This window comes from Strix aluco, chromosome 1 (assembly GCF_031877795.1).
Source record: "Strix aluco isolate bStrAlu1 chromosome 1, bStrAlu1.hap1, whole genome shotgun sequence".
NCBI classification, from domain to species: Eukaryota; Metazoa; Chordata; class Aves; order Strigiformes; family Strigidae; genus Strix; species Strix aluco.
In genome coordinates, this window is record NC_133931.1 from 20,210,328 (window position 1) to 20,498,685 (window position 288,358).

Sequence of the window (288,358 nt, forward strand, 5' to 3'; positions counted from 1 at the left end):
TCTATTGTGGAACAAATCCCAAACCCACCGAAAACTTTACAAAATAAAACTATAAAGAGAGTTTAAAGTCAAAACCAGAAATGGTTTTATATGAGAAGGTTCTTTTGACTTCACTCTATGCTTGTATTTGTTTCTCTCTCCTGTGATCTGGGATAGACATTTTACTGTCTGAGGTGGACTAAGAATTTCAACCCGTGTCATTGACATCCCAACATCTGAACTAATGAAATGTGAGGATTAACTTGATCTTTCTCCTGCTTGCTGGTTGGAATACACAGAAACCCTTGGTTCTGCAAAAATGTTGTTGAAACCAATATATTTCTGGAAGACATCTGCTTCAACAAAATTTCGGTTCTTCCAAAACATTTGTTCAGCTTTAATCATTGTCTCTTCCTCCTCTTTTATAACTATGGCTATCTGCCATTTTCTAAGAGATCTAAAGGAATTAGTTGTTCAAATGTCATTACAATGCGGTGGGAGCTAATTATCTAACTCTTGCAGAGTTTTAAAAATGTCAGATATTTTTTCTTTATGAACAGAGTTTTTAGAGAGGCCTTCAACTGATTATTTCCTGCTATTTGCCTACAAGTTTATCTTGTGCATATGATATGACCTAATTATATTATTATTGCATTAACATGCACATAAAAAATTAATTGATAAAGCCTGAATCCTGCAGGCAAAGCTATGCCTGTATGAACAAAGGCTTGTTTTCAAACTGTGTGTTATATTTTCACCTACTCCTGATGATTATGGTTCTTTGTTCTTTATGTATGATAGTTATTTCTATAACCATTAACTATCTAGAACAGAACAGCATAGCGTAGCAGAGAATAAAATAACATAGCATAGCATAGCATAGCATAGCATAGAATACTAATACAATACAATACAATACAATACAATACAATACAATACAATACAATACAATAGATCGGTTTGAAAGGACTTACAATGATCATTTAGTCCAACTGCCTAATCAGTTCAGGGCCGGCCAAAAGTTAAAGCATGCTATTAAGGGCATTGTCCAAAAGTCTCTTAAACACTGACAGGCTTGGGGCATTGACCACCTCTCTAGGAAGCCTGTTCCAGTGTTTGACCACCCTCTTGGTAAAGAAATGCTTCCTAATGTCCAGTCTTAACCTCTCCTGATGCAGCTTTGAACCATTCCCACACATCCTATCACTGGATACCAGGGAGAAGAGATCAGCACCTCCCTCTCCACTCCCCATATGAGGTATGTCGCACAGGAAGATTATCTTTACTACAAAGATTAGAGAAAGATTTTCTGAGAGAAGAGGGCTATTGACATCACAGGCTATTGACATCAAATCAGCATACCTGTCCCTTGTCTTTGCTGTTATTTACCTTGACCCAGGGACCCTCTGAATTAAGGAAAGACATGAGGAAAGGAAGGAGACTTCTAAGAAGGCGGGAACAGAAAGCCAAAGGGCCCCTCCTCACCTCCCCATGCACTCAAAATCTCTGGAAGGACTGGACTTTATTAGGACTGACTTGGTGTCTTCTCAGCAGCCTCTTCTGATAAGTTTTGTACAGAATGTTTAACTGAAAAACCCCACATGTTTAACATGGATATGAATCTGTGAGGGTAGGTCCCTCTTTTTTGCTTGGGTAAAAGTGCAGAGGGACATGTCAACTGCTGAATTTGGCTGGTATTTCACTGCCAACTAAAGCAAAATGTGTGAAAATAATTAGGCATTTCAAAATGGAAATTTTGAATGACCATGGAAAAGTAAAGAATGACATACGAAAACCAGTGATAAAGACCTTAACTTGGCCTATTAAATAGGAGCACAGGATGAGACTCTCATCCCAAGGGTGACAGATCAAGACTGACTTTGGCCTTTAGTTAGTTCAGTGGCTTTCTTCAGTGCAAGACAGAGCCCAGGAATGTAATGAAATTAGATTTGAAAGAAAAACTGAGCTTTGGGTGAGAGTTGCTTGAAAACACAAATAGCTTAGGTCTTTGTAAGCCTGCTTTATAGATAGGTTCACATGTCTTTCCTTACATACAGTTACAGAGTCACGTACTATGACATGACATAACTCTTCAACTATACCTATGCTCCTGAAAGCTCCCCAATATGCTGTGTGTTATGTACAGTGTGACCTCTGAACTCACAGCTTTGCATAAAAGTAGCTTATAGAGACCTACTGAGAAGCACTTATGAATCCTCATGTATGCAAGGTTGTGACCAGTATCTTTTGAAGTCCTAGTGGGAGTAATTTTTCAGATGGGAGTAGTTGAATGGTTTTGTCCCCACAGAGCTGCAAAAAATAACTTTTCTTCCTTTTATTGATATTAGTGGTATCACAAGAGTTGTCAACATTAAGGTTAAAATTTTGTTTCCTTTATAAATCTCATTTATAGAGGTTTTCACATCTGGGTTACTTCAAATTACAAGCTTCAAGAAATTTGGTGTCTAAACTGTCAGCATGAGTGTGATTTTTTTTTAAAGGAAAAATGTTTAAATCCATTAAAATATTAGAGCTATGGAGTGGGAAAGTATAGCATGTGTTCCCATGGGATCAATGGGAGTTTTGCCTTTGACTTCAATGGAAACAGGAAGTGGGCCATAATTCGTAATCAGTCTCAGAATTCCCCAGCCCCATCTCGTGCTCCAAACTTTAGCTAATATTTAAAAGTGGATCCTGGGGTGTGTACGTGCATGTGCCTTTTCTCTCTGAAAACCTTTTAACAGGATTTTCTCGTGTTTTAACCTGAAACCATGTCTGGTTAGTGTCAGTATGCCTCTACTGAAATAACACCTTACTGTCAGAGCAATGGCAAACGAGCCATGCATAAATCTCCAGTGTCCTCAATGTGAGAGACTGGTATCTTGTTTCGAGTCCCCTGAAATGTGCAGTTACAGAGTGAGAGTAACTAGAGATGGAAAGCTGAGTATTAGGTCACATGTTACTCTCCCCTGCCAGTCTAAAACTGTTCCCTGAAGTTTACAATCTAGTTTTAAATGACCTGAGTAGTAAGGGGCATCCCCCTCTTTCCTCAGGAGTATATACCAGTTTAACAGACCTTGCTTTAGGAAACATATCCAGATAGCCACTAGATACTCCCTGTACTCAGTCTAAGGGTAACCTCTTTGACCACACAAAATAATCATGTCCTCTTTGACTCCCACCCTCTTTCAGTTCTTGCAGATGGTGATGTTTGTTTCTTCCCACCTCGTTCTGTCATTACTTACCTAGCTATTCATATAGGGATCTTTTAATATTGCCTTACACAGTTGACTTTATTTTATTTTGAACATGAAGGTATTTTATTTTGATTCCACTGTATTTTTGGAAACTGTAGATGATACAGGTACTTTCAAAATTGTGTGTTACAGATCACAGCACAGTAGAAATGTCCACAGCCACTCTTTCTGAAATTGATAACATTTGACAGTCTACAAGTAGTTGTCTTCTGTTCTCTATTTGTTCTTGCACAAACACTGACTATAAAATTTACTATGCAAAAATATGCCTGACAGCTGAAATAACATTTGGATTTCCTTGTATTCTGGAATGCTGCATTATATCATGTCAGGTTACATCATTCAGTATCTGATACAAGTTACCTGAAATAATGCAGTTCAAACAAACAAAAAAAAATTCAGGAATTTGGGCTGACTTTCATCTTCAGTGTAAGATAGCTCAACTGATTACAGAATAAAATGGCTTACCAGAAACATGTGGTTTTAAGTAAGCTTGTTACTCATGACAGTGTACTGTTTCTTTTAATAATAAATCATATACCCATGATGTACATCCCAGCTCATCCATTCCGAGGTTGTGCCAGTGTATCTAAAAGTAAGTGAAGACTGGTAACAAAACATAATGTGTGCAGAGAACAATCCCAATTGGTGTAATCCAAGGGAAATTTTTGGCTGTTTCCTATAGACTAGACTAGACTAGACTAGACTAGACTAGACTAGACTAGAATAGAATAGAATAGATCAGTTGGAAAGGACCTACAATGATCATCTAGTCCAACTGCCTGACCAGTTCAGGGTTGGCCAAGTTAAAGGATGTTATTAAGGGCATTGTCCAAATGTCTCTTAAACACTGACAGGCTTGGGGCATCGACCACCTCTCTAGGAAGCCTGTTTCAGTGTTTGACCACCCTCTTGGTAAAGAAATGCTTCTCCTGATGCAGCTTTGAACCATTCCTATGCATCCTGTCACTGGATACCAGGGAGAAGAGATCAGCAAGAGATCATAATCAGCTGGGTAAAATGATGGCCCCCACCATGATCAGTGAAGTTTCTCCCTTGATGTCAATGAAATCAAAATTTCAAAATGTCAGTACAAAACCTGTATTTAGCCATTATTGTGAAAGATCAAAATATATCCAAAGGGCCTAAACTTATATTCATTAAATACAATGGCAAACCTCAAACTGATTTTAAAGAAACAGCTTCCAAAAATTCCCTCAAGAGCAGTACAGAAAACATACAATTCTTGGTCCATGCAACATGAAATAATTCAGGCTTTTTTTACAGTTCTTCACACTCCTATTGGATTGACAGGTCAGAGATTACCCCGTGAACATCTTTATTTCCACAGCTCAGGTCCAACTTATTTGTTCTTCCAGCCCTCAGCATTCCAGACCTGTCACCAGTAAAGAGAGTAAATGAATATTAAAATAAAATGGGAGCTATGCATTTATCAACTTTCTCTCTGTCATGAAGAGGTCTGATCTGGTACCTCTGGAAGCCTCCTCTTTTTATGTTATGAAAGCTGAAGTGGCCATGTAACAAGCAGCCAAATTCTCAGTCTTTTAGTTACTTTTAAACTAAGTTTTAACATGACTGTCAAGCACCGCATGCAGTATGTCAGTTAACACTGTGGAGTAAAATTGACAAAGAGCACTTTAGGTACCTTCAGAGTAAGTATATCTTTACCAACACTTTTGAGCTATTTTAGGTTTGTAAGCTGCAAGTATCTCCTGCTCTCAGATTTGATAATGGTAGAACCAAGACTAGAGCTGTGTAGCACCTGGCAATTAATAATCTGGCCAGTCTGCAGTCTTTAATAAGCAGAATGATAAAAGTTTAAAATGTCCTGACTCTGGCAATCCCTCCTCCAAACACTGAGAAGTATTTGTTTCACAGCTGAAGGCAGGCTTCTCCCCCCGCTTATTGCTATCTCTTAGAAGCATGTGAAAAACCAGAGAAGGGTTAATCCTGAGACAAAATACATAAAAAGTAACAGAATTCTTTGTGTCAGTTGCCAAAAAGGAAAATCCTCCCATAATTTCGTGAAAGTAAATGACTTTCAGAATGCTTTAATTGTTCCTTTCAACATCACTTTCTTCTCATCATGTCCCAGAACAGCAAAGCCTCTGCATATGCTGTGGTTAGCTTTTATGAACCAGTCACTGAAATGAAAGTGAAATGAGAAAAGGGGCATTTTAAGAATTCTCTAGCCTTTCTTGTAGTGTTTCCATTTAATAACATCTGCTACTCATAAATCATGAAGGAAACCTCTAATAGCCTGTACATGGTAGAAAACAAGAGTCTTTCACCTCTTGCAGGTAGGCAAATACTTTCATGTAAAGTAATAAAAGCAGAATATTAATCTCTTTCTGCCCATTTGCTAACACTGACTGACCTCAGCGTTGCCGGCATTGGGGACTGTAAGGTGGCCCACCCTGACTGCTGTGACACTGACCTGCAGTCAGCACCATGTCCACGCTCAGTCTGCTGCACTTCAAGTACCAAACCTAATCTGTGCTTGCGTTGCTCTGTCAGCAGCGTGCAGACAAGCAGTCGGTGCCAGGGCTGTTCTTGCTGCCTTGGGTGCTGGGCTGTGACTTATCCTCCTCAGTCACTCTCCACTGTGCATCAAAAAATTGTGCTCTTTTTTGACAGCAGCACATGGGAGGTTCTGCCCATCACTTTTTGTCTGTGTCTGAGTGACTTGACTGTGGCACACAGGTATGTTGGGTAGAAGATGATTTCATTTTACTGGCCATCATGGTGATTCCAGCAGTTCCTTAGATATATACATATACACTTAGATACAAATATATCTCAACACTAAGAGAAAAAGACAATTAGGGGTTGCTGTGGGTAAATACAAACAGACAAAGTAATAATAATGACTTGACTTTCCACAGTGGCTTCCTGGATAGTTTTCCTGAAGTCTTTTTTTAAGAAACGCATTGTTTCACACTCATTTCACTCAGATTTGATACATAAATTCAGGAGTAGCACTATTAAAAACTCTGTGACAAATATAACAGTAGTAGAGAAACCAGCTCCAGTGTCATGTGTAGACAGAATGCACAGCAGCAGCTCAGGCACTGCTGGTTTCCAGCTGCCACCCCACGGTTTGCACCTCTGGACTGATGTGTGGGCTGACCCCATTGTGGGTGCAAAACTGTCAGGATGCAGCATGGGCCAGGGACTCCCTGAGGGTCAGGGGCTGTGGGGGCTTTGCAGTGGTGGCTGGGCAGAGTCTGGCAGCCTGGGACTGTCCCACCCCCAGCCAGGAGCAGGGCAGTCAGGGGACACAGGGACAGCCCCAGCCCCGAGTATCCATCACCTCTCTGGGGTCAGGCTGAGGCTGGGACAGAACATCAGGTCAGGGTCAGTATCAAAACCTCATATTTATCTGTCTTGAACTTCATGAAGTTTCTGTTGGTCTAGTCTTCAAGTTCTCAATACACTCTGGATTAGAGATCTATTGTTTGGCACATAATTCTGTTCCCTTAATTTAATAAAGTCCATAACATTGCTGAGGGTGCACTTTGACTCCTCATCTCAATGATGATGATACTGAACAGTATCAGCCTAAGCATCACCTTCTAGAATAGAGCACTCCTGACCAGCCACAAACTGGATGTCAGGATTGCTATCTTCTGAGCCCAATAGTTCCAGTTAGTTTTCAACACCTCTGTCAGTGTATCCATCCAGCCCATAACTGCTCAACTTCCAAATGAGAATGATATAGGAGGTGGTGTCAAAGGCTGCATTAAAGTCAAGATATGATACAGCCAGTTTCCCCTCTGTTTTCATATATAGTCAATTCATCACAGAAGGTAGTCAACCTGATCAAATGTGATTTGTCCCTGGTGGATGCACACCAACTGGTCCTAACAACTTTGTCATCCATGTTGACATTGAATTACTAGGGGCTTGTTCCACCGTCTTTCCAGGAACAGAGATGAAGCTGACAGACACATTCATCCCAAATTCTCTGTGTGGACTTTCTTAAAATGGAAGCAACATTAAAGTTTTCCAAGTTATTAGTAATTTTCCCACACATCATGAATTTCATCAATGATTCAGAACAGACTTACAATCACATCAGTCAACCCATTCAGCATCTGGGTGAATCCTACCCATTTTAGGTTGACTGTATCTGGACCGTATGACACTACAAGCAAAAACCATGAGTCCCAGAGATTGGTATCAGCCAGGCCAGAGCACTGAAGGTTTTAGTTTTGGATCGAGGTACCCATCTTCATCATTTGGAGGCATATTTGGGCTTTACTGTCTTTCATTCAAAGGTCACAGAGGCCACCGGACCTTTTTTTGACTCTGAAATTCCATGCTGACAGTAGTTTTGATAACATCTATTTCAGTATTTCCAATATGATTTTCCTCATTGTGTACTACTTGTTTATATCATTTCAGTCCTTCCTCTAAATTTCATTTGATGAAGTGAAGAACTCTCTAAACTCTCAAAGAACTCTCTTTGTACTATAAGAGATGCCTCTGTTAAGATCCCAGGAGTCTTGGAAATAACACAAATGTACAAAATCAGTTTTCAGAAGGGCATAAAATTCCCATTGCTAGGATCCACAAATGCTAATTTATTCTAAGACATTAAGATTCCCAAGTATGAGAATCAAAATATGATTAACTTCATATTTTTATTAGAAATCTGATTGGCCAAAGTCCATTCTAAAAATTCTGACTTCACATTAGAGGAATAACTGTTTTATCACTTGCACTACAAAGGGTTTAATTAAAGAGAAACTGGTTGATTTTATTGGAATTCTCTTTTTGGAGAAGATCTAGTCTTTCAAATGTGTTCCTGAATATTATTCTTCTGGTTTTGCAAAGAGATAAATGCTGCTTCTTTGTTCTAATAGCTGCATGAGGCAGAAAAGAATGTTTAAAAAGAGTTTGTTCAGCAAGAAAGCTCAAAAAGATCAAAGGTTATCCTCCTTTCTCATGCCATGAATAAATCTAAATCAGCCCTTGCAGAAAGCTTTAGCCAAAATACTTGTGAAATATTCTGTTGTTGAAGAAGTAATTGATTTTTTATGTCTTACGCAACTTTTTTTCTTTGAGACTCTAAAATCTATATCCTTTTCTACCTATATTCCTATAACACAATACTCCTTATTAATCTGCATCCGTTAGCAAATCACGTGCTGAGATTTTCAATTTTGCAGGAATCCATATAATATATGATATGTTGCCAAGGGACATTGTAATACTGAAAATATTGGATGCAGAGATTGGCCCTGCAAAAGTTTTGGAGTGGATAGAGTCTGTTTCATTGGTCATGGGGCCGCGTGGTGCAGAGTGTTAATCAGTATGAGCTATAACCTTGCAAGTCTTTGAACAGCTGAGGTTGCAAGGGTGCAGTGCAGCATCTCCTCTGTGATGGCACTTTCTATCCTAGCAGCCAAGACTGTGATAATATAGAAGCGCTATAAAAGCTTTACATTTACTCTTCAAAGAGGTACTCTTTCTATGCTGGCTACACAAAAATCCTCTCCATTAGTAAAATAAAGATGTTCAATTTGTGGACCTAAGCACAGGCATGTGATCGCTTATACTGTTTAGTCATTAGCAATTAGCAACTATCACACTTCTGGCCTGGCCTTTAGCCTGGTAACACTCTCTCAAAAAAACCTTGACTTTGACCCCTAACACAGGTCAGGGACCATTCCAGGGGGGAATCTGGATACAAGCACCCTGTTTTGAGGGGTAAGGGAGTTTGGCTGTATGTATATAAACTGCTGTGTGAGATGGCCTCAGGGTCTTAGCTGATCGTCTTTACTAACATATGATCATTCATAACCATTTTATTCAAAGTAGGTTTATTGGACAAGTCTCCACCATGAAGATTTTCTTAGAGCTCTCATTGCTGTCCATATTGAAGAGCACTGGCACAATACAACACCCCCCAAACATACCAGTCACTGCCACTGAGAACACACTCGGGCACTCCACTTATCTCACAGGTCATAGAACTGTGACCAACTAAGTCTTCTTTGCGTTCCTCCTAAATGCATATTGTCTGCACCCTAACTCAACCAGCCATGCTCCTTTGCCATCCATACTGGTAGAGTTCATCAATGTGTAGCAACAGTTCAATATTTGTAATGTTCAAAACAACAGATGAACTGGACTTTCTAGATTGAAGCAGTTTTCATTACTGCCAACTAGATGGAAGGTTGCAATAGTCCACCATGTCTTGTCACATATCACAACTGTTGGTGGGATTAAATTATCCTCCAGATGCAGGCTGTCAACTTCCTGATGCTGAAAGAGCAATTCAAACTTCCGGGATTACATTGGGGTTTTTTGACAAATTAAAAATGACTTTCTTTTATGTACAGATAGGAGCAAATCATCAGTTGGAGTGAAAGTGTTTAGCTCCCTTTAATTCAGTGAGCCTGTGCCCAATTATACTAGTAAAGATTATGGCTGCAGGATAGGCAGAATAATTTTAAAACAAACTCCACAGTTATAATTTGTTTGTTTTAAAGAGGAAAACATTGCTTCGTATTGTAGAGATCATTTATAGTTTAGGACATTATTAAATTTTAACAGTAATGTTTTTCACTGTGACAAGCAGAGATAATTAGAACTATCTTAAATATCCAGCTTGAAATGTCTTCTTGTTTTCCTTCTATGGGAAAAAGAGTCCTTTTAGAAGAGAAATAGATAAACAGCTCTACTTCTTTATAGGGACATAGAATGAAATAACCCTGTAAAAAAGTTAGTTAGATAATCTTTTAGAACTTAATGGGAATATGGAACTATTATTCTTACAAGCCAAGTACTGTAAAACATGTGACTTCCCTAATTAAAAACATAGAGTAAAAGAGCTGTGACTAAAAGAATTAAAGATAGAAAACTTTGTGGAACTGTACACTGTGGTAACTTACATAAAAATAGTGTTATAACCAATAAAATTTAATTTATATAATTTAAATAATGACTATTAAAATGTTTTATTTTATTATTGATAAATGCCACATTTTAAAATAAGAAGTGTGACTTTTACTTGGTTTTATAAATACTATAGAATTTCTTTGCAGTTTTTTGAGCATTACTGTTTTATTCCATTTCCATCTTTCTTCATTTTTGTTTAAGTCAAAATATTTCTTGTGCTTTGAAGACCAAGCATGCCATCACTGTGGTCTGTAAGCCTGTAAAGAATCTCTTTATTTGAAAAATAACATAGTAGATAATCTATTATCTCCTGGAGGCAGAATTGCATTTTCATTTCACAAGACCTTAAAACTGCCTAAGAACACAAGAATGGCCATACTAGCTCTCATGAAAGCTCTATCTAGGCCAGTATTCTACCTCCAGCAATGCCTATAAGTAGACATCAAGGAAAAAGAAGGTGTATACAAGCATAAATACTTCCCTCTACCAGCCTCTTCCTACTTCCTGTTCAGGGAATTTCTTGGTTTGTCTACCTAGTTTATCTCTACATGGACCATTTTACTTCACTGGGGAACAGTAAGAGCAATACTTCAGATAAACTCTTTTCCTTTTTTTTTTTCCTATTGTTTTCTATCATCAGTATTTTCATTCTGTTATGAAAATGATATATTTAAAAACTACTAGGTATGAATATATTAATGTGTGGAACTTTCTTCAAAATATTCTGTGGAATAGCTTTCCTCCTCTGTATCTCATATAAATTTGAAGACTTTACTAATGCATTGTGGTTTGATAGAAAGAAGGGAGGTGAAAAATAGTATCTTTCCTAATTTTGGGAACAAACAGCATCAACCAAGCCAACCAAAACTTGATTTATATGTTTGATAAACATATTTCCTTTCGTCATCAGGAAACGGTCAGAAAAAATAGACGTAGGGTTACTGTCCTTGTACACCCAGGTAAACAGGGTGTTGGTCACTTAAGAAATGAGCTCTTAAAAAAAGCAAAAATAAGAATTTTAACATTCACTGAAGGTTCTGTGCTGATCTTTTACAAGAAATGCTTGTAATGTGAGGGAAAGCAGATAGACGAGAGGAGCAGCATGTGTCATTGTTTCAAAATAGCTGAGATTTTCAGAGTTGCTGACCAGTGGACAATAAAGACTTCAATCCTAATAAATTATCAGGTAAGCATATTTTCAAAAGTATATGTCTGTTTTATACTTCTGATTATGAAGCTTTTGCATGAGTTTGTCAAGATAGTGTCTGTCTGCCATGCCTATTAAATTCCTGTCATGTAGCATCAGATACAACAGACCTATCGGTATCCCTGAGTGGTGTGATCCATAAACAAGTCAAAACTGAAACTCAGATTGTTCTTTGAGAAAGGAAGTGGATGAGATAATGTACAACAGAGATAAGAGTGATGCTATTTCCAAATTTCGTTTACTTATATGCTGTTGCATATCTCATTACACAGTAATATATAATCACAATCTCAATTATACCATATCTTCCCTCAGTATTTGTGCATTAGTATTATGGTGAAGAAGGTAGGCCTTTCACAGTCATGATAAGAAAAGTCAGCCCTGAGAGATTAAAAAATTAGATTACATTACTGTATTTTGTGAGATTGTGCTTTTCAGGGCATTTCACAGAATAAAACTGAATAAAAACACTGAGATCAGGAGGAAGATAAAAATACCAACACAGTGGGCCATATATTAAGATGCTGATATTCTTCCTTTAGAACAAGGTAGGTAAATTGGAGTAATTAACACATTTCAGAGCTTGAAGAAGGTTAGATGACTTAATTTGTATCATCTTAAACTCTTATTATCATGGCCCTCTTGTTTCTTTACATTTGATTTCTATGAGCTGAAGTATTGTTACACTCAGAGGTAGTGTGTAAGAGTAAAGGTGTATTGTGGATTACATGAGTCTATAGAAGTTACAACATGCCTTGGCAGAATTTACGTATAAGATTCTTAACATCTGTTTAGGGCACTCAGCCTGCAAAGAACAGCAAATCTTAAGGCTAGGCAACAGGAAATACTAAACAGCTCCTAAACTCTCTTAAAGCCTAGAGTTTCACTTGGTATCCAGAACCCAGAATCCTCTCCTGAGCATAAACCCTTGATGGAACAAAAAGAGAGGAGCTTTTGGGGACAGCCTGGAGGGGATGGTGACCTGAAGCCAGGGTGGAGCCTTGTCCTCACTCTTCTGACTCTCTTTGATCTGGGTTGTGCAGGTCCAAGTTGGCTGGCTGGGAACTGGCTTATCTGCCTCCATGATCACATAGTTGCTCTTGCAGAATATCACCTGGGTAGAAGGGTGGCCACATGTTCAGCACCTGCAGGCTGGATTTGCTCTGTGGGCTGTAGCTGATACCCTATAGGTGTCAACCCCAATTCCTATAGGAAATTGAGAGGCAAGGAGTAACAAAACAATACAACCCCTAGAGAGAAATGGACAGTTATTTCAAATTAATTGGACAGCAATTAAAAATACACGTGCTTTTTTATACATATTGCTAAAGCTGGCTTAATATTTATGAGCTAATTTGTTCAGATACTGAACTGTCATTTTCACTAGAGCTTCATAAAATGATAAATTAAAATTAGGTTCTACAATAAGGCCATTTCCTGAATCCTAGGATACATCAGTTTAAAAAAGCAAATTTCAAAAAGTGTTTCTCATCAGCCTGCATCTGGAGAAATATCAGGAAGCAGACCTCATCTGGGTGTGCACTGCAAGGAGACATGAGAGTTAAATAAATTTTAGATTTGTTGATTTTCATCTGGACTAGCTCATTAACTTCAAGTGGAGCTGGATATAATTAGATATGATTAAGAGAAAAGTCAGTCAAAAGAAAAGGATGGATCTTTGAAGGGAAAATGCTGACAGCAGAATTTTTCCTTGAATGCTGGGAAAACTATACCTTGCATGAGTTTGCTAACCTTGATTAACAAATATTCTGGCCCAGCCCCACTGAATATTCCTAAACACAAGTGCTGCTGCTTATATCTCTATTTTTTTTCTGCCAAAACTCTTCAGGATGATGAAAGAAAGAGAAGGCAGGCATTTACATTCTTTCATTCCACTTCAGACACACATATTATTAAGACAGTAAAACTGTGCCTAACAACACTGAGCTGCAATTGCACACTTTATTGAGGGTTGCAATAATGAAGAATAAGAGAAGCATTCATAACACTGACCAGATCTTCATTCCTTTTTCTTCTTCCTCTTGTCCTATCTTCCACCCGCAGGAGTACCCTGTTCTCCACTCAAATGTTGCCCCATCAGATAAGGAAACTAGAATCTGCTCTAAAAGATGGAGTAAGTCTGATATGGTCTGGTTTTCCCAGTCATAGATAGTCAAGGCATTTAAACAAATATTTTAACTCTTAGTGGATATTATTAATTTCAGCTGGACTCTTGGCACATTTCTATACAAAAATTATACTCAGTTCCTTCTCTGACTTCTGTAGAAATATTCCAGATTTACACTCAGTAGATGCAAGATGAGAATCTGGCCTAGTATGTCAACACATGAGGGAAAAGAAACATCTGGATTCAAAGCTGTTCTACAAGATCTTTTCCACAATGCCCAAGAAAGCAAGGAAACACTAGTAGCAGACACCCCCCTCCCTGCCAAGATTCTGCAAAAAATGATGGAGTATTTGTTTCTTGGTGAAAAAGATTATGCAGTGGCTATAGTGCTAAGTACATGTTTTACTATCTAAATATGCATTTTTACATTAAAAAAAAAAGAGGAGCATGTGAAAACTGGCATGGTTTATCTTGCAGATGAACAGATTGCTGTTTTGGCAGACTGCAAATTTAGCATTACAAATTACATTAAAACCAAATTCATTATCACTTAATTTGTGTACATAAATAAGAGAACACCCATATTTTGCTGTAGGCATTTTTTACATCTTCTAGAAACAATCATGAGTATGGCTGCATAACTTCATTTTTTGTGTTTAAATTTAGCAATTGCAAACTTTTTTGTTCCTTTAAGACAAAACAGGAGACCTCCTGCAGCTCTCTTTTTGACAAAAGCCAGAACAAACAACAATATGTCTGGATAAAGCACTTAGTCATTCGTAAAATTAGAGTTGATTGAAAATTTTCTCTCAATAATTGTTAAAAGAACATTGAGTTCTTGAAGATGTGATTTTGCAGTGTTCCTTGCAGGTCAACAGGACTGAGTTAACTGCAATTCAGAGAAAAGTCAGTCTAAAAGAGGAGGCATCTTTGTAGACAAAAAGCTGGCAGCAGAATTTTTCCTGAGCCCTGGTGAAATATTTCATACCTTGTATGAAATTGCTAATCTTGATTAGCAGATGTGTCAAATACCTGCATCACATCCTCTTAGAACTTTATGTAACCAAATGAGGGACGATCAAATGTTTTCTATCAAATTTGGTTTTAGCAGAAAATTGAATTTTCCAAGAAACATTTTGTACTGCAAGTGTCTGTTTTCCATGGAAAACCTGATCTTTTGCCCAAAACCCCAAACCGAAACCTTTGCTGCCAACCCCCAATACTTCTTTTTTCAGCCGATATCTTTCTGAGTTTTAAGTTTTGTCAAAAAGCTGACATTTTCCAGAGATGCATTTGTTTTCATGTTGAGACTGAAACTGTATTACATTGATTTCATTTCATGTTTTTATCATGTCTCATCTTATCTGCCTCTTTTCTAAAGTAAACAACTCCAAACTCTTCACACAAGTTTTTCATGGCCTCAGTCTTTCTCAGAATTGTGCATTTCTGCGATATCTTCTTGGTGATGCTGTGACCTGTTCAGCACACCTCATCGGCAAGGTAAACCAGCCAACTTCTGAAAGTTTTAGCATTCTCCAGTGTTGTCTTTTTAACATTTTATCATCTCAGCTGTACGTGTAACTTTTCCTCCACATTGACAGAAGTACCTCCCGAATACCTATGTTCATCTCCTGAATTAACATAGTTAATTCAGTAAATTGTACTTAGTTCAAGTATTTTTACTTCAGTATGCATTGTGTTGCACCTGTCAGCACCAAATTGTCATACCTGTCAACATATGCTCATATGCAAAACATGATTAAGACCCAAGGAGAGTCAAGATTTGTGCTTGGTCTCAGTTTAACTAACACCCACCCCAAGATTTTAACATGTGTCTATATGCATTCAATGTAAAACTACTTTAGTTTAAATGTCTTCTCTAAGCTTGTATTTCTTACCTGCCTTTCCAGATTGTAAGCTCTTTATCTGGGGACTATGCCTGCATAACACTTTCAATATAAAAGAAGCAGTCATAATAAAAGCAGAAACATGGAAAGAAATCCAAGAAGCAGCAGCAAGAATGGTGCAGAGAAAAAATGTTTTTAAGAACAGTCAATCACTTTTGACAACAAACTGGATTGGGAAAAATTTTCAGGAGCACTAAATAATGAATCGCCATTATTGGCTATGTAGTACCTAATCCCCAAAGCATTGAATTGCTATTTATTTATTAATTATTTTTACTTCACAACTAAAACTTATTTAAAGCTAGGAATTATATAGAAAGAAATAACAAAAATGGTTTCTGGATAAAATAAACATAAAAAGAAGTGATTTTTGAGGCCGGAAGAGAGCATAAAGCTCTTGGTAATTCTTTTACTGAGCCCAAATATTTATGCAATAGTGTTCAGATTTAATCAAATACTTTAAATTATAGAGCATATTTTTTAGTATTTTAATTGATACAATGATAAAAAGAAATCTTGTCTTATTTCCAGATATCTCGCTATAAAAATATAAGACATCTTGTGATATCTTTGCTGTTTTATGTATCTTGCTACATCTAAATAGGCATCTGATTACTAAAATTTGAATTGACATCTATAAGAAAGATATTTAAAAGGTCTCCAAATATGTGTTATTAAACCCACCAAACCACTGATCTTCTCTGTGTCACATCTTACAATATTCAGTTCTATTCTCAGCACCCATTATTTTTTTTTTTAATATTGGGATGCAAAGTTTCACCTTTCAGTTGCAGATTTTCATATGAGCAAATTATGATGAATTGTTGTTAAAATATAAATTTGAAATATAAATCTTTGTTTCTGTTCTTCCTTTCTGTTCCACAACTAATAATTTATCCAATGCCCCTTGATGCTCATGGCACAAAAATTATGCCAAAATCTGATTTTTCCTTTTCTTCTAGTTAAAGAGAGCTCTCTTTTTATCCAATTATTAATAAATAATCATTATTGTTAATATTGTTAATAATTTTTGTTAATAATTATTAAATAACACAGGCCATGCCTGTGTGCTGATGGCTGGTATCAGTCAAAAACAAAGTGATAAAGCAGAGGGAGATATGAAAAACTTTGGTTTCCTGAATGATCTGGATTATTCAATTTTGAGTTAGTAACATTAAGTTTACCAGAATAATACTAAAATAACACATCTACATTAATATTTAAAGATTTAAAATGTGACTTGACTATCAGAGATGTTGACAACATATATTTCAGTTCAATGGAAATTACAGGCTTTTGGGCTAATTTTTTGGGGCTAAGAATACTGCAACCTTGTGATCAGGATACATCTGTACTGCACGTTGCAGCTTGGCTACCACAAGCAATTCAGCTGCTGAGGACTTGGGCAAATTAGCCTGTGTGGAGCACCCCACTAACACAACTATCATATTTCTGATATTCTGGAACATACTGCAGTGTGTCATGCAACGTTTATGTTCCCTGGCACTGCAGTGTACAGCTTTTAGGCTCCTGCAATCTCTTGGGAGGTCACTACATATGAATTAGATATACTCTGCCCATGGAAAGAGATGAGTGCCAGCACTCTGGCCAGATAATAACCTAGGCAAACCAACAGGAAACACTGCGCGTAATCCCTTGCCAAGATTTAGGCATTTTACCTTTGCCACAGTGAGAGATTTCACTTTATGTGATTCATAGCCACTCCTGCTATTGAGACCCTTTGCTTAAGGAATGAGTGGGGGGTCAAGGTCAAAGGAGGAGAGAGGTTGTAGCTGACTGTTTCCACATAGCCTCATGTTATAATGTTCACCTGTCATCAGGAGACTCGGCTACAGGTTCATGTGCTCCCTAAACTGACTTGAAATCACATCTCCTGCTTCATGGGAGAAAGTCTTTATCCCATAGCTAGCAGGTACATGGGAGGGGGAGGGACTGTTCATGCCCTGCTGGGACTTATTAACACCAGCAGTCACACTGGGCCCATCTGGTTTAGTAGCTGATAGAAGTCGAAAGCAGATATGCAGTTAGGATTGTAAAAATATTTCACCAAATACCCTCCCAATATTCAACTTTTTGTTGGTCAGGAAATTCATAAGCAGAGAAGGTATCTAATTGAAGATATTTCTCTTTTAAGCAGTAATTAAGCCCTCAGCAGGATAGGGGCAGAAAAAATCCACATATCTTTAGGGCTTTTTTAGTCCACATTTCCTCTTTCTCAGCAAATTCAGAATGCAGACTGTATGAAAGACCAAGCTTTTTGTGTGACTGGTAGTGTGGAAGGAATAAGTCCTTGTTCCCTGGGAGTAAATTAATTTGTTTACTTATCTGTTGAGTAACGGTTTGTTTGATTGCAGTTTGTCAGATCTGTGGTTTGGCTGCAATTTCATGTTTGCAGAGTCTGTTTGGGGCTGTCTGTTGTGAGTAGGAAAAACATCTTGCAATTGAGGGGTGAAAAAGCCTTTCTGCTTTTAATCACTGCCGACAGTGTTAACAGTTTGTTAGCTGCCAAACCTCTGTAACAGGGTAGTGTTGACCTAGGCAGATGTTTCAGAAGCCCAAGTAGTGAAGAACTAGCAGCAAATGAAGGGTAACTGGCAGTGGAGGAGCATTGCCCTATCTGTCTTCAAGATGAGGGAAAAGGCAAAGGAGGTAAGACTAAAAAAGCAGCACGAAACCCAAGAATTTGAACTGAATTTAAAATCTTGCAGATAGCTTTTAAAAATCAAAAGTCAGTAACTTTTTTTTTCTTGTTTAAAACAATTGTCACAGTATGTGTGGGATCACATGATAGCTAGGAATTTCACTCAAAGAGGCTTTTCTGTATTTTCTGAAAGCATGTGGTTTGCATGTACTTTGGAACACAGATGTGATTCAGTTGAAGGCACAGCAATACACATTTTATTTACACAGTTAATTTTATTTAGGAAGACCACACAACAGTGATTCCGTACTAGTAAGAGATGAGGGTTAACTACCTGAGGATCACAGCATGTAGTACATCCACCTGCCCATGTTATGGGTTGTGGGATGGCAACCTGAGTACAAGGTAGTAAGTTCTTGGGCAATTTTTCAGGGCAACTCAATTTTTATTTACAAAATCAGCCACCATTTTTGGGAATGATCTCACTAGAAGGTCTTGCTGAAGCAGGCTGCATTTATACCTCTCCTTGCAAGACTAACATAACATCTTAGTCATTTGCCTGGGGAACTGATAAAACAGAATGTGCTGGTTTTGGCTGGGATAGAGTTAATTTTCTTCATAGTAACTAGTATGAAGTTAAGTTTTGGATTTATGCTGAAAACAGTATTGATAACATGGGGATGTCTTAGTTATTGCTGGTACTTACACAGCATCAAGGCCTTTTCTGTGCCTCACACCACCCCACCAGCAAGTAGACTGGGGGTGAACAGAAGTTGGGAAGGGACACAGCTGGGACAGCTGTCCCCAACTAATGAAAGGGATATCCCGTACCTTATGATGTCATGCTCAGCATATAAAGCTGGGGGAAGAAGAAGGAAGGGGGAGATGTTCAATGTGATGACGCTTATCTTCCCAAGTAACCTTTATGCGTGACAGAACCCTGTTTTCCTGGAGATGGCTGAACACCTGCCTGTCAATGAGAAGTAGTAAATTAATTTCTTGTTTTGCTTTGCTTGGATGTGCAGCTTTCGCTTTATTTATTAAATTATCTTTACATCAACCCATGAGTTTTCTCACTTTTACCCTTCTGATTCAATCCCCCATCCCACTAAGGGGGAGTAAGCAAGAGCCTGGGTGGTGCTTAGTTGCCAGCTGGAGTTAAACCACCACACAGAAACAGCAGAAAGTCTTCTTACCTCATCATAATAATACACACAGACATACATGCATTTATTAAGCTAGCTGGACTGGCAGCTAGGATCATGATCATAACCATATTCACTGTTTACTATGCATTTCTATTATCAACCTTTAGAAAGGACGTGGTTGGGCAGCAGAAAGAAAGGCTACATGTTTGCCTTGACATTGCACTCTTGATCAGGTAGAAGCCAATGGAAAGAGGGACAGATCACTTCTTCATCAAGTTTATGCTTTATTACTGTCAGTCAAGATAGGAAAAGTGGGATGATCAGTAAGAACAGGCAAGAGAGGTGAAAGGACTTCTGAGGAGAGAAGGGAACAACTTTCAGTGATAGAAAGGAAGTTTCGGAAGGAGAAGAGGTGGACTATGTTAAGGGGAAGTCCTGCTTGAACAACTTGATAAACTTCAAGAGGACTTGGAGAGGGATTGAGATAGATTGAAAAACTGGGCAATCATTAATGGAACCTGGGATGGCGTAATGTCAGACACAAGTGGGAGAGGAGTGGCTGGATAGCAGTCCTGCTGAAAGAGGTCTGTGGGTGCTGGTTGATGGTAAGCTCAATATGAGTCAGCAGTGTACACTGGCAGCTAAGAGGCCAAATTGCATTCTGAGATGCATTAAACAAAGCATGACCAGCTGGTCAAAAGGGGTGATTATCCTGCTGTATTAGTGTTGGTGTGGCCTCACCTTTAGTATTGTGTGAAGTTCTTGACCAGGTGACTTCCAGAGGTCCCTTCCAACTTCAGCCATTCTGTGATTTGATGATTTTGTGAATTTGTCATGGCCAGGACACTGAAAGTCATAAACTCAAAGTGTAGAAAAAAGAATACATGAGGATGCAGTGTTGTCCTGGTTTCTGCTGGGATAGAGTTAATTTTTCTTGAGCTGGGAGGGGGCACAGCCAGAGAGCTGGACCCAGATTGGCCAATGGAGTATTCCATATCATGTGATCCCACGCTCAGTATATAAAGGAGGAGTGGTTGGGATGGAGGCAGGTTCTCTCTCGCTTCTGGGACTATGACTGTGGGATCTTGGTTCTTTCAGGATCGCTAGCTGGGAACGGGCTGAGTATCAGTTTGTGGATGGTGAGCAATGGCATTGTGCATTACCCGTTTGTACCTTCTGTTATTGTTATTGTTTTATTACAATTACTAAACTGTTTTTATCTCAACCTACGAGTCTCCCTTTAACCATCCAATTTCTCTCCCAATCCCCCAGGTGGGGAGGGTGAGCGAGTGGCTGCATGGTGTTTGGCTGCTGGACAAGTTCAAACCACAACAAGTGTAGAGTTTTTTATTTCTATTCTATCTCATGCTGAATTTTCTTTTTTAAGAAAGATAATTGTTATTCATAGCAGCTAATTTGCATTCATTCTAGTGCATGTTCCAATCAAACCTCACTTTTGTGTTTAAAAACCCTGTTCATATATTTGACTTTGACTAATTAAGGAAAAAAATAAAGATATTTCAAACCTCTAACTAGTTTTGACTGTCATCCCAGTGAGCATCATTCATCAGCAAGCAGCACATGCAGCTTGAGTTGGAAACACTTAAGATTTATGATTGTGCTGTTCCAATTTTGGTGCCCTTGAGAAGAATGGTAGCTGGTGGCAGAGGGATACTCTGCAAATGTGTAAGGATTCACAGTGGATAGACGACTCCAGGATCGAGGAGATGTTACTCAAGCAGATTTGTCTTGAATTTGCCCCATAAGTGGTGTCTCATCTGGTGTGTCAACCAATGGAACTTGGTCATCCAAGAAGTTCAAAACTCCTAACCTCTGTTTTTCTCTCAAGCATCACTTCAAAATTGGAGTAATAACCCACAAGTACCTGATCTGTGATATGACTGTGACTGTGCAAGGGTTCTTGGCTTGTATTACATCCAGGTGAGGTGCACACAGATCACAGCAGGCTCCGCTCAAATGTATTTTCCCAACTGCCCTGATGTTTTCACATATTCCTGCCCTTATCCATTGCTTTTACCTCTTCTAGCTGACCAGTGCTGTTCCTCATTTTTGGGAGTTTTGTGCTACAATCTGTTCTAAACTAAAAATGCATGTTTTTTTATCTTTTCCAGTTCTGGTCTTAGTGATGCTATGCATCTGGGGTAATACGCATTTGCGCTGGGCCCATGAAGATTAGTGATGTCACCTTACCAGCCCTATTACTTGGTAACCATGGCTGTACATACTGCTTTGGTCCAGGAAAGTGTTAATAAGGCTCTTCCCTGTTGCCACTCTCAGTAACTCTTCAGTGATTCTGCAGTTATTGCTCAGCATAGTATTAAACATGCTGGACATCAGAAGGGTAAAGATGAAAGACCCTGGTGTCAGATTGCCGTGTACAGTGTTTGCAGATAACAGTGGGAGAAGAATGGGGACTGGGAATAGAACTTCTAAGCCACCACTCTTAGGTATTTGGCAACTGTTAAAAATTCTGACTACTGAACACATATCTCAGTCCTAGTCTTGCAGACTTAGATTCTCCTAGTGCACCTCCCATTGGATGTGTGATGATCAGATGTACACAGATCTGTGTACACACTGGTTCATCCCTGAGTGCACTTCCAGCATGAACTAACTAGGCCCTCTGTGGTTTCACTCTGAGGAAATAATCACTTCAGAAACGCATCATAATAGGCACTATGAAAGATAAAACATCAGGTTTGCCTCCTTGCACACTCCTTCAGCCTTATCCTTGCAAGATTTGTTTTTCACTTACCTACGTACTCTCATGTAGCTCAGTTTCATGGCAGAAACAGCACCACAGCTGTTAGCTATAATAATGAGACACAAGGATACAACTCCATTTTTCCCATAAATTTTTGTCTCTATGGTTCTTCCCTTCAGTCCTTTTTGTCCTACAGGTTCTACCAGTATAGTTCTTACCATCTTTTAAATCCCAAATTAGCAGGCTTTTCCATCCCAACCCTGAAGGCTCTGGGATTCTAACTGCAGAAATAACAATACATCTTAGAGTTTGTCAAGGGGAAAAGCACAAAGACTTGAAAGGATTTTGGAAAACAGATGCTGGAAACAGCACATAACAGAAACTGCAAAATTTAGAGTATGTTTGGCTCCCAGAATCACAGAACCAGACTTGATCCCAGTAGGCATTTCTTGAAGCCTGTTTTTGTTCTACTGGGTTTTGATCTCTGAAAGCTGATGGAAATTCAGTGGGCTGTTTGCTTAGGAAAGTGTACAAGACATGGACTGGGGAAACCGTGCTCATGAAGTGGTGACTTAAATATTGAGAGTGTGTGAGGTGTTCGAGTAAGAACCAGGTGACACTAAAGACCTTCCCACACATTGTGCTAGATCTCTCATAACCTACCACTTCTATCTTCTGGCTTTTGTCCTGTTCAGAGCTAGTATGCAAGTAATTGAGTGCAGCTGTAGCTGTTGTTTGGCTCTAGCCCAGGACAATAACAGAACAGTACACCTCCTCTGGGCCAGACCATGTTTGCTTGAGTCCTCTCTTCCCTGCTCCCATACTTTTAATTTCATAGATTACCCATCTACTTGGCCAAAGACCAGGCTCATGTGTCCAAGCAGCTGACTTTGACTACAGATACTCAGACTGCTTAAACAGAAAATAGAAATGGTCACTGTAGATACCCCAGCCAAATAAGCAACCTTTGTTCTAGGCTATCATGGATCCCAGCTGACATATCCTCTGTCTACATCAGCTCTGGTGATGGTAGGTTCTGTCTGTGTGATCCTGTGCCTGGTTGGTGTCCCATCGAGAATGGAGGAGGGATGAGCCTGTAATTGCTAGATCCAGTACACTCTCTTCAGACTCTTCCATGATTGGATCCAGTGCATGAAGGACAAAGATTTTGACAGACCCATGATGAATCATGGGGACCATCAGATGCAGATGTCCCCACTGCTACCTCTGGCAGGCAATTCTTTATGCTTCATGATGGCAGTCACCCATGTAATTACAGGGCTACAGAAATATTTTTTCAACAACAAGCACCCTTCCTATACAGCACAAAATGCTCCAAAATACTGAATGTATTGGGCAGAAAAAAATGGCCTCTGTGGAGAAGACTATCGCCCCAGGAAACATCTGGGTATACTTCCTACTTATCTCAAGCTGAAGTATAGCTATATAACTGCTGACACATTAGCTGAAATGAGAATAGTAAGTGATGATAACTGGGCAGAAGGGACATCAGTCCAACCTCTTTTACCTTCTCCAAGTACTCTTTCTGAGAAGGAAAATCCATCATTCTTGCTGTTTATGTATCTACATTTTAAATTTAGAATCATAGAATCATAGAATCATCTAGGTTGGAAAAGACCTTGAAGATCATCTTCTCCAACCATTAACCTAACATTGACAGTTCCCAACTATACACCATATCCCTAAGTGCTATGTCAACCCGACACTTGAACACCTCCAGGGATGGGGACTCCACCACCTCCCTGGGCAGCCCATTCCAACACCTAACAACCCGTTCTGGAAAGAAATACTTCCTAATATCCAGTCTAAACCTTCCCTGGCGCAACTTGAGGACATTACCTCTTGTCCTATTACTAGTTACTTGGTTAAAGAGACTCATCCCCAGCTCTCTGCAACCTTCTTTCAGGTAGTTGTAGAGGGCGATGAGGTCTCCCCTCAGCCTCCTCTTCTCCAAACTAAACAACCCCAGTTCCCTCAGCTGCTCCTTGTACGACATGTGCTCCAGACCCTTCACCAGCTTCGTTGCCCTTCTCTGGACACGCTCGAGTAATTCAATGTCCTTTTTGTGGTGAGGGGCCCAAAACTGAACACAGGAATCGAGGTGCGTCCTCACCAGTGCCGAGTACAGGGGTAAGATCACTTCCCTGTCCCTCCTGGCCATGCTGTTTCTGATACAAGCCAGGATGCCATTGGCCTTCTTGGCCACCTGGGCACACTGCTGGCTCATGTTCAGCCAGCTGTCAGTCAACACCCCCAGGTCCCTCTCTGACTGGCAGCTCTCCAGCCACTCCTCCCCAAGCCTGTAGCGCTGCTGCGGGTTGTTGTGGCCCAAGTGCACCACCCGGCATTTGGCCTTATTGAAACTCCTACAGTTGGCCTTAGCCCATCGCTCCAGCCTGTCCAGATCTCTCTGCAGAGCCTCCCTACCCTCGAGCAGATCAACTCTCCCACCCAACTTGGGGTCATCTGCAAACTTACTGAGGGTGCACTCGATCCCCTCGTCTAGATCATCAATAAAGATGTTAAACAGGAGTGGCCCCAAAACCGAGCCCTGGGGGACACCACTCGTGACCGGCCACCAACTGGATTTAAATCCATTCACCACAACTCTTTGGGCCCGGCCATCCAGCCAGTTTTTTACCCAAAGCATGTGCTCATCCAAGCCTCGAGCAGCCAGTTTCACCAGGAGAATGTTGTGGGAAATGGTGTCAAAGGCTTTACTGAAGTCGAGGTAAACTACATCCACAGCCTTTCCCTCATCCAATAAGCGGGTCGCCCTGTCGTAGAAGGAGATCAGGTTTGTCAAGCAGGACCTGCCTTTCATAAACCCATGCTGACTGGGCCTGATCATCCGGTTGTCCCACATGTGTTGTGTGATGGTACTCAGGATGATCTACTCTATCAGCTTCCCGGGCACTGAAGTCAAGCTGACAGGCCTGTAATTTCCCGGATCATCTTTCTGACCCTTCTTATAGATGATCTACTGTGCAACTCCAGTAAAATAAGCCAGTGAGGGCTTTTTGTGGAAAGAAACAAGTATGGGGCTGTGATTCACAACTTCCCAGGGTGACACAAGTGTAGCAAGAAGTACAAGCTTCCAGATGTGACAGACACTGTTCCCTAGACCAGGAAAGGTTATTTTGAGAGGGGAAGGGTTTAGGTAGCATAAGGTCAGTTCCCAGTCACTGACAGAAGAGCAGGGACAGAATTGCCAGCAACACTAGACAATTTTATTGGCAAGATGCCTAGGAGCTGACTATATGCTTAGAAAATGATAAGAAAATAGAAATAGGTCTCAAAGGCCTTCAAAAATGATCCAGAGTTTGTCCTCGGATGCTCCATCATTTACTTGAAAGGGCAGCAAACAGGAGGCCCAAAATCTCAAACATCTGCATCTGACTACAGTCAGACAGTTACCAAGCTCTTCCTAGTACTTGCAGAATGCCTTCTCAGCATATATGCAGCCCTTATTATCCTCAGTCCATATTAACCCTTCTTCAGACCCTTCACCTTAGTCAAGCACAGCTGGTTCTTTTAGTCCTATACCAATAAATTAAACAAAGCCAGGGCCTCTCCCATGCCCCTGAACACAGAAGGTTTGGATGGCTAAAACTTTCCCTCCTCTACAGGCAAAAGGGTGGTCTCATCTGTGGCTCCTGTTGACCTGTTCCTGGCCAATGGTATTTTCCAAACCTCTGGGAGAAGTTCAGCTGGTTCAGGCCAAAACTATGCAAAGGGGAGTGTTAACAGTTAAACAGCAGGGCAGGGCTCAATGCCATACTATGGTCCTGGAAGGGCAAAATAAACTTAATGCACAGCCATAATACAGCATACAGAACCTTTGTACATGCTGGCAATAGGAGACCTGTGGAAGGGTCTCCCCCTTGAGCCTTAGCAGCTGTTTTAGATCTACCCACCTTCATCCTGGCTTGAGATAAACATGGTGGGATCTGGGATAATGCAAATGAGTCACACATGGCCTTGATCTGGCTAAAATCCTGTCCGTCTCTGTGATGATAACCATGGTTTTGTAGCTAACATTCAGTTATGTGGCAGTGGCAAAGTCTGAGGCGGTGGGCCAACATACAGACACAATACATGGCAGGTCTGCAGCTAGGTTCGTGACTACAGATGGAAAGGGAAGTACAGGGCCCTGTGCCTGCATATAAAAGATTCAAGGCTGTTTCCAAGGACAATGACTCTGTGGGTAAGCAGGCAGAAATGGAGCAAGAAGGGGCTGTGAGAAGGCTCACAGCCTATCTGTAGGAGGTTCACTAGCTGTGGGAGATCTGGCATGGTCAGACAGTCCTGACTTAGCATAAAGTTAGCTGGCACAAAGTTAGCTCATCAACATTTTTTGAGTACTATAAACTTACATTGCTGGTTCAAGTGTAAGTTTATCAGCACTCTGCATCATGTAGTGGGAGTGTTCTTATTCCAGTGTAGTCTGGATTTAATCTACAGCCAAACCATAGACATAGCCAGTGAGAGCTGTAACTGAACAAGAAAATGGATAAGTGCACTAATGGTAAAAATTCAGGGAAAAAGAAGTTATTACAGCATGGGGGAGCAAACTGGCAAATATAAGTGCTGAGCAGAGAAATGAAAACTATCCAAAATACCAAGTGATTATAGAGGCATGATGTTATACACAGCATATACAATTCCTATGGATATCAAGTGGAGAGCATGCTGTGACAAATGTTTTGCAAATGGCCCAGTGGAAGTTGAAATATACAGCCTTCACAGTAGGAAAGACAAGTAAAAAACAGAGTGAACGAGCTCATGACATGCTCCCTGTGATCCTTAATGTTCATGTATCACACCAGTAATTTCCTGCAGGCCAGAGAAACTTCAGTGTTGCTGATTTTACAGGAAGTTTCTCCTGCCTTCTTTGAGTGTCACTTCATTACTACTGGGCCATGCAACTAAGCAGAGGACCCATTCTGATGCCATCTGAATCCTCTCAAGGATATTCTGAAGAACTAAAGTGCATGAAAAAGTGCCCTGTTCCTCAGCTTATAGATCCACTTTTTTCTTTAAGTAAGCAACATCTTATTATTATTACGATGTCTTAGCCCATACTTAAATTAAACCAGGTAAACACAAGTAGAAATTACTATTACTCATAAAATCCAGCTAGACAATGCGGTTACTAGTGTTTATAAAGATGTAGCCAAAGAAACGAAAGAAAAAACAATTTCAGCTACTCATACTATGTTTATGTCAGAAAGGTGTCTCTCTGTCTCATTCAGGTGACTTTCAGTCCTGAGAAGACACCAGTTCCAGTCCTTGGATACCTGTTATACATCACTTCATAGATTCATAGGATAGTTTGGTTTGGAAGGGCCTTTTAAAGGTCACCTAGTCCAACTCCCCTGCAATGATCAGGGACATCTTCAACTACATCAGATTGCTCAGAGCTCTGTTCAGCCTGACCTTGAATGTTTCCGGGAATGGAGCATCTGCAAGCTCTTTGGGCAACCTATTCTAGTGTTTCACCACCCTTATAAAAAAAAATCCTTATATCTAGTGTGAATCTACACTCATTTATTTTAAAACTGTTACCCTTTGTCCTATCACATAAGGCCCCACTAAAATGTTTGTCCCCATCTCTCTTATAAGCCCCCTTTAAGTATTGAAAGGCTGAAACAAGGTCTCCCCAGAGCCTTCTCTTCTCCAGGCTGAACAACTTCAACTCTCTCAGCCTGTCTTCATAGAAGAGGTGTTCCATCCCTCTGATCATTTTTGTGGCCCTCCTCTGGACCCACTACAACAGGTCCATGTCTTTCCTGAGCTGAGGACTCTGGAGCTAGACACAGTGCTCCAGGTGGGGTCTCACCAGGGCAGAGTAGAGGGGCAGAATCACCTCCCTCAATCTGATGGTCACACTTGATGCAGCCCAAGATACAGTTGGCTTTCTGGGCTGTGAATGCACATTGCTGGCTCATGTCCAGATTTGCATCCACCAGTATCCCCAAGTCCTTCTCCACAGGGCTGCTCTCAATCCCTTCATCCCCCAGCCTGTATTGATACCGGGGGCTGCTCCAACCCAGGTTCAAGACCTTGCACTTGGCCTTGTTGAACCTCATGAAGTTCACATGGGCCCACTTCGCAAGCTTGTCCAGATCCCTCTGGATGGCATCCTGCCCCTCAGGTGTGTCAGCCACACCACTCAGCTTGGTGTCTTCTGCAAACTTGTTGTGGGTGCACTCAATCCCACTGACTACGTCTTTGATGAAGATACTAAACAGCACTGGTCCCAATACAGAGACCTGAGGGACACTACTTGTCACCGATCTCCATCTGGACATTGAGCCACTGACCACTACCCTCTGGATGAGACTATCCAACCAATTCCTCATCCCCCAAACACTCCACCCATCAAATCCATATCTCTCCAACTCAGAGAGAGAAGACTGGGGGGAACACCATGTCAAAGGCCTGACAGAAGTCCAGATAGATGACAAGAAGACACTTGGAGAGGCACTTTCAGGTGTTTCCAGCAGATAATTCACTTGTAACAGAGCCTCCCTACAGGAACATCCATCAGATCCCAGATTTGGGCACACCCTGCAGGATTTATCTTCAGATAATTTCAGATTGAACCAGCATTTTTGCAGATAAACTCCCTTTAATTTCCTAGAAGGACTCAAACAAATCTTTCATCCCAATTTTCTTTCTGTTCCTTTCTTACTTGTGAAATGGATTGATTGTGCTTGTCTGTTAAATAGAGGATTGTTTCATGTTCTTGGACTATCAGACTACTGATAATCTGGAAAATAAAGCAGTCCACAGTTTCATCATGGTAGAACTCTTCCTCGCCTGGTGACTCCCTGGCATGTTTCAGTGTGAAAGGTCTTACACTCTTATACCAATTTCTGTGTTTTAGAAAGAATACATACCATAAACATCTAATTAACATAAATGTATGTTGGCTGTTATTGGCTTGAATGGGACAGGTCATGGTGATCGCCACTGGTACTTAGGTAAGACAGATGAAAACAAAGAGGTAGTGACAAAGCACATCATACTACACTTCTTCAGTAAAGAAAGAACAAAGAGAAATTTATGATCTCCACAGTCATTTTGTATGGATTGACCTCTCTTCCCATCTTAAGCAATTCCTCTACAAGTAGTCTGCTGTCATAAGAAGCTCAGATCATCCAAGAAGAATGAATTGAGCACATTTCTCTGGGAAAACATCCTTCAAAGGATTTGTAAGCTAATGACACAGTTGTATGGTGAAGGTTATCATCTTCCAAGTATTGAAACAATTCTGGTTTTATTTAGTAGATATTTCAAGGCAACTACAGGAAGGGAGTCTGGAATTTACCTACCTTTTGATAGACCCTATCTGTTTAGAAATGACACTTGCTAGAAGACTGACTCACGCAGTGGAAAAGTAATTAAGAATATATATGTGTATGACATAATATGACATATTACAATAGAGAAAACATGAAATTTGCTCGTGGTGCAAAGTCAATGAGCATGGAGCAGCATATGGTACAGGAAGAATAGCATAAACTCAAAGACTAGGGTAATGGAAATGGGGTAAAGACTTAACACATATAAAGACCTATAACACGATCTGAAAGGATCAACAGCAATTTAACCAAGGTCGAAGACTGAAAGTTTCATGGAGTTGACCATTTCTGGATTTAGCCTGAACAAGTCAGAGAAAACGTTTCTTGAAAAATACGTTAAGATATGGTCATACAGAAGACTATGTAGTACTGATATCAATGATTCATCTGTCTAGTTGCTAGATGATAAACAATTTAAGTTTTTAGATTGTTTAAAGCAACAGGTTTGGGTTTTTTTCTATGATATAATGTTATCTTAAATAATAGTATTTTGCATACTCTAATAGAGACATATTAGATATTAGTATTATAGCTGTTGTAATTTAAAGAGACAAGTAAGGCAAAGTTTGGAGAAAGACAAAATGTCTACTGCCAGCCAGACCAACTAGCAGAGTTGGAATAAGTAAGTAAATCTTCAGATAGACTGCTTTTCCTCAGACATAAGAAAAGCTTGTGTGCCTGAAAACCTGCATATTTTCTATGCTATATAAGTTTGCTTAAGAGCAGATAGTTGAATGACTGATAAATAAGCCAAAATAAAAGACTAAGTGAAGGATACCAGAGAGATTATTGAGTGTATGGAAAGAAAGGAAACAATCAGGATAATCATAAAGAAGACTTATAGAAACACGTCTTTTTTCTGTACTTTCTTTAAGGGAGATTGTATGTGCTAAATAGAAACCTGCAAACAAGCATTTTTCATGGTTTAGTTTAATGATGTTACATGTGAAAACATCCATGCTAAGCCACATTTTTTGTATAATGTGACTTATGCAAAATGTTTTTAATAATTATTTGAAGACAAAAGTGTTTCAGATTAGAAAAGGGAACAAAGAGTTATTAACTTCATTAGAGAAATTTGATTCAGATTTCATTACATGAAAATAAAACAGTAAAAGGGTGAAACTAGGCACTGGAAAAATAATATTTACTTTTTCCTGTCATAGAAACAGCTATGAAAATCACCTGCTGTTGAAGGACTCGATGAGCTAATAAATGAAACTTTTCACAATTATTTTCAATTGTGATGTCAATCCTCAGGAGTATACTGACATTTTCCTGATGAAATTGCCTCATAAAGAGTACCAAATTTAACTGAGTTATTGGCATGTTTATTGACATGAGCATCACGTGACTTTGTCTACATGAATTGGCTGGTCCAAACATTCCCAACCTGTCTGTTTCCCTGAGTGTAAATCAGACAGAATTTATCTTGTGTCTAACCTTTACAGTGTCAGATAAAAGTGACAGGAGCCATGACACTTACAGTAATATGCAGATGGCAACTGTACAGTTGCAGTGTTTTAGTCCGTTTTGAATTCCTGGCTACAAAGGCCATTGAAATTGAGGCCAGCAACAAACCTCGGTGCTTCGACAGAACTGCAGCAGGTGCAGGGCAAGCACAGTGTGCTCACCGTGCTGCAGACCTGTAGACGACCAGTGTTACCACTGGCAGAATGACCATGCCTGCTTGTTGCCACCAAACAATTTAAAATCTTGACTGGATTTACTGGGAGGATGGGAGGGATAAGCTGAACACCACTTGTAATGGTTGGATAGTCTAAGATGTGCTCTGTATGCTTGTCCAGTCAACATCACAACTGCTTCCAGAGAGACAAACACATATAAAGACCCTTATCATAATATAATAATTATTTAATGTTTGTGGCTTAAACTAGCTGTAGATGTGCAGTGAAATTAAAACTGGGTAGAATAGCCTTGGGCTCTGTGACGCCTCCAGATAAAGCCAATGATATCTTAATCAACATTATGTTGTGAGAAAAAGTGGAAACCAGAATTCTAGCAATGTCCAGGACTGAATGAATGTCACCACTCTTTCCTGTAACTTATTAAGTGCCCTCAACTCTTGACTGCTTATCTTTTTGCTTCAGTTCTGTGGGGAACATCTTGGGAAACGCTCCTTAGAAAGAAACTCAGGGGTAGGCTTTGTAGTGCCCCTGTACCAAGCTGTTACTGAGCTACATAGGTGAGCTGCAACTCCATCTGTAATACTGTTTAAAGCCAGTAATCTTTACTGATTAGTGAGAAACATCTATCTTCTAATGACCCACTAATTATTATCTGATCCCCAGCTTGCCTGATGTTTATTGATGAAAAAAAACCCACCCAAGACTACACTCTTGAGATAAAAAGAAAAGTTATTCCATAAAAAGCACGCATTACTGCAGAATAATTAAGGTCTTTTATTATTATTTTGCATCCTGAATAGCCAATTTTAAGCATACATTGACCTCACTTGAGTTATATCACTGTAAATTGAGCTCATACAGGTGAAACACAGGCCCTCTGTCTTCAGAATTCAGGTAGTATATCACTGCTAATATTATGATGGGTATATGCACATGTATATGTACATTTATACATTCATAATTGAATGTGTACACAAAATCATGGTTCATTGTATTTAATTTCCCTCTTTACTTGAACTTGCCTGAAATCATAAATATGTCCTCAAGCACAGTAAAAACTCTATGCATTCCTTCAGCAGAGAGCCTTATATTTAAATATTTTAAAATATATTTTTTCACAGAAATATTGCTAGCTAGTGTGTTTCCCTAATGTTTTTCAAAATAATGGAAAATTAGTGCATTCTAAAGACTTCATAATAGCTACTTTTCCACCAGGAAATTTGTTCTTTGTTCCTTTGATTTTCCTAAAAGAAATGAAGGCACAAAACCATACATTATACCCAGATTTCTAAACAGTTTCAGTTTCTAAGCTTTAAATTACCATAAAGCCATTTGATCCATCTATATTTCAAACACTTATAATTAGAGAGATTTATATTTACATCTGGCACTATGACAGAGCTGTAACTAGCCTCTTTTGGATCCCATTGCCTAGACCCTATCACATCTGACACTGCACTGGTAATGTAAAGGACTAGAGAACCATACTCTGGAGACAGACAGTTATAAATGGTACTTAGTATCAGAGTCAAGAAAATAGTTGTGTTATGTACTTAACAGATTTCCCGCGATTGTGTAGAAAGGAAAGCTATACATCTGTTGCAGAAAGAAGGCATTAAATAATGTTTTCCATTAGGAAAGGCCTATTCTGCGTATATAGTTCCCACATTGCATGTCAGAATAGAGTTTGAAACAGGGTTGAGATCTTTTTGCAATATCACAGTGCAAAATATATAAGGTAATAATTTTAGTTTCAAATATGCCCACATGGTTATCTGAGTTTACTAGAGTTCTAAACTCATAAAATTACACTTTTAATACTAAACATAATAGCTGCAGTTGAGAATACCAGGAATTAAACCTCCCCAGATCTTGCCGTGCAGTTTTGTGTTTCCTGAACTGCTTTTGGGCAGGGGACAAGAGGCTGTGGCCAGGCTGTGGTCTCAGTACACTTGCTTCGGCAGGATCTGGGAACATACCTGGCAGCAATAACAAGTGATCCTTCATTCTTCCCCCTCTACTGCAGGAAGATAGAACAGGAAAAATTGTTACGGTTTTGAGTTCTTATCTAGGGTTCCCTATAGGGGACAGCTACGCGGTGTGCAGTGCTCACAAGAGTGCAGAGTCACTCTCACGTAGCTCACAGAAGACAGAGAGTTATCCATGTGCACCTGAAGCAGTTGGTTCACGCTGAAATCCAGGTGGAAGCAGTTGAGTTTTAGCAAGAAAAGAATTTGATGGTCTGGGGAGAAGTATTCATTTTTGTTCTTCTGAAGAAGACAGCCAGTTAAAAAAAAAAATCTTTTTTTTTTTTTTTTTTTTTAGGAAAGGTAACTATGAGTAAATGACATGTCCAGAAACTGTACAAATGCAGATGGTGAGTGGAGAAAATGCTGCTTTGTTCTGGGAATAAAAGCAATATTGCAGGCAAAAAGGGCTTGCTCTGTTTCTAACAAATGCTTTGTTCTGACGCACTTGATGGTTTTCGGCTGCTGTAGGCAGAGGAAGCTAGCTGTAAAATTGCATTACAAAAATTCTGAAGATGTTGCACTCCACATAAGTTTCAATATGAAAAAAAAGGAAATTTTAAAGGGTAAGATGAATGGGCTGTCAGCCTGAAAGCACTGGGAAAGCTAAATTTAAAAGTTGGACACAGTTGTGCAAGACAGTGTTATGCCAAAAACTGTAATATTAGCACTGAAAGGAGAGCCACAGGCAGCAGAGGGTAAGGTGGTAAACTTCAGCCTTATGATAGTGAACCTATCCCCGCTAAGGGAGTTTGCGAACTAAATTCATAGGGAAACAACCTACTGGAGACGATTCAATTTGTAATTGGACCAGAGGAAAAAGTATCTATTATAGGATTAAAAAGAGGTCACGCTATGGTGTTGCTGAGTTGGTTCTCTCACTATTCTGTTCTGGGTCCATCTTAGGACATCCTCAGAAGTTGGGTAAAGTTTCAGGACAGGGGTGGACAACTGTGCTTTTCACTCATATAGGATGGTTGTTCTTTACCTGTGGTTGAGGCTAAAAAAGAGTTTAGATTAAGATTTGTGTGTGCATGGGGCAGGGGAATAGCAACTTCTCCGAACGTCTGCTGCTCTGCACGTGTGAGAAGTGATTCAGGATGGTTTAGCTCTCAATGTAAGTTACCTCCTCAGAGTGGGTGGGGAATGAGACCCTAAAGGCATGCATATAAAGAGGGATAATCTGCACTTTGATATTTATCACACTGTAGGTTTTTTGTGTCTTTGTTGTCATGTAGTCTAACACAAGTAAATATGTGAACAGCAGATATTGTTTATGATTACCTTTCCTAGTTTCCCAGCATCTGGATAGTGAAAGCCGCCTCATTACAGCAAATCCACACTGGATTTTAAATTGCTTGTGGCACCAAGAATGTGATAAGTCTTCTCTCTATACATGCTGATACAGGAGTTCTGGTCCTTAAAACCTCATTCCTGCCTGAAACTGCTGCACAGACAAATTGCTCTATTTAGCACTACAAACCTCCTGAGCACTCCTATCTGGAGTCCTAGAGCAGGAGCTGGTTTGAGAAGGACAAAAATTGAAACTGTGCTTTTCTATGCACAAATTAAAAAATAAACACATTTCTTTTACTTCAAACTTGTTGCGACCTGCCTTTGTTTCAAGACCAAAAGTCTTTAAGCAAAGTAGAGCCACTTACTGGTGTGGAGAGAGAAATTGTGTGTAGCTGTTATCTCTTGCTGAAGATGCTGCTATAGTTTATGTCTGCCATTAGCTGCATGGTAATAACAAAGTTTATTTCTGAAAACATTTTTTATATATTTGAAACATTGCTATTTGGTTTATTAGAGAGTTTATTGTTTTCTTCTAATAAGGAACATTTAGAAGTGAGGAAAAATCCTCATTATTTACTTTCTTCTCCTGATTATTTGCTGTCCTGAGGCACTGTCAGAAAAGGCACGGGCTCATCATTGCTGCTACAATTGTAGAATGGCCAGAAGAACAAAATAGTGTGTCACAAGAAAATGTTTTTAGTGAGATATTAGGCAGAGGTCTGGTGTATTTCTAAACTATATATCAGGCCTTGAAAGTTTTCAATTGATTTGTCTCCAGGTTTAGTAAAGTGAAAATCTCCATGGTAAAGGGTTATCACAAATATACCAAGGCTGTGTAACTCAGAGGAGCAATACTCATACTGAGCACTTATATGTAGGCCTTAAAGAGCTTTTAATCACTGGATGCTTAACTAAATTGGAGCGGATATCTTAGCTAACAATTACAGCTTCCCTTTAATTCTCAAAGTATTTGTGGGCAGACTGTAACTCTTTCAAACTGCTGAATCACTCAAAGCTCTTACAGAAGTATCTCTTTAAGGAATACTTTCCAACTGTTATATTTCACTCCTTAAAAATAATTAACACATCAATTTCTGCATTTGTTTTGATGTAAAATAATCTAGTAAATATTTAGCACTCATTGTGATATTTAAAAATGTAATGCATGTGCATGATAAAATAATCTTATTGGCAAATATATTTCCTATACACTGTCCTGTTCAGTAAAAGAATATATTGTTACTTGAGTAGTAAAAGTTCGATCTTTAATGTAATTATTTTAAATAATGCTATAGGTATTTGAAATTACATACCAAGATGTCTTTGCTACTGGCCCTGTTAGTAATGGAAAGTCGGGAATATCTTCTTTGACTATATATATACTATATCTCTAACAATTTAAACAATTTAAAATAATAAAGAAATTACTGTTTATATGAAGAAAATGTTTCTGCCCTCAGGGTATTAAATATTAGTTCTGGAATTCCAACACCAGGAATGTCCTTCTTTTACCAAATACCTCAATAAAGAAAGAAAGCAAGAAGAAGCTGGACTGTTAGCTTCTAATGGAACTGCACAAAGGGAAAACAGTGTTTGCTGGCGGTTCTGAAATAAAGGAATTGCACGCTCAAAACAGGGTGCTAGCTCACTTAGAATGTACCATCTGTATGTTACTAGCTGACATGTGGGAGGGGGTCACAAGGGGTCTGTAGCAACATTCAAGATCTGATCTTCGCTGAAGGTCACTTTTTAAATGCATGTGAAAGCCTTCTCCTGCCTCCTGAGTGAAGCGTTCAGTAAGGAGTGGCACATCACAAAAATCACAAGTAATAATCTATGCCTTCTTCGAGATGCAAAGCCAAAGCATTTATATCTATACCTACATTATATATATAGATATGTAACTGTATGTAAAATACTATTTTATATCTTAGCTTTTTTAATTTATATATGTTTGCATATGTATGAGTATATTTTTATATATATTTATATATGCATTAACCACACACAGATACATATATGTATGTATAACCAGACTAAGTAGTAGTAGTAACTTCTGAGATCAAATATGTTTGCAATATGTAATTAGAGAAGACAGTTTTGCTGTTTGTCTTTGGATGTTTTAAAAAACAAATGGTATTTACTTCCCTTTCAAATAAAGAAACTTCTGTGTGTATCCACGTGTTCACTTATACCTTCTTTACAGAGAAACAAAAAAAAACCCCAACTACAACCACATGCAAATAAATAATCAAAGATCTTTCCCAAGTAATTAAATCCTTCATTATACAAAATACCCCTGTTTAAAGGTAAGGCTGGCATTTAAATTGAAATTATCACTGAACTTTTTTTTGGTCAAGTAGTTTCTCTGGGCTACTCTATAAATTAGAGCTATTTCAAAGAAGCCTTTCTGTCAGTGGTCTTCTGCCAGAATGCTGCATGTAAATGTTATAACTTAAAAAGCACATGAAAACTGGAAATTTACAATTTAAATTTCAAACACTTCACGTCTTTCCTTTTAAAAAAACAATTTTATAGAGAGGTTAAATATTCATAATTTTGTTTTCCTATAAATGTTGTCCATACTGCACTATTAAAGAAACAATTTTTTAAGTATTTCAGTATATTAAACATGTTGCCAAAATCTAATGTAGTCTGGCCATGATAAATACATATGTAGGAAGATTTAATGTGAAATTCAAGTAGAAAATTTATATATTGGTGCTTTGCAAGGCTTACAGTTAATGAGAAGGAGATACAGTTTTAAAATATCTCCGTAATTTGTTTTGATGAGACAGCTGTGTTCTGCACACACTGCAACCCAGGTGAATCCATTCTTGCATTGTCATGCATAATAGAGCTATTTGACACAACGTAAACACAGTAATATTGAGGATTCAAAAAGCCATATAAAAATTATGTGGCAGTGAAAAAACATTTTATAAATATTTCCTTGTCTTTTTCAGTTTTTCTTTCAGTATTTCAGATTTATCTTTTTTTAACAGCCTTCACTATTTCTTGAACTTCTAAAATAGTTTTGTTCATGTTTCTCAGGATGATGGACGGTGCTGGTTTAGGTTGCAAGAAGAAAACACACATTTAAATCATAATTATCTCCTTTTTCTGCTTTTCAGACTCCGTATAGGGTGACTTGATCACTAAAATAGAGTAAATGCACAGAACTAAGTGATGGAAAATCTGTAACCTACAGTGTGTCCTCTCAGTAGAACTTTACATTTCTTTATCAGTCCTTTCCACTAGCAGATTTTTGTCTACTCGCTCTTCAAAATTACTAGAACTTTGAAATCATGTATATCTGACTTTGTGGCAAAGGCGGCAGTCCTTCTAGTCCTCTCTTACTGGAAAAGGGAAAAACCTCTAGGTTTTACTAAAGTACTGAGAGAGTGAGTGGCGAGAAAGTAATTAGAGAACTTCAAAAATGTTTTCAGAAGTAAAATAGATGGGAAAGCATTTACACTTGCTCTTTAGCAATATTGCATGTAATTAAAATTAAGAATCTGTGGAACACGGTGATAATGGCAAAAAATATGCAAAAATAGCTTTTTTTTTTTTCAGAAACTAATACTGTTTGGTATTGAGGAACAGGCTGGATTACTTAAGCTTTGATTGAAAATATATGGCTAAAAGTATCTTCAGTAACACCATTTCTTCAGTGGAAGAAATTGTAAGTGGACATTGCATGGGTCATAGGTCCCGGTTCCCTACACTAATAAGAAACAGCTATTTTGATACTTGGAATGTTTTGCATAATAAACATATTGGCATAGATTGATTCATAATCATATCCTTCAGTCACACACTTCCTTACTAGTTCTGCTTATGTTTGTGAAGTTTTTGGTGGTGCAAATTTATGCTGGCACTAGCACCATTGTTTGTTCAAGCATTTCAGTTAGTTTCAAAGCTACCAGGTCATAAATACCTAAATGTAGTTAACTACATTTCTGCTTTCGCTCTCAGTGACTATTTTTGTTGCGTTTTTCACCTGATATGAAATACAAACCATTGCAGTTAAAAGATTTTTGCATCTTTGCACATGCTGCAAGAATGAAGAAGTCACAGCAGAATCCTGAACAAAAGTGCATGAATGCTGCCTTTCTAAAATTGTCAGGACATTAAGAATTTTCTGTTGTCATTCAACCACTTCAAGCCAGTCTGAAGGAATCGGTTCATTTAGGCCATTAGTTCTTGTTTTCAAACATCCCACACCTTGTATCTCTTTCCTTGTCAGCTGTGGAGGCGTACAGCAATGCAGAGCTAGAGCTTGAGATCTTTCTCTCTTTAGGAAGGAGACCACTGCATGTGTGTGTTTGTCACACGCTACAGTAATACAGGCTCTGAGTTTTGAGAACATTGAAACGCTGATGTCACTACATATAGTTTAATATTACATATAGGTCAGTGTTATATGTAAAGGGGAGAATGACATTTCTCCAAGGACAGATAATATTATTTATAACAGAGTTCTTGCACTTTTCAGTGATAGTATCAATTGTTTACAGCTGACTGAAACATGAAGTTGAGTTGGTCTGATAAGGGACTGAGCCTTGTGTCCAAGCCCAGATCCTTTTACCAAGGCTGCAGTAGAGTATTTTCTAAGACTGTGTAGCCAGGGAGTTGCTGAAAAAGTAGCATAAGTATTTTTAGGTAGAAACCTGGTTCCATGGCAAAGTTTTCATTAACATTAATGTTTTCAAGATTTCCTTCCTACTGTGAGGCTGATACATCTTTTGTACAGGGCATTTTTAACATAAAAACCTTTGCTAATTCCAGAAATATGACATTGCCTGGACTGAGTGAAAGGCTTAATTTTATTTTCTTTTATGAAGATTATGTCTGTTAAGACAGCCTCTAATGGTGAAATCATATTCTGGTATAGTGATTATGTTGATCTTTTAGGCAATTTTCTGCTTTGAACCTTGTGGAAAGAACAGTAGCTGATATACTTTTGATAATGAAACAAGCAGTAGCATGAAAACAATTGATCTCAAAGCTTTCCCATACAGAATTTCATAATTACAAGCTCAATCAATGGTATCTCTTAGTTGGCAATTACACGTACATTGGCAAAAATGTCAATGAGCTGGTAGCCAACATGTAGGTTCCAGTCATAACCTAAATCTTTATCCCTTCTCTAACTTTGTTTAGACAATGACAGAAAATTAGAGAAGAGGTGCAGGAAAAGAAGAGGATTCATTTCTGATGAACCCTGCGGGACATAAAAAGGACATATTTTTGCTAGTGATACCTGCGGATACTCAGAACTTGGCCTGACGGAGCCCCGGACACCTCCCGGCGCTGGCTGGGGACGGGAGGGTGATGGGGTGAGGGCAGCTCTGCCCCTGCCCAGCCTGGCCCGGCTCCACGGGCGCTCCTCCGCGGGTGTAGCCGAACCAAAAGCATCTGCGTTTCCAGGCAGAGGAAGGGTGACCCGGGCTACGGAACCTGCGGGTCGTGTGGAGCATCTCAAAACACTATCACCAAACATTTAATTTTAATGGATTATTTTCGGTTTTAAAGGTTTTTTTGGTTTGGTTTGTTGTTTCCCCCCCCCCCCCCCCCAACGCCAGTGATGTAAACTTTTCACTTTTTTGCCGCTAACGCATCCAGGTGCGTGTTCGCTCCTTGCAGACAGGAGCAGGTTTGGGTTTTTCCCTCCTGGATCTCCCCCCTCGCGGCGGGGAGGCCCCGGCGGCGCTGCGGCAGCCGCCAGCAGGGGGCGCGCACACGCTGCGCTGCGCCCCGCGCCGGGAGCGCGCCAGGGGCACCGCGGGGCCCCACAGCCCCATCCCACAGCCCCATCCCACAGCCCGGCCCCACAGCCCCATCCCACAGCCCCATCCCACAGCCCCATCCCACAGCCCGGCCCCACAGCCCCATCCCACAGCCCCATCCCACAGCCTCATCCCACAGCCCGGCCCCACAGCCCCATCCCACAGCCCCATCCCACAGCCCGGCCCTACAGCCCGGCCCGGCTCGGTGAGAGCTCCTCAGGAACCAGCGACGTGCCAAAGAGACGGGTGGGCGAACCTCAGCAACAGGAGTTAAAGAAAAACTGTCTCCAGCAGTGTACCAGCAGCCGGCCAGTAGTCGAAGCTGACTTACCCAGTGGGAAAGAACTGTTTTGTCACTGTCCTGATACCTCTAAAATAAACAAACAACCCCCCCCCCCCCCCCCCCCCCCCCACCCCCAGCCTTTTTGGATCAAAAGATAACCAGGAAAAACGAAATAATTTTCTTACATTAAAAAATATCTATTTCAAATATATAGCAAAAAGATACTGATAAGGACAGTACTGTTGAGATGAAGCCTATTTCTGACAATTTGATCTTTGCTCCACTGCAGTGACCAGGACTGCCTTGGTTTTGCAACATATTTGAAAGGCCTGTACTGATAAGTGCATGAGAGCTGAAACTCAACTAATGTTCTTTGATGTAGCCGCTCCTACAAGGGTGAATACTCAAGGAGATTTAGAGTTATTTCTTCAACAGCAAAATACAAATGTGCCTCCACTGCATCAGTTAAATTACATGAACGTGAAAGATATTCTATGAGTAACTTTGTTCAATTTTGTATCTGCTTAAATGCAGTTTACCTACCTTTACCTTTTTTGCAAAGTAACTAATGGTTTTTTAACTAATAGCAGGATCTATATTGTAGGTAAAAACAGTCACAGGTGATCCTTGGCCTTTTCTTTTGTTACTACCACAGCAAAATCACTCTTAAATCAGACCAGTGCCTAAATGTAGAGCAGTAGCACGAAACTGAAGTGCTAAACAATGGACTGCAGTGTTCTGTTACTGGATTTCCATTTTTGTATAGATTTGGACAATGATTTTCCCATCATAATCACTTTAGCTCAAATCTTTATTGCTTAGACAAGCATTAAGGTAGACTCATGTAGTACAGAGAGTGCATATGCTTTGTTTCTAGGCTCAGCTACCCACAAGCATCATGTTCTCACTTCAATTCCCTTCTTCCCTTTTTGAAAAAGAAGGTTGGGGGTGATTTAACATTGACTAGAATTGCTTTACTATGAGATTCATCTGCATATAGGTGTGCTGATAGGACACAGTCAGCCTACTTCCAATTACTCTCTTCTCCACTTGTAAAACCCCCACCAGTGGGAGATTTAGACATGGATCTCACTCCAACTTCCCAGTAGCTTCCTGACCTGCAGTTTGACCTCTAATGCTTTTTTCTTTTTTTTTAGTTCATCTGAGGGAGTATTTTTAAAGTGATACAACACATTTGAGTTGTAGATCATGTATATGAAAACATTAATTGATTATAACTGAACATTTTGCAAAACTGTAGCCTGGTTATATTTCCTTTGTCTTTGGCAAGTATTTCTACAGGGCTTTTGACAAAAAGATAGGTTTAAAAGCATAACCAAAAAAAGTGCATGCATGTGTTTACCTTGCTTAAATACTTTGCAAAGAAATGTGCCTTCCATCTACAGTGATAAACGGCTGAAGGTACTTTACATCCAAAGTCTTTGACTGAACTAAAAACTAAGCAAACAACCAACATCTTGACCTGAAAAGATGGCCTTTATTCTTTTGAGCTCCCTTGCACTGGAGAACATTTATCAGCCATGAGATTTAGAAGATCAGTTAGATATCTTGGACAAAGTTCATGTAACAAACTAGTCAAATGGACCAAGACCTTGAACTTGGCATGAAATTTTCTCAGTGTGCAGAGGAAGATCAGATTTCTTGCAGCAGCCTGTGTTGCCAAGGCATTCGACAGCATTTAGTAAAGACTGAGCTTCAAACTCCCTGCTCAAGCACCTTGCATCACTATGCACTATCACTATGTTTGGCTGAAAAGTGACTAAGAGCAGATCAGTAGCTGTCTGGATGCCATATGGTTGTCTTCCTGTAAATTATGTGGAATACAGTCTGAATTGAGTTTTTTATGTGTCTACAAAGGAGAATGCACCGTGCAGCAGAACTCTTCCCATCAGTACTGATCTGTCTTCCTACAGGGTTCAGCTATTCTTTGTTTTGTCTAACCTCTGATGCAAGTGATGCTGCTTGATGTCTTTTCATGATATTGCCAGCTGAATGGATCAATCATGTAGTAACTGAAAACAGATTATAAAAAGCATTAGAGGAAGAACTCTTTCTTTTCAATAGTCTACAAGAGAATAGACCTAGCAACGGAGATGTTGTTTCCTACTTTTTCTGATGGGATGCATTCTCCTCAAAAATAACTCACATTAGGTTAGCTGCTTGTTCAGAAGTTAGGGACTTCTGCTACTTGTCAAGTGAGACATCAGTAATGCATGGTCATCAGTGTCTAATGCTAAAGAGAAGTCCAGGAGGATAAAAAAGCGATGATTACATTATTTCCAGTGACTGGTGATACTGATGGCAACTCTCCTCATTGGTATAGTCCTACCAGCCAACACTGAATCTTACCCAGCAGCCTCAGTCTTGATTCTGACAGGTCAGCTGTCTTTGCTAGGTGAGTTGGTTTCCCTTTATCTGGATTCTCTAAGGGTCTTGTGGGGACAAGAGGTATGACATTGGGTGTTGAGGAATGGTGTAGCCAGGGTTCACCTTGACCATGTCAGTCAAACAGTAGTGTACTTGGAGGAGGGTATGGAGAGGATATGCCCTGTCTGAATGATTCACTGCCTGTTTTGGTAATACCATGATAGCTGCTGTTTGTCGCTCTCTCATGCGCCAGCAAGAGTGCTCGAACAGGGAATGGGTACAAGGCATTGTTAGGATGTTGAGAGCTTGAGTGAATGTGCTGACATTGGGTGGTGCTGACTGGTGGACAGAAGACGATGTTCAGTCCATGGTTCACACATGGTTCACACAACATATGAGGGACAACCTGATGATCAGGCCCAGTCAGCATGGGTTTATGAAAGGCAGGTCCTGCTTGACAAACCTGATCTCCTTCTACGACAGGGCGACCCGCTTATTGGATGAGGGAAAGGCTGTGGATGTAGTTTACCTCGACTTCAGTAAGGCCTTTGACACCGTTTCCCACAACATTCTCCTGGAAAACTTGGCTGCTCGAGGCTTGGATGGGTACACGCTTTGGGTAAAAAACTGGCTGGATGGCCGGGCCCAAAGAGTTGTGGTGAACGGAGTTAAATCCAGTTGGCGGCCGGTCACGAGTGGTGTCCCCCAGGGCTCGGTTTTGGGGCCACTCCTGTTTAACATCTTTATTGATGATCTAGACGAGGGGATCGAGTGCACCCTCAGTAAGTTTGCAGATGACACCAAGTTGGGTGGGAGTGTTGATCTGCTCGAGGGTAGGGAGGCTCTGCAGAGAGATCTGGACAGGCTGGAGCGATGGGCTAAGGCCAACTGTAGGAGTTTCAATAAGGCCAAATGCCGGGTGCTGCACTTGGGCCACAACAACCCGCAGCAGCGCTACAGGCTTGGGGAGGAGTGGCTGGAGAGCTGCCAGTCAGAGAGGGACCTGGGGGTGTTGATTGACAGCCGGCTGAACATGAGCCAGCAGTGTGCCCAGGTGGCCAAGAAGGCCAATGGCATCCTGGCTTGCATCAGAAATAGCGTGGCCAGGAGGGACAGGGAAGTGATCTTACCCCTGTACTCGGCACTGGTGAGGCCGCCCCTTGATTCCTGTGTTCAGTTTTGGGCCCCTCACCACAAAAAGGACATTGAATGACTCGAGCGTGTCCAGAGAAAGGCAAAGAAGCTGGTGAAGGGTCTGGAGCACATGTCGTACGAGGAGCAGCTGAGGGAACTGGGGTTGTTTAGTTTGGAGAAGAGGAGGCTGAGGGGAGACCTCATCGCCCTCTACAACTACCTGAAAGGAGGTTGCAGAGAGCTGGGGATGAGTCTCTCTAACCAAGTAACAAGTGATAGGAGAAGAGGGAATGGCCTCGAGTTGCACCAGGGAAGGTTTAGACTGGATATTAGGAAGTATTTCTTTCCAGAACGGGTTGTTAGGCATTGGAATGGGCTGCCCAGGGAGGTGGTGGAGTCCCCATCCCTGGAGGTGTTCAAGAGTCGGGTTGACATAGCGCTGAGGGATATGGTGTAGTTGGAAACTGTCAGTGTTAGGTTAATGGTTGGACTAGATGATCTTCAAGGTCCTCTTCAACCTAGATGATTCTGTGATTCTGTGGTTCTGTTTCCATTTCACATGGTTTCAGATATTACTGTGCTTCTTCAGGTTTTAGATTCCACCTGTCTTCTGATGTCCTGCACTTTTAACAGTGGTATACTTTGTAGGACCTAATTCTAGTGGAGTGAAGAGTGAGTGATATGGTAAAACGATACATTGTGAAAGGCTGAGGAAAAGAAGCAGAGAGAATGGGATAATCTTAAGTAACAATTTAATGGAAAATAGGAACTATGCTGATGTTCTATTTCCTTCACATTTTATTAATACAGTGATTGCCTTGCTTTAGAGCATTTAATATCACTTCTGCTCTTGTTACATTTGTTTATGTCCCCATTCACGTCTTCAGGAGCTTTCCTTTGCCTTTGAAAAAAAAGCTCACCTGTCATAGGTAGCGTGAAAATGGCATGGCACAAAGCAGTTTTTTCAAAACAAACTGTTGATAGTTCCTGCTACAGAAATTTTGATTCACCCCTTTATTTAGATCTAGTACTGGTGAAATCATGGAATGGTGATAAGATTTATTTTCTCTCATGCACAGCACAGAGTGGAACAAGTGGCACCTGTTACCTCCTAATGCTCATACCTCACACACTGATAGGCCCCAATAAAACATAAATAGTATGTGCAATTTATTTCAAAAAGTCAGAACAACAATATGATGGTCACATACTAATGACATTAGAACTTCCCCAACATTTCTCATTCCCTGTAGACATTTCTGCCTGCTCCTATGGTACTGGACAAAGCCTGCCACCCTCCCTGCTTCCTGCAACAGAGAGTGCCTTCAGATGCACAGCCTTCCTTTGCAGTTCCAACTACATTCATGTGTATTTTAGGAACTGTGAGCTTATGCTTGGTTATTGCCTATGGCAGTATTTAGAGTGATGGTTCCATATTTATCAAAACATTTATTTAAAAATACCAAATGAGCGATAGAGAACTTGCAGAAGCAGACTGACTAAGGGTGGGGAAAGCAGAGACACATCAGATGTCACTGCACTCTGCACTTCATCCCTTCAGGGTCATCTGACAAAGCCTCACCACTCTGTTTGGTCTTGTCATGTTACTGCCAGTGATTTTAGTTTCCAGTTCTGACATGAATACATAGTCGAGAAGACTTGTGTCACTGCACAAACCCCCAGTATTTGCAGCCACACGGTGTGGTCCCACCCACTTATACAGGGTCATGTGGAGTAGGTAATGAAGGGAACCTGAGTTCATGGCACTTCAAATATGGATGTGTGTGCAGCTAGAGGATGTGAAAAAGCTGAGTATAGGATATTTCTTTTATACACTTCAGAATCTAAGGAACACGATTATATCATGCAGCAAAACTCCCCAGAGCTTGGCTTGCTTTGATCTGGATTACATCTTCAAAGCTGTACTTAGAATTTTGATAGTTGAAATTGTGCTCATTTTGCCACTTGTTTTAAATAATGTTTTTCTCTATAAAAAATATTATTGACCAAATAGTACTTTTTCTAAATTACAATAACAGTGTTTTATAAATGACTGCAAATCACTGAGTACATGACATTATATAAACACATAAATTTTGTACCTTTTATACAAGAGATGTACGGTACATTACTAACAGTAATACTTGGATACAGACCTATCTAGTGTCCTGCTTTTTGTGTTTTTCTTCTGTCTCTTGCTCCCCTGTTCCTGCACTTATAGCTTAAATTAACTCAGTGCCAGAAACCCAGCTCTTGCCCTGGGACCCACCTGGGCACGCACAGCTGATAACTGTTCAGTGCGCACCTGCTGAGCATAGTCTCCAAGCAGGAGAGGGACTCTGGTCCTTTCAGAAGAAGCAATGTGCATTTCCACAAGTCATGTCCCTCCCAATCTTTATCATTATACCAAGATTACCCTTCACCTAGGAAACGTGGAGAAGGTTGAAGTTAGAAAATAATTTATCTCCACATTCTGAGTCAGATTACATCAAGGATACTAAAAACGGAGCATTGTTTTTGACATTTGTTTTTCCTAAGATTTATACAACATCTCAGTGGCAGAGCAGGGGATAAAACCCTAAACTACCAAGAGTGATCCCTTCCCAGGTCATGAGCCCAACACTTTCTCTAAGAGCCAAGGTTAATATTTATCTATGCCCTATGGCAGTAATTTCAAAGGTGTTGATCTTGGGGATTAATTGCTGCTTTAAACAGCCAGTTAACAGTTTAAACAACATTTTTATTGGCATACAGTAGCTAAATGCCTACTAGTGTGCTGATGGGTTTATGATGATCAAAGTGAACTAAGAGTCTGTCTTTGAGTTGCATGCTGCTAGAGGCACTGGGTCATTTGAATATCCTGGACTGATGTATGTGAGATGTACAGTAGCAGTAGTACACAGAGAAGAAAATGTTCATTTTTAAATATTGTACTTCAGACTGTTTTCTGTTCTATTTACATGCGGAAATGAAGTTCTCAGGCTACTGGTGCTCCAGCGACCTGGTGCCTGAGCACACATGCTCCTGAGGACACAGTCCAGGCTCTGGTGCTCATATTTCAGCCCTGGTTTTCCAGGGGATACAGCACCATGCTTGGAAGAAGTATTGCCAGGGTGTCACAGGTCCTATGCTGAACTGTGTTCACAGAAGTGGCTGAAGAATCAGCTGCAACCTTCATTACAGTTATAAACATGTTTTTTTGGATTCAATATAGTCAATACAGTATTTATATGACCACTGGCAGAGAGGAAACTGAAGATATTTGGAATCACATTAATTATCTCAATTTTTACAGCTTAGCGATTAGGCATTTTGAGACCTTCAGTGTGATTAGAAGCCCGAGACCTGTATTCTGGCTGCCTGCTATAGGTGTCAATCTCAAACAGTGTGACTATGCCTGCTTTCCACAGGGAACCACAACCTGGCAGCGTCCACAACTACCCTGAACTGAGTTTTACGCGCCTCTTTGGGCATCTGTGACAGAGCAGGTTGTACAAATGTGCTGGAAGGGATTTCTGAAGGGAAGGTAGTATGCCTTTGCTGTGATTGCAGTGCAACATGGAGACGTCTGAGCTATGGGGCTATTTATAGCTCATTATAACTATGCAGCACAGTGCCTGAGCCTCTGTACTAGGCATATGCTTGTCCCCAGGACATGGATACCTATCTCTATTTTCCAACTCTTTTGGAAAATACTGTCTGTGACTACTATTAATGACTTGGTTCTAGCAGGCCAATTAATCAGAGCCAACTTGTGATAAATGTTTCTTCCATATAAAATGATGACAGCTTGCTGTCTAAGTATAGGATGAGTGCATCCTATACTTCAGCTGAGAAGAGCGACACGTGGATGTAGCGAGGCTATTTAGTGTGGCACAGCTGGTGTGCCTTGCTGCTGCGATTCCACGGGATGCTGCTCACAAACCATAGCTAGCCTCTTGCCTCACTGCTATTTATTTGTGTTGTCTGACTTCTTGTTTCCTAATTAAAAGTGACACGTACAGTTGGGAAGAAGCTGATTGCCTCTTAAAATAATTTTGACCAGTTGATTGAGTTTTCTAATTAGTTAACAACAAACTTTGGTATTATGGGGATGCTGCTGAAATGGAGCACAGAAAGCCAAGCCTCTGCCTCATACCCATGTATGGAATGTGAAACCAGAAGCTGTTTGCAAAAATAAATAATAGGTGTGGGGAGAAAAGTACACTATAAAAATATAAGAGATATCTTATTTATAAGCCACCTTCTTAAATAAGAAATAGTTGCAATTCTTAATTCCAGACTGTCTCCCTGTGCCTCTCCCTTTCAATAGCTACACTGCTGTTTACTTACCTCTGATACCTCAGATCCCTGGTGGCAGATTCCTGTTTTTTTCTCTGCTATATCTGTCACCCAAAACCTAACTCTTAGTTGCTGAGAATTAATTAATAAATAGGCTGAGTGTAAGGAAGCTGCCACAGTCCTAGAGACTTCAAGGTTTTAGGTAGACTGAAGTCCAATATGCTAGTCTTGCTGTCAAAGTATTCAATTAGTATTTGACATAATTCCTGAAAATACATGAGGTTATATGGATATATAATCTATTCTGTACTGCTGCAGAAAGCACTTGAAATTCTGACTCTCAGAGAAAACAAGTAAGGTTTTAAGGATTTTTTTGGCAAAAGCTGGGCTCGATCAGACCTATCATGCGTTCACATAGTCACGATGAGCTTGTATTTCCAACAGTTTGAATTAAAATGCAATTTTATGTTGTTTTCCCCCTGGTTCTAGAAGAATTTGGCAGTTTTTTTGGTTTTGTTCCATTTACTGCATTGTGTTAAAGTGTTTCCATTCAGCTGGGGATTCTGTAGCTACCAAGCTAGGCTGCCTATGCTATAAATCTTAGTATTGGTCAATGTCAAAAATAGCTATATCATTCATGTTCTCCTGCTTCCTTTCTTAATATTTATCCTCTCCAGAACAAGTACCAGGAAGGTGATCCTGAATGCTGGAAGATTGGGCTGCTTACATTGTATAATATCATTACTGTTGGCTGCTCCTGCTAGAGTTGAACTCTGGCCAAAAAGTTAAGCTAAATTAGATGAACTTAGCTTAGTCATGGAGTTGAGTGTGCCCATTCATGAAAAACATAGCAAGGGTGAGAATACAGGAAGCTGCAATATTGAGATTGCTCACGCTTGGGACTCTAGTTCATTTTTCATTTGGAATGAAATACATTTCAGAAACATCATGGCCTTTGCCATATTCTCCTTTTAACTAGACATCTAAAAAATTTATGCTGTGGCTTTGAAAGTGAACTAAAACAAGAATAGCAATTCAAGCTCTTAATCCCATGTTTTCACAGTTTAAAGCTACATCAAAGGCTAGGCATTTCACCCACATAATTAGTTATTAGCTTGTACAGTTGAGATTTCATCCTTCTTTTGACTGAAAGCAGATACGTGAAGATTGTTCTAGAAAAGCGACAGTGCCAGATTTTTTTACAGAAACGTGTAAAAGAGACATTTGGTGCATTCTCTCTAGCTTTGTCAATTGGAGTACAGATTACACCTCTTCCAGACTATCTTGTCCAGTCCCTTTGATTTGCAGGTATTTTTCAAAAGGTATGTAGAAGTTGATTAGAGCACCATAGAAACTCAAAATGAAAAGCTGAGCTTCTTATCTTCCACCCCAGCATTATATCCAATAAAGTTTATTTCCTGCCGATTATTTTAGCTAAATCTATTCTATGAAAAAAAGTAAGTTTGTTAGGAAAATCAGTCTTATTAAGAAAAAAGTATCTACCTTTAAGTAAGTGGGAGAGTGCTACCTCGTAAATGCTATTTTCTTGCTATGTATCCTTTAGCCAGATACTTGAGTTCTTAAAGGACACAAATACTAAGAACTGACACAGATTTATGTCTTTTTCTATGTGGAAAAAATGAAGGAGAATGTTTTACATTCTAGTTTTTTATTAGGTCAGAGAGCAGCCAAGATTGACTTTCACAGTTGATTGTTTAGGGTGTCATGCAGGTTGGTGGAGAATGTGGCGGTGTCTCCACAAGCAGAAGAAAACAGAATACTGCTTCATGCCTTGCTATGAATATATATGCCCCAGAAGATGAGACTCTGACTTCTATCTCTCTCCATATCAAACAGTAGAAGGATTTAAATCTGGGACTCACCTCCAAATGCCCTGACCATCCCTCGACAGTGGCATTACTTCCCTCATTGTTGCACCTGAGTTGAAAAGATGTGAGCTACAGAGAAGCCTATGAAGAAAAGACTTTCTCTGGAGGACAGAAAGATCAAGCTCACTGGAGCATGGTGCTCAGGAATGATGGGTAGCTCTCATGTCTTCTACAGATAATGTAAGGGATTTTATCACCAATATGCTGGCTTTTGAATCTAACTGTTATGTATCTAGTACTCCTCATGAACACCGAGTTTAATCACCCGATGCAGGATTTTGGTTTCCATTAGGTAAGAAGGCTGTAGCTTTGCAGAACTTAACCCTTAAGACTCCAAAGGAGAGATCTTAAGTTGCTAACTCATAGAGTCCAAAGAAACTTCAACTTTTTGTTGCTAGATAATAAGTTTTTACCAGGATTCAGAATAATCTTTTTATTTATATTTGACTGTGGGACTGCAGTCTTTTCTTTCCTAGGCAAATCAGAGTTCTTGCCTTTGTGACCTCAAGAATAGATGCACATATCGCAAAGTACTTGGGACTACATGTTAAATTAATCCAGAAACTGAAGGCAACGCACTAATGGGTTGTTGTTTCTCTCCTGTACTTTTTCTTGGTGAGCAATAAGACCCAGCAATAGTCCATGGAATAAGTGTTCAACCAGACAGCATTGCTGATAAATCATTTCCACAAAATTGCACTTTCAATTAAATTTGCAACAGAAGGCACATTCACATGATAGGGCTAAAAGGCTTGTAGCCATATGAAATATCTTTCTTTTGTCTAGCATTTACAGTGGAAGATCACTGGTTTTGGTAATTTTATCAGCCATTTTAGACTAGGGAATCTATTTTTATTATTTTCAAACAGAAATGTCATGCTCACTATGTTCAGTTACTGTGCGTTATTCCTATTCAATAGGGTTGGAAGTTGGTCTTTGAAAGTGCCTCAAGGATCCTGAAAGTGTGAAAGTTAAGGACAAAACTTATCCTAGACAGATAACAAGGGGATGCTGGAGGCATTCCCTCCTTCCCCGGGGAATGAGAGCAAATTTAACTGAATTAATCTACATGCCTTTTCTCTACATGTGTAAGTTTGAAGATTTGTTATGAATATAAGAATAACTAGATTTTCCCATGTTCCCAACAGCATTAAAATAAGTTTTCAGAAAACACCAAGCTCTCTCAGCTGCTGCCATGCTTGGAAAGAGTCCAGCTTTTGCCCAGAGAGGCATCACAGCCTCTGTGTGAGACAAAATTCAGACAGGTCATACAGTATAACCAGTAGCTTAGATGTTTCTGTGGTAAACCACCATGTTCTTCTAAGAGCTGCTGCTTCTTGCCACTTCAGCTGTTTACTTGTTCCCAGGTGTGAAATCAAATGCTGGGAGAGCTGGGCTGGGCTGGGCTGGGCTGGACTATGACTCAGCACCCATTGCTGTATTCCTTTGAAGGAAGGATCTGGCAAGCAGCACTATGTGGGATCATACCTTAAATATGCTCATGTAAATATACAATCTTCAGTCCTGAGGAGTAATTTATTTGAGATGACTACTTGCTTGTTCCCAGGAGAGTAAGAAAAGAAAGCATACAGGTCATAGGAGAAAGTGTCATTGCATGGTAAGTAACTCTTCCCCTTCATCTGTTCTCAATACTGTCTGGATTCTGTAGGGTCAGGCAAATATCCTGTATCCCTTTCTGGTCTCAGCACTGTGGTAAATTGGGACCATCTCCACTGAAGTCACTGGAGAAGCACTAGCACATAACCAGTCAGACTTACTGGACTTCAGATCCCTTTTTATGCATTTGAATTTATATATTTAGAATGAGGTTTTTTGGAATATGCTACATTAAGAATAAACATTTTGTGTGTTACTGTACAGCATTGGTTTACCTAGAGATTAAAGCCTGCTGCTTATAGCTGTGTTTAGGAGCCATTCTGCAGTGACTTCCCTTATGAACTGAGGAAGTTGAGTTGGAGCAGCTCCGTTTACAGTGTGTGACATGATGCAACCTTATTGCAACTCATTTGCAGTAATAACACATATTGCAGCAGAAATGTAAAGAAACAGAAATAGATCTTGGTTTCCTAGAATTTCTGTTTGAACTCTGAGCATGCATATGATTCTGTGACAAAAGCCATTAAATTATATTAATGCTAGATATGTGGGAACTGGTATCATGTGAATGTAGCCTTTATCTGGATGTTGAATTCCCATTTATTTTGCATAGTTGGATTGATTACATAGTGAGCTACAGTATTTTGTATAGCTACTAAATAAACAATGTGTATGAGACTGCATGGTCTGGGAAGGAGGCCTCTGGATCCATCCCTTCCCTGTTACACAGAAGGAAGAGTTCAGGGAATACGAAACTAGTCATTGTGTTGGAGGAAGTGGTCTTAGGAAAATAAAGAGTCTTTTAAACACATCCATGGCCCTACTCAGTTTCTGGCTGAGCCACTGATTTTCTGTGCAGTCCTGGACAAATCATTTAGGTTATATCTACAGTATATAATGTAAGATCCTGTAGAAATACCCAGAGTGACTTTGACTGAACTTTGAGAACTATTTTTTTCCTCACCTCACTAAAATTTTCAGGTCTTAAAAAGCTGGAACAGGTCGCATAGATCATGTGGTACTGGGATAATAAACTGTACATTTAACAAATCAGGTAGAAGACACCAAACCGTTGAAACTCTTGGGGCAAGATGTTTTGTTTAGTTAGTTGGTTCATTTGTTTTTGGAAAGAAAAAAGCAAATACCTTAATAGGAATAGGAAATTTTAGAAAACAAAAACTCTTCTTATTTCTGTACCTGTTTTCCTTAGATAAAATGGAATTCCTTAGAAAATTGCACTGTGGAATTAAGTGGCTGTAGATCTGGAAACAAGCCTTTTTCTGTATTTGTTGTTGCATTTCTGCCTGTGTATGCATGGGACCATGAGTGTGCCAGGGAGGAGTGTAAAATGAACCTGGCCTGGCTGGTTCAATGTCCTTATCAAAATGACTTTGTTATGTGTTTGGGGGAACAGTAAGCTGACCTTGGTGGTCCCTGTGTTACAAGATTGGGAGTGTCTGTGCTTCTAGTTAGGGACCCTTGGGGCTAGCTCCAGCTCTGGTATCAACAAGAGCATCCCCAAAGCTTGCTGAGTTTCAGTGTATCTGACAGAGCTGCTGCCATTTCAGCAGTCACTCTGAGTCCTTGCAAAGATTTAAGTGCATCCCAGCACAATTCTTAAGTCCCTTTCTGTGCATCCCCTTGGACTAGAAAGGCTGCAAACTGGGAGTGACAGAATGGCTCCCGGGCTTCCCCCAGGCTCCTGCCATCCCTTTCTTGCCTCTGCATGAGACCTCACGTGTTTGGGCACACAAGATGTCTCATATGCACTACTCCTGTGACACAGATGTGGGCAGTATGTATATGGGGGAACTTGGTTCTCACTAGTAAGGAAACCTTTAGTGCAGTGTGCTGGTAGGAGATGTTCTGGCTGGTGCATAGCTCTGCCACATCTCTCCACTGTGGGACCTGACCATTATGTGCTGCCCATGATCCATCAGTCTGGGGCCTGGGGTCAGGGATCTGTTTTTGAGAGGCAGGTGCTGTGGCAGGAAACTAAGCTGGAGAAAAATGGAGGAGATGTTTGCCTGATAACAATGTGTGCTTCTTGAAGGTGCTTATGGCTGTTACCCTTCAGGAAGAGGGGGACAGAGGGGGAAGGGAGAGTCACCTCAAGCCAGTGAGAAGGGGCCGTGCAATAGCAACAAAGTGAGTCTGCTCTTCTGTGAGGTCTGTTCTCTTCTGAAAAACATCAGTTGTAAGTTTACAATCTCACTTTTCCATGTTTGCATGTGAATAAGCCTGTTGTTTAAATACTCTGCAGAAAATGAATGAGGCATTTGTGTAAACAACAATATTTTAAAATATGAACTAAAAATCTAGGAAGCCTTTGTACACCCACTTTTGCTATCCCCCTTTTAGTGGCTCTGAGGCCCTTTCATAAAGTTCTCTTTAAAAAAAAAAAACCATGTATTATTGCCATGTTTGTACTCTGGTATTTTTGCTTTGCCTCATAGGGAATAGCTGGTTTTATGCGAACCCTTCAGCTCAGTGTCTGATCCTACAGTTTTTTTCCTGACTGAAGCTCTCTGGTCTTACATGAGCAAATATCTTGCAATTACATTTCACAATAATTGCAAAGACAGTGTAATAAACCACAACAGAACTAGTTCTGGTGATGGTGGAGAATTGTGAGAAATGCTATATGAAAGCACGAAAGCAAGCTATAAGAAGTTGATTTTCAGAGGCAGAAAAAGAAAAAACAGAGAGCAAAGGTGGACTGAACAGTTCAGAGGTAGAAGGATATTTGGATTTTGCTAAAAGCAACAGTAGCATTGATGGTTTACTCTTTGCTTTGTACTCTTTCATTTTTTTTTTCTCTCTATATAATGGACATAAAGACATTTTAAAGTAAGATAAGTCTTTCTCATTTCTCTGTATTATTTTAGGAGATATTTCTTATTGGTTCAAATGCAGTGGTTTCTTTCCAGATGCAAGATGTAAAGCCTCCACCCCCAGTTTTGAGTAGGAATAGCTTCCTCAGGATCCGGTCAGATTCCTGGCTAAATATTCCAGGCAGTTCTTTTAGAATGAAATTGTAGTTGTGATACAGGTGGCAATTGCGTGAGCACTGAAGGTGCTTGCACTCCATATCTTGCAAGTAGGTTTTCATGTGGGTAAAAATCTTGCAGATTGTTTTTTTTAGTGATGTGCTATTGCTATTTAGAAGACTACTTACTTTCATGGGAAAAATCGTGCAAAGTGGTCTGCATAGATGTTGGCTGATATTTATATACATCAACAAATACTAGAGCAGGAACTCAGATACAAATTCCTCTGAATTTCAGGAGTATTCCAATCCTGTTTCTAGTCTGTGCATTTTTGATTTGTCTCTAACAAATACCAAAGGCACTATTTAAGTATAAGATAGTTTCTTAAATAGTTAGCACAATCTTTTTTTGAGGAAGTTGCCCCCGAGAAAGTTTCTACATATAGTGAGGGGTGCCTGTATAGCCCATACAGACTTGCAAATTGGAAGAATTGTTTTGCATGTGATAACTACACAGTAGTACAAAAGACAATCTGGAATAGTTCAGCCACTAACCCTCACTATTTTATAATTAGTTACCTTAGTTTAGACGCCAAACATAGAAAATTATTATCCTTCTGAACTGCCGTTTCCCATTACCATTTGGCAGCTTTAATTTCATTACATGCTGTAAAAAAACTCTGCAAACTCTGCTAAAGAAACACAATTTTCTTAGAAAAGTAGCTAAAGCATGTGAGGGTTAAACGTAACTTTTTTCCCATAAGTGTCATTCCCCCGACTTAGAATTCTTTAATAGATACTGAGTAGCGCAGAACTGAAAGTATTTTTAATTTCAGTGCTTTGTATATTTACAGAGGGATTACAACAAACTTCTACACTTTATCTACATTTTAATAGGTCAGTGTGAACATATGAAGTGTATTAAGGTGGACTGCCTTACTTATTAAACTTATGTGAATTCGTTAAAAGCCCTTAGCAGTTGTATGCAATAGGGGCTGGAAAGCCATGCATGATTGAGGTCATGCATCCAGCCAGTTTGTAAGATGATCCCTCTGTACCGAGCCATCAGCCATCCTTAGCATAGGGGCGCACTCATACACGCATTCCTGTCAAGTCATCTTGTGAAAGGCTGCTTGCTTCCAGCTTGGCTTGAAAGTGCAACCTTAATAAAACTCACTGAAGTCTGAGAGAAAATAGCAGTTCTGCAGCAGATAGTGTAGGGGAAAGAGACTGGGATATGCATATGCAGCTGACTAAAGCAGGCTACATGCTGGACTGTAACAGAGAGGAAACAATAAATCTTAACTACTATGCAATAAATATTCCCAATTTTAACTAAGGAAGCTATCCTCATAGTGAAATTAAAAAAAATAACAGAATATCCAAGCTTGATTACTAAAGTGTGTTCCTCCAGTCCTTTTTCCAAAGACTTTAAGGGAAATTAAGAACAAATTTAAAGGAAGAGGAAGGAAAAGTTTGTCTTAAAGTAGGAAAGGAAAGTAATAATAACATGTCAGTTTTCCTTTCCTTTGCTTTCCTGGCAGCGATTCTTGTTCATATAGGCTGTAATAACCAGCGTCGGGGTCCAGAAGCCAGTGGGAGAAGATTTAACCGGATTCAGCATGGGCAGTGCACCTATACTTTCATTCTGCCAGAACAGGATGGGAACTGTCGTGAAAGCACGACAGACCAGTACAACACAAATGCTCTTCAGAGAGATGCTCCTCACGTGGAACAAGATTTCTCTTCCCAGAAACTGCAACATCTGGAACATGTGATGGAAAATTACACTCAGTGGCTGCAAAAAGTAAGTGGTGTTTTTTTTTTGTTTCTCACTAAATGGATTTTTTTGGTGATGCTTATGCTGTTCAAAGTTTTCTTTAGTTTCTGTGAGAACTGAGGTAATAAGGATTGATCTAGTTCGTGGCTGTGTAGGGGAGAAATGTTTCAGCCAGAGCGCACCCTTCTTAGTGACATTGCTCTTGGGAGCAGAATTTTCTTCACATTACTGAAAGATGTAATTTCTTAAAGCTTTATCTCAAGAGACCATGGATGTTTGTGAGCCAGAGAACACAAAAATCCTCCAGAGACTCTAATGACAGAACTTTCTAAGTATTCCTATAAACTCTACTCGTAGTTCACAGCTTCAGACCAGATGCCACGCAGGATACCTGCTATTCTGACAGCATTTCAAAAAAGTCAGCATTTAAAGACACCAGGTTAAGAATATCATTGTTCCTCCATAAATAGATCTTGTAATACTATTCTACCCAGCTAACTGCTGGAAAGAAAGAAGAAAGTATATAGGTATTCACACTCCTAAAACATCGGAAGTAAAACTTTTTAACTGTAGATTACACCGGATTTGAAACAGCCTGTTTTAATTTGTGTGTGTATATGTGCATTCTTTCATAGAAAGGGAAAAATGGGTTTGAAGGTGTTGCAGTAACTTAGCAGAAGTAAATATTTTTAAGAATTTGTGGAATAGCTCTAAACTTCTAATGAACTTTTCAGTATTTTATGTATGAGCTGAAGTTTGGGCTTGAGAAGACTTAAATATGTGAATAATTTCACTTATATAGGCAACCCCATTCACCTTAACAGGATTACTCACTTGTGTAAAATTACATACCTTTCAGGATCTTGTCCATGCCTTGGTAATGAAAATACCTTGGGATAGATGACCAGTAAAACTAAATAAACAAACAGTCTTTGTATATAGTTATTTGTAATATTCCCATTCTCACACTGGCATTTTGACCTGGCAAAACTTAGAAAATTGAGTGGTGCAGCTAGTCATGTAAGATGGCACAAGAAAATGCTGTATGTACCCATTTGAGAGATACGTGATTTAACTCTACCACTTGTTCATACTAAAAGTGAACATCATTAAAAATCTAGTGAAGACTCTACTAGTTGAGCTAAAACTTCATATTAGCACAGTTACTCTTACCTATCTGATTTGCAATTTTTGTTTTATACAGACAGTATACAAGACAGAAATATGTTAAAAAGCATATGCAGCCATCCCCATCCCCTAAAACTACTCAAATCTTTAGAGAGGATTTCCTGATCTCTTGGTAAATGACTTGTGCTCTTTGCATATCTGGCTCTAGCAAGAGAGAAAAGACTCTGTCCAGTAAATGTGTGAGTATAAAACAAAATATAACCAAAGATTTATTTTTTAGACTACTTTCCTCATTTTTTTAATATCTTGGTCTGCTTTGCGGAATATAAGGCTGGAAATGAGGGAATGTCTTTTGTAGAGGGAAGCATTTCTTAAGAAATTATTTTACCTTGGGAGGCTGAGGCAAGCACTAAAAAGAGGAAAGTTTTTATCTGTGTTTATGCACACATGATTTTACTTGAGCAAATTGCCTGCTGAATCATGCTTATAAGAGTTACTTATTCTGTGTTTGTCCACTAGAGACTGAACTAAGATCACTGTTTCGCTGTGAACTGAACATGAATAAATATGAGTCTCTGGAGTGTGAATGTCTGAGTTGGGGTTAGTCCTCTCACACTTTGGAGGGAAGTGATTAAACAGGTAGGAAGCTCAATGAAAGGGGTTTATATTTGAGGACTGTTTTCTTCTGCAGTGATTGTGTAACTGGCTATGAGCAGAACCATCCCCCTCCTCCTTTCCTTCCCAGCCCCCAACCCTCTACTCCCAGGGGTTTACATAAAACTGGGATTGTGCACATATCTCCATGTGTCAGTTTTCCCTGGAATGAAAGGACCCGTTTCTCTGTGTGATGGAGTATGGCTCATTCTAAACAAATGAGGCTGATGCAGCTCCATTATAGCATCTCTGAATACTGAATTTGCTTTGTTGCTGTTACCATTACAAAGCGTCTCAGCCATAACTCATTTCCTTTCAGAACAAGCATAATGCTTAAGTTTAATGAATATATTATGTAGATATCTTGCATCTCATTTTTATGCTCTGCATTTATGTTACCCCATAGATTTTTAATATCAGATATAACTGCTGCTACACTAAACAGCATTTTACAGTGCACCTGCTGTGAACAAAGTAAAGAATAATTAATGGTTATAGGTCTATGACTGGAAATTAATAGATATAATAAGAAATAGTGTTTAAGAATTTGAGATATATTCTGACTTGCATAAAGGTAATTTGTTTATTACTTCAGGTAATATATATTGCTTTCATTAAAATTGTACATAGGCAGTGTTTAGCAGGGTGAATTATTTTCTCAGCACAAATGCTAGCCTGCAATATTGAAAGAGTATTTATTAAGAAAATTTGTAAGAATCATGGTTTGCTTATTTCTGTAGTATTGTAATTTAAAAATATTTTTTCTTGATATCTAAACTAGCAGATTTCTAAAAGCCAAAGAGATGTTCTTTTTTTAAAAAGGCAATTTTTTAATGCTTAAAACCATAAGTGCTTCTTTGATGACCTACAAGTTTAACTGTAGATTAAATGTGCTTACTTGGGGAGCCAGTTACAGGCAATTAAGTCCCAGCCTTGTCCATTAGCATTTGCATATCTATAGTCAGCTTTACTGGGATTGGTTGGCAAACCAGGGACATGGCAAAATGCTCCGCAGAGAAACTACTTGGAAGAAGATGACTTGGTAAACATTTTTAGAGATTTTCCTAGAACTGTTTATTTTAATACCGGATAACTTTCCCCATTGTTTAAGCTTGGGTTTCATTTCTGCAATATGTTTATACTAATAGTTCAAAACAAACAGTTCATCACATTTTCTTTCTTGCAGTAACTAACTGGCACACATGATAATGTTTGGTATTTAATAGCAGTGTCTAAGTATTGGCAAAGAGGAGTTACATGAAATGTTATCATCACGTTTTGCTTGGGAACTTTCTGTTAGTCAGCTTGCTGAACTTACAGCATTGATGGACTCAGTATACATTCAGGATAGCTATATAGATGAGTGTTTTATATACTTATCCTTCAGTTCAAACAGTAGTAATAATTGTTATTACAGTAATAAGTGAGTTTTACATAATCCATTCTTTCTTGGTTTTTGATCATTACCTCAGCAGAATACCATAAAAGTTTCAAATGAATGCTTAATGATAGTATAGTATAAGAAGCTAACACAGATGTACAAGTTTGAGTTGAAAGTGAACCACAATTATTCTGGTCGGACAGTATCCAATCTGAACTTTTTTTTCCTTTCTCTGCAAATATTGATGGCACCACTACACTTAAACCAAATAAAGAAGCTTCAACTCACTTCCTTTTCCCTTCAAAGTGCCTGTGCTGTCACCAGCTATAACAGAAGTATAAAATGATGAGCTGGATTCAGTCATTAAAGAAAGAAATTATGAGCAATTTTTCTGGGGTATCTGTAGCCATTTGATAGTCCACTTTAAAGTTTATTCTTACCATGGTTTTGATAAATTATTTGTCTATGGCATTCTCTGTGCTCTCTGACTTCCTTATTTTGCAGAAGTAACATTGCTAGTGCTCACCTGGGTTTTAAACATGCAAGGAGTCTAGGTTTTGAGGGGAACCAGTCATTGTATAGAACAAACTGGCTTTTGGAAAGGCTGATGTCTGTCACTATCTGCTGTGGCTTCACTGAAAGTCTGCCCCTCTCTGCTGTCTTTACCAGCAGGAACTAACACTGCAATGAAATAGGAATAATATGCTTATGTGTGTGGAGTGGCTGGATTTTGCCTTGAATTTTATATGGTTTACCGAAGATGGGAAAATTCTTTACATGTCACTGTTGCTGTGAAGCTGTGTGAAAGTGTGACAGAGCCTGCCTGCCCTCAAGAGGGCACAGCTAAAGAGCTGTCATAATATCATATGAGACAAATTTATATTAATATAAAGATGGAGGTGGCCATAGTATATGTAAAATTTTGTCACTTTAGGAAACCAATTTTCCCTAGTTGACTATTACAGGAAGTAGTATCCCTTTTATTTATGGTTATGTCTCACTGAGCATATTTGTAATGTAACATGTGACCTTAAAGTCCACATAATATTTGGATGTTCAGCGTAACCAGGAGATCCATAATGAACTCCCGTTAGTTTTCACAAATAAAAGCAGGTCATTGGATTTGGAATCTGCATTCGGCTTGTATAAGCATTACTAAGAGGGCTGTGTAAGGAATGGCTTTTCAGAAATAATTTTTCAAAGTGGGCCAAGGCTAAAGGCAAACAGTGAGAAAGCCTCATCCAAAACTGGCCACTAGCCTTCTATTTGGCATCCAGCTTGAACTTGCATTTCTTGTCTAGACCCAGAGGTTATTTACTATTCTAGGTGCTCCTTTTGGCTTTGGAGTCAATGAATTCTCATATCCAAAGCAGAGCCTCATCCTAGTGACATATGAACTGCAGTTCCCACAAACAAGCTGTGACACAAATGGTGGGATTCAAATTATTGGGATTACTTATATATGCACTACTCAATGGGTAAGTATATATAAAAGCCAAATTTAAGGAGCAAAAATAACTTCATGGAAACAAACTTGTTCTAAGAAAATTCACATTTGAATGTAAAACCAAAATTATTTATTTACCTCTAAAAAAAAATCTCTTGGCCAGTAATATGCCTGCATTTCAAAACTTTATTAATCGAATTATGGCAGTCAGTGGGATATTCTGAGGTACCCACAAGAAAGGAACAAGACTTCAAATGTGGAAATGCCTGAAAGCCTTACATTATTGGGGGATAACCTATTTGGCAATGGTTTTTTCTAAGAATCGGAGAAGTAGGCTGAAGGGCACTCTTACATGTTGCCACATTTGGTAGCAAATTACTTAAAAAAATTTCCCATGCTTGAACAGAAGGCTTTATCATAATATTCAGTAGAACCTGAATTTGTTTATTTTCAGTGATGACAGCTGTAATTAGGAACTTTCTGGTAACAATAAAATATTACATTTATTAGTCATCAGAACTGTCCAACCAAGATGCCCAGCGGGAGATATTATTTGGAGTACTGAGAGTTTTTCTAAATGAAACTGATATAAAGTAAATGGTGTGTCATTTTGAGGGTGCTGAGAACTCATCGTTCCCATTCCCTTCTGTGGTTTGGAAACAATCTCTACTTCAGAGTGCTGGGTGCCTTGGAAAAAAAAAAAAAAAAAAAAAAGACAGCCCATGTGGGAAAAGTATAGAGCTGGGTATTTTAGGCCTGTATCATCCCACCCAAATTTCTGGCCAAAATCCAGAGATACCCAAGATAGGTTTTTCTTTGCTGTGGGGAATCTCTCAGTGTTGTGTCAAGAGACAGTAGCAAGCCCAGAGGAAGAGCCAGCCATTTGAACTGTCCTGTGGAAGTCCCTGCTTCTCTTCATTTACTCCAGGGAAATCCTGAGCAGCTCACTGATTTAAATACCTCAGTTAAGTGTGATGGATTTAAGCTTTACTTCTGTCCATGGCTGTAGCATAGACTTCCCTTGTGACTGCAAGAAAATCGTAAACTTTAAGTATTCCTGTTTCCCTTTCCTAACAGAGATATAGTACTACTACTCAATTTCACAAGGCTGTTGGGAGGCTTAATATGTTATTTTTTTGTGTTGCTTTTGGAATCTTTCTGGTGGAAGGTATTTTGTGCTATTAAAAGTTTATGTACGTTAATAGTACTTTCAATGTTTACAGAAAACAATGTGAGATTTAAAAAATCTTTCAGAAGGAAATTAGTTTTAAAATTAGTAACTAAAATAATTTATAAAAAATAAGCAGATAGATACAATGAATATGAATCTATAATGCTAAGTATATTTTGCAGGTTGCAGTTGAGTAATTGGATTATATATGCCCTGCTAACAGAATGGTCCTCATTCTTGCAGTGTTCTTAAAACCTGTCAAGTAGCTTCTGCTCCAACCTGTATTCGTCTAAGATGAATAGGACTGTAATTTAGTCTTGTACATATTCTCAGGAAGACCAGTGAGGAATGGCTAGTTTTTCAGAGCTATTGTTACCGGCACTTTTGAATAAACTTGTCATTATCAAAACTGGGCTCACTTGGGTGATTTATTGCAAGCACATCCTGAAAGGTGAAGAAACTTAACAACCTGCTTGTATTCATCTCAATTTACAGTTCAGCTTAGTTCAGTCCTCTTTGTATTTGCAATAAGTTGCAAACAAGGAACAACTAGTAAATGTGGACCTTCTAGAACCAATATCATGGTTTTAGCTATGCTGCAAACCTCATCTTCAGCACCAGCAGCTCAAGTGTCTTGAATAAACAGCCCTCGTATAAAAGTCTTCCTAGTAGCATAAGGATTTCCTCTCATTAAAAGGTTGAAGTTTGATCAGGAAAAGGAAATTGAAATAGTTTCATATTTCATAGGAAGGGTTCTTTTCCTTATGAAACAAGCTGTACTTTAACACAAGGTTGTTCTTGTGTAACCACATGTGCGTATTTCAGACAGTATTATGAAACAGCAGGGCAGTGAATATTCACTTGGTAGAGTAACTTAGAAATGCCATATATTGTTGCACATTATTTGCACTACATTCTCATTAATACTCCTGCACAAAGATCAAGCTTAGCTTTTTAATATCTTAGGATTCAGGTTAACCTAAGGAAGTGTAAGTCACTCCTGAACTGGGATAAGAAATCAAACTAGTGCAACTTCCTTGTCTAAACAAGACCTAACTGTGGGGCTATGCTCAGCATTGAACAAGTATACGGGTACAGACAGTCCAAGCAAGACTTGGGGTCACCTGGAAAGATGCTCAGTTGCACCATTCTACATTTCTAAAAAAAGTTTGTTTTCAGAATTAAAACAAAGAAACCAACCAAACAAAAAATAATGGATTAAGATAATTTTATAGTCCTCAGAGGAAGTGATATAGAAAATCAGTATTCTAGGCCATGGAGTTACATGATTGAAAGAAATTTCTTAATCTCCCTTAAGCTTGAGAAGCAGAAATTAACACCAGAAAAGATATCCATTAAGAAAAGGATAATAGTTAGAGAACTGTGCTAGTTTTATGGTGGAATAGGTGTGTCTTTAGCAAAGGTACTTTAAACGTCTGTTATATGGTAGTACATGGTCAGTCATATGATCTGTGTTATTATTCCTGCCTTAAAAGAGAGTGAAATAGGCTGAAAATGCAGATACGATCTTGCAGTTGGAAAATCTGTGTTGACAATCCATGAGTAAAAAGTGGCTGATCAAAAATTCTGTAAGAAGTCTGCAGAATTCCTTTCCCTTGCACACATCATCCCAGAGTGTGGATGTGTGCACACATACACACATATATGCATTTAGATTTTTGAAGTGTTTGGTGTTAAGGTACATGGAAATCTCTTTCTAAGTGTTGTGTCTTAAATCCATTCTTACATTTTACACCTACTTACCTGCTGTCAATCTGTTGTTCTCCTGGAAATGAGCTGTTGGCTCAAAAAAACTAGAAGTGTTGGTAGCAAGATGAAACCATGTGTATTGTACATGCATTAATTCTGTGTGAATGAGTCGTTGTACTGTGTTGCTGATAAATTATAAGTATGCTTTTGCTTTTGTCGTTTCTAGAATGTATTTGAAGTAAGAATTGTCATATATTCTGGAAAAAAATATAGACTTTTGTAGGCCCCATCCCAGACATGTTTCGGTCCTTACATGTGCATATGTTGCAAGACAAACCTGATGATTGTGCATGGCATCTGCTTCTCTAATAGTATTTGGCATAAGACATAACTATATAGTTATAATTTTCATCAGGTCTTCTGGGAATTTTTATTTATTGGAGTGAATTCTTGCCATTTGTCATGTTTTGACTAGTTGTCTTGTTGCATGTAATGTACCAGGCGTTCCTTCTGCAATAGGAATGTATGGGAAAACCAAAATCCACTTGTTCCAGTTAGTAGAATTCCCTTCTGACTCTGTGATGCCCGAGGATTTGGATCCTGGCATCCTTCCTCCTCCCTCTGTACCAAGCAGGCAAATAGGCTTGAGAGATTACCCTAGAGATAGGATAAGCTCTGAGCATCCCTGCCAGGAAATTAAGGCAAGGCTAGAGAACTGTGGGAGAAAACTGGGAGTATCAGCAGACGACCTTAGAAGGTAATTTGTCTCTTTCTGACAGCATGGCTTCTTCTGCACTAGAGCATGGATGATCAAATTGATGCCAATCAATTTTGAATCTAAAAACTATTTCTGCTGCAGGCTGATATGACATTTATAGACTGATCCTGACTTCTTTCACATCCAAACTTCCTTTAAAGGCTTTCTGTGTGAAAGAGGATTTTCTTGAAAGATATTATCTCTGTTACAAAACTGCTGTCTTAGGGATAACATTGTTTAGCATGCCAGGCTTTTAGTTTCCTTGTCCGTGATCCACACCAGCCTAAACCTGCAGAGGGAACTTGCAAGGTTTCAAAGAGAAAAACACTGGTGTCATTTGAGTGCTCCTGCCCACTATTTTAAATGTTACAACAAACTTTCAGTCATTATCAAAGGTTCTCCAGCCTTCAAAGTGGCGTTCTTACTTCCTGACTGTAGGTGAAAAAAATGTGATTCTAGATATGTAAATATACTATTTTGAGATGTATTTTAATATTTGATCTTTAACACACTCCAAATCCACAGAACATATTTTAAATACCCAGAAAAATCAAAGAAGTTGTCCTAGTACAATCTCTGGAGATGCTTTTATATTTGTCTTCAGGGTTGTGGTAGACTTGCCTGCCCTTTGGATCATGTTATTTATGAATGTTTTAAATTTGTCAGCCTATGCTTATAAAAGTTTATTTTTCTCTCTAAATCTCTTGCCTGCAAATACAATCTTGCACAGTGGAGATTTAGGAAAAAATAATGTAGTTGTTGTTCAATGATAATTTTGTAGGTTTTTTTCCTAAACATAGTATTGAATGAATTTTCAATTTGGATTAAACCATCTATGACTCTATTTAAGTGTGCTGATCACTTTCATACGTTCAGCTTTGAATAGCTTCAGCAGTAATTATCTTCTGGGAGTTGTAGTTCTCATGCAGAAGTCTTTTGCAGGAAAGAGACCTGTATGAAATGAATCTGTTTCAAAACTCTCCCATCAGCTCAGTGTGTGGGTAACAGCGAGGGTGAATAATAGGGTCATTTACATGCCTTTCTCTTCTCTCTTCAGAGTCACGCATTTGTGTCTCAAGAAGGCAAAGATCTTCAGATAATTATCTCACTATCACTATCAGAGCATTAGTTCTCCTAAACCCCTAGTATTTTCTATGAAAAACCTGTGTAGAAATGACTTTATATTTCTGAAATCTCACAGAAACACTATATATAACCTGGTTCTCTTAGGTCTCCTCCAACACCAAAGGACTCTATGAAGACTGCCACAGCCTTTGAAAATTGGGCATTGATATGTAGATAGTAGCTGAAATGAGGATTTAGGATCACTGCCATTATCATTTAGGTATTAAGTATATTTACTTGTGTCATAGTTAAATATTTACCCTCTACAGTCTTAATACATCAGGAAATTCCTGTGGCCTTCTAGGCCACATCAGCAAGTCAACACAGTAACGGGCAGTCCCCAAACCATGATGTCTTTGGTGCTGTGCCTGGAATTTTGAGGATCTGCTTAGAGGGAAAATTGCTCAAAGAGATGACCTAATCTCTTCCTGAATGAACTATTCCCCTTTGTTCTTTGGCTAAAACTTCATACTTCACTCTGTGTGTGACTTACCATAGTAGAGATAAATGGTCAAGGGCCACCTATCTTTCCTGCGTCACTTCTATCCTGTTAATGGGAAAGGCCACCAATGCTCTGCTAGAAAGTTTTTCTGTGTTACTATTTCTGTGCAGAGGAGATATGGACTGCAAAATTCTTTATCACTTTAGCCTGTTAACTACAGAGGTGATGATTAAGTTTGTTTCTCTTCACATTTTTCTTAAATGATCCAGTTTGATCTCTTGGCTTTTTCAAAATTCTGGCTGATGCAATAAATATACTTTTATATATTCCTCTGACATAGTTTACCTCCTTGACATCGTACAACTCGTTATGGCCTCTGCCTTCATTTCAGTTGTTAAAGAATTATTTGTACCTGTTACAATACCAAAGTTTTATGCAGAAAAGCATAAGCAGGACTGTAATTATCCAGAGAAGCATAAACTGTATTTGCAGAGGCACACAAGATGCACAAGGCACACAGGGCAAGAGGAGTTTGCCAAATAGTAGAAGGGTTGTCAGTAAAGATGAAGGATGATTACATCAGAATGAATTCAATAATCATTGGTAAAAGAGAAATTTTTATAGTTTAATCTGCTTGATGAGCCATTGTGCCAGTCACTGTACAAAGATACAATACATGGCTCTGTCTGCAACTGACAAATATCCTGTTGAATGAATGATTTCAAATCCTCATTAGCTGAGTTTTGCTGAGAAAGCTGGCTTTGTTTCACACCCCACTGACTTCCCTGAAACCAGGATATTGGTTGAGTTTCTACATCTCACCTCATTGGCAAAATGCTTGCATGTCATTGCATGCTTACATACACTGCTCTGAAGACACAATGTAATGCTTGGGTAAACTATATGTGAAATATCTGTGATGAGTTTGTGGGTTGGGTAAACTGTAAACGCAGTAAGAATTTATGTAGCTTTTTCAAGTGCTTTTTAATGATTTTTGAATTCCATAAAATAGTTATGGGGCAGGTAACTCCCAAAGGAACTGAAGATGAGTTTGTAACTGCAGACTATTGCCTCTTGAAAAGGGTCATATCAGAGAAAGTGTAAAGGGACCTGGAAAAAGATTGGAAGGGCTAAATATAAGGTGGGAGGTGGGGGTGGTGCTTCAGAGCAAGAAGTCTATTTGAGGTTGATAGAGGATTTTCATTAAAAGTCTGACAGGAAGGGTGAAGGTTGCTGTTGTAATCCTTAAATTTGTGTGCTGCCCAAGGTATCAACATCTCACTAAAGCACACACAATAAGATAACTTGTCCTGCAGTGACAGAAAAGTCGAAAAATTACTCTACACTGTGTTCAGTAAAAAGCCCTGAAACTATTTACTGGCTGTGTGGCCCTATTAAGATCATAATACTACATATTTCAGTAATATTACAGCCTGCTGAAGAAAAGCTCATCATAGTTGAGGAAGATTTTATTTAAAATAAGACTTTTCATTTTTTTAAAAAAAGAACAATTATTTTTCAAAATTTAAGAAGAATACAGGAGTGAGGCAAAGAAGATGCTTATGATAATGTTTTAATGAGGAAATCATGAATTCACTGAATTTTGCTGGTTGTTAAAATATCTGAAATGCAAATGACATCCAGCTGAAATGTTGAGCAGAACCAGAATGCTGTGTGTAGCAGCGCAGGTGGTCACCAACGCATCACTCTCTTGCCAGGAATGCTCTCACAACTGTCAAAGACAACCTCAAAAGTAGAGTTTGTGTTTGCACCATGGAGAGACTGTGATGAGCTAGGGTTCAGAAATACAGGCATATAGGCATGTGCCCAAACTTGACAACTTTAGATTTTGCAAGATCTAAAGACTCGTTCCCGAAAGTGCCAAGGGTCTTGTTTTTCAGTTGATGGTACTCAGAACTTTCCACAAAACATCTAGCACATTACAAGATTTACCCCTATAAAATAAATTGTTTTCATTTCACCATTGGAAAGTGTTATCACAAGCACATAGCTACTTTTCAGTAATCTTCAACAGGAGGTAGAACCAAGTGGAATCGCTCTGTTACACTAAACAAGTACACATCTATTTTATACTTTCAGATAAGTGGATGGGAATGGGAAGTCCAGAGCTTCCTATTGAAGCCTTCCTATAGGGAACAATGTCACAACAATTTAAAGCATCAAAAATGGGGAATTATAATTTCTTGCACAGTTCATCTAGAGGATTAAATGACCTTAAATACTTCTTTTTGCCAGTGCATGATAACCATTATGGCACATGCTGTACTGACCACCAATAAGTCTTAAAAACATAAAAATATTTCATTATTGTTATGTATAGAGTGAGTGAATAAATTATGTATTTAAGTGTTTATGCAACATATTTATATATTGACTTTTAAAGTGCAATGGATGTACCAACATTAAAAAGAGTTATAAAATTAAACACAGACAGAAATAAAAGAATTTGTCTGGAATTCAGGTTCTTAAAGCTAGGATTACTCTTTGTATTTCTTTAACACTAAAACAGTAAGTCAAAAAAAGCAGCAGTTGTTACCTTCTACCTTAATGCCTTCCAGTGCTCGCCACAAAAAACCTGCAGTATGAACCCTAGAAATAAAAAAAAAAGTTTCCTTCATCCAGGATTTAACACTCCTACACATCTTGGAAACATCTAGTAATTTGGTCATTGACCCCATAGGGTATTTCCTAGAAGCAGAATTGAGCAAGAGTGAAAATGATTTTGTTGCAGTGTTATGGGCATGAAGATATGACATGAATTCTTGATTTGTAAAATACAAACCAAGTGGGGCATCCTTTTCCTTTTTGTGCATTTTTAAAAACGACTTCAACGTTTTCATTCATTACTTTGCTGCCGAAATCATGCTGAAATCATCTCCTGAAAGTATGATCAAAACTTTTTGGACTTTTGTCACTAGAATTAGCCTGTCTTTTTTTTTTTTTTTTTTTTTTTTTTTCCACTGGGCTATAACTCACCATGATGGAACACTGGAAATGTGTTTTAGGGTAAATTTCCCATTTTCATTCTTCTTAAGTTTCAGGATGACACTTCAGTGTTAGTTATGTCAGCGTGGTTTTGAACGCTGTCATATTTTCACTTCCATAATAAAATCCTTCTGAAAGGCTATAAGCAAGCTGCAGCAAGATTATTTTTAGAATGCTACTCATAAAGCAAAACAAGCTTTATATTATGAGACAGCTTCACATCCTAAGTCAGAGTTGCTCAGTGTTTTTTGTATCAGAGTGGATATTAATTTTGGGTTTGCTTCTATCACGCTTAGTCTGGTATTGCTATCATGTTTTCCAGGTGTTGTTAGCATGAGCCCTTACCAAAAAGTAGGGCTAGAAAAAACAGGATTTTCCTATGGGAACATGAACCCAAAGGAGGTTTTCAACACATTCCACAAACTCAAACAGTTATCATTAAATACTCTCAAGAGGATTAGAAACCAAAAAAAAAAAAGTCTCTGGACTCTCATCCAGAGTGTGATGTTAATGAATTCCTGTGGAGCTTGGCCCGGTGCTGCTCACAGTGAATCAGTGGTAAAATTCTGAGCTCAGTTCCTGTCCAGGAAAGGGCACTTCCCAACCTCAGGCCCACCCAGCTGAAGCTGACCCCTTGCCCCCTCCTTCCCCTGACACTTTCAGGAGTGACAGAACTTTCAGGTCTACTTTTTGGCCCTGGCTCTCTGGAGTCACCTACTTCAAAACTCCTCTGCTCTAATGTAGGGAGATTTCTTAACGGTAAGGGACAGACCTCAGATCTGTCCTGACAAATCTATTTGGCCAGCAGGGACAGGGAAGGGATCTTACCCCTGTACTCGGCACTGGTGAGGCCGCACCTCGATTCTTGTGTTCAGTTTTGGGCCCCTCACTACAAAAAGGACATTGAATTACTCGAGCGTGTCCAGAGAAGGGCAACGAAGCTGGTGAAGGGTCTGGAGCACATGTCGTACGAGGAGCGGCTGAGGGAACTGGGGTTGTTTAGTCTGGAGAAGAGGAGGCTGAGGGGAGACCTCATCGCCCTCTACAACTACCTGAAAGGAGGTTGCAGAGAGCTGGGGATGAGCCTCTTTAACCAAGTAATGAGCGATAAGACAAGAGGTAATGGCCTCAGGTTGCGCCAGGGAAGGTTTAGACTGGATATTAGGAAGTATTTCTTTCCAGAACGGGTTGTTAGGCATTGGAATGGGCTGCCCAGGGAGGTGGTGGAGTCCCCATCCCTGGAGGTGTTTAAGAGTAGAGTCAACATAACGCTGAGGGATATGGTGTAGTTGGGAACTGTCAATGTTAGGTTAATGGTTGGACTGGATGATCTTCAAGGTCTTTTCCAACCTAGATGATTCTGAAATTCCCAGATGGTCAGGAGGAATTTTAAAGGGCTGGAGGGGTATGGTGCAAAATGCTAGCCTGGCACCCACAGAGACTGAAGTCTGTTATTTATAGAAAAGCAGAGGCAGAAAACAGATGGTGTGCTTCCTCACAATATGGTCTACAATTGCTGCATTGTGTCAGCACAAATTTGTGGGGTACCACATCAAGAACTGGGTTGATGGCATGGCCTCTATCCCCAGCCAGTTCTTTCCTCTGCATGCCTAGAAAGATAGCAGCTAATACCATGTGCAGTGGCAGTTTTATAATACAAAAAAGACCACTTTTAGAAAGCCCTGGTAAAACAGTATAAATAAGAAATCATGTCAATGGCATCAGTGGAATAATGCCAGTGTCAATCTGCTGCAGCTGAAAGAAGACTGAAGCCCAGCCTGTGAGAAGCAGACAAACCCGGATTTTTTTTGTACATTTGAGGATAGGATTCTGTGTACAGCTTTTATTATGTGCACAGCCTTCTCCCAGCACTCCCCAGGACTGACAGTGGGATGTATATCTCATGAGAACAATTTCATAAAGACATTTTCAAGATTTCCTTTTTTTGTTCACATCAGAAAAACACAAACACAACCTTGCCTATCTTTTTTTTTCAGTATTCCTCTTTCCAGTCCCTTAAAACACCAAAGAAGAACTGAGATGATATCTGTTGAAGTAGAAACAAACTGATCAGGCAGACCATCTTAATTTAAACCTAGACTCGGATTCTATCTGGAATGTATTTTCAGGGGACATTCAAGTTTTTCATGTTTCTTTTGCTGAAGCCAGTCAGGAAATGGTTTTGTTTCTTTTCTGAAATGTTTCAAAGTAGAAAAATCCTTTTTGTTGACACTTTCTGAAGATTATTTGGACATTTCCATGAAATATTTGTGTGACAAAATTGCTATGTAGCAGATGTAATCCAGTTAGAGACCTTCCAACCTGAGGGCTTGAGGCCTCAGGTAAAAGTAGTGACATGGCAGAAGGCAAGAACTGCAAACCAAAGCATTGTGATTTTCAGACAAAAGGTTAGAATTCTTGGTTAAACAATGTAATCTGTCTCTTATTTGTTTATTTATTTATTTATAAATGAATCTTCCTTTTCTTTTAAAAAAATGAGGTTTTTTGTAAACTGAAAGAAATGTCACTAGAAATCATTTTTCTGCTGATAAAATCAGCAGACTGCTACAATGTGACTGTCTTAGGTCTGACTTGAGTGAAAGTAGACTCAAGTTCCATTATTATTTTGGGATATTTAGGAGAAGCCTAAGTGTAATATCCATGTACAGGCACAGTGGAGATGTTAGAAAAGGGATGCACTCTATTGGTGTCCTCCTGTTTATCTGGGAAGAGTTGCTTCTGCAGTTCCTTTTTTTTCCTGAAAAAGATAGAGAGAATATGCATGTGGAATGTTGTTGATATAGAAAAAATCATGCAAACTATCCGAACTAGAGGCATCTGAGTTCAAAGAGAACTATTTGTAACTTTTCTTTCACTGCCCTGGCTTTTGGTTTAATTAAGAAAATATCTTTTGACTGGCTAATCTAGTTCATGCTAAAGGAAAAAAATCATCAATCTGCATAGGAAAAAAGCTCTTATAGTAATTATGTTGTGAAACAAAAAAGTAAATCCATTCTGGACACATGATAAAATTCCACTAGTGATATACTAGAAATGCATCTCTGGATGTTGCAGACATGATCTGAAAACCAGGGGATCTTTCTTTCTGAACTTGGTGGAGCCTGAATGACTTGGTTGATAGGGCTATATGTCATCCCTCTGGCATCTTCTGATGATGATGCTTTTTAATACCATATGCCAGTCACCAAACCCATGCACATTTTACTTTTGTGTTTCTGCACTGCAACATGCTGAGCAAAAATGTTACTGTGAATGTGACCAGATAAAATTTTAAAAATTGTAAGAGCTACTCAAATGTCCTTCACCATAAATGATCTCTTTTTGCTTGAACTTTTAACTTGTTCATATTTTTCAGCTTGTGCTATCTTTGCTGACAAATGAGGAAATTCAGGTATCTGTGATTCTTTTGTATAGTGCTTTTTGCAAAATGATTGTTTATTAAAGACGTACTTTCCAAACAAAGTTTGACTGTTATTGCCTTCCTTTGGGCTATATTTTGCATATGGAAGAAAATACTTTGCCAGATTCTTAAATGCAAAGTTATTCTATTCTGCAAGAAAGTAAGGAAGGTTTTCAATATTTATTTTCATTACAGTGCATAGATAAAAAATCAGAATTAAACCTCTTATTCACAATTTATCACAACTGAATTATGTACATTAAATAAAACATGCAGTGGAGCAGCAACAATCTGTTGTTAGTACAGGTGAAATGCAATTGCAGTTAACATTTATAGGACTTCTAACTTGAAACAAAGTTTACAGAATTACTGACAAACTTGAGAATGAAATGTTATAATGATTATGTTTCAATTTATGAACAGTTTGCTTACATTTTCTGATATAAATAAATTATCTAGGAAGAGATCTTAGCTATAGTGATGTCAAAGGCAGAAAATCAAGTAATTTCTGTGCAGTCAAGACTGCATATCAAACTCTGCTGGTTTAATTTCTGGCATTATGAAAGTAGTAGTCTTCATGATATATGTGCCATACATATATCTATTATAGCTCTCATTAATATTGACAGAGGCTCTATGCTTGCTTTATAGTCTTGCACTCATTTTTTAAATAATGGCAACAATTGATCATAGTTCTATAACCTTTTGTATTCAGGATCTCCACACATTTTACAGACATCATTGAATAAAGCTTCATAACAATCAGAAGGCTTGGTGATGGCATTAATTTTGTTCTCATTATCCAGTGGAAAACCCAAGGTACACAGGCCCTAGCTGATGTACCTTTAGACACTTGCGAAATCTAAGTACAGCCAACAATAAAACCAAGACTTGAGGCAGCTCAAGTGTTTATATGACAGCTATCAGAATACTTCACACTAATACAGATAGGTAAATATCCAGCTGTGTCTCAGATTACTCATCTCATTGGTGTCTGGAAATTTTCTATTTTGTGGCAGTTACTGATTTCATATCTGGTGTCAACTGACACTTCTCAACCTAGATTATGGTGTTGTTTTAAATTAGCTAGGCATCTGGATGCTCATGCATGCATCAAAGCCTCATTCTCAATGCATCAAAAACCATGCCTCTTTGATGAATTTTCTCACTTTATTGGAATGAAAACTAAACCGGCCAGAGCTCCCATGCACATCTATACTATTTCATTTTCTCACTCAATTTCCAAAGTGGCCTTATTTTTCTTGCTTTTGTAAGAGACCAGCCCTGGTCGCACAACCTGATGTGCAAAGGGGCAGTGCTGCTATGCAGCAGTGTATCCTCAGTACCACTAGTGGAAAAGCCAAGCCATTTGACACCTACTTTTGGCTGTCAAATGAAGAGAGCCATTTCCTCTTATTAACAAGTAAAAACTTTTCCGGAACTGAAGAGATTTAGTTATGTTACAGCCCATTGCTTCTCATTGCTGCAGAGAAGGTGTGGAAACACAACACTAACACTAGTGTGTGGAGACAGAACACTAACTTTTAAAATGGAAAGTAAAATCTGAAATTTGTTGAAAATGCCTTACAATGTCCTGTATAATTTATTAGCAACAAAGTCACTCTCCACTGGGGTTAAATGTGATGGCAGGTAAAAGATAAAACATGTGCTGTCTTTATGAATCATACTAGAAACTCATCCAAATGATTGATGAAATGCATAGACCAAATTTTACATAAAGAATGTATGTTAAAACCCTTTGTTTAATCACCAGTAGGAAAATCATACAGTTTAAGAGTAGTTTTGAAGCAATTTTTTGGTTTCTTTTCAATATATGTTGTTTGAAGTTTAGAGGCTCTTGTAAATTCAGAACATGGAAGTGTGTTAGGAGAAAAATATAAAAACCGACCTTCACATGGGCTGTGAGAGCTACCCCTGACTTCAACAGGATAGGTGGCTGTTTAGAGTTATTGAAAATCCTTGCATAGATTACATTTTCAAAATTGACTAATAATCAGGGTGCACAAGCTGCAATGCTCATCTCTTAGGAGCTACAGAATCAACATCTTTTGAAAATTAGACCTGTTAAGAAACTTTGAAGTTCTCCAAAATGAGAGCAGTCCCAGGTCAGACAGTATGTAGGGCAGTCCTATTAAGTCAACAAAGGTAACAAATGTCTACATTTGTTATCCAGGTTTCCAGGTTGCAAATAAGGGAGTCTTCTTATAGTCTTATAGTGTTTGGTTTTGTTTTTTTTCTCCTGATCTCCTTCTATGGCAAGGTGACATGCTTAGTGGATGAGGGAAAGGCTGTGGATGTTGTCTACCTGGACTTTAGTAAAGCCTTTGACACTGTTTCCCACAACATTCTCCTAGAGAAACTGCCTGCTCATGGCTTGGATGGGTGTACTCTTCGCTGGGTAAAAAAATGGCTGGATGTCCAATTCCAAAGAGCGGTGGTAAAGGGAGTTAAATCCAGTTGGCAGCTGGTCACAAGTGGTATTCCCCAGGGATCAGCATTTGGGCCAGATCTGTTTAAAATCTTTATCAGTGATCTGGATGAGGGGATCAATGGCATGCTCAGTAAGTTTTCAGATAACACCAAGTTGGACAGAGATGTTGATCTGCTTGAGTGTAAGAAGGCTCTACAGAGAGATCTGGACAGGCTGGATCAATGGGCCAAGGCCAATTGTATGAGGTTCAACAAGGCCAAGTGCCGGGTCCTGCACTTGGGTCACAACAACCCCATGAAATGCTACAGGCTTGGGGAAGAGTGGCTGGAGAGCTGCCTGATGGAAAAGGACCTGGAGGTGTTGGTCAGCAGGTGGCTGAATATGGGCTGGCAGCGTGCCCAGGTGGCCAAGAAGGTCAATAGCATCCTGATTTGTATCAGAAATAGTGTGGGCAGCAGGACTAGGGAAGTGATCGTTCCCCTGTACTCATCACTGGTGAGGCCACACCTTGAATACTGTGTTCAATTCTGGGCCCCTTGCTACAAGACAGACATTGAGGTGCTGGAGTGTGTCCAAAGAAGGACAACAAGGCTGGTGAAGGGTCTAGAGAATAAGTCTTATGAGGAGTGGCTGAGGCAACTGGGGTTGTTTAGTCTGAGAAAAGGAGGCTTTGGGGAGACCTTATTGCTCTCTACAATTACCTGAAAGGAGGTTGTAGCAAGGTGGGTGTGGGTCTCTTGTCCCAAGTAACAAATGGAAATGGCCTCAAGTTGGACCAGGGGAGGTTTAGATTGAATATAGGAAAAATTTCTTCACTGAAATGGTTGTCAAGCATTGGAACAGGCTGCCCAGGGAAGTGTTTGAGTCACCATCCCTGGAGGTATTTAAAAGACTTGTAGATGTGGTGCTTAGGGCCATAGTTTATTGGTGGACTTGGCAGTGTTAATGGTTTGACTCAAAGATCTTAACGGTCTTTTCCAGCTTAAATGATTCTATGATTCTATGAGTAACAGAGATGAGTTTGTTGTAAAATGGTTACAAAATATGAACATTTTCAAGGGGATTTGCCTCTACACAGAGTTTTGGAACAAATTCCTCAACACTCTTCTTGTGTTGTTTGATACATATTTTTGACTTGGTTCCCAGGCAAAATGTCATTCATTGCAGAACAAATAACTATTTACAATATGGATATTTAATTCATTTTTTATGAGTGAATCTGATGTTGCTGCATATTTGCCTAAACCCACATTGTGTGAATTTTCAGACACATAAAGGAAAGCAGTGTGGTTTTATATATTGCTATTATGTACATCTTTCCAAATTTAACACATTTACTACACTATGTACAATTTTAGCTGACTCTTCATACGTTTCTGCATGTTTTCTACTGTAGGTCTTAGAAAAGCTGTGCTCATATAAATATTTAGAATAACATACTTTTGTTTGATTTACATTTTTTTCAAATGTCTTCTAGTTTGGAAGAGCTAGCTTGTTAGGTCAAGCCACTGTTATCTCTGTTACATAGCATATAAGGGAATGAACTATTAAAATACGTAAGCACAAACAAATTTAGCAAAAATGTAAGGAACATCATCGGTAAAGACATTACTCCACTGTTGAGTAGAAAACACATCAAATTTCCTGTAAGAAGAAGGCATGATAAGAAAATTCCAAGGAACAATGTTATTATATCTGAAAAACTGTAGAAGACTTTTCAACTAAAGATAAAAGATCAGGTCTCTTATCAATACCTCAAACACTCCTTGCAACAGAAAAAGAAGCTTTTATGTGAACTTGTAGGATTATCTGTATTTTAATATCCTTTTTTTTATGTTATCAAGGCTAGGGAATGTTAATACTAATTTGATTTTGATTAATTTCTCTCAGTGACATAAGATGTTCTCTCTTTCTTGTTATACTTACTGGAATATCCACTGGCCTCGCTTCTGTTTCCGCTTATGTTGGCTGTAGATCAGTATAGCATCTCTGAGTTCAACAAAATGTAACTACAAGCAGAACAGGCATTGTTTTCTTTTGCATGTGTACACATAATCTTGAACATATGGTTCCAAGCATATTCTTGATTTAAATTGTCACTAACTTCAATGCATGCTTGTTCTTTATTTTTGTCCTGTTTTGCATTTGTTACCCAAGAGATTCATAGCCAGCTGCAAGGCTCCTTCTTTGGGCAACACCCAAGGGACTTAAATGAAGGCAGCTAGAAAACTCCATTGTATGAAGGCATCCAAAGATAATTAGGTTGCCTGGTACAAGGGACTATGAAGAGAAATGAGACTGGGGGTGGTGAAAACACTCTGAATTAATAATCACTACTAGCACAGGAGATTTTGAGAGTTACTACAGATCAGCTTTCATCTGGAGATAGTTTAACTTCTGGTGAGGCCAACTTTTCTTTCAGATACTCACCATACCAGGAGAGACTGAAAAAGTTATGTTTTCCTCTTATTTCAACACATGATCCAAAGACACTTTGGCAGACTTTAGAATCCCTTTGGCACAAGAGAACTTTTCAGATATATATAATCTTTTTCACCTTCCGGTTATGATTCAGAAATACCTAAACTGTGTTAGTTGAGCGTACTATCTTGAAGAGTAAGATGCAAAAAAGGATTATGTCCCATCTAGGAATTCACAAATACTGTAAAAGAAGGATATTGAATGAAACTCAAAACATCTGCAATTTTGAATGGCAGCATATATATTTTGGAAGAATCCTTCTATCACATTTTGTTTATTATTTACTGTCACTGAACCCACTTATACTGACTTCAGAAATAACATTAGCTAACTGCATTACAAATTTGAAAAGTAATCTCTCTTCAGCACAGGCTGATTTGGTTGAAAGTTGGCATAATGTTAAAGTCATCAGAAATAATGTGGCAGAGTATACTGTTTAACTATCCTGTTAGAAAATACATATTTTTTACCTGGTGATAGTGAAAATTGAGACATATAATAATTCTGATGTATGCACTGGCAATTTTATATGTATCCATCATACTAATACTGACCTCTATTGCTTTGAAGGCAATATTAGCTCTTAGTAACACAATTTTAGTTTAAGATTAGCATATTTTTCCCTTATCATTAAATGCTATTCTCAGTCTATCAGATTTGGTGGAATTAATAGGGTGATTTAAATCTTGAATTTCCTATTCTTCATATCAAGAGGTTATATAGCAGTAAGAGATGAACACACACTGAGCTTGAACACCTCTGCTGAATATCCTGAACAACTGGAAGATGAAGAGGAAACAAGATTTTAAAGGTAGGAAGAGAGGTCATTTTACAGAGAAAAAATCTTGCTTTTTGTTTTCTAAAGTAAAATAAGTTGATCACTTAACTTTTTGTCAGTTCAGTTCTCCATACTTCCAGTCATCATGGTAGCATTTTTCTGTGCTTGTTTAAATACTCTAAGAATAGATGTCCAGAATTGTACAAATTATTCCTGTCTCTACAGTGTTGGTTTTTTTTTTTCTCTAGAAAACTTCAACTAATAAAGATGACATTTGGTGGCAGAAGCTTCCATTTCTAGATGTTAAATAAAAATCTGCTTCCCCAATCACCATATAAATACTTTTATGGAAAATCGAAGCAAAAATTTTATTCAGTTGTAGGGCCATACAGGGATTACATTTAATTTTCAACCTTTTCTTCACCATCTCATTGCCTTGATTCTTTCTTCCTTGTTCTCTTTTTATTTATTATAACTTGACATTAGATGATCTATTCAAGTGCCTCTGTTCTTTATGTCATAGTTTTATATCCTCATTAATACGTTTTTTCCTTTGGTCATTCATTGTAGGTCACTTTCCAGTTCTCACTCTATTATTCAGGTAGTTTCAAGAATTTTCCAAAATTTTAAAATTAGGTTTCAGTTTGATCAGGAGTTGTTATTCATTATTATCTGTGAAAGGAAACGCAATCCTGGCTCAGAAACAACCAGTCTGATGAGCTGGCTTTGTGCTGCAGGTCTTGGATTCCCTGAGATCCCAAGGGTGAGGAGGAACTGGAGTGCCTAGGAGTCAAAGCTGACCCAGAAACCTTGGCACTTGGATGCTATGACTCTCACGAGCTTTGAAACTCATGGCTTCATGTCTGTTGAGGCCGAGATTGAGCCAAGAGTTTTCTAACCTTGGAGGACCTGGGAGTCTGGACATTTGCAGCTGGCAACCCTAGGACTTTCTGGGTCACAGGTCCTTGAGAATCCATTCAGTGGCTCTTTGCAGAACTGGGAGCCTGGAAATGTCTTTGTGTTGGGCCACACAGGAGCCTGGAATTAGAGGTGACAAATCCTGCCTGGAAAGTATGTTTTCATTGCAACTTTGTATTTGATCTTCTTTCATTAAATGTTCTTACAATAATTTGGAATTGTTTTAAGGGGAAACAGTTTTGGAGCAGTGTTAAGTGTGTTACCTTCAAGGGTCTCTGCAAGTTTCTGGATGTTTTGCTCTTGGAAACACTGATATGTGGAAAAAGAGCATTTGAGGTATCTTGCAATGGCTCCAGAAGTTTGATTACAACTCTTGCTCTAGGTTTGCCCTAGAAAGCAAGATGTGTCCTTGTTTTTTGATGACCCTGAGGTTATTTTCACATAAGGGTACATGCAGATGTGTGTATAGTATGTGTTTATGTTGGAATTCTACAATGATCATAATTCTACTTCCCCTAAAATCAGCTGGAGTTTGGCAACCTATTTCAGTTAAAACAAATTACATGTTCATTCAGAAATAAACAGACTCTTTTGGCATGTTGAACTTGTGCCTTTTCATAATGGTTATGAGGCTTGTTGCTTTTTAAAACTGGAATGTGGTTTGTGTAATTTATGGACATAAACTAAAATAAAAAAATTCCAGAAAAAAAGTGACAAGGTTGTTAGGGTTCCAGTAATGTGGATACTTACTGGTTTTGGTTAACTTCTTTTTTCCTAAAGGAATAAAATACATCTTTAGTCTCTGGCTACAGATGCAGATGCTTCCTTAGCACTTTGAATTACCAGAACTTTATGTGGGTGAAAGTCACTCTTAGTGACAGGATCAGAATTAAAGTTCAATTTGGATTAACCTCCAAACATTCAGATGCTTACTGTATCTTAATATTTGAATGCTTATTGGGTAAGGACTGTATCAGCTTCTTTACTATGCAAAATGGGCTAAGAATCCTATGGGAAAAACATTTTGTGTTAAAGATTTCTAATACTTTTTGCCTGAGGAGCTAGGAAGCTTGTGAAACAGTCTTTCTCAGACTTTGTTGCTGTTTTACCAGGCTCTGAATTTTCTGAACTTTCCAGTGCATGATCTAATATAAGGGGAAAAAAAGGCTAGATGTTGTCCTGCTTAGTCCAGTCTGTTTGGACTCTTGGGTCTTCTGATCAGCCTGACAGTGGATGTTTGTATAAAACTGCATGTTCTGACTTCCTATCACTGTCCTAGTACATGGGAGCCTCCCAGCAAGTATTGGCACTGTCACCCATTATTTAGGAAAAACTCACTCATCATCCCACTCTGTTACTCTGTCTCTCAGTCCTGAAGTGAGAGATAAGCCACAGCCTTGGTCTCTCAAGCCATCTTTTATGAAGTAGGGAGAGGTCCTGGAGAGGAGACCAGAGGAATCTGCACTTAAAAGCATGAACTGCAGTGGGACAGGGGTCTGCTAGACCCTTTGTTTAACTGTGTCTGTTAACCCTTGTTAACTGAAATAATGCTTGTTGGGATAGGACAGTGCAGTGGAAAAACAGTATTTGAAACAAAGGTTTAGAACCTTAATTTTTATTTTCAGGCATATTATTAAAATTCAGTGAGCAGGAAAGCAGTGAGACACAGAAATCAGTTCAAAGACCCTACCTGACCTTTAAATAAAAGGTAGAGGAAAAAAAAAAGAGTGATGTGGTTGAGTGTCTATCATAAACCTTTTTAGCTGTCAAAGCAAGAAATACAGTCTATGTTTGGATTACCAAAAATAGAGATATATTTGCTGCTCAATAGAGACCTCTAGAATTGCATGTCACAGTATGCAATTACTAAGATGGATATGAAATATAACATCCAAATAATATTTTTTGCAAAAGAGAAGATATTATAAATAGCTAAATGAATTGTCTCAGATAAAGCAGAAACTATTATGTTTATTACTTTATCTTTTGTTGGCCAAGATTCTGTTCAGCAACATTAAAGTTTAATGTTAAGAATATGCTTGAAATTCTTTACGATCATCACTTAAACAAAAGTGCCAGTGGACATTAGTTGTTAGCTTTAAAATCACTCAGGTGATGATTATAGCTTAAACTATAGATTAACATATAGGGCATATTTAGTGAAAGCAACAGATAAACCTATAGTGACTATAGTGGATCCGGGATTGCATGGATTAAACCAGTGATAGTATTGAAGACCTCCTTTTAAAGAGGTTCTTATTGTTCTGACTGGATTTCTTTTTAATAGGGAACTGCATTCTAAGTAACAAAATTTCCTAAATGGAGATAACATCTTATCTCTCACAATTTGCTGATCAAAAACATCTACTAACTTCATGATCGTTCTAATGATTTAAAAGGACCTATTTAAGAACCTTACTCAGTCTGACCTCTATGCTGGTAAGGTGTGAGATACATAGGAGATGGAGGACCAAATACTCTCCTGCCAAGAAGGTACTTGAGGTAGAATGTGTATTCACTGGGCCAATTTGTAAAGATCTGAAAGGTGTCAACACAGCTTTAGCATATAATAGAATATATAAAGCTTAATCACAGTTTTTAAAGAATATTTCTGGATGTCTTTTGTGAAAATAATATATTTGGGCTCCTGATGCCAAGTATATAAAGGCACATCTTTTCAACCCATGATTCAAACTATGTAAACACCACAAATGAGTGAAACATTTCTGTACTCTACTATTTCCTGATAAATAAGTATCATGTCTCAAGTGCTAAAACACAGGCTCAGACTCTGAGTTTAAACATTATTCTTAAGGCTACATCCTTATACCTTCAGTGCTTAGGATACAGATGCCTAAATGTCTTATTAGATATGAATCTAAATTAATAATATGCTTCATGTTTACATAGATAATTGGGCAGCTAGAGAAGAAAAAAGCAAATACTGAGTGGAAAACAAAAAAGGAAATTATAAGCAGCATCACGTAAAAACTTGAAATAATTACTAATGATATCACTTTTGTAAAAATTTTTGTAAAACTCTTTGTTCATCTGTTCATCCTTATAAAAATATTATTTTATTCAACTCAGGTCTCACTTCTGCCTGCTTTATAGAATGTTGCAAAATACATAATCAGCAAAAGTTATACAAGCAAAATAACAAAATATTCCTGAGAGTTTATTTTGTGCTGAATGTCTACGTTAATAGATGTCAAACTATTTGATTATCATTAATTGGATTTTAGAAAAGTTTACAATTTCAGAGGACCGTGACTAGGAATTCTTAGCATTATTGACAACGTTTGTGTTCTGCTTTCTGTCAGTTGAAATAAACAGCTAGAAAATGTCTTTCTCTGCAGCCGTTTTCTGTATTATGTTAAGGAACATTAAAGGGAGAACATTAATTTGAGGAGACTCCTTGATAAATTTTGTTCAGTAAGTCACCAAAGTCTGACAGTTAAATCTGATTTTTGTTCTGACCATATTAGAAAAAAATTCTTTATAAGCTTTTGTTTTATATCATGAGGATATGAATGGGAATTGAGATTATTTAATATAGATGACACATAAACAAGTCAGATAAGGACATGAGTAACCATGAACAGATATGATTGCTAAGGAAAATAAACTCAGGGGTTTGGGGAAAGCTGGTTGTGGTGTGGTATATAAATAAACAACAATAATAAACTTATCTGTTTTGCAGAATGCCATAGATAAAGTGTATTTCCTTTTATATTACAGTAGGAAATATTCTGTCAGAAAGAAGTAGACGATAGCTGAATCTTTCTTAAAAGCTAATAAATGTCTATCCCTTTTCTTAAGTGACTGATTTTTAAACCTAAAACTTATACAAAACCTCTGTCTTTTAAATTTTATGTTATATCACTCTTGCAGGATTTGAACACAGGAAACACATTTAAAATGATATAATGGAAGAATACAACACTGTAGGTCACACAGATTGGCTCATATTAATTTAGAGGGCATTGGTCATGACCTGTTAGTTAAGCAGTCACAATATTTTCCATTATAAACCTCCCGTGAAGTTGTTCTTTCCTTTTTTGTCATTCATAAGCTAATCCACATGTATTGCAGATGTTTATACAGATTCATAAACATTTTTTAAAAATATACATTTCATTTTAGATGGCATTCAAAAAATATTATAAATGGTTTGCAGTGAAAGGTGAGCTGTTCATGTGCCCCTGGCACATTTACCTAAAGAGAAGATTCATTCTTGGTGTTGCCTCCTCCTGATCCCCCCTTCCAAAAGCTCCAGCCCAGTCAGTCCTGGGCTGCGTCTCCTCAGTGAGATAGATGTGCTCCACGCGTGCTCCGCCGTCCCAACCCCCTGCTGATGTTCCCACTGTGGGGGCCTGTTGGACACAAGGACGCACAGGTGCATTCGGAGAGAGGGCAGCAGAGCAAAGGGTACTACCCCCTGGCAGGGAGGATCTGTGCTCAAGCACTCCACGAGAGAGATGTAGTCAGTGTTTGTCTTTGTGCTCCTCATGTTGCTGCTGCTGTGGTACGGGAAGAGTGATAGACACAAACCACAGGTGATGTGTTAGTCCAAGAAATAGAATAGTTCAAATAATTGATGTGTTTTGGCAGGCTAAATGGATTGAAAGAAATCATTGTAGTGGCTCTGAAGTGACTGGCTTTTTTGTTTCTGACAAAATAGGAAATAAATGTAAATAATATTATAATGCAGGTGCACACTATTATGCTGTCACTTGTAAAGGCAGAAACTAGACTCATTGACCTGTGATTCTCCTTCCATTTGGTACTGTCAAGATTTATGACAGATGGAGAATTCTGGGGATGTTTGTTTAACTTTTGCTTGGAGGAAAAATTGGAAGAGAGTAGTTTTTCACTGAGAACAGAGATGTAAAGGTCAATATCCCTTTCTTTATGACTAACAGTGTCACAGGCTCTTATGTGACTCATTCCCAGAAAAAATTGTGAAATTAAATTAATTAGTCATTATAAAATGTTAGGTCTCAGTCTGAAAAATATCAAGGAAATAAGTAGTAATAATTCGGTTCATGTTATATTCTTGTATGCATCAATTGAGCTGGGTCAGATCACACTTCCTCTTTGTGTGGTTAGAAAAAAAAGGAATTGTTGGTTTAGGCCAAAAAGTTGAAATTTATAATTATAAAATAACATAAACACCAAAGCTTGTGAGAGTAATGCTTATATTTCAGTTATTAAATAATCAAAGTTATGTACAGGGCTGATTTTTCTTCTCAGCTAAGGGATGTCACCAGCTTTTATGTAGGCTAGCCCTTGGATAATACAATCAAATTACTAATTCTTCTCAAAAATTATTTTGTTATTAACCATATCAAACATTGAGTTAACTGACTGCTACCTAAGATTCATATTCATGTGAATTTAATGAAACATGGATGTAATTTTTCATACTGTACCTGCATGTAGTTCATATATGCTACCTACTTAGAATAGTAGTTGAACACTATCAGCTAAAAAGAACAAACTGTTTACATGTTAATATATAACAGATGTCTGAATCAGTTATCTCCACTTATACTAAATATTATATTACATTGTTAATTTTGGGCAGTACACCAAAATCTATTGCCCTTGAAAATATACTTGTAGGTCACACCCATTTACACATTTAAATAGAATGTCATATTAAATTGTGGATTTCATTTTTAAAAACTAGAAGCATGAATTGGTACTTAAAATCATTTTAATTGAAATTACATATTGTATTCATTATCTCAAATTATTCCATGATAGGAATTTTCCACAATAAAAGAGTACGAAACTCTAAAAAATTTCTCATGTACTGTTGCTGACCCCAAAACAAGCAAGCAATACCATTCATATTATGATCTCAATTAATGATCCACAGTGAAGGTACATTTTTCTAGGGAAAAGAAAAAATCCTGTATATACATGAAATACTGTTTGCATCTGAGAAAAATGCAATCAAATTCTAATGTTTTTGGACTTTGAACAAAGGGAGAGAGAGAATGCATTATTATTCTTCACTTTCACAGATCAAGATATCAAAAATACGATTTCAGCGATCTGTGTCACAAGAAAGAAAAAAATGTAAGGTTTAATATCATACACATTTTTGTCAAGAGTTGCAATCACACTTGGTAGAACAGAAGACAGTAATTTAAATAATTTTTTCAATACAAATTTCAAAAAGTTTTACAAGAATTTAGAAGTATTTAACAGCAGAGGGCATTCTAATTTTATGGGAAGGTAGTAAAATGACATTTTAATTTACATAAATGCTGTTAAATATATATTATATATAAGTATATATAAAAGAAATAGAAAAATATAAACACAAGGCAAAGTCTCACAGTGAAATAGTAAGATCTGCATACATTTTAAGAAGACTGTCTTTACTGTATTATGTGTTTTGAAATTGAAGAAAAAACACTAATTTTTCCTGCTTTTAGGGTCCAAACATTTGTTCATATGGAAGCTGTTTTGGATAAATGTACGAATGCATGTATGCATTCATGCATGTATTTATATATATGTATGCCTTCTATGCTTCAATCTGTGGTCTGTAAAGAAAAAAAAGTCGAAGCACTTGTTACAGTCAGTATAAATATATTCATGTAAAGTTGAAAGGAAATACATACTTATATATACAGCTAATATAAATATATTTCCTTTCAACTTCACAGTTATAAGATGCACAAGTGACTACATCACTTTGGAATACCTCCCTGTGTGATTTAAGTTAAGTATTTAATCTTTTTCTACTATGGATATAGTCCTTCCATTCTCTTTCAGATTAAGTTTCCACTGAAATCAGGAGAAGTTTAGTTTGAGCAAGTGTTTTAGGTTTAAGCTTTTTATTGACAAATAGCTGTCAATAATCCCCTTTTCAAAGAAAGACTATGGTCTGACACAGCTTCAGCATTGTATTCTGCTAATTTATTGTTTTTAAACTTACACTTAAAAACTACATTTATGAGCACATAATTTAGAAATTAACATCTGGAAGCTCTGAACAGATGCGGTTTGAGAGTAAGGTGGCTGGAGAAATGCTTCCCATCTACTGGTGTTCAGGGTTATATTGAATTTGCTTCCTGGAGCAGGAATGTGAAGCAGTGCAATGGCTTTCATATGTTTACAAATGGTGCATGAAAAGCATCACCGTTCAGCATTGTTTGGGTAAGTTAGACCCACAGGTTGTATACTCAGCATGGATTTTTCCTGTCACGAGAGAGGATAAGCTCATCAGGTCCATTAGGTCAGAGGTTGAATAGGAAAGGCAAGAGACCATGCAAGAGTTCCCAGCACTATGCCCTACTTGTAAATAAATAGAAGACCTCAGTCTCCACCTCTATCAAGTCTTCTCTTTCACAAACACTTAATTCAGCAGCACAAACAGCCTTTTTTTTTTTTTTTTTTTTTTTTTCCCCTTAAAAGATAAAAAGACACCTACAGATCTTATTCTGTTTGCCTGGGCCTGTCTGCCTTTCTTTACCATTTGTGATGATTGATTGCTTCTATGTTTCATCAATTAAAAATGTTTTAGAGTACAAAGTCTTCAGCATGTTTAATAGAGTCTGGTTAAGTAAACATCCTCCACCAAGGCAGCACAAGTAGAGCTTAAAATAAATACTGCTACTGTGCCAAGTTCATAATTACTTGCACATTTAGCACTTTACCATGTCCAAAGCATAGCCATAAAAAAAACTCAACATCTTGTACTTACTGTAGTTGTCATGAAACTATAGCTATTTAAGTACTGCAGGGCATTTACATTTTTGAAATATTTGATTTTCCAGTTTATATCACATATAGAATTTGTTTCAAAGAACCAAAAGCTGATCCTGAAGATGAGCAGTGGTTAGGCTTTGTCAACAAACTAGCCATGTAAGTGCTTTAAATACAAATTTCTTTCTGTCAATAGAATAAATTTTCAAGGATACAACATGAAAGGATCTAATGCATCTGTCACTCCTAGTGCTACCAGCTTTATTGGAAAGGCAGACTTTCATCTGTGATTTTATATCAAGATAGATAAAATCTATTATATTTTAGTGACAGATACCTGTTACACCTAAAAAAGCTGCCCTTAACAACTGGGTGTTTCGAAAACATATCACTGAAAAGCTTTACATTCAGTTATATTTGGGGATACAACTATTTAAGAAAAATCTTTTATGAAGAGCAATTTATGGATTAAAATCAATGCAACTTAAAAAGAAGGAAATTATTTATACTAGAAAAATATATAAATTGTAAAAGTTATGTAACAGTAATTTCTTCCAAATTTAAGACACTTTAAACCGCTAAAATAATGTATAAAATCCTTAGGGTAAATTTCTATCAAGCTCAATATCTGGACAGTGTAATGTCTGTAAAATAGATTAATAATAAGCTTTGAAACATAATGAGGAAAAAGGATATAAAGACAAATCATAACACAATGTTAAAAAAGAAAAAAAAAGTATGGTGTGTAGAATATCAAGAATTACAAATTCTCTTTTTTAGTGACTGTTGACTGTAAGAAGGAATGCTGACAAAGATTTTGAAAAGCCATTAATGTTTTGTTTGTATCTGCTACTGATAAAATTGATTCGGGCACATTAAAGAGAACATGTTTTCAGAACAGAAATACTTAACTTTTCCAGATAATCAAGCCTTAAACAGGCAAGATATAAACCGATAGACTTTGCATGAACCTCTACAGGAATCCAAGGTAAATTTCCTGCTGGTCGTGTAGCAAATCTTATATTTGTAGTCTTGAAATATGGCCTGCAGATCATATCCTCGATAACTTAACTTTTCCACGGTGTGTGTTTGACAAGCTGGATTATATCTTATGCATCCCGGGTATCTAGTTAAATTACATTAGATACAGAATTCCAGGTTCGTCTATCCCTAAACTTTGAGGAAATTTGGGGTTGGAAGTAGGCATGTATAAATGGAATGGCTGTGGCTACATGCTTCTGGAATATTTGCCAGGTTGCTCCAGCATTTATCTGTCATCTGTATGTAACTTTTATTTCCCTAAAAATTTCTCACATACTGTGTTCTCTATCACTACTGAAAACATCATTTTCAAACTCATTGTCTATAGTGAGGATGTATTTTTTCTACCAATTGCTGAGAAATGTGGTCAAAAAAAAGGAAAGTAGAAGGAAGTTCTGAAGAAAAGATAGCTGAGGTTCTTCCTTTCCAAGTTTAGCTTTAACTTAAATCTGAATTCCAATTTTTATGTCTACAGCCTGTTCCACCTTCCATGTCTCTTTCATTTTCCCTCCACCACTCTTTTGGGCCTGTGAAATTTTGAGTGTGTTCATATGCTTAATAAATGATAAAAAGTAAAAACTAATAGTTATATTATTAGATGGTCACTAGAGGTTTTGTGTCCTGTGTAACCTTTTCACATTTGGAAAGTTCCCATGCCTTACGTTGGAATTGAAGATACAAGATATGTGTATGAAGCCATATGTGTATAAATGAGAAATCAACTATTTAAAATACAGATTATTGTAAGAATTCCTATTTTGACATGTTTGACCAAGCCATTGGCAAGCAGAGAGTTCTTGTTTTGAATTCCAAACAATAAGATTGCTATATTAGGCAATGTTCTTTAATATACATGAAACACTAAGGTCAGGAAAAGTTTTCATATTTCATGAACTGGTGTACATTTTGTTGAAATCGTGCCACAATACTTCCAGGAAATTGTTACAATTTATATTGCGTAAGCAAAAGGAAGTACTGCATTGTTAAGAAAAAAATGAGTCTTTTATTTGACTACTTCAATTAAAAAACACATTAAATGTTGCAATTTCATAGCTGTGCAATAATAACAGTGCATTTGCTTGAAGACAACACAGCACTACAACTACCCCAAACATGAGTAGCACAACCATGCTATTCACCCAAGAGAAGAAGCTAAAGCATTACAGAGAAAGGAAACTTTAACAAAAAAGTTCACATCACTTAACAGTTCAGTTAATCAACTTACTTTGATAACAGATTGAAAAGTATATTTAATTACATACCATTTAGGGTTCAAGAACGTGAGAATGAATATCTGATATAGAAGGGGAGATTTCTGAAGGAAACATTATCCTTCTGTGAAGGAGATGTATTGAAAGTGTTTTGTTTTATTTTTAAGAGAACTAATTACTCTGGAGAAGAAAGGTAGACTTATCCAGTTAAGATAGCAAGTAATCTCTTAGTTTGGATATTTACCTGATATGGATCCAAGTACTGTTTTACAGGATACTCTTTCCTTCTTTCTCTCAGTATTTTTTTTTTTTGTTAGTTTGCTTTGTTTTCCTTTTATTTCTCATCTCCTCTCTCTCTGAGTGTATGTGAGCATATGTTGTAGGTATATATAATAACATTAAACAGACACCTAAAGATGTATTAGAAATTGTACCATAATGTACTTATCTTAAATGGAGTATGTGGCTAAACTGTGGAAACAGGAAAAATTTAGATTATAACATTGAAAACATCTCAAGAAAAATGGAAATGTTGAATTCAAAGGTAGTTTAGTATAACTTCATTGTAAATTCACAGGTTACATAGTCTTTCCTCTGCTATCATGGATCTGCTTGAAGACTACTGCTCTAGTTTGTCAATGGCTTTCTTGTACTGAGGAACCTAAATTGGAATGCACTACTCCAGATGTGCTCTCATGAGTTCCAAATAGTTCAGGGCCTTCTGCAGTTAAGTGTCAAACAAGGAGGAAGCTTCTCAGCCTGCAGACTATGATCTTTTAATATGCTTGTGGCTGGCCTTCATTTCTGCAAGGGCACCCTCTCGCTCAGCTCCACCAGAACCCCCAGGACCTCCTCTGCAGAGCTACTCCAGTGCCAGTTGACTCCCCCCTCTGCACTAACGCACTGGGCTGTCCCCTTCAGGGTGAATGATTTTGTACACACTGATGTTGAACTTTATTAGGTTTCCATCAGCCTCTGACCTGCTGGTGTCCCTCTGAACAGCAGCCCTTCCCTCCCACATATCAACTGATCCCTGCAGTTTGGCGTCATCTGAAAATTGCTAAGGATGCATTTGATTTCTTTTCATGAGTTGATAATTAAGGCATCAATCCGTATTGGCCTCCAGTATGAACCCTGAGGAACAGCACTTGCAGCCATCCATCAGCTAGATTTTAGCTGAAGCAGCCCAGCCAGTTTTTCACCCACCTGAACTGAGGCCTTGTTACAGCAATCTGTAAACTGTGTATTATCTATTTTATTTTCTGTTTCTTCTTTAGTTTGTAAACATCTGTAACATGCTACTAATAATTTTAAAATATTAAAAGAATTTACTAATTTAAATGATCAAATGGTGGGTGTTACACACTTTGCAAATATTCAGCTTTAGGAAATAGTTGGATACACACCAGGATCCACAACAGGCCATTGATACAGTTTTGCTTCATTCAAACAGTCCCTTGGACTTTGATAAAGTCAAAACCCCCCAGCGCTTAGGTCACTTCAGTCACTAATTCTGAAAATCCAACATCTTTTCTTGAAACAAAGTCCAAAATGTGCTGCATTATTTGTGTGTCCAAAGATATTATGCTTTAAAATCATAGGATTGAATACAAATTAGGACTTTTTTTTTTTTTTTTTTTCCCTAAGTCAAACTGCCAGTAGTCAGGGGATCTGGGGGACTGAAGAATGCAACTTTCAAAGGATATCAGGCCAGAACTTATGTGACTTACTATCTGAGATCTTCCTCTGTGCCAGGATGCTTTTTAGGTACAAAATATATCAGATTATGATGAAGTGGGGTAAGGCAAAGCTGCCTTAAAAAATCCTTTCACAACAAAATAATTGAGTTCATTGGCAAAAGGGTACTTACAGATTTGTTTTAACTTTCTGCAGATAATGGCACATGTGCAATTGCAACTGTGTTCTATTTTTATTGGGGATTTATTCTATGGTGAAGGAAATATTCAGACTTTTAAAAAATCTTATATAAAAAAACCAAAATGAAATGAAATATCCACATACAAATGAATTCTATAGTAATTTCATCTCTTCTATGAGCTGACAAGATGGTCCTTTCTGTCTTTTACAGATGACTTTGTGTTACAATGAATATCCCAACTTTTTCAGTGAGTTTAAAAAGTTCCATTTTTCTACCTATCTAAATGCCATGATGCCATACATTCTCCTCTGCGATGGAGCAGAACTGTCCACACGACACCCTTGCCTAGGAAGAACAGCATCGTTTTTTGAGGGAATAATAGATTTTTTGAGGGAATAATAGATTAAGTGACTTTCTCAAAGACACAGGAAATCTGTGGTAAAGCAGAAAAAGGAATCCTAGTATCATGAAACTCTAGACAGCACTGTTAAACACCAGACCACCAAAGCTCAGGCCTGAGGCACACTCTGCTGAGGGAAAAAAGTCAAGCTAAATGTTTCAAATTGAAACTGGCGGGACTTCCAGTCCCTTCCACAGTTACTTCCCAGCAGAGCTGCACAGGACCTTGTGCATCGGCTGACCATCAAAACAAAAGCTCTGAAGGATACATGGTAAGGGCTGTCGCAGTGGACCTCCTCATGTGATCTGGGACAGCAAGGACAGGACTTTCTGGACAGCACTGCACATTGTGCCAGCTTTCAGGTGTCCTGTCAGTACAGTTCGTGTCAGTAAAAGGACATTTAAAAAAAACAGTTGCAAACCCCTCTAGTCACAGTTGCACTTGACACTCGCAGACCACACCAGGGGAAACAAAGACAAAAAATAAACCTAAAGGTTTAAAAAGGCCTTTTTCAATAACCTGCACAGCCTGTGGTTGTGGAGTGAGTGGCACAGAGACCGGCAGCTCTCTTGTGCCGTTTCTAGCAGTGACAAGTAGTCACAGAGTCACCCGAGTATAGCACTGAGCAGGGACAGTGGCTGCGTACCACACCTCTCACCACAGCTGGATGGTTGGGTAGGACACACAAATTGCTAATTATCTTGATTAACGCATTTAACTCTGGATAAGGGGAAGACAAGAAGGCAGACTAAGTTAACAGAAGGAACACACTAAGTTAACAGAGGACAAGTGAGAAACAGCAAGAGTGTGTCCAGAGTTCCTTCTAGATGGCAAAATTAGTCCATCTTACACACTTCTGTTGACCAGTTAGTTATGGAATTAATACTTCATGAAATTTAATGTATATTCATAATTATCACAGCAGTTAATTTGTTACTGTTAGGAAGAATGTTGGATATGGTTAAAATAAGCATGGGGGTTGTGTGGGGTTATTTTTGTTGGAGTTTTGTGATTGGTCTTTTTTTTATTTAAGAAATGCTGCAAATAATTGGTTTAAATCCAATTGTCAGTTTGTGGTGAATGGATAGTAAACTCACTCTTCATAATGTGCTAGGAAATTCCAGAACCGATTAAAAGGAGAGTTCTTTTATTTCACAATATTGCTTCATAATTAATGAATAAGATTTTTCATGTAGAGAATTGCACTTTTTAGCGCTACTTGTTCTAGTCTAAGTATAAAAATCTCTTTTGTCTTTATTTTCCCCCTAGAAAGCCTAATTTCTTGTCATTACCATATTATGGAAAAATATTTCCTTTCATGTAGAAACAAAATTAATGGACTTATATTTTCAGGGAAAAAAATTGTATGGAAATGTTACCTGCATTTGCTAGAGAACAAGAAGAAAAATCTAAAAATAAAACCAAACAATGAAGATTGACCTTCCTCTTAAATTCTCTTTTTTTTTTCAGATAAGAATTCATAGTGTTTCAATGACAGTTGCAAACATTTGAGTTTACAAGATAATATAAAAGGAACCACTGAAATATCTTGTCTTCCTGCACAGAATTATCACAAATGTATGAAATTTTCTAATGCCAAATTTGGCAAATACTCTAATATTTCACAAGCCACAGTGTCATAAATGTTGTAATTCAAATTGCAGGGTCTGTGTCGCTGGAAAGTTTTCTTCCATAGTATCGCCAGGATAACACTGTTGCAAACTCTTAACGTGGATTTGGGGAAAAGTCATAATAGGAATGGGAAAATCTGCCCTGGAGTTCCTCATTAGTGCTCCATTGTCCTGGAAGACTTGTCCTTTAAATATGCAGCATCATGCTGGAAATCATTTGTCTAACTGATGTTTTAGTGCAAGAACATTTCCAGATGGACTCTGATCAGCAAGCCCCACCTCCATTCTGTTTTCTTTGAAAATAAACTTCCAAAGTGGAGACTCTGATTCAGCAGGAAATTCAGTGGTTAAATTAGAGAATACTCTTTGGAAAGAGGACTATACCCATAGGTGGTCAGGCTGACACATTTTAGGGTGAAACTGGACTGTCCTTTTGGAAATATAAATAAAAGAATAAGGGAACACTGAAACACTTAAATTGCATTTTGATGGGTGTTTTTACTCCCTTACCAGAAAATGAATTAGAGACTAATCCAAATATCAACAAGCTAAATAATTCTTTTTCCTCCTCATCAGAAAAGTTTGATGAAACTGCACTGAGAGATGGTTGAAAGGTTTAGTGAGATCAGGCTCGCTCATCTAAGATTGTCACCTGACAAACATTAAAGAGCTTTTGTGAAGTGCCATTGCTAAAATGTAACAGAATAAAATCCCCTAATTACACATTTTAATTCCTATCACAAGAGAAAATATGAAGTGACAGATTTACCTGTACTTTGGTATTTAGCTGTGGCAGGTAAAAGCTGAGGAAAAAAAATGCTTTTGAATACCTTGAAGAAGGAGTTTGACATCTCATTCCAGATCAAATTTTATAGCCAGATCTTTCCTTTGGACCTTTTCAGTCAAAATGTAGGGACAGAAGCTCTCAAACTCCATGACTGTATTTGGATTTTAAACCTTGGCACTGTTTCTGACAGTTGCCAATACCAGATGTTTCTGAAGACAGTCTTTATTTATTTTTAACTCTCTTGATAGGAGCCATCTGCTTCCCAAATATCTCAGCTAAAGAATGACTGTAATGTATACTTAATAATTAACTGGTAATGAGCTGAACTGAAAAAATTTATAATTGAGTAAGAATTTGTAAATTGATTCTCTTCTTTCACTTACCTAATGGGATTTTAAACTTTAAGGATTTGCAAACCACAGTGTTTTTCAGTGCTTTCGAGTGGATGAGGACCTTTGTATACTGATATGAAGCTAACTTACATTTTTTTGATACTTTTCACCAATTTCTTAGACAAAGTCTATGAACTGAAAACTCAGCCAAATATATCTTAAAAATACTGCCAAAAGTATATTCTGAACCAAAAGTATATTCAGTACAGATAAAATGGCAGTTAAACTTTGTAAAAGACAAAAGGGAATCAGAGTAAAACAGAATCAAGGTATACTTTGGTAAATTTGCTTTCTAACTTTCCCCTGTGTTCATCTGTACTGTGTAGAGTTTGACTCAATTTATCAATGATAAACTAAGACATTCCTGTTAAAAAATGTTCCTGTTCAAAGAAAATAATGGAAGTTTGTGGAATTTCTCATACAAATCTTAAGCAGGCACCCTGATCCCAATTTTCCCTCCGTTGGTTACAAAAATTTTTTAGCCTTTGATGATAGTTCTTACAGATTTTGGCCAGTACATCTCACTGTTAAGAATCACTGATGATCTATGATTTATAGTTGAATGTCAGCACCAACTTTGAAAACATGAATGTTCTTTTCTTCAGAATTGCTCTGAAAATCCCATGAGAAGAAGAGAACTGTCTGGCCCATCCATTTCCAGTCTGAGCAGGAAGTTCAGGGCAACAAGAAAGCTAGAATAATACCAGAATATTTGTACAAAGTTAAAGCTGAATCTGGAGTAAAATCAAGTGTATGCTTTCTTCTTTTTCTTTTTTTAATTGTGCGTGTAATGCTTATGAGCAGATGATTTTATTGTGGTGCTTTGGTCACATCTTAAGTTTGCCACAAATCCTTCCTCTGTAATGAGAACATGAATCCTAATATTTTATGCCTTTATGGTCTGCACACCATGGAAATGTCATGTGGATTTATTGTACACTGAGAAGACCACCTGAGAAGCTGGGCTTGGGAGACACAGCCGATCTCTGAACTCTCCAGTGTGCTAGACACCTAAGCCACAGCACATACATTGACCCATGTCATATTCTTGTTCTGTGCCCATCCTGATCTCATGCCCCCAGTCTCTGATGCTTTTAGAGTTGTGGTAGAGAGTACAGCTTTTTCTAGCTATGAAGCGCAGAGACAAGAAAGACACTTTGTACACAACAATTATTTTTAAGCACCATACTGCCCCATATTAAGCCATGTATGACCATAAGATGGGTAAAGGAAAACACAAACAGTAGAACTATTAAGATATTTAGCATCCCTCTTTTGTCTCTAGAGTAGTCAATGACTAAGAGACTGCCCTGTTTTTTAGTTTTTACTCAGAAAGACATTTCCATTGGCTTCTGGCTGATCTCAGATTGAATTTTATAGCTAAATATTTTGTGTTTTGGGACTTTGTTCTTAAACAAGGACAAAAGCACTCACTCCAGTGTAGTCTTTGTATTGTGTAGGTTGGCAGATTTCTAAGGCAGTTTTACCTGCCTCAGCATGAAAGGAAAACGGGAAGGGTGGGTGAGAATGAATAACCGTGAAGCTGAACTTCTTCATGGGTGGACAATTTATCAGCTCTATACAGTAGGAACAAGGAAATGTATGGACTGAAATCAAGATAGACTTAAACTTGTGCACAAAACAATAAAGTACTGGCACACAAGGAATTTCTCAGTGTGACATGTCTCTTTGCAAAGCTGGCTCTTAAAAGAGCTCTGCATGAGGCTCATTAAAATTCTGCAGTCATGGTCCACAAACAGAGCAGGACACACAAAGAATAAAGGTCTGTACAAACATGGAGTTTCAGGGAAAATCAGATTGCTTTGTTATAATCTGATGGTTCAGCCTTGAAAACCATACTCTCAGTAGTATTCCTAATGGCTTCAATGGCATGGTGGAGTCCTCAGGACTCTCTAAAGAAAAATCAGCTCTGCAGACTCATCAAAAAAAACCCCACTAGTCCAAATGTACATCTATTCACTCCTCCTTCACCCTGTTGCCTCAGTATGCCCAAGGATACGTATTGTTCTCTTCTGCTGTTTTTTTTCTTTTTTATTGAAAATATGAAATGGCATGTGAGGATGATTTTGCATGACCTTATTAGCAACTTTTGTGTAAAGAAATAGGGTATGATTATTTTGCTCACAACTTGACAACAAAACACTGAATTTTACAAAAGTTAACTGAGTTTAAGACCTGAGAGGAACAGTTAGCCAGAATTTTTTCATAACATAAATAACTCCTGTACAAACCCACAGCCTGCCCTTGAGTTGGACCGTATTTTCTAGAAGGAAATCTAAGGTGAAATCCTGATCCTGCCTTCTCACAGACATAAACATCTAGGGAAGGGGAGAATAGAATTCCGGAATTTTTTGTTTGATTTAATTCAGGGTAAAAATCTACACTCAATTATAGTTTATGAACACTAATGTGTACAATAAAATGCCATGCAGCACTGTTCTTTAAAAAAAAAATATTTCTTTGCAGCTAACGTAAAACAGTTGCTCCAGAAAGTCCAATGCTGTCCTCCTTTCTCAGGCAGCACTCCCTGTCATTAGTTTCATCTGGATTTTATCTGAATAAAGAACTGCAGGATCTGCTCCCATGGACTGTGGATGAAATAAATTCAACAGGATAACTCATTAAGAAAACAAATCAAAAGGGATTTTTCTGTTTGTAGTGTGAGAAATGTTGACAGCAGCTAACCTTACCAGCAAGCTTGTTGCTTCTATATAAACCTGTTCTCTTTCAGATTTTTTGGGACATGTTGCCAAAGAACTTTGGCAGTCTATAGTTGCCACTGCTGATTCCTTTTAACGAGGTTTGTGGGTCATTTGAAAGCTGCAAAGCAAAATAAGACTTTGCTTTTCGTGTTTTGCCAATTTCATTATGCTTTGGCTGGTAGTTCAGGGTCATTTCCAAAAGCCTAATGGACATTTTTATTAGGTTTCTACAGGGGTACTACTTACTTTCTTTTCCTGGCAGATTTCCATATTCGCTGTGACTAATGCAACTTCTATTGTTTTTTGACAAGAGGGAAAAAAACCCAATTTTTTTCATTCCTCAAGGAGAGAAGCTGTCAGCTACCAAAAGAAGAAAGACTTCAGTGTTTACCTTTCCACACAGCCCAATGACTGCACAGAGGCAATAGGAGATTTTTAATGGCTAGAATGAAAGAGTACACAAAATGGCATCAATGGACTGAAAAAGTAAACAATTTGCATATTTCTTCTTGTCAGTGCACCTTTTCTTCAGCGGCATATCACTATGGAAACAAGTAAAGATCACTTTAAGATGGCTATTAGCTTCTCAGCCAAAATCAGTCACCTTTTGGCCACTCCTCGAAAGGTTGCTATGTCATCTGGATGCATGAAAGTGAATGCCAAAGTGATTCGGAGTACCTATAGTGTCCAGCTATTTATTGCTTTCAGGGTTGACCTTATGTATATATGTAGGCAGAATTGCCAGTGGAACCGAAAGGGTGTTTTGGCTGAGTAACGAATGAAGGATGGTGCTGCTGGGAGCCAGTCATCTGCTCAGTGCCTGGCCTTAGGAACTGGCTTAGACAGAGTGGGAAATCTCAGGTCCCTGATCCCAGGATAGCTCTGCCAGGATGATATTTGTCCCTTCCACAGAAAGGGAGAGGGAGGATTTTTGTAATACTAGGATCCTTAGTTACACTTTGGGTTTTTGCCTTGAGTTCTCTTTTCTCAGGGGAGCTGCAGGGAACAGAATCTCTTGCTTTTCTCTGTGCATCTCACACCCATCCTCAGGCTGCTTCCACTATGGCAAGTGCACATACAATGATACTGCTCTGCAGGGTGGTCTTCAGGTGTCTTACACCTCAGCTGGAGTAGCTGGGATATACATTTTGCTTTTTTTGAAAAGAACGATATTTTTGCCATACACTTCCATAGGGAACCAGATGCATTTTTCAGGAAAGGAAGCAGGGCAAGGAGAGTCTGATATTCATTATTTACATTCTAGTGAGAGTAGAATTATTGTAAGGATTTGACCCTAGCAATTGCTGCATATGCATGCAAAGCAGAGAGTCAGAAGTCTTTCCCTTTTCATCATTTCCCTAGCACAGCAGCACAAATTAAGCATTTGTGGAGTTCCCCACCAAGCTCCCATGTGATGTGCCCCAACCTTTTTCTTCTCACTTGAACTGAATATTGCTGGAGGGGACTGCACAGCACATGCTAACACATGCCGCTGCAGACGCATGTCCTTGGCATGTTCAGGACCTCCTGCAGGTCAGTGGCTCCTGTTCCTCCTGTTGGGCTCTTGCAGCAGTCCCTCCCCACCTCTCAAAGGGCAGTTCAACAGAAAGCAGCACTTTTCATTAGTTATCTCCATCTTCAGACAGATTTTTCTCAGAAAATATTTCTACATTTCTTAAAGATTTCTGTGTAGCAGTCCACCTTCAGACAGCTCCATCAGCACAAGCTGGGAAATTTGTCTGAGCAAATTCTGAAAGGCTCAGCCAGCCACGCATGAGCTTTGCTGCCAGAACTGCCAACCTGCATCACTGTCTGCCAGCATTGATCCCGTCAGACTAATTGTGAGATAGTGCTATGTCTTCCTCATGCACTGAAAGAGTAAAGCTGGTTTACTCTTTTTACATTTAAAGGTTCCAAGGGAATGAACACATAGACATAGCTGGTGACTCTTACACATATATGTATAGCATATTCTTATGTATTCTCATACATATATACATGTCTTTGCATTTGTTGATCTTCAGAAAGATTATTCTTTATTAACAAAACCTTGGTATCCCATCTTTCATCTAAAGGCCTTTAGGATATATCCTGATTTGTCATAGTTAATCATGTTTTGTCTCAATGTCAGAGGTTAATCTGTGCATATTTAAATGCCCAAATTAACAATTTTTTAAGTTGTAGATCTTGCTGTACTTTTCATTTTAGCTCAACAGAATAGATAAAATAGGCTTGTAAATTAATTTCTGTCATTTTTCACACACATTTATCAAACACTACATTGTCATGAAACAGATATTGAATTTGAGTGAAATATATTTCATGGATCATTTTCTTTGTGTTTAGCTTGTTACAACATCTAATGTGTTACAGAAGCACAGTTAACATTTCTTTAATGGACTGACTTTGTTAAATTTAGGAACTCTCTGTGTTTACCTTATGCTGTTTTGACACTCCAGGAGTTCCAGTATGCTGTGCAGGCAAGGAACAAAACTCAGTTGAGCATTGTGGACTCCTGTGGGGATTAGAAATGTCTTGGTTTGTCTGTCCTAGTTAATCTCTTTCTTATTTCTGACTATCTAGCTCTCTGTAACATATTTATAATATGGAGCTATGCATCCTGATTTTTATTTTTTTTATTATTCAATTACATTGATTTTATAGAACTGACAAGTGATGAAAGAATACATTTCATCAACCCAGTGATCCAGTCAGATTTCCCTGCCAGCCATTGTGTAAATATTCCATATTTTCTATTCAGGGATCATATTTAGATTGGCACATTATTAGTTCACTCTCATCACTATGGGACCATTAACTTACTGCTGTCATCTCTGCCTTCTGAAAGGGTGGACCTGTCTTAGCTGCATGTGATGAGCCAGATAGGGTCCAACGTGCATTTATTCAACTGACTTACTGTATGAACCAGAGACCTGATGATTCAGTTTTCTCCTCTACAAAATGAGAATAATGGCATTTTCTTACTTTCAAAATGTGTCTCATAGATAAATGTATTAAAGAACATGAGATAAGAAAATAATGGGGCTGTAGTTAGAAGAAGCTAAGCTGATGATGCAGGAATAGATCTGATAGATCCACTTGGACCTTATCAAACATAAGGAGGTTTGAATACACTTTTATTTAAATAATACAGTGCAGTTTGACTGAAACTGACAAATAAAATATGAAAGAACAGCTTTTTAAAACCAATTCAGTTTGCCTCAATTTTCCAAAAAAGAACCACACAGATTTGAGGGTGGTTGGATTCGCAAAGACATTTATGCACTCTCCCTAATACCAGCACAGAGTTGTGCCTTCCAAAAATGTATAGATAATGCTGCTTATCTGAAGAATAGAAGCCCTATATTGAAAAATCAGTTTTGTCTGCATCAAAGAAAGGGTTTAATCTACCTTCACACCTTCAAGTGTCTAAGAGGTATAGCTCAGCACCCAGAATATTCAATGGCTAAACCCTCTAACTCTCTTCCACTGAAACTGTTTGCTAACTGTAAAAAGAAAACCCAAAAATCTAAACAGGAGAATTTGAAATGAATGAACCCCCCAAATTAAAAATCAGTTTTCCACACTATTGTCTGTGGAAGTGACTGTTTAAAAGAGATACTGCCATATCACACTGGGAGTGATTTTCTGAAAAACACACCCAGACTGAAGTCTTTTGTATTTGTATGTGTCAGAGAAAGAAAGTTCTCAGAATAATCACTGTAGATCTGATAGCCTACTAATGTCAGATGTTTAAGTGATTATGTTTTTAACAGGCTTTCAACATGACCCAGCCTCTGAACTGTGCTGTGCTCAGTACACTACAGTGGTGTCTCTCTTTCCTCTTTCTGAGTATATGGAGTTTTACTGTGTTTCAGGTGCCATCAGAGTTACAACACTGGACTGCAAACTTACAAGTACTGTAATTTAGATATAAAATTCCTCCCCTCTGAGTAAGAAAAAAAAAGTCATTTTCTGGTACAAAAACCAGAGATGTATCTACCTCGAGAACCTCCACACCTCTCATCACTGTAATGCCTACATGCCTGTGGAGCATTGGCACAATTTCTGTCGGGTAGGCAGTTGCAAGCCCTATTTCAAAGGAAAATTAAGTTGCATTATAGGTTAATTGATTTTACCATGGCAAAATAATTTCATCCAAAATGGGAATGGGATCCAGCACTCTCTGGTCTCAGTTTCTCTCCTGCTCACCTAGGTAAATTTTTGTGACTTTGGTCTCAGTACTCCCCAACAGGAGATGTAGGTTTTCTGCAGCTAAGGGTGACAAAATTACATTCGCAAGAATTTGGAGTGGGGGATAATTATCTGGACTGATTTGGGCTTTCTTTCATGTGTGAATATCTTCTAACCCAAGCAGTAGGAATTGGTTTTCAATAAATATTTTTAATCAGTAGAAGTTTAACATTTAAATATTTTTCTCTTATGAGTTTGTCTGACTTGCTTACATTTTACCTGATTGTATAATGTTGCACTGAAGACTGCACTTTAGATTTCATTAACTTTACTGAAAAGATAGGAATTATCATAAAGAATGGATTACTGGTGAAAAATACTTCATTAGACTCCTATGTCAGTAAGCTAAAAATACCAGGTATTTATTTTATACATGTCCCAGAGGATACTGATATGTTATAATGGATCATATTTATTCTAATGCATTTTTATTAACTTTGCCAGGAAAGGACACTAATACATGGGTTCTTTTTAAAAGCTCAAAAAACAGAGCTAGGTAGCAAGTCACTGCACATCGTAACTGTAAAAAGTACTGTGCATGTGTATATATTGTTTGCATGTGAATGATATATAATGTAAAACTTGAAATAGGCTTAGTATGATGCATGCTATAGACTTACATGTATGCAAATATCTCTTGACTTCTGTGATATTCCATGCATGTTAAATTGCTTTCCTCCAAATGTTGATGCTTTATAACATATATAACACAAAGGGAATTAAACAGCAATCACGATACCAAAATGTGAAACCGAGTGTGTTTATTTTCAGGCTTGAACTATTGCCTTTAGGTTTAGACATTGGATGCATATTGTAAGTGGATTTTTAATGGAATCAGCAACCTATGTTTTTAGCTAGTTTGCACAAGGTTTTGCAATCATCTTCCAACAAACATTTATAAAATAAATTGGAGTATAGTTGTTGAAAGATTTAAAATGTCTTTGAAATTACCAGTGATAGCTGACGTAGTAAGTCTATTGAGGAAGCACTTCCCAAGTACAGATACTTTCCTAGAGAATATAGAACTTACTTCACACAGCTGAGTTGGATAACAAAATATACTGATATTTAGAAGTCAGTCACATCTGGAAATTTATTTGTATTGCAATTACAGAGACAAACAAAAACAATGGCAGTTTGCGTATTTTGCTAGTGAAATACAATACTTTTATTTAAGGAAAGTAATGAATAATTTACCTTGCTTTAGATTTTTATATGTAGTGGTCTGTAACAATAAGATTATTGCTGCTTATAGAGAGTTTTGAACTACTGAACCCTCAAATATTTTGGTCAGATCCATAAAGGGATTTAAACATTTTGAGTGCAACTTAAGCAACATTTAAACCCCTAGATTCAAGCAAATGGTACTTTTTGAGTCCTTTGCTACTAGTCTCTTCTCAGACTACTTAGGTACTTGGAAGTAAGTAGTATTTGATGGTTAAAACACACATAGATGCTCAAGACTGTGCTGCTGCCTATGCTTAGATGACTGCGGATAAGGGAAACCTTTCAGTTTCTATTTGCAGGTGAATTTAACTGGGTATCAAACTGGGTATCCCCATATCTATGCAGACTGAGTGCAGCAGTGTGTTTGGAGCATGTTGATGGCATTGAGTTTAAGCTAAAGAATAATATCTGCAGCCTCCTGTATTCATTCAGAGACTGGAAAAAGGACAGACAGAGAGCTTTTAGGCAGTCATTGGGTCACTGAAAGAACAGATCCTTGAACTGTAGGCAATATGTGACTGATTGATCATCATCAGTGGTAGCTAGGTAGATTTCTGTTATTAGACACTTTATCAGTAGCTGATAACAGTGGATTTACGCACACTCAGGAGAAAAACCTCTCTGTGTCATAGTTATATACCGATCTCATTTTTTTCAGATACTGAAAAATTAGTGAGCTCAAAGCCTAGGTTGGTCAATTCAATGATTTATTGACTAGTCTGTTACTCACTGAAAAGATTAAACTCATACTTCCCATAGCAGAGTTTCTGGATAATCTAATTTTTGAATGAAACACACAAAGATATAAAAAGGCAACACAGAGGGGGACATTAAACTGACAGTAGTTTCAATTAGTAGCCACTTCAAAATTTGATGCTATCACTTAGCCAAGTTTAGGGTGCAAGCCTTTGCAAATCCAGACGTAAAGCCCAATCTACTAGCTCTATAATGCATGACTATCCCACCTCTCTTAAACTAAATACTTCTGACAAAAAGATAGAAAAAAATGGTGCTACTTACCTCAGTAAGAATATGTGTATCACACAGATTTCTCTGATTCTCTGATTCATTCTATTCTCTAGAAAATCTATTTTACAGTATCTTTATCAAATGTGTACTAATAGAGCCTGTATATTACCTACCTTAATTATGTGAAAAAGGAAATTATGTGAAAGTGGAAAAAAGAAAGGACTCTTCTGATTAATTTCAAATACTGATTTGCATTTTTTACAGACTAAATTGAAATGTTTCAGAAAATACAGGGACCAAGAAATAGACAGAGCTGAATAAAAAATATGCCTAAAAGTTATCTTACTTGTCAGCCTTCAGTAGTTACAAAAATGTAATTGCTTTAAGTCGAAACAAACCTTATCATAGGTTTTAGAACATTTTAATGAATGGCCTAATACCTGCAGCTGTAGTTTGAGCTTTTTACAATAACTGATTAATCATTAAAAATCTTTTTTATTTTCTTGATCTATTGAGTTTTTGAGAGCTTTTTCTATAACGAGGTGGTTTTTTTACAGACTTGTTCTACTAGATACTTATTCCATTGTCCCTGGTTGTAAGAAAAGTATTGCCAGTTCCAAATAAGAGAACTGAATAAAAAATCCGTAGGGAACACTTAGAGCTCAGGATTTATTTTATTCAGATGTAAGTGTGAGTTAATCCCCATTTTTCCTAAAGGAAACTAAGGCATGGAGATGCCAAATAGAGATAGTGGCACAGTAAGCTCTGGACCACAGGAGTTTCTAATCTGTTCTGTGTCTATTCAGCTTGACACTATAAAATGAGCATTTCCATCATGCCTGTTTATCTCAGATAATCACATGCTATTTTTCAGTTTCCTTTCAAGGATCAGCATGCCAAACACTGTCATGTAGTGATTGCTATTGACATGAGCACCCCCATGTTAAAGTTAACACCACATGATCACATTTTCTAACAGCTTAAACTAGAAGCTAGTTAAAATCACAGCTATTTAAAATGATAAAGGGGTTAGCAAAGCAAGCCAAAAAAAATCTGTAATTACCCCAGGTCTGTTATTATTTGATGAGACATCTAGAATGGAAAAGGGAAATGTAGTATGTGTATGGTCCAGCTCCAGGCACTTGAGCTGTATGGGTATATTAGGAGTGCAGAAGCCTCTTACAAGAAGTGAAGAGAGGAGGGATCTGTGAATGGTAATGCAGATCAGCAATACTGTGAGCCTGCCTTTACAGACGTCAGTGTGGGATGCCTAGGACAGATGGTCTGAATAATATTTAGATCTGTGCTTTTTGCAGACAGCCTGTCACATCTGTCACGTGTTCATTTTGACCTTTAGGTTCAAGCATATATACCAATATCCTGCTGCATGGTAATAACTTGCCACTGGCTCATGAAGTTGAAATGTCCTCTATAATTCTTTGAATATAGCAGAGGAAACACTTTGGAGACAGGGAAGTTAAAAGGTGACCCACTTCCCCCATTTATAAATATTCCATACCACCCAAAGAGATTTCTGTTACCTTAAAATAATACTTACTGTAAGTCAGCTTAAGGTAACAGTTAAATAAAGGCATTGTATTCAAAATAGATAATACAGTTGCAGACATTTGTTGAATACATAAATGAATTGAAAAAGAAAGTACACTAACCTGTGTGTTTTAAGGCTGCGTTGGTTGTGGGCTTTCTCACTGTGCCTAGTTAACTTGCTCTCAGCTTCCAAGCAGGTGGTAATCATGGCATAAGACTTTATCCAGAAGACAGCATGGAACAATACCAGTTGGGGGCCTCTGTTGGAAAATTCTGAGAATTTTCCATTAAAGAGGCCTTTCAAGAGCATGTCCTTTGAATATTTACTGTGCATTGGTGATGCAAGTTATCTTTGCAGCATTGTGCTCTTGAAGTCTTCTTTGAAGTCCAGGTTTTGATCCTTTGCCTTCAAACTAATTTCTTGCCCCTCTAACTACAAAAATTAACCTCATTATTTCTCCCAACTAAAATAAGGATTCCTTCACTTCCTTGAAGGTGTTTTTTTGTTTGATTAGGTGTTACCACTTCGTTTTGGCTAAGTAGTAAATATCCCCTTGCATCTGCAAGGACTAAACTTTCCTTTTTTATTTCTCATTGGTGATTCATTGACATATTTCAATGTGATATTTTTGTCTTTTATTGGACCTTGTATTTTCTCAGTTACACTAGAGAATTACCTTTTTGAATTAGGTGGCATGAAAATTTTCTTTTCACTTTCATCCATCATAATTAATTGTCCCCAGATAAATTTATTTGTATATAGATATATGGCATAGTAATAGTTTGTTTAAAGACTGTATAGAATAATAGAATAAAGAGTAAGAAATTTCAGTGAAGAAACTTTTATCATCCCTTACTTTCTTGGGGCATAAGTATACTGAACTTCAGTGTACTCTGATTTCTTCCATATATTTCTCTGGATTCCTTTCTTCTGTGAAGACTAAGGAAGAGTTCACTCAGATTTGACAAGTAGCTTATACGAATTGTTACTATCATTATTATATCCTTGTTCATAAAATATTAAGAATAAACAAAGACAGATATAATACCAAGTCTATGTAACCACCTATGTTTGTGACCTTCCTCTTCCTTTAATCCCTGCTAGCTATTTAGTACAGGGCATGTCTAGTAATACTTGTTTCTATAGAAGCTAAGACACTGGAATCCAGATCTGATCTGAACTACTTGACATACTGCAAAAAAATAAAAGAATGACTATATGCAACTGGCTAACGCACATTCCTAAGCACCAGAGATCTTCATCTGCATTTCTTTACCATTATATTATGCTATCCAGGCACACAGGTTCCTAGAATGAGTCTAAGCAGTAGCCATTCTTTGGAAACTCAGAGCAATATTTCTATCTCCCTCTCTCCATTAATCACTTGCAGTGCTCATATTTTGTCTATTACTTACCAGAAGTTTTACATGCCAGCATTTTCTACCTGGTGCCACGTAAGGTAGTCCTCCTTTTCAAGCCTGGGAAAAGCCTTGAGAATCTGACCCGCAGAGGCACTAGGTAATTTGGTGAATGCCAATATTTTTACTGAAAATCAATGCTTACAGAATATAACTTATATTTCAAAGCACTGCCACTGCCTTCATTCCTTAGAGTTTGGCTATGAAGAGATGTTTTCTGTCTGAAAGCACTTAGAATACTTTCAAGTTAAGCAATGACAATTTCCAAATTCTGTGGTTAGCAGTTTTACAGTGTGAAGTTTTAATCATTTGAGCATTGAAAAAGTTAAGTACAACTCATTTGCTTTTTATTTGCTAAATAGAAGAAATATGGGAATAAGTTGAGAAGAAGCATTGGGTTGTTTGCTTTGTGTTTCTAGAAAGGGAAGGTGTGAGGATGTCAGGCTGTAGCTGTCCATTTAGCAAGTCACACTCTTCAAAGTGGAAATTCACTACCAGCAGTCTTACATGCATGTTTGCTATCTAAACATATGGATATTTTCAGCTCATTACATGACCACTTCAAAAAGGACAAACCACAGCGTATGAAAACATGCTGCTCACCACACCGCAGGCTGTATTCTGGTCTGCCTTTAGAATCCATACAATTTCCTGTTCATGTATTTCGATAGCAGTCTGGGGCTCTTCTGTGGAGTGTACATGAGATAAAGCCTTTTTTCCTGTCACTTAAATTTCTCACTGGATACATGTGGATAAACATCTGGCATTGGTTTGTGGCACACAGATATCCAGGATTGAAAAGAGAGCATTGACAGAGGAGAAACTCTACAACACATTATGAGCATGGGCTTCTCTGTTTTTGCCTACTGCAAAATTTCAGCTCAGTCTTTGGACTGTGTTGTGACGGCCCCCTCGCCCTCCTAGCTGCAAAGCTGTGGTCAGAATCAGCATCTTCCTTGTGCAGCTCTGCAAGTGTCTCCCACAGCAGCATTACCCGTTAATGGGTAAAAGGCTTTTTCATTTGTCCCCGTTTCCCTTAGGGACAAACAAACAAAAGGAAGTACTGTTTTCTCATGATGCATAATAAAATTATGGAACTCATTGCCACAGGATGCTGTGGAGGCCAAAAATATAAATGTTTTTTTAAATGATAATAGATAAATGCGTGAGGGTGGGTCCAGCAGTGACTATAAAGTACGATTGTCTACATAGAAACTTAACTCAACTAGTTCTTAAAACTCTACATGTATTGGAGAATATATTATCCTGGAGAACTTACACATGCTCTGTTCTTATAGGGCTTCTACTATTGACCATTGTCAGAAACGGGATTCTGAACAAGATAAACCTTTGGCATAAATCATTATAGCCATTGTATGTCTTTCTGCTGTCTTTTTTAATTTCTTAAGAAAATACTTTCATTATTGCCAGTGTTAAAGTCTCCCAGTATGTTTTCTTATTTATCTGCTCTTTAACCCACTAAATTATTTCCCAAGGTGATGAAGCAATAGAAAATGTTACTAAAATGTCAACTTGTTTCATAAAATTATCCTGTTTTCCACAGTGGATTTTTTTACTCTAACAGACGATGGAAACTGTCTTGCTGAACCAGTCTCTAATCTTATGTAACAAGAATACAGCTTGCAACACAACAGTTTAACCAGAAGAAATGATCCCTTGCTCTTTAGGAAAAATCAATAATTTTAAAAAATTGCTAAATATTGAACTGTTTTATAGTTACACAACTGCATTCCAGCAAGAATCTACAGGAACTGGTCTTGAATCTGTTTGCACAGGCTACCCAGGGAAGGTTGTCCAGAGTGCAATTGGCTACAGACTTATGAACATCAATTATTTTTAAAGGTACAGATACTTATCGAGCGCATATCAGCTCCACCATCTGCAGCTGAGTCAAACAACTAAGGATAAGATCTGAAGTTTGGATAACAATATGGCAAGTGTTGTTTAGAAAAATAAAATAGAGATTTGAACAAAAACATCATGTGAAGAAAATTAGCTTAAGCACTGAAATAATATATTTTAAATGTTTCTTCTTCATTACATGCTTACTTTTAAGACCGTATACTCTGTGACTATGCATTTCGGTAAAAGCTTCTCAACTTAAATTCGTTCTTCCATTAAATACAATCTCAGTCTCAGTTTTACAGCATTAAACTAGTTTTGAAGGAAATAAATTGTGGTTTTGCTAAGACAGGGACAGGAGATTCCTATGTAAAAAGAGATAATGAGGTGCTGAAAGATGGTGCTAAATGCTTTTGCTTAAACATGTTGGCATAGGATACATAATTAGTCAGATAGCCACAGAGAAAAGGAAAGCTTTAAATAGAATATGAGAAGGAAAGAAAAGAAAGAAAATATAGCAGGAAAGGAAATTCTATGATGTAAATAATGGAATGCAAACTATGCAGGATTAATTTAATCAGAGATATTGCAAAATGGTACTGGAACCAATGAGGCTGGATATTTTTTGTGCAAATCTTCACAACTGTATTAATCCTGTATATTCAGTCATCATAACTTGTTAACAAAATGTCTTGGCAGCCACAGCAGAGGAGAAACAACCTCTGCATCAGCTTATCAATGCATTCCCCCTCTTTCAAATAAATAGTTGTTGAAAATATCTTGAATGTCATGTGTTGAACCAGACTGACTCAACCCAAAGTCTGCCAATGTCACATTCATTGAAGTGCTTGAGCTGTTCTAGGATCTGCTGTAGCCAGCCCTGAATTTTTGATATTTTTTTCCTGCAGCCTAACCAATGTTATGCCAGAGGCTTTGTTTGTTGTTTTTTTCAAATCGCGCTTACACTAAAAAAGACTGACCAATAGGTTTACATACTGCTCTGATAGCTGGAAGAATTTGATAGTCCTGGGACTATCTTCATCTGGAAGAAAAGATGGGAGAAGAAATGTCTAGCCCTGCTTTATATTTTGAAGGAAAGGACAAAGGGAGAAGAGAATGAGAAGAGGAAGGGGAAGGGAAAAAATGAAAGGGAGGGGAAAGGGAATGAAAATTTCCACAGTTGGTTTAATGACATGGATTATCTGACATCTGTAAATTATCGCATCTATGAAAACTATGTATTTGTTAGAAGGAGGTGGTGATACATTTATGGACTTTTTTGAAACTCAATTTATTAATTCTGTCCCTGATCCTTGACAGTAAATTCACAGAGCTCAGTGATGTTATATATCACTTGAAGATATGGTCCTCTATCAGCAAATCATAACAGCCATGCTTTGAAGACCTGCTTAGATGAACATATTCAACAGTAATCATGCTGTCGCTGCTGAAGGTGAAGGCTTTAATTGCATTCTGGAAATATGATAGCTTGATATTTTTATTTCCCATGTTCCTTATCTATATCACAGGAAACAAAAACTCTCTTACGCAATGACCAGCAAACATTTGAAAGAACTCAATTAATTCTCTGAAAAATAATGAAATCTTTTACATGTGAAATTTAGACTCTGCTGTCAGTTTTGTTTCCACAGTCATAACCCATGTAGGTAATCACAAACTGATAATACCACTTTCAAGAGGACACAACATCAGAAACCACATTATTTGGATAAAGGAAAGCAAGAAGCTCTGTTTCATTTAAGTGATGACTGATAAAAAGCAGTTCATTTGAAACTTGTTTGTATTGGCTGTGTTCTTGCTATGCCTTTCAATGCCTCTTTTGTATATAAAAAGTATTTGCTTAAAAGTAGGTGCTGGATTTCTTCTAGTGTTGAACATGTTCATGACTCAATATTGAGTGGTTTTGGTGAGCATTTCTGGTCTCAGGTTGTTGTGTGTAGACATCTGCATAATAGGTAGACAGTTTTAGAGACATCTTATCAGGTCAAATAATGTTAAATTCCTATTTTTTGTAAGGATAGCTAGCTCTGTCTCTAAAAACAAAAATCTCCATTTTGTGTGTGTAGCTGTCTATTCTGATCTCTGTAGAAGACAGGTTTGCCAGAATTGAATACTGTGCAACTGTTGCATTTGTGGGGTGTGAGAATTCCTGGAATCACAACATTTCAAGCCAGAAATTTATTTATGCAGAAAATTTGTGGAGCAATTTTCTGAATATTTTCCCCCCCTGAACTGTGCCCAGATAAGAAATTTGTGGGAATTCGACACAGAAACATAGTATGGTCCTAAACCACAGATTCAGAAAAGTCTGATTCCTACAGCAGAATTTTGGTGGTATGGAGGCACTTAAATTTAAGCATTTTACAAATCCATGATGGATTTGGCATGGGGTCACCCAACCTGAAAACCTTCAGGCCAGTAGGTTTTCATGATTATGTTCAAAAACTGTCTTCACAAACAGCCTAATGCATACCTGAAATCTTTACCTCACCATGAAGTACAGTGGCATCCCTTCTGTAATTTAACTGCTTAATTGCTGGGAGAAGAAGCCAAATTGTACATTTATTCAATGATTCTCGCAAAATTCAAAAACAGTCTTGGGAAAAGAGACAAGTCCTCAGGACACCTGACATCTGTATCATTGGGCTACGACATCACAGTCCTACTTTCAGTACTTTCTCTTTAACATTATGAAACTTTGCTCTTCATGGCACAATGGTCCTGCTTCAGCAAGGGGAATAGAGAACACATTTGACCCATGCTAGTCTATATTTCAATGGAGTAAACTCTTGCTTGGAAGAGAGTTTGTAGGCCTGTAACCCCTCAGACTGAGGGGGGAATAGAAGTCCTGTTTTCTAACTCATGTGATGGTGTTTTAAAGAAAATAAAAACCAGATAATTCAGTTTGCTGTACCTAAGTAATTGACAGCTAATCTGGGAGGAAATATCTAACAGATTATTGTCAACCTAATCCCAGCAAGACACACCTGCCAGTTGGTTTGAGTGAATGTCTTCTCACAGTGTCTGCGACTATGAATCACATTCTTAAGAGCATAATGACCCACTTTCAATGTGTGACAAATTCAGGTATTTATCTTTGCTCCACAGCTGTCTCTACAGATCTAACCTTTAGCACTTTTGAGATTCTTGTCCTAAAATATTCTTCTTAAAAACATTCCTATGCTTTTTCATTTATATAAGAGATACAATCTTGAGGAATACTGAATAATGCATAAGGGAAGAGCTACTGATGTCATCTACCTGGACTTGTGCAAAATATTTGACACTCTCCCGCATGACATCTTTGTCTCTAAATTGGAGAGACATTGATTTGATGGATGGACCACTCGGTGGGTAAGGAATTGGCTGGATGGTCACACTCTAGTTCTGGTTAACAACTCGATGTCCAAGTGGAGACCAGTGAAGAGTGGCATTCCTCAGGGGTTGGTATTGGGACCAGCGCTGTTTAACATCTTTGTTGGAGACATGGACAGTGGGATCGAGTGCACCCTCAGCAAGTTTGCTGATGACACCAAGGTGTGCGGTGCGGTTGATATGCTGGAGAGAAGGGATGTGCCATCCAGAGGGACCTTGACAGGCTGGAGAGGTGGGTCCATGCAAACCTCAGGGAGTTCAACAAGGCCAAGTGCAAGGTCCCACACTTTACTGTGGTTCTTTACTGTGAGGGTGGTGAGGCACTGGAACATGTTGCCCAGAGAATTTGTGGATGCTCCCTCCCTGGAAATGTTCAAAGCCAGGTTGGATGGGGCTTTGAGCAACCTGGTCTAGTGAAGGTGTCCCTGCCCATGGCAGGAGGGTTAGAACTAGATGATCTTTAAGCTCCCTTCCAATTCAAACCTGTGATTGTATGAGTCTATGAGTATATGATTCTATGATTGTACTGTAGAGGGGTATCTTTTATGAACAAGATAGTGAATCTTCTCCAACTTGGCTAATACAAGCGATAGAAAGGCAAGGTGTACATTCTATAGTCAACACTATGTATACAGTTTAGTTTGGCACTGTTAAATCTGTGTGCATTTGGCAACATTTGTCTGAACAATAATATTTTTTTTGATTTAGGTTGACTACTTTAACAGTTGTTAAACTGTTGTTGATTTCAACAATCATCTCTAAAACCATTAATCATACAGCTGGTTCTGCCATGGACTATTGGGATGTATTAGTGAAATGACAGTATTAATGTTGAATTGTTCTAGCACCCAGGATAAAAGAAACAGTTAAAGACAATAGTTAAGCTGTACCCTCATCTCACAAACCTAAAGGAATATCCTTGTAAAAGAGGTGACTTGAGTGGGCTAATCCTGGCAAATTTATCAGTGACTCACACTCTTTCCTTGTAAAGAAAAGCAAACAAAGAAAACAAATTTCTACCCTTTATAAATACAGTAACACAGAATTTAGACCCCCTCCGCCATGCCCCCCATGGCACTAAGGCATATAATGAACTAGCTATGAGACATCTTAAAATTACAAATTCATTAAAGTTAGCAATATTTTTCTGTTTTCCCAGAGTATAAAAGTGAAGAGGTGAATTACGCCAAACAACACAAAATGTAATTATTTTTAGCTCTGATTCAACAGGAGATTTACAGACAGATTAGTGGTCACCAAAGAAGTATTTGCATCTGTTGTTTATGTTATGACATCTCAGATCAAAGGCTTTAAACTTTAATTTTCCATTTTCCAAGGGAATAATGAAACTGGAAAAAATCTGAAGATATAAGTAGGAAAAAGCTATGTAGTATTAAACACATTGAGGACAATTTTGAAATGAAGGCGACATGTAGGATGAACCTGACAGACTGGACCCATCAAATTTCTGAACACTCTTCTTCTCATTCCCTAGATTATGTGCATATGTGTGTGTGCCTGTAAATCATCCTAACGATCATAGAAACACTCCATCTTTAAAATAAGGCCTGTGCTGGCCTCAGGCTTTGCTGAATGTCCATGCCTTTGCAGTACTTTGTCTAGTGTGATTAATTCTGTGTACCCATGGTGATATAACTTTTCTGTGGCTGAAGCGAACAAAGTTAGTACTGAATTGTAGTGGCAGTAACAAGTCCAGTAAAAACCCAGTAGAGGAAAGTCAGAAAAAATAAGGTTTCTTTCTAAACAGATGCTAAGATCTTTCATAGAATACAATCACAGAATCACAGAATCACCTAGGTTGGAAAAGACCTTGAAGATCCTCTAGTCCAACCATTAACCTAACACTGACTGTTCTCAACTACACCATATCCCTAAGCGCTATGTCAACCTGACTCCTAAACACTTCCAGGGATGGGGACTTCACCACTGCCCTGGGCAGCCCATTCCAACGCCTAACAACCCGTTCTGTAAAGGAATGCTTCCTAATATCCAGTCTAAACCTTCCCTGGCACAACTTGAGGCCATTACCTCTTGTCCTATCACTTGTTACTTGGTTAAAGAGACTCATCCCCAGCTCTCTGCAACCTCCTTTCAGGTAGTTGTAGAGGGAGATGAGGTCTCCCCTCAGCCTCCTCTTCTCCAGACTAAACACCCCCAGTTCCCTCAGCCGTTCCTCGTACGACATGTGCTCCAGACCCTGCACCAGCTTCGTTGCCCTTCTCTGGACATGCTCGAGTAATTCAATGTCCTTTTTGTAGTGAGGGGCCCAAAACTGAACACAGGAATCGAGGTGCGGCCTCACCAGTGCCGAGTACAGGGGTAAGATCACTTCCCTGTCCCTCCTGGCCATGCTGTTTCTGATACAAGCCAGGATGCCATTGGCCTTCTTGGCCACCTGGGCACACTGCTGGCTCATGTTCAGCCAGCTGTCAGTCAACACCCCCAGGTCCCTCTCTGACTGGCAGCTCTCCAGCCACTCCTCCCCAAGCCTGTAGCGCTGATGGGGGTTGTTGTGGCCAAAGTGCAGCACCCGGCATTTGGCCTTATTGAACCTCCTACAGTTGGCCTTAGCCCATCACTCCAACCTGTCCAGATCTCTCTGCAGAGCCTCCCTACCCTCAAGCAGATCAACACTCCCACCCAATTTGGTGTCATCTGCAAATTTACTGAGGGTGCACTCGATCCCCTCGTCTAGATCATCAATAAAGATGTTGAACAGGAGTGGCCCCAAAACCGAGCCCTGGGGGACACCACTCATGACCGGCCGCCAACTGGATTTAACTCCATTCACCACAACTCTTTGGGCCCGGCCATCCAGTCAGTTTTTTACCCAGCGAAGCGTGTGCCCATCCAAGCCTCGAGCAGCCAGTTTTTACAGGAGAATGTTGTGGGAAACGGCGTCAAAGGCCTTACTAAAGTCGAGGTAGACAACATCCACAGCCTTTTCCTCATCCAATGAGCAGGTTGCCCTGTTGTAGAAGATCAGGTTTGTCAAGCAGGACCTGCCTTTCATAAACCCATGCTGACTGGGCCTGATCATCAGGTTGTCCCACATGTGTTGTGTGATGGTACTCAGGATGAGCTGCTCCATCAGCTTCCCGGGCACCGAAGTCAAGCTGACAGGCCTGTAATTTCCCAGATCATCCTTCCGACCCTTCTTACATATGGGCATCACGTTCGGTAATTTCCAAACTGTCGGGACTTACCCGGTCAGCCAGGACTGCTGGTAAATGCTGGAAAGCGGCTTGGCGAGCACCCCAGTCAGCTCCTTCAGCACCCTCAGGTGTATCCCATCTGGTCCCATAGACTTGTGTATGTTTATGTGATGCAATAGGTCACTGACCATCTCCTCCTGGATTGTGGGGAGGTCGTTCTCCCAGTCTCTGTCCTCTGGCTGAGGAGGCTGGATTCCCTCAATACAGCTAGTCTTGTTATTAAAGACTGAGGCAAAGAAGGCATTAAACACCTCAGCCTTTTCCTCATCACTCGTTGCCATGTTTCCTCCTGCGTCTAGCAGGGGATGGAGGCTCTCCCTGGTCTTTCTTTTGCTGTTGAAGTACATAGAGAAACATTTCTTGTTATCCTTGACTGCTGAAGCCAGATTAATTTCTAACTGGGCTTTAGACCTCCTGATTTCTGCCCTGCATAGCCTCACAGCACCTTTGTAATCATTGTGAGTGGCAAGCCCCTCTTCTAAAGGCCGTAAACTTTCCTTTTCTCCCTGAGTTGCAGCCAAAGCTCCCTGTTCAGCCAGGGTGGTCTTCTGTGCCACCAGCTTCTCTTACAACATCTGGGGACAGCCTGCTCCTGAGCCATTAAGACTTCCTTCTTAAAAAGTGTCCAGCCTTCCTGGACCCTATACTCTTCAGGACTGTCTCCCAAGGGATTCTGTCAAGCAGGTGCCTCAACAAGTCAAAGTCAGCCCTTTGGAAGTCCAGGATGGCAGTTCTGCTTAGCCCTCTCCTGGCCTCTCTAAGAATGGAGAACTCTATTATTTCATGATCGCTGTGCCCTAGTCGGCCTCCAACTGTTACATCATCCACCAGTCCTTCTCTGTTCACAAAGAGGAGATCCAGCAGGGCACCTTCTCTGGTCAATTCACTCACCAACTGTCAGGAAGTTATTTCCCACACATTCCAGGAATCTCCAGGACTGGTCCTGCTCTGCTGTGTTGCATTTCCAGCAGACTTCTGGGAAGTTAAAGTCTCCCACAAGAACAAGGACAAGCAATTGTGAGATTTCTCCTACGTGCCTATAGAATATTTCATCCCCCTCTCTGTCCTGGTTGGGTAGCCTATAGTAGACTCCCACTATGACATCTGCCCTGTTGGCCTTCCCCCTGATTCTAATGCAAAGACACTCCACCATGTCTTCACTATGCTTGTGCTCGAAGGAATCATAACAGACCCTAACATACAGTGCCACCCCACCACCTCTCCTTCCTTGTCTATCCCTCCTAAAGAGCTTATAGCCATCAATTGGTGCACTCCAGTCATGGGAGACATCCCACCATGTTTCTGTGATAGCCACTACATCATAATTTTCCTGTTGCATCATGGCTTCAAGCTCCTCCTGTTTGTTACTCATGCTGTGTGCATTGGTATAGATGCACTTCAGATGGGCTGATGTCCCCAGCACCTTTTTGCATTTAGAAGTCCTAATTCCAGACTGACCTTTCACAGGTGTTACCACGGTTATGGATCCATCAATATCCCTTGCATCTCTGTTGTGCTGTATGTCTCCATCCCTTGCCTCCACTGAGATTAAAGAGGAAGACCTGTTATACCACTTGGATGAACACAAGTCTGTGGGACCAGATGGGTTACATCCAAGGGTGCTGAAAGAGTTGGCAGATGTACTCGCCAAGCTGCTTTCCATGATTTACCTGAAATCATGGCTAACTGGGGAGGTCCCATTGGACTGGAGGGTATAAATGTAACACCCATCTACAAGAGAGGCAGAAAGGACGATCCAGGAAACTATAGACCTGTCAGTCTGACCTCGGTGCCAGGGAAGGTCATGGAGCAGGTCATCTCGAGTGCCATTACAAGTCATATAATGGACAACCAGGGGATCAGCATAGTCAGCATGGGTTTATGAAAGGCAGGTCCTGCCTGACAAACCTGATCTCCTTCTGTGACAAGATGATCTGACTATTGGATGAGGGAAAGGCTGTGGATATTGTCTACCTGGATTTTCGAAAAGCTTTTGACACAGTTCCCTATATAATTCTCATAAAAAACTGACTGCTCATGGCCTGGATTAGTGTATGGTCTGCTGTGTCAAGCACTGGCTGGCTGGACGGTCCCAGAGAGTGGTGGTCAATGGAACTAAATCCAGCTGGTGGCTGGTCACAAGTGGTGTTCCTCAGGGCTCGGTGTTGGGACCATTTCTATTCAACATCTTTATTGATGATCTTGATAAGGACATAGAGTGTATCATCAGTAAATTCACAGATGACAGCAAGTTAAGCAGGAGTGTCAATCTGCATGAAGATAGGGAGGTACTACAGGGAGTCTTGGATGGATTGGATCGGTGGGCCAACGTTAACGGGATAAGCTTCAACAAGGCCAAGTGCCAGGTCCTGCACTTGGGCCACAACAACCCCATGCATCGCTACAGGCTTGGGGAGGTGTGGCTGGAGAGCTGTGTGGAAGAGAAGGATCTGGGGGTTCTAATTGACAAGCAGCTGAACATGAGCCAGCAGTGTGCCCAGGTGGCCAAGAAAGCCAACGGCATCCTGGCTTGTATTAGAAATAGTGTGACCAGCAAAAGTAAGGAGGTGATCATCCCCCTGTACTCTGCACTAGTGAGGCCACACCTGGAGTATTGTGTCCAGTTTTGGGCACCTCAATACGAGAGGGATATTGAGGTGCTGGAGCGAGTGCAGAGGAGGGCAACGAAGATGGTGAAGGGCCTGGAGAACAAATCTTATGAGGAGCGATTGAAGGAGCTGGGACTGTTTAGTTTGAGGAGGAGAAGGCTGAGGGGAGACCTCATCACTCTCTACACCTACCTGAAAGGACATTGTAGAGAAGTTGGTGCTGGTTTCTTCTCACAGGTAATTAGCGATAGAACAAGAGGGGATGGCTTTAAACTGCAACAGGTCAGGTTTAGAATGGACATTAAGAAAAAGTTTTTCACAGAAGGAGTGGTCAGACAGTGGAACAGACTGCCCAGGGAGGTGGTGGAGTCACCATCCCTGGGTGTGTTTAAGGGTCATTTGGGTGTGATGTTGGGGGATATGGTGTAGGGGAGAACTTTGTAGAGTAGGGCTGATGGTTGGACTCAATGATCCCAAGGGTCATTTCCAACCTGAATGATTCTGTGATTCTGTGAGATGGCAGTGTGAGTGTCGTTGCTGGCACACCATCCCACAAACTCTGGTAATCTTCCCTGGGGCTTATACCTGGGAGTTCCAGTTTTGCCCCCTTCCCCCTTCAAATCTAGTTTAAAGCTCTCTCAATGAGCCCAGCTAACTTCTGCCCCAAGATCCTTTTCCCCCTCTGGGACAGGTGCATCCCATCTGTTGCCAGAAGGTCTGGCATCCTGTATACCAACCCATGATTGAAAAATCCAAAGCCCTGCTGGTAACACCAGTCTTGGAGCCACAAGTTCATCTGTTGACTTCTCAAGTTGTCTGTTGAGTTTTCAAGTAAATATAAATCTTTGAGGAGCTGATTTTAAGTAAGTTGAGGGTCTTTTTGAAGAGATAATTGATGTGGATTACTACAGTGAAAATAGATCTATTAACTACCTTGTAAAAAGGGAGATCACTAAGACAAAAAACACAACAAAAACCTGCTTGAGCCATTGTCTTCAATGAGATCATGAGTAGACCTTTTATGCAGTTAACTTAATAGGAAGAAGGATGTCTATGATTTAATTGCATGACTCAGAATATTATTAATGATCTGGAGACCTCATCACAAACAGCTAACTTGTAAAATATAGCTCAGGTCAATAACAGTCAAAGGCATTTTCATTAGATTTCAGGGGGCTCTAATGAAATAATTTACTGGCTTTGGTTCAGTTCATATACCTCGATTCAATACCGAAATCTCCATGGGAGGAAACTGTATAACAGATGCTCACAATTTTAGCCATGTACAAATGTACCAGTACACACATATACACACTTGATAATATTGGTCTATACATACATGCAAAGGTTGGGACTGAGAAGTCCTGTGTCTTTTTCAAAGAACAGCCATCATAAATTATATCAATTTGTGTCTTTGTCTGCAAGTTGACTTGATATGACAAGTGTTGGACTTATGTGTAGACTGATGTTGGCATCTTGTCTTTATTTATGGCCCTTCCTGGGCAGAGTTAAGTGAGTAGAAATTGAACAGAAACAGAAACATTAACAGAATCACAGAATCAACTATGAAAAACAAACAAAATGACCAGACAGACCTTCTTTCTCTCAACACTCATTTACATATCATGGTTGGTACTACATGGAAAGAGTGTAAGTAAGGTAGAAAAGGGCTAAATGTAAGTTTGACTTTAAGTTGGCACTGTCAAGTCACTGTGTGGATTTAAATTCTTACAGAATGTTCTATTCCCTTAACTGAACATCACATTTGATTTGTCTGGATGAAAATATTTGGATTATTTATTTATGTTGGAAAAACTCTATGAATTTAAATTTAATTTAGTGAACTAACTTGTCCTTTAAGGGTATCAAAGTTTCACTAAATTTGAGAAGCAAGTGCAGTTTTAAACAAAATTAGGGGGATGGTTGATATAACTAATTTAATCTGATTTTGGAAGTTAACATAAATGTAATGAAGTATAGCTGTCACTTTTTTTCAGCAGTTCTGATGTTCTGGCACATGTTCTTTTCCTTTTAAGTCAGATAAACTATTTCTAGAAGACTGGCCTGCACTTTGAATTCCACTCTATTTCTCTCACACGATTTTCTGTGCAGAAACCATACTGTTTTATTTTTAAATAACCTGTAGCTGTTTATAAGAGACAACAAACCAGTGTCTTTTTCTGTTTATATCTTATTTTACATAAAATTATTCTGGAAGGATATTTACAACAATTAAAATCACTCTATTTATTATTAAGCAATCATTTTACTGATGTAACAAGGGAGAGCTATTCCCAGTATCCTAGGAATTACAGATGGAATAAAACTATTCAATCATCTATTTCCTTCCATGAAAATTCAGGATTATTTCCTAAAACACATCTCTCCAACTGTTAAGTCCACCAGAGCTAATTATATACTGTATATTTTGTTTTTAGCGTTCATTTCACTCTTCTCAATAAAAGCTTTACAGTTCATGCATGAGTAGAATAGGCTTTAATTATAGAAGAAAGAAAATTAAATACCAATCTGATTAACATTTCAGGACTAGGAAAGCCAGTTTATATTAAAAAACCTTCTTACTACTCCGGCTTTGTGAACCATGTGTTAAAAGAAGGGGATTATGAAGACCCATTGCAGTAAAGGATTCAAGCATTATTCTTTGTGCTGGTTCAGCTGATCTACAACATGGTCTGTGCCAAGAACCTCCGCCTTTCTTAAACGTAGCGATGAAACTCGTCCACCACTGAGCTGTTCTTCACATTTGTGACTGGTCACTTCATCCTTTTCAATTGTTTGTCTGAAGCATCTTGGTAATAAGAGGGCAAATGGGGCTGGCATCATGTTTGAATCACACATAGAAGAATTCTATTCATGTTTATGAGGATATTTGTTTACTAACCAATACAAAACAACACTGGAGTAAGAAATAAATGGTAGGAAACCTTTTTTCTAATAACAATTATGTGACATATAATTGCAGCTTTGTGATTTTGGTAGTTCACACAGAGTTTACTTTCAGAAAGGCAGTTTACCTTATGTTTATGAAAGGAAATTAAAGCTACAACATGAAGGAAAATTACTGGGGCAGCCCATGCTTTAGTTTATTATTTCACAGGTGTATCAGAGACTTCTTGTCAGACAAGCTAGCAGCCTTGTGGAAAGTTCACGGGAGCCAGGAAGCCATAAGATCAAACATCACTTGTTTAGCTTCCCCTTGAGTATGTGTTTTATAGTCATGACTATTAAACAGGGACTCACACTCTTTATTTTAGCAGCTGATGAGTTATCAGTGTCAGCTTCCTTTTTACTTGATAAATTCACTGGCTTATCTGTTGAACACAATCTTTTCTGGCAGGATGGGAACAGAAGCTACTTCTTACATATTGCAGAATTGACCGTAACATACATAAGTACACGACCAGAAAAGTCGGGAATAGACTAAACATTTGTATTGAGCTGTCTCAAGAATAATCAGCTCCAACCACCAGCAATCCAGAGTCCACATCCCTTCTAACTAACAAAAATAGAAGCAGGATTATGAATGCATTACATTCAAGTAGGGCTGGGTGAATCCCTGATCTGTGCTGAGTTGCTGGGAGCTGGGACAAAGGAAAAAAAGCTAGACTACTCTTCTCTTACATTTTTGTAGTCTCAAAAAACGAATCTGCAGGGAATTTTGGTAGTACAGGTAGAGGAATTTCTTTCTACTTCTTGCAAAAATACGCTTTCACTTGTGAAAGCAGGCTGGTTCATCTGCATGTCAGTGAAAAGCTGTGCAATCATCCCAAACAAAAGGGAACCTTGCAGTTACCGAGACTAACAAAGATATTTACAAGAGCGTGAAGAAGAGGGAGAATCACGTTTTCTCAACACTCAACTCTTGGTTTGGATAAGCAACCTTTATCTAGAGCAGGGTTTTGTAGTATGTTTGAGATTTGTTCTCAAGTTTTCTTTGACAAGTAGAAGTCCTACATGGAAAGGCAATTTGGATCAGCCAGGCTACTGCAGTGTTCCAGCTGAGTCTGTAGTCCCACATGCCACAGGTTTGTGGATGAAGATGAAGATGACACTTTTGTGCTATGACCTCTCATGTGGCAGAAGTGGACTGCAGGTCTGCTTGGAATGTCCCTTCCTTTGGGGTGCTGTGAAAGCAGAGCTATTGCTGCTGCCCAGCTGTGAAAGATCTGCTACTGGAACTGCAGAGAGACAAAAAGATAAGCTTCATACAAACCCCCAGCACCCCGACCTTTTAGGAAGTTCAGTTCTCAACTGGAACTCTGCAGCTTTTGCTTATTTCACATAATCTTTCCTGTATTCTTCCTTTTAAAGAAAGCACCTTTGTGATGGCCTTGCAGTCCACTTGCAAAGAAAGGAATGAAGTCCTGTTTCCTGCCTCTTTGTCATCACACTGACAAAATGAGCACTTCCACTACCTCCACTGTTATCACACAGAAATCCATTAGACATCTACACGTGGTGCAGAAATTTGTTTCCTGTTCCTTTTTCCTTCTGGGAATTTGTGGTAGCATGGTAATTTCTTTCGAGTGGAACAGAAGCACTTGTGTTTTAGCTTTCTTTTCATGTCTAGAAGCTAGCAGTTTAGTCCAAATGTAATCATGGTTAATAATCCCTATGTGCATACTTGCACTAATGTTAACAGCATACTTTTCACAAAAAAATAATCTTGGATAACATGTTAATAGGTTTACAGTAAAATGACAAACCCCAATGTTTGGTTTCAGAGCAGATTAGAATTGCAGACAGCTAATTAATAATAAAATAATAGCATTCTTGTTGGATTTGGGAAGATATTTTTACCTGTTTTGGAGCTGAAAGTCAAAAAAGAAAAGTGAAGTCTCAGTGGTGAAATCCTGGCCAAATTGAAGGTAACTGCAAAACCTCTATTTACTTAATATGTCAGGATTCCAGAATTTATCTAAGAGTCCTGTGTCATCCCAGTAGAGGATCATATAGGGTTTTTTTTCTTCCACAGATAAATCCGTATATGTCCTAACACCACATTATTTGACCTCATGGAAATGAAACCACAGCATTACCTGCATGGAAAGGATTGAATCCAGATGAGACAGGGATGCAGTGGGGAATCAGGGGCTTCCTGGCCTGTTACTCCACAGTTCTCCTGTATGGCTCTGCTGTCTCTAGTACTCTGGTCTCCCCACCACCTGATCAGACCTTCAGGCATGGCATAGAGTTAGTGCTGTTTCTATCAGCATCAATATCAGGGATGGAAAACCTGTGTCCTGAAAAAGTGAATGCCTATCCTGGAACATTTATTCCTGACTTTTGCATGGCTTATATTTAGTTTTCTTGTGCTCTGGACACAGAAGCTTGCAGGTAGGGGTTGGGTTCAGATGTACTTTGCAGTAACAGATACAGTTTCCGCAGGTCCTCTTGGAGCAACACATATGGCTAGAGTCACAGTCACAACATTCTTTTAGTGCCTGACAAGATTTGTCATCTGTTTTCAGTAATGAAGAAATTGCCATGCTATAATGTTCTGACTACAGGGCATGAATATTACTGTCAGCTAATGGGCAGAATGTATAACTATTAACGTGATTGCGACCTACATCTCAGCAAAAGAGCTGCCAAACTTTCCTAAGGATTCATGAACACTTTGTTCTCTACTATTATAGTACAAAGTCTGATAGATATAAGCATTATTGATGTCAATTCTTCTTTTGATTGAATAGCTGTAGTCATGAGAAATGCTATCCTAATTCTTACATGTTCTGCACATGTGGTTAAACTAATGACCTGAAAGTCTGCATTTATGTACAGCAACTACAAAGTCAGTGCAACAGATATTTTTCCTTACCCATGAGGGAGAAGAACAGTACCACATGGCTATCATTATGAAAATGAGATTGAACTAAAATCCTGAATCTGAATACTTGAAAGTTTAGGAATATCTGTATTTGATTTCGAGCCCTAGTCATCTCTGATTCTGAAGAGTTACAGCATGTTTTAAAGGCCTGGGATATTTTCCTTTTATTTAATAGTCCTGTTTTTCTGATATGTTGGTTTATTAAATGTATTTTTGATTACGTTGTAAATGCTTCTGAGTTATTACAAAACCACCCTTCTGAATGCGGTTTTACTTGGCAAGAAAACATTAGGTTTATTGTTATACATGACCTACTTGGGATTTATTTTAAAATTTAAAGTATTGTAGAAGAAAGATCAAGAAAGCAAAACCTATGATAAATGCTAAGCATTCATATAAGATCTGAGTGACGGGTGGACTTGAAATAACTGCTGTGTCTCATCTTTGACTCATTGCTCTGTGTTTTCACTACATTAATCATGCCAGAAGGACTGTCACTTTATATTTGTGAACTGTGAAGCTCCGTCAGTTCAAGGGCCAGTACGTGTTCCTGGATTACAAATCGGAAATGACTGTGATCGTTATCACTTTGGGCACAGGGACACTGTGTGGAAATTTGCAAACAAAAGTAGCAACTTAATCAGTGAGAGAGTGAGTTTGACAACCACCTTGCCGCCTTGCTGGGAATGTGGGAGCAGCCATGGGTGCCAGTACGCCTGGGATCACTGGGAGTATATTCATATTTAGATTCTCCAAAGGGTACATCAAAGACATCTGAATAGTTTCTTACTATTAAAAAATAATTAAAACCATTCCACTTCACTTTTAGTATAATTCTTCGAATCTGTATTAAGCATACATAAATCTTAAACCATTCGTGTATAATTGTTTTTAACTTGGTCATTAAGCATAACATTTTCAAATACATGTCGGGCAGCTTCTCTTTTCCCTTGTAAAACCAGATATATTTTCAAATTGCTGTATACAAACTGCCCATCTCTTTGTCTAGCAATTTCTAATATGTGCCCCTCTTCCTCTGCCATTTGCTAAATCTGTTCTGCATGTGTCTTTATGTGCATATATAATAGTTGTTCATCGATAAATTTATTTGTCTTATCTTTGTTAACAACAACAATAGGAACTGTGCATCAGTCATAGAAAGAGAAACTACTGACAATGAGTTAGCAGATATGAAATTGAAGGCTGAAAGCTTCACCACTTTAGCTCATGATTTCATGACATAAAGGAATGCCTCGCAGTAACATTGACTTCCAGGAAGAGCTGTGATTATGATAAACTGAAGTAGGAGGGAATATTCTTACCAGGTCCTGGAAAAAAAAAAAAAAACAAACAAACAAACAAAAAAAAAAAACACCAGGGGAAAAACGCTTCTCCTAAAGCCTTGCTTAGGAGGGAGGCTCTTCCATCATTCTTTTTCATTTGTCTCCTCTTTATAGTGACTTAAGTGCAGGAACGTCTCCAAAAGATTTACATTTTCAGATTTTCCCTATATTTAAGCACATTTGGACTGGTTTTTGTTTTATAGAATTAGAATAAAAGAAGAGATTTTCAATCCAATTTTCTTGTTGCTACTATTGAGTTTGTACTCAGTGCTAAGTACAGGACAGCCTGATTCTACTTATCACTGTAACTCCAGTATGGTTATTCCTTTAGCAGCTGATAGAAATTATAATACTTATTACCAGTGTATGATCTCTCTAGAGAAACCTGCAGTTTTACATTTCTCACTCAGAGGTTGTAGCATTCAAGAAGCAAACTCAGTACAAGAAATTGATCCCCATAATCATATCCTGAATCTCACTTCAACAACTGAGGATGAAGGAGATTGTATTAGCACACGTTTACTTAAAGGAAACCTGTGATTTGTCCCTTTCAAAATCTCCAGAGGAATGTAATGAAAAGAGGGACCAGAATTGTCTTTACATGCTTTGGCTGCTCTCATATTTCCTGTAAAAAAGGTCTTATCTTCCTATACAATTATTAAAGTCATAAAAGGATATATATCTTGAACTATGCCATTTCAGATAATACAAGGCACTTTTATCTTATTAAGTTTCATAGTCTTTTCTGCAACCTAATTTGAGTACCTGATATTTCATTACATAGTTTAGTGAACTTCAGAGCTTTCCACTGCTGCTTCTAAAACAGGGGTTTTATAATTGATGTAGTGGAGTGAACTCGTCCTTATTTTATATATATACATACATGTATGTGCATATGTAAATATATGTATGTGTATACTGAACGGGTGACAATTTCAATCTGAGATTTTTTATGCATGTTTCTCATTTTAACAAATATTGGGAGGGAGTATTTCGCAACACTTTTATTTATGCATTTTAATTCATTGTTTGACATGTATTAAAGCAGTCAGATCCATCAGCACAGGAGGAAACCAAACCTTCTGGGGCTGCACCTATTTTGGCAGGACCGTCTCCTCAGTACGCAGAGCTACACATTCATTATAATGCTGAGAATTATAGGTATGTCTGGAGGCACTTGAGAGATTAATGGGTGGATATAGAATTTCAAGAATGGAAAGAAAAGGTGTTAGAATTTGTACTAGTAGTTAACTTTTTTATAGTGCTGTGGGAAACTGAAGTTCTTATTTTACTGCTACAGATATTTATGGAAATTTCATTTATTTGTGTCTTAAAATTATAAAGTGTTTCCAGCAGAAATGTATCAATATAATTTTTTAATGTCTGTAGTAACACCAAAGTAAACATTGTCATGTATCCAGAACATCTAGCATTAAACCGCTTGTGCCCAGATTATTGTAATAAAAGTTAAGAACCATAAATATAGTCAAACTTTATAGGACGCAAATGAACACTGCTGTCTACCTACATTTATAACCCAAAATTTAAGGGATTTATTATGTATACACTGATGTAAATCTATGCACATAAATACTGTGTGTGAGAATATATAAACCCTTGTCTACATATTAATTGCTGATAGGCTGAAGTAATTCAGCAGATTTCAGGCCTCTACCTCCCTGGGTTCTATGGGGGAATGGATTTTACAGCATGTAAAGTCTTTGCTCTTTGCTATATTAAGTACAAATAGACAAGAACATCAGTCTTCAATATAAACCAGAATCATGGTGTTGAAGCCAGATGCTGAATATCAGACATAAAAGAAATTAAAATAATATTTGCCATTATTAGGCAAAGGAGGGGAAAAAAACCAGGGCTTCTAATTAAAATATTATAATTCTGTGTAGCGTAGATAGATAGGATTCTTTTAAACATTTTTCACTAAATAAGCCATACTGAGGTAAGAGATCTCATCTGCTTACAAACACCTTGGCTGCTCGGGTGCTCTAGCTTGTCAAAGACTCCACTGAGAGTCAGAAGTTGGTAGCAGCATGCTGTGGCCTCAAGCAGACCACAAACCACACTGTCACTGCAGATATGTTCTACTTCCATTTTTCTCTGTTTTGAGGTAAAGTTAACTGCATAAACACTAATCATGACCACAAGGATCACTGGCCCTGCACTTCATCTAATTTTGGACAAGGCAAAACCTTACCATGGTTCAGTCCTTACCAGGTGTCTGTGAAACATCATAGGCATAACAGACAGGGAACACAATAAGATTTACATTTCTAGTAACACTGAAACTTTAGGAAACTTGCATTATTCCCTGTCACCTAACAAAATATATGAGATCACTTTCAGTTTTCCTCACAACTAGGTTATTTACAATAGAAGTATATGCATAGAGGATGTGAATACGTAGTGCACAGATCATGATTTCTGTTGAGTGTTTTAAGACTGGTGGGATGCAGGGAGTGGATGTTTTGTGGATCTCTCTGAGTTGAAGGTAAAAATAAGTAGCTGCCTGGAATACTGGGGAAGTTGTTCAATGGCCCATGGGATGCCCTTGCATTCCTGTAGCCCCATAGGTACTGAAATTGCAGTACTTTCACTGTTTTCAGTGCATCTAAACTTCCCGTTTATGCTTTCAAAAAAGATCCAAAATTAAGACTATTTGCAGTCACCATCACAATATAATGTCCTGAGTCTTCAGCTGACTTTGAGACTTTCTATTAGGTGCTGATGAAAGGCAAGAAGGGTAATCTCCAAGGAAATTGCAACCTGCACAGGAAAGACAGAAAATGGTAATAAAAAGGACTTGTGATTTCTTCATCAGGGAGGACCTAAGATAGAGAACCTAAGAGCTGAAGGTAGAGCTCATGGTAGTCAATAAAGAGATTCCCCCTTCTGTGATACTTATATAAAACTCTACAGAAAGAAGAAACTTGTGCAAAGACTATAATGTAATGCAGTTGAGTCTTAATTTCACAACCTTTCTAGGAAAAGTGTTTTCATACACAGAATACCAACAATACGCTCATATGTCATAGTGATGAGTGTAAGCAACAAAGCAGAATTAAAAATAGATTAAGTAATACATGTTAAAGCATACTACCTCCTATAACACGTATAAAAACTTATGTATAGATTCAAAACTATACTACAGCTTCTCAGGTTCACTGAAAGTTTAGATATAAGCTCACAGTGCAATATAACAACTAGAACTATTTATGCAGTTTAAGATTACATTTTTCAAGAACTATATGTAATGTAGTGAGGAGATATTTCAGTGGAACTAATTTTGATAAGTCATATGTCCATCCTCTAGGAATGAGCCATAATGTGTCTAAATATTCTTTTACACAGAAGTTGTTCCAAAACTAGTCATTCTGAAAAGTAGTCCTCAGCAAAAGTATCTTTGCCAAAGTAATTAGTTCCACACTTTAATAAAAAAATATTTTTTTAAAAATCCCTGCAGATGTTAATTTGTTTAGGATAAGATTGCACATGTTGCCTTTTCTACAATTACGCCTTCCCCTTCAGTGTATATTGGGGATGGTTCATATTTGCAGTCAACTGTATAATCAAATGAATGTAGTTTATAGAATTAAGTGATTTGGAAAGTTAGATCAAGAAAGAAAAATACTGTTGATGCTGTAATAAAATTTGTAAAGGTTAACATTAAACTGGATAATTCTTTGAACCAGAAATATCACTAATCAGTAGAAAATGAGAACATATTGTTATGATTTACTTGTTATAAGTAGCTTCCTTATGGGACCATTTAATCACATTTGATATGATTCTCAATTGTGCTGCTTATTGATTTTATTAAGTCTTAAGTTTAAAAAACTGAGATGTAATTTTCATACAAAGAAGTAATTGAAATTGTCTCTTAAAGTGTTTTGTATGTTTTTGTAATAGCTGTCATTAATTATATTTGAAATGACAAATTTCATTTATATAGATTTTTGGGTTTTAGTCTAAAGCAGGTAAGTTTTTATAGTGATATAAAACTGAAAACAAATTAGAAAAAATCTCTTGAAGATGCCTTAGTAGAAAACTCATTGAATTATCAGGCCAGTACAATCAATACTTGGCCTAAGACAATACACTGTCTTTGATATGCCACATACTTCATAAGAAACTGAAACTCAGCCTTCTTGCTCCTATAAATTACCCATATATTGAATGTTATGCTATTGGGTAAACCTAACTGGGAAAGTCTTTTGATATGTTGAAACAAAGAACTCTGTGTTCCCCATATTTTGTCTTGACTGGTGTAGCAAATACTGTTTCTATTCATATTAAAATACAGTGTTTAATAGAAATACTTTTACTTCCAGTTTTCCAAGATTCCAGTGGGATGTCATACAGTGTATTCTTCCACCATCATTATCTATTATTGCCTATTACATTTTATGTACTTTATTGCATAACATAACATGGTACAGAGATGTCAAGCCACCACGATCACAAGCTTGAATATCCACAAATTGACTGATTTTCAGAGACTGTAATTTCTAAAGCAGCCCAATACAAGTTACTTGAGTACAATAAAGTGCTGCCATTGTATAATTGCAGAGCTGGTTAACACAATAGTTTCTCAGATGGTTCAGCAGTCTGCGTCCCTACTGAGGTATATTCATACATTCGAAACATCCTCAGTGACTTTTCTCATTTTGCTGATTTAGTCTATACACAAGAGTTCCTCTTTTTATATCACTATGTGTGGGTTGTTGGGTTTTTATAATTGTTGTGGTTTTAATTCATGAGAGTCCTATTTTTTATTGACTTCCTTCTAAAAGTTTCATTAGAAGATGAGCTTTCCAAACCTCTTCTCAGTCCGATGGAGATATTACTATAGAGTTTGATTCCAAATATTGAGTCCATGAGTTTAGGTCTGAAGTAATAAAAAACCTGAGAAGAATGAAAAAATAGAACTAGAAAGAACTATAAAATACCATCTAATCTGCCTGATCTTTACCTAAAATATCCTTTTAAGACCCCCCCAGTGATGGAGTTTTCACAGTTTTCCCACAGAATCCCTATCCATATTTTATTACCTGTACTGTTAGAAAACTTTTCCCCTGATACGAAAAAGTTAAACTTCACTTACTCCAGCTTCATGGATGTGTAAAACAAATTATTCTCTTTCTCTTTGCAGTTTTATGTCTTTCTAGTCAGTTATTTTCTTGGTAACCTTCTTATTAAGCTAAACTTTCCTAAGTCTTTCAGTTTTCTAGATTTATGAACCCTCTTTGTCTTCCATACACTCTCAATGGCAACATTCAGAACTGGAGACAAAATGCCTGCAGACACTATATTGATGCTGAATGCAGCAGAAAGATTATTTCCTGTGTTTTGGAATAATCTCTTACATCTGTTATCCCTGGCTTCTTCTGACAAAGATGTCTGGTCATCTATTTGTTTATCATCTGAGAATGAAAACTTTTTTTTTTTCTTTTTTAACTAGCAAAAGTTTCTTCTCTATTCATAACAAGCTTTTAATTGAAGGTTGCTATAAAACCAAGCTCAAACACCATGATGACAAGTGTCATTAGTATATTGGAAGTCACCTGGATTAGAAATCTCATTATCAGTCAACTGTAGCTGAATCTGACAGTGTTTGGTCCCTGTGTGCTGAGGATGCAGCTGTGGTTTCACTGGTCACATGCTAAAGAAACGAGTAGTGGTTATTTGTATCTGTGAACCTCAATACCGACAACGCTATGGTCACAGTTTATATATTTATGTGTCTTATGCAGGCTATAAATGAAACACACATAGTCAACTACCAATTTTTCCTGATGGCAATTTAATTGTGTCTATTAATTATGCTTTATAGCCAGATAGTAAACATATGAAATGCCAAAGATTCAGGCATTTAAGGTCTTGAGGATTTAAGGAAGAGTATCTTTGATGTGTTTGGAATATTTTGTCTGGAAAAAATAACCAAATGTTTCAGTTCAGAAAGGCAGATATTCATTTCAGCATGAGGTAGTTTAGGAGGATATACATGCTCTCCAAGTCATTGTCTGTTTCTCTCTCAGGAACAGAATTAGGAAAACCACAATATTGTGATTTAGGTTAAGATATAAAAAATATCCAAGTGAGAAATCAAAATGATGAATTACAATGCTACAGAAATCTACAAAACCACAAAAACTACAGAATAATGAATTGCATAAGTATTATGCAAATAATTACTATCATTACCGTGCAACTGAAAAACTAACAGGCTTATTTTTTTGCTGCCTTAAAGTTAGAAGTCTGGATATATTGCATTTAAAAAAAAAAAAAAAAGAAATGGAGTTTCTATAGCCAGTTTTCTTCAAAAATGTTTGTTTGGCTACGGATAGAGTTGTTGGATTATTTTTCTGGTTCCTTTTAGAATTGAAACCCACAAATATTTATGTGTATTTCATAATCAATAATTTCTTTGTGAAGGCTTTATATACTACATATCCCAACAGGCCTTTCTGTAAGTCCAGTTTGTGTACCAGTCATTTAAAGCTCTCACTTTAGCTCAGCAAGTCTGATTTCATAAATTCACTGGCATTATGAGTATACAGCCTGTATCATCTTAATGTAGGTAATCAGTTACCCAAGATCTGAGGTAGTTTCTTCCTCAAACAGATCACTTGTCTCCTTTGGTGTAATCATTATTGCAATCTTATTAGTTTTAATTGAGCATAGATTTGGAAAAATAGTCATCTTTATTGTCTATTTGATGGTATATCTACAATTTTCTTTTTGGTTGATGTGTACATTCCTTGACATGGTTAAAGCCCAGTTAAGGTTGTTCCAAATCAGGTGCAGATTAACATGTTAACATTTGAGCATTATTCATTGCCTTTATGTGCCATCCATGTTCATTTTCCCTGATTCCCACGGATCACATACGATCAGAAATAGTGGAAGGATATATTCTGGTTGGTCTCTACTCCTTGGATTTGTAATACAAGAAGACTGCATCACTGTAAATTTGTCATTTTATCAATCTTTTCTTATTGACAAATAGTAGTAGATGTTATTTTTTTTTAAATATATGTAATGCTAGCCTTTTCAATACACAAATATAATCTCTTTCTTTCATAATAAACTCCATCTTAACCCCTTTCTGCTTCTGCAAAAGTCAAAGAAATTCTATGGTATTCTATATATTTCAACTTCTTCCAACTTATTCCCACTAAGACTGTTTGTGTATTTATAAAATACAAACTACATCAAACGTCACTTTTATATCTGACTCCCCGAGACAGTTTGTCAGTGTGGGGAGGTATGACCCTCTCTCAGATAGAAAAACAAAGAAAGAATACCTGAATTTTCATTGGTGGTTGTGGTATAGTATTATTAGTATATCTTCAGGTATGCAAAGCAAGATGAGACAAAAAAGTTTTCACAAAACATTACTGGCCCATTCTTTCTATTGTTCCAAATCATGTCCAATCTATGGTGGGAGAGGGAGAGCAGTCTATCGGTACTTTAACTTGCATTCTTGTTCTAAGGCACTGTATGAAAACCTAATGTCATCTGGATATCGTAGCAGTCCTTAACATATAATTATGTGGGACCAACATTACTTGATCAAAGTAAAAGAGCAAGCTCTTATTTTATTTATAAGCCATCTGCCACAAATCATTATCATTTACTTAGGCCCTAAGTTACAGTTTCCATTTTAATAGTTCTATTAGTGTTTGGGTGGTTACTATGAAGATTACTCAATAAACATTGTCCAGAAAAAGCTAGATACTTTTAAAGCATAATCCTCTGGAATGTTTATTAAACAATAACACTGAACCTTCTGACAGTTTTATTTCTGAGAATGTTATAACGTTGTTATGCATCCCATCGGTAATTCTGCATTACTGAAAACTCCTGTGCAATGTAATGAGTCTTACCAAAAGCAGATGCAGCCAAATTAATAACAAGGACATCAATGCGCTATAGAAACCATATAGTGGGAGGGGTGGGATGGGGGAAAAAGAATGCAGAAAAGAATTCTGTTTCACTTTTGCAACAAAAAGTAACTGAAAGAAGAAGAAACAGTAATACAAAGATTTGAAAATGCAAATATAAAAAGTAGATTCACTGAAGAGAATATTTCATCATACAGTATATATTTACTGTTTAATGCAAAGTCTCTGGACAAATTGAATGTAACTTAATTATAGGATGAAGGGGTTCTAAAAATTGTCTTAAACCCCTAAATTTTCTTCAATTTACTTCTGTAAATAGGTTTCTGCATGTCACATTTTCTGTGAGGCCACCCTGCAAGGATCCTTTTATCACCTGTTAAATGGATGCTATTCCTCTTAACTAACCACAAAGAAAGCTCAGTCTAAGGTTCAGTACACTTAATACAATGCTTCCAAAGAAGGGAAGGCTTCAGATAAAACTCAGTGCTTGGCTGTAACAAATCTGGTAAATGTTGGTTTCCTGCAATAAAAATAATAGGTGAAATCTTGGCCTATTGAAGTCAATGGGAATTTTGCCATTCATTTTAGCAGGTACAGTATTGCAACCAATAAATCTACTGAGCAAATTAAAAGAAGTGGGTGAAAGAAGGAAGAGAAATTCATGTAATAAAATCTCTACATTATTTCAGAGCTTGTTCTACTCTCCTTTGATTCAGTGTATAGCTCCTGATACTCCTGAGATGTGCTCACAGAAACTATTGTTGCAGTGTACAAAACACCAAGTATTTACAAAATATTTAATTAGCAATTTTGAAACAGGAAAATCAACTCTGTTGTTTCAATGAGTCAGTCTCCGATTCAACCAGAGACTGTTTTAAGGGTGAGTAACCAAGGGCAGTTGCCTAAGACTGAATACCATGGGGAGTGTTTTAAACTACAATAATTAAAAGTACATGTTATCCAATATGCCTCAATCTATGCCTGTGTTCTTGCTAGTCAAAACCTGCTCAAGCTCCACACAGATGCAGCTGAGTAATGTGAGTAAAATAACAGGCAAGTCTTTTTGTCTTTTTATATTTATATCTCTGTGTTTCTTTTTATTTATGTGTGAAAATACCTAATTTCTGATTTCTGATGTGTAATAAGTGTAGCCACCATATTTTTGTATGGGTTTTTCCAGATATCCTTTACACACTTACACCACATGGCCCATGTACAGCAAGGCAGTTTCAGAAAGATGCGGACTAAGAAATCAGGCACTCTACAGCCATACCACAGACATGTTATGGTCCTATCTGGAAACAAAAGACATTGGATGGGAGGAAATGTATGTGTTGGTACCCCATCATGGGCAATACTGTGATTTGAGAGCCCTGTTTCATTAGGAAGTGAGAGCTCTGACTCCTTCAGGTGATCCAGTACCTGGACCAAAATATGGAGAAGGACAACCATCCAGTTTGTGGGGCTCCTTCAGAGAGATTATTTGCAACCAAAGGACAGTTTGGAAAAAAAAAAAAAAAAAAAGACTGGTTAGAAAACAACAAGAATCCAAGGGTAGCTAAAAATACGTTATCTGATATGAAAGAAATATACAGGCAAAATACTTCCCAACATAAAAACATGGTGTCAAAATGTGATGGATCTGTAAAATCTTTGTTGAACTAGCTTAATATCTTAGATCTCACAGTAATAAACTAAATCAGAGCAGTAAACTTACACTGGTTGTGGAAGATAGTGACATCCATTGCAAGCATTGTTTTGCAATACAGTTTTCCTTGGTTGTTAAATCTCATTTTAATACTTATCAGATTATTCAACAAGAAATTTTCCCCACCACTTAAACACTCTGCAGGTTTCCAGCTCAGAGTGGTTACCTAGCAATACACGCAAATGTTTTTGTTGTCTGAAACTGTAGGACATCTACTTTGGTTTTGACCGTCATTGGTATTAAGTGCTTCTCCAAACTGGGGTAAACAAGCAAACAAACAAAACATGAACAAATGTCTTGCGCAGAAAATATTTTACATTGTTGCAGTGTTCTTTCTTTGTAAAAATGTTTATAAAACCAGTAGGAGGCACTCATAAATGATCAAATCTGTAACAAATCTTTTGTCAGCTCAGCTCATGTGGCTCAACAGAACGTCTAACAGTAGTCACCCCTAAGCACAGGTATGCTTATAGGTAGGATGAAAGCAGCCCTTCTTATTAATCACACTGTATATCTGCCTCTGCCTCCTTTCTTCAGTCCTTAAATAAACTCCATCTGGTTCTTACTACTTAGCTGTGCAGCTTACCTTTCATAATGAAGCATGCTTACTGCTGCAGAAGCAGGTCCAATGTGATTAAAATTGTTAGGTAAAACAGTGGTTGCTTAAGTCTAGAATCAGCTAACAATAAAACACGTGATCAGCCACAAAATGAAACTGAGAATGAAATCTTCACTGGGTGTAAATTAGCTGGATTCCAGCTGATTTCAGTGGGAGGTATTGAAAACAATGTTCTGGGCCACCTTTCTCTGTGTTAACACTTTATGGAGCACATCAAACAAGATACCAGAACGTTGCCTCTATAAGAAAGAAACAATCTCATCATATTGTAGACTAGTCCTGGGTTTCTGGTCTGCTGTGGCAGGGTGAGGACCTAGGTAGCTACAAGGGAATGACCCTGCCTATTTTAACTTAAACAAACCAAAACAAAAAGTGCCCCTCTCTTTGGGGTGCCCAGTTTATTTAGAAAGTCCTGATTCAGATTCTGTTCAACATACTGCAAATGCAAGATAAACAGTATCAAGACAACAGAAGCAAAGAGACAAAAGAGCTTTCTATGGTTTTTGGTCTTCCTTTTTTTTATTGCCATGACAGTGTCTCCATTCCTTTACAGTTTTTTGGTCACAGCTAAACTAAGCTGTGTTCATTACTGAGCTTGTGAAACTTTGTGGGGATTTAACCTGATAAAAAAATCATACTGCTGAATGACTGTGAAATAGGAATAATCCAGGGGAGGTAGGATATGGTAGGACCTCTTCCAGGAAGGACTCACAAGTAAGCTATGATGTACAACTAGGACCTGGCATTTCCCTGTGGTGTGCTTTGTTCTTTTAGGAGTTTATTTTGGAGCTGCCATGACATCTCTACCACAAATGCTCACAACATGCTCTGCAACCTCGACACAGATGGAGGCAGGCAGGGCCTGCTCCAGCTCATGCCAACAGGATATGATGCTTGGAAAAACACTGGGACTCTGTGACTGGAAGGGGCTACCCAGATAGTCAGACCCCTACCCCAACAGTCACAGGGTCAACTGAGACTTGGGGTGCCCTTGAAAACGTTGAAATTTCTCCTTTTGACAAGAATGTCAGCTATGCATCCTTATGTCACCAGAATGCTTAAACAGGTAAAAATACCACAGCTACAACCTTTTCTCTTTTACAGCTTGAGAACTACATTGTGGAAAACATGAAATCGGAGATGGTGCAGCTGCAGCAGAATGCTGTGCAGAACCACACCGCCACTATGCTTGAGATAGGGACGAGCCTCCTCACCCAGACAGCAGAGCAGACGAGAAAACTCACGGATGTTGAAACCCAGGTATGTTCCCAGAGTGGTTTTCTAAAAGCTGTTAATTGCAGAGAACTTTTCCCATCCTCTTTCTTTTCCAATGCATCACCACACAAAACATTTCAACACAGGGCTCCAAGAAACATACACACTCTGTTTCTTGGTACAAACAACAGTGATGACTGACCCTTGTTGTGTGTCTTTCTTTTGATTTCATTTGGTTAGTATATTTAGTTCTCTGTGTGTAAGGCAGGCAGGACTGTCCAGGAAACTAAATCAGCATTTGATTTCAAATAAACAGCTCAGCTACCAACTGTGAATGACACAAGTGTCAAGTTAAATAACAAGTTTCAGGCTAAAACAGAAACTTTGATCTCCATTGTTGTTTGCCTCTTTTACTACTAGTAGAAATTTTGGGTTTTTTTCCGCAAGATGTTTCCAGCTATTTGAGAAGTAGTGTATGGCTGCAGCTTTTACACTGTGAAGAGAGGGACAAGCATCAGCTTTTTTTATAAAACACTGTGTATTTGATATTACTGTAAAATTATATAACATCACATGAATTTAAAGAGCCATCTCCATATGATTCCTAGCACTAAAATTACTGTTATGATTAAAGTGTGAAGAGTACCACTGTCATAATACAGAGTACAATTTCATACTGGGCTTACTGCAAACACATGTACTGCTTTTTGTCTTTTGAATTCTTTTATCAGTTTAAGATGCATATTTGTTTTCCTTATTTTTGTTGACTTCTTCTTGGTCTTCACAGCATGTGGTATATTACCAGCTGGACTGTTCTTGTTGTTCATTTAGAACAGGAGAATTAAAGTATTGCATTTATTTGGTTTGTTCTAATAGCATATGTACATCTTGAAAGATTGTATTTTGTGTTATGATGTCCTTACATTTACAATATCATTACCAAGTTTTTACATAATCGCATTACAGTACACTGGGAAACAGCAGTAATTATGAAAGACAGATACGTTGTCTTACATGTGTTCCCTACATCTTTTTTCTACATTTTGGTTAATAGATCAGCATTCATTTACAAATGTGATCTCAATGACTACAGTTTCTAAAGCATCGTATATTGACTTATGAAAATGTTGGGGAAAATCTTTAATTCAGTATCAACTGAATATCTAAATGGAAACGTAAGAGGTGAAGACCTATGGGCTGTAGTATATGTTTAATAAAGAAAAGGGAGGTGTAGGAACTCTTCTTATATTCTGAAAGACCTACCTAGGTGTAAGTGTTGAGTACTCATTCACGGTTTCCTCCTTTAAGCAGGTAAGGGACAAAATGTACATTGCCTCTGTCTCACTTTTCCTTTGAGGAACCACTTCAAAGGAGAGGTATCACTGGCAACTGCGTGAAGGAGCAGATGATTTCCTCCTTCTATACCTATTGCTGAAGAATTTAAGGGATGTTCAAGATATCAGTTGGAGTGGCTCTTCCTTGTTGCAGTATTTGCTCTGACTTTCAGCTCAGTGTTGGTATTTTCTACCTCCCCTCTTTCAGCAGTATGAAAAAGTCCCGGTAGCCCCTGGATCTACCATCAATCAGAAAAGAGTGGTGCAGGTGGCTCAAGAAAGTGAAAAGAGACTGCTCTTGGCAGTCATGGAGGTAGCCAGATGCATGGCAGAGACGTGAAGGTCTGTAAGGATACAAGGAGGAGAAAGGCATTCCAGGATCTCATGCCTGTAATAAGAAATACTCAAACCAGACTAAGGAGGAGCCTGAAGGACTGAAGATAGAGCCTCCACCTCCTTAAAATCTCACTGACCCATCCCAATCCCTGATCCATCCAAAATCCCACTGATTCCCTTTAGGTTTTCTTCTCTACCTGAAGCTCTATTGATGTTTCATAGGCTGCTCCACAGATGTATCCTCTTTGGAAATGTGTTGGTGCTTTCCTACCTTCTTATCCCTTGCCAACATTTGTAATAAACTTTCAATTTCTGCCAGGTCCTTCTGAAACTGTGGTGATGCTTCCTGGCACTTCCAGATGTGTCCATCTTGAACAACATAACAGCTGCATATTGATCATTTCTAAATTTTTCAACCTCTGTACCCTTAAAAAAAGGACAACTCAAGTAGCTCTGTAAACATCAACAGTTTCAAACAAAAATAAGGCACTGGATTGAAAACTGTTCTCTTTGCTTTATGTTCTGTAACAAATTCCTATCATGCATGCATGAGAAAATGTTACCATATAATCCTTTGTTGATACTGATAAATGTCCTTCCAAGAAAGGTCTGATAGGTTCCATTAAAGAGGCATCATTTTCAGTTCCAGAAGTGACTGCATCTAAGTTGTTGTGTGCACATGTATCTACAAAAATTATTTACACACACTCCTTCAGACTCTGTGTAATGAATGACGATATCCCAACAAAATTAACTAACATTATTTAATATTATTGCTTTAATTCTTGAAAGCATTGTTATTTCAACTTTCAAATATTTTTTGTTAGAATCTATTCTCTTTCATCTAGTTAAAAGGCTTCTTTCAGTCTGATGTACTTAGTAAAACTTGTCCTATTAAATCAGACCACCGCTACATTGAAAGACAATTGCATGAAACAATGCTTAGGATCACAACCTGCATCTTAATCTGTGTAAGACTGCAAGTAGTGATAACATAAGCAGACACCAGACTTCTGCCAACGGTGCAAAAGAGAGACTCAGGGGAAAGCTAAAGTAGGAGCTCTATTTACAAAACTGTGGATGCAACACTTTGGCCTCAGTTCAAGTACTCTTGCAGTCTTCTGGTTTAAGCATGCTTTGTAGGAATGCAGGTTTGTGGCATACCTCTTGTTCTTTCCACTGAAATGAAGTTTATTTGGCAGTCACCTTTCCTTTTTTCTGCGGGCCTAGTATAATTCTACATTAAACAAGGTGCTGGAATATCAGCTGGTACATGTCAGTGTAGCTTGATTGAGTTCATTTGCACCAGCTGAGCAGCTGAGGTTAAAAAAGGGATTTAGAAACAATTTTTGACAAATCATCAAATCAAAATGAAATGGTTGCATTATGTTGCTATAACAAACATAACCAGGGCAATATAAACATTAATTGTTTTAATTTATCCTTAAGGTGTTAAATCAAACATCCAGACTTGAAATTCAGCTACTGGAAAATTCACTGTCAACATACAAGCTAGAAAAACAGTTGCTACAGCAGACACACGAAATCCTAAAAATTCATGAGAAAAACAGGTAAGAATGAGTAGCTGGTCTCTTATACTCTTTCTCTCTTCATCACAAAGTGGTCTGTGCATGCTTTGTTCTAAACAACTGATGTTAAGTGGAAAATATAGGTAATATTTATGAAATGGCTAAAAGAACTAGGATGTGAACTTACACTGTTTTAGCTTCTGTATGATAAATGTAAGTTGATTTATGGTACTTTCCATGTTCACTGTGAGTTTACGTTGCAGTTTGCTTCATGACAACTTAGTCATATGATCACAGTTTCTGCTACTGAAAAGCATAAGGGTAACTTGTATGAGCACTTTCAAGTAGAAAAATATAAATTATGAGATTATCAACTATCTTAAAGTGCATAAGAAACAGAAAAGCTTCAGTAGTTCATATTTCTAATTTTAATGGATACAAAGATTTAGCATGTAGAAGGATCTCTTTGTCTTTGGACTCAATTGTATATAGCATACTTGGAGCCATGCCCCATTTAAAGAATAAGTAAATGGTAAACATTTTTATTTTATGTTGAAATTGAAGAAAAAACTGTTTAGCAGTACATAACTTTTTAAGCAGTGAAGTGAGAGTCAGGAAGAAGTTCCAGTGTTGTCCCTTTCTGTGCTATGCAGGGATTCAGTACCTGAAGTCATTGGATTTAGCAATCCAGTATCTCAGAGAATTTGTGGTGGGGTGGCCTTGTACAGCTGCCAGATGCCCACCCAGTTGCTCTCTCACTCCACCTCATCAACAGGACAGAGGGAGAAAATATGATGAAAAAGCTTGCGGTCGAGATAAAGACAGGGAGATCACTTAACAGTTACTGTCATGCACAAAACAGCCTTATTTATTGCCACTTAATAACAGTGTAGGATGGTGAGAAATAAAAACAAAACAAAAAAGACCTTTCCCCTCTACCTCCCCTTCTTCCTAGGATCATCTTCACTCCTGATTCTTCTACCTCCTTCCCCCACCAAGCAGTGCAGGGGTTGTGGTCAGTTCACAACACTTTGCTTCTCCTTCCTCATGCTCTTTCCCTTCTCCAGCATGGTTCTTTCCCATGGGCTGCAGTCCTTAAGGATAAGATTGCTCCATTGTGGGCTTTCCATAGGCTGCATCTTCCTCCTGGACATCTCCACCTGCTCCAGCATGGGGTCCTCCGTGGGAAATACCTCCCCCACCATGGTCTTTTCCCATGGGTTTCAGGGGAATCTCTGCTTCAGTGCCTCCTTCCCTCCTTCTTTTCTGACCTGGGTGTCTTCAGCATTGTTTCTCTCACTTTTTTTTTCTTCACTCCTCACATTGTCACAGGGTGTTTTTACCCTTTCTTAATATGTTTTCCCCAAGGTGTAACCATCTTGTCTGACAGGCTCAACAGTGGGTCCATTGGAGCTGGCTGGAAGCAGCCCTGGCCCCTCCTCACAGAGGCTGCCCCTGCAGCCCCCCCTGCCAGCACCTGGGCACCTGCACTCAATACAGGGGGTAAAACCATTTTACTTCTTGGTTGCCCTTCTAGAGACCTAAGGCTCATATTCCTGCCTCTGTAACACCCAGATTTAAGCAGAGAGGACAGACAGTGCTTTCATTTCTCAGGTCCCTTCTAGAAAGAACAACTGTGAGATAAATCTGGCTAGGACTAAGATTTCTATTTCCTGTAACTACATTTGACACTGAAATAAGGCAAACAACTTTAAAAGTGAGGTAGTTATTGAACCTTCCTCTACAAGCTTTAGAGGACTGTTTAAATTGAGATCAGACAGTTTGGCAAAAAAGGCAGCATGAGTCTGGTCCTGCTGGACAGGAATCAGCAACTGTGGTGGTTATATGTAAGGAAGACTAACAACAGTGGTCATTGAGCTACTGGGTTAAGAAGGCAAAGAACCAGATAATGCTGAAAAATAGAAAATATTGTTACAAAAAAATGTGTTTGCTAAGTGTGTCTAGTTGCAAAGCTGGTCAAATAATATACCATTATTGCTACTGGTAAGGAAAATCCATTTAATATATTTAATCTAACAACTGTTTATAACCAGTAATTACATCTGATGTTATTCTGGAGAAGTTGGATTACATTGGAAACTCTTGAACTCCCACACATTTCCTTTGACTAATTTGAAATATGAATAAATTAGTGTGGGATTAACTTTGACTTCAGCCATGTCAGAATTAAATAATTCACCTAAACTGTGTACATGGGCTCTCCCTGTAGTCTAAGGAGAGAGCAGGCATATGCAGGAGGCAGTTCATTCTACATATTTAAAAAACCTATTTCAATTTATGATTAACCCAAGCATTAGTTAAATATATAAATACTTGTATATTTATCTGCTGCAATCTGATTAGCAACAAAATTTTATTGGCTGCTCAAGAGACTGAGTCTTGTGTACCTGATAACCTGAATTTATTTATTTATCTTAGCAATGTGTCAGGGTGTAAAGCCTTCATGTCAGTAAACAAGTAAGTTTTACTTAAACTGACCTTTGACTTGGCTGACATTATGATGAAATGATCTGTGACATGACAAAATGGTTTGCCTTGGTTTTTCAGAAGAAAGGAAGGGTATTTTAAAAAGCACACTTTATACCCAGTTCTTTCTCTCAGAAGTATAGTTGTATGTGGATAAATGAAAAAGCACATGGAGTTTCATCTTGTAATGAAGCAAGAACCTGGCATACACTGCCCAGGTTCTGTTACTCTGTCCTTGGGAGTCATAAAATTAGGGAGAGGGCAGTGTTATGATTACACTAAAGTATGGATCATCAAGTCCTGTATCACCATCTACTCCTAACAAAGAACTGCATAGTCCTGGCTTTGTAGATCCTGATCCTGAAATCGATTATGTGTGTGTCAAGTTCACTATAGGACAATCTTGGTGATCTCAGCAGATACTAGATTTCTGGACATGCTAATGATTTCAGCTTGCTTAACTTTAAACAGTACTTATAGATTACCTATCAGGCTATGTTCAGTAGTTATTTGCAGTTAAAATGTCTTCATCCCTGTGCGTATCACTTTCACATCAAGAAAAGAGAGAAGACTCCTTTTATCAAAGTTGCTTACATTGACTGTAAACTTTTTTGGAAAGGGCTTCCTTTTGCAGTAGGTGTACACCACAGTGGAAACCAGTGTAGGAACTATTATGATTGCAAAAATAATCAAAACAGACAGTGTACTGTGGGTGGATCATTTCTCCCTCTGTGCTAAATTTTCCTCTATATAAAATAATAATAATGATCTTAATCACTTTCAAAGAACTGGATTTTGGATGAAAGTAATGCAAAATTTTATAGTAATAATAACTGATCATTGATGTAGTACAGTAACTTGTATATTATCCTTAAATAAAATGAACACTGCATATCAACAGGGGACCAATGCATGTTATTTAGACTAGAAATATATCTATTCTTGGCCTTTCTCTTTACTTCCTGCCTCTGCTGGGAAGAGTGGCCAATTTTTTTCTTTTTATCCCACTGAAGTGAAAGATATTCTATGGCATAAACAGTCACATTTGCCCCAGAATCATGTTTCTATTGAGTGCTTTCATGCCATAAATAATTCAGTTTTGTGGGCTCCCACCCACTATAATGTAAATGGTGGTTTCTTCCATTGCCATTTTTTCTCCCACAAGAGCTTTCTATAAACTATTTAGATTTACTCTTGAGAGATTTCCCTGCTTAAGTGACTTTGAGCCCCCATTTTTTTCCAGAGTGTACCAACTGCATTTAACTTATTGTGCGTCACGTATTTCAATATGCAAATGTGAAAACAACTTTTTATTTACTCAAATGAAACAAATGAGAAATGTAATAGAATTCTGGATCTTGAGCAATAAATAGTGGAAGTAAATTTAAATATAAATCCAACTTGAATTTGCAGACAATCAAACTAGATGATTAACTCATTCAGTACAACTGTTGTATTCTATGACATGAGAGGACTCTAGAATGATTCTTGAATTTCAATCTGACTGTATGAAACATGGGGAAACACAATATGTCTGAAAAGTTTTATTTACAGGTTTTTCATGTACTAAAAAAATAAATCCAGATTTTTCACTACACTTTTGTGATTTCAATGGAATTTTCTTATCACTGGTATAAAAAAAATAGGCTTACTAATGCTAATTGACCAGTTACTTTACTGGCCTTGAGAAATATGGGGACACATATTTTTATATTTCCTTAAACTTGTCGGACAATATCAGACCACCAAAGTAAGTATGAATGGTCAGCACCTAATAATATAGGGAAAATTTCACTCATGTAAAAGCAAGTATAAAGAAGCTGTTTCAATGAGAAAATACTGTTCTTGCATTCAAAAGTAAGCATTCAAATTCTCTACCTGTTTGTCTTCTCATACATACATAATACAAGAAAACCACATGTATATGGCCAAAGAATTTTTTTCTAGTGTGACGTTATCTTTATTTATTGAATAGCTTAACAAAGTAAATGTTTTTATCTGTATTTTTAATAAATCCAGATTTTTTAAAAGATTATTATAAAGCAAAAGATGTCCATCTCTAAGATCTGGTCTGTATCTTGTTTTCACATGTCTAAACTGAGGCCTCTGAAAATAAAGATAAAAAAATCTCTTAAACCACTGTGGTCTGGAATGGATTAGTGAATAAACTACCTACCTTATAAGGCAGATTGTCTAAACCAGAATTTCCTTCCTCCCCAGAGAGCTTCCAGAGTACTTTCTATATGTTCTACTTCATCACCTTTCAAAATGACAACAGCTTTCACTGGAAGTATTTCTTTGACTTCTGTATGGACATTCTACCCTCTCCAGCATTATCAGAGAGCTTTTTCTGAATCAGTTGGATACAGCACAGTAGCACTGAGGCACCCACTGGCTTATACCCTGTCAAAGTTAACACATCATTTGTATGGTTGAAATTAGATTCCTAGCCTCGCCAAGATAAATAGATTGGACATTGAGACATGGCTAACCTTTAGGAAAATTAAGTTTTTCTGATTTGAGGGGAGTGGTGGTGTTTGTTTTTAGTTTAATTGCCTTCTAGATAATGACTCCAAAGAGTCATTGTCCAATGGATGATACTTGTATTTATCCATGTTAACAACAACATTTCACAACAGTTTCTTCACAATTTCATTCTGTTGCCTAAATGCCTGATTTTTTTTTTCCCCAAATTGAAGGCTACAATTATAAAAAGGACATATATGTGTGTGTGTGTTTATATACACGTGTGTGTATATATATGATGCTTCTAGTGAATGGTGATTTATTTTTATTGTGAGTATTGCAGTTCCCATGACTGCTTCAGTTGTCTAGGTCAGGAATGTTTTCAAACATATAGGAATTTCAAACATATAGGAAATGTATAGGAAGTTCAAATGTATACAAAACATACGGTAAACTCACTGTAAAAAAGAGGCCCTTATTACATCATGTCCATAACATGTCACTGGAAAGTGTTATAAAAGAATGTTATATAAGAATTTCAGTTAACCTTTACAGATTGTTGGATTAATTGCTATAGAGACAGCCTTCATTTTGTTTTCTTTAATATTTTATGTCAGCAATAGTCATTGATGAAAACTAGTAGAAATATTTTCATTTTAACTCTGTCTTTACAATGCCTCTTTAAAAAATTGAGAAAGTATCTTTACCAAGCACTCAGCAAAGTTATTTCTTCATGGTATTTGTCTATTAGAAATTGTCTGATGTCACAAGGAAAAAAGAGAGAACAGAGCAGTCTTGTAACTGTTAAAGAAAATCTAAATAGCTTTGTAATTGGTTTCGAACCATTTCAAGATTTTTTTTATGAGGTGTCTAGCACTTTTTTAAAAAAAAAAAATAAATGAGCTATAATAAATATGAATGTAACAATACAAATGAAATTTCTGGCCACATTGGAGTCAAAGACCATGAGAGCAGCTTTTCTCATGCTGTTGAAGGATTTCTTCCTTTTGGAACAGGCCAGTGTAGAAATCCCCATTCTATGTGAAGTTTTTGCTTTTGTTCATTTGGAGCTTTGACCAAAGGTTTCTTGTTGATTTTTAGTAAAGTGCGATGTCTTGAATTTCTCCCAGGAATACAGGGAGCAGCCCTATCCTCAGGACTTATTCTCATCTATTGTAGATTTATGGATATAGAAAGTCCACTACATAAATGCATATGCATTCCTTAAAATAGCTTAGTTTTGCAGTTTATACAGAATTTTCAATCTACATAGAAAACTGTAAAGGAATCAAGTGCTGTGACACTCCCATCTTTCCACCACATGTTGTTGACACACTACTCATAAATATTAGGATGTATTATTACTAAAGCTGTAAAACATATGCTTGCTGTCTGTCTCTATAGACGCCAAACTGGAAAGCTCTAAACATTTTCAGCTTCTTCCTTCTTGCTTGACACTGCCAGTGTTGCTACAAATAAGACTGTCATCACCATGGGTTCCTTTACTATGGTCTTAAGAAGGCTATGGTGGGAAACAAGTAATGTAATACACAAATTCTGGCTGTCAAAGTTTCTTTCTTTTACATGAAATCATTCAGATATGGAAATCTTTTAGATGTGGACATGCAAAGAGGATGTTGTGGAATTAGGGAACTGCCCTGTACTGTACTAGGATATGGACAAAGATAAAGGGAACTTTTTCTGTGTTTACTTACCTTTTAACTATAAAGAAATGTTCTGACTTGCAGAATGACATCTCTTACGTTGACAGTGCACAGTATTTTTGATGGACTGTAAGATGTCAGACTGGGATGTGGCCACATCTAACATCCATTTTATCACAGACTGCCCAGAGCTCACTTTGTTCCAAAGTGCATCGATATAGCTTGTAGTCTATCAAAAAAGTTAAAATCTAGTGTCAAAATGAGCATTTCAATAATTTCTGTGAAAAAGTGGACAGAACTGATAAAATTCACATAAAACATTTTTCTATTTTTTTGAACAGTATTTTATGACTAAAACCAGTTCCATCAGAACATTTTCAACCACTTCTGCCTATCTAAACTAATTAGTCTGACCTTCTCCATAACAAAGCTCAGACTTTCACATAAATATTCTCAAAAAAATCCATGTGAGTCTAGACTATAAAGGCATCATGTTTAATGTTAGAGTTCAAGTGATGAAAAAAATCAGCTACAGATCTGATAAGGTGTTAAAATAATTTATCTTCTTTGGCTTCAAAATCTGTACTTCATTTCAGATTGAAACTTTCTATCATCTGATTCCAGTCCACTGAAACTTGTTATGCTTTCGTTACTAATTAATGAGCCTTTTAGAATGAGATATGTTCCCTTTGCGTTTGGGACCTCATGAAAAAGTGTTTTCCCTTCCTGTCTTTTCTTTTTCTCCCCCTTTACCCTGATCCTTCTAGTTTTCACAGAACCAGATATGTTGATATTACAAAGTGTATTTTCTTCAGTATCTTTGTAAGTTCCACATTTATAACATTTCAGAAAAAGAGATTTGATGTTTGGTTTCTTTTAGTTAAAAAAAAAAATTAAAAAAGGTTTTATATTACTCTAGCTTGTACAGCAAATCCAGGGCCTGAATTTAATCTTTGCATTGTTATCATTTGTAACAGCTCCTATTAAGTCTCTGTGATATCTAGTAGAAACAAATCCATATGGATTTTATTACATTCTTCAGTTAGGTTAAATGACCTGAAATTATGCAGGCATTTTGCCACTGATCTATTATCCAGAAGTAAAAACAAAGGTGCGACAAGAGTGCAAATAAATAAAACCTAAGACTGAACAGGAAGCAGTTTGTTGGCAAGTTTGTAACCACCAGTTGGTTTATGGGCATGAGCAACACCTCTTTTGGCATATACAGTAGAATTACTGAACAGAAAGTAATAGAAGGCTTGAATTAATTTCTTTATCTAATATTAATACATTATTTCTGCTAAACACTCACTACAGCATCAAAGCCCTGGCCCGAAAAACTTCTTGTTCACTGTTGACAGATATTAGCTGTCCTTTATGTCTACAACTCCTCTATTCTTCTAGATATAATCTGATATGCCTTTGATCTTTGTAAATTGTACACTTACAACTCAGGACAGAGAGGGTACTAGAAAAATAATATTAATCAGGATAAAGTGTTTCCATACATGTGTAAAATTATTTATAAAAATTGATGTAAGCAGGTCATATAGTATGACACACAACAGTTTTTTCTGTCTGAGGAGCCTTTTGTGGAACCAGAAAAAGGGAGGGAGGAATATGTATGTGGACTCAAGGAAAGGAAGGGAATCCTATCTTAAAATACAAACTTCTGATTTATCTTTTGGGGAAACTATTCTTAATGTAAAAGCATATACCACTCATCTGGCACACAATTCCTTTCCCAGCTTCACTGACCACATCAAATGATACTTTTAATGTGGGTTCCATATCCCTTGATGGTACCTCATATCTCCTAATGTTTATCTTCCATTCAGTGGCAGGGACCTTCACAAACTCTTCCTTAGTTTACCGCTGATTTTTGTCTCTTATCATATTGACACGTCCATACTACCAATGATGTCCTCTTCAATGCCCTGCTCTTCTCCTTCCTTTGCCTACCTTAGTCTTTTCTGCCTGAACTTCTACATACAAATGTGTTACTGGCCCTATGCTCATGCACTTGGATGGGTATAACAGCTAGATATGTACTCCTGTGCATTTTAAGCACTACAGCATGCAAACATCACAACTTGAGATCAGTTATGTTTGGCTGATAGACAAAATCAGTGGGCTGAATTAATAGATATGACATTTTTAAAATAAATTATTTATGTACTGAATTCTATGGTGAAAAATAAAATAGTTATGTTTTCTTTATTAATAAGTTGGCATGAAATAATATCTACTAATTGTTTTATTTTAGTTTACTTGAGCACAGAATTTTAGAAATGGAAGAAAGGCATAAAGAGGAGCTGGACACTTTGAAGGAGGAAAAAGAGAACCTACAGAGCTTGGTCACACGACAAAGCTACATAATCCAAGAACTAGAGAAGCAGTTAAACAAGGCAACAAGCAATAACAGTGTCCTGCAGAAACAGCAGCTTGAATTGATGGATATGGTTCGCACTCTGACCACCCTCTGTTCCAAGGAAGGAGGTAAGAAAATAGCATTATCAAATATTAGAAGTACTAGGAAATTTCTTCTGAAGTAAGTCCTGAATTTTTGGAAAGGCAGAACTTAACGATCTAATTCCAATAAAGAAAAATACATTATAACTGAGGACAAAAAAGCTGATGAGAACCCACACTTCAAATAAGATTCAGACAGTGCTGAGCCAACCCTTGTGCTAACAACCATATTTGAGTTTTTGAATTTAATGTCACTGAGCTGTTATACCTTGATCATAGCTGTCGTAGGCCACAATTCCACTGACTTCACATCAGCAATACTGATTGTTCCTTTGAAGTCTGTCTCCTTCTTCTGTGAGTAATCCAACCAAACAGGGATGTTAACTTTATAGATGCCTATATCTGATTTACCCTAGATGTCCTTTACAATCAATGGAGAGAACAGGGTACTAAATGAAGGAGAGTAACCCAGAACTTTATACATATATTTGGGTTATAATGTTGTTGAACTTCGATGTATGTACTTATGGTGTTGTAGACATCCAAAAGATGAATCTCTTCTCTTGAATGAGATTTTATTTATAATAAGGGATCATTTTTCTTTCTTCTGCCTTGCTGGATTTTGTTTGGTTTTGGGTGCATTATGCACACTACAAACACAGAAGATAGAAATAACATCCTTTGAAAGAAGGGGTTGACAGAGATTCTAGGACAATTCTCATGTCTGCCTTTCTTAGTAAACATTTCTTACAGAGACTGAGAAAGAAATTCAGGTAGGATTTCAATTCTCAAATGTTAACAACACTGCAGATTGTCTCTGGAAAGAAATTCCTTTCATCAGAACTGCTCAGGGAGATGGTTGAATGGAAACCACTGTAAAGAATGAAAATGGGACACTGGAAAGAACAAATTCGTAACTACAAAAAACAAGGCAAAGTAATACAGAATAGAGGAAAGGATAAATGTAAGGGAGAATATAAGAAAAAAGACATATGCTAAGAATAACAGCTAAAAGAGGATTAACAACTGTGCCTGGAATAGCATGCAGAGGGTTAAAAATACTGGGGAAAAGAAAGTTGAGAAAATAAAATAATATCCATCTGGGAAGAATCCATCAAAACCCCCTGAGAAAAGGTACAGGGTAAACTTAGAGAGGAACTGTAGATGTGCAAGTTGTGCTAGTCATTCAGTGAGTGTGGAAGCATGGATGAAAGAGGTCTATGTGAGGTTAAGTACCAGCAGTCCAAAGAGCCCAGCATATTTGCTCATTGTATTTCTAGAGGGCTAAGTGCCATAAATTATCTAAAAACAAAACAAAAACAAAAAACCAAACCAAACAAACAAAAAAACCCAGAAACCTGAAACAACCACCCCAACCCCCCAATCAAAACCTTGTCACCTGCATCGTTACTCAATACTCTTGTTTAAGAGGCAGAAGACATATTAGACCATTCAAACTATTCAGCTCAAGGCAGTGTGGGTTTGCTCTCTGCTCTATATTCCCATGCAACTTGTGTGGCTTAAATCTAAACTGTTCCAATGACGAGGATTACATCTCTTCCTTTGGAAGTGTTGCATGCTTAAACCCATGTTGATAGACTACTTTTTTTAAAAAAACTTCTTTTTTTTCCCTCTCATGTTCATTCTAAATATTCCCTTCTGCTTATTCTGTTATATATTTCTCGAGCATTTTGAATTAAATAACATCTTTCATAGTAGGCTGTTCTCATATCAGGAGAGAAACAATGTGATGCAATACAAATCTTTTATTATGTTTTATGGTCTTTTGGCAAAGAAACCTGGCAAAGCTGTGTTCAGAGTGTTCTAATAGAGCTCAGGAGTACTTTAAAATTAATATCAAAATGAAAGATATATTATTCTCATACAGAGATATATTGCAAGTTCTTTGTAAGGTTAGAAAGGTTTTTCTAACAATTTTGAATTTTATTCAAATAAAAAAACCCAAACCACTATTTTTCCTAAACTCAGTTTTCTCAGCTGGTTCTTATAAAAGCTTTGAGAGAGGATTACAAAAGTGGATATTTCAAATTGGGCTCCTGGGTACAAATTCAGGTGCCTGAAAACCTGAATTTTCAACAGTTTTTTTACTTCTGAGGAACTATGGAAGCAAAAGATGCTCAGCACAGTTAAATGCCTAAATACAATTTTAATACCCTAACTCAAACCCTTGATTTTGGACTCCATTACCTTTTGTGTATCAACATGTTCAGAATTTTCCTTGGATACCTTTTTTATTTAAAGAAAAATAATTGCAGAAATGTTTCCACTTACTGTCTGTTTAAGTCTAGCTGACCAACATTTTTGGTAAGCACATTCACAGCTGAAAAAGGAGCCAGACATCTTAAGTTAAAATTATCCTGGAGCATAAAGACCACTCTAATAAAGGCTGAATACTAAAGCATTTGGTTGTACCAAAAATTAATACCAGCTTCAGTCTGCAAATATATGTTGAAGATGGAAAAATATGCATGCTGGGAAGTACCACTGGAGCTACTCTAAATTCACACAAAAATATGAAGTTTAGATAGTCTTACACAAATCTTTATGTGTGCACTAATGTTCAAAACATAAAATATCCTGTGAGAACTGGTGTTTATTGATAGAGAATAACAAAATGTTATACATAAATCAATGACACCCCTTCTGTCATATTTTGGTAAATCTCAGTCATCTAATTTCATAAGGGACATAGCAGAAATGAAAATGTTCCAGAAGAGAATAGGACAATGGAAATAATTAGAGACCTGGAACGATTTCCTTAAGAGGGACAGAGCTGTAACATAAAGAACTATTAGATGGGAAAGAAGGTATGTGGGATGCTGTTATGGAAGTATATAAAATAAATAATGGTAGGAAGAAAAGGAAGACCCAGTAACATTGAGTGATATTTTCCACTGATAAAAGATAGTACTTGACGAAGTTAAGGTAGATTGATAAAGATTTTTGAATTATTAGAAAGCTGAAGACCTAGCAAAGGATGGGTCCCCTTAAAAACTTCAGGCTTTTAACTAGGGACATTCATCTTTGAAAGGAAACACAACCTAAGCCAGGCATCAAGTCTAGAAGGCCAGATTGTCAAAGATGAATAACTTCCTAAGGATGAACACAGGAGTTGAGAGGAATTGCAAAGTATGTCTAAATACTATCATATTTTGAGAATGGCCTTAAGTACCTTTGTTGGATTTTCAACCATAAATTAAAAAATCTAAGTCTATGCATTTTATATTATTTATATTTATATTTTAAAACTATTATCCATACTAAGAAACCTAAAAATCTCCCCCAAGATAAGTCACAGACAGGAAAATTTTCTTCCTTGCATGAATCATAGTATTCAGGATTTTCCAATTTGTGAAACCGAAATTACTATTTTTAAAACTATTTTTTTATAAAATAATAATACAGCTAAACAACTTCATTTGAAACCAAGATGGTAATAACCATTACTTTTTGATTACAAAACATGAGATAAATTTCCTCCAGTAATAATATAATCATATCAGAAGATTTATTTTTAGATTAATTCAAATAAGTTGGGAAACTTTCAGAAGTTTGCCTCCCAGGAGCCTGTGAATAATATAGCTGAACAGTGTAGAGATACAGGGCTGAACAGAAACTGCTTTTTTTTCAGTTTTATACTCTGAGAAGCTTAGCTAACATACTCCCTAGTACTGGTTGACAACCCTAAGAAATCTGCTTTGGTACTTCCACAGTGACTAGACAAACTTTAGGTGAATTTCTGAAGGATATAAAGGCAAATGAGGAAGAGAGAAAAAAGTGAAAGCCACACAAAGGATACATTTTTAAAATACCAATGGATGTAAATGCAAAATCCAGATTCCACTTTCACTGTCAGTTTTGGTATAGACCAGTTTTGGGATGGGGGCCACCTGTAAAACTTGGAATTGTTTGTGAGTTTGGTTTCCAAAATACCACCCACCTCTGTCCCAGTGTGAGTGATTCTAGGATTTCAGTTGCATGTAATCCTTAAAAAAGACACTCTAATAGGTCACAAAGCCTACAGAGATTCAAATATATGCAGGATACCATGGGGACTCTCATGTCTCTATTTTGGCCTATGTCTATGACTAAATAGATTTGTCACAATGTCTATGCATTTTTTTAGGCAAGGGCAACAATCTTGGCAGCGGCTGCCAATAAATTTCTACAACAGAATTTCTAAAACAGCAGCATTTTCAGACACTAGCCTTCCAAATGATGAAAATTTAAAGTAACTTTTAAAAGATTATGTAATCTCCAAATTCAAATCTAGATAAATGCCTAAAACTTTATTTTTCCCCAACAAAAGATGGAGAAGTACAAACATTGAGGTGAAAGCTTAATTAAACACTATAGAGATATTACATGACTATGTCCAAGACTGTAGAAGTCCTTCACCTGTAGAAGATGAGTTGGATAGAGATCACATCATTCTTTGTAAAAGTCATGAAATATTTTGTGATTATGGTTTTCTTTAATCTGCTCATTCTCATACTAATTTGAGTATTGTCTGAGGATGGATAAAGCATATAGCACATTGCTGTCACTGTCGAACAATAAATCTGTAACACAGAAAATAGTTTAGTGACAGACTTTCTAAGCTTGCACATCAGGAAAATTACTTATGAAAAGGATATATAGCGCTACATAGTCACACAAATATCACTGAAAAAAAGAAAAAAAACAAAACAAAGAATACACTACAAATTATGTTAAGCAATAGGCAATATCATCATCAAAGTGTATGCAAACTCAAACCAAGGAATTTAGAAATAATATTGGTCCAGTGGGAAATTATGTTTCAAGCCAAACATCACAAAATGTGCCCAGTCAAAAGTCACATATCTTTTCAAATACATTGTCTTTTTATTCCAGTATAAGAAAATAGATCTAGAGTGTCTATTGTGTTAACATTAATTTGTGTAACTTAGGGTAGCTGCCCAAGTACTCCTACCCACAGGATAAGGGAATGTAAAAATTCAATGGGAAAGAATATTTAACCATAAACTTATTTTCATTTTCCTGTTTTTTATGTTGTCCATCAGACTGCATAATAATATACCTTGTTAAAATGTTTGGTCTAAACCTATACACTTCAGAGAACTAATAGAGCGGTAGAGAAAGTTTTGTCATAGATGTCTGGTTTTGTGACCTCCTAGTAGGAGAGGAATGAAGCATTAACTTCCTTTTGAATGCTGACAAGAAGCTAAGCTTAATTCTCAAAATAATACACATATATGTTAAGAATTTACCTCCCAGAAGTGCCTACTGAGTTCATGAAGTAAATAACGTGGTTAGTGGGTCTGGCATTTCTGAAAAGGTACAAATCTCCTGGTTTATGGGTACTTTTCATGTTTTAGAAAATTATGCAGGAAAAGTAAATATGTCCAAAAATGTATTTGAATGGAATTCATGCTTTTAAAAGGCATAGCAATTATTTTATTTAAAATATTAAACAGTAAAGAGTCTATTCCACTTCTTAGACTGCAGTTGTTATTATGTTAAAATTTATGCTGAAGTGAATGAGAATAGAATGAAAACTTCAAAGAAATGACCTGAAGGTTACATGCACAGGGGAAACACCATTGACATAAGTAGAATTGTCCCAGCAGTGATGCTGGCCTACTTCATTAGAAAGACTTCAAAGACACCTTATATAATACAAGCTAGTATTTAAAAAAAAAAAAAAAATTCCCAGTGTGAATCCCAGGATAGAATAACAGATTCAGGTGTTCTGAAAGGCAATTTTAAACCTTAATGTTTGGACTGTGTTCAGCAAGACAAATTTTCTATATTATATTGATTCAGCCATATATTGGAATACAATAATGAGGATATTTAAATAGACTTTAGGCAGCAGTGTAGAAGAGTAAGACTGTATGATATGGTTCTTGGTCATTTTTCTTCTGTGCACAGAAAGAATAATATGTGTACTCATCTGAGATATATTTTGAGGTGACAGCATGTTTTGTCTGGTACCATTTCCCTAACAGTATCTTTTCATTCCTTAAGCACTTGCCTCCTCTTTGTACCTCATCCTTGACATTAGTAAGGTTTCTTTCAACGTGATAAGTCATAACTAGTGAGGTAGAAACCTAGAGCATGGCATGTAAGTCACTTCATTATTTTTCTTCTGAAACACAGAAGCAAGCAAAATGAGGTTTTGCTAGATGCACAGAAGTTTCTGACCAACTTTGGCTGCAGGTGGTATGTCTGAGGTGGATCAGGAGTGTGACTGGTTATAAGAAAAGAATAAAGTGCAAGACTTTTTTCCTTGTATCTGAAATTGCATTTTTATTACAGTGTGTTATAACATACTGCAATGTAATAACAAATGATGCTTTTCATCTACGAATTCCAATATTTTATTAAGGTTGTTTTTCTTAATATTAATTAAGGATTAATTAAAAAACACACACTTGACAAATTTGGAGTGACCACAGCAGAGCTTTAAACAAAACCTCATTTAATGCACTGAAGCCTTGTGGTGTTCCACACTTACCTTATTCTGTCATGAAGTTCTGCTTTAGTCCCCAAAGATGTCAAAGCAAATAACTTCAGCTCAGGTTGACAGTATGTGTGTTCAAGAATACAGAAAACATCCATTTGCTCAGTTTCTCTCTACTTCCTCCTGCTTTAGAGATTTTATGAGAACTTTCATTTTTTTTAAGACATCTTAAAGCAATAACAGCAATAACTTTAGTTTAAAAAGAGATCAGCAGAATGCTATCAGGAAATGTTCACCTGCAACTCACAAAGCTCATTATTATAAAGAAGCATTCCACTTTTTGATCTGCCTTTCTTTACATTTTGAAAGCTGGGGAAATATTGAATCTTAATTTTGCACTTAGTGTCATGGAAGAGGGGTCCCCTTACCCTTACTGTAGCTGGATCCAATTGAGCGCGTGGACCCGCTGAGGTGCAAAGCACTACAGGGCTGCAGCTGGAGGCCAGGTTGTCTTTTACAGTTGTGTAGATGTTCAATTACACATACACATCAGCACCAGCTTTATTTTGTTTCTTGTTTTTTTCTGTTCAGGTGCTATAGATTTCCTGTTTACTTTGGAGACTTTCTGTATGGATATGCATTTTTCAGATATGCTCAGAAAGCTCCAGTAAGAGTTTTTGGGGGTCAGCCTCACCTGACTCACCTAACATTTACAGTGTAGATATGGACTCCTGGTCTAGACTTCTTTAGAGTCAACAAAGTCACTTTTCTTAAGTGAGTTCTCTCACTATGAGCTGAATTGTATATGCAAGTAACTTTTTTCTCCATATTATTTGTTAAAGGGTGATGATATTAGTGCTGCTCTTTATATGATCAATATCTACATTGGAACAGATTATTTTTACATTCTTGTTTTTCTAAAACTAACTAAATAACAATATTAATTCCAAATCATCATGATTTAAAAATAAAAATATTTTCTTATCTTGCTCAGGCAAGTATCCCTTAGTTTCCAAGTTATGCTGTGTAATAAAATGCAACAAAGTGTAGGATCAAGCCAGGATGTGGTTTAATAGAGATTCATTACTGAAATAAGTCAATTTGAATGTGCAGCATTTGAAATTTATGTCAGTGAGAAAATATTTAAATTCTTCAGAACAGAATTGAGGATTCCTATATTTTATCCCTATTAACTTGTTGATGGTCGCAACAGGAGGTCAATGTTTATTAGTACTGAAGAATTAATATGTTAAGTACACATTTTTACATTTGAATCTTGATTGTTAATATTGAAATCAATTATCCACCTTCATTCCTACAGTATATCTCAGTGTCAAATCCCTCTTCACTCTGCTTTGTGAAAACTCACACCAAAGATATGACAGGGGACATCAGCATATATAAACCAACTAACAAGGCTGTTGGTGTCACCCAAATGGCTTGTTAGTGAAAAATTTCTTTGTATGCATACCATTCTTCAGCTGGAAACACTAAATGCACATTACGGTGCCTGTGTGGAAAAATATAAATCAATTAAAGAAATATGGACACTGGAAATATTAAACAAAGCCACTGGCTTAATCTGTCTTGTAGAAGTTCTTGAAAGACTTCTTTAGTTCTCATCTAGTGAATGGCTGATTACTCACAAAATTGCTGTCTCAAGCAGAAACTCTTAGGGAACTATATTGCAGCTGGATAATTAAGTGTCTTTATCTCTTTGTAAATGGGCCATAAGACATTCTATTTCAGCTCACTAATGAGGACCATTTTATGGTATTCCTAAGTGATGTCTTTCAAATGCACAGTGAATTGAAGTATTATTGTTGTTACCAGTCACTAAGGCTGAATTTATTGGGAAACAAACTTGATAACTGTTGATAATTTATTAGGTAGTAAATAATTATGCCCTGGAGAGGATGAAAGCTCACTACGTTAATGTTTTCCAAGACTGAGTCAATTCCTGCAGCACTACAGGAGGGAAATTCTGCTTTAAATTATTTATTTAATAGCTTGAGTTTTATTTAATAGCTCAAGTGCTCTTGCTATGCAATGGTTTGCCTTTTTTACTTCGTACTTTTAGAGGGTGTGTGGGAGGGAAAAGTAATCTGTTAGCTGTTAAAACATTTCTGTAAATGTAAATGTGAGGCATCTAATTGGCTACACCTTTTTTCTTTCCTTCCCACCTTAGAAATATGAATCTGAAATTCTTGTAGGTAATGAACCTTAATGCTCCTAAGGAATCTGAGACTAGACTACTTCCTAGGCTGGTAGAGTCATTGTAGCCCTACTAACTGCATTTCAGCATGGCCTCATAGTTGTGCTGGATTGTATTTAAGACAGGTTTGCACATCCATTTGGGCCTCCTATATGCAGTAAAAGCCTTGCGTGCAGCCATGAAGGGCTAGGGGTTGATGGCAAAGGGGCTATTTTTGCTTTTGTCATTGCTCCTTGGAAACAAAATCCTTCCACTTCTCCATCTAGTTTAGCGATTGTAGGGTCACAAGATGAATCAGATCACTGAGCTGCTCCAGTGGAATGACAAACTTGTATAACAAACAAAGAAACAAAACAACAAAACAACAAAGCAAAGAAAAACCCCATGCCAGCCTCCCCTCTTGCCCTCCTACACCAAACCAAAACACTTTCTGACAGATCTCCTATTAACTGATTCATTCTGTGGCTATGGAGGCAGTCTACAATCAACAGAAACTGCAGGAAGAGCACTGCTCCTCTAAGTGACACCCTGCCATTGCACTGGGTTTTGGGTTATTACTAAGTGCTCTCTTAGACATTAAAAATGTGTGTATATATATATATATTTACTTATACTGTCATAAACTCTGAACACTTAAATGAAGGGCAGCATTTTCCATTCTAATCATTCAGCATTTGAGTGTGCCTGGGGTGAGGAAGGAATTCTAGAGTTCCGATTTCTCACACCTTCTAAAATACCTGTGTAAGTTCAAGGTAAGCTCCCAAGGAAATCTTGAGTGAAAGACACAGTAGGTGCTACTTGCCTATTAATGGTCAAAATGAAAATAGTATTTTATAAATTATTAAAAAGAAACAGAAAGAAAATCAGAAAAAAATGTACCACAGTACAATTCATGATGTACTCAAATACTGTATAAAGGATTGGACCCCGAGTCCGGAAAGAAAAAGAAAAAAAAAAAAGGAAAAAAAGACGGAAAAAGTTACAGACAGATGATCGAAGATGTGAAATAACATCCATTAAGTATTTCAGAGATACTTCAGGCAGTGTAAAAGGTAGTAGGAGAATGCAGTAGAAATCATAGATGTCTTGTAGAGCATGGATGCAGAATTACTGACACTTTCAGCTAAGAATGAAGGGTCACGATCTGAAATATACTGGTTAAAAGGCAACAGTGGGAGATTGCCTTTCATGTGGTACCTTTACAGAGTTCCTTGGTATGGGACACTGTGAATAATTAAAATTCATATGGCTTCAAAAAAAGTAACTAGAGAAATTCATGGAAGAAAATTCTTTCAAAGATTATTAAATATACAGATATATCTGACAGAGGAAGAACCTATGTTATAAATTCCTGGATATGCTTGCCTGCTCTTATTCTGTTCTCCAGTCATCTGCTTTGGACATCTGTTCCAACTTAAGACTCTTTTTTTGGGCCAGGTGTTAGCCCAGCCCTTGAAAAACCTTAGGGTCCTCCTGGACAGGGGAAGGCCTAAAAGAAAAAGAAAATAAGGAGAAAATAAATAATTATGAGGGTGCAAGCAAAGAAAAAACAGAAGAGCAGTGAGGGTTAAAAGATTAAGTCTGGTGAGGAAGCTCCATGATAGATGCTAGAGATGGGACACTGGAGAGGCTGGAGTGGCAATGTAGCCTGGTATAACCACTCTCTTAACTTCATTTGGGATTAATAGGAGCCTTGACAATAAAGTTTTATAAACTAGAATCTGCAAATTTATACTGTATAAACTTGATTATGGAGTAATAGTTCCCAGAACAGAAATATTTTATTCCAATTCCAGCCAAAATGAACTTTTTTTTTTCCCAATTTGCCTTTCGCCAGCTCTTTTTGTCATATTCAGAGCAATCTCACAAAGAAATATTACTTTGAAAAGCATTTTGGTGAATGTATACTTTGCTGGAAAGAAAATATATGTCCAAGCTCCAGACCTAAACTTTCTCTCACCTTCCTAATAAACAGATGTGATTACACAATCATGCACAACAATGACTTATCTGAGAAGACTGCTGGACTCCAAGATATTCAGAAGCAGCTTTCATATTATTATGCTCCCTCCTTTTTTTTTTTTAAAAAAAAATGATATTCAGACTTTGTGGAGACAAAAATAAAACATAGTATTAATACAAAAGGAAATAAAGTTGATGCTGGAGAAAGTTTTAAATCAGGTGTTGGTAGTTTGTCTTTATAATAATTTAGAATTGGGTACTAAATGCATAGAAGTTCACATTTAAAACTTTTACTTAACTAGCTAGTTGCATAAAAAGTTCCTGATGTTTTATCAGTAATAAGTAACTGCAATACTTTTTTCAATTTCATACATGTCAATGGATTGTAATTTTCTAATTATTTTTCACATTGGTTATTGGTTGACAGTGGTAACTTTAATAATCCAGAAATAGTTTTTGGAGAGGAAAAACACAAAGTATGTATTATGTACCTGAACAAACTACAATCCAGAAAATGCACTTTTTAAGTCCTTTTTGACAGGGACACAAATGTGCTCTTTTATGACTACCATTTTAGTTTGTAGGCAACACTGTGGTTATCTGGAAAGCATATCTGACTTGAAGTCAGACTCCAGGTTTATGCCTTTCCCTGTGATTTGTCTAACTTTTGCAGCACAACTGCATTGTCACAAGGTTGTCTTGTTGTAGGGAATAGTTGGATGTCACAGCCAGCTATTAGGTTTCAGTTTAATGTTTGTTCTCAAGTGGAGGTTGGTATATGCAAAACTAGACCACTTAAAAAACAGACTATACCTCTGGCTGTAAGTCAGCAAAAACTGAGTGGCTGTAACTCTTTGCATATTTTTCCATCTCAAAACAAAAATAATCTTCACTGTTTCTCTGTCAGATCTGTTTGTGGTTCCTGCTGCTAGGTCTGGGAACATACATACATGTGTGGGACATGTTCCAGGCCTCCTCACTGGGGGTATTTGACTGACATCCTTTTGATAACATTAGCAAACTGTTCCTGATTTGATTCTTCGTGAGCCAGGCACTATTTGCCATCATAACTGGAACTGTGGTGGTGCACAGCAGCTGCACCCAAATGTCTGGGAAAGAGGTCAGAGATGCAGGGTCTCCTACAGAAATGTAGGATTCCCCACTATATGTCTGGAACCATGACAAGAATAAGGCAAAATGTATTTGCAATCTGGATCTAGACAGAAACTGCCATTTGGTAGTCCTTGAATGACCCTGTCCCGGGATCCTACAGCTGTAGGTAAAACCATCAATTTACAACCTTCTCCTTTTCAGAAGCTGCTCATCTGGGGACAGAAATGTTCACCTCAGATACTTTTGATAGAACAGATAAAATTTAGGTCAATTATATTTGCCAGTAAGATATGGAGAGAGACTTTTCCCTTTCTGGCTTCAAATGCATGAAGGATTTTGTTTTAAATGTCTTTTGGTATGTATAGTGATTATTAAATCCTATAGGAAAATTAGATTCATGTAAATAAAACATTAAAACAATGAAAATGTAATAATTCACTAAGACACTGCAGAAATCTCTGCATATCTGTCCAAATAGGTCACTATCATGCAAAATACCCAACAGCTGCCTTTCATTTGCTGGCAGTATCACTAAAGGATGTAAGGCTCTAGTGATTAACTCAGTCTCAACTGATTTCACAAACATGGCAGTTCAGATCTTAAATAATTTAGTAAATGCAAATGTGATTTTATTGATTCTATCAACATAATGAACTGCAGTTTAACGTTCCTTATTGCTTACAGACAAACTACACTATTCATTCACCAAATATATGATGGATACTTGAAAAGCAGTGAGATAACCACTTCATTTTCTCAAAAACAGTCAGAAATATACATTTTAAAAATCAAATATAATATTTTTAAAATATTTTTTCTAGTAGAGATGAGATTAGATAATTTTCATGCAGATAGGAAAAAAGATAGATATTGTGTGGTTTAAATTTCATATTTCTAGAGGAAAACTAGATTACTAAATATTTCAGAGCTATTTATTCTTAGTAGTCAGTTTGTATTTCTTTAAACCTGGACAGAAAAGCAGGCATCCTTCATTTGTGATAGCTATTAGGAACTAGTAAACTCATTTACTATTGACTTATTTTCATAACTGATAGCAGAAAAATAGTCTCACCCTACACAGAGGCACACACAACTAACAATCAATTAAGGGATTTTCCTGACTAGTTTTTCAGGAAAAGGCCCTACGTATTTTTGCTCTACTTGCAAGCGCCAGCAACCCGTTCTAAGAAAACTGAAGATGCTACAACTTCAAGTTCCAACCCTAGCTTTCTACTGAAGGTTAATACCCTGTTAGTAGTAGAAGCAGAACAGCTACTCAGCCCTGATAGTTCACAGCCTGTGAGTGAGCAGAAACCTCATTGATTTGGGTTCCTGTTTCTCCACAGGGCTGCAGAGCAGTTGCACTGCCAGGGCTGCTGACTCTACATGGGAGGAGCCATCTGATAGGGCTCTGCATGGTACCTGGTGTATTACCTGGACTCAAATCATTATCCAGGGCATCAAGGAAAGGAAACAGCCAAAAGACTGATAACTGAAAAATATTTCATCAAGTAAGGAAACACATGTAGCGTAGCTCAAAGAGAAAGTTATTGGTCTAAAAATTAACCAAAAGACTTTCAGAAGTGCAATGAAAGAAGAACTTATTTCTCTTGTTAATTCTTCTTTTGTTCAAGAAAGCAGGATTTTCCACATAGGCATAATTGCTTCATCACCAGTTTATTCATCCAGAAAAGGCAATCAAAAAACCCCTTCGGGGTCCAAATTTTGGCTAAGCATTCAGGTTTCAAGAATTATAATATTATTTGCTTGACATAGACTTATCTTTTTGTCCTGGTACATAAAACTTTGGCATAAACATTGTATTTGAAAATAGCTAAACTAACTTTAGAAATCTGTAAAGTAAATTAAGATCTTGAAGCTGAACAAAGAAAGGTAATGGCTACGTGTTTTGGTTTAGAACTGCTTTCTCTGAGCCTTGTTACTTTTTTAAAAATTTGTTTACACATCTACCATATGTGAGCCAATACATGATTCAGGAAATTCACTTAATGTATAAAGCATTCAAGGTCTGTGTAATGTTATAGAAAAAACAGTCTGGAGCTATAGTAGGTAGAAGTGGTTTGGAAATTGTATGGAATATTAAGTTAGAAAAACAACAGCAAACCTTAGAAAAAACATATATTACCCTAAAAGAACATTACCAGTAACATTCCTGAGTATGCATTTTCTGATAACTTTGGGCTGTTGCAGTCTGATGTATTAAGAAAAACTAAACTTTGTGCTGGTCATGCTTAATATGCTGTGCTGCAATCTGTTAAAGTTCAGGTCCTTCACAAGGAGCTATGTTTTTCTTCCAGTGGGAGCACCAGCTCCTGAAAGGGGGATGAGAGGCACCCAAGGAAAGCCATCTTCTGGCTACAGTGCTTCACTGAATAAAAGCCACTGCTGCAAAAAAGAGTATTGGGTTGCTTAGTCTACCTTCTGTATGTGATCTCAGGTATTCTGAGAGGAAGGACTGAAGGAACTGGGCATATCTATGGCATCTATCTGCCCTTGCCCTTGCCACCTTCATCTCTTACATCAACAGCATTTCTATTGTGTTTTTTTTCTAGTCTTTAAGCATGAGGAAAAAGTTTATTTCTAAATATGCTTCCTAGAGATCAATCTGCTTAGAAAATTATTTTCAAATCTAATTCTAATTACTCTGTAAATAAAATATTACTTTGTTTAAAAGTTAAATAATATGAACTTTAGGATATACTCATGATTTTTTTGTGTAACTTTCAGTTAAAAAAGAACCTAATTCAGATTTCCTTGACTGACTCTTAAGTAGTTCTTTCCAAGTGATTTTCAATGTGTGTATAACAGTTAAATAGAGGTAAAATAATCTCTTTACATATAGATATTAAAATATAAGTTTAAGACTCAAGGAAATCATCACTCTGCCTCTGCACAACTAAATACATTTTTTTAGACGAGAAAGACTGATGTCTGCTGTTGAAAAAACAGCATTAGAGAAATTCAGGCCAGGAAGAGTGGATCTAATCTAAAGCCCCCTGGAATCAATGAGAAGCTTTGCTTTAACTCCTCTAGGCTTTGGCTCCAGCGCCAAGTAATTATTCAGGTTGGACTTCGGCCATTGATACTAACACCATCTGCTTACAGGAAAGTACCGTGAAATCTTTAACACAAATTGTGAAGGTGACAGTTCTATGTCTTATCAAAAAAATGGCACCTTTGAGAGAGTGTATTGTTGCTGTGTACCTTGTTGAGGACTTCATTCCCTGCCATCTCACAGGGAAGTGTGTCATCTACTGCGTTGCCAGCACTACCTTTTCCAAATATAGCCAAGTTTCAAAGCCATTGATTTTCCAATTGAAGTTCATATGCAAGTTTATGAACCAGGTTTTATTTTTATTGATGGTGTTGGATAAAAATAATAAATATACAGCAAATACATGGAAAGGGAGATGTAAGGGGGTTTTGTTTGCTAAAATCAAATTTTAAAAGAACAAAGTAAAACACATAGAAGTGAAAAAAGAATATTATGTGTGCAAAATGCTTACCTAGAGAGCAGGATAGTCTTATGGTTCAAGAGTGGATTTCTCACTATTTTTCAATTTTCACCTTTTCACAAAATCACTGAGGTAAAACGTTTAACCTTTCTCTTCCTCAGTTTCCCCATCTGTGAAATGGTATTAATTCTAATTCATCTGGCAGGAATTTGCCATCCTAAAATGCTGCTTTGAGGTGTTCAGACGCAGGGTAGTATATCAAACTACAAAGACTTGGCATTACTGCATACCATCTTATAGCCTGGATAGTCCCACATGATGTGCAAGGCCATTGCTTTTTTGCACACCATTGCCATTAAGCATCAGTTTTGCAGCACAGGCCACATTCTTTGAGAGCGAATAATTCATAGTCCTTTTTGTACCTGTAACTTACACTTTCAAGCCAAAACCAAAAAAGATGTGTCTGTCACCAGACAATCAGTGCATCTGCAGGACTTAAATATTGTTTCTTTATTGTAGGGATTAATGAAGTGCCATCCCGGATCCTGCACAGCACTTAAGGCATGTTTAACTTTAAGAATCTGAGTAGACTGATGGATTTCCATGGGAATCCTGATGTGCTTAAAGTATGTGTTGTTGGAATGAAGTCATATCCTTGTGGGGTCATGCTACTTTTGTTTGTGAAAGTGAAGGAACACTCTCAGATGTTACTCCTTCTACAGGGAATCTCCTGGTTGTTCAAGACTGGGATCCTCAATTATCTTGCCCTCCTGATTTCTGAGCCCAAAATCATATATGTGGTCTGTCTTCAATATACAGGATCAAGATCTGCACTGGTGTTTTAACATTAATTGTTTTCCTGTTCTGAGCTAAAAATAAATTCAAAACATCATGACTCTAAACAACTGATTTCAGTAGCACTGATTTTTCTTCTTTTTTTCCACTAATTGTGCCTAACAACTTTTATGTATGTAGATATGAAAATCATTAAATAATTCTCTGCCAAAAAAATAACCTTAAGCAAACAGCTCCCTTGCCTCAAGTCCCTAGGCTGCTTAAAAGGTAACACCTCATGGAGGAAGGGCACAAGCTCTTTCCTTCCAGGGTTCTGCATTGCTGTCTTAAGTGAGCATCTGTTGATCACAACACTGAACAAATTTTCCACCTCCATCTGCCATCTCTGTGGAATTCTTTGGCAACCTCCCAGAGACAGCTTGAGTCAGAGGCAGCACCTGCAGCTGCACAGACTTTTGCCCTCAGAAGGAATGCTGTGTTCACCTCTCGGTAGACAGGATGCTGTTTAGCTATTTGCATCATGACTTACTTCTGCTGGTGCCTACTCTGCCATCTGTCTGAAAGTTTCACACTACTTCTCTATTAGAATTTACCAAATGCACTAACTGCGTAAGAACCATAGTAGTTACTACTGTGTATGTTTAAAATGAATACATGTACAAAAGTGCACTTTCTTCATACAGAAATGCTTAAGATTGTTGTAACTTACCATATTTTTTTTTGTTTTGCAGTTTTACTAAAGAATGCAAAAAAGGAAGAAGAAAAGCCTTTCAGAGACTGTGCAGATGTATACCAATCTGGTTTTAACAAAAGTGGGGTCTACACTATTTATATTAACAATGTGTCAGATCCTAAAAAGGTAAATACTTGTTTTATTTTCTTGTTTGTTGATAGGATGTTGGTCTGGCTTTAAAGGAGCATTCAGAGCCTTTATTGAAGTTCTCATTCTGCAAAGGGTTGTACTGGTATGAATAACCTGGGCTGTATTCAGTCTTAAAAAAAATACACTAGAATGAAGAAAGTGACAAACTGTATTATTCTAGACATATTACTTTCTCTCTGACAGAGAGTCCTTCCTAAGATCCAACATACACTAAAGAGTTGACTCAAATTCTCCTACTTGACAAGTTCAGTTGAATCAGACTATGGCTGCAAATAAATCTGCGATGAAGTTTAGAAGAGAATTAGTAAAGTACTATAATGAGGAAACGGGTGGAGGGGAATTATCTGGTAGCACAGGGAAAGAAATAGCAGAATGGGTAGTTTTTAAAGATAAAGATTTATAAAAATTCCGCTTCTTTTGTAGGGAACAAGGAAGAATGGTTTTTGGCTGTAAAGAACACAACATGCTGAATATTAGCAATGTTTGAAGCGATGAAGCATGTATAATCCTGTACTTTGCAAAAAAAAGATCCTTAGAAGAGTTTTTTTGATTAAAATGAAACATTAGTCTGTAAAGGAGACTGTTTTTTGGGAAGACTTTTGTTGCTGAGGTACCTGAGTCAGCTGAAGCTAGGAGTTTGAGAGAATAACCTAAGCCTAACTTACACATGGAGGAATGCTGGCTCTCCCTCTGACAGGGCACTATTGGAAGCAGCCCCAAACAAAGCTAAGGGCTGATTACCTGGGAGTAAAAAATACAGCATTGTCCAGAAAGTGGGCCAAACAGGAGGGAGGAAACCACATCTGTCTAGTGAATTTATTCTGACTGCATTAAAATGGTGATCCTGAAAACAGAAAAACACAGTAACAAATATTACTGATGTTATATTCTATAGTCATGATGATATTAAGATATGTAAAACTTATTTCTAAACTGAATTGGTTTTATTAGAGGTATCTGGAAGCCTGTAAATGTCAAGATGTTATGGTTTACTGAGGGATAAGAGTTCATTAAACCATGAGTAGAATTGAGGTGAGAGAATGCTATGGGCAAAGACGAATATAACTCTGGTGAATGTGAATGGAAAAATAATTGACATGACATAAAATACAGAAATCCCTTTAAGCATTACTGAACAGGACAAGAACAATAAAAGCAGTTCTGCAGAAGCACTCAAAATAGAGATATATCATCAAAGTCCAAATTGCACGTACAAATAGGCAGTGGCTTTTCTTAGCCTTATTAAAGTTCATAAACCATCCCCAGAAGCTGGGGTGAAATGAAAAACAATGGTTATCTGAAAGTAACGTGGCACTAATGCATCTGGTATATTTATCTTAAACCCACTTCACTGGTAATATAAGGACAGTGACACTATGGAAGCCACCCTGTATTTCCACTGTATCCCTGTTTGCAGACGCTGCTATCAATCAATACGGGCAGCACAACTCAGCTGATACCATTGCATTCTTTTTTCCTGGAGGCTTCCTGTTTTAGCAAGAAAATGCATGTGTGTGTTGAGGGCGTTTCTGCTACCACCTGTTTCTGTCTTGCTCTAGCAATAACACAGCAAGAGCTGATCCCAGCCATGTTCATGTTAGTCAAGTGAAGAGTGTGATTGCTTTAACAGATGTTTTTTCAGACATTAAGGTCGTATTAACAGCGTACAAGTTAGTGCTGTGCAGAGATAGCTGAACTAACTCTACCTGAGATGGCTTCAAAATCACATCAACGCAGCACTGTGCCAGGACTAATTAGCCCAGAGGTAGCATCACACTGACACAGTTAGATAGCTCTGGGAACCAAGTTAATAACCTGATAGGTACTCCATGGAGACATACCTGCTTGTTTAAAGCCAGCTTAGTTATCTGGATACCACAACGCAAGACTCTGACATGTCTTAAGAGGCCTAATATATTGTATCTCCTGTAATACAGCCACTGGCAACTGTCTTATTTATAGTAATTTTATACTTCAACTCACAAAAATATATCTTCATTTAATTTTGTATTTCCTAAGGGATACTTACTAGAATCCTGAAATTCAGTAGAAAATATCCTTTTGTCATATATACAAATGTTACTGTCCGTTCTAGTTCTTTGTTGGTTTTACCTTCATATATTCATAGAAAATTATCCTCCATGCTTACAGCTCCATACCATTTATATGCCTCATTTTTATATGCTTACAAATTTAGATGGCAATTTTTCTTTCATGTTCCTAGCTTCAACAGTTCATTAGTTTAGTTCATTAGTCTTCCAGCCCTGCATCAAAAATTAGTGACTCATTTTGGTTTAAAAGGATCTTAATAATATTGCATATTTTTAAGATGGGTAGAGAAAAAAAAAATAGGCTTAAATATTAAGCTAATTAATTGGCTTACTTTGATGTGTGTGTGTGTGTGTGTGCAATGCCTGATGGTGTTGACAAATGATTGTCTCTAGGCCATAGTGAATCAAAGGTGAGAAGAGTCCTCTTAATCCCCTGCAGAGGTGAGGTCAGCTACAGGGGAAGCAGAGGCTGCTGAGAAGCAGAGGAGCAGCGGGAGTGAGGTTGTCACCATTTAGGAGCTGAAGGAAGCATGTCACTTTCAGGAGCTGAAGTAGACCAGGGGGACTGGTCTGAGTGCATACAGAACCTCTGTATCTCCCCTTGGATTAGTGTATTTGACTCTCTTACTGTCTTCTCCAACTCCCTCACAAGCATGACTTCTACCAACTTCTGGGTGCACTGCACTGAAAATGTAATGTTATTAATTACTAGTGGTATCTATGTGTCGGGGTCACCATTAGCCGGGGTCCTTATTTTTCCATGCGGGAACAGGAACAACACAACACCAATATGATGATCAGATCATCCACCTTTATTTCCCAATCCTGGTTACATTTATATTCTACTAAGTTCCGTACATGCACTCATCTATCTTCTAATAGGCTACAGGTCATCTACACGCGCTGTTCACGCGCCTCTACAAGCATTTGCATTGGTTAATTGCAATTAGTACGTAAAGCCCAAAACTTGCCAAAAACTCCCTTATCTCATACCCTGTTTTGGTCAGACTTGTGTGCTTTTGCTGACTACAGGTGTTTCTCACTTATCTGCTATCTTGTGTGTTTTTGCCAGCCTTATTTTGCTGGCCTTGTCTTCGTCCTTGCATTCTTCTGCCTGCACTAACTTCCCTCCAGCGCGGCCCAGACTCCTACATCTATGTATCTGGTCTTTACGGCTCTGCAAAAGCAATTGCCACTGTTGTCATGAACGCAGTCTTCACTCCTTCCCCTCTACTTTCTGCCTGTGGACTTCCTACCAATTTGCTGTCAATGACCTCTCTGAGCATATCTGCCAGAATTTCAACCCATTAAATTTATGATAGACCCTTATACTGTGGAAACGGTCATCCCGACATGGTTACCTTCAGGCTTCATTTCTGCATAGCAGAGGCACATTCCCTGACTTTCAAATGGCTGGTCTTGAGCTTGTTGCTCCATGCCAACAAGGTAGACTTGTGGTTATCCCTCCCTTTTTGTTTACTTTAAAATTGGGCTTATCTCTAAATGGTTATTATGATGTTTATAATAATGTAGTCCATAAAGCTAAAATATGTATAAATAATCCCTTATATGCCTTTTAGGAGCTTGAATATTTTAACCCATCCATTTAAGGAAGGGCAAGAGTACAATGCTTTGGATGCTCTTTTAATCTAAATCAGGTTATTTTATTGATGATAAACTCAGAATCTAGAGATGCATAGAAATTCAAAGTCCCTTTTCTTCATCCTTCTCTGGTAGAGGGTTAAATATCAAAACACGTTAAAAGGTGTTTAATGGCTGAGTGCCTTGACCTTGTCTGGGACAGAAGCCAGTCTGGGACATTTGTTGGCTAGAGCTGTGCACCGTGAACATCTATAATGAGCTTGGCACTGTTGTTAATACAGCAGGTGTTTGTGTCTACCACCGTGGAAAGTGCCAGACCACACAATGATGGCTAGTGAATAATGTGCTGCTGGTAAATCTTTCTTTCATTGTGCTGTTTTCTCTTTTAATTTGCTATATTATTCAGAAAACATCAAAGTCCTTTTATAGGTATTTTATTATATACACCATCATTTGTTTGCGCATGTCTTTAAAATGAGTAGTCTTCATACAGTTGAGGATTTCATGCTTTAAAAATTGGCAATGGATTCATGGGAGCTTGAAATGACTTATAAGGAAAATAAATCTATCATTTAGAAATTCTCACTGTAAATCAGACTAAAGAAATTAAATCCTGTAGATAAATGTTTTGACTCACAGTGTCTTCCCCGAAGGAGGAATAGGGCGATAATGTTTGTCTAGCGAATTGTGGGTTTTCTTGTGGTTACCCTAAATCAAGTTCACATGTTTGCACTGTTCGGTATTCTGTTTCCTTCCTATACCTACACAGAGACTTCACTCGGCATGCCTGGAGCAAGTTAAAACAAAAGCACTTGCACAGGATGACTGTGACAATGCTTATGAGTAGGAAAGATTTGGAATTGCTTTGCCTGAAGGTAGAATATGGTTCTCTAGTCAACTGAGGGACAAATTTTTATTTAACTGAATTAGATAGTAACCTTTAATTTGGCAAAACAACTTAAAGCTTTAAATTACCAACCAGTGCTGAATGGATTGACTCTTGTTGATGTGAATGCCAAAAGCTAAGCTGATGAGTAACACCTCTTCAATTCTCTTACATATAACATCTTACTTAAAAAGAAGGATACAACTATCCAAGAGCACAGAAAAATGAAATTTAGGTAGTTGCACAGCCAATATGACATGGATAACTACAGGGGAATGAAAATCAGGAAAATTTGCTTGAATGAGTAGCACTGAGAAACTTAGATCTTAAAATCAAGTGTCATACAAAAATAAGAACAAAAATGAATACTATCACTTGCCACATACCAAAGAATGTGAATGGATAAACAGTATTTGCATTTTTTCATAATTATCTTCTATATTTTTGAAAGGATAATGCAAGAAGTGTGAAAAATGAATGAAAATTAAATATCCATTTTGATTATTATATGAATTATTTAAGATTATTAACAGATTTCAGTTGACAATATTCTAACATCAAGCTTCAGCAAAGTTGACAAATTGTTAAATTATCCTTAATATACAGAATCTCAGTATTTAAGTTAGAATTTTTTTAGTGCAATGATGGCAGGGTATGATCTTACATGTTCTGTATAGGTCTTAACTTCTGAGCTTGTCCCTCTTGAGCCTGTTCCTATCTGTCCTCTGTCATCTATAAGGCCGCTTAGACTGACATCACTTGTTTCTGTTTTGGCACACCATAGGTAACATTATGAAGCAAAGCAGAATAATCTCATCTGTGCTACGTTTTGGACATCTTGAATGGGTATTTTCTGTAAGAATTCCTGAAGATTCTTTCTTAGACAGAATGACATTCTGCTAAGAGCATGAAGAGAATGTGAAGAGGAAAGCTGAGGGTGCAGAGGGGAATGAGGAGGTGATGTGCTTGGGTAATGTGCTGAAAGGAGACATTACTGGGACAATTACACTAAACATGAGAGCTCCAGTTGTAATCAAGTGGCTGGGAATACATTCAAGGGCATAGGGCATTAATCCACAGGAAAAGAGGTTTCCTTAGTTCCATTATTCACAAATATTTTTTCCCCCTAGGATGACAAGATTCCAATGCAAGTTTGTTTTATTGTGGTTTTGATATTTTTATTACTGCATAGGTCTTTTGCAATATGGAAATTGCTGGAGGAGGATGGACGGTTATACAGCACAGAGAAGATGGGAGTCTGGATTTTCAAAAAAGCTGGAAGGAATACAAAATGGTAAGGTGTAAAATGTGAACTACCTGTACAGTTCATAGAAGTGTTAGATTTCAAATAATACTTGCTATTATCGTAAGCAGATAGTTCTGCCTATGGTGATATGGTGTGGTCCTGCAGCCTTTTATGAGCTACCTTTTGTCATATTCTTTTTACAAAATTAGTTGAGTGTTATTGCCCATGATTTAGGGTTGCTTTCAGATCAGTTACTGAGGTCAGGCCCAGGCACATGCACTAAAGAATGTTGCTGTCTGTGCCTCTGAAGTTTTGACTTGCTGTGATGTTAAGGGTTAATAAGCATGTGATGATGTTCCTAATGCATGGATGTTTTCAGCTGAGGGGAACTCCTTTAGAACTTGGAGCACCTCAGATAGGAATGAAAAGTTTTACTGGGGTTTATCCCAAGTCATACAACACCTCTGCCAATCAAGCTAATATACTGGAAATGTTGATACTTCAAATAGGATTAAAAGAAAATAAATAACCTACCGAATTAGAGATGACATGACTTCAGCAGACTATTTTCCCTTTGCCAACTCGAAAAAATTTTACTCCAAGCTAAATAACTTCCGAGTTTTTTAATTCACTGCCTGATCAAACTTTCTGATGGAGCTCCTTCCTCTGAGTCCCTGAGGACTGGCTTGGATTTCAAGGACATTCCCAATGAAGTTTTCAGAACTGTGTTATCAGCCTAGAAGAGGAAAATCTTTTTCCCAGCAGTTTTCAAAAAACACTAAATGAAGAGACCGTTTAAAATGTTTAAAAATAAAAGTAAGTTCAGTTCAGTAAAAATTTCTATGGGAAAAAGTTCTGTTACAGAATTTACAATTTCAGAAATAACTGTAATATCAGATTATTGAACCAAAATATAATTTTGGAATTTATGGATGCTTTCTTAATAATCTTTTTATATTACTTGAAAATACAAATGATAGGGGTAAAAACTAATGATTTGGGTCAGACCTCTGCTACTGTAGATAACCAGAGGATCTAATTTGTTTCATAATATATGTGAAGTAAAAATAATATTAAAATAACAAATAGATATTTTTTAACGGATTTGCAAAATTTTATTTTTTTTTTTTTTAGAATTCATACAGTTTTAATTTAGCAGGGAACTTGAAAACTGTTTTACTCTATTTTGGTTTAGAGTCAGACAAAATATAAAACATCAGTTTATTTTTGGGGAACCAAAATTGGAAGATTCTAGCAGTTCTACTTATGAGGAAATTAGAATTTGTATATGCAACCTAACTTGTTCTCTGCGTATGGGCTGTTTTAATTTATACATACCATGTGAATTATTGAGATTTACTCAGTTTTTTTCTCCTGTGCTTTTTCTTAGACTATTTAATAAAAACATCCCTTCTTTTTAAAGTTTTCCCATGTGGCCTTTTTTCATATATATCCCTTCACTTAGCATTTTCCTCACATTATCCTTTACAACAGTGTGAGCCTGTTCAGGATTAGTTTATGTTGATTTTGTCTAGTTCAAGCAGTCTGAATTAATTTTGCTTCTCTTTCGGAATACCATAGTCTTCTAAGAGATCATTTACTTCTACCAAATAAAAAGGAACTGTTTTAGATTTTTACTGATACATATCCTATAAGTAAGTCATGAGAAAAGATGAGATTTAGGCTTGTCTCTGCTTCTATGAACCATTTCACCAAACTAACTAGGTTATGCCCTCCTCTGTGATTATCTTATATCACCAAATGTTGAAAGACAGAGGCTGGTGGATGCTCTGTGGATAACTGGAATAAGTGACAGTGTCTGAGCTTCAAGGCAATGACACCACTGACTTAATTCCCTCATTGTTCAGAGAGGGTGCGCGGTGTCTATTGGATCACATCTCCTCTCCTTCCTAACACAAGTACTTGGTGTTTCTTCCAATGGAAACTGGGTAGTGTGGTGAGGGACACGATGGTACTTGGTCTCACTTGGAGTGGTTGTACTTAATATGTGTTTTCTCAGCCCATAGTTCAGACACAGCTTTCCAGATTTGCTAAGACGTTCTTGTTGTGCTTGTATCTCACTAAGGCTCCAAATCTAATGGAAATAAACAATATAATAATAATGTAATAACAATAATAAGTCATGGGGACTTCTTTTAGTTTCAATGCATTTAGTTCTTATTGGAAAAGAATCTGGAAAACTATTGAAGCTTCTGAGCTGAACAGGAGCTCAGGCCACCAAACTGTGGCACTGCTAGTGCCCTAACAAGTTATTGGCTGTTCCAGTTGTAAGAGGCCATTGCACATTTTCTCTGACTCTAAGCTGAGATCCTTACAGCAAGTAACTTGGAAAGGGTACACATGGAGTATTCTCTGCAAAAGTGAGTTACAGGACTGCTTGGTCAAAAGAGTCACCTGGCAACAATGAGGCAATCATTGTCTTTGATTCAGTTTCATGCTGGTGCCTTCAGCTTACATGGAAGTATTCAATTCCTGTTCAATATATTTTCCAGACAACAAAAGAGGGAACAGGTTAAGAGAGAGATAAAGTAGTCATAAATATTTTGAAAGTAGGAGATATACAACTCCATCCATACATAAATTGCCACAAAGTCAGTGATACTACGGTAATAGTGTTACTAACTTTTTCTCCTTGTTCTTTTGGCTTAATTTCCACTGGCATCCAATCTGCACTCTGGAACATAAAGTTACATTTTCTTTAGTATGTAAAATAGCTAATGAATACATAACCTTTTATGCAGATTTATTGTTATGCCAGATTGGTTATGCCATCTTCTTCCTTAGTGGCATATGTGCTTACTGGTATTGTTCAGTTTTGTTATTAGTCTTATGCTGTGCAGTGTAATTTGTGCCTTTGCTTCTAAGAACTCATTTCTGACTATGAAATCTCTTGGGCCATTTCAGCTTTGTACCTTCAATACTAATTGTGAGAAATTCAGACGAAACCCTGTGAGTTCATCCTTCCATCCTTTTCTTATCAGTATCTACTATGTCTGTTCTTTCACAATTTGAGATGGATTTTCCATTATACTGTTTGTTGCTTATCAGAAATATTTAAAGTGGATCAACAAGTAATTTCTTTAACAACAGCTAAGATCACCCTGAAGCAGGTTTCAAACATTTTTCATATTTCCTTGCCCGAGGAGTGAATGTAACACAATATTAGAGTTTTGACCTCTAAAAGGAGAACATAGTTACAAAAACCTCTTACCATCTGCAAACCTGTTCTGCTATTAGAAGGGGGGTTTCCACAAGCTTACTCTCTAAGACAGAGTTTCTGGCATTTATTAGGCAGTGATTAGCAATAATCAAATCCAAGTAAATTATTAGCTCATGTGCTAACTTGGCTATCAAGTCTTCTTGCTCAATTTCCAGCTTTTCAGTTTTGGATAAACACACCTTTCCCAGTTACTGTCTCCATTTTTGCCAAATTAAGTGATGGAGTATTGGATTCCTTATTCTCTAGCCTTTTAGCATGTCTAGTTTAATAATTCCCATGAATTTCACAGAAGTTATTCTGCACTCAACAGCCTGATATTCACTATCATTTTCCTAGGGGGGCTTCTTGGGGGTCAGGTCTATTGGGGGCTTCCTCAGACCTTTAAAATTATTTTCTTGCTTTCTGTCATTCGAGAAAGACTCTCAATAGGTATTTGAAATTGCGTGCCTTGGCTAGCCCACAACATTCCTTCTCCTAGCCAGCTTTTTTATCTTGTATGTCAGTATTTAATTGTACTGCATGCCTTTATTGCTACAGTATTGCTATTTTCCTTTCTCTGATGAAAACAAGCTATCACTTTTTAAATCATTCATAATGCCATGAGCTAGATTAGGATCACTTGTATATGTTAGACTCACAGCTGAAATTCTAAGCTTTATGGCAACTATCTCCTATCTTCCTGACCAGCAGCTGGTTTTTCTTTTGGTTCTTTGAGGCAATAATGACATTCAGCAGTGAATTCCACACCCTCTTAATCTCATGTTCCTAATTAACATCTAAGAATCCAACACCAGTTCAATGCTTAAAACAAGTCTGCTGCCAATTTATCTCAGAAGTCATCATTAGCATTTCTGTGTGCCTGAGAAGCACATCTACAAAACCATTTCCATTTCTGTTGGGGTTTCTTCTTTTTCTGTTCTCGTTAAAGCTGTTGGGTTAAATTGATGGCTAGCTCCATAGTGCCAATATGGTATGATGCCAGAACAGGATAATTTATGCTCTTCCATGGCTTAAATTATGCAGCACACTGAGAGCCAGACCACAGAGATGGTTACCAGAACTTTCTCTGGAAGTACTTCTGGATACAGTGCTAGTGGGCATTTACGTTATGTTATCTGGAATAATCTGACTTTTCTCTGAGCCTCAGTAAATTTTAACTAGTATAACAGGTCTGGTGATCCATGTCTTCTGCTTACCTAAAAGACAACTGAACACCTCTTTGGACTATAAGTCTTTCATTTCCTTCTAGGCGTGATGTTCCTTACCCTTTTTGATATACTTCCTACAATTCATCTCTGTGAGTAAGCGCTAGTTTGGACATAGGTCCCAACCATTTCCTGGAAGACCTTTCAGTTTGTGACAATCGGGTTGCTGGTCACCTAATGTTTTCACCTCACCAGTCCTTGCAAGTCCTGCAGACTGCACGTTGTGTATTTGGGCATCTAGATCTACTTGAATTATTCATAACAAGAGCTACCATTCCAACAAAGATTTTATTTCTTGGTACCATCTTTCAGTTCATTCTGAATACTTCCAGATGTTACTTACTCTTAAATTTTACTTGCAAAGTGTCCAGCTCCTGTTTTAGAAAGTAGTCTCCTAATTCCTTTTATGGTCTCCATTTGTTTTAAGCCTTATTTTAATTTATCTTGTGAAAGTTTCAGTTCCAGTTTTCAGTTATGTTATCATTCTTTCTGCCCACCTTTCCTGCCTCTAAACTCAGACATTTTTTTTCTTCCGTATTGTTTCAGTAGCAATACTAACTTGCACTTTTTTTTTTCTTCTTCAAAATAGGTCCTCACTACAGTTAACACTGTGTTTGACCTGAGCAAAGAGGCAAAACCTCAAGCTGTTGTAGTGTTCCCTTTTGGAACATTAATTCATGATGGAAATTTCTCTGTTGCAGTTTTGTCTTTACAAAGAGTGTGCAGATTCTTTCTTCTCCCCAAACACTTGAAGAATCAAACAACTACAGACAGAGCCCCAACCCCTTCCAGTCATGTTAGGCTGTTATGTTCATCACTTTCAAATGAGAGGCTGACTGCATAAAAATGCACAAGACACATTTTAAATTGTTTGTGTAAGCTTCATGATTATTGTTCCACTATTTTAGTGGAAAACAACTTCAGATGTGTTTTTTTAAAAACAAACATTACATAAACCATATGGCTTGGCTGAGGAGAACGTTCTTGACAGAAAGAATAAATTTACTCATAATTTGAATGCTCATATTGTGGAAACAATGTCTTTCATAATTCTCGGTTTTGTTAAAACTAGCTATTCTGAATTAATTTAAAATAATTTTCAGGATTATAAGTATTTAAGCTATGTTATGCATTGATATGGCCACAAAATCTTCACACTTTTGTTGTATTACTGTGTTCTTTAAGAGAGAACTCAAATACTATCAAACAGGTCTGAAGATGGTACCACTGCTTTCTGTGACTATTCCACATTAAATGAGTTTGTCAAAAGCTCACTTTCTGCATCTTCATTCATACTAAATCTTTTCCTTTAGACTAAAAAAAAGAGATTGTTGGGAGCTAAAAAGTATATTCCACTGCAAGCATATGATGCAGCTCCCTGGATTCACAGGATGTCAAGTACTGAAATGACCATTGAAACTAACTTCACCTAACTTCTGTTAGGGAGATTTAGAAAGATGTTGCTGTTGTTCACAGGAATTAAAACACTCCTCAGGTTTTCAGATAGTGATTTGTAATTTTGACAGGAATTGAAAATTAGGAAACCTTTATAGCCATGTGGAAAATGTACATACACATGCTAGCTAGAGATTCCTAGCTACCAACAGGCCTGTGGCTTTATGACAGTAAGAGGTTTTCTCCATTGATTTTGGCTTGAGCTATATTCAAGTTACCTATTTTTTGGTCACAAACAGTAACTTGAAGAAATACAAAGCAACAAAATATTACACTTAATGTATGTATGGTTAGATATGTAAACCTTAAAAGTATGATTGTTGATTGATCTCATATGGACATAAATTTTCATCTTCACTATTATTACCCCCAAATAGTTTGGCTATGAAGGACCCCCAAGGGCAAAGATATACAACTGCTTCTGATAATTAGCTAATTGAATTTTATAATAAGAACCTGAGTCTTCCTTCCAATGAGAGTTTGTGTGTTTCCCTGTTTTGCACAGGAGGGATCCAGTGGATGGGGATCCTACTGCTATTTGACTCAATTCCTTCTTTCTCTACTCCTAGGCCATACCTGTACTAGCACACTGAACAGAGCCATGGCCTGTGTGTGAATGCAGTCTTGTGGCACAAGATCTTCAATCACTAAATTTTAGTGTAGTTTTGATCTGACTCAAATATTCCACATATAATGCCCAAGCAGTTGGGTGTAATGGGACATTCTCAAATGGCAGTTTGCACAGGGCTGCCCTGTTTTCAGAGCTGAGAAGGTTTTACTGTTAACATATGGGTTATTCTAGTTTACTTGCTTCTGCTTAGCAGAGCAGTAGGGGCTGTTCAGAACACTCTTCACAGCTTCTGCCTCCCATTGTGGTTTAGTGAAACAGTTCTGAGGGAAGGAATTGTTGGTTCAACGAATATGGGGAGGCATTTTGAAGATAACCTGGGAATAGGAAAGGAATACAGAAAGTTTTGTGGAAGGAGGAGAGCCTTCATAACACTATCTGTAGTACATCCATCCATCTAGCTAACTAGCTGGAGGTATGTCCCATAACTTTTTCTGCAGAAACAACTTCATGTTCTTTCCCTGCCAATAGCATGAAGAATTTTATAAAGTGCCTTGAAATATCAGTATGGTCCTTCCTGCAAAAATGAAGGTAAAAACTAGGGAATGAATGTCCTTAGAAAAGATCAAAGTCATGTTGCTTCTGTACTGTAAACAAACAAGATAAGTTGGGAGTGGTGGTGGTGTTGAACTGTTATATTGCATGAATAAGCTTATGAGAATGAGTTTTGAATACAAGGGTAAAAAAAAGGCACACTTCAGACATGAGTAATTCTGTAACATATAGTCACAAATACATTTCTTATGATAGTATACTTCAAAGTCATGAGTTATAAGTTGCTTACATCTGAAAAAAATAATTTACTTCAAGGGACTGGGATAGATGACATGGAAGTAATTTGTTTCTTTTAGACATTTACCAAGTAATTTGGATCTAAGGAAATGATTTTTGGTGACCGGAATGTGTATTTAGATATTGTGTGAGTAATGCCTTTCATGGAGACCTACCCTTCTGTGATAAAGAATGACATGTCATACTAGTTTAATAAAAAGCCACTCTGACTGCAACTGTTACTCAGATAATTGTCACTTTCATCAGTGTTATAAAAAGAGCCAGCATGTTCTCTGCTTCTCCTGAGATCTAAATCCAGCATGTCCAGTGGAGATAGACATTATATTAAAGTAGTGAGAGACCATATTCAGTTTTATGAAAACATGCTCATGAAATTATTCTGGTCCTTACCAAGGCTTAATCTACAGTGTGCATTTCAGTAGTATAATCTAATCAAAACTGAAACAATATTTGTTTCACTTGGGATCACTAGACTGGGCACCAGAGAAGATGTTACTGCACATGGAAGCATCTTCTTTATTTTGGGGAATATTTTTGGATGTAAAATTACACATTTTTTTGTTGGAGCACAGTTGTGTTTTAAATGTGTTTTACTCAGCACAGTCTTCCCTATGTAAACATTACTGGATAACATCAGTTTCAAGTGTTGTGTTGACACATGGCTATGTACTTGTGCCTACTCTGCTTCAATTTAACATCATTAATGTATACTGATAAGATTCATGTGGTCTTCCAATGGCTATTAATATAATCATGTAAGGTATTCCTTACATGTAAAAGTCAATAAATTTTATGCAATGATATCATGATTTAGCTTAATTATGCTAATAACCTGTAGCAGAGCACCATGAGAAAGACTGATGTTCTTAAAGAAACTTTCTAACTAACAGATGTAAATATTATATTACAAGACCCAGGTGAGATTTTGAGAGGTTGTTTTTTAAATTAGTGATTTGAACATTTAGAAAAATTGTAGCAGGGGTCCTCCCAAATGATAGTTGTGTGCTCACATCATGGAACAACTTCCTCTCAGGGAGGAGCATCTCCTGCCTGATCTGTTCCATTTGGGACTCACTGGAGCAGCCCTTCACTTTGGGGCTTGTGTGTCAAATTAGCACTATAACTTTTTGACTCTGGTGTCGGTCATCTTCTGTTCTTGTTCAGCTATTTAGTGTAGCAGATGAACCCAAGGAAGAGAGAATAGAGCAACCCATAAGCTTGATGTTTGGGGTATTTAGACATATTATGGGGCTGAGATTCACGTCCCTGCTTAAACTCACGTACAGGTGGTTTGGCTATATGTCTTTCTTGTAGCATCTATGCTCCTAGTCATGTGCATCTTTGTTATTTAGGATGTCTTTTGAAAATCGAAGATAATTAAGTCCTACCACAAAAAGTTCTTCCTTTTGCCTGAAGTGAAACAAAAGTATTTTTTCTTTTTTTAGATTTTTTTTTTTAAAAAAAAAATTAGCCCTAAACAATATAATTTATTTCTTTGCAAAGAAAAAAACAGAAAGTTCTCTTAAGCTCCCAATTGTTCTTCCTTAGAGTACAAAAATTGAATTTTCTTTTCTACAAAACATACCCATCTCCCTGGGATGCACTTACTAGGAGCCTCACTAAGTGTCTGTATATTCTCAGGATCCACTTGTCCTAGAATGGAAAAAGTGGTTTGGGAGAGAGGCTCTCAATGTAATTTGTCTCAGTAGGAAATGCTCTTCTGTATTTTGTTAAACAGTAAGAAAATTAGATTGAAATCCAGGCCTGAGGAAAATGCACTGGCTGTTGTATATGGGTCACTGTAGGAAACAGCTGTGTGGAGTCCACTGCCTAGCCAGAGGTAACATTTGTGTAAGGTTTGCACCTCAAACCTGGATTCTGTCACTCTGAGTTCTCCCTGATCAGAAGTCTGCTACTACTGATGCTGTGGGTGTTTGACAAGGAAAAAGTGAACCTAACTATATGTCTACTAATATATTTGGTCTAGAATGAAGTGTAAGAGCCTGAATTGCTGAACAAGAATTTGAGATACACTTTTCAAACTTGGAATGATTATACAGACATTTAGTTCTTTATTTAAATTAACAATAACTTAGTTTTTGTTTTAGTCTGTTGAGTAGGTACCTCTGGCTTCAATCTAAACATATTTTTAAAACTTGCCACCAAACATTTGTTAGTATTTCATAGAAATAATTCTGAATATTTAGCATTATTTTCCCATATTCTGTTAAGCTATTTAACATATTTGTTCTCTGAGGAAATTGAAATAATTTCGATAGACCATATCTTAATTTCAAATAATGCAACGAATAGTTCAGTGTGATGGAAATGAAGAGGTGTACTGACCTTTTTGAAAATTATCTTCTTAAACAAAATCCATTCCACATTCTCAGCTAAGGCAAAAGAAGCTGAGTATTCTTTATGGCTTCTGGGAAGACACTGCTGCTGTAAAACACTGAATTATTATCTGCTTTATTCAGTGAATTGTCTGACAGGAGATGAACCCATAGGATATATCCACTGTGTCTGGTTTCAATTTTGTTTTGTCTATAAAAAGTCAAAGCTTCCTATGAGCATTATCAGACAAAATAAATAAAGTAAGAGAGATAATTGTTTAATGAACCTAGAGTAACACGATTCAAGCAGAATACCCCCACAGATTTTGCCAAAGCTAATAAAACTCTTTTGCACCCTACTTATTATTTTTGACTAAGTATCAACTTTGTAAATTCTTAAGGTCATTTTTAAAACCAGTATTAAATTCTGTTTCTTTGTACTCATGACTGCTTTAGTAGTTTTGACTCTGTTAATCACCATGCAATTGGAAATGAGCTGATGTAGAACCTGGATGTCATCTAGAGTAAATATTATAAAATCATGTACTTCTGTCTGTGATTCCTGGTTCGAAGTACTTTAATGCGTACAAAAGAACAACAAATTACTATTTTTACTATTTTTTTTTCTTTTACGTAACAGTTGGGCACTATGTCAGAATTTACATGATTTACTACATAGTTATAGGCATAAAGAACCAGAAAACTCCTTTGCTTCCTCCTAGTATATAAATGGGATTAAAACTGTTAGTAGGTTCAATATTGTGTCATTTCTTTACTCTGAAAACAGGTGTTATCATGTCTGCAAGAACAATCTATTCTAAATGTAAGACAAAATTCACCTGATTATTCCTTGATAAAAAACTTATTTTACTAATTGATTGTGACTTTTATGTCTTTTTAAATTACTTATTTCAGATCAAACTTTTCCAAAATATGATCTTAATGAAATTTTCAGCAACAAAAATATAAATGTTTTCCATTTGTGAACAATAACATGAAACATTAAAATAATCTATGCTAGGTCAGTACAAAGATTTGTGTATTCTGTCTGTGGCTAGTTAAGTTAAGAAAGCATATTATGATAGTGTAAGTATATTTCCCTGCTATATTCTCCCAACTTCCATAGAGTGCTAATGAGGAAAATGTAGGAGAACTCTGAAAACTTTTGGAAATTTTTGACCTTTCCCTATTACATTAAGCACTCTTTTGGGAACTTAAAGCCTTTAATTTGCCAGTCATCCCAAAATGTTATGCAAATTTCAAGGGAAAAGGAAAATGAATATTTTTGGAATAAAATAAAGTTTAAAGAATTAATCCCTCTACTTGGAAGCATAATGAACAAAATGTAGAAAGCTAATGACAAAATAGTGTCTTTTAGTCATTTAAAATGCAATTTTGGAACAGTGCTTCCAATCCACTGGGTTTCAGAGGGACTTAAAATGTAGTTAACTACAAACACATTCATGAAATACAGATGTTCCTTTTCTTAGTAGATTGATAGCTGAGGATGACTTGGATCACCTCATGTACTTCCTTGAGTTTAAATACAAAACTTTAACACAAATAGTTCTGGAAGTATTTGCTATAGCAATATGCAAACAAAAAACAATGAGTATGTTGACAGAGTATATATGTGCTGGGAAACAAACACACTGAATGACAGCTATGGGTCTGGAATAGGTGACTCAATGTTAACTTTTAAGATTTAACTCTTATGTTGAGAATGTCCTAAGGCATTCTCAAAACCAAACTTCTTGTCCATAGATGATCATGGTTTTAGGCAAGATTGAAGGCATCTATCACTTGTGACCACACAGATTTGAGCAGCAGTATAAACATAAATCTTCCATTAACTAAAATGCTTGGATTTCATTACTGAATTTTCATTACTGAATTGTCTCATGAACAGCAAAATTAATGAGGTCTGCTTTTCTGTGGATTTTTGTCCTATGTCCTGCTTAGAAGTCTTATTCTTGTTACTAACAATCACCTGAATCCTTATTATTTTCTAAGATTCTCTGTGGCAATAGCTGGAGTTCCTCATTTATGTCCCTCAAATCTCTCCCAGATGTCTAAGGGTTCTCTGAGGCTTGGCTTGCTGGTCTGCACCTGCTGATAGGCAGTTGGAATAGGCAACTGCTGAGCATCTGCTTCAGCATTTATCCCAGCAACAACTCACCCCAGATACCAGTTCTGAAACCTTGTTGAACTTCAAGTTTGTGTGATTTCTATCCCAATCTCAAAAGTGTTCAAAAAGTATTGTATAAAAATAAAGGACAGGTGGGCATAACAATTGCACAAACTTGTTTCGTTAAGATTTCTGGCTGAAGAAAAAACCCAAGAATTTGTATTTGAAGATAAAATTCTGAAATGTACTTTGAAGGCTAAAGATCTTGAAGGCAAATCAAAAGAAACCAGCACAATAATTTTCTTTGCCAGCTTCAGGGTTGGGAATGGAAATGAAAAGTTAAATCATGTTTTTCAGAATTTTTGGCTAATAATATATCATTCTTTTCTGCACACAAAAGCTTACATATCTTGTCAAGGTACTAGTGTTCTTGTAACAGCGACAGTCTAAGTAAGATATAAACATGGAAAGCTTGTAGTTATTAAGTCAGCCAAAGTATCTGAAAAAGCCAGCAAGCATGCAACTCTTTCTTCAGGTCTGAAATAGAGGCAGTAAACTGCAGACTAAATACAGGCTGGAAACAGTTGAGTTTGGCATAATAAAATTATACTTGAAGAAATTGTTCCCAACTCTGTGCTTAACAGAAATGTACTACTCCTCTCTGTTTTAGATCTATGAGAGCTTTGAGTGCCTATTTGTTTGTTTATTTCTTTTTTCAGCCATATTAGGTGTTTAATAAAACATACTACTTCTACTTAGGAACATTCTTTACTTCAGAGATATGTTTTATATTCTACTTACATTCTTGCTTTTCATTTCATAAGAGCAAGGAGTTTGTTTAAAAAGAAGTTGCTCCTGACAAGAAAAAAAAAAAAAAATCATTCTTAGTCTAGGCATTTCTAGTCTGAGTTTCAGTATTGTAACTCCTTACAATAGGATTCAGTTTTTTGTAACTAACGTGGTGGCTTTCCTCATAATTTTTATATTCCTTTTTATATTCCTTCTGTTCCCTTTTGCTGCAACTTCATTTCCTCTGGTCAGGAGAGCAAACCACTTAGTGATAGATTTTCATCTTAGTGTAATAACATGTGTGAAAAGGGAGAAGGAAGTGTAAATGCAAAGAAGAAAAATTATTATTATTTCAGAATAATTATATATGGTGCCTGGACTTTATATAGAACACATATGGGAACACATAATGTTAAAAAAGCCACATGTATTACATCCTGAATAGGCTGTAATCTAAATAAGATAAGACAAACATAATTCAATAAAGCCACAGTTCAAAGGGGAGTCCCCTCAACTTGCCAGCACTGGGAAAAAGGGAGAAAGGATTTCCTGAAAATCTTCTTTTAAAGGGAGACAGACGATAAGAAAAATAATATATCTTCTGTGAGTAAGAAACATAGACTACAAAGAAACATACTTTGGCTCGTATATAAATACCTATGCTCCAACTTCTGCCTTCTGGATTTTAGAAAGAGAAACTGCCTGTTAAGTGGTCACTTCAGAGCATGTTTTCCTTTCCTCTGAGACAAGTGGCAATGACCAGTGGTGAAAAAGGATGTCAGAGACAAACCACTGACTGCTCTGGTGTGACACTGTCAAAGTTGTTATAACAGGGGAGACCATGTGTGACAGTCATAGGGCCAAGAGACAAGGTAAGGAGATGGAAAGGATCAAAGGAACAGATGAAAAACTGAAAATTACAGAAGGGTATGTCAGCTATAAACAGGGTTTATGTAGGTGAGGAACAAGCTTTTGTATTTTAGGAAATACGTATGAAGCCAAATATGTATGCAAATGTGATCAAACCAGTAGGTGAGAGATACAGAAGCGTCATCATGGGAAAGCTTGAGGAGAAGGAGCTCACACTGGAAGACTGATGCTGTCAAAGCAAGATATCACTAGTATTAGCTGCAACCAGTATTTACAGGCATTTATGTAGGAAATAATCTACTTGAGAAAGAGAATATGATGAAATAAAGTGCAGGAAAGGAAAAGCCAACTAACTAATAGTATCCTCACATATTTCAGTTTTTCTTCTCTGAGACTTCCCACAGACTACTGAATTTCAATTCTTGCAGACTAAACACTTTGTCCATGGGTATCACTTGTTGGTCTACAAGCCAAAAGGCAGACATCCTTATTTGAAACATAAACTAATATACTCAGCTCAGTGTAGCCAAACGTGGCATGTCTTCTCAACCTCTAATATCAGTGAGCAGCGAGCTGCTCAGCTAGGCTAGTTAAAACAAAAATGACTCATGAATAGAGTACTTTCTAATGTAATTCCCTGTAGGAACAGCAAAAAAATCTCTCCATTTTATATTTTTTTTTATCCAACCATAAACTTTCAAGCTTCTAAGTTGTTTAAATTGATTTTCTTTAGAAGTTTGCATCTGGTATACTTATGCATTGCCTGAGTGAAGCATTAGCTGTGCTGCAGCTTCATTCAGCTGTCGCATGGCCTCTGGGAAGGCAGGATTTCATCCTCAGTAGACCCAACTAGTCAGGGCTAGAGCCAGGGAAATGCAATAAAGAACAGAAGAGAGAGGGGGCTGTGCTTTCAGTGTTTCTATCTCACATCAGGAGTGACTGAAACGTCATATAGAGAGAATCAATTTCTTGCCAATGTGTCTCACAGACACATTTCCCATTACCTAGCTTCTAGTCCCAAGGAAGTCTCTTATTTTTACCCCCCTTTAAAAAATATGTGCTTCCTGAAAATGTTCAGACTTAATCCTGAAAATTACACAGACTCAATCAATGGCATATCACATGGTTTAATCCATGATCTGAAACTGAGAGCAAATGTTGTCTGTTAAATAACATGATGGGGAGTGCAGAGGCAAAGTAGCTTCCTATAATGAATGATGAAGGATATATTTGAGATTGGATACAATCTAATCTATCCCAAAACCACGATTGCTTTATTTTTTATTTCTTTCCTGTATCTGGCAGTCATAGCTTAGTAACAGAGGGTGAATTTGTATCACAGGCAGGAAAATCATCCAAACTTTCATTTAATTGGATCAGGATTTTCACAAGGGTCTTCTAAAACACTCCCAGCACATCACTGTGAGTAAATCAGGAGATTTCCAGTTCCCATTTTTTTCTATTTTAAGAAATACAAATAAGCATAGTCATGTTGAAATAGTTCTTCACAAGTAAGGATTACAGTTTAAAATAATTTTTATTGTTTAAAGAGAACAAAAATGGAATTAAGAGTTTTTAGGTAAGAACTAATAGTTTATAAAGAAAAATAATTTTATTATGTAGTAAATTAAATTAATTACATTAAATAAAACCTTAAATTTAAAGTAGTAAAATATTCTCTAAAATTTAAACAACTTTAAAACATGGAAGATGCACAAAAATATAGGTCTAGGCATACATTTTGAAAACTGGTTGTACTTTTTTGTTTTATTATTATTTTTCCATGTTTGAAAATAGTATAGTTTGTTTAACTGGAAATAAGATCATCTGAAGATGTGAAATGTGAGGAGAGTTAGGTACCTTAAATATTCTACTGCTGTTTATTTTTCATTCTTAGAAAATAAAGTTAGCGTACCCTCTCCTGTGCTTTGGATAGCCTATAGGAATACTCCTAACTCTTGAAGTTAAAGATTTCAAAGCATCAAAACATATATAGATATCTTATTTCACCTCAGCAGGATAAGAAAAAAATAACATTTTAGTAGCCAAAATCTTAGCTAATATGAGCTTTAGTGGACCAAGGATGAAGTAAATAAATGTTCCAACAGAGGATCACTCACAGACACTGTCCTGTCCAGCAGGTCTTATACACAGAAAAGGATTTTAAACTAAAAAACTCCCTCCTTCTGTTGTGACAGACACTTGACAGCAAAGGAACAGTCCATTCTTCTTTAGAGATTAAGACATGAGCTATCATCCATAGCTAATTTAATCTAGGCTAATTTAAACTCTTCTTAGCCTTTTATAGTGTATAGCAGAATTCCATTTTGACTTAACCGTTTTAATGATGACTAGGTTATTCTAGAATATGTCTATGTCCAGTATGCCCATTGAAACATGTGCAAATAAAGCATCATATTATTAATATTTTCTAATTGGAAAGTGATTTTCAACTGATAATCTCAACTGTCCTTTCAAATATCAGTTTAACTGCATGGCACTCTACTTGGTACATATTAGTAGACTCATTTTAGAGATAGTCAAATTGGAACACAGAAAACCATGATCAGTAATTAAAAGTATAGGTAAAATATAATGATGGTTTTATTATTGCATAAAGTTTCTACCAATTAAAATAATTACATCTAGTTATTTTGCCAACTTTTTTCTAGGGTTTTGGTAGCCCATCAGGTGAACATTGGCTGGGAAATGAATTTATCTTTGCAATAACAAGTCAGAGGCAATATTCTCTAAGAATTGAATTAATGGACTGGGAAGGAAACCGGGCATATTCACAGTATGACAGATTTCACATAGGAAATGAAAAGCAGAATTACAGGTAAGAATCTATTGAAATTGTTTTGACTCTGCTGAGTGATAAATATTGTTCATTGTTTGCTTGTTAAGTATGAGAAAGGACAATAATATGATTCTGATTTTCATTGAAAGTGAATAAAGAGAATGAAAAATAAAATAGAAATCTGATTTCTCAGTGATGGAAGGTTAAAGTAAATCTAATATATCTGAGAACAAGGGATGATCTATTAATCATGCTGGCTGGTAGAACTGCTAAAAGTCATATAATTTTTAGCGTATCTGAGACCATCAGAACTCAAAACTGATTGAATAGAAAAAGGATATGGATTCTTCATTACAGCTTGAAGGATTTCTACCTTGGAAGCATAAATCTGAAGCAATGGACATGGAAAGAAAAGACCAAAATTTCTGTTAAAACATTTGATATTTCCAAACTAAAAATTCAGTGCAAATTAAGAGGAAAACCAGAATGCTGGATCTTATTGTGAGGAGATAAACCACACAAAATAAAGTGTCCAGTACTAGATAGCCTTCATTCATCATCAGCAGTAACATGCAGTATGCAGCATTTATTATAGTTCAAAAAAGACATATGAAATCAAACCTCTTTGCAATAATAGTTTTCTCCTTTTGTTTTTTTTAAATAAAAAAGTAAGAAACTTACATCTACTTATTAAAAAATGAAAATAACCTTGGAGACACAAGAAATATGGATGACCTAGGTGGTTTAATTTAAATTTTTTTAAAATCATTGCTTCATCTGAACAGACAGTACAATGCTGGAGAAAGAAAATGAAACACAGAAAAATATCCTAAATTATTTATTACAGCACATCTAGTTAGCATAAGACTTAGGAGAGAAACAAATATATTGTAAAACCAAATATTCAAGTCATAACATGTGAAACTAAGTTGGTATTCAGATTTTTAAATTCAAGTAACTTGATTCTCAGAAATCACCTGATCACCTCCCTCCCTTCCCCTTGGGCCTCCAGAGAAATGGAGGTGAGAGCAGTTTGGTCTTTCTGCTGACAGGACTCTGCCCAGGTGGGACACAATGTAGTGCCCCTGTGTCCTGGGGTTTGTTAGAGGGCACTACTGCGTAGTGTAGAAGTGCAAAAGCTACATTTAGAAGCAATCTATATGAGTTTAGCTTCTGCGTAAAGCAAGGACTATCCCATGGCATACAAAGGACAGCTCTGTCCTCCATTGCCTCCAGCAATGCCGTGCCTGTCACTGCCTGTGGCATGTGGTTTCCCCAGATTTGGGAAGGTGAAGCACCTATTCTGAGGTGCTCTTAGGCAAAGGGTACTTATAAGTGAAGGAAATTTCTCAAAACAGAGGCTAGAAGTATTTATACAAGACATAAAACCAGCAGTGTAAAAGAGGAAAAGGTGGGGCCTTAAACATTAGTAGAAGATGGTATTCAAAAATGTAAGAAAAAGATGGGACAAATACTTGACAAGTGAGGAAAAATGTCAAAGGACAGAGTTACATGTAACTTGAAAAATTACAATGAAATTCAGAGAAGATGCCAGGAGTATTACTCAGAGAGTGAATTAAGATGGCTGAATTTGGTAAATAAAACAGTGTCTTTTTTGCTCACATTTATTCTGTACTGAATAGGGACAACATGTATTGTTGAGGAATTGGAAGGATGTTGAAAATTTAACTTATATTAAAGCTTATGTTAAGGGAGGATTTTTTTTCAGAGTTCATTTGTGGTAAAATAGCAAGAGAATTTCTTGTTTTGTATCAAAATGCTAGACTGTATTTGAAGTAAGATAGTAGAGAAATTTGGAAATGCTTAAGGGATTTCTGCCTATCATAAATCCATGTAATGAGCTCAGAGTAGAAGAAGAGGCAAGGAGTTTTGGGGAAGGGCTGCACCATTGTTCCTCCAACAGTCTGGGAACTCTGCTGGGGACTGTGACCTAAGACTTCCTCAGATGCTAACCACCAACCAGGACCAGGACACAGGCTCAAGAAATTATGTACAGTTGTCTGTGTGTATTGAATTGATTGCCTTTTTCCTGGCACAGTTTAAGCCTGATCCAAGTAGCACTTCCCCAGGCAATTCCTGAACACAACTGTGGGATCCCATGGAGCAGGGACTTTTCCATTACACACTGAGCAAATCCATGTTAGCGTGTTGGGGAAGAAAGTCTAGCCAGACAGACACGCATAATGGTGTGCCACTAACTTTGAAGGCCAAAGAGCAAGCCCTAGCCCAAGATTTAAACTTTATTCAAATTTTGACATGTCCTTTGTTATCTGTGATAAACTTTGCCTCAAAGAAAGAGACTTTAAAGGACTTGGGCATAGGATTTGTTTCTCTGCCTTAGCTGATAACACAGGCATTTGGAGATTTCTTAAATAGATTAAGTTTAATATGTGGATGGACAGAAGAGTAGCCCAGGAAAATCATCCTGAAACAGTCTAGGTCTCCAGGATGTCTATATGAACAGGGGAATATTTAGGAAAGGAAAGGAAACCCATTTTCATTAGAAGAAAGGGAGATCTTTTGGTAATATAAAACATATTTTCTGAACATGGAAACAATTGTGAAAACTTGCTGAACAAGAAAAACAAAAGAGATGTATTTCGAAAGTGTAGACATTAAATCAGAAAGAGTGTACAGGCCTCAAAAAGTATAATGTTGAGTAACAGGGATAAATTCTGCTATCCCTGTTCAAGTCACTTTTCTAGAAAAATCAGAAGGAATTTGACTTGCAACTAATGATTGCAGTTTTGGTTCCTGTCCTACTCTGTAGTCCAATTAAAGGCCAGAATGTGCTCTACTCATGCTCTCTGTGTGGCCTTTTTACAGTACAACTGAAGTTCCTCTGTCTAGGGAATGGGAATCAGTTCCATTCACATTATTCTGGAATAAACAGAGAGGGAAACATGAAGAAGTAAAAAGGCTCTATCCATCTCTCTTGGCCCTTTGGGTTTCAGATGAATTCCTCAATTATTTTTACTCAAACATATCTGCATATTTAAAGAAAATAACCAAGTAACATGGTGACAGTTCTGGAAATAATGAAGTGTAAACCACATGCAAATCTAAATTTTTTTTTCATGCTTGACAAATGCACTAGTGCCTAGTCCAGACATATATATGTCCAACAGACATTTTGCAAACCAAAATTATGTTGGGCTTTTTTAGCAATTATTACAAGAATGCATCCTATGATATAAAAACTATTTTGCTTGCCAGCACCACTATCTGTGATAGAAGCAACTCCAGAAGGCAGGCCAAATAAAAGCCTGATTATGGAGTCCTAAACAGCTGGCCACCCTTCAGAGAATGCTGTTTTCTTTTTATCTGAGGAGCTGCCATTAAGAATTTAGATGATTCCTCTGAAGTTGAAAACCACAGTTCCCAACCTCCTGTTCCCAGTGCCTTTTCTTTACAGTTGTCGGGCATTTGCCATATTTGGTTTCAATACCTCAAACACAGAACAGCATACTTTTTCAAAATTTTAGTTGCTGTTCATATGTGAATCATGAGACAATTTTACTAGACAAATTCGATACTCTCTTATTTTGGAAACTATTAGGATTTTCTGCTTTTCTAGCAACATTAAATATTGCTTCTTCAACACTGTTTACAAACATAAGTAATTGTAGGCTGGCTGCACTCTACATTAGTTTCATATAATACAGGTTCACTAAGAAATAATAACTAGCAAAGAGACAAGTTTCCAAGCTGGTCTGGGCAGTAGATCAAGGAGATCTGAAATAGAGAAAGGGTATTGAAATGAAAAGAAAAGCTCAAGAAGTAGAACATCTTTCATTTATGCTATGGCAGTACCTTGTACATTTGGAAAACATGAAGAACAATTAAGGTTCCAGGTCTCACATCTGAATATAGCAATTTAAAAACAAACAAACAAACAAACAAAAAAAACCCCAAAAAACCCAAAAAACCCAAATACCATGAAGTGATAAAACATGTCTGAAAAAATATGGAGAATCATTTCCACGCTGCTTTTCCAAAATCCAGCCCCAACATTATGCAAGGTTCAATTCAGTCTGGATAACTCCCAGTTGGTGATTTCAGAAGGGTTCTGTTTTTTCTCTGGGTTGTTTGTATTCTCTTTGCTACTTTTTATTAGCCTAAAGAATCTATGATTAAAAAGAGTAATGTTGAACACATGTACGTTAAAAATATACTTGTTTCTCTTTCAAAATGAGACAGCTCCAAAAGGGTTTCTGGGAATACAGAATAATATCTATTTATCCCAGATGATGACTGCATAAAAGAAAGTTGAGATGAGAAGGTGGATACTGAAGTAGTAAATATATAATGATAAATGATAACTGAAACAGGAAAATCAATGTTGCACCACATGTGAAACCTTCAATAGCACGGAAGCATGTAAGTGATTAATTTCCGTTAGAACATCCTTGGTCTTCTTATCTACACAAAATGATTACACAGAGTCTGTAAATATGATGAAAACTATCTCTGCCAGTCTCTTTGCAAGTCTTACACTGTGGCAAGTAAAATCTCCACAGAGTAAGTCAAATCTTGCAAGCCCCCATTTAGCACAGAGTTTCTTAAATCAAAAGAATTATTCATAGGACTATAAAAATGTAAGATGAGACTCCCAGAAGACACACAGCCTCTCCTCTTTTCCTGTGCAGACTTTACCTAGTCCACTCGTGATAGTCCGTTGACATTTTTTGATGTTCTTAAGAGCTGTACAAATATGACACACTGCTGCTCAGACCTGTGTCCTCAGACCCTCCAGAGTTAAACAGGAAAGAGAAGTGTTGGGATTTTAGGCACCACACTCCATAATCCCACATATTAGTTAATGAAAGCAGATATACTGAGGATGGATTTTGAACAGCAGTAAGTTCAGCCTGCATGCAGATCTGGTTTTGCTTCTCATGATACAGGAGCAGCACTTCCAAGCAAGGCATGGGATGGAGAATGGGAGAAACAGTTTTTAATTGGCTGAGCTATTTGTACCTCAGAACCCTTAGAGAAGCTGAATATACCCTAACCTGCCTATGACAATATATTCCAGTATTTATTAATTCTTTTATTTAGATAAGCTTTCCATTGCTGTAATGATTCACTACCTTTGGTCCTACCTATGGAGGAATATGATTAAATGATAAGTCAGTGCTGCTGAGGTGAGCAAGACTGAGATTGCTGTAGGTATAGGTGAAACTGATGATGGACAGAGAGCATCCTAACTTCTGTGAGTGAATCATGTACTTAAGGTGATGGCTGACTTTTGATAGTTAAAATTAAGGAGAACAGTCTTTATATTGGAACCAGCATGATAAAGAGATTAGGAAATCTTAGGAGAAAATAAAAGAGTGCATAGATACTGGCTTGTATTAGAAATAGTGTGACCAGCAGAAGTAGGGAGGTGATCATCCCCCTGTACTCTGCACTGGTGAGGCCACACCTGGAGTATTGTGTCCAGTTTTGGGCACCTCAATACGAGAGGGATATCGAGGTGCTGGAGCGAGTGCAGAGGAGGGCAACAAAGCTGGTGAAGGGCCTGGAGAACAAATCCTATGAGGAGAGATTGAAGGAGCTGGAACTGTTCAGTTTGAGGAAGAGAAGGCTGAGGGTAGACCTCATCACTCTCTACACCTACCTGAAAGGACATTGTAGAGAAGTTGGTGCTGGTCTCTTCTCACAGGTGATTAGTGACAGAACAAGAGGGAATGGCTTTAAACTCCAACAAGGGAGGTTCAGACTGGACATTAGGAAAAAGTTTTTCACAGAAAGAGTGGTCAGACAGTGGAATAGGCTGCCCAGGGAGGTGGTGGAGTCACCGTCCCTAGATGTGTTTAAGGGTCGTTTGGATGAGATGTTGGGGGATATGGTGTAGGGGAGAACTTTGTAGAGTAGGGCTGATGGTTGGACTCGATGATCCCAAGGGTCTTTTCCAACCTGAAAGATTCTGTGATTCTGTGATACATTATTAGCGCAACAGAAAGAGACAAGTTGACAGAATAATATCAGTTATATAGAGAAGAATCAGATGTATGGGTCTGCAGAGGCAAAAAGTTAATGAAATCTGTTGCAAAGTGGGGGGAGAGTCATTGAAATGATTCAAATCACTTCAAACCACTGACATGGTCCTGTGATTCATACAAATCTAGGTAGCACAGTTTCCAAGCACTCCAAAATGCTATTACTCTCCAGGCTTTACTTTGGGTAACCAAATTAGTTGTTGAATGTAAACAAACAATTGTTAGACACTATGGGACTGTTAGCAGAGAGTTTTTATTTCACTGAGTAAAATCATAGAATCATAGAATAGTTTGGGCTGGAAAGGACCTTCAAAGGTCATCTAGACCACCCCGCCCCCACAATGAGCAGGGACATCTTCAACTAGATCAGGTTGCTCAGAGCCCCTTCCAAACTGACCTTGAATGACCTTTCCAGGGACAGCGCATCTACCACCTCTCTGGGTAACTTGTTCCAGTGTGTTACCATCCTCACTGTAAAAAAATACTTCCTTATATCTAGTCTAAATCTACCCTCTTTTAGTTTAAAATCATTACCCCCTGTCCTATTGCAACAGGCCCTGCTAAAAATTCTGTCCCCATCTTTCTTATAAGCCTTCTTTAAGTATTGAAAGGCCACAATAAGGTGTCCCCAGAGTACTGGATTTTTTAGCTCTTGCTTGTTTAAGAGTTTGTTTATTTATTTCAACAACAGTATTATTTCTTTCTGTTTTCTTAGGCAAACTAGATAGGTAGCCTGGAGCCAGAGGCCTTGATGTAATGTTAATCCTTGTTTTTTTTAAGGTGGAGGTTATTGGTTTATCTCATCACCATTGTTGAACTAATGCTGGAATGTCTTACAAAATTTTCTCACTTTTCTTTCTGTAAAGTAGAGAAAAAATATTTTTTGTACAGTAATTTGAATTGTACCGCTGAAAATGCTGTAATAAGTAAAAAGAAGTATTTGAGAATGTGACTTTTATGGGGACAGCTGGTTTTCTGTATCTTTAATTTAAAATATATTCCACAGACTATTGCTGTTTCAGCAGCAGGACATTATCAGGCCATTGTCACTTTCCTCAATGTACAAAGCTTGATTTTTAAACATTGGTGTGGTTCATTGTTATTGCCCAGACTTTTCAGTGATGTATTTGTCATAAGTAACATATTTTCTTCTTGTATCACTTTAGTTATAACAGGGAATCGGCCTGACTTATAAGTTTTTCTGAGCCATCTCTTTAGCTGCTTCTGCATTGTTTGTATCACAGTAAACCTTTAAAGGGACCATTCTCAAACGAGGAAGAAAAAGTACAGTGGAGGACACATAGGAAATCTGTAGTAAAGCAAGAAAATAAACACAGATCCTCTGAGACCCAGTCCTGTGCTCAGACCCTGGTACTTTTCTTGCCAAATATGAAAACTACAAAATAATTCAGAAAATAGATGTGGTGCAAAAATTTAAACCCATAGTAATTTACTTTTATTTGGAAGCTTGAAATTCAATTTGTAAGTTTATTTCAGAGGAAATATCCATGTAAAATCCCATTAACAGACAGAATGATATCTGTGCTGAGCATACTTTCCATGATTTGAAAATATGTTTAATATTTTTTCACCAAATGATGGTATAAAATGGATAATATAGAAAAAAATTAATGGCTCTATGTGTATATAAATATCTGGCTGAAATAACTTTATTCTATTTAAGAACACTGTCAGTCCAGTAATATTCCATGAAATCTAAATACTGGAAGTGCAGGGATTCGATCTTATGCCCATTAACCAGAGTCTTTCTGGAACCAAGCCAGTGTTGCTATATTATATCACTGACTAAAACTCCCTGGCAGTCCATGCACTATCTCAAATGTAAGCAGAAATTAAATATAGCATTTTATCGGAGTAACTGAAAGTTAATGAAAATATGCTTGTGGAGTTTATGAATAATAAAATGTAACTTAATCCATATAAATCCCTATGTTTACTATCCATCCACAGCTGATCATTTCCCACCTCTAACTACATAAAGCTTCACTATACAATAGCTGTGACCATCCTGAAGCAGAACCAGAGGTTTTCTTCTGTGTTATGGAATATAATGAGAATGCATGTATTCAGAATACTTAATACTCTAAAGGAGTGACTGAGCAGAGAAGGGGAAGTAAATAGTGAGAGAGAATGATGGGAATGGATAGAAGAGGGATGATGTGCAGCTCCTGAGGGGGAGAGGAGGGCTCAGTTGGATAGGGGATCAGGCAGTAGCACTTTCCCCAACCACATGTCTATTTTGGTGGGAAGTTGGCTGGGGAGCAGGGGGAGGTTGCCAGCACCAAAGCATTTTTCATTTATATTCCCTTCAAGAAGCAAGAAAACAGGTTCATTTTGGCAAAGTAGGCCCTCGTGAAGTGGTATGTAATTCTTTGTTATCCCCCTGAAATTTCATAACTGGCAGCTCTGCAAAATCTAGTGACTGCCATGTCTGAGTGAAGAAAGAGCACAGGCAGCAGCCATGAAAGGACAGTTGTACCAGACCCAGCTATAACAGACATTCAATACCAAACTATATCTGTCCATATATACTCCATATATGAAGTATAATAACTGATTTTCCAAAATCTACAAATTGTTACAGAACTACCAATGAGACCTTGTACTAACATAGTTCACTAACATAGTTCACTGAACTGTCTATTTCACATGACAGAAAGGCATTAATGATTACTGTTCTTAGCTTATAACTTAAACATCTTAAAAAGTGAGAAATTTAATTTGGAATTGTATTATGTGGTTCTTTATAAGTGTCATAGCACAAATAATTCCATACACAGAATATATATTATGTCCTCTGAAAGAGTTAGGTATTTGCAGTTTTCATCATTAGCCTTCTTAGTCTTAAACAGTTCCTGCTATTAGTCTTCAGGCCCTTTTGATAAAGAGTATCTACTTATTCAGTTACAGTAATACACTTTGAAGGGCACAAACCTCCTCACCTTTCTAAATCAATCGATCATAGGTGTGAACTGCATTTCAGGCGATACGAAAATCTATTTTTTAGAAAGTCAAATGCCAATTCATATATGCAAGGTCATCCCAGAAATTATATGATTTATCAGACAGTATCTGTTAAAAAACCACCATTAAAAGCCCCTAACATTCCTTTTTGTGTTTTATTTTGGTCATAGATAATGCTAGAGCTCTTTATTGTACCTATATCTAAGATACAAAGGGATACCACCAAAAGTGTTCCATAAACTCCAGGAAATTCCTTACTTAAGATTTTAGAAAAGTACTGGTATACAGGCTTTACAAGGCATACATTGTTGCTTGTACAGCAGCTTTGCTTTCTGGGAGGCAAGCAAAGCCTCTAATGTGAGTTACTCAGAAAATGTCTCATATAACAATGACCTAACCATTTTTGTGTACCAACTTATTCATCAATAAAAGGTAGATATCTATTAGTTTATTTTCATTATTAGATCTTTCAAGCCATCTCTAAATTGTTGCCATCTTCAGCCTTGCTTTTCTCTATCCTTTTCCCTCAAATGGTTAATTTTTAATTACCTTCTGAAGGTTGATACATTTCCTTCACCAAGACTAGATAACTTTTATCCTTATACTCATTTTCATGTACCTGCAGAACACACACCTTCCAGGGGGTTTTGGTAGGCTACTCATAAGAAACTTCCAATAATTAAGTTTGATTGTGCTCTTATGTTTCCATAAATTTTTCTTTGCTTTGGTGTTTCAGGGCTTTTCAACCACATAGCTGGCGAGAAGCTTGTTTTCCAATACGTTCCACCACAGCTATCGCTATGGGACATAGTGGGCATGTCATTATCAACTCCTCCAGGCTCCTAGATTCATTTTTTAAGAAAAGGAAAATATATGAGTAAGAACAAAAGTATCTTATTTTCCCATAAAGCTTATCTACGATAAAATAAACACATCAATTCAAACTACTGATCACTTGAGGCAACAAAAAGAAAAGTTTTGTAACAACTTACTAGTTTTAAACATCATCCTGGATTTAATGAATTTAAGTGCTTATTCACAAATCAGACATGGTCTCCTACAGGTAGGTAAGATAAAGATTTTCAGTGCTAACATTAAAGCTGTTGGACCATAGGAACAGACTGTAGCTGAGACACTCGATTCTCAGTGCATGCCTGGGGAGAGATAAGCTACTTAGGCAGAAGCCAAATCAGGCAACATGCAGAGAAGAGAGCTGCTTAGAGTTAACAATTAGGAAATTCTGAAAATAGCAAGGCATCCATTTATATCCACTGACAGTTCACAGCCCACAGCCTAAGGGTAGGAGACAATGTCCTGCCTTACTCAGGAAAGAAAGGAAAGACCCTGCGTTAGTGCATTCACTTGCCAGAGGGGATCCAGACCATAGTTATTGCTTCCCAAGAGAAAGCAGCAATCCGCCCTGCAGGGGAACAGGCTCCGATGAAGCTCTGATACTCTGCAGGGAAGAATTCACTGCTCAGTGAATGTGTAGGTACTGGGTCATTTGTCAATGAGGTGGGAGAGGGAATTCCAAGATTATGCTGCCTGCTCCATAGATTATATCTCATTTTTAATTAAATAAGCTTTGATTAAATGATGCAAATATGTTATGAAGGAGTGAGAACTATCCCTGAACTCTGAACAGTATACAAACAATTCTGCTACAGATTTACACTTGTACCCCCTGCAAGGCTCAGTGGATCTTGAACAATTTTTTGCCGTGGGACACATGTTGCTGGTTATGGGACTGTTGCGAGGGAAGCTTTGTGGTTTTAAACCTTTCTCTTGCTGAGTGAATAGAAACCATCATTTTACATGGTGGGTAACCACTCAGATCAGTAAGTTGTTACAGGAAAAGTGGAGAGTAACAACTACTGGTAGCTCAACTACTTATTACCTGGTGAGGATCTCTACAGAAAAAATCTTAGTAGGCTTGTGTGAAAAAAATATCATGCAAAACAAGTACAGTATAGTGAAATCCCTCCTGAGGTCTACTGCACAGACACACAAATCTGAGATCACTCTTTAATGTATGTAAGCATTGGCAGAAAAAATATCTATGGAAACTCAGCAGTGATCTTACTTGTTATGTATTGTAGCTCAATGGAGAATTTCAGCAGCGATTCCAGAGCTATCAGGGACAGGCAGAACATGTCAGGGCATGTAATAGAAAGCTTCACAGGCTTTTATAAGGTAATGGTCGGTTTTTTGGTTCTCCAATGTAAAATGACTACTCTCATCTTGTTGATATTATCTTTATGAGTAATCTATATTGTTATTCTTCTTGCACACTGTTGCTCTCTTTTAAGCCTTTGTTGCTTTATGCCACATCTACATATTTGTATTAAGAAAGAATGTGAAACAAGTATTTTAACAAAGTTTATAAAATCCTGGTGTGAGTGGACCTCACTGTCCCCAAGGTAAGAACTCCCACTTTTGCCAGTAACAACACCAAGAAGATCTATGTTTCTTTAATTTACTTCTGTCAAAGCATTTACAAAGAGCTTAAACCTACTGATGTTTGTATTAGTGTAGAATTTGGTATAGAAACCAGTAACATTGTTTCTTTGTCTCCGCTGGGCTTTGACATGAAACAGTTCCTGAATAAAAGAACCTTGTGAAGCTGAGACACTTCTGCATATTTGCCACCCATGAGGAATTTTTTATATCAAAACTATTGTGCGTAGGATATCCAGACATCTTCAAGATCAGATGGCATTTAAATTCAGGCTATTCATCACAGGGACATAAGTGATGTGATATTTGGCTCTACTTTTATAAAAAACTAAATAAAACAATAACTAATTATTGTTACAATAATTTTCTTAATCAGCAGTTGAGTTTTAAAAAACACCATCACTTTTTTGCTGTTTAAATTTATTTAATTCTTTTACAACATCATAAGTGTTAAAGCTCTCTACAACTATAATGTTTATCAGAACATAGATTTTAGCATAGTGAAAATTTGTGGATGAAGCATATGTGTAAGAACAGGTCAAAAATTATAAATGGATACAGCATCACAGTGTGAACATTTAGACTTTCATTAGTTTGCTAATCACTGATATGTTGACAATTTAGGATTGCAACATAATGAATCTATATGTTTAAGGATGCAAACAGTAAAAGACTATGAGAGACTAATACAAAAGTAAAATGCAGAATAAGAAGAAATATCTCAGTAAAATTCAGGATTACAAAATATCTCTGTATTAGAATAGTTTCTTTAATGCAGGTTCCATGGTTGTATCATTCTCCTCACTATTATCTGTGAATGCTGGGAAGTGGAGTACATTTTCAGGATCCAAATTCAGTTCCAGCTCAAAATATTTAACCTGAACGTTATTCTTGTCATAACCTGGATCAAAACTGAAGAAGCTGACACTTCTAAATACCAGTCCAGAAAAGGCTGAAATGTGGATGCAAAGAATGAGATGTGTCTCTGATTTCAAATAGAAAAATTATATTTTTCCTGTGAGCGACCAAGATCTCCATCACGGTGAACTTGACCACTAAGTGTTTACAAGATTATGATGAATTTATTTAGCATTAGTGACAATATCTCCAGATAAAAATATAATGCTGCTTGGAAACTTTTCCAAAATGTCCACAATTTTCACCATTTGCCAAAAATTCAAACTTAAGTTCTCCACAATGCAGAAGTAAAGAAGAATGGGAACTGGAGGCCCCCTCTGTACAGTTTCTAACAAAGAGATGTGAACTGTCTGTGCCCACATAGCTGTTGACTCTCTGCCCACTTTCTGAGCTAAACAGAAGCTTGGTAGACCTGTCAATGTGGCATCAAGCCCAAGCTAATATATCCTGCCCTTGAGTAGGCTCAGTGTCACGCTTATTGTGACAGTACAGCTTCCAGCCAGGATGGAGTGTGGGCAGAATGAGCTCATGTCTGCTCAGAGACCTGACAGAACGAGCTTTCATCTGCCTGCAAAAAAACACATGCAGAAATTCTTAGAGTGACCCTTATTTAATCTAGTATGTTCGTGGTTAAAGTCTCTGAAGTCTGTTACCAACTGCCCAGCCCACCAAGTCCAGGGTTTTTTTCCCCCTTTTTATCATTAACAGCTCTACTGGCAAGTGTTTCTAGAGCCTGATTCTGAGAACATTTTCTGCACTGATTCACTATCTTTTCAGGATAATACCAGCAAAGCGGTGTGATATTTTCTGTGAGTTTGCTTCTTTCATGAGTCAAAAAGTCAAGTGTACCTGTGAGACTTGGAGAGAATTTGGGAAAGGGATCATCCGAGATTTTTCCAGAGTAAATCGTTGCATCAGTCTTTAAGATTTTGTGGTTCTTTTGTTGTTGTTTTTGGTTTTTTCCCTATCAAATGGAAACATACTTGAATTTGCTGTGCCTGTCTCTAAAGTAATGATAATAAAAAGTGATATTATTCATTATTTGGTCCACAGCAACAATATAGCAAATGAGTTAAAACACAAAGCAGAGGTATACACCATGTCTAAAGAACTACTGATTTATGTAAACCTACAAACAGATAACAACTTTGAACAGCAGAGCACAGAAATATTGTGCTATCTAACGCAGTGTACTTTTTATTGTTTGGTTGGTCTGCAAAGTTTAAATAAACCTTTATTATCATGGAAGAAAGAGGTACTCAATAACAGTAGAAGCCTAACTAGAAAAAGACAAATGAATGCCTGGTGCCATACAGAGTCTAGTGTCCAGTTTTCTGTTTCATCAGATACTAGAGGCTGATATGTTTTCAATTTTAAATCAGTGCTGGAACAGCTCACTACACTTGGCCCAAGTGTATGCGCACCGTTTGTGTTCTGTTTTCTCTTATTTAACATTATAATTTAGTTGCACTGAAGTAAAACCTCTTTGTACCAATCTCAATGCCATTTGAACCAAAGAAGTCATTACTGTGAATCACAGCTCTTATAAGGTCATGACCTGGGTTTTTTAGGGGGAAAAAAAGCATGTAAGACATGCTGATCCCTGTTAGCCTGGTCAGTGTGGCACCAGCAAAGGACTTGGATCATAAATGTGTGACAGTCAGTGAACCTTTCACTCATATATGACTTTTTATCGGCCACAAATGACGCCAAGGGAGTTGAAATATGTTTTAACAGTCTGTTTATATTTTTCTACAGAGGTCTTAGTGCCACATAACTCATTTTGGCATTTTTTAAACTTAATTTTGCATTAAGAAAACCAAGCAAACAGTGAAGCCAATATTTATTTTTCAAATACTATAAACATTTCACAGAAACTCTCTGTGCATCAATCACTTTTAAAATTTGTTACCTTTTTGTGGATACTTGCCCCTATAATGAAAGCCCAACCTTTGTATTATAAAGGAGATAAAGACCAGAGGATGAGCATAACATGTTGTACAATACAGACACTAATGAGTAAAGGGATCAAGCCACACCTGTTGGATATTATTCAGACTGAAGGTGGAACATGCTTGAGTCTATAAGCATTTTCATTCTACATCCTGTTTTCAATACCATAAACCTTTAATCAAAAAACTAATTGTCATATTGCTAGTGTGAATGATACTATATGAATAAGAGAAGCCTTTCCTTTCTCTTCCTCACTTTTTTCTTCTTTCCCCTCCTCTCATTTTTTTTTTTTTGAAGTGTACTTAGGCCCTTATTCAGCAATGCACTTAGGAAATTTATTTTTATTTTAAGCACATACTAAGTACTTTGCTGAGGCAGGGCCACCAGAGCTGTCACTGAAAGTCAAGTCATTCTTGTTTCATTACCAGTGCACACTCTTTAAGATGACATCAAAATGTAAAAAAAAAAAAAAAAAAAAATATTATGGTCAGAAAGAGATCATGACAACTACATCGTCATTAATACTATGTTGTTTCCATATTTGGAAGTTATTGCATTTCATGTCATCTCCACCAAGGGATTCTTCAACATCCTTTACTGTTTACTGATGTCATGAGTCTGAGTACACAGCCACCAGATTAAGCCCATTCATCTAATCAGTAGAAATTCATAAATTGTGAACTGGTTTATTGATCAGGACTGAACAGGTTCAAACATAGGTAAATTCATGGGAATCCTGATTAACATTTTGATTTGAAAATAGCACCCCCCCAAAACATCCCAGCATTTTCCTCTGGGATTCACCCAGCGGGAAGCACACATCTCTTGACACAAATCCCATCATAAATCTTGAAAATCTCACGCAGAATCCAAAATATTTATTTTAATGTGTTATTCATTAAGTTATTTCTTTAAATCGTTGTCTGTTGGCAGCTGCAAACTCATTCCATTCCAGCCACATTATAGCAATGCTGTAGTATGATTTGAGAGGGTCATTAGGTCATTAACACTGGAAAAAATTCAATAACAGAATCTGCAAATGCCCAAAGGAGCACAATTGTAAGGGAAGATTGCACTGCTAGTACAGAATAAAGTATAAACAATCAAAAAAATTGATGAAAAAATAATTGCAGACTATTTCCACTTCTATCAATAATGATTCATTTCCTTACATATATTTTCACAAGGAGAAAAAAACATAGATATTTTAAAGATACCCTACACAGTTTCAACTAACTATTGTGCCAGTGGAAACATGGGGGAAAATGTTATTCAATCTAGATGTTATGTCCAATACAGTATTTAAATAATTTCTTACTGGTGATTACAGGTTACACCTCATTCAACATTCAATTTGAGAGAAACAAAGAAAGTTCAGTACTCATATTGCAAGTCAGGAATTCTGTGAGCTAGTGTGCTTCTCATTGCTTTTTTAGCCAACAGCCTTAGCCATTACACACAACTTCAAGCAATATAAGCCTGTGTGAAGCAGGCATGATTATTGAACAGAATGACAACATTTTACTTTCACTGTGTAGAAGTGTAAATATTTCCATAAAGTGAATCACAAGGACTGTCTCCTTATAGGAGGTACTTCAGCTTCAGTGACATTTTTATATCAGCTTATTTCAAGAACATTGTCCCATTTTGCTTTATGCAAAATCTTTGGAACCTAAAGACATCATCTCAGTGCTGGTCCCTGGTTTTGCTCTTATTTTTCTGCTCCTCTCATGCCTGATTTTTACCACTTGCTCTCATAACAAACTGAATAGTTTGTAGTTATCTCACTGCCTGATTTGTGACCCGAGATGTTATCATGATGATGGAATTTTAGAGAAAGAGTCTAATATTAAAGAAGGGGCCAATACCAATTAAAATATCGTATCAATTCCTGCTCTGAAAGGTAGTCTGAATCCTTGGCATAATGGTGTGTTTCAGGTAGACTACAGTTTTCTTCTAAACTGTACAAACATTTGATTGAAGTTCCACAATTAAGAAAACAGTGAGGGTCCAGTATCCAGGTAAAATAAGAAGCTATCTCTACTTAGAAAGTTATATATATTGTTTGTTAATTTCAAAAATAAAATAAAATACCTACATAATCTGTGGAACCTCAAGAATTAGGCATGTACAAAACTCATCCAGTTCAGTGACACTGACTTACTAATAAGAAAAAGCTTACATATGAATAAAGTTCTGAATTTTCTTGTAATAAACATAGCAGTTTATTATTCCAGTGAATCTGAAAACAGTGAGAATATGTAATTGTTGAGTGCACAGATAATGGGTTTTTTTCTGAAAATGTTGGGGGTTTAGGACTTTTAAACTCTATTTCGTAAAAGGATATTTATGGATTAATAACAGTCATCCTTAAGTAGGTTTTACTGATATTTCAGCTTCAGGAAAATACTGGGAAAGAAAGAAAATGAAATTAACTATATTTTCTTTATCATCCCTGTAAATGGAAATGAGACATTTAAGCAGCATCTTCACAGATTTCTTTTAATTGCAAACAATAACATACAACATAGCAGTTTTAATTAGCAAAATTAAACAGTAGAGATGGACTTGTGATATTTAACCTTCTTATAGCACAACTATAGCTAATTTCAGCCATAATTCCAGCACACTTTACAAAGAAAAAAAACAAGCAAAAACCCCACAAAAAAAAATCAAAACTCTAACATTCCCCACAAACACAGATTGATTATATACTCTTTAAACACATTAATTTCCAAACACCAACATATCTCAGTAAGATTTATATACATTTTTAATATAGGTCTATCTATGATATTTGTAACTTTTACAGTTACTTATGATTAATTACTTTCAATTAAGTAAAATGTGTGATAAATATTTTACCATGGCCTGTAAATGATATTTTTCAATGACACTGTGGGGTAACAGGAAGTTAGTATCTCTACAGTAGTCATCAGAATAAAACTTAGCACTAACAGCATGCTGATACGTGAAGTTTTCCATTTCTATTTTATCTAAAACAGTTAATTAGGATAATGTACAACCTATGTGGATGACAGTGGGTAATTAATGTCACCCTCAGTACAACTAAAGCATAGATTTATGAAATCCACTATTATAATATAGATCTGCATGGATTTCAACAAACTATATTTATGAGACTTTTGGAACTTCAAGCATGCTTTGGAAGAATTATTAAGTTTAAATTTTACTGGAGCTGTATGGGTCTTTTTTGCTGGATTTTCAAATAGGATTAACCAATTTACAGATAAATAAAATTTCAAACCAATGTTCACTGAACTTTTCCACTAGCTTCAATGACTGAAAAACAGATCCTTAAATAAAAATACACAAACATCACAAGGTTCAGCAATTCAGTAAAGATAAGCAGCAGGAGGACTGATTACTTATACAAACCTTAGAAACCTTTAAAATATGAGTTTCTCTGGAGGGTCCCTGTATTTCTGTGCTGAATAATCTCTTGAGAATCAATTTTGGCTTTTCTGCTGTTTGCTTCAGCCAAACCAGGGAAGTGCAGTTGAGTAGGGAGAAAAATATTTCTACATTTTAAGTTACATTTTAAGTTAACCAAATTTTTCTAACCTTGGCTTTGCTTGTGTCATGGGCAAATGTTCAGATAAGTTCTAACTTTGTATTTTATTTTTTAAGAAGTTCATCCATCTTCAATGCTATCAAAACAATTTGCATTATCATCTCAGTATACATTCAGTGTTTATATGTCTGTCTAAAACATTGATCATCTCTAGTTATTTCAAGTTTGAAATTAATATATCCCTATACTTTCTAAATTAATGTATGTATTATACAGCCATGAATCAGGACAGAAGTGGTCATTTCTGTAGCAACAGGAAATCTTAGCATTTATATATCTGGTGGGATAGTGAGTTTTGGATTTTTTTCTGTAACAAGATTTTGACTTTTCACTAATATAAAAAGTAATAAATCTAATAACTGACAAGTTTTATTTCAGATTTCCATGAGAAAAAAAAATGGTGGGTGATTTTGTTTTAATAAGTATTGTGTTGAAAATCTATTTTAACAGAAAATGGTAGCATCAGATTAATGTATCTCTTCTGTGCTGTGTTTGGTGAGAGATTAGAGGGAGTTGTTTCTGTTCAACACATCATTGTGATAGTAGGCTTTAAATGTGTTTCTGTCCCTGTTAGCAGTAAATACCAGTGTTGCCGTATGTTTCCTCTCTATCACCACTATGTTACTGACATCAGCTGCAAACCTAGCAGCTCACACTGCTGCGGTGACTCTTTCTGTGGCTTCTGTAGCATGTATTTCAAGTAGTAGAAGCATATGCTTGCTTGTTCACTGTCCAGAATAAACATATTTTGAAATATTTTTTGTGAGCTGTGACAAAGCACCATTTGTCTGCATACAGTGGTATGACAGGCTGTTTGCCTTATGGTAGGAAAAATTTCTCTAACAGTAAATCTGGATGTCTTTCAGTTATCCCTGCTCAGTATACCTGTTCTCAATGAGTACAGCTCTTCAGTCAGTTATTAAAGAAATAAATAGAAAAAGCAAATTTGTTGTAGTATTTGTATAAATTCACATTCAGTACAACAGCAAGCTCACTAGATTACTGTATAGTTTGCTGTGTTTCTTATTCATGGCTAGGTTATGTTTGCTTGTTCACTCTCCAGAATATGCATATTTCTCTCATTTGACCTGTCAGGTGTGCATGACTCAAACACAAGCTAAAATTAGCACAAGCTCTTCAGAGAGAAAACAAGCTTGTCTGATAACAGTGTGCAGTCCCAGGGAAGGATCTCTCTACCCTGTAGTGTGTGTTGTCCTATGGACAGGCTGTACTGAAACAATTCTAAAGGAAAACTGAACAATTCCATTTACTGTTGTATTTTATATTACCATTCTATCTTTAAAATTAGAATATATGTGTTCTTACTCTGGATATATTGAATTAATATTTTGTTGTCTGGCACATTTCACTTGTCTCAACAGGAGAATGGGCAAGGAGTTGCAGTAATGTCAAACTTAATAATTACAATAGTGAGTCATTGCTACAGAGCAGCAGAGGAGAAATACAGAGGTCATCTTGTCTTACACTTTTCTTAAGGAATTGTGGGAGGAAATTATATTCATGTGCTGGCAGCAAGAATATTAAGAGCCAAATTAAAAGTCTGTTCAAGTTGTCAGAGCTACTTACTGCATTATTCAGGTTTTCGACAGTTTGCAGAACCATCATGCCTACTGTTTGCAGAGTTACAAACTCTATTAGGAATACAATAAAGTTAAATAAAGAGTCCATAAATTTACATATATACTGTTTCTCAAGTTTGGACTAAAGATAGGAGTGGGAAAAATTTAGTATAGTTAGGTTTTTATGGTTAATATTGCTGGTTTTCTCCAGTCAGACAGCTGTGACATTCCCTTTCTTATTTTCTTTGGTGTTTTCATGGCAGTCCTTTAAGGACAGGTAGCAATAAAGGCAGTGAGTTGCTCTTGCAACTCAGATAAATAGGTTAACAACAGCTCAAAATTTTGTGAAAGTAGTGGTGACTAAAGAAGTTTTTGTCATCTTCCACCCTATCTGGTTTCTTCATTTTCTCCAAAGTATTTTCCTTTCTTTGAGAGTAGCTTTTAATTTACTTCTAATGATCACTTACCTCATCTGGTGTTGTTAGTTAATCAACCTTAATTTATGATTAATTATTAGGGTTTGTTTCCATTTTGTTTGTTTTCATAAGGAGAGTATGCACTGCCTTAATAAAACCTAAATTAAACATTTTTCTATGAAAAATTATGTTATGTTTAAGAAGAAGCTTTATCGCCTAACATAGAAAAAGGATGCAAATGGGTGCCCAGACAATCTAGCTGTAATCTGAAGGACAAAGACACTGACTATGATGCCTTCTACTCTGCAACCCAGAGCAGTTCAAACTCACAGGGATCTCTTTGATCACCACAGAAGTCGCATGCTCTAGCTTCAACAAGGAGATGGTCTTTCCCCTAAATTTGCAAATTAACACACACAAGAGATGTTTCTTTTTATCTTTTAGTGGGAGTATTAAATGATGAAAAGTTGAATACCAGGGTTTGACTTCCTAATAGTTACCACATCATATTTATTTCCATGTTTAACAGGATTTTGGCAGACATTTTATCTTCAACCTCAGTGACAGCAGTTTTTCTCTAGTGTGATTATTTAGATTTTGTTTCCGGTTCACAACACATTATCTATCATTAAATATTTGGAAGATGTCTTTATCACAGAGGTGCTTTTGCTATTCAGGGATAACTGTTACAATTGAGAGACTTCATACAATTTTGTAATATGTTCAGGAAAAGGCACATTGGGAAACTTTACAAGCAGCCAACAACATTTAATATTACTTCCATAAACATTATGATTTATTAATTGATAAACAAATTATTAGTGATCCCCAAATAATTAAGCAAAGCATCTTTGAGAAAAAAATATGAACTTACAATAAATCTGCTATTGAGGGTGTTCTGTGTTGGTTTCTGGTTCTGGGGGGTGGGGGGGGTGGGGGGGGATGGTGTTATAATATTGTTGTAATTAATGTCTAGAATTAAAAGAGTAACCTAAGGATAATCTCTTACCGGGTCCTCCTAAATGGTTGCAAACCAATGGACTTTGATTCACAAAGGGACTTAATCACCTAAATATCATTATAAATGGAATTTAGTTGACTAATACAGCAATTTATAAAACTCCACCAAATTCAGCATCTTTAAGAGTGGGCTAAATTTACAAACTGAAGCTATTTAAAACGTAGATGCAAGTGTGAACGAGATAGAAGATGGAGGTTAAATCCTTCCTCAACCTCAGACATTTCAAAACTAAAGGATAAAATGATGTCAGTCATATAAGTCTTAAAAACAAAAATGCCTTTCACGTGTCTCACGTAGAGGTCAGTCAACATGAACTTATATTTGTCCACACTTATCTGTGTAGAAGTATTCCCACACACCGGGTGTGAGTTGACCAGCAGGTTAGAAGAAGGGCTGAGATTTAGGTGCCCTCCACTCCTATTGAAGTGTGCTGTGTTTGTGTGTGTGGCGAGGGTTTTTGGTAGCAGGGGTGATGCTACAGTAGTGGCACCTGTGAGAAATTTCTCGAAGCTCCCCTGGCTCCAGTCCAGACCCTCCTCTGGCCAAGACCAAGCCAATTAGCAATGGTGGCTGCACCTTTGTGATAATGTATTTAAGAAGGGGAACCTGGGAGGAGGAGTGGGAGTTGTGACATCTATACAAACACTGAGGTCACTGGAAAAAAGAAGGATGAAGGTGTGTTGGTGCAGAGGTCCCCCTCTGCAGCCCATGGTAAGATGGCAGGGCCACCCCACCCCTGCAGCCCATGGAGGTCCACAGCAGAGCAGATGCTGACCTGAAGCCTGTGGAGGACCCCACACCAGAGCAGGTGGCTGTCCCTGAAGAAGACCGGGACTCTGAGGGAAGAAGAAACACCCACTGTTGTAGTCTGGTGTTGGGAGGATTGCAACATGTTGAGGTGACCCATGCCATAACAGCTTGGGAAACACTGTGGCCCATGCAAGTGAATCACACTGGAAAAAGTTCATGGAGGACTGTCTCCTGTGAAAGGAGAACCATGACTTTTGCTTTATTTTCTCCTTCCCAGCACTGAGGGAAGGGGGAAGTGAGCAGCTGTGTGGTGCTCAGTTGCCCTCTGAGCTCAAGCCATGATATGAAGTTAGGAAAAAATGGAAAACCCAGTGAGGAGAGGGCTCAGAATAGGAAATTCTGGGTATAGGATTCTGATGCCCATACATACGTTTTATTCAATGACCCGTTCCATCAAAATTAATAACCCAATAACCCCTCCTTTGAGGAGGGATCAGAATTTGGAATTTCATTCTGCTAGTCATGTGGAATGAGCTGGCAGCAGAGAGAGACATTTTAGCCTGCAGAGAGAGAAATATGGGAGGTGGGAATTTGGATGCATCCCTCTACAGTATATCCCAAAGGCAAGCTTTGATGTGTCCCTCTCCATTCATCATGCTGAATCTTTTAAATTCTACTTCAAGACTCCTGTTTCTCTCTATTTAATGGTTAAGAATCTTAGGCCATTACTCACGTTTATGAATTCCAGTCATGGAGATTTGTGCTAAAAGTTTTAGTACTGTGGCAACATTGAAATTTGATCTTATCTTACATTAATAAAATACTTATGACCATGCACACTGAGGTAGTTGAGATGGTACTCTACATCTCTTAATGCTGTTAATGTTTGCAGTAAACTAATATATTATTTACAGACAAAGTATACATTACTTATTTCTTTAAATGAAGGATTGAGTGGTCTCTACTAACTCTGACAGTCATTATTTAGAGAAAGAAGTAGCGAACATTAAATTCTGGGAGCCTACAGACCTCTCACTAGTTCTAGTGAAAGTAAATAAATAAATAAATAAATAAAAATTCTAAGGTCAGGTGCTCTGTATGCAAGCACTGAAGCAGAAACCATTTCCCACACTTTTAATAATATGTAACACAACTTTTTCACATGGATTTATGACTGTATTTATTTCCTAGATTTTTTTAATAAGTAGTTCTGTATGTTGCAGTCTTCATAACTGCATGTTGCAGAAATATACAGACATTTTTGTAATTTATTTGAAATTATCCCAGACTCATCTTAAACTCATCAAATTTGGTGTGAACACAGCTAAGCTGTATGTATTTGAAAGAAGAATTCCAGGTGATCAAATCACTTCAAAAGGAAAAATTTCTGGTGTAAATTTGAAATGGCTTTTCAGGCTGCCCTGCAGTTGTTTATGCAATATTTTTAGAACTATTTTTTTCCACACAATATACCTTGTTTTGGTTTCAAGGGACTGAAGATAGTCAAGCTGCGTCACACAGTAGGAATGGTGAAAAGCAAAACATGCTTAAGAGAGTTCTTCCTCATCATCTGTGTGTATAGATCCCAAGCTGCCATTGCTATAGTATCACATGGAATAAATGCAGAGGGAATTTCTAACACTCATGCTAGATAAGAGGTAACAGTTACAATTTCTTTTTAAATGTGCTGTTTCTTCTTAAGTGCATTAACTAGGAAAGACTACTAGTCTCTAAATGAATGCTATCAGCTGCTATGTTCCTCACAGTGATTTTAGAATTTCATAAAAATGTCATCAGAAGTCCTCAAAACTTAATATACACATGCAGTATTTCTCTCTTACTTACTCCTGGTTTACTTGCTCATGCTTATTTGTTGCTATTTTAATTCCACTGTATACAGATAAAGTAGACTTGTTCTTGCTTATTTGAGCATGAACTTGCTTTTCCCACCTAATTTGTAAATTTGAGCAGTGTTTACACTGCTTTCCTTGATCTTCAGGATTTTCCTGCTGATCAAATGGGGAGACTGGAGATGCAGTCCTGAAACTACTCCTTGACTTTTGACTGAACTGAGTTGCTTTTCATTTTTAACTTCTTTTCCTTTGTTCCCTTCAAGAGCAACCAAGAGGAACTCCACCCTGAATCGCCATCCTTTCTAAGGGAGGGAAATTTTGTCCTGCTAGTTATTCACAGTTTATTTTGAAGGTTCAGTCCTACCAATCTAAATCTGAGAATACTAAAAATTAACTAAGTCTAAGTGGTAGGATATCTACTGTTGCCTGGGAGCTAGCAGGCTCATATGTTGCCCTAGTGCTATGCAGACTTGTTATCTCAAAACAGGCTAGTTCAGACCCATATAGTTTGAACTGAAGCTCAGAAAGAGAACGGACCTTCAGGACTGATTTTGGCATTTGATTGACGCCTGATTCTGGCCTGAAGTAGTGTCAACTTTGCAGTATCATTTTTTCCTAACTATTGGGCAATAACAATTCAGGGAGAAAAGCCCAAAGCAAGAGAATTACTGTTTCACCCTATGGTTCATCTGTACACTGCTGCAACATGGTAAGCCTGCTAGAGTTTAGAGCTAAGCTAAGCTTTATCCTTTTAAAGTCACTGGAGACCTACTAGACAAATGGTGTTGAGGGAAAGTCAAACATAACTGACAAGATCTAAATCCGTGCTGAGTGGAATGTTTATAAAATCTCAGGGCAAGAGTATGAGCTTGTAAGTAATCCTAATGCCCTACCCCTTTGGGAAAAACGTTGCTCAAGTATTATTAATTTCTTTATTGTTTTCTTACATTGTATGAATTTCTTTATTGCACTAAGTGGGTTTCATAGTGTTGATTGTTAATAAAAAGATCTGGCTAGCATTGTCTTTTTGACTTAAGTAAACAACATTTGCTTTTTATACTGACTTTATGAGACTTCTGTGAGCTTTGGTGTTGCTGATATAGTGAGGATGTATGGTTATTTAAAATCAGATTGTAGACATCATGTGACAAAGTAATTTTTCTATCAACACAACCTCAGGGAAGTTTATTTTGTTCTGCAAAATTTAGGCACAGCTTGCAAAACAAGGCAAAAGTCCAATGAATGAAGATGGGATCAATTCCAGTCTTTCATTTGTACCAAACAAAGAAATGAACATGAGCAAAGACAGATCTTAGAGTAATCTTGTAAAAAACAAGCATCCTTTGATAGAGTAACATTGTAATTATGGGCTAATTGCCACTGTGATTGGACAATAACATAATACAATGACCTTCCTGATTCCAGTCCCTGGGTTGTTCCATGTTAAATTTCTAAGAATCTTCATGATCTTTTATTGAGGCTCACACTTTGCCTTATCCATTTTGTGCTATCCAAAGGTATTTGACTATCCATGGTATTTATATTTAATCCAATAATTTTTATATGTGTATATGTGTGTACTTATCTATATATAAAATTTACTTTAAGGATTAAGTCCAAAAGTGTTTAATCATCACACTCAGATCAGGTGACATGCAACATTAAAATCAAATGAAGGCATAACTACTTTGGAAGGATAGCCCTGACAGTTCTCTTTTCTTAATTAATTTTTATGTTAATATGTTCATGCTTAGTATCTATTGTCTCTATTTTTAAAGATGGAGAAAGGATATATGGGAATAATTTAGCTGAAAATTAGGTGAAGTTTAAGTCAGTCTGAAAGTGTGAATCTCAGACTCCCTAGAGCTCCAAGTGCTAGTTCTGTGCCTTCACATCTTGAGAGGGCTTAGTAACTTCACTGGGTTATCCAGAGGAGGCTTTTCTGTAACGAGTTTCCATGACAAGTTTAATGAGATTGGCTTTGTTTGGATCTAATATCCCACAAATGCATTTAAGAAAAAATAAATTATCAGACATGCACTTGATTAAGGAAAGCTGCCATATGGTGCCTATGTGCCCCTTCTCCCTCTCATAAGCAGAGCTCCAAACCCAAAGTTCTGTGGGAGAACTGGTTTTATCTAAATCTCAGTCTGGGGACTGACTCTCCGCTTCATCTCAGAAAAATGTCAATGGCTTACCTGCTACTGTGTAGGTAAGAATGGGTTAGGGATGCTCTACTCATGCTGCTAACACTGTGACCACTTTGCAGTGAAGTACCTGTCTTCCATCTAAACAAACAGAGGAATCGCACTCTGGTAAAGGGATTTACTTTTTTATTCATCCTAAGTCATTGGATAAAATTACAATGAAGAGGCAGTGACAACAACCAGTGACTCATAACTGCTCTCCTTTTTTGCTGTGTTTGTGGGAGAAGTTGGGAAGGCATTTTCTAGGATAGCACTCTGCACTGCAAATCCCAGAGAGAAAGAGGCATCTCTCCTGCTTTACACATTTAAATCCTGCTTCTGCTCCCATGGGTCCTTATGCATTTTACATTTGATATTTAAAAGATATACTTGCCTCTCTTCAATAACCCTAGAAGAAACAGAACAGATGTTTCTCACCTTCTCTTCAGTGGAGAAGTCTATCCCACTAGATACCAAATCATATTCTTGGTTAGCCCTGTGGCTCATGTATACCTGCCTGTAGAGCTTCAGTGAGACAGGTGAGGGATGCTCCTGCCCCTCTCTCTTGCTCCAGTGGCTAGGGCTTGCTCCTGGGATGTAGGGATTATAGCTTCATATTTCTCGAGTAGACACTGAGATCCTGTCTCCTCCTTCCTGAATATGAAGCTATTATGGCAAAGGATACCTTCCTCTTCCAGCAAAGTTTTATGAAAAAACAAGAATGTACTGATCAGAAACCATTGTGTGCAACCTTCCCCTTCCCCTTCCCCTTCCCCTTCCCCTTCCCCTTCCCCTTCCCCTTCCCCTTCCCCTTCCCCTTCCCTCTTCAGCATTTTCTTGTGCATGTCCCTGCAATTGTGAACTCAGGTCAGACGTGCCCAGGCCCCAGTGTTTCCTTGCTGGGACACAGGTACTCCGTTCAGCATCCCTGCAGCTGGCACACTTGGCTTTGGGCATTACAGCACTAAGCACCACAAACGCTCTGTTACTTGCTGGAGCTGGGCTCAGGCTCCTAGCTTATGATTGTGGTTTCAACTAGTTGACAAGACTCCTTAAGAAAAGGGGTATTTAGCATTGCAAATCATGCAGACTTTTGTGGCTTGAACTTTAAGTTATTTTCCATTCATCACTCAGAGACAGCTTTGGCAGAACTGGGTTGCTGGCTTGTACTGTAACTGGTGGAATTAAAAATTCTGAAACTGCTGAAATCCTCTTTCAAACCCAGGGATTAATAACATGGCTGCTGTTAACTGGGAGTGCTGTTTCTGTGCCACAGTACAGCACAGACCAGCTACTCAAATACTCAATTATTCTGTCAGTGTATTCCAGATTTCTGAGCACCTCTCTGCATTCTCTTCTTTGTCTCTGACTCTCTCCACTTTATTGCATTTTCCAGTACAGATTCCTTATGCTCAGTTCTGCTCTGGGGCAGGGACAATGTGCTACTACAGATACATTGAGAAACCCTGAATGTCCCGAGTTTACACCTGAAATATCAGAGGCTGAGCCAAAACACAAGACATTTCTGAATTTTCTGAGTGCATGTCATACAAGGCAAATCTGATGTGGAAAGAGATCTGGATCTTTTATTTTTCTTTTTGGTGACACTGGTTGTTTTCTGTTGCTTCTTTCAGGCTTTATCTAAAAGGTCACAGCGGAACGGCTGGGAAACAGAGTAGCCTGATCTTACATGGTGCTGAATTCAGTACAAAAGATGCTGACAATGACAACTGCATGTGTAAATGTGCTCTCATGTTGACTGGAGGTGAGTGCAACAACTCTGAAAATATGTGGTATATCAACAGAAATATACTCTGTTTTCCTCACGAAAGCATGAATGAAGTTGCATTCATGGATGTGTAAGTACCATGTGAAAATTACTTTTATTATTATTGCTCCTACTCTTTTCTGTATATATATTGTGGTAGTGCCAATACCTCAAGATTCCTATCAGCAGGGAAGGGATTATTCAGAGATGCAGTCAATATACTTCTGCACTGAAGCTGTTGCAGCAATGTCAAGGGTGAAAGTATGTTAGTATTATTGTCAAGGCAAGAAAGGCAAAGTAAGAGAGAATAAGCTAAGAGATGAACAAGGGGAGAAGAACTTTGTGAGAACTGGGAAAATCAGCCACGAAAAGAAGAGAGAAAATGCAGGGAAATAGATAATAGAAGGTAAAGTTTAAAAACAATCAGAATCTGGACTTGCGATATGTTATCTCTTTCATTTAGGGTGTGATTCTGTTATTGAAATAATTATAATGATTCAACTTTCTGTATTATATAAGCATAATACATATATACGTGTATAGTTATAGACATAGTTAATGTAATGGCTAATTCACTCACCTGTGAAAGACTAGACATGCAACCCCCTGTTCAAATTGTGGCACTTAGGCGTTCTGGAAGATTTAAAACAGTATCCTTAGTGAGATGATTCGAGTTGCAGAAGGTAAGAAACAAGAGTCAAGGTAGAGGAGAGCACAGAGAAGTTTACTGGGACAGTTTAAAGCACCAGGTCAATCTGACTACCAGCAAGTATAGTGTATATGACTGATACTTGTTCCCTCCAGTGCAGAGGAGGAATATCTGAGATTACCTCCCTGTACTGACACCTAAAACTCTGCACAGGAATGAGAACTTTCTCTGACAAATGATGCTTATTGTTAGTCCCTATATGGGCAAGCTTGTCTTTATCTCTAGGACACCACATTAAAGCAGAAAGCTTAAACCGGGATTCTTTGGTTCATTGACTGTATGACCAAGACAGGCCCTTATCTTCACATCTGATTTTCTTCAGAGACTCTCCCTCAGTGATTTCTAACTTTCCTGGAAAATATCCTATAGCATATAAATTATTCAGAATTTTGGATCAAACTGCTAAACTGATATTATTTGTGGTTACTGGCACTCTGAATCCAGCTTAGGCCACATTCAGGCTTATATGAGCCTCTAAAGCTATATGCTAACAGAAAATGGGTTCCCATCACTGCAAATTATATCAAATGCACAACCTAGCTCCTCATTCTCTTTTGTGAATTGGAAATGACCCAGTTGGGAAAGTCTTTAAGGACACATTTTTTCAAACTTTCCTAACCTCCTCTAGTCATATCTTATTAAAAGTCAACAAGGGAAACTTCTTCCAGTAGACAGGTGATCAGACACTACCTTTTGATTTCTATAAAAAAAAAAAGCTAACTAGGTAGTTCTGGAGACAGATAACAGATAAGAAGTCAATAGTTTATTTTAATTAAAACTTTTGACCTTTCACTTTAGAGACCATGCTAAATTAAAGTGTCTTACTTCTAGGCCAGACCAGAATCTAGTGAGAAGCTCCTAAATGTGAGTTGTGTCTGTGCTGAAGTACAGACTCATTCATGTATTCAACCTGTCTGGAAAATACGTGGGAGCAGAGGTTAATTCAGGGAGCCGAGGGCTTTGTTTATTTTTCTGCCCTGACTTCTATGGTAGGTCAATGCCCCACTAAGGTCAGCCTGCTGTTGAACAACCATTCCACAAGGTTCACATATATTTTGCTGCAGCAGTCCTGTAAATCAACAGGAAAAACACATATTGGAATACACTGGTAGCAAATGAAAGGAATAAGGAGGAAGGGACAGAATTACCAAAGGCTGAGGAAACCGCAAATAGAACAAATCACTGCAGAGTAAGAAGAGATGTAGATAGCCTTTGGAGATAGTTGAGTCTAGTCCAAAAGACTCTGAGTACTGGTCTTCTGGAGATAGGCTGTACATCACTGAGTAAACTGTAGTTCTTCAAGAAGAGAAAGACTTTAATCATGTTAAAGTTCTCCTCAAACAATCTGCCATGCTTTGCTCTTTGAAATTACTTTCTCATTCCTTGAGAAATATCAGAAATTGAATTAAATACCAAAACATTTGTTTAGTGAGTAGATTTCAGTTTTGTACCGCAGACAAAGACTAATTAAGAAAAGTAGCAATGATAACAGATTTTGGAAAAACTCTTTTTTTTTCCCCAAAGATATCAGACTCTGTTAGTGTTGGCAACTTCACAGAGAGCTCTTTAATGATGAATGATATGAAATCTACAGGCAGGTTTCTAGCTATCTTGACAGTTTGGGTGAGTCTGTTATCTCTATGAGGTGAACTGAATATATTTATGTCAGGAATAAAGGCTGAGATAAGCTGAAGCTCAAGACTGATATGGTTATAGTCAAGGCTGAAAATAAAAATGTAAGGAAAACACACATTTCTCTCTGTGATCTTATGAGTTGTCACTTTTATTTGGTTTATATAAAAACTATTATTCTCTCTCCTCCTTTCTCTCCTCCCTCTTCCCCAGAATAAGAAATTAAATAGTGGGAGAATAATACAGTAGCCTTACACAGATTTCTCTCTGTGTGTTTCTTGTCTTTTCAAGAGCCATGTTATGCTACTTGAGTCTATCTTAATGTTGATTTTAGGCAATGGCTTCAAAAGTACATGAATGAGCTGGATTTTTAGTCGCTGTGAACTTTACATGGTAGTTAAATGTTTAGCTGCTTTTTTGTGCATAGGAAAATTTAAACTAAGGATGCTTGGTTTACTTTAAAAGGAGGCAAAACATATTTATTCAAATAATGTCTTCATTTAAACTTAACTTCTGGCAAAATAGTAAAAATTTTTATATTATGAAAATGCCTATTAAAAATTGGTACAATATCTCAGGTCAGTAAACAGAACAAAATGTTGTATCCCCATATCATTTCGAGCATTATTCTGAAGGGTACCCCAGTGAGCTACATACACAGCTTTTTGCAAGAAACAACACCTAAAATGTAGCAGACTGTCACCAGAATGAAGCACTGCCCAAGATAGTTTTCCAATAGAAGTGCACTTAACGTATCTGGATCAGACTCATGGACACAAAGCCAAGGCACAGCATCCTGCCAGAATACCACCGGTCAGCTGAGACCCAGGAACTGTTTGTGCAATTGTTTTCAGTCACTGGAAAGTGACTTATGGTACCTTGTCCCATAGTGAAAGAATCTTAAGGTGATTTGCTTTATCTTGCGTTGGCTGCCGTCTGAGGTGTTCAGACAGGATTTACCTTGCTTCAGGTCATAAGCGAGAACATTGCTAAAGTTCTGATCCCTGAAATAGTTTGACAAAGTGGTGGGAAGACTTTCTAGATGTCTTGCTAGTATTGAAACAGCATAAAGTTTTTTATTTTACTGGAAGCAGAGGTTCATCCACTCACAGTCTCCTATCTCTGAAAGCAGTCAGCAGTAGATGCCTCAGTATGGGCATAAGAGCAATTCAGATAAATGATACTTCACCTGAGTGTTTTCCCAGTATCTTTTGCATCTCAGGGGCTTCCCGATTCAGAGACAGTTCCCATGTATTTAGTAATACTCAATAGATTTGTCATCTATTAAGTGAGAGACTATATGTACGTTATCCAATTAGAAAAAAAAACAGAGATCCTCTTATATTTCGTTGGAAACAAAAACTTTGAAAGTAGAAACCTCAGCACACTTAAAAGTATCCAACTTGAACCCCTGGATATACATCTACTTACATAAGAAAGCATCAGTGTTTAGGTTTTATACATATTGTTGCTTTCATAAAGAAGTTACTTACAAAACAGCATTTATGAAGTATCATTTATACTGCCTAACATTTTGATAGAAAAATAAAACCACCATGCAGATAAGAAACAATTGGAATATTATTTGACTTATGCTAGAAATATTATAAATATTTCATTAAACACATGATTACTCAGCACTCAGCAATCATCATTGTATTGCTATGTTTATCAGGGTTAAGTATGGAAAATAGTCATAAAGTATTAGGAGAACACCCATAAGTGACTAACTTAAAAATTATTCTGTTGATATATTCAGAAGATTGGAACATGGTCACCAGTCTGCAAGTTTCATGTTATTTTTACCTCATAAAAAGGTCCATATATAAAGGACTGTGTTACCCAGTTGATATGAAAAGCTAATGCCTTTTCATCTTATATCCTGACAGCTAAATTCTGATTTAACCTTCAGAATGTCAAGTATCAATTGCTAAGTGATAGTCAGGTCAATACAATACTCTTAACGAATAAAAGAACATAGGCCTGGAAATGACTTCCAAAGGTCATTTAATCCTTTTCTAAGACAGACTCTACCTATTTATTTCTGTATTTCTATTCATCTTCAATATTTGTAATGATAGAGATTTATTCTCATAATATAATCTGTTACTGAGTTTGGCTACACTTAATATAAGAAATCTTTACTTGTTGACTAAACTAATTCTATGATAATTTAAGTGTGTTCCATCTTGTCCTACCCTCCATCACTGGAAAGAAGAGACCATTCCTTTGCATTCCTTTGAAAAGCTGCTTTTTTCAGCAGCTTTTTTATGAATTTGAGATTGCTGACAATCTGTCTTTTGAATTCTGAACTAAACAATCCTAAATCTTTCCTCTTAGATTCACTCTTCTGGACTCTGTCCAGTGGATCCACATATAGCTTGAGGTGTTATCCAAAACTGCACCCAGTCTTCTAGCTGAGAAGTTACCAATGCAAAGTCAAACAGAGCCTAAGTATTGCCATCTAACTTTAAAGTACAGAATTTCAGAAACGTTGAAATCTTTCATAAAATAAATTGTTATGTATTTTGAATAATGAAAACTATTTCAATATTTTTGCAACAGAAATTGTTCTTATTAGTTTTGTTGACAATGCACTATATTTTATGTACAAACCCAGAGGGCTAGAAATAAATATTGTTTTTTCATAGAATCCATTTATCCCATAAACCCATACAAATATACTGTCCAAACATACTTTGGACCTTATTGAATGGTTTGTATTGATCTTACTACATTTGAAGGCATTCAGTGTACTCAGGAGGGAGAACAGAGACAGATGAGTGAAGAAAGTGTCTGCCATCAAATGTGCAGGGTTTAGACACCTATTCTTTTAGTATGTAAAAGGCAACTAAGAACCTCTCATTAAACCTGAGTGATCATTAGCAAGTTCCCAATGCATGCTAGATTTACAGTGCACTCGTGAATTGATGAGCACTAGGTTACTAACAAAGAATTTTACATACATACATACATGTTTATTTACAATTTATACAACAAGCCAAAAAAGGAAAGCTGTTAGCTTTGGCATACAAAAGCCTTTTTAATGTTGCTTTTGACAAAAAAGGTTCTATCATATAAAAATTATACTTGTGACTTCAGAAAACCATTACAAAAGATGGCTGTGTTTTTTTCTTGTATTATCATTACTCATTTGAGCATTGCTCCTTTATTAGGTAGCTTTTTGCAAGAATCTGTGGAAATTATCTCAATATACATTCATATTTGGCCAAAGATATAGTACAAGCAGATCTGTGGAGCTGAACTATTTGGTGATAGGTGGCTTGATGATTTATTTAATGAAAAGAGCTGACATGAAATTTAACAACTTCCCAGAGGCAGCAGCAACACTAATTAAAGACCAAAGCATAACAACCCATAAAGCGTGAGCATGTTTTAACTGCTTCAGAAGAACAGCTGTCTACAGTGAGGATTCATGTTTATTTGTATAGCTGAACTTTGAAACAACTTATCAATGTAATATCTAAATTATTTTCTGTTTGGACAATATACTTTATGACCCAAGAATTTTTACTGCATACAGAGATGGTAGTGCTGTTTGGACTATACAAATTATTAGAGGTGGACTAACCTCAAAAGACTGAACTACTCTCCATTCAAATAAGCAATTAGTGATTTCATGATCACAACAACTTGAAGAAACTACCTGTGTTTCTGAATAAAATCTTTCTTAACCTTCTCATGAAAACCTCCTCTTTACCACTTCATTAGTAACTTTAAAATCTTGTTTCTATTATTATTTCTCATAATGACCACCCTTATGTTTCTTATGCATGATTCAAATATCCCATGGAAATCATTGCAAAAAGTTATGTCTGAGCTTAAAGTCTTACTGCCATTCAGAGAAGACTTGATAGTAATTTGGGAAAGCCACTACCTTGTAGTTAAAAATAAACAAGATTCTTCATGGGAGGAAAATCCTGTGAACTCCAAGAATAAGCCAACATCTAGCTACTGGAGTCTTTCCTTGGGTCAGACTGTCTCACAGCTCTGGAGCTGCTTTATTTGGTGTTTTCCGCAATGGCAGTGCTGCAGGTATCTCTTTCAGAAACCTCTGGTTTATGTTCCCCCACTTCCTTATAGATACCAAGAAAGTAATTCTTCCATTCCTCTTTCCCCCAATATATAAGGTGTCTGAAAAAACATTCGCATCCATTCAAAGATGTGTATTTTGGTGTTGTAACATGCAGTAGGAAGTCATGTGATAATCTGAGGCCCTATGGGGACTGCAAGGGAGAATGGAGAGAAAGAACCATATAAAGAAAAAAAAAATACTTAAAAAAGAAAGACAGAGAGAAATTAAACCCAACATTTCAATGTAACATTAGGAAACATCTTAAAATAAGCATACAGTGTCACTAACAAGAACAGTATAGTATTAAAAAAGATGCTTATTAAAACACATTTTGAAAGAAGTACCTATTTAGAAGAAATGTATGATGTGATATTTGAGCAGGTCCTCACAAAAGTTTTATAAAATTTTGCAATTCTTTGACTCATTTCATTTTTAACATAGATTTTGTAGGGCACTGCTGAAAACTTTCTCCCGGAAAAGACCATTAATGCATCTATTGCTGTTCCTTTAAAATGAAATGGTAACTAGCACAGCTTGCTATGTCTTCATCCCAACACCATAAACAGAACCCAGCTACATCTGTGTTCCAGCTTTGAACAATGAGGATTAGATTTTCTTTGTTTAACATTGTCTTAAGTTTCTACAAGATTATACTATGGTTACAGTAAAATATCAGCTGTATGGCTTTCTCTTTCTTTGGTTATTGCCCCCTTAGGTATAACATTGTAATCAAAGGGAGGTCAATTGTATCAAAATAGAAGCTTGCCAGAATTTATCTGGCATAAATTCTTCCCTCAAGATTTCATTATGAAGTGTTACTTCTGAAAAAAGCACACTATTATCCAAAATCTAAGAAATTACTTTACAAGACTAGAAATATAAATTACATGGATCTGAATACAAAAGACAGAGTAAACACTGGATCTGAAGACTAATCACAGTCAATATCATATCAGTAGTAGTAAGGTATAGTTTAAAATACCCTCATACAATGCATTCATTATAGGTAGATAAAAGGCTAACCACTGAATATGATGAAACTGGAGGATTCACTAGGGCAGTGCACATTGTCTAAAAGGAGATTCTTACAGTTTAATTCAATTTCCAGAAGTCAAAGTGGGAAACTCACTGAAAATTTAAAATTCTGCATTTCAGTCCACAGTGACACCTGCAAATTCAGTAGCCGGACCCTAGATGATCAGTTCACTACTACTAGTGGTTCTTGAAAAAGGTTTGCAGGGTGTCCTGGGAAGGTTACAATGCTGTGATGTGGAGGCTGAAATAACTTTTTAAAATAAAGTGGCATTTAACCACCAAAAAGCAAAAACCACCACTTGATCTTTATGATCTCATTTGCCTTCATACCTGAAGGAAAATATTCAGTAAACCATAGTACATGGAAAGATGCATAAAACCTGTGCTAAAGATTCATAAAGCCATAGGCCTTATCATGAAAAAAAAAAAAAAAAAAAGCAGCAGCAATCTTTCTAACAAATAGGCTCCTAGCCATTGAGGTTAATACGTTTTTGACATTGGGAATATTAGCTCTTTGCAGTCTGGGCATTCATTCTGCCTTTCTCAGTCTGAACTAAGCATCTTTCTGTTACATTACGTAGATATCCTGTAAGGTGTTGGAGAGAAAATTCTATTCCCATCATGATATACAGCAAAACTCCCACCACTTTCAGTGGAGTCAGCATGTCACCTAGTTTATCTTTGTCAGTTTGTGTTCTGTAATCTTGCCAAGTTTCATGTTGTTTGGAGTGTTCCTTAAAACTCTAACTCCCATGGCAATCTAAAATTCACCTTAACAAGAAAAGATCTTGGAGATGTAGACAAGAGAGTTGACTGATTAATTTCATCTTAAACCAACAATTTAAAATAGATCTGAAGATTCACATTGTTTTTCACCACTGACTCCATTTTCTTCATTGATTAAAGACATATATATATCTTCACCGCAGAAGTCTAAAGGTGAAGTCCCTCTTTTTTCATACACTTTGCAACAAAACCTGTCCTTCTACCAGGTTTGAATTTTCTGCGTTCATACAAATGATAGCAAAATCTCTGCCATTTTTAGTAATATTCACAAGTACTTGCTAAATATTTTTTGTTTTATTTTTAGTGCTATGTTAACAGAGCACTCATAAAGGTGGAGGTATGGCTCTACATGCATTTTCTTTGGCAGAAAACTCAGGTTGAGAAGTTCCTGAGTTGTTATACTTCTTTTTTATCCTAACTTCTCAGTTTACGACTCCTTCAGTTATGCCAACACAACTGTTCACAGGGCCATTCTGTAAACCAAATTGCTGGTTTGCCCTCAGAAAGAGAAGCTCTGTGATTTTTCTAAATCTGTGTCACCTCACTTTTCAGAACAGTCTTACAATGCAGCTGCTGGAGCAGTGAACTAGAATCACAAGTATCTGGGCAAGACATTTATTGCTCTGTCTTTTCAGTAGAATAAAATATATGCAATTGCACACAGAGTTCAAAGGGTTAATGTGTAGGAAGCTGCATCTTGCTGGGAAAGAGCAGGCAGGGTAGGGGGACAGAAAAGGCAGTTAGCAACTTTTTAAGCCCAACTTTGATATCAATCAGTAAAATTTTTGATATATTTTTGTAGTCAGTGATAGATAACTAGTAATTTTCTGCTAGCTGTAGACATGTAAATAAAGTGCCTACAAACCCCTTTTCTAAAAAAAAAAAAAATATAAATGTTCATTTGTCAGTTTTCTAAGCACCAGGTGGGAACTTGCTCAGAGGCTTTGCAGAGAAGTGAACAAATCTTAAATGGATCTGAGTGAGGACCCACCTGACATTGTTGACCTGAAAGCATTTGGCATATTTCAAGATCAAGATTAAGAGGCTCATGATTTAATACAGGTTTTCACATTCTAAATAATAAGATTAAAGATTAAATGTCACTGTTCTGGCCCAAACTGTATGTGCAATGAATATATACCTTAATTGAAGTTGGCCATACTGTCACCTAAATGCATACACACTCAGGTAATCATCTAAATCATCTATCCATGCACACAGGTATTCTGACTGTCAGTGTCTTACAGTGTTAGAATTGTCTTCTCCACTTAGTCCTTCTATTCATTTGCTGAGTCTTTCCTATAAGTTTAATGTAAGTCTTAAAGAAACAGTCTAACTGTCTCCTTGTACACCATTCTGAAAACTGATTATTACTACAATATTGTAATTATTATAACAGGGCAACACCATCACACTCATAACACATTTGCTAAGAACATCTAACCTGAGAGCAAAAGCAAACTGTGAGCAATTGAACAATCACAGTTAAAGCAACAGAAAAGGACTGTAAATAAAATGAAATCATGCTTATACTCAGAATAACCAAACAAGTGAAATTATGCATAATACTTATGAATTATAGTCTTTTTTTGAGGTTTACATGAGATGGGTGAACTGTGATACTGTCTAAACATGCAAAGGAGTTAATTCGTCTTTACTGTTCTTGCTCTTGCTTCACATAGTGCATATAAAACCAGAATGAGTTAGGACTGAAGCACTTTTCCAGCACTGTAAATATGTGTGCATTCTCCAGCACCGCTAGCTACAGAATGGCACAAAAAGAGCAAAAAAGGAAAACATGAAAATAACCCCTCAAACACACACACCCCAGGAGTATTTATGAGCCTAGAAATAGCAGAATTGGCTAATCAGGCACAAAATAAAAATGCTTAGTGCTCTTGCAGTTTAATTGTTTCTCTTAATGGTTTCAGGGTGGTGGTTCGATGCCTGCGGCCCCTCCAATCTCAATGGGATGTTCTACACAGCTGGGCAAAACCATGGAAAGCTCAATGGCATCAAGTGGCATTACTTCAAAGGCCCCAGCTACTCCTTGCACTCCACCACCATGATGATTCGGCCCTTGGATTTTTAAAGGTATTCAGCAGTGGATCCCAGAACAAGTCAGGACAACACTGCCCTCAGCAGCACCACTATCACAGTCTGAAGGTAAAAGGTGAAGGACTTCTTGAAAGCAACATGTAGGGATGATGCAAAGTCACTTCATTATCACTCCATAACCCACAAAAACTCCCCAACAGTCACCCCGTGTTCTGATGACTGGGGGAGGCTTCGTTTAGATGAAGGTGGCTGCTATGATTTTCCGGAGAACAACTGGATCTGGTTATTCTGTCCAAAGCTGGTGCTTGTCAGTGAATGTCTTTTTTAATAAAAGATGCAAAACCACACCAGGTTATTCAGCAACAGCATCTGAATTTGAAGAACTGAAATGTATTAACCACCGTCTATTGAGTAGAATGTTATTCAGCAGTGAAATGTCAACATTATACACATGAAAAAGGATTACAGAGACACCTTTATTAAAACTCATCTTAAAGCATTAAAGGTGACCACTCGAAATATTGTTTCTCTTAAATGAACTGCATTTGAGTGGTGGATGGATTTATGTTAATCCTGGAGTCAAACAGTTTGTGTTAATATTATTTTTCATTAAATCCTTTAAGGACATGTTTCTCATAAATAGACTGAGTCAAACATAGCAAGAATGATAAGGGTAATAAGCATAAATTCTTCAGTTGCTCTGTAGAGGTAAATCAGGTAATTGGCATAATCTCTGAGCTAGGATTTATAGTGTGATAACAAAAGTAGCTGTGTTTTGAGGTTTTCCCCTTTCATTAAAAGCAGTCTGAATGTCATGTAGAAAAATTAATGGAAGGTTTAAAGAATGTGAAATATTATCCTAAAGAAAACATGGGATTTTGCATGGAATATTTCAATCAAAAATACACAGGAAAGCAAACTGTTAGGGTATATAAAAATTACATAAATGCATAGCTTAAGGCAATGGATTCATTTTACAGTATCCTTGCATGTGCGCAATTTATCATTAATTATTTTACTTTTTTATTACATTTTTGTGAATATCAGAAGCATGCCAGTTCTACACAGTGCTTAGGCTACAACTATAAAAAATACTCATCAGAACTGTATAGAAAATAAAGAATTGTGAAGTTGTAAATAGCATGTTTATATTTCCTGTAATGGTCGCTTAACTTGTACAGGCAGCCCTGACCCTATTCAAAAGGTGCAAAGCCTCAGAAGGATATAAATATTAAAAGAACTTTAGAAGACTGTTTACAGGTTGCTAAAAAGTAATTTTGTTATATTAAAATGTTGCAGAAATATGGGGCAAGATGTACAATTCAACTATTGGAAAGGATAAAGTGCCTATAATAACAAGCAACAAAGTAGCTGGGTGTCCCATGAGGGTGTAGAAACAACTCTTTCCCTTTACAGCCCCTCATGATTTAGTCATATGAATAAAGTCCATTTGGGAAAGCAGCTTGCAGTCATCCTACTTCTGTTATATATAAAATGAGAAATTTTACCCTGTTCCCACTGAAATAAAAAGTAACATTCTCATCAATTAAATTGGGACCAACATGACATGCAAAATCTGCGTGTGGTGAGTTTTTTACTTGTCTGTTTCTTGCTTTGTTTCATTGATTAAACTGCTCCTGAGATCAGGCAAAACAAAGATCTGAATCTTTTTTAAAGGATGACGATACTAGAGTAACTGTTTGGTTTTTTTGTTTTGGTTTGGGGTTTTTTTTGTTTTGTTTTGGGTTTTTTTTTTTCCCCCTTTAGCAGTTTATTTCTATGGAATAGAAATGATTTTTTTAAACATCCCTTCTTAAAGATCACAAGGCCCCACAGGGTTCTCTGTTTTTGTTACAATTTGGTATTTGTTTGTTTTTAAGTGGGAAGATCTTTTGTTTTGTGTATTTGTATATATTTATATATATATTTGAAATAATCTTGCCTGAGGGTTAATTTGCTGTTTTCTGTTGAGTAAGTTACCAAGCTACTCCGTACTCAGCAGTTTCTTCACAGAGCTGTTTTGTCTCAGTTTCCAGCAGTTTTTTCAAATGGTTTTCATTTATGTGCAAAATATGTGGTCCATCTTCCTCCATATTCTCAAAAGATATATTTTTGCAGGTCTCCAAGTTAGGAATGTGATTATTGCAGATCCTATTGCAAAAGAAAAAACACATTTAAAATCAAAAGCATGATATTTACTGTTTATTTATCTGGGTTTGAAAAAAATGTGGATTTGGTTTCCTATCCTTTATAATAAAACATTTTTTAAAATTGCAGGGTCCGTGATTTGCTTTACTTTAAGTATACCTTTCTGTGACAGGCTGACAACATTTTACAAGCCACCATCGCTCTTTGTAATAAATATTAATAAATTTACATAAAGTCTAGAAAGGGAATCTAGAGTTTGTCCAGAAATTAATATTTCTAAACTTTCAAACACATATTTCAGTGTTTTTTATTCAATTTCCTTGACTAAAATCGTGAGACTATATTTCTTAATATATTAAAGAAGGGTCGGAAGGATGATCCAGGAAATTACAGGCCTGTCAGCTTGACGTCGCTGCCCGGGAAGCTGATGGAGCAGCTCATCCTGAGTACCATCATAGAGCACATGCTGGACAACCTGATGATCAGGCCCAGTCAGCATGGGTTTATGAAAGGCGGGTCCTGCTTGACAAACCTGATCTCCTTCTACGACAGGGCGACCCGCTTATTGGGTGAGGAAAAGGCTGTGGATGTTGTCTACCTTGACTTTAGTAAGGCCTTTGACGCCGTTTCCCACAACATTCTCCTGAAAAAACTGGCTGCTTGAGGCTTGGATGGGCACATGCTTCGCTGGGTAAAAAAACTGGCTGGATGGCCGGGCCCAAAGAGTTGTGGTGAATGGAGTTAAATCCAGTTGGCAGCCGGTCACGAGTGGTGTCCCCCAGGGCTCGGTTTTGGGGCCACTCCTGTTTAACATCTTTACTGATGATGTAGATGAGGGGATCGAGTGCACCCTCAGTAAATTTGGAGAAGACACCAAGTTGGGTGGGAGTGTTGATCTGCTCGAGGGTAGGGAGGCTCTGCAGAGAGATCTGGACAGGCTGGAGCGATGGGCTAAGGCCAACTGGAGGAGTTTCAATAAGGCCAAATGCCGGGTTCTGCACTTTGGCCACAACAACCCCCAGCAGTGCTACAGGCTTGGGGAGGAGTGGCTGGAGAGCTGCCAGTCAGAGAGGGACCTGGGGGTGTTGATTGACAGCCGGCTGAACATGAGCCAGCAGTGTGCCCAGGTGGCCAAGAAGGCCAATGGTATCCTGGTTTGCATCAGAAATAGCGTGGCCAGCAGGGACAGGGAAGTGATCTTACCCCTGTACTCGGCACTGGTGAGGCCGCACCTCGATTCCTGTGTTCAGTTTTGGGCCCCTCACTACAAAAAGGACATTGAATTACTCGAGCGTGTCCAAAGAAAGGCAACGAAGCTGGTGAAGGGTCTGGAGCACATGTCGTACGAGGAGCGGCTGAGGGAACTGGGGGTGTTTAGTCTGGAGAAGAGGAGGCTGAGGGGAGACCTCATTGCCCTCTACAACTACCTGAAAGGAGGTTGCAGAGAGCTGGGGATGAGTCTCTTTAACCAAGTAACAAGCGATAGGACAAGAGGTAATGGCCTCAAGTTGCACCAGAGAAGGTTTAGACTAGATATTAGGAAGCATTTCTTTCCAGAACGGGTTGTTAGGCATTAGAATGGGCTGCCCAGAGCAGTGGTGGAGTCCCCATCCCTGGAGGTGTTTAAGAGTCACATTGACATAGCACTGAGGGATATGGTGTTGTTGAGAACAGTCAGTGTTAGGTTAATGGTTGGACTGGATGATCTTCAAGGTCTTTTCCAACCTAGAAGATTCTGTGATTCTTATTTTAAGTTCAAATTGTACAACTCTCTATCAATCTTTAAAATAAACTATTTCTTGAATTCCACATGGAAAGATACAAATTGAAGTGTGATGCTTGTTTCTCTTGCGTTATGATGTGTTCTTCTATCATCTATTTGATCGTGTTGCAGGCAGTGACAAATCTCCATTGATCTCTAAGCCAGAAATGCCTCTTACTCCATTTGTATGCCTTTTAACACTACAGGGATCAGTTTTAACATCTCTTTGTAGTCAATTGATCCTAATTTTCTCAGGAATTTTTGCTGAATTGGACTTCTTTGTTGTGTTCATTTGGACAAACCTAGCTTTTTAAATCAGCACTAAAGCTGTGAGGAACTACATACATAAAAGCACATTCTGCTCCTTCAGTTAAACATGTATGTACTGCATCAATTGAAGAGTTACAATTAGTAGAAATGGTCTTTCTGGACTTCATTTATATTAAAATGTTGCTTGCATTGAAAGATACTGAAAAATAGTCAGTGTTCATTGATGATAGTAACTGTACTATTTACCCTTCACAGATAAATTTCTTTCTGTTTTATAAAAAAAAAATACACCAAATTTTCACAAATCAATAGATATGTTTTCCATAGCATATAGATCCTTCATTTTTAATATCTTCTAAGGCTGGGGATGTAATCTAAATGAAAACTTTTCTAAGTGCTGTAGCATCCAGTACTGGCCTATTAAGTAGGCAAGTCATCTACATCTGTACAACAGGTTCCCAAGACACAGTTCCTTAAAGAACCCTTCCAGCTATAATATCAACTTTCTTCTCTGCAGACCTGCAGCTCAAACCACAGCTCTGACCAGCTCAAACAACCTCGTTTGGGATTGGCACAGCACTCACTTCTCCTTTGGGAAGAAGAAAACTGAAAATGCAATCACAACAACAGTTTAACTCTCTAGGTAAAATCAAGCTTAATTTACAACCAGATTGTGTTGAAGTTGTGCCAGAAGGCATTCCTACCTACCAGCTTTCACATGAGCTGGACAGCTTGAGGAGGGAGGCAGTAACTCCTGACTACAGCTGATGCTGCAGGTGTTGCCTGACTCTGACCTGTAGTGTGCATATACACGAGTGCACACAAATCCGTATGCCTGAAGAAAGCTTGCCACAGCAAAACAAAATGACCTTTTTGAATTTTATCTAGAGGAACTGTAACCTCAGGCCAAAAAGATATAATCCAGAAAGCACCAAAAATGAAATAAATAAAAAGTGCAAGTACTAGCAGGAAGGGAGGATTAACAGACAGCACGTGGAAGGTAAGGGAGCAAGAGCACGAAAGAGAGAAGACAGGGATATGGGACTGTAATGAAGAAAGGGAAAAGACAGACAGATAGGGAAGAGTTGAAGGGAAAGGATTACCTGTGAGACACAGCAGGTCCATATTTCCTGTGCCACATCTGTCACACAGTGCATGAACTATCTTCTCCTCCAGGAGAGTCCAAACCCCCCTCTCCCTGGCTCCTGCTCATATGAGCAGGAATCTATGGGTCTCATTTGATTTTGTATGCTTTGGGATGTTTGTTTGTCTGTTTGTTTTGTTGCACAGGGAGCAATTTAGTATGGATCTTTGAGAAGACATGCTGTTTGTGGTTGTGTCAGGATAGCTCTGTAGCAAGTCCTTTAAAATGGTAGAGTTCTTTTAGAAAATGTTGTATTCTGTTGTGTAAATTTTAAGTACTGATAATGAAATAGAACCTATGCCCATTCAAAATCTTTTGAAATTAGAGCCTTTATTCTTCTACTAGTTAAAATTTCAGTTGGGAGCAGACCTTATTCTCCATATAAATGATCTGTGCAGCTTTCTGAGCCAGTGAGTTCAATTAAAGAAAATTAAAGAATGGGTAATATACTGTAAATATGACCCCCCAAATCCACTGATATATTAAATGAAGGCCTAGGCACCAGTCCTGTGTTTTATCAGCGAGAATCTTGAGCCCCAAAGTGTTACCATAAATTTTCTTTCTCTCATTTCGATTCTCACCTTTCTCTCACTTTAATAGTGTCCGTGTGCCTGCTTTTAAACTGCTGGCAATGTTTGCCTTCTGTTCCCTGGAAGTAGTCACAGGAAAGCAAGCACCACATTTAACTGAAGACCAAAGACCTGTAGATGTTTGTGTTCACAACCACAACATCACCTATGGGGAGAGCAAAGTCAGTCTATGCCAAAACTTGGGGAAGGAACCTTTCTTGACTGTCATTTGCTTTGCAAGGCCATGGAGGAAAAATAGGCACACAGAAGATCTTCTTTCTACTTAAACAGAAAATGGATGTTTTACCAAGTCAACCCTAGGAGACCTAACAGTACTCCAGAAGAGTAACTCAGCCATCTGCTTCAGCCCAGTAGGAAAAGGAGGGGAAAAAATTCTGAAACAAGGAAAACGAAAATTGGTGAATCTTGATACACTGAGATGGGTAAGAAAAAGTTGAGAAAGAGTGAGAAAACAGCTGTTATAGGATAATATAGCTAAGAATGCAAAGGAATCAGGTTAGTAAACCGAAGGCAAGGTCAGCAAAAGAAAGAAGTCAGTCTGACAAAAAGAGTATGAAGAAATGACAAAGATGAAAGCAGAGGAAAAGGAGGAAAATGAAGAATTAGGCAGAGGAATCTGTTAATATATTTATTAGAGGAGAATTAGTATCCAATTAATTCCCCAAAGTCTAAAAGGAACAGTGTGGCCATTTTACTTTCTGCTTTTATTTAATGTTTATAATGTAATGGAGATACACTGTCATCTGGTAAAATCTAAAGCAATACTTAAAAAGCAGCTCCTTCTTGGAGGAATTTTTGGTGACATTCTGTCTGAGAAACAGTTCATGCTTTTAGTATGAGACAAGAATCCACCAGCAGATAAATCAGCTTTGGATAATATTTATTCTTCCACTAAAAGATGTGGATCTCCATCCTTTTGCATCCCTCTCATGCTTATATTTAGAATCATTGTCTGCTCTAAAGGAAACTGCAAATCTCAGACCTGATCTCACTCAGCTGCATTGTCGAACCACTGGTTTGTTTTCTTTTGAGTAATGGAGCAGAACTCCTGAATATATGTTTTACTTTTCTTTTTTTGAAGCAAAACTTTTGGGTTTTGTTTTGTTTTGTTTTGTTTTTTTATTTAAAAGATTCTGCTTTGAAGTTCATCTTTCATCCACCAGAGATGATTATTTAATCTCTCTTTGATAGCTTCACTTAGTGCTGTTTGTTCTGTAAAACCCCCAGGCAAAATTCTCTTCCTGGACTCATGCGTGGTTCTTGTCTCCAATCCTCTGCTCTGCCTTCATGTGGAGTGACTATTGCACTGCCAAGCACCAATACTGTCATTTTTGAAAGGTTTCTTTCAGCCCTTGCAGGGAATATCTCTCCAGAAAAAAAACAAAAAAAACCAAACAAAAAACAAAACCAGGAACTGCCTGGATCAACCTAGGTGCAGGTCCTGAGTCCTACAAATTCTGGCCCATCCCTGTTCACTGACTAACAGCTGCCCAAATCTTTCTGGCTGAAAGTCACATCAGGGCTATCTGTATCCTAGTCCAGGTAATCAGGGAGTCATCAAGCCCCCCAGCTTCCCTCCTACCCATTTCTTCTGGAATAGTTCCCTGGCCCAAGAGTGGAGAAAAGCATGGCCCAGGATCCGCTGTGGCTGCACTTTCTAACAAGGTGATGTCTCTGCACACCTCCAGACTATGCACACAGTAAAGTAGCCCCTGTGAAATGAAGGTGCTGGCTTTTGACTGACTGGTCACAAGCCAAAGATGATACAACTATGTGTCAGTATTTTTTAAGAGCAGCTTTATTAGTCAAAGGCTTTTCCACTGATTTATTCTGTTTATTAGGTTAAGAAACTAATCCTAGTTTTACCACAGAAGGAGACAGATAGTCAACAAGTAGATGGAGATATGCCTAGTGTCATTCACTTGCCTTCAGCATATTACAAAAACTTTGGTGTTTATTTAGAGTTTCAAAGCTTTGGGAAAAGACAATAATAAATACATTGGACTTTGTGTTGTTAAATTTATAAGCAAGAGCAGTTTTGAGTACCCAACGGTGTAAGATGAAGAGATGGAATATTTACCCCTGTGACTGTGACTGACAGAGGTTTAGGCAGGAACCAGCCTCTCTGTCACTCCTTTTCCATTGTGTGACCTGTGCAAGTTTGCATGACACCAGCATCTCCTGAATCTCTTTTTAGGCCACAGTGAGCTGCCCCACAGCCCAAAGACTAGATCAGAAAAGCTGCCCCAGTTTGATATAATCTAAAATAGATTAAATGATGCTGCTGCAACTCAATGAATAATGCTGGACCTCAAAGGAGATTTAGAAGGTCACTAACCTGCTGAGGTTAACATTTTATACATGTAAATACTCAGAGGAAAAAAAGCCAAAATGCTTATTTCAGTACAATTAGGTATAATGTAAATATATAAAACATTTAGTTTAAATAGCGACTGGATGTGTAGAGAAAATTATAAACTCATCCCACGACAAAGAAAGCTGTCCCTGCCATCTCAGCTCACTCCGGAATGCACAGGAGCCCTTATTTCTGAAGTTTCTGCTGTCTGCTGCCACCTGTGGTTCAAAAAGCAACTTTTCCGAAGATCACTTAGTCACCAGCATCAACTAAATATGCAATGAAAGGTCTAGAAAAAGGAAACTGAAGTGACTAGTAAAAATGGTTAGGACATCCGGCATGGAGGGTCAAAGTTATGTCTACATTTAGCTACATGCTTTCAGTTTTAAAACTACTGAATTCCCACTGATTTCAGTTTATCCCAAATGGATTAAAAATACATGGGTTTTATAGCAGTATAGAACTTCCCCAAGGAAAATAATGATATTTACACAGTAAAAAGTTGCTCCAAAAAAACATAGGTGATGAAGAAAGGAGAAATCACACAAAACTATAATAAATGTTGTATTTACTACAATTTGACTAGACCGGGGATATGTATATGGAGCACATGTCAGGAGGCCTAAGAAAGAAGGAAAGAAAAGAAAGCTATACTTCAAGATGGGATCTGAACTATATTTAAAACAAATACATTGAAATAGTCAAATAGACAAATGCTCAGAAGTTGTAAATGCAAGAATTCAGTTTGTTCTTCCAACCTAAATTTAGCCAACTTATGCATAATGTATTATCCTGCAAGTCTTTAATTATTCTCTCACACACTGGTTTTATTGGATGGTCCAAGAATCACATTGCAATAGGGTTTTTGACTCATGAGGAATAATTCATCAGGAAATGAAAATATATCCTTATAATTTTATATTTTTAACTCCCCAACTAATCATCTCAGTTTGGTGCCTTTATTTACTCTGGAATCATATTTAGCGATACAAAAAATACTGTGTCTTTTCAAGAGTTCAAGAACTCCTTTTTTTCTCATAAGTACACCTGAGTGATATTGGCCATAAGATGGTTCAAATTAATATCTTCAGAGCAGCCAAAACTGCTAATCCTGTTGCCATGCATAAGCTATCTCCTTTCTCTGACCTTTCACTTACCAGTGTTCAAACCAGAGTCGCACTGAGGTTATGATTCACAGGTCACAAGGCCACAGATAACCTTAGATATTACTAGGACTCCATGTCATTTTCTTACAGAAACCAGAAGTTAATCAATATTTAGAAAGCTGGAAAAATCCAGTTGTTTGTTCCCTTTTGCCCACTTTGTGTTTCAAAAGCTGTGAACTTAGCAACTCTGAACAAATGAAAATGAACACAGATGAAACAAAACCAGAAGCAATTTGGTTATCCGTGGGTCACAAGCACAATGGACAAACTGCTCATGGCTGCCAGGAGGTGCTCTGTCTCCACATTCAGTTTTACAGGGTGCCTGTGGTACAGCATGGAGGAGCTGGCACTGCTACACATGCAGTGAAGAGCCCAGTCTGAGCACCTCAGCTGTAAAGAAATGTAAGCTTACAGAGCATGTACAGTGAGAAAAAGCAGTGGTTTGAATGGAAGTTTAATGGCTGAAAGGCTATGAAAAATGGCAGCTGTGCCCTGGAACTGCAGTTCAGTTTTCATCTGCTCTGCACACGACCAGGGAGCTTAGGGTCCCATGGTGAAAATGAGACTAATGTCCTTCCTCCACTCCGCGTCTTCTTTGGGTCGGATGAAACTCTCGCCATGAGGAAGCTCAGGCACCACATCCCACACTAACTCAAACAGCTTTTCTCAGAATCACTAATATATACCTGAAGGGGCCCAAATCAGCATTGTTATTTCACACGTCTGTGTCTATGTAGACATTTCCACTTATGAGTTAGACACTGAAATGTTTTGAGGATGTGGTTCTACATGTCTGTTGACTTATAAAAAGTCTTAGTGTCACCCTGTTGTGGAGAACCCAGCTTTGTACTTAATGCCACAAATTTCTCAAATAGGATATTTTCCAACTGTCTACCCTGTAAGAGCACATCCAGGGACCAGTACTTTCAGAACATGTCACACCTAGTGAATAAGAGAAAATGAATGTCCTAATGCACAGCAATTCTACTCCTACTAAAGGCAGGGGAAGATAGATAATAAAGTCAATGTAAGGCCTTTTGAAGTACTAACATTTGTGATTGCATGGACAGTCAAGCTGCTTCAATAGGGACTGATTATCATCCTGGCCATACCTTTTCTGCAGGTTTTAACACTGTGTCTCTTGATGTCTTCAGCTCCTAGAACTTTGGAGCAAGTTTAGTGTCTATCAAAATGGATCCTGAATTTGTGGCCTTTAATCTGGAACATAATGTAAATTAAAACAAAACAAAATGAAACATTGTCCTAGGCTAGTTGGCATTATTTTTTTCTGTGTTCTCTTTGTCAGAAACAACACTCAACGAGGCTTTTGCATAAAATAGCAAGGTGGGGAAAACAAAGACTTTGGAGTCCACCAGGTTCCTGCATCATCAGTGGCAACATGGAGAAATTCTATTGATGTATGCACCTGTCTGACTCTCCTGCTGGCATCTGCAAATAACCATATTAAACTGTTATCCAGGAAGGAACATGAACAGCAACGTACTATGTCAAAACACTGAATGGATTATCAAACACATTTAATTTGTAAGAGAAATCTTTAGTGCTCAGTGAGTGAATTATGAGATTAGTGTCGTGAATGGGATAAACTTGGTATTCTACCAGGAAATATCAGGTTACTCGATGCATACTAAAGTATTTATCTCAGTTAGTGAGATAACAGTTAGTGTTCTGCACATTGTTATCAGAAACAACGATTGCACAATAAAGAGCACTAATACTTAAACAGCAGGACCCTGCCAAAATGCAACGCTCTCTTTGGTACTCTGAAACAAATTTCACTGACAAGAGTAAGATTTCACCTTCCTCCTTCCGTAAAGGCCACATCCCTGAGGGACTCTTTTCAGCCTTTGCTGTCTTTCCTTGTTTGCACTGATCAGCTTTAAAATGAAGCTTCCTTAGATTGTCTTTTTTTTTTTTTTTTTCCTTCTAGAATGTGCATGTGGAAATGCTTTAAAAATGTTAATATGGACATGATCCTAAAACAGCTCATTCATACTGAAACTTTCAACAGCCCTGTTGTAACTAATAATTTCGAAACTTTCTGACTGGTCTTTCATATGACACCTGTGAAGAGGAACCAGAGATTTAACTAGAGAGAGACATGCAAGATGGTCTTTTAGGAAACTGCAGTTGCACTACAGTCTCTTGGGACAAAGTTAAGTAGGTTCCACTTGAAGACTTGTCAAGGTCCAAACTGTCCTTCATGGGCTCCATGCCCATATATCATGGAGCTAAAAGAAAAGAGCATAAAGCCACTTCTTTCCCTTTTTCAGTTTACTGTGAGTAGCTGGGGTATAGGAACATCCTGTGTGCAATGCTAAGAGGGTACAGGTTGACAAGGCAGATTGACAAGCTTCTGCTGGGGAAAAAGAAAAAAGAAAAGTTTTCTCTTTAAAAGTCATGTAACTGTCAGTTGCTTGGAAAGGTGGGTTGGAGAGGACTGGGGAGGGCACTGTCACCTGTGGAGTTTGGTCAGTGTTCATGTTTAGCTTCAAGAGAAGTCTTCTGCTGCCAGCCAGGGTTTGCTTTGCTCAGGTCAGACTATTGCCATAATTCCAAGATCAGTCCCTTTGTGGGGTGATGTCCTGCTCCCCAACAGCATTGCTGGTGATTAGGTGTGTAGGAGCTGTCTCTGCAGGACAGTCAGTGCCTGGACTATTCTCAGCCAGGACCCTGCTTATTCCAGCTCTGCTGCAGTGCACAACCTACCCCAAAAACTGATAGACAATTTCTCAAAAACAGTATAAATCCAAAGACTTTCTCATATTTCATAGGCTATGAACTTTGGATCCCCACACATTATTTTCCAGTGAAAATCTGCTGCTGAGTTGTACTCCTCTGACTTCTGTATTTTATTTTGTATATCCAGGTGAGACACAACAAAATGAAACCATGTCACTGTTTGCCAGTGCTTAAGGTTGCACGGAGGAAAAGAACAGCAGGCTGAGATTCAGGAGATTCCCACTGAGGTCTTCTTAGCAACATGGATAAACAGACTTGAGGAAGAGGAGAAAAAAGTAGCAGTTTAAAACGGAGTAAAAGCATGTCTAAGAGTGCTAGCCTCTCAAATCATCCCAGAGCCTCCATCACAAGGAGGTCCTACTAGCAGAAATCACAGCAAAGAATGGAGCACAATCTCCACAGAGATGAGTTAATGTCAGCATGGCATTGGTGATGCTCAGACAAAGAAAAGATTAAAAAATCCACAACAAGCAACATGTCTGTCTTTCTGATTCAGTGTCTCACTTTATATGAAGTATGAAAAAGCGAAGGAAGGATGGGGCATGGTCAGACTTTCAAGTCCTGGGGTTTTTTTGTGGTCCAGCGATCACTATGACCCAGACAGTCACTTCATTTGCTGGTGACAGAGCTGCCCAGTTTATGTTTGCTGGCCCCTGTGCTCCCCTCAATGCTCCTTCACAAGCACACGGACTTGAAAGGAGAAGCAGTAATTCAGGAAGTCTCCTAACACAGCAGGGTTACATCTGTAATATTGAAGGGTTAAGATCGAAAACCATAGTTTAATTCTATTTTCAGAAAGCAGTACCTAATGTAGGATTATCTTTAATGACAGACACTGAGGTGTCAAAGGACTGTGTCAGGTTTCAGACCTTTCCATAGTTCAAATTCCTGTGTTTAATCAAAGGTCAACTGAATCATTGCTGGTGGTGAAGAGTTACTTCAGTGGAGAGGTGTTGTGTGTGGCCTACAATAACTAATACCATATTTGGGTAGCGGTCTCTTACATACAAACGTATTTCCCATGCATGTCTTTATGTACAGAAAATATATGTGACAATATATACAAACTATTTCTCAGGAGACAGTGCAAAGTAATTCTAACTTCAATTATTTCTCAACTGCTTCATCCTTTAGCTGAATAATCTTAATTTTTGTCTTGACTCTTCAAAATTATTTCCTTTCAAATAGGACAAAATTAAACAATAGCAATTAACTTTCTTTAATTCCTGAGTGTCAGAAATCTTATCAGCAGAATTCTGTTCTGTTGTGTCAGGCTGTGCTTTCTTATTCACTTAATTTTTTTCTAGAAAGCTTATTACTTATAGAAGAAAAGGGAATTAAACTTTTGTGAACTGATTGTCTATTGGTTTGGCAATACTCAGCATATATGCATAAAGTAGGATATAAAATAAAAGTGGATTCATACACCACAGTTGAAAATTACATGTTATTTTTTCCATCTCTAGTAGTTTGTATTGCAAATAATTTCTGTGAATAGAAGAGTATGGCTGCAGAATCCATGGGTATTTTTATGTTCAGATGTAGCTTTGTACCAAGTTTTAAAGAATATTTCTTCCTATCCATTATTCCTTGTTATAGTAGCTAAATTGTTCTTTAGTTTGGTTGATATTAACACCTGGAATGTTGATAGCCTACACTGATTAGCTTTCTCCAAAGTGTTTTCTTTGAGGCATACTTCAAGAGGGCTTGACCTATATATAAAATTTTTATGATATAATGAAGTATTATTACCTTATAAACAATTGATGTATCTGACACTTATTCTAGATTTGGTTTGTAAAGTTTCCAAGTTTAAAAAAGGTAAATGATGTGATTAACCAAGATGCTTCAAAAAATTGGAAGTGAAAAGTCTTTCCACTACAACCAGAGATCAAAAACATGCTAGTCTGTTTCTACAAAATGAGAATTTTCACAGAAGATTTGATATTAAGAAGAAATATTTAGAGGAGGGGGATTTCTTTTTGGAAATATTTGTGGTTTTACTGAAAAACTTGGAATGAAGTGGTTGGGTTTCCAATGAAAGGTCCACATATTTTAGTATTAGAGTGGAAGAATTCTGCTTTTTTACTGACTCCTCCTTTTCTACCCCCAAATTCCACTAAGGAAATCAACAATTAACTTTAAATAGGAAACAATAACTATTGGCTTTCTGAAAAAAAATTGTGGGAAAATTTGCCTTTCCTGCTCCTCCCTTCTATATTTTAGGTAACATAAAAGCATGATTAAGTGTCTGAAAGTGTATTCCTGTTTTAAATTCTCTATAATTCATGTCTAACAAAAGATCCAACTCTACTAGAATCATAACTGCATAAAGCTAGAAGTGATAAGCTGAGCAGAGGAGGTACTCCTTACTGTGATCAAGTGTCTTGTACAGAATCTTGTGGGGAAATTGAGTATTCTTTGTTGTATATGTTTTTTTAGTAACATCCAAAGGAAAACCACTATTTTCCTCAAGTCCCTCCAAAAATAATACACGGCTTGAAAGCAATTAAAACTTGTGCAATCCATAAAGGTGCAGTCAACTTTCTACTCTGCATCCTGAAGCTCTCAAGATGACACGTAAAAGTATGAAAAGTAGCAGGAATCCTCTTCCATTTCCAGATGGTGCAAGGTATAACTACTTTTGCTTTTGCCTCTGGCCTGATTCCAAACACACTTTCAATTAAGTAGCTCTCATGGAAATGAAATTTGTCATAATTAAGGAAAGTACAAGTCTCACCATAGCCTCCTGAAGGTCTGCCCTTTCATTCAACAAAAAAAAGAGATCCATTCCACAAAACAAAGTTCTGGTGTTTTCTATCGTCTAGACAATGCACTGAATTTCTCACCACCTTTGGTTGAACATAAGGCCAACTCCTGAATGGGGTAGTAAAGCAGTATGAAATCTGCTGGACAGAAAGTTATGCAAATGGACTGCATGCTAAGGCAGCCTCTCCTGATGCTGGATACATGAGGGCATTAAGAGGAGGGGGAACCTGCATCTGCTCTGTGTTTATAGACAGACATAAAATGATTATTGCAAGAATTGTAGATAATATGATCCAATGTGTATATAAATCTCTGGAGTATCCAAGGAATTCATTTTTAGTTTTGAGAAGACTTTGATTTGTTCTAAATAACAATTAAGTCATTAGAGCAGTATGACTGAAGCCAAGTTTTCTGTAGATTTCCACTCCAGAACAATAGATGTCAGATTGTAACACAGGATAACTCATATAGCAAAAGAAATAATCTGAATTTTCCTTATTAAAAAAAAAAAAAAAAGTAATATAAAATCTAATCCAAAAATGACATCTGCAATTTTAAGCAAAGCGGTGTTACTCGAGTGATTAGATATCATGTTTGACCATAACGAATTCATGGCCTTTCTTTGTTCCAAAAGCTATCTAAGCTGTGAATTTATATTACTTATTTGTCCAATATTTTAGACTGTAGTGGAAGTAATGAAATGTGTCAATAACTGGTTACTTTAGACTCCTTGCCTCAGAAATCTGGTTTCAATTCTATCTGGACTAGCATCTCCTTCTAACAGCTTAACTGTTTCAATATATCCACAGCCAAAAAAACCAAGTCTAGTGCTATATTGAAAATCTGGGGAACCTTTCAGTGACTCAGTCAAAAATAAGAATCATTAGCAGTCATAATTTCAACTCTAAAAACTTAGCAAAATAGCTATTAAACATAGGAGTGCAGCCCTAGATTTTGTGGCCTCTTCAGGGACGGTGACCCTCAGTGAAATTTCACAATGACTAAGATTAAGCTCAATGCTGAGTAGAAAAATTTCCACAACAGCTGCAACATTCATCTAAAATCACCAAAGCCTCAGGATAGTGCTGCTCCCATTCGCCAGTACTGGCACACACTGAACCAAGCCTGCACCACCAAGAGAGCAGAAATGCTCCTCGCCTCTCACAGTCAGTGAATGAAAGAAAAAATGTTCCTTTTCTTAATTCTTCACTTCTCTTGCATGTTATAATACTTTTTTTTTAGTGTGTGTATATATATATATATATATACAAAGACAAGGGAGATTTCATGGTCTCGTCAAATTTTCTTTAAGTGAGAACAGCAAACTTAATTTTCAGTTATGAGTAAAGGTTTCATTGTGAGAGTTTAAAATAAATGTTGAAGAGGCACTCACTTTTTGTAGATTGCCTTTGTGTATTCTTTTCATTTCAAAACCAAAATTATTTAGGCTGTACAGGTTAAAATCTTCCCATTACACATATTTGTCACTCCTAGAGTAACTATCTCTAGTATTTTCCCTACACAAAGAGTTCTTGAACTTTATAGAATAACTTGGGAGATATTTATTTTGAGAATCCAACTATTACTGTGACTTATTGTAAATCCCTGTCACTCATAAAAATATTTGCTCTTAATCTGATTTGATGGTTAAAGCGTTTTCCTTAAGGTCTGTTGGAAAGCTTTCATTTGACAGTTGTTCATTTTGTTAACTCTTCTGTCTAATCCATGCAATCTGGGAATTTTACAGTGATAATGAAATCTCAACAGTCATCCAATTTGCAAAGTTTATTATTCCTGAAGAAGTTCTTAGAGCCGTAACTTCAGTATTCACTGATGCTGGCTCCACTCTGTGTGCTCACCTATTATCCCATTTTTCCAAGAAAAGTTACCTGAATATATTTCAACATTGACAGCCAAGAAATTGATTTATCCCAGTAAATCAGGTGCAGTCTGGTGCACTGAGAGGAAAACAAAACCATTAATCCTGAGGTGATTCTGGCCTTAAACATACTTACACAAGAGCATTGTTAAGTATTGCTAAGCTTGCACTAAGCATTGCTTGTGTTCACAAACTAAGCAGACCAAATTAAATCTCCATTTACTCTAGTGAACTATACTACACCTCTGCTACTCTGCTGGCTTTTCTAGGTGGCAGAATACAGTTTAAAGAAACTGAAATGTTTTAAAGTACTTTTTGCTTCCTGTTTCTTTTGCACTTCTCTTGGTCTTAATAGTGCAGGAACAGGAATATTCACAAATGTAGTTGGGTTTTCTTTCTATTGTGTCCAACCCTACAAGATTCCAGGAATCCTAAAAACAAAGTTTAAGTCTGATAATGGTTTAAAAATCTGAAGTCAAAAGAGTTTAAAAAGCACTTTTAATTAACCAGTTTTGCTCATCCTTGAAGCAAAGAACATTCATCCGCATCAGTTTAAAGTTCTAAGATGTTTATATGATCCAAATATCTGAATAGCCATAGTGCAAATTTTTTATTTTTTGTTTGCTACTGTAGAAAATCACCCCACACCTCTGCAGTAATAATATCCACCAGGAATTCCAACCAGCTCAAGCATGATCTCCACTTCCTGAGTACATGTGGTTGTTCTCAGGCTGTCAATTTTTCCAAGGGTATCTTTATTTGATCTTGTGAAACACTTTTGTCTCATATGAGACTAAATGCATTGATATATAATTTCTAAGTAAATCCCTAGACCACTTTTTTAATAATGGGGTTATGTTAACCATGGCCCAGTCCTTGTAGATCATGCTTGTACTAAGCAAAATTGTAAAAATATCTGCTTAAGCTTCTCCAATTTCTAACCCCTCTTTCCTTATCAGCTTTGGACAAATATTGTTTGGCTTGATGCCTTGTCAACAATATCATCACTTGACTCCTTAATAATCTTTCCTAGGGTGGTTAGTGTATTCTTTAATTTTTTGTTTGTTTTCCCTAGAAGCTGTATTGCTATTTTGGCTTTCTCAGCCTTTGCAGTTAGAGCAGCTTTTACAGCACAATCATTCTACACCTTTGCTATTCCCACAGGTTTGCTTTTAAACTTCAGACTGTCCACACCACCAAAGCCAGTCATGTAACTATAGTTTGTAAAAGAAACTGGATAAATGGAGAATTCTCAAAGAAAATTGATTCCAGCAGTGGGTTCACATAAACTACAGCAGTTAAAAGTGACATACGTTACCCTGAAACAAATTTTGGTTTGATTAAAAAGATACATTTTTTGGCTTGATGGATATTTCTATAGGGATTGAGTTTGTGACTGGAATTATCTGTACAAGTTTAACAATTTATTTTTCCACTAAATCACTTACTGAGAATGTTGCTGTCCCTAAATGTATGTCAGGACCAATCAAGTTCTGTGCTTTCCCTTGCTTTTACAAGCAGCTGGTTTTGGAACCTGCCAGTTTTCAGAGACTAATACTTTATGTCTGACATTGCTCCAGCCTGCAGAAGTGCTTGCTGTCCTTTTACTAGGCCTCTCCACTGATGGGGTGACCTTCAGTGAGGACAGAAATAAATGTGTTTAGAGAAGATCAAAAACGCATCCAGGGATTATTACTATATAGCTTTCACACAATGGAGGAACCTAAATACCAGAGCAGGAAAACATTTCCACCCTGTTCTCTTCTGCACATACAAAGATATAGACAAGACAGTATGTGTCCTAATAATTTACAACCTGCCAACAGAAAACAGATGGATGAGACAAACATATTGAGTTATAAATATGTCATCTGTTCCCAAGAAATCTTAAACCTAACTGGAGTCAAAAGGCTGAATTTATACTGAGTTTATAACCAATGAAGGGTTGAGAGAGAAGTTCATTAACCACTGGTTTTTAATCAAAATTGAGAGAACAATTTTGCCTAACAGATATCATGTTGACACTAGTACTGTTATGCTGGAATATGAAAGGACTGATTCAACTATACTTGGAAAACTTAAGGAATAATATATAAAGAAAATGTATATGGATTAGTTCTTCAGTGTCTCAAAATTATGGTGTACTCTTTTGTGGTACTTAGAATCACTATAGCTGGAAAAACGCTGTAACTGTTGTTTTTGCAAATGTATCTCAACTAATGCTTCTCAAAGGTGTTTGCTGAGGTGCGTAGGTGATCAGATATTAAAAAGGGATCAAACCTGACAGGTTGGCAGCCATTCTGTTTCGAGCAGATGCATCACTCACACACTTTGCCTCAGATGATGCACAGCACTATTTCACGCAGTCCCACTGGAGCTGAAACGGCCTCCAGGCCTCTGAAGATCATCCCAGCAAGGGACAGAGACTTACAGACTCTGCTGGGAAAAAAGAAACTAAGAGCTGGAAGCCCACAACAATTTAAATCCCACATGAATTTCCACTCAAGTGATCACAGCTGTCTTGTTCAGTGCACTGAGCAGAGAATCACAAACCTCCAGTCCACGGGGTTTATCAAAAGGCATTTATAAGCAGCTGTGGGTGGTACCTTGCTCGTGGTTTGTGTGCTCTCAGCACAGAAGGGGCTATCCAGCCACATTGACCAAAACATTACTCAGACAGTCCTTACAAGTAGTAATCTTTCCTGAGATCAGCAGGCATTGCAAGCTTGGGACACTGCTTAGTGAATTATGAGTAAAATCAAACATGCAGTAATCCCACATGTACTGTTTAATCTTGTTGCAGAGACTGAAAAATGAGGAGTAACATGATAAAGTTTTATCCTTTTAAAGCACCATCTTTTAAATAAAGATTTCTGAGTCTGTCTTATCAAACCTTCTGTGTTATTTCAGTATTGTCTTTCTTTTGTGCTTTTAACATTTCATTTTAAAACAAACTGACATGGCAATGGTGGCCTAGCAGTTTGTGTCATTTCCTATGAAGACTGCAGCCCTTCTGCCTCCTCTGGACAATTGATATTTACAGGTCATGACTTTAAGTGGGTGTCAGTTTCCAAAAAGGGAGATAGGAAATCTTGTGTCCAGTAAAAACCAAACTCCTCCCTATATTCTGGGGTTTTTTTAATAGAAGAACCCCTATACAGCAGGGGTCTAAGTCTAAGTGAAGTCTAAGACAAAGGATAAAAGCAGGCCCAGAATGTAGGTATGATTTCCATGAATATTGCTCAGTAACTTCATTCAGAGGAGATGTCTTTTATTTAATGAATATAGATTTTCTCCCAATATTTTTTCCAATCATGTATTTTAAATCATTTGAAATTCTAATATTTCCAAAGTTCCAGGCTAAAGATATTCATTTTACGCTATCTTGTGCAGGAAAGTGAAAGACAGTGAACAATCTTTCCCTGCTCTACATCACTCATTATTTTAATGGACTATGTTTTCCTTCCTTTATCTCTTGCTTACAGTAAAGGTTCCTTCTTCATTTGTTGTATAGAAACTGTTCCAAACCTTTAATCATTCTTCTTGCCTTCTTCTTCTTGGCCTCCTCCTCCTCTTTCCTCTGTTACTGTATTCTCTTTGCAATGGAGGCAACATAAAAGCAGTCAGAATTCAGTATGCGAGAGCCCCATAACATTGTACAGTGTTGGAAGGTTTTTAATTCGTGTTTCCTTTTCTGTTCCTTTCCAACATTTGAATTGCTTTCTGACTACTGTTGAACAATGAGTTGATTAAATAACAAGGCAAGTGCTAAATTCTCCCATATGAACTCTCTCCCACACATGTATATGCACTAAAAAATTTACAGATCTAGTCATAGACCAGATTTTTTCAAATGTTAATGAGAAATTTAAATGCAAGTTTGCAAAGTCAGGAGAAAATGGTCTATAAAAAATATTTCTGATTTTATTAGAAATTAAATTTATATTCTGTTCTTGTAAGTTATTTCAGATAGATTCTGAAATACTTTTATAGAAATTTATTAGAATAATTTTACAGAAAGCTACTTACTTCTTGAAAGCAAACTTTCAATTCCATTTCTAAAAAAATGAGAAAAATCCTGCTCCTTTTACCCATGTGAGTAGCCTTTTTAAGGCATACTCTGAACTCACTAGCACTGACTTATATCCAGGGTTGTCTTAATTGGAGTGGATATAGCTTTGGAGCTCTGTAGCACTTTGGCAAAGTTCTTTCAGCAAAACTTTTTATGTGACAGAAAGCAAAAAATTGTTAACTACTTTTGAAAAAGCTTGTTAGAAGAGCGGATGTATTCTCCCTTCTGCAGTTGTTGCTAAGTATATGTCATTTGACCCTGAAATTATTCTATGGTGTGAAACAAAGCCCAGAGAAATGAGTGGGAAATCTTCAATTTGGCCCTGTATTTGCAAATCCATTTCTCTCTTCAGATATATACATGCAAATCTATTTGACATTGATGTGCTAAAGCTTGCTGTCATTTCTACCAATTAGTTGTGACTAATTCAATTGATGCAATATGTGTTTTTCCACACATATCTAAGATCAGAATTTGGCAGACTGTTAACAATATATATCTTAAGATATAAGATATTGCATAACTTTCCTCGTATGATGTACTGCTGAATAAATATTTTCTCTGAAACCAAGATCAAGTTGCTCCAGCATCATTTCCAAATAAGAATGAAGGAATATTTTCTGCAGTACCCAGCTTTTGCTTATCACACTCTGTGTGAAGGTCATGCATATGTGGTAAGAACAGAGCATGACAGAGCAGCCATTTTACACAACTGCCATGTAAAGTCAATTTTAAGTTGCCATAGTTGACACCTCCAATTCAGTAGAGAAGTTATACTTACTGGCACTGGCCTTGGTGACTACTGTGCAGCCAGCACCCTTGGGAACAATTCTTCAGTCTCAAGAATGAATCATTCAGAAACCGTATGGTAAATAGTTTTCATTTCTACCCAACAAGAAAATTGTCATTTGAAACATCAACAACATTAGCCTCTCCAAGGAAAAGTCATCAGAACTGGACCATTACATGAAAAATGAGTAACATAATTTACTCACAAAATGTACAACTTCACATCAGCACATGAGATTTAGGACAAATTTGTTCTTGCTTAGAGTGGTGTGATTTAGGCTACATGCTACCTCAAAACTTTAATCCTCTTGTAAACTTGTGCAACAATAGGAGTTGCTCCAAGGACTGAAGATGGCTGACAGAAGAGACAAAGGTTGGGAAGATTACATTTTGTTATCTCAGTGCAGCAGTATTTTGTGAACATGAAAGTAAATCCCATGTGGCTGTTTAAATAAATAGCAGTAGCATATTCATGTATGACTACCTGTTTGCATATTTTAAGTTGATATGTTCACAGTTCTGTGAAATACCAATGCAAATAGATGGTTATTTTTTATTCTTGAGACTTGAAATCACTCACCTGTGCATATCTTGAACCCGGGGCACTAGGTGCAGCAGCTGCAACACAGCATAGACTCTCATGCATACACATGTTGCTTTAAATAACTCACCAATCAGCATCAAATTACAGTATTCAAACATCCAGTATAAAACAGTAGGCTGACAAAATGGACATCTGGATTTTATATTAACATTGACAGAGTGTGCTTTGCAAATGTTCTGCTTTATTTATGTGAAATGGAAAAGTAAATACTTGATAAATCATTAGTATATATTTATACTACACTGAAGCCACAGAGGTATGGTCTAATTCAGGGTTTATGTTGCCATCTGTGAACAAGGCATTGGTTTTAACTCTTCTGGGAGACTCACCTAAGAGGCCTGCAGGAAAATGAGCTTGAGATGGTGCGAGGAGCTTGCTTGTGCCAGTGAAGCAAGAGGAACTGCTGGTGCTGAAAGGAGGTGAGGCTTATGAAGTAAGAAAACTGGGAATTATTATAGTGGCAGAGGATTGTGTTTATTCAGCATTTGCCACCAACAGGACTACTGTGTTCTTGTTAAAGTTTCTTCATGTAGACCTCATGATAAGTAGCAATAATGAGGACATGGGGTCTCAGGGATGGCTTTTGATGGCAGATTTCAAGTTGCAGTTGCCATATCAGGCTTCTCAGCAATTCAGGCTTGGGCATCAAAATGGGCTGTTGGCCAAATAACCCACAGATCACATTACAGATTCCTCTCCAACTTTCATACCCTCTGTCTTCCCCAAGGGGGACATGGAATTCAAGGAAAAAAGAGGAAGGAGTAAGAGAGTACCTCGCTCTGTAACTACTCCAGCTTGCTTTCCCTCTCACAAGCTATAATTTCACTAGCTTCATGTTTCTTTGCTTCCTGAAGCAGATCTTTTGGGCTTTCAACTGCAGTGACCTTGGGCACTCAGGTTCCTTACTCCTTCACATTGCTTGGTTTCCCAACCTCTGCCAGATCCTGTCCTCACTACTCTGACATAAAATCCTAGATTTTATAGCTGTCTACACTAGTAAATAAAATGGATTAGGATCCATCCTGTGGGTCCCTAAACAGTAAGGGCAAGAAGTCAATACTCTGCCCAAAAGACATAAGTCCCCTTGAAACTGAAAGAGTCTCAGCTGGTGAGAAATTGAGGGAAAGTGTTCATATTCCTTTGATCCAGCATCACTCCATCTGTTGCATGGCCTCTGAAGGCATTTATGCCTATTTTCCCAGTGGTTCCAGTATATTTTCATGATAGTTCACAAATAGACAGAGCAACTGAGGAATCTTTTGAGCTATATGAACAAATAAGACCTCAGAATACTTAAATCATGTTTGTTTTGTTATTCTGAAATGCCTCTACTGACATTTATGGGAAAATAAGTTTTCTTTTACCAGAGTGTTCTGTGGTGTCCTGGTAGCTTCAGCTGAACATTTTCCAGGACTCAGGACAAATTCAGGCTAGGTCAAAATACTAAAGTTAATATTTCATGCGGTAAATTTTAGAAAATGAGATAGAATGGATCAGCAAAAAATGCAGAATTATAAAGCCAGTTAATATAATTTTTAAGCATTATAAAAGAAACTGAGAATCAAGAACTATCAAAAAGTCCTGTCAGACACCATAGCATGTTTTGGATTTACATTCGCAAGAGAAGGCTGTGACCACAGTGTGGTTTGGAGATATCTGGCAATGATCAGATGAGTGTATGAGAGTGAAAATAAGATGTGAAAATCCAACCTCATTTAGCTATACTCAGAAGATTTACTTCTGAAATTGTGAAATTTGATTGTTTAAACACACTTGCTGGAATATAATTCAAAGATCAATGAACCAAAAGTTCTCTGAATATACATTTTTGAATTCCACTTAAAAACTCACAATATTGATTTTTACGGTATTTAATTTCTGCTGAAATTACAAAAAAAAAATACAAAATTATATCTAAATAATACTGTATTTCCTAGCATGTGAGTTCAGACAAAACTGCTCTACTGAAGTCTGTTTTGATTCACAATTTTAGTTAATTTGAAAAGTTTTGATTAATTTACCAGTGCTTCTGCTAAGTCATGTTTTCTTCTATGTGTATCCCATTGTCTTGCAAGAGAAAAATATCAAGAACAAAAAAACTTTCCCTCATCCAATGGTCTGATACCTTACATCAACTCTGATCATTTTACTCATTGGGGTATCCCACCCCATCATTCACCCTGCACTCTTTATGACAACTTATCGTAACTTTATGACAGCTTAGCATGACAACTTAAAGGGATGAATCCACAAAGTGAAAGGCTCAGGACTGTAATGTTTGATTCATAGACATTCTGCTGGCATCTTCACAATGAGAAACAATGGACCAGGGTTTTGAAAATCTCTATTTTGGACACTAGGGTGTGTCTATATGCACAAAGTAATACCACAGACAATCAGAGGTGAGCATAACTAATTAATGCAGCTGTGTTAGTTTCAATACCCCAGCTAATTCACTCTGGGCCAGCTCTGCAGCTATGTCCTGTTGTAGATATGGAGATACAGCTCTTTCTCTAGCTGTCAGCTCACTAGTGAAAAGCATTAATAAGATTATTGATAGTAAAATTATTGATATAAATATGAATGTAATATTAATAGATTGTCTGCATTTATTCTTTGAGAGCAAGCCAGAAAGCCAAAAAACTCTGTTATTGATTCAGTGGGTGCAGATTAGTAATGCTGGCTTTTAATTTTTCCTCAGAGCAAAGTTTCTTGTCATAAAGTTGCAATTGGAAAGATGCAAATATTCTTTAATATGGGGTTAATCTTGGGAAAATAAATTCAGCCAAAGAAGGGGGAAATTCAGAAAATTTTACATTGATATTTGGGAAAACATTTCAGTTTTTAATTTTTAAGTATTTGTATTTTGAAAATGACAATGACTTAAAAATTACATTCCAAAGATAACTCACCAAACGTTTATTTTCAGCTCAGACAATTTATTTTCCATTCTACGCAATATACTTCAGGGTTTGGGGGTTTTTTTAACCAAAGAAACAAACAAAAAAGAGGTTTGTGTGTGTGTTTTTTAAAAGTAATTTCCTTTAAATTTTTATCTTACATAAGCAACAAGGCAAAATTTCTAATGCATGACTCCCAGACAAATATATAGTAATTATAAACAGGCATGTTTATATGTATGTCCATGCAGTGTCTCAAACACGAATTCTTGTTACGTTGCCAGTGCTACTAATTTTGACACAGAAATTTGCTCCCTATCATTGGTCTAGTTCTGCAAGACAGTGAGTAACCTTCGTATTGTGATGACAGCATCGATTCACTTGAGAAGTCTTTGCATAGACACCAGACAATGTCTCTGAGCGTGGTAAATTGCTGAATGACAAACAAAAATTTGGGGGTGTAGACCTCAAATTCGGTTTGCTGTTTCCCAGTGAATATTTAGTAGGGGAAGAGTGCATCCAATTGCTCCTATTTCAAGGCTTTGTAAAAGAATTTTCAGTCAATGTATTCTGGTTTACAGAAATAACTCTCTCCAAGAATAATCTCTGAGGGCTCTATTAAACAACAAACAGTTCCTAAACTCTCTGAGCAGAAGCCAGGGAAAGTCCACAAGTGATACAGAACCTGGCTCTGTACATAGACGGCTGATTTGGCAAGACAATAACCAACATACTGAAGAAGGCCTCTTTTGGTTTTCATTTCCTTTAAATCTCTCTTAGCACTGAAGCCACAAGAGTTGTAGGCAGACTGGTATAAGTAAAAGCATTTAAAATTACATCTTTCTTGCCACAGAGCCACTGGATAAAATGGTATAATTGCTTGAACTGGTTGAGGCAACCACTACTTTGGTGACAAAAGCTTTTTAATCCATCACAAAATCTCTTTGATACATTTGATGGTATGAAAGTGGACTCTAAAGGAACAATAAAATTATTTTTATACTTAAAATCTTTTTTTCCCCTAGGGGATTCTTCCTTTAACTGGAAGGCATATGGCCCACTATGTTCTTTGTGTTTATTTTTTCCCTGTTGTTGCTTTTTCTGTGTATATCCTTAAACAGCTTTCTGGCTGACCTACATGCCTGTTGGCTGACATCAGCTGGGAGAGTTGAAGTGTTTTGAGAATACCCTCATCATTAGGACCAAGATGTTAAACTGACAAAAGAGCCAAATAATTTTTGGACGCTCAAGTACAGATTGACAAAGTTATATGAATAAATTTAGAAGAAACAACTTGTACCTTTACTAAAAATACAGAGAGAATATAACAAGAATCATTTGAAGTGTCACTAGAAAAGTTCACATATATTTTTAATTAAATTATATAATCATCATAATTATTATATTATAGTATCATCTTCAGATTTTTTATGTACTGATTTCATTCCAACATAAAGCTGTAATGGAGTAAATAGCAAACCAGCATGTCACCTGCCATGTTAAACTCAACACAAGCGAAGGACTGACACTAAGAAACAATTTCCATTTCTGATTCCATTCTGGGAATCTTTCCAGTTTTGAAGGGCTTTGTAAGATTTATAAAAATCCATAATTTTTAAAAGCCCTAAAAATAAAACCAAATTATTTAGAAACAGTGCAATGCAGTAGCTGGAAAGAACCTGGAATGTAGAAACAATCATCAAGAACCTTATCTGGTGGAACTGGGTTAGCATGATGCGGGAGTTGGGGCAGGTCCATTGACATCACTGGAGTTACACTAATGTAAAAGGACAGCTTACATCTGGGATCTGGCCTAACATGAAAAATAGATTTGTTTGAAGACTTTGTACTCTTCTAAAGGATGTGAAAACAACTGGAGTCAGTTCCAATACCAATATGTTTCAATAGCCATGGTATGTAAAACTGCATGCCGATTACTTGGGGCAATGTGCATCTCATCTTCTGTCATTTTTAAAGTCATATGTTGGTAAGTTTAAGACAATTCTAAAAAAAGTCACACAAAGGCTGTTCTAGTCCTCAGAGACCTGCAAATCAGGTCATTATTACTCCTCTGATAAAAATAAAGCAATTTTCCTCCTGCTGTTACATAGTATAGAAAATGAACCCTCATCAAGACTGCGGTTCTCAAAGGCTGGTTGGCTTTACAAGAGGACTCATCACCACTGAAAAACTATCCCTCCATAAAAAGGAGTAATTCTCATGAGATATTTTAAAATCAGTGAAAAATGATTCCTAGAATGACAAATATTTCTTATTTCCTCTCCCTGACACACTATGACTGCATCAGAAAAGACTCAGTTTGAGACATCCTAAGGTAGCTCAATGAGGTGTCACTGGTGTACAGGAGACAGGCCCTACAGGACACCTGTATTGTTCTGGAGCAGCAGATGAAGGTCAGGTGGTCTATGTGACTTACTGCCTCCATTTAGGCTGATGAAAGGATGCCGAATACTAACATTTATTTTAATAGTAGGGCACCAGAGAATAGAAAAGATCTACAAAACAAACATATTCTGTGGATATCTCTAGCTCTGAAATGAAGACTGTGATTCATCCTAGCATTAGTACTTTATATTCAGTTGAAATTGAAAATAACTTTGGAGAAATAAAACAATTTTACATGACAAAGATGGAAGTAAATGTTCTGGGAAATTCTTTTATTAAATCTAAAAAAGGATGGATATAAACATCTCAAATTCAGTAAACTCTTGGGAACAAGTTTTAGAGGCAAATCAATAGGATACTGGTTAGATAATGATTCTAAGTTTTCTTTGGTTTTGTGTGACCTATTTTGTAGATACTTAGCTGACAAAGTGCTGAGAAATATTGTAGATGATTTATGACAGTAATAATGCTCTTATATTTCAGGGTTTGCAAGAAATGCTTGCTACTATCTCCCACTGGCTTCAGGATTGCATCCTGTCTTCTCTGATTTAATGCCAGCAATGATAACTCATTCCTTCAGCATGTCCCATTTTGGTTACAGCAATGCAATTTACATAAGCTGGAAAGCATCAACCCTGGGAAAGTTGCAGCTGGTGCAGATGCAGGAGCAGTTCACTTCCTCAGACCCATCAGTCACAAAACCCTTTGCTTTGCACTTGCAGCCCACACACCATCTAAATTGGTCTCTAGAGGTGAACTCAGTCTTCTCACCATTAAATAAAATTCCATGGGTCTGTGTGATGCCTGCTTGGGACACTCAGTTAAGTCCATATATTTAGTAGGATGAACGCAAGCCTAAGTATGACTGTGGTTTCTACACCATTTTCCTTCATTTCACTATTTGGGAAGATAAAAGTGGTTTTTGTATCAAACTGAAATTTGTTTCATTTCTTATGGGATGAAGGAAGTTCCTGGGTATGGAGGCAAGTACAGATACTGAATTTGTTGACTTGTCTAAATAATAAAATGTCCATCTAACGTATCATGCAAAAATTATTGTAACATATCTTATTGTTAATTCTCATGGTTCTCTTTTAAATACTGCTAAGCCTTTGAGTTACACTAAAAATAGGACTTTAATTGAAACCCCTCAGTAATATATAAGTGGAGTTTTACATATATTTACAATACAAAGGATGTGCACTGTCTCTTTTTCTAAAAATTCCAGGGTTTATATACATACATACATATATATCTATATATATCTCAATATGATGAACGTGTATTAGAGAACAGTTGTTATTTTTAGATTAGTATGCAAAAAGCAAAACCTGTGAAACATATGGAATTGCAAATAGTATTAATGAATTTGGGAGTAATTGGCAGTGCTAAAAAATCGGATTTTTTAAGCACATCCGAGTTTGAGAATTTTGGTACTATACATTAATCTTTTCTTTCCAGTGTGTTTACATCAACTATATTTTGTTGAAGGGCCCGTATGAAAATAAACTTGCTAAGATAACTCCACTATGGTAGCTATTTCTGTCTAATTGTTCCCTTACCGACATGGATGCTTCCATACAGCTTGTATATTGTCTATTTTAAAAGCACACCGTCTTGGTATTCAGAGCTATGCTGCGTTGCATACTATAGCCAGATCCACTGCAGTGCATGGATTGTGGCACCCTGAACCATGGGAAAAATAAATAATGACTAGAGGTACATGGACACCCGAAGTGCATCTGCCTTATGATTGCACTCTAGAAGATAATATTTTCTAATTCATGTCTCAGAGTGATGTTGGAGCACCTGAACTGGACTCCTTTCAGACAAAACAGAGCCAGGACTGCTCCAGTCACAGATGGGTTGTCCGTGAACTATGTGCTGGTTCACACTGATCTACCCTCCCTCCTCTCCAAATGCAGGTAGTGTGCATCTCCATAAATATTTCCCTATTTATGCATAACCATTGCCATCAGTTTGGCTCTGCTTGCTAACAGAGATATCCAACACCTGAAGTAAAACTGACACTCTGTTGGTTTGATCTACAAGATTGTTTTAGGAAATATTTTGTATATATTTTGCAATAATTGGAAGGGGTTTATATGTGGAAAGCTTTTATTTTCTTATTGCTTTTGTCTATCATCTAGTTTCTGCTTTGAAAATGTCTTAATCCAAAGAAAACTCAAAAAAGAACCTTTTTCCAGGTGGAATGACCTGTACTTTGTGAAGTCACTGATAGCAAAGAACAATCCAATTAACATCAGAATATATGAATTTAAAAAAACCCCAAAGATTTAAAAAAGGACAAAAGAACCATGTACATTGAGAGGTATGTGCATAAATATATCAGATGGAAGAGCAAGGAGAAAAAAGAGAGAGGGGGGAGAGAGAGAGAATGTCACCACAATAGCCATACCAGCTACAATCTTGATAACAAAATATGCAAAATATTTCTAAACCATATTGCTGCCTACACACAAACCACAGGATAATAAAGATCTCCCTTAAGCAAAGACATTACTGAACATTTAATCTTCATAGACAAGATCAGTTCCATATAGTCCCAAAGTTCAGAGAGGAACAGTCAATTACATTTATTCTGAATATATTGCCAAGGATAGACAAGGTTCAATGGTTCAATTGTACTGAATGGTTTCTGAGCTTATGGAATATCATTTTGCTAAGGCTTCCAGCTGGCAACGTCATTCTCTCACTCTCTCATTTAGTCCCTTGTGTTTATTTTATAATTGTATTCATGACAGCAGAATTACTGAACCCACCTGTGCAGACACAAGATGATTGTTTTCAATGAAAAGTGTGTGAAAATTATTAACTGGTCTGTAAGCAAGTGATTCAGATCACCCAGTTCAGCTCTGATCTCATGTTTGTAATTAATGCCCAACCTCTAATTTGAATTTTTCAAGGCAGTTTCAGCTTCTGAAATTCATTGTCCAGGAAGAGGAGATGAACTGTTTTACCAGATTTTATTAGTAAATAATAAAATTCAAGACTACATTTGTAAATCGTGCCTGGCTGTATTCTGGGAAAGTATGGTGGAATTAGTGTGAGCATTTATTCCATTTAGGCCATAAAATTAGTCAGGTGTTGAGGGCCGGCCCTTTGTTATCACAGGCAGTTTCATCAGCTAATCACTGTCTAAAACATAACAGCAGTAGGGCCCTTTAACTATATGTACAATAGAAGAGTTATACCACTGCACAGTCAAATCCTTTTGCCTTTAAAACCACTGTCCTCGTTCTCTCTTGGTAAGTGTAGAGTTGAACAGCAGCCCATTGCCAAGGTTCTCACTAGTTAGAGGGCTACACACAAGTCTCTGATTTATGCATGAAAGACAAGAATAAAAGAATCCAGTAGGGTCTGAAAATAAGGGTAGGTTCTGCATAAGATCGAGGGATGTCATCTTCAGGTGATTGTTTACATGTAAGCATTTCCACAAGAGACAGATGACTGCTGGAGATACATGGGATTGAGCAAGCAGAGTCCTTAGATCCTGGGGAAGTCAAGGCACTTGGAAGAAGAAAGCCACTGGGTGATCAGCTGAATACCTCTCTAGGCACTGCTGACTTTATTGACTAGATGTCCACAGAACATAACTCTGAGTTACACAGCACATACACATACTATAGATACCCAAAGTTCTTCATCTGGATTTGCTTCCCTCTGTAAAGATGCAGTTTAGTTTAGTTGCCTAAGCAGAGGTTCAGAATGTCATCTGAGATGTCCGCAGTATCTGAGGTGGCCTCCTCGCTCTCTCTCAGGAATGTGAGAGTTTTTCTTATCTCCTGTGTTTTACGGTCAGTTTTGTATGGATAACAATCTGAGTAACTGAACCAAAGCCTATGAGAGCAAGAAAACCCTTCCCACCCTGGAGGGAGGGGAGAGGATTTATTTTAGGATTTTATTTCTATTAAGACTTCTACTCTGCTCTGGCAGAGGATGTCTGCAGCAGCAGGTGGACCAGTTATTTGCAGGACAGTGGAGAAATTTGCACTATTATATTCCTCTTACCACTTTATTTTTTTTTAATCTATGTCTTGAAAATAACTTCAACATTTGCTTCTACTGTTTTGTTTGTTTTGCTTTCATATTCCTAAATAGCTACTCTGAGTTTTTGTACAACAGCACTGAAATTACCTGGTTTGCAGTATCCCATGTTGCTACAGCACAGAACATTGGTTTATATTCTGACATTTACCTTCCCATTTGCCTAGGGCTAGCTACTTTATATTTTAATGAAAAAATATATTGTTCAGCAATGGCTGGCTTAAACTTCCTGGATTTTTTACAAATTTGGTATTAAAAAATTGTTGGATAAAATTCAGAAACATTCCAGAGAGCAGATAAGAACCTTACTGCTGAGTGCCCCAGCATGCAGAGGGCATGTCCTAGTGGGCCTGGGTCCAGGGCCAGACACTAAACATTTGGCAGACAGATTTTTTTATTGCATTTTCTTTGTAATTATTTCTTCTTTCCCTTAGCATTTGTTAAATTCATACAGATTTAGTTAGACAGCTGAATTATTGTTTTTCTTGTTTTTCTGTTGAATTTAAGGCCACCTGTTCCTACTCTGACAAGTACTGCTTACACTCCGTGACACCATCACATTGTCAGATTGGTAGAATTATACATTATAGAGGAAAATGACAGTTCCAAACTTACATTTAATGATATTTTCTAATTTGTTTTGAAGTGGTGTGTGAGCCAGTATTTCTGTGTCTGGCAATTAGGACTCCCAGACAGAGATGTCACGCTCATAATACTGTAATTCTTGGCCTTTTTTTTCCCTAATTGTAAATCCTTTACCTCCCCGAAAGTAACATTTTCCAGAAGTGGAAAACTAGTCATCCTAGCTACTTAACAAACAGAAAAACTCTCCAGATGCTACTGTCATGCAAAGGCTTAAGTGAATTTAGCATTAAGTATTTTTTAAAAAGTGTCAAGATTGTGCCAGCACTTTACAATAAACTTCTGTTGCATAGAGCTGTGAATTTTAACATAAAAATACAGCTATTGCAACTGCTAGAGTGTGACAGGTCATAAAAGATTTTTCTTCTGACTGACACTAAATTGATAATAAACATTGATATATGTCATGTACTTTTTTTCAATATACAGAAAACAAGAGAGGAAGATGAAGGTGTGGAGTTAAAAGAATTTATCTATGAAATTGTACCTATTTTAATAATATTAAAATCTGGATAATGTCTTCCTGATTGTGAAGATGACTGAAGTGTACTTGACTACCTCTAAATCCTTCTTAAAATTCCAGTTGAAGACATTCCTGTCAGAAAGTGTGTATTTAAATAGGAATATAGCAGTTCCACTGGACTGTGAAGGAAGACTTGAAAATATTTTGAAGGATTATAGATGGGGTCCCAAATTTCCAAGGTCACATCTTTGCTTTTGCCACACCTTGCAAGCTGAAGTTGTGAAGATTCCCCAAGCAGTCTTATTCTGTTGAAGCCTTGCAACTGGAGAGTTTATGAAGCTCCAGTGAGATATTTTTGAAAAATTCAGTTCCAATTTTTCTGGAATTAAATGTTTTAAGATGTTCTTCCAAAGGAAATGTTACATATCTATTCATATTGTGTATGGATGGATAGATCCAGCTCTTCCATGCTGCAGGACTTGGTTTTGATACCAAAAACTCCCTACACATGGGAAATTTGAGTTCTTAAACAGATCTTGCAAATTCCTTAACGCATCTTTTGATGCTGGGGAAATTCCCCATTTAACTGAAGATTGTGTCCTTTCTTTCAGATTCAAAACTCTGAAAATACGAAGGGCACTTTAACTTGTCTTAGTCTTCAGTCACTATTTCAGGTGATCTGAGATTTAGGAAAAGAATTTTTCCCTTATTGTTCATTTTTTTCCTAAAAAAAAAAAAAAGAGACACAGGAGGAAGATTTAGCTTCTATCTGTTGGGAAAGAGGGACATTTGACAGGCACCAAAGTTGAAAGTAAGCTTTGTTAAAGTGTTATTTGTTTGCCAGATGGCTACCTCTTCCTCTACCTAATTATAATGACAGAAGGTCTCTGAAAAAAAGGTGATTTTTCTATTTTGCTGTCAAAAGACCTACTCATGTCATTCATATTTTTTCCTCTCCAGCTTTGCATCAATTTAAATAAAACAGGAATTTGGATTATAAACTACAAGAAAATGGCTGTGACTTTATATGATTAAATAGTTCAATCTAAACTAAATGAAAAATATTATTGCCAATAGTTTCTCTTTTTTTTTAAATTCAGAAGTGGAATTTCGGTCACTGCCACCTTGTATTAACTCCATTTAACTTTAGGTACCTGAGACACAAAAGCTAGAGACAAGAACCTCTTGTGTCTGGACAATGGGAAGAAGAAGGGAAGCGAGAGGAGCACCTCTAGAGAATGACTGAGCCACTGAGAAGCAAATTGCTCTCCAGCATCAGATTGCTATGTCCATTTGCTAAATGTAATATGGCACTAAGGGGCAATGGTCATAGCCCATGTGTATCTGTTAGGCATGATGAAATTCACCTATGTGCAGGTAGCCAATGCAAAACCAATGCACCACTTTGACTCTCAATTTCTAGTCTCACTCATATAATACCTTTATATATCCCTTTGCAGAGGAGCACATTCCCAAGGTATGAGCAGTTATTATACTGCGTGAACTCATGTCAAATATCTTCATCAATCAGTCCTTTAATACTCTGCTCTACTTTTGTTTTTATTGAGTAAACCCAAAGGTATAGTATTTTTGGTTTAATAAGATTGGACTCTACCTGCCCACACAAGATAAATATATGTTAAATGAAAAACTATATTTTGGTCAAATTTTTTCATTTAAAATATGTTATAATATTATGTCTATTGGTCTGTTTTATGGGTGATTATGTGATGTTTATAAAGATTTCATTACTGAGTGATGTCTGTATTCAAAACATGAACAATTACTAGATCCCTATTTCCTAATTTAAGCTCACCTGGGGAATTATAGGCATTGGCAGACAGCAAATTCTGTATGAAAATTATTGATCCTCTGGGCTGACTTGTCTATGTCTGAAGGTGGTGATTAGGAGGCACTTTGTTAAGCATCCAAAGTTTCTATCAAAGTTTTTTGCTTTCTTTCATCTTTCATGCCTTACTGCTCATCTTCTATGAACTGTGTCCAAAATTTTCAAAGATGTCCAGTGATTAGATCAGCAGGACTTGACTTGTAGACTTCATGAATGCTTGTACAGAATTGAATTCGGCTTCATAAAATGGAAAACTTCAACCAGTGTGCTTTACTATATGCTTCATTCCAGAAATTTTATATACATAGAACCTGGGAGACTAGTGCATAGAGCACTCTGCAGAATTCCTTTGCTCTTATGTGAAAAATCATTGCTTGTGGGTTTTTTATGAGATGGGAATGCGTATTTTTACATGTCTGTTTTTTTAACTGAAGAATAAAAATGAATTGTGACCATTTTTTTGGGAAAAAAGTATACTTTCCTGTTATTTTAAAAAGATACAGTTTAAGAGTTTCCTATTACTTTTTTTCTTCTTGGCTACAGTTACCTTTCTGCTAACCAGTAGGACTTTAGAGTGAGGTTTTTGAACCACAGTTGATCTGAGTGATAAACTGACTTTTAAACCTTAGCAAGAATAGCATGCTAAAAGAAATCTAACAAAATATCCATATAGTAGTACATAGAGGCATTGTTCTCCAACTGTGTTACATTATTCTTGAGAAGGTACCTAAGTAAAATGAGGGATAGATTTTTCCCCAAAAACCTTCCAGAATTAACAAGCAGCACAGAAGACAGATGGAAATATCTTTACTGATGACATTTATAGGTGGAGAACTGAGCCATGGAAAGACTGAATCACTTAATATTATAGAGGTAGTATGTGACACATCCTGAGGCCGAGCCTGATCACATGGATCCCAACTGGAAATGAACAAGTCCGGTTTCCAGAAACTACTGTAGATTAAAATAAAAAGTCATAACACCTTGTCACTGGTCTGTGTTATAGTGACACCAGTCTTCTGTTATCAAGAAACTGCTACATTTAAACAGAAGCAATCCAGGTCCCTGACCACCAAATACATTCTTCTTGAGCACTTTCAGCTTTTAAAGACAGGCATCCATGACACAGATCCTCAACTTACTGAATACAGTTTCATGTAGAAATATTGCCTAACATTTAGTCCTTCTGAAGTCAGTAGGAGCTTTATCACTGTTTTACAGAATATCAAAAGTCCATTATATTGTGGTCATACTAACTATAATACTTATTGCTGTGCGTAACTATTTGCAGGTGTCAACTCCAAGGGAGGACACAACACAGAGATTTGCACAGAGAAGGGGGCTATAAAAAAAAAAAAAGTAAATTAAAATCAAGAAAAACACATTGCACAAGATTTAGTGATAGAAGCACTATTACTATTTCATACTCATACACAGTCCTGAAATTAGTCTGCATAAAATGTGGACTGTCTTACAGCAGAAGAGAATACCAAGTATACTCCACATCTGATTTCATAAAAACAAAATAGTTAACAGCTTGTTCCAGAGTCATCTCACAAGAGACATGTAAATTCTTTCCAAAATAGCAATCATTACCTAGATCACACATCATGAGAACAGGAAAAAATATGTAAAATGTCTGTTACCGTCGGTTGCATCCCATACGTAAAGGTGACATTTTACAGTTATTACATGTCTAATAAAAATGCACATATTTGTAACCAGATATCTTTTTAGTATATTTATTATTTTAAATTTTTTTTCTTCTGAACTACTATCCATAACAAGCAGCTCCAGCAATGGAAGTTATTAATTTCCTCTTAAAGATATTGTGATAATAACGGAATGAAAAAAATATTAAATTATTTGTAAATAGTAAAAATGTATCAACACAGTTTTTCTCTACATTTTTCAACAGGGTGTTGAATCTACCTTTGCAAAACATTGCAGCTGCTATATCAATTCATAGTTAGTTTTCAAACAATTGAAAGTTTACATACTTTAAATATTTTATCTGTTCAATCACATCTTTTTCAGTGATCTTTGTTATTGAGGAGAAAAGGGTTATGCAGAAAGGCATAGCTGTTGTAAGAGCTGTTAAATGATTGTGTGTTTGAGATACTTGAAAGGCTAAATAGCTTGGAGTTTCTTCAGCTATTGATAAGATGAGATATGAGCTCAGTTCGCACACTGAATCAATTATACTAAGATGATAACTAGCAACAGTTGAATAAGTCTTTATTCTTTACCTAACCTACTAAGGCTTATATAAGGCTTTGGGGAACAGCTGCAAACTATCTTAAAACTTTCATGTGAAATATTTGTCAGGATTTCCTGAGAAGTTTGGAGGACATAACTGTCTAACTATGTCTTTCCCACAAGGTCTTCAACCATAATACCATCCAAATACCTTTTTCCATTATATAAATTTTGTACCTTGACATTTGTACCTCAACATTTATTGTATTTGGCTCTCTCACAAACCACCACTTTCCTATTTAAAAATTCTCACAGTTATTGTTTACACCTACATCCCTTCTACAGTATGTAAGAGAACAACTCTTATTCCCCAGTGCATATTTTTATGCATTGAGGTTTTTTAAGCAGCAGAATTACTGGGGTCCTAGATGTTTTGGTTCGTCCAGAGTGGAAGTAGCAAAGTATATATATACTTGAATACAACTTATTCTTTATCAGGATATAAAAGAATCTCTTGTCAATCAGACTTAGAAAATAGCTTTTCTGACATGGGAAAGATTCAGATCACTGGAGAATTCAGGAGCAACCCTGGATGCGTGCTGGGCCATTATTGCATTAAGAATACAGACTCTTGAAGTTAAGTATAAGCAGAGCTAGAACAGTTCAATGTTTTTTGAAATACTAGGTTATGTATTGCTTGATTAAAAAGGACAAAGTTAATATGGCATAAGAGAAAGAATGCAGGTGCAGACTAGGCTATATTAGGAAAAATTACTAGAGAAAGAATCAAAAGAAATGGGGCTGTATGATACATTAGCAAACTCCCTGGCATTCCCACTGAGGATGGAAGAAGAAGGCATAACAGGAAATCTGAAATCTAGGAAAATAAGACTAATTTTTATCATTTTTATGTTTGTATGGCAATAAAATTACTGGTATACATTATGGTGCTTTCATTTGAATTAAGTATTCTTTTTTATATTGCATTCAGACAGATGTCAAATGATTTGATTATAAGAAATTAAAACTTAGAAAATATTACATAATACACAACCACTACTGGAAACTACTTTTGTTTCTAGTTAGTTAGCTTCTAGTTTTGTTAAAAGTTAGATAATTACTTCAGAATTTTGTGCTATCAGAGGGTGAAATTACCTGCAACCTGACCTGTTCCACAGAAACATTTTATTAGGCACTTAGCTGCTTTCCAACCCCGAGAGAGTGAAATTAACTCTGGATTCTGAATGCAATCTTGTGTTAAAGTAAAACTAAATAATTTAGCTTTCAATAGTCAAAACCTAAAGGATTTCTCTTTCTAAGGGTGTTTTCAATAAATTCACCATTTAAAACTTTTGTAATATAGCTGGGCACAAAAAAAGTCCCATTTTTTGCTTCATTCCATTAAAAAAAATATTTAAGGAGATAATTAGGTCATTTGCCTAAAACTGATCTGTTGTCATTTAAATATGAGTGTTAGAAATAATGAAATATAGAAATAAAATAGAAATAACTAGTATGTAAAATTAGTTTTCCTTCTAGGTGAACATATGGGAGCTTATTACAGAGTTATGCCTGAAGAAAGCTCTGAAGGAACAATGCATTATTGTCTTTGACTGACTTTGCATTAGTGTTTACTTTGTACCAGAAAATGCCACAGACTACTTCTCTTCATGTACTGCCCACAGCAGTAGGAGCAAAGACTAATATTTTCTGGGTGATAAGAGAGGAAAGATATTCCCTTTCCCTTCTTCATGTTCAGTAGCAATGTGAAGACAGAGCAGCTGAGAAAGTATGGTGCTGTGTGGTTAAGAAAGACTAAATTAAGCTCAAGTCCATCCCTCAAGGAAAAATGGCAGGGTAGCAAAAGATAGTAAAACAACGGTAGGCAACAATGCTCATTAAGATGCCTCAGACATCCAGAAGCAGGACTCCTCTGTGTATGAGCATGATGAAATATCAACAATGTCCTCCACTGCACTGACAGATCCTCTGACACGTTGCCCATGTTAGCAAAACATGTAGTCTAGATGAGGTGAATGTTTTCATTGCTGTGAGTGTCCCAAAAGTATTTCATTCCACTTTTGGTGAACCTAAGACCAGATCATTACTTAACCAGTCTGTACAGCAGCTTTTCACCAGCTATCTTGAAACTTAACTCCAACATTTCCACAGAATTCCAGGTTTTCAGATTCTCCTAATGAGCCACATGTAACATTTCAGAATATTGAGGGGGTTTTGTTTATTATTTTCTGCTTAGCAGTTTTTTTCTCTTTTCCTGTTTGATCATTGGGTTTGAATTCAGTCATATTGTCACCCGTCATCTTGCTAGTGTAAGCATCTATACATCAGCAAAATTTAGTTATTTATTTCTCTTTCCTTTTCAGTAGTTCAACAATCAGCTTTGGAACTCATCTATGGTACTTACATCTGAAGGCTTAGAGGAAGTGTGCAGTAAAGTTATGACTGTTCATCTCCCAGATTATCTGTTTATAACTTATTTTCTAAATGTCTGTTGAAGAATTCAATTTCCCTATTACCTGAAAGATAAGTCCCTGGCAATCTGCCAAGTCAGTTGTTTCTCTTTATCAGGAAGATTTCCCTGCCTAACAAGGTGAAATGTGACCTGTTGTCAAATAGTGTTTCTTTTCGGTTTCTTTCTCAGATGAGAACAGTTGTCAGGAACATGATTATTGCAGCAGAAATGGCCTTTGATATAAATGTTATTTCTGATTACTGACCACAGTAGTGTCGAAGAGTGACAGACGAGCAACAGTGACCCTGGTGCTTGATCTGATGTCACTGACAGTGTCAGCTGCAGCTCTGCTAATGAGAATAAGTGAAAAGAGAGGGGTGACAATGGCAGTACATCAGTCACTGCTATAATGAGTAGAAAATAACATTTAGAAAAGTTTCAACTTCAGTATGAATCCTAGCTGGTACTATAAACTTAATGCCTTGTTCTGGTAATTCTTTGATGACATCATGAACATTGTCTCAATTTTGCCTTTAATTTCCATGAAATAATAAGTTATTAATTTTTTATTCATCCCCTATTTTGGTATCAGACTAAGATTAAAAAAACCAAAGCACATAGCCAGACATCACATTTTTAGTGTTCATGTAATATAATTAACAGTAATGTCACAGACCATGAAGGACTACACCATTTGCTCTGGCTTGGATTCTCTGCTTTCTTGAGAACCATTACAGATTTGGGGTGAGCGTGCAGGTTGAGTCCTGGTCCACAGATGAAAATCTGTATTGCATGGCTCATACAACACAAATGCTCCTTTGTCTGCAAAAGATGCTGCTCCCAATTTTTATGGCTGTTTCTGAAGCAAGCATGATCATCTCTTGTTTTGTCTTCATAGATAATTTACATCGATGCTATTCCAAATATGTAGCCTGAGACATGAGCAGTGACAACTGTGGGCAGTGCCAGACAATGTAATGTGACTTCCTTGACTTTCTACAATCAAAGCTTTCACAATCATAAAACAGTTTTCCAGCAGTGATCAAGGAGAAGCCTGTATGTTCATGAAGGTACTTTAAATAATTCTGCAGTTAAAACTAGTTCACAGTAACTGTTATGTATTACTGCATGGGATTTGAACTTTGAAATTTTTATAGTGCCAGTGCTTTTGTAACTGCAATGGCACAGCTTTAGGATTCTGCTGAATTTCAGTCTTCAATATAAATTTGCTAAATATGAGATTAAATATTATATGTTGACTATAAGGTCAATAATTTTATATGTTTAATATATACAAAATATTTAGTATAAAATATTGAAATTGCTGTTCAAAAATTCATTAAAGTTCAGTTTTGATCTTGACATATTGACATACAGTAATATCATCAGTAGAATTTTACTAGTGAATCAGCTATCCAGCCAAAGTGTCATCCATGTAATGCTTGTTTCTCAGAAGGTAATGAAGATTGCTAACACCATTCTTTAAAGAGTAATTCATACTGCAAGACTACAGCAACTCTGTGTCACAAATACAGCTGCAAGAAGTGGAAGTGCAGCTATTAATTACCACAACTTTATTGGTCTCCTTTATATAGAGGCCTCCAATCTTTCTCCCCACCATTTGTTTAACTATTTCTCTAAACATGAGACAGATTTCTCATCCTGTGAGTGCTGTAACACCTTGCCTGCAGTTTACTGGCATGCATGTATGAATATGTACTCTTTGTTTACTTTCAGACAATTGCTCTGTGATAACAGAGACCATAGATCAGATATCAGACAATAGAAAGAGGCATTTGCAAAATATTAATATCTCTAAAATAGGAATAAAAAGTTTTTCTTTAGAAACAACCTCTAGTATGTCTCTGTACTTTCCTAACACAGCTGTCTCTGCAGAGTAAACGTACTCTGGACCAGCTGGCATGGAGTAAATCTCATCCATACTAAACTCTGTTTCCCTTCAAAACATGGCTGGCCATATCCAAACTGCTCACTGAGAATAGTTCCTGACCTGCGCTGAGTCCTAAACTATGTCTGGGACTTGCTGGTCATAGCTGTGACTGCACTGGAGACCTCTCCAGCAGTTTACTGTCTGGATGATGGAGTTTCAGTGCCTGGAAGCAGTATCTGGCACCATCTTATTCACTAGTACAGATGTAGATCTAAGAACTACTTCAGTGCTGCAACATCATTTAAAGACCTTCAAAACTAGGGAAAGAGATAGCCTCTGCATGGTTCCTATACCAAGCACATATTTCTGTCAAAATTATTTACAGAGAGAGAAAAGAGATAATTACTTTAATTTCAGTTAATGGGAAAGATCAGGAAGAAAAAGGTGAGAGAGTACAGAGATAATTTCTCTTGTTTTAGCAAAGCCTAAACTAGAAATGTGTTTGTTAATCTGATGGCTCAGGTTATTTATGGAGCATTTTGTGGTCTCAACAATGTTAACTCTATTGATCTGAAAGGAAAGTAAGAAAATAGATCCTATCAGAGTGAACAGAGAAAATAGAAGTAAATAAACATAAAAAATAAGAATGAACTATTCCACATAGAATTTGTATCATTTTCTTTTACCGAAATTAAGGATTTCATGTCTGCTAAAGGTCAATGATTCAAAACTGAAGTTAAATGATTGGTTTTCAGAGGTAGTGGTCATCTGCTCTTCTCATAGACTTCTGAAGATTAAGTACCCAAAATATTTTAAAATCAAAAGTTTGGGACTAGCAGTAGGTTTTAGGCATTTTACCCGTATACATGCAATTACAGATTGTGATGGTTTAGCCCCTGCCGGGGTCTGAGACCACACGGCCGCTGCCCCTCCCCCACAAAGGGAGTGAAATACAAAGCCCCGGTCTGAGATAAGGAGAGGTTTAATACAACAGTGCAACAGCAACACAACAAACAGCAACAATAAGAATAACAGTGATAACAATGAACAGAGCAAAGTATATCTACCAATACAGCAGTGAGAGAAGCAGATGTATAAAACCACACACCCCGCGCTCCCGCGCCAGGATGTGACGTCTGCATGGTATCTGAATAACCTGGCTAGAGCTCCCCCCCCCCACTGCTGGGGAAACTTAACCCTATCCTGGTTAAACCAGGACACAGATGCATTATAGTCTACTGGATGTAACATTGAACATACAAGAAATTCACATTTTCAAGTGCTTGATAAAAAAGGTTGTGTTTGTGCATCAAGCCACCCAATGAAAAATGGCTCAAGGTGGGTCAGGAACATAACAGTGATTAACAGCTCCCTTTTTGTTGTTAAACTATAATGTATCAAGCAAAAGAAGAAACAGCTAGACAATCCTAGACTTTACAAGGCTTCTGGATTCTGGGAAAATAAAAGATTCACAGCTTCAGTCAGTTTCTCTAAACTGTGCACTTTGCTCACTTGTGCTTTTGGAAAACCCAGGCTGTGTCTGGGCCAACATTTGAGTGACCCTGAGCTTATATATGGACTAATTCCAAACTAAGCAATGGATGATGGCTTCAGGTAAGATGTCTTAGCCACTGGGGGTAGAATGCAAAAAAAAAATGCTGACAAACATGTCAACCAAATTTAGAATTACATCATATATCCAAATCCAAGGAATTTCTCAGAGACTCTTCAGAAAAGTTCTGTCAAATGTCATACATCATTGCAATAGTAAACCTGCAGAAAGGCAGTATGGATTACATTTCTTGGATGTGAAAGCCCAAGACAGCCTCCTCCCAGAAATCTACCAGTGGGATCTTAAATTACAAGGAACTTCTAAGCCAACACAAATACAGTATCAGCATTGGTGTAGTGCCTATAAAACGTTTAAGATGTAAAAAAAATAAATTAAACAGATAACAAATGTGAAAAATCAAACACATTAGAAGCTATATGACAACAAAGACAGTGAAATTCACTATGAAACCATGTTGATTAAGGATGAAAAAGATCAAGAAGAATAAATTAAAAGCTATAAACTATATCCCACTAAAAATAAAATAAAAATGTCAAGAACGCATTTATTTTTTATTGATAAATGGAGACTTAAATGTGATCAAGGAAATACTTCTTTATTTTTAAGAGGAAAGGCAATAAATCAAAGCCACATATATAAGACAAACAAAGGAAAAAGAATTCAATTAAATTATAAATAAATAAATAAATGTCAATAGGAGCTCTTGAAGATCCAATATTTTAGAACATTTTAAAATATAAAGTGGCTCTAAAGAAATATCAATATTTGACACTGCAATTCCAGCTGAGTCACTCTTGAGCATCTCATTGAAAAGGATGATGCTGCTGGTCAAATCGCATTTTGAACCTCAGCTGATCTGTATAAAGAGCTGTCTCAACCCCTCTGGAGTTACAGCAACAACCACTTGCACCTCTACATGCATGGGGATCTGCTCTGAATGTTGCAAAATCAGGGCCTGTAGCATTATTTCACATAAAGACAGGTGACAGAATAGAATTTCAAATTTAAGTTTGTGCATGTAGGAAATGTTCTGCTTCTTTTTCAAGTCGTGACACCAAAATGTTGGATTGCAACATTCTCTATCAGCTCCTGTCCTACACCACAATACTTCTGTGGTGGCATGGCCTTTTCTAGTATTTTACAGCTTCAAGATACTGCCTGTCCATTTTAATTTGAAGTGACAGCCACTGTGAAGCTCACTTTAAGGTGTTTTTATCCTCCATCCTGACCAAACACCTGAGAGGATTTGAGACCTATAGATCACTGCAGCAAGTATGCCACCATCACAGCCCCCTCCTCCATACTGTCATTTCTTTGAATACCTCTCCTTGTGCTAGTAGAAAAGAAGGACATACAGCCTACAAATAGGCCTTTACTCTTCATTCAACAGTTGCTGTGTTGGGAGCACAAAAATAAGATCTTACATAACTTGAAATGTTCAAAAAACAAAAGAAAAAAAAGAAAAATCTTTGTTCTGGAAGCAAAGTAGATAAGGGACAACACGCAAATACCTTGTGCATGTAAAATGGACTCCCAGTATTTTAAAGAAGACACACAATACAATTTTACAATATCAAGATCTTTAAATTTTGATATTTGACACTACAAGACCTAGGATTTTACATTTACTTAGGATTTTATATCTATTTTTAGAAAGGAAGTGCCCTGGGTCAGGAATTCAGTCTTCAAGAAGAGACATTAAGATCATCTAAATAGTCAGATACACAGATTATTCTATGCCTGTACAGTACTCACAACATTACAGTCTTAATCCTAACCGAGTCTTTGGACATTAGGATGATTACAGATAATTGGAAAAATAAGGAGAGCAATGACAAAAAAAATCCTGATAAAAAAGCATAAGGATGTGACAAGTTATGCTAGTTACAGATTGAGCAATCTCAAGAACCACTTTGTTGTATTTCAGATTATACAGTCTCGCTGTTTAGCATCTATGAACAGCTAAAGCACGACAAAGAGAAATGCAGCATGCTTCAGTGAGAAGTAAGGAGAGCTAAATTCATTGTAGGAATATTTCTGAAGTTGACAGTCACGACCCTTTCCCTTTTGGGATCTGGCTTCTCTTCATGTCTTGCTGAGCATGTAGATATAAGCAAACATCAGTACTTGAAGGAGTTAAGAAATAGACAGCACAAGCCCATGTGATATCTAGGACCAAACACAAGAAGCTGTTGACACTTTTACCTCTCATAATGTATTTTCAGGATCAACACTTGTATAACCCTGAAAATAACTGTAACTGACAGAGAATGACAGTTCCTATGATAGACATATGCAGAGCTTCTTTTGTATGTCATGCTGCAGCCCTCTTTAAAATAAACCCATTTGCCGGAGGCAATTTATATCCATCCCCTCCTTTCAGCTGTGAAAACTGCTCTTCAAAATTGTCTTAGTGTAAGACATTGAGTTAGGAGAAATCTGTCCTGCTGTAGTGACCAGTTTTCATAACCACAAAGATCACTGCAGATTTAAACATCTGTTATACAGTGACTTGTACTGCTAGAAGCAGGGACACAGTATCACTACATGACTGAAGTTTTGCCATGAAGTGTTATCTCAAAATGTGAGTCTGGAACATATCATTATGTTTCAATGATCTTTCATTTTTAGTGGTTTTAAACCACCTGTAAAAGCACTCCATTCTGAGACTGCTACTTAAGAGGAGTGTGGAAAGATCCCCTAAGCACAGAATTGGGAGGGAGATGGGGAGGAAGGACTTCACAGATGTGTAACTAACACAATGTCCCCCATCACACAACCTGGCACCTCCTTATTGTGTACAGCTGAATGCTCAGCCACTGCTCATGTGGTGGTTCATGTAATGGTAGAGGGGATGCAGGACATGCAGGAGAGAGGAGGGCAAGACGCAAGCTGCTCTCCTGCCCCTCAAGAGCAGGACATGCCACAGGCTGGGTGAGGTCTCGCAGCGGCATGGAGATGCACACTCAAATGCATGAATGTTAATCTCAGAGAAAGCACAAATGCCAAAAATCACGTTACTTCATCAACAAAAGCAGTCACTAGTAGCGCTATCGACTGCATCAGCCTCATCAGCATCTGAACACTGAGGGCAGAAAAACATCTATTTTAGTTCCTTTTCCTCAGCTGCCTAATTTGTGTCTAGTATACTGTGTAGGTTGCAACTAGTTGGTAATAGACATCAGTAGTAGATGGCAGGATCACGTTTGCAAACAGAAATGTGGGAATGAAAAGGTATTTCTTGCACTTTCCTGATTTTTGCATTGATCTAGCAATACTTGTATTAACATTCTTACACTTTTTGAGCATACTTGATTCTCTTTTTAAGAAAATCTTTTGTTACATGGTTATGCATGGAAAACATCAAATAGTAATAACAAAAAGCCAGAGAAAGTAAGGATTAGGAGGCAGGATTAAAATTAAATAGCTACAAAACCAGTAATGGCAACATATAAAAAAATGTACATTAAATCACATGATCAGCTATGTGTTTTATCTGTACAAAATCATCCTAAGAGTTGATGATAACTTGAACTGGAGATGTTCATTGCTGAAAATTGCAATCACATCTTGAACCTTTTGAATAGAAATCCCAAGGCAGATAATGTTGCACTTGAAATTACAAAGGAAGCAATAATGTAATTGTCAGCTACATCTATACTTATGCATTATTCAGCTGTAGAACATATGTCCTAAGAAAAGGCCAGATTGACAGTCATGAGTATGCAAGTGCCAAAAAAAAAAAAAAAAAAAAAGAACCAAACGTTGCAGAAACTAGCCAGAACAGCACATCTGCAGGAGAAAAAAAATAAGTTGTCGATCTGGCAGTAGCCACTACAAAAAGAAAAGTAATGTGTTAGCTGCTGGTAGAAATTTAGCAGATCTGAAGCCAGTTTTGTACTGAAGATCTACATACTGGAAAGAAGTGTCTTTATCTCGGGAAAAAGACTGTGGATACCAGGAAAGCTGACAGTCTGCTTTTCAGGTTTCATGGAGATCTCTTTTCTGAGACAAGCAACATGTCCAGCTTTGCAGTCTTAAGCACATTTCATATCTGTTTCTTCAAAATTGCCACATACTCTTGTTTGCACATAATATGCTAAGTGCCCTGAAGGCAATAATCAGATAGTAAATAAATACTAAAGTGAGGAAAGAAAAGAACAAAATCCTACATACAATAGAATATCCACTGCCTTTTATATAGCCCACAAACTCTTTCATATCCTCTATGTTCCATGAGATGTTAATTCTCTGTATCTCATCACTGCCCTATTTGAACACCCTCTCAAGTCACTCTTTGCCCATTTCTACAAAAAAATGGGAGATCCTTGTTTGCTTTTTTAATGGAAGGAAAGCAGGGTGCTCTCATACAAATAGACTCTCTTGCAATGAGATGATAAATTATTTGTTCATTTCTTAAGCACTGACATTGATACATAAATATTTTTGAAATGTTTATGTTCAATGTTGGTTCCAGTTCTAGACTTTTAAAAGGAACCCTTCACTTTTCAAGCTGTCGGTCTGAGAAACATTCAAGACTTTGATCATGCAAATATTCATAAGCACTACCAAAACATGCAGTGCCAAGTGCCAGGATCTAAACCATCCCTTTATCTCTACACAAGCTATGCACACCTATTATAAGAGATCCCTCTCTATAAATTTTTATATATATTTATATATAGTTTATATATATATTTCCTGACCTCTAATATATATTTCCTTACCTCTAATTCAGTAAGAACAGAAAATGCACTCAGAGTTTGTCTGTATGTCTATATTTTTTATATACCTAGCTACAGAAATGTCACACAAAGCAACCTGCAACTGCTATCCAGGTTTCACCAGTATCAAATCTATCATAAGTGGGGGTACAGAGAAGTGGTGATGGATCTAGCCAAATGTCTTGCGCTCCATCCCTTATAAGCATTTCAGCAGTAAGCCTATTAACTTTTTTTTTTTCTCATTTTCATTTCAAGAACAAGCGAGAAGTATTTTTAACCTAAAAACACACTTCCTAAGATTACTTTGTTCTTCCAGAAAGGGAATAGTTTTATGCGACTTTGTACTTATTGGGCTAAGCAAGGCATGTATCTGCATGTTGCAGTAAAATTGCGATGCAAAGTATCTCTTTACCTTGCACTTAATTTTAAAATTAAGAATACAGAAACCCACATATCCAGGCCTGCGGCTACTAAAACATGTTACCTGGAGGAATTTTATTATCTTTTGAAGAGACTTCTTCTAAGTCACATGCTGAGTTACAAATATTTTCATTACTGTTTGTTGTACCAGAAAATACAAATAAAAAAACCATGGATATTTTATTATTTTGAGCACCATATATATTTTTGATTATAATTTCTACATGAAGATCCATATTACACAGAAATTTTGATCCTGAGTCCAGTGTATCTATTATAGCCTGTAAAATGCTTAACTTAAATATTATGTCTAAAGGTTTGTAACATGTTTCAATGGAAATGCATTTTGTATCACTAAAATCTTCCCAATCGAAATGTCTGTATGTATGTGCATTAAGCTGCATAGATAAGAGTGACACTATGTAACTAAAAGCAGGCAATATCTGTTTTCTTGAAACTTCCTCTAAAAACATCACAAGATTTCTGACATGTATGGAGGTTAGCCAAATTTCTGGGCAATATCCAGTCCTAGTCTATGCTAGTGCATGCGATAAGCTGACTTCTTACAACTACACTTCAAAATCCAGTATTTATGGCACAAATTAACTCATCCTTTAAAAGCCTTCTTTTCCAAATATTTTTTCAGACCTATTTTATGCTTCCGAGCAATTAAATTTTCCAGCTATTTTTTAAAATACCTGAGAGCATATGTTTTGCTGCTAGAGCTCCATCAACTGCAGTTTACACTGAAGCAACTACCCCCAATTAAGGTGGAATATTAACATGTCTGAGAGCTACAATCTGGAGTAAGGAGAAAGCAGAACTGAACCGCCAGAGGGTCTAATGAACCAAAGCCGACAATTTATTCAGTGCTAGACAAGAAATAGATGCAAATCACATAACACCATCACAAAAATCCCTCCAGAAAGCAACACAATGTGTCTGTTTGTTGCATATATCCCTAGAAAATGTTATTGAATAAGGATATTCAAAATGAAATTTTTCTATGTGTAGAACAACAAGAGCATTGACCAAACACATATCATAAAGACAGGCTTTCCGCAGATTTCAAAGGACCTAGACACACAGTTCATAAGCAGAATCATGGAAATAGCCTTTACACATGCATAAAAATTTATATACATATATATGGCAGTTACCCATATAGGGAGAAAAAGAGGGAGAGAGAGACAGAGAGAGCCTCTGGATAACATAAATGAACGTTCCAGTTCTCACTAATTGTTTCTTGCCTGACCTTATTACCTCTCAGCTAAACAGAAGACTGGGCTAGATTTTAACTTCAGTTGCTTCTACACAACTTCACTCATGTAAGCTTTTAATGAAAAGATGGTAGGTTCAGAACAACTCGTAACAGGAGCAGTAAGTTGGGCTGCTGGTTTGAGTACTCTATAACTGCACTTACTGCCCTATACTGACAGGATAAGGAGCTCTGGCAACTAGCAAAGGTTCCTGGGTTGGGTTTCTGTGCTAGAACATGAGGCCTTCCTACTGAGTCTGAGCTGGAGCAGAATTTAGACTTATCCATGCATAGTTTTGGGAAATGATAAAGACATACCAAACAACTCCAGGACAGGCTGCAAATTCCAAATGAAAAGAAAATGTAATAAATCGACAGTCTTCATATGTTCTGACCCATAAACCACTCATCACTATTTTTCATTTCTACTGTACAGGAAAATGAAGAAATCACAAGAGACAGCTTTCAGTTTAAATTTTTTTTGCAGGGTCAGGCTGATGACAGGAACATCTGGCAATTGAAAATGGCATACTTCTAATAGCTACCTAGGAGATGAGGTGCAAGAAGCACTATTACTCATCTGAGACCTAAAAAATTGACTAGACATGACAGAAGGGAGAATCATAGCTTTTAATTACATCCAGTTGTTACCTTGGAAATAAAATAACTGGCCTTAGTAATGGCTTGATTATCATATTGGCATCCTGTCATCTCATAATCCATTTAAGAATAAAATTGTTGATAGCCTGGTATTTAGTGTTTATCTACTGTGTATTTTAAGGTTACTGAGTTACACTCAAAGGCCAAACTCATCTGTAGTGTAAGTGACAAAGCACAAACTACATTCTACTTAATCTCTGGACAGGTGTTAGAAAGAAGGCCAAATAGCGACATATTTATCAACACCTCTGCTTAGAATTCTTTGCAAGTGATGTATTTTCCACATTGGCCAAAGCTATTTACTCCTGACACTCCGTCTGTTAGAATAGAATCATCTTCAGTACGACTAAAATAGAAAGTTACATTTTTTTAATCACAAGGGAAGATGAATCACTGTAATGAAGGAGCAGGAAAAAAACTATGCCCTGTCAAATTAACACATTATCAACCAAAATAAGTGCTTTTCTTATCATGAATGTTTTCTGACCTCTTGGTGGCTTATAATTACATTGTAAATGAAGGAAAAATGTTGATACATTAAATAGAATAATACCATTTTCTCAACCACTAAAGGAACTTCTGTCACCCTCTGACCAACAAACTCATTTTTAAATTGCTGGAAAACAATCTTTAAAGTACCATTCACATCTGCAGAACATCTTTATTTTTCACTTTGAAAACTTTATATTTCATGTTTTCTAAGGCATTTGCAGCCAACTGAAAACCACACACATTGAAACAAAACTAGGTAACAATTCTGTCCAACAAAGCCATCACTGTGCCTCAAAATCACACGTTGTCTCAGTCCATCTCTAGTACTGCCAGCCCAAACTGGCATTCAGATACGATTAATCATGTCCCCAGACTTCAATAGACAAAAAACCCCCAACAACTTGAGATCTTTTAAATTTGGTTTTCATTGTTTTGAAGCTCTAGAGAGCACTTGGGTCATGCTTTCATAGTTTTTGACAAAATCATGGATCTGCTCTTTTTGTAAATTAAATCTGAGATCCTCATATTTACAAAACAGTTTGGGTAATACAGCTTTCTGAAAAAAGCGTCAAATACAAAAGCAAAGAATTGCAAAATCAAGGGCATTATCTTTATATCACCACCACATTTCATAACATATTTCCTTGGTACTTTTAAGCCTTCCAAGAGTTAGAGTTATAACCATAATATACAGTGACAATATTTATACAATTCATTTTGAAGTTGTGAATCCTGAACTCAGCTTCTGAAATTCTGACATCTTTAAAATATTCACATGTTGAAATATGTCCACTAACACATTAAAAAAACCCTAAAACTTTTATTTTAAACTTAATTCTAAGTTTCTGAAACATTTTTTACCTTTTTCAGAGACTGATGTCCTAATTTTTTCCCCATCAGAATGATTTACTAAAGCAGTGGGTATTATTCAGTTTTGTCATGCTTCCCTATCAATATTTTGTAATCTTCACCCAGAAGGACAAGATCTGGATTTAAAGAGGGTATCTGTATTCAGAGTTTAGTTGTGAAGGTAGTGGTTGATCTCCATGTGTCACTGTTTCATATGCCTGTACCATGGCCAGGTAGAAGAAAAAATTCATTTTCAATCCAGCCACAAAATATGTTATTGCAATTGCTCATATTTTTTAGCAGTGTTGTTTATAGCAAGTGCCTCTCTCCTTATTCCACACTCTGTTCCCATGATCTCTGTCAGTAAATGAGAGATGCAGTGTATGACTATACTCTCTCCGTTTTTGTTGATTCTCTGGAACTAAAACACTGTTGCCGAAAACTTGGGGTAGGCACAAGGAAGAAGCTGGAAACACCTGACAATTATTTTACATCTTTTACATTATTAGCTCATCTTCCATTTTCAAGAGAGAAATCTCTAATTTTATGGCTGCAGAAGAAAATAAAACCTTTGAAAACCCAAAGCAAGCATTTCTAACACATTCCCATGCTGATAAAGACTCAGAAACTCTAGGGCTGAGGAGTGAGCTCGCTTATTTGGAGCTGCTGTGATTCAGATTATTCTTGTACATTATGTATTACTGAAGTTAAATAGGTTATTAGTTAACATGGACTATCTAGGGAACAAGAAATTAAGAAATGAATCAAAATCACATAGTAAATTTGCAGACAATGAGACGATTGGTGCTATTTTCTTCAAAAAGCTGCACAGAAAACAGAACAGAATTGGGGAACCATTTTCATGTGACTGTCAAATTGAGATTATCAATAATGATACACAAATATATACACATAATTATTATATAGCACATGTGCATATATATTACCAAAATACTGAAAAGCACGTTCATCTAGCAGGGAAACGTTGTATCTGGACAGAAATATTTCACACAAAAAATTACATGAACAAAATAAATTAAATTAGCCAAAATACATGTACTTCGGTTCTTATTTTCCCTTCTAGAGTGCTTGATCTAAGACCCACCAAGAGACTTCTATTGGGTCAGAGCTCAGTCGTCATCACAGTGGAGAAAGAATAACAGAGACATAGAAATGCAGTTCAGAATTAATGTCTTAACAAACACACAGGCCTTTCTCTCTTCCATCTTAATATCCAAGTCAAGGTTTCTCAAGACTGGTTAAACACACAAACACCAGACGACTACTGGCCAGTATGAAGCTCAAGGCCTGTTCTGAGATGGATAGCTGGAAGCATTTAAGATTAACTCTTTTCATGGTGATTTTCTGGGAGAAATATTTCAAAATTATATTTTTAAGCATTCTCTGAACACAAGTAACTTCTCATGTTAATTACAGGAATGTTCTGTATGAATAGGAAGTCATGAACTTTTTGGCTTCTTGCTACAAAAGTCACTGTTTCCATCATTAGGACTGCTAATATACTAAGAATCCATGTTGATGGCAAGTAGTCTGCATTCTTTCCCTGCATGGTCAATGCAGCTGCATTTAATTATTAAATTTAAAACTCTTCTATTGTTTTAAGATGTCCATATAAATTACATTTGAGGCTACTAGTAGTATGACAGGTACTTCTGTCAGACCTTGAGCTGTATAGGCAAAGGCACGATTTCCAAGTAGGAAATCCATGAGAAGGGGTGGGTTGTGAGAATAGACTCAAGCTCTATCTATATATACAAGGTCACTGTTAAGTGAAGTTTGCCACTTAAGTTGCCACCTCCCCCAGGCCAACCCTACCAGCATCCTCAATATATGCAACTAACTCGCGGGCTCACAACTTGCTCTTTGAGCCACAAACATGCAGATAAATGGTTAGATTTTATTTCTTAATTTACTGTGGCAAATTGATTTCTTTCAGCCTTAGGGCCTTATTTGTTTTCTTGAGCACACAGAAATATTGTCTGGACAGAAGCAGAATTAATAAAAATTAGGCAGTTCTAGATATCACCATTTTTGGTCCCCCTTTCTCTCTTTTGCCTGCATTGCCTGCATAGACAAAAAATTTCTGGCATAAGACCAGGAAATTTTACACTGATTAACACAAAAAGAGCTGACATGGAGGAGATCACAATGACTACACACATTTGCTTGTATCTTAGGACAAACTAGGCAGAATTTTTGTTTGTTAATCTTTATTCCTGCAGTAGAGCTCTGAGCAAATTTATATACTCATTACAGGAGAAGCAAAGATAATTTGTCCTGACCCTTTGTTCTAATTTAAAAGATGACTTCCCCTAATTTATTTTGAAGTACTGTTATTTTACCCTTGGGATAAGAGATGAACCAAATCCAAAGGCCCTAATTCAGGGCTTACTGACTTCAGTGGCTTCTTTTCCTCAGACTTTACTGGAAGTCTCTGGCACACTGAAATCATTGCCCTGAAACCTTTACTGTACAGAAGTAATTCTGTCAAAGACACTAAGTAATTTCCATGGGATGATTAAAACCTGCTTAATTTGCTCATGTGAACAAGTTTGAATTTGATGTAATAGGAGTAACTGGACCAGCAGTGGTTATCAAAGTGGATTAATGGGCTTCAGAGAGTCATTGTCAACACTGATATGGGTGGCTCATGCTAACAACTTCCTACGGGTAACGGCATATCTGATGTCTGTGAATATAAACCAGAAAGTACCAAGAGAACAGCAAAAAATATATTTCAATGTCTACTACCACTAAAAAAAATCAACATAAATAAGGAAAATGTATAGATAAAAGAAAGTTGTTTTCATTTCAAAGCAAACATCACTTTAAATTTTTTAGAGCTTTGTTAGTGACAGTTTTATAAAAACTGTACTTTTAAGTTGACTATGTCACCTCATCCAGTTCTGACAAACAAATTATTTGGCTTTTAGAATTACATTTATTTCAGCTAAAGAATTAAAATAAATTTTTTACATGTAATTATACAGCTTCATTTTAAAAGTTCCATTTATTTTTCTACTTGTTCTGTTAGGTTGCCTATAAAATAAAATTGTTCCTTTCAAATGATCACAAAGATTAGCATCTTTTATTAAGCCTGTTCTAGGCTTGTAGAGCTTCTGATTTAAACGTTAACAGAATTAAGTGTGGTAGTAAAAAAGCTCATGTTACCTACTTCTCAACCAATTTCTGTGGTTCTGATTTATGAAGATTCTGAGAAGTTCTTGTGCATAACCTCGTATCTGTGTACTTTACCACAATGACTTGATCAGTCAAGAAGGATATTAGACAACTTTTTTATTACCAGCTAAGACTAATGTTGTAAACTCAGGAATTAAACAACATGTACAGACTCATGTCTGGATATTTTGGTTTTCAAGTCACATTGCAGTAGCTCATTTATAACATTGTCCCCCTGGCTACAAGTGTAGATTTACACACTGTCATTTTCATGGAGAAGTGGTCAAACTGAAATATTTTCACAAGCTTTGCTGTATAATAAAGGCAGATTTCAAAAGTATCCCCAACTTATTTCAAAACTATAAGGGATTTTCTCTCATCTGTATCAAAGCAATAATTCATCAACATTTTAAAACAGAGTGGGAAACATGTTTCCTTTTCCTAATGGAATAGTTTGAATGTAAACTCATCTTGAAATTAATATACTTGCTTACTCTTCACAAGAAACAAGTTCAAAAAAAAGGTCTTTATATTATATTTTACTTACATGAGTCAACATGGTTTTTGCTAAGATCATCCGTGGTCCAAGGCAAAACCAAAAGCTGCTGGTCTGTTTCCTTTCTTCCTCCTTGTGTTTGTTTGTTTGACTTACAAAGTTAAAGATTACTCAATTTGTTTCAGCTACCATTGGGTGTTGTGGGAGGCAAAGGTCATGCCCTGTGCAGGTGGGTGCCGTGCAGTTTGCCCATTAGCCAGATGTGACCCAGTTCTCTGCAAACCCTGAGGTTGTATTAATGGGCCATTAAATCCAACCCAAATTTTCCAGCTGAGAAACTGGAAGCAGAGGAGCCAGACACTGCTGTATAGCCTCCTGGCCAGGGCTGGCCTGTGTCAGGTTAGCAAAGAGCAGGGAGGGCACGAGCTCAGCCATGCTCACACCCCATCTTGTGCTCCTTCAAAGACCAGCTCAAAGGGACTTCTTCCACTGGAAAGTTGCTTTAAACCCTATTCAGCAGGAAATAGAGTAGTCTGTCAGCTCTTTTGGCCTACATCCTTCTGGTTTTAAATTCCCTAGGTTTTTAGCCCTCTTGCCACATTTTAAGATACTTTGGAAGAACAGTTAAAAATCAGGAAATTTTCTACTATTGGACATCATAGACATCACCCCTGTCACCCAGTCTTTGATTATGAAGCCTGTTACTGTTACTGGACTGTTAGTTTGAGCTCACTAGAATAAAAAGATCCCCAAGGTCTCTCACCTTCTCTGGCTCCTAGTTTCACCATAGGGGAAATACAGGGCTCTCAGCCCATGCCTGGCATACTGAATTTTTTTTTTTTTCCACTGAGAACCAGGAATGCTTTTGAGCACCATAAGACAAGTTCTGTGCATGTGTCTTCCTTTTTATCAGTCAGAGAGATTCTAGGGAGATTACTTTATTTTCCAGTATTACCAGAATGTCATAAAGATGTTAGTCTTTCTTATATTAAAAGCAATGGGATATTTGCCACTGGTTTTAATGAGGACAGGATCGGGGCCAAGATCCTAACTGAAGGGTTGTTTTTTAAAAAAGAATTATTTCATACCAATGTTCTCTTGGTTGTGCTTTATCTGGCTAAACTTCATATTCTGTGTTAAGTATTTGTTTTTAACTGGATAAGGCCAGAATCATTTTGATTGGCAATTATTCTTAAATGAAGGGCTTAGAAAGCCTTCATAAAAGAACTGTGCTAAAACCTTGGGTTTAAGCACAGTTTAATTATTTTTTTTAATTAATTCTGCATATTTTTAAAATCTATTTGATTGTAACATTGGGTAGAAATTGCATCCTCAAATAAAACAGCTTGGGCTAAGGAACTATATTCTCAGTCCACATTAAGTTAGTTTTTAAATTGGTATAAATACTTTCATTTGTATAAAGCAGTTTGTGCGTAATACACTGTATTAGACCCTTCTTCTTCATGACCACAACCACAAGCCTTTTTAACTCAGGTCCTGAGAGTTATTATGTTTTTAATTTTGTCTTTGATTCCAACTGCACATATTGATCAATCTTAAAATTTATAAGGATTGCAATTGTAAAAATGTCAAAATATGCTTGAGAAACAGACCATCAAAAACAGGATCCAGGTAGATTTTTCCCTCCATTTTATCAGTTAAAACACAAAGGTAAAAACATTAAATGAGAAATAAAAATATATTTAATTATGCATTCACTTGAACACTATACAATGTCTTATGAAACATCTAAGGTTACAATAATGAAAATAAGAAAGAAAATGTTATCTTCCTGTATACCTTCAGTTTTCCTTTGAAGTTTAACAGCTCATTATGTATTATTTTTACTAGTGGTAAATCAATTTTTTCTTTTGATTTTACTGATGTTTCATTGAGTTATCAGTGGGAAAAAGTATTGAAACCATAATCCCTCAAACTTGTATTTTTTTTATGTGACACATTTTTAATTAATTCACTTATCTATTGTTTTGTCTTACAGTGTTTCACCATTTTAATTCATAGTGGCCCTTGATTATACTTTGTGAATGACTGTGAAATGTCGCTGGTACAGCTGCAGCAAAACTTACATTTTGTTTACTGCGCTTGGCAGCCTCTTACCCATCTGCATGTCGCTACGTCACCAAACTACAGAGCCATATATTTCTGTTAAGACATAAATAAAGTTTCAGTTCAAGATCTTGTTATTTTCTCTAAGCTATCTGCACTATATATTCTCTCTTACCTTAAAATATTTTAGAATGCTTTATAGAAAACATCCATATAACTTACAATACCTTATAGCATATTACAAAATATTATTGAGAATGATACTGAGTCAAGAATGACATGGCAGACAAGCTCAGTTTTCTTAAGAAAAATCATCAGATATTGCTTTCATTGTTCCTTACATCACACACAATTACAGATACTTCAGAACCCATGACATTCAACTATTAGCTAGTCTTCAGTGCCTACAGACTTAATCCAAACTGATTGAAAACAACATAAGATTTTCGGTTATCTGCATGGAATTGGTTCCTGTGAGCAGTACAGCTTTCTTTACTTGAACATATGATAAAAAGCAAAACACTTTCATATCGAAGTAGTTCTGATATAAAAATTCAAGGCAACAGTTTTTGAAGGAGGTGTATCACTGTTTTTTTTTTTTTTCTCCCTAAATTTAAGACGGCTTTGAGATTTCCTGTTGAAATTATGAGGGCATTATATATTTACATTCTTTAGGCATTCTTAGAAATCTAAATTTCTGTAAATAACAGTTCATTTTTCATCCTTATCTAAAGGAAAAAATGAAATTTCTCCCAGGAAAAAATATTTGAATGCGAACTTAACTGCATGTGCATGTTTAATATTCACTCGACAGCATTTTATTCTAGTTATGAAGTTCAAAAAGGCTTAGTTGTCAAGGAAAAAAGCTGATTTTGCAGTTATCAACAAAGATAAAAATAGCCACAAGGAGCTGCTCTTAATAGAATTAGGTGTTACTGTCAAAAATGAGGGGAAAAGATATTGCTTTTAACCTTTCAACCATAAACTATTATATTGTACTATTATAACAATACTATTCCATTTTATAAACTGTCACTGGTAATAAAACTGTAAAATTCTCTACATTTGCTGTAGATTTACAACATATCTCCCCGGTTTAGTTCTGGAAAAGATTTGAGGTGACCTATTGCTTGATTTTGCTCATTATTTGAGGCAGGGTTGAAAGCCAGACTCAGGTTTATTGCTGTCACTTCATCTGAGGGAATGGCCCCTGGCTTTCAGAGGCTCCGAGTATTTTTTTGCTTCTACTACACTGAAGTGTTTCAAGATTGTACTGAAAATACTACAGCAATTCAACTCTACGTTAAAGCGTTGGTCTGAATTTAGTTTTGTTCTAGTGTATGAAAGGCTTGTGACAAAATGGACAAAATTATCTTATTGGTTTGATTTTCAGGAGGTAGCAAATACTCAAAATTGTAATAGCACTCCCTCTTTTTCGGAAATTCCTTTTCCCCTCTCCAGGCTTCTGATACTCCATCAGGAAGTTTCAGATCTAACTGGGTCTTCCAAAGGTTTCCTAGTATTCTGTCTCAGTGATTTGTAGTTGAGGTAAAACCCTAGTCCTACTGAAAATAAAAGCAGCACTTGATTTTATATTACTCATAAAATGTAGCCAGGAAGCCAAAGGAAAAGAAGCACCCAATAAAAATGAGAATCTCATTCTGAGATCAAGACAATACACATTTCTCTCAGAAGTATCAACAAAATAGCCCATGCATTTTCCCTGGCTTAAACTTTACTATCAAATACATAGCTAAAAATCCTCTTTCCCCCTTATTTAAAACAAAACCAGAAGGCAACACCCAGTTGATTTCCATCATCACAGCATGAACTTAGACAACTGTGTTGGCATACCTGAAATGGAAGCTATGATACAAGTGGTCAGATACAAGTGGTCAAAGAATTCAGTTGAGTGGTCAAGTTATTATTGCTGCTGAAGTATTTGATCCATCAAATGACAGCTTCAGGGAAGAGCTGAGAGAAGGAACGAAAGCCAAAAAAGAAAGATCGCCACCTTCTGCTGTTATATGACTTCAGTAAAATCCAGATGAGTCTTGTTTTTTTAAGGTTTTTGTTATCTTTGTGTAATGCTACCAGACAGCTGGCTTGTTTTAGGAAAATAGTTGTTGTTTCTTGCAATAATGATAACTGCTTGTTTAAATTTACATTATGTGAGTCTGATTTAACTTCAGAGCAAATCTAAATCACCCTTTGGGACCACAGGACTAAGCAGGGGCCCTGGAACCTTAAGGCTCCGTACTGAGACAGGTATGTCCTGGGTCTCAACCGGAGTAAAAGCTGGGTGACTGGGATTACCCACAGACATTAGAATCTAAAGAAAATCCCCTTGGTACAACCCATGACAACAGGAAAACATGCATGCCTATCCTAGAGAGTCAGATCTGTTAAGATAAGAAATAACTAATTGGCTCTTGGGGTGGAGGTGATGAGACCACACTTCCTGGCCTCTCCGTGAAGGCTGGCAAAGGAGCAGAATGACACCAGATTTAAGGGTGACCAATTCTTTAATTTTCATAAGGAGGAAGGGCAGTGGGCTCTCTGGTAAGGGAATGGGAAATTACATTCCCAAGGTCACAGAAACAGCGTTCTGTTCGGCTGGCACAAGGGAATTTAACTTCCTTTCCCTTTTAGTGTGTCTTTTTTTAGACATCTATGTCTATTTTTTGATGTTTCCTAATATACAAAGATCTGATAACTTTTTTTATTTTTTAATGGATGCATATGATACACAAAAATTTAGAAAGAACTGGTTTATTGTAGTAAGAAAAAGTCTCAGGATTAAAATTCAGTGGGTCACCAAACAGTTAATCTTTTGCTAATTCACAATTGAGAAAATCTATAATTTGCTTAGAAGGTGCCCAGTATTTCTGAGGTGCAACCATAGAGAACTAGAATTAGGTTTACACTTCAAATCATCACCCTCGTTTTCAGACAGGTAGCTCACATTTTTTTGGAATTACCTTTTACCTGTGTAAGACCTCTACCCTTTTGTCTGGTCTTTAATTCTGGCTACAAGGAGCTGCTCTTGCAGCCATTTCTCTATTCAGCTCCTTGCTAATGTCATGGGATGGAGATATTCAAAATTCCTATAGACATATATAACCATAAAAGATAATAAATTTGCATTAGTAGCAGTAAAAAAAAGCACATTAAGCCTCTTGACTTTGCTGAACAGCTGGGAGGGATGTCTAAATATTTTCTTTTGCAAAAGGTTTATGTCTACAACATCTGAAACCCTCACTTATCCTGGTACTTTTGACTAATTCCTTGACAAGGAAAATAAATCTCCTGTATTCTCATTATGGTCATCAGTGGGGCTACCTGTCTGGATTTCAAAGGATTTTAACAAATTATATTACATAGCTTAAAGTTGCCACATTGCTTTCACTCTGAATTCACAGCTACAGCTATGTAAATATGTTCTGGATTTTTAGAGACACATTTTTAATGGTTGTAATATGATAAACACGTTGAAGTACAAATGACACATTTACTTTAACTGATTTAATCTGTTACTTACAGCATAGGGTTTTTCCCAAATCTTATATTAGTCTGACTACTGTAAATAGTATCTGTTGTTTTACTGACTAATGTTTTGGTATGCTCTTTCCGGAAACAGATAATTATTTGATAAGATGTTATTTAGAACTCAAAACAACTGGTTTTTACTAAAGAATCCTGAATATCCCAGGAGCCACTTAGGAGCAAGTAGATTGACCTGTGCAGGAGGAGGCATTATAATAGTTATCAATGGCTAAGAGACATCCACTGAGGGAGAGTTCAGCTTATGAACTGCTTTGGATAATAAGCATTTTATATATAACTGGAAGCAAAGAGACCATTTAGCTTATTTTTTCACCAAAGACATCCAAAGAAACATGAAATAATATTATAATATAAATAGTATCATCATCACCTTTAGCTATTGCCAACATTTCAGACTCACCTTTTAATTTGCTAGCATTTATTTTTAACTACTAAGTAGTCAATAAAAGTCAGAGTTGGAGAGGCACAGAAGTAAAGATTACATCACAACTACACCAGCCCTAAATATCACCCAGAACTGTTTTTCACTCTGCTTTCCTAAGTATTAAATTCACCCAAGTTCTGAACTGCAAGAGGTAAGGATTATTACAGAAATCTAATTTCTGAGCATTTGAAGAGAACTAAATTGTGATCTGGTTTTAATAATTGGACTTACCAATAGATTTACAGCAGCTGAAGATGTGCTGTTATCACTAATATTAGATACTGGCTTGATTTTTCAATGGAGAAATAGCTAATAGACAGACTGTTTGTATTGCTAAAGAAAATGTTTTCTCACCCAGGCTTTCAGTCCTGGACTTGGCCTACGTTTTCTTCATAAGCTCAGACTTTTCTCACATTAGGCCAGCTCTACTGGTAATGTACATTATCACAATGACCTCATTTTCATGTAGTTCTTCACATTTCTCAGAATCTGGAGAATGAAGGACCAATTCATTTGGCTAGGATAATATTAAATATACACTTAGGTCCAGAAAAATTGGAAACTTACTTGTTGATGCTGGCTACAATAACTGTCTATTTTTATTGTATTGTTTTTCTTTGCAATACACCATTACAAGTTGGAAAACGCCCTAAAACTTAAAAACGAGCTCAGAATGCTGCAGTCCAAAGCATTAGCATTACTCTCCACTAGACCTATTGACAGCAATAGTTAACAGTGTTAAATAGTGAAAAAAATGTAAAAATTAGACACATCTTAATTTTGAACCAAGCCCTACCTTGTGTTGTAAGTACACTTTAAAAAAGTATAGTAAAATACTTTTGTGTACATACAGTGTGGCAACTACAACTGCAGGTTGTAAGAGAAATGTCCTAAGAAAGTGTTCCAGCTTCTGTATGGCAGGCATTAAGGAAATCAAAATTTCAATGGGAAGAAACAGATCCTGAAGTAGGAAGAAAGCAAAACTGACAACATATTCACCACATGCTTCTCTAAGTAACTCAAATTTATGCCAGTGACAAATACTAAAATGAGATGTGTAGCATTGCTTTAATACTCTGTGTGCTAATGACAGTATTTCATCTCTATGTAGATGTTAGACACAATGTTTTCATATTTACCATAGATTTGTAAATTCCAGCACGTAACTTTTCATCTATTTTTCCAATGCAGTTTTGGTAAAGCTCATCAGCAAGCATCATTCAGGAAGAATTTTTAAATGATTTTTGGTTTGATGGAAATTTCATTTGAATGGAGAAGTTTCTGCATCTTCTCTCATTTTCATAAGCAATAATAGCTGCTCATAGAAAGACAAATCGTTTCATCAAACAACTTGAAACATTTTGAAAGAACTTGTACCATAGAGAATCTGGTAATTGTCACTGCAATGGTTAGAAAAGTCTTTAACAGAAAAAAAATTGTTTACAATTGCATGTAAAATTTCAAAGTATGACTTCAGCATACCGATTCAGCTACTTAGTGATGTGGAAAGGTTAACAGCATGTCTTGTTTGCTATAATTAGCCAATAGTTTGTCACCACTCTTAAAATTGAGAGCCAGAGGCAAAAAATTCTTGTCTTATTGGTACATTTTTCACAGTTGGGACTGGTTTATTTTGTAAAGTTACTTTTGTCAATTTACATCAGTGTAACGTAACTTAAAATCTGTTTCAGTGGTTTTCATTTACCACTGCATATGCAGTCTTTAAATTAACTGGAAGATCTTGAGGGAAATATCTCATTTGTAAAGAAGAGACGCTATCTGGTGGAAAACCAAGAAAAATGTGAGTTTCACCTTCAGCGTACTGCTTTCCAGGGAGGGGTTTATCTCACCAGAAAGGAATGAAGATCTCATGTCAGTCAGTGAGAGGGATTCTCTTACATCCATGCAGAAGGAGTGCCTCATAGACATGTGTTGGATAAAGCAGTGCCAGAAGATGAATGAAAATATTTTTAAAAATACTGTGATTAAAATTTGGATATAGGTCTCATAACATTAATATTTACTTGCTGATATACAAGATTAAACAATGATTTTATGACAATAAA

General features: G+C 37.3%; 1 protein-coding gene across 1 annotated transcript; it reads left to right on the forward strand.

The window, feature by feature from the left end:
• Positions 1-56,061: 56,061 nt before the first annotated feature.
• On the forward strand, positions 56,062-227,634 carry ANGPT1 (angiopoietin 1). The gene is made up of 9 exons (XM_074846774.1): positions 56,062-56,486; positions 136,194-136,349; positions 139,424-139,545; positions 148,387-148,619; positions 165,354-165,481; positions 171,237-171,338; positions 187,407-187,573; positions 214,909-215,039; positions 225,232-227,634. Exons 1-9 carry the CDS (start codon positions 56,190-56,192, stop codon positions 225,390-225,392), a joined length of 1,497 nt encoding a protein of 498 aa, XP_074702875.1. The 5' UTR covers positions 56,062-56,189; the 3' UTR covers positions 225,393-227,634.
• Positions 227,635-288,358: the final 60,724 nt, after the last annotated feature.

What these genes read in the sequence shown, in the direction of transcription:
- ANGPT1 (XM_074846774.1), top strand. Translation starts at nt 56,190, where the DNA reads ATGTCAGTTTTCCTTTCCTTTGCTTTCCTGGCAGCGATTCTTGTTCAT. An exon ending in AATGAAAAGCAGAATTACAG is followed by an intron (nt 187,574 to 214,908) that starts GTAAGAATCTAT and finishes TGCTTCTTTCAG; the next exon opens with GCTTTATCTAAAAGGTCACA. An exon ending in TGCTCTCATGTTGACTGGAG is followed by an intron (nt 215,040 to 225,231) that starts GTGAGTGCAACA and finishes TAATGGTTTCAG; the next exon opens with GGTGGTGGTTCGATGCCTGC.